The sequence below is a fragment of the Cuculus canorus genome, chromosome 2, assembly GCF_017976375.1.
Source record: "Cuculus canorus isolate bCucCan1 chromosome 2, bCucCan1.pri, whole genome shotgun sequence".
Taxonomy (NCBI): Eukaryota; Metazoa; Chordata; class Aves; order Cuculiformes; family Cuculidae; genus Cuculus; species Cuculus canorus.
The window spans coordinates 100921700-101210057 of record NC_071402.1 but is presented as its reverse complement, the minus strand read 5'-3'; the positions used below and the strand labels follow the sequence as shown (position 1 = coordinate 101210057).

Here is a 288358-nt window from a genome sequence, read left to right as displayed (position 1 = left end):
CTGAACACATAGCTTCTTTGCATGCACTGGTGATGCTAAGCAGATAAAACAGTTTGCAATCTCAAACCTAGAAATTGTTAGCTAGAACAATAGGAAGATGCTTTCCCCTCTCTCAGTTCATCACCTTAAAATCCAGTACCTTCCCCACTAAGATGTGCAAAAGCTGTAAAATTGTTTTAGCCCAAATATTTTGCAATTCTTCTCTATTTTGTTTATTTTTGATGGCATAACAATCTTTGTCTGCCTTGGCAAGTAATACAGCACAATAAGGGCAGGTTTCTACAGCACAGTAATTAGTGCTGAGGACTCCATGTTCCAAACACAAGCACTTGAGAGGGTTTACTTTGGAGCAGCTTTAGTCTGGCCAGCTAGATTGAGCACCTATTAAGGTTAGAGTGCATTAGGTGCCCTTTTGGAGCACATTTTCTGATATAGGTTTCCCAGGGTGGAGTAGGGAGGAGAGACAGAGAAGTAGTTCATACCCTCCGAGGCTGTTTCAGCGTATGAACCAAAATATTTTGAGTGGTAGCAACTTTGAGATAAAGTGCATTCTTGATATAGCCTTAAACAGTATTATGGATGTTAGTTCTTCAAAGAAAATGACAAGGAGTTCCAAGAAAAAAAAAAACCTGCAACAAAATAGAAATACTTTCCTGTTTCTGTTTCTTTATATGCAACTTCACCAAAGTTAACTTTATGAAATCTGTAAGACAAGGTACATTAAAAAATCCTTTCTTTTCCATTCTATACCACGTATGCTACATGATACTTGATGCTTAAAGTCACAAAGCCCAGAGTATTCTATAGTTTGCATCCCTTTTACTTCCTGTCATATGCAAGCTCCCCATTAAAATGGGTAATTTGAGTGACATGATGTCTGAATATATCATTTTTTCTACAAAAGGAAACCAAGGAAATTGTTAAAATATCATGTCTATTAATAAGTAATTATGATATAGTCTAATAGCCACACAAGATTTGTCCTCAAGTTTCTTTTTCGATGGCTTATTCATCCTCTAAACAGGTAGTAGTGATTTCATCAAATATTTTCCAACCACAGTCATTCAGGCAGAGAAAAAATAAATATCTATATTATGCAGCAAGTTGAAATAATGGACATCCTGTACTGAAAGTAAAGGGGACACTTAGGAGAACAACTATTTCTTCTTTCACAAAAATTTACCACTTCATTGCTTACAGAAGATTAGCATAGTCATTATACACTAAAATACACTATAGTGTACATAATTTGCATGTGTCAACAGATGTGTTACACAAAAGCCTGCAAAGATAATTAGTTTATTTCTGTAAACATCTTACCTTGGAGTCTCTGGCAGGCCTGGGAACCATAGCTTTAAACAAATGTGAACTACATTTGTGGAGTTTAAATAACAAATCAATTTATTTTTGGCTTTTGCAACACAGCCACTAAGTAAAATTTAGCATCTGTAAATGGCCTCTGTGTCCTAGTGAATGGACTTAAGTTAAGGAGGGGAGTTTTATGCTTGGCCCCTCTCCAGAGTCTGAGGCTTTAGGCTACATTCCTGGGATTTGCTGTCCATGGACTCTTTTTTGCTATGATTAGGTAGTTCTTTGTTAGAACTCGTGGCAGCAAATCAATGTCCTTTTCATATTACTTGCTCTGCTTTCTTAACCTCTTAGAGCTCAAAACCCAGAGAGGCGGTATTTCATTCCAGCTATATATCATACTGGTAATTTCCCATTGATTAAAAAATATGCTACTAATGTTTACTAGTGGTCCTACCCAAATCCTTACATACGTTCATTGCTTCCTGCCTGGCAGAGATGGCAGTGTGATCTGTCCAGGGAGTAGACCAGACATGCTCCTGTGTCAGCCAACTTGGCAACTATAAGACATATGTACGAGAAGCTAAAAATAGCATAAAGTTGGGAAAACTCTAAGAAAAATGTTCTAACACACCTTCTTTAGGAATTGGTGTGAGAAGAGAAAAGGTGAATGCGGAAGAACCACGATCCTTTCTGGGTTTTAAGTTTTCTTCTCTGGTTTTCAAGCAGAGGTGTCAACTACAAATTCAATAAGAGATTGGCGGTGCCAAACCTACCTTTTTTACTTTTGTCCTCTAAAGCCATAGAATCAGAGAACAGTTTGATTTGGAAGGAGCTTAAAAATCATCTAGTTCCAAACCCCCTGCCATGGTCAGGGACACATCCCACTAGATCAGGCTGCCCAAGGTCCTATCCAACCTGGCCTTGAGCACCTCCAAAGATGAGGCATCCACAGCTTCCCTGGGCAACATGTTCTAGTGCCTCACCACTCTCACGGCAAATAAATTCTTCCTTATGTCAAGCTTAAATCTGCCCCTCTCCAGTTTATACCCATACTCCCTAGTCCTATCACTACAAGCCTTTGTGAACATTCCCTCCACAGCTTTCTTATAGATCCCTTTCAGCTACTGGAAGGTTGCTATAAGATCTCTCTGGAGCCTTCTCTTCTCCAGGCTGAACAAGCCCAACTCTCTCAGCCTGTCCTCGTATGGGAGGTGCTCCAGCCCCCTGATCATCTTTGTAGCCCTCCTCTGGAACCATTCCAACACCACCATATCCTTCTTATGTTGAGGATTCCAGAACTGGACACAATACTCCAGTTGATGTCTCACAAGAGAGGAATAGAGGGGCAGAATGACCGCCCTTGACCTGCTGGCCACTCTTCTCTTGGTGCGGCCCAGGACACGGTTGGCCTTCTGGGCTGTGAGTGCACATTGCCAGCTCATGTCAAGTTTCTCATCAATCTGCACCCCCTAGTCCTTCTCTGCAGGGCTGCTCTCAATCATGTTGTCCCCTACCCTGTATTGAAACGACAGATTGCTCCAACCCAGATGTAGGACCTTGCATTTGGCCTTGTTGAACCTCATGAGGTTCTCAGAGGCCCACTTCTCCAGCCTGTCCAGGTCTGTCTGGATGACATCCTGTCCAAAAAAAATACACATATACAAATAAATAACACGTGTGACTGGATAACTTGAAAAACAAGCTGTATTGCTGTTGGCAATGCTGCTTGATACTTGGTTAGGAAACTGCAGAACTGAAGTGTTAAGACCTTATCCTAATGAGTGCGTTACAAACCCTTCATGCCTTAGTCACTTAAGTAAGATAGCCACAATCCCTGCTAGAGATTCTCCACTCCTCCTGCAAGTGGTTTTTGCTCCAGCAATCCCAGTTCCCATCAGGTCAGCCAAGGTGGCAGCCATGCACAAGCGTCTCTCTGAACACCCATGCACTATTACTTATCACAGAATATGAAGACCACTGAAAAATCAGGGGCTTATGCTAAGTTGCTTGTGGAATTAGAAATGTGAAGCCACAAAGCAACTTTTAAACCTTGAAAACTGACTAAAAGCATGAATGAATGGTAGAGCAAAATACCAAAGCAACATGTAAACCATGATTCAGCTTCCTAAAATGATGAGGACACCTTGTCATTCTACTAGTTCACACAGTTCTAGTCATTCTAAATTAAGACTAAGGCTCAGATTACTTATATAAAAAGTGATTGCATTTTGAAACCGATTTGAAACACTAGCACACCAGAGCCACTTATAATAAATCCAAGTTTGTGTACCTGATAACAGAAAATTCTCCTGGTTGGTGGGGGAGGAAAAAGGGTCTAACTTCTCACTCACATGAAAATCTCAGAGTTGGCTCCTGACATAGAACAAATTATTAAGTTTTGATAAAATGTGTGCATGTATGAAAATATAAGTACTAGAATAATCCAATAGTATAATCCAAGGAAGTTTAGGCTTTTTCCTTTGAGTTATTGTTTCTACTTTGCACCTAGAGTCCAAGTTTAGAAAAGCTCATAGTTACTCAGTCTTTACACTTTCTTGAAGAGACTTCTCAATTAATTTTTCTCTTGAACACTTAGATTTCCAAGGAGCAATACAAAAATATTCGTGTGTATTACAAAGAATGAAGCATGAAAGGATTCCAGTATTTAATGACGTGATTCAAAAACAAAAACCCACCCAAAAAAAAAACCAACAACAAAAATAAGTTTTCCAACAAACAGAATAGGAAGTAAATAAAAACATTAGTATAAATAATGGTAATTTGTAAATAATGAGTGATCAGCTGAAGCATTCAGTCAGAAGCTACAAATTAATACTCAGCAAGAGCCTTCCTCCAGCATGTAAACGCTAAATAAAGAAGCATTTCAGTCACTGTCTTCTGTGGAGCACCATGCACTGAGTCTTATGAAAGCAAAGGAAAGCACTCTCCCTAGGTAAAGTGAAATGGAAGATTAAGACAAGAAGGCTTCAAGTAGGATGTCGCCTCTGAACTGTAATTCATTCCTGTGCTTTTCTCCAGAAACACAGAAAGCTGTAGCACAGATACCCAGATTTGAGAGAATATGGAAGTTGCAGGTGATGCTGTCAGGAAAATAAACAAATGCCAGAAAAACTAATTTCATGCGAAACTTAAGAGATTTTAGTTAGGATTCACTAACAGAAAATCTTGCACATCAATCTGCTCTCTCTAGCCTAGCATACAAGTATTGTAAAGAAGTTGATTATTTTATGCATAATACACCCTTCTTCTGGACAATTTGAACAAGACAGAGGTTTAAAGGAAGGAACGCAGATGTTTTAACATGCCACAGTAGCATGAGAATGTGGCATACAACTATTTTTCCCACAAGATACAGCTGCATAGGCTTCATAACCTACTAATCAAATTACGGGTCAACAGCCTCTAAGAGCTACAACTTCCAGAAGCTTGAGTGAGATTACAATGCTCAACAGACAGTCAGTACAATTACAATACTGTTAGCTTCTTCTTCAATAAAAGATTGATAGAATAGCAAGATTTGAAGCACATAGTACCCAGCTCTGATCTGCCATTTAGAGTAGCCATTTTTGTCTGAAAACACTTACTTTTCAATGTTATATAAGGAATTCCAGACATTTCCTGTTATTCCAGTTATTTTGCCTTTCCCAAATCAATAAGCCATAGGTTTGGATTGCTGTACTGTGGAAATAGCTAAAAGGAGGACAGGTTGCTATCACAATGGGTTTGGGGAGCTTTGCATTCAAGTGTTCAATAAAGCTACAAGAAACAGCACCTCTCAAAGACAAAATAACCTGGATGAGGAAAAAAACATTTTTCTTTTACTCACCGATTGTTGTTTTTTTCTGTTGTGCCTCATGCTCCTAGGTGCTGCAGTATGGCCTGTCAAAACGTGAAGTATAGTCACTTTTCTCCATTTCCTGGTTATTTCAAAATGGGGAAGGATTGTGCACTTGGCACAGCTTCCAGGTCTGAGCAAGAATCCTATTTTTTCACTTTCTGCATTAGAACAGACTTGTGGCTCAGCCTGCAGAAGATTGCCACTATTTTCTCCCTTCAGCCACACACCCCTTACTTTCCCAATACAGGGATCAAAACTGAGTAGGTCACTTGAATACTTTTTCTAATACTGCAATGCCCAAAAGGAAGCAGAGGGAGGGAAGTGGAAAAGTGATAGACTCCATGAATATTACTTAAAATGCTGACAATCAGCCAGGATAGGGCAAGAAGGACTGCACTGTTCCTATATAGCAGAAATTAGTAAGTGAATGTGGCATGTTTAACTAAACAGCACAAAAGAGTGTATTTATTTAGCTAGATAAGTACATGGTTTCATCACTGTAGTATCTGAGCACAATCAATATTTGTAACTAGAAACAACATGCTTTCTCTCTTCCTTCCCTTATGTTCTGGGGGATTTTGAAATTCTTTCTATTCTTTATGTGAGAAGAGCAGCTTAATTTATTGGACTTTAGTTCTCAAAAAAATTGTAGCTGTACGTCTGAGCAACTGTGAAGAAGGATAAACTAAGTCACAGAGCTAGCTGTATTTTAATTTTGACGACAATTAGTACTCCACTTATCCTTGTTACTTTCCCTAATATGATGGTTTGGTGGCTTTTAGTAACCAAAAGTGCATCCCTCATTAACTTGCTCTGCATTGGGTTAGGTGTTCACAATTGAACATAAAAGTCTACTTCCATCATGAATAAACCTATTAACACTACTGACAGCTTCTCTATATCTCATCACAGCTTCCTTATTCTGTGAGGCACTCACAAAGAAAAAAAAGTGATTTTTCAGCTAAATGGTGCTAGACTCTGAAGCAGAATCTCTAATAGATCTGTACATTACAGCCAACACAGGAAAGTGGAAGAGAAGATCTTTGGTTCATGGATTCTCAGGATGGCTTCTCTTTTTGGTATGAGCTGCAGCTTTTCAAAACGCGTTCAGTTTCCTGGCTCTGCAGCATTGAAGTTATTGTATATGAAAATGCCTAGGTAGGACACATATTCCCCAAAACATCCATCCAACATCTAATAAATTGAATAAATTTGTCTATAGCAACTATTAAGACAAACAATGAGAGTGTGAGTGTGGTTTTCATCTGGAGGAAACATAAGAGCTCAGAGAACTCTACCTCTTCCAGCGTTTCTACCCAGTTTCTGCCCCTTCCGTAGTTTCATGGATATAATAGGGTAATCCTTACATTCATATGACTTCCTAATGTTGAAAGTCTAAACTATTTTAAATTCCAGATATGTAAAAGAAACTGCAAAATTCAACTGCATGCCCTTTAGCACGCATAACTACTTTTTTCAATCCTTCAATATTTTTGCCATAAGCACAGCTGCCAATAGTCAGGCAAAGCTATACTAGCTCTGTTTCTTACACTCTCAAAACTTCATCTAATTTTTCCAGCACCACCTAAAAATGTTCAGGTTGGCTGCAGTAAAAGAAAGAATAGCTTTTCTATCAGACATTCGGTTGACAAGGTTTTTGTTTAAAAAACAAAGAAAGTATATATAAAACCAGTTTAAAATCTGTTGTCAGGTGATGATTTATCAAAGAAGTCTTGTTCAAAGGATGTCAGAATGGCCTAATGGCTGTGAATCACCACCATGGCAGTTGGAAAGTAGAGAACTGCCTCTTCTTGCTACAGTGCTTTCCATTGTTTTTGTTCAGACTGAATTAGAGTAAAAATGGGGGCTTCTTGTGAAGATTTTTTTCATTTTGAAGCTCAATAGTATGTCTTATAGTGATTTGTACTTTCTTTTAAATGGAGTATGTAAGTGACAAGGCTTCTGAAGGCTTTGTCTTCATTTACCTAAGGACTGACACCAGAAAAATCCTTAGAAGATTCTTTATGAATGAGTGACACCTGCTGGACAATACAGGCTTAAAAAAATCATCTCCCTGGAGTTCTGTAATATTACTCCAGAAAACCAAATTTAAATTAGCCACAGCTTCCTTTTTTGTTGTTGGTTGTTTGGTTTTGGGGTTTTTGTTTGTTTTTTTTTTTTAAAAAGGGCAAAAATTCGGGTCTGTCTTCAAATCATATGAAGTTTGTGCTAAAAACAAATGAGTCATCACATTAATCTCATTTTCCTGTCTAGAAAAGTGTTGTACAGAGAACTGAGCGAAGACAGGACCAGGAATTACATTTCATGCAGGAGTTCAAAGCCTTTAAGCATAGTTTCATTTCCGTTTCAGGCCTATTGTTTTCAAAGTTCTTTTTGAAAGAGAAAGGATCTTCATCTCCAATGCATGTTGCTTGGTGGAGTGCTGTAGGAAAAAGGCAGTACTGGTTTTCAGCCAGATTCTGCTGACTTGCATATGTTTTAAGGGAGTGCACATATCCAGTTAGGGAGAACAAACCAAACCAAGCAACAACACCACACACACAAAAAAACCCTTATCTACCACATAAAGGAAAAAGAGAGGAAGAAAGAAAAAGAGAGGAAGAAAGAAAAAGATAGCTGTTCAATTCTGCAAAGAAAATGCCAGACAACTAAGTACCAAAGGCAGTGGGAAGTCAGGAAGATCTTTCTGAACTTTGCCTAGTTTCATTGGACCCTCTCTCAAATCAGTCTGAACTGCCTCCTGAAGACAGCTTAAAGAATTAATATGTTCCCACAGCAATAATACACACCCAAAGACATTCACACATATAGCCCAAAGCAGTAAATGTACCCTTCACACAACTCTCATTAGCAGACACTACTAGTGACACTACAACTGGTACATAACAAAGCTGTTCACTAGAAATTTTAGATAAAAGCTAAGAAAAAAAGAAAGAACACAAAGAAAAAAATGGACAACCAAATTATTTTTATTTCCCTTTAGTTACCAAAGCAAGCAAGAAGCAACAGCTGGAGTCAGATGAGTAAAACCAAGAAATACAAATTAGAACCATAATATGGAGTCAACTTCACAGAGCAGCTAGATCACCAACTAGGAAATATGAATGAAGTCTTCAGCTGGTATAAATTGGTTATTATTTTTGTAAACAGTACTTCTGCTCCTATCTTTTTTCTTTCTACTTTTCCCTGCTAGAACAAGTCGAAGACTGCTGTTCACTCTCCCAGAAAAATATATAGTGTACTCATACCACTCCACATTTACTGGAAACAAAACACCTTACTAATAATCTATCTGTTTTATAATTTTCTAGGCAAGAAATATTTTTTTTATTTTTAACTTTCCCTGTAAGGATCCTCCAAGACCTGTAAGAAGGATAACACAAAAAACCTTATGGCTACTTTACACACAGACTCCTAACTTTTGTTTCAGTGCATTGGGACTTCTATACTGCTTATAAAGTCCTTCCTAGTAATGTCACAAGTAAACCACAGGTTTCAAGCAATTTATTCCCAGAAAAACATGAAAATCCTTGCAAGCTGAATTGTATTGGACTATCAGTAATAAAACAAATCACTCCAAACAGATAACATCTATAGTTGATTGTCTGAAGTTCTTTGAGTGACGCTGAAAAAAAAAAAAAAAAAAAGAAAACAATCCATGTATATTATAAACACGTTTGCTGTTCGTGAGGCACCATAAAAACTAGTGGTTTCCAGTCCAGGATTCTCACATTTTCTTTTATGCTGTCCCAACTTAAGCAACAGACATAGTACAATAAGCACCATGCATTACAATTCACGCCTGCCTAGATCACTCCTTTATTTTACTATTGCACACCATTCCTGTGATTGTAACAGCTCAAAGAGAAAAATATCTAACACATATATTCCCCAAATACAATTATGCAAAAATATCTAACCAACCATGATCTCTCAGTAGCTGTTTCACTAAGTGCAGTATTCTGCAAAGAACTAATTGAGAACATCCCTCTGCACTTGATAGTTTCACAAATGAGACTAGGGAGAAAATAGTTATTGCATATGGCAAGGCCGTGGGAGAGGAGCTGTTTGTCCTTCCAGGCAATTCACTTCCACCATGAGCAAGATTCCTCTAGTCACTCAGGCTTACTTGTCCACTTGCAGGTTGTGTTGAAGGATCAGTATTTCAGGCCCAGACCAAATAATTCAGAGTAGTTTAAAACATGATGTCCCAGAAAATATCTTCACTAACTTCTATTATAAAAAAAAAATGATATGGGGTTGTAGGATGGAGGGGGGAAAAAAAAAAGAGAAAGAAAAAATACAAACAGTATTTTTCAAGTTTGAAACTAGAATGGCTTAACCTGGTCTCAGTGACCCTGGACAATAATTCTGGCCTCTTAGCTACCATAAATATGATAAATGGCTTTGGCTCTTAGATTACACACATATTTGTGGTATCATCATTGAAACACATTTTGGGATAAGGGCTACTCACAGCTGGAATTTTTTATTATTATTATTTGTTGTTTATTAATGTTAACATTTGAGAAATAAAGTTACCTCCCATTTAAATCATGGATAGTATCATGCTCAGTACCTCAGTAGGAGGTACTATTTCATTCATAATAAGTTAGTTCTTCCTGGAAGAGAGAACAGGAGAAAAAAAAATGCCTTATCTGTTCATAGCAGATAAGCCTGACTAAATCTGTAGAAGGAGACCTGAAAAGAGGTAAAACAAACACTTATTTTGAAAGAAAATAGCCAAGCTAGAATCCAGTCTAATATAGCAAGGGACAAGTAACTTTGCTAGTATAGATTAGAGGAGGCAGAGGGACTAAATTAATGCAGAGGTAGTAATTAACTGAGTTTCCAGAGATGATGTGATATTTTGACTAGTTTCCTTTTAAAGGTAGGCGTATGTCATGTGAAATGACAGGGAGTAGCAAGACAGATGGGCTGGGCACCAAGGTTAGCACCTTGCTGATGGTGTACTATCACCTCAGGCTTGAGCAAGGTGGGCAGAGTTGCAAGTAGACAACAGGCTCCAGCAACATCCTTGTCATGGCAGGGAATGAACAATGTTCAAGGGACAGCCAGGAAAAGCAGCAGACGGGGACATCTGTAGGGGTGGGCTGAGCCAAGCCGACCTGCAGCTGCCTCAGGGCACCCACCCTCAGGCTGAAGTGAGACCTTAGGAAGGCAGCGGGTAGAGGCCCCGGGTAGAGGCCCCAGGTCAGGCTGGCCAGGGATGTTAGGATGTAATAGTGCTTTCAGGGCACTGATGTAAAACAACTACTTCAATAGTTGTATTTTCTCCAACAGCCTGGGATTTTGAAAAAACTCTCTCCCTTTTGAATTTGACTTCTAACAACCATACTTTGGTGCCAGCTTACCCCATGAAGACCATAGGCAAGATATCCAAGCATGGTAACTGAAACAATAAGTTTCTAAGTTAGACAGCATGTGCCAGAACATCTGGACATGCATGTCAGATCACGAATCAGATATTTCTGTCATTCAGAATATAATCTTGACAGTTATGCTCTCCAGGCATTTCCAAAGAAAAGAGGTTGGGCAGTGTGGCAAATTTCCCCAAATGCACTGTCTGTTCCTTCATTTCTTACATGGGCAGGTACTGTCAGCAAAATGGGACATAAAGGACTGAAGAGAAATTATTTACTGTCTTACATGTGGTTACTCAGCATTTGCCTCTTAAATCCATTGATCTCTTACACAGAATGATAACCATATTTGTCTATTGTCTAATACTGCAATTCTCAGCATTTCTAAGACACAACAAATCCTCTGAAATACCTGCAATGTATCCTGTCATGCTAGATTTTAACAACATAGATATTTATCTTATTAAAAGCCACATTTTTCACTAATAGTTTTTTTCAAAACTTAGTCCATTTTGATGAATGCTTTAGTTAAATAATTTCTATTTTGTGTAGATTGCTGTAATATTAAAATTAGTTTGAACTCAACAATGACTGAATAAAAACTTGAATGAAATATTTTTTTTTTACAGAAAAAAACTTGTGGAGAAAATACATGAAAGTTTTCACTTCTAGAAAACTTCAGGTTTTCTGCAAGAACTCCAACAGGGCCCTGAAGGGCCTAACAGGCTTTGATGTTCCTGAATCATTTCCCTTGTTACATGCAATAACCAGGGGACTAACATGAGCTCAGGCTGAGGAACCCTCTCCTGCTCTACGCCGTAGGTAGGCCTGGGGCCAGTCTCCTGGATGGAACCCTCAGACCCCTATAGTAGTTTTGCCTCCAGCCCTGCCTTTGACCTTGCTTTCACTCCCACTTGAAGCCCACATCCAGACTCTGGACTAGTTCATGCCCTGACTGTGTCCCTGGCTCAGCCCACCTGGCTCAAGTCCTGGCTCAAGCTCAAGGGGACAGCAGCCCACTAGCAAGAGCACAGTTTGCAGTAGTGTTATGCTCAGCTCCTCGCTTGTTTGATCTTGCACAGCCCCACTCTTGCTGCTCCCTGACAAACAAAAGACACCTTGACAAACAAAGTCAGCACAAGATTTTTTTCTCTACTTTCCCTTACATAGCTCCATGACTTGTAAGCATCTGTAAGAGACAAATTAGTGAAATGCAAGTTCAAACTATGGGCTTATTAACCTTTTGATAAAATACCTACTGCCATCCAGCATAAGCAGTAAGGTTTCAAAGTAAGAATTCAGAAAGAAAAAAAAATCTCTAACCAAATGCAAGCAACTGAGTACAAATAACAAACCATAAAGAGACAGAGCTGGCCCTCTAACTGTGCTTCAGAAGCCTTCAAATGATGAAGGTTCAACACAGGAAAACCAGGTTCTACACTATCTTTGCATGTATCATAAATATAACACCCTCTCCTCCAAGGAACAAAGGGGAGGGAGATGCCGTTATGCCCTTAATTTATCCTTCTCTTTTTCTGGAGGGGTGGCAGGGGAGGAAGAGGAGTGGTGGGACATGATCCAAACCAAGAACAGTTTTAGCCCTAAGATTAAACACTGTTAGCTTTACTGCTGTGTTGCTTCCGTTTTCACTGACATGCAGCTACAGCTTAAGCACTTCTCCATTGGCACTGGCAGGAAGAACAGAAAGAAGCTGAATTAAAGAACTAGGATGTCATTCCTCCACTCCTGCATAGCATAGTTCAAGACCAGTTGAGTGCTAGTTCAGCTGCTTTGCATGCAATGATTGAGTGAAGCTGCACTAACAGCTAGACAAGCGAAGCTAACTAAAGGCATCCCTCAGTGAAAGTAACAGAAATAGAGCAAGTAGTTCTCCAACCCAAAGCTCATGCACAGATTTAATATATTACACGACAAAGAAAAAATAAATTTAGAAGGTTACACATATTTTAGTTGATTTTAAAAATTGGACATAAGCTCTTTTTCAAAGATTTCATTTTTATTCACTAGTAACATACAGAGTTAAGTAAAGCAAAGTTAATTTTCACATTAGCTTTAAGCATCAAGTTTAATAAAATGGCAGCAATGACAGCTGTAGTGATAAATCTTTCCAGTACATTTACACTAGTTGTTAATTACAGGTAGTATATTAGCAAGATACCAAGGATGCAATACTCAATACATCTTCATCAATATCACCCAGTAAGGATCTAAGACGCAATGTGTTCGTATACACTCACTCAAAATAGTTCCTTCAGACATTTTTCAGAATCAGAGAATTACCAAATTTGAAAGGGATATCTGGAGGCCATCTAGTCAAGCTCATGTTGTGCTCAAAGCAGGTTGTTCAGTGCCCTGTTCTATTAATTTTTGATTACATCCAAGGATAAAACTATTACAATCTCACTGGACAAACTGCTACAATGTTTGACCACCATCTTGGTGAATTTTTTTCTTTCTAATTGGAATTTTTGATGTCGCAGCTTGCATCTGCTGCTTCTTGTGCTGTGAACACATGCTTTGGAGAACAGTCTGGCTTTATGTTCTCTACAGCCTTCAATAGGTGCATATAGATAGCAATAAAATCTACCCTTAGCTTTCTAGAATTTTTTTCCCTAAGGCTGTAGGGACTCTGATCTCTCAACCTCTCCTCTTAGGCCCCTTCACCAGATGCTGGTAGCCATCCACTGGATTTGCACCAGTATGTCACTGCCCGTCTTGTGGCATGACTCTCCAGATACAGTCTAGTAAGTATCTCAGAGAGGGGAAGAACCACTTTCCTCAAACAAGGGCACATCACTGGCTCGTGTTCAACCTGTTTTACAGCAATACTCCAAATCCTGCAAAGCCTCTTTCCACCCATCTGCTTTGTAGCAGTGCATATGGTTATTCCACCTCAGGAAAAGGACTTTGCACTCTCCTTTACTGAACAAACTCAGAGCTGCTGTCCTAAAGTCTAGCACTGTAACCCCATTATTTATCTTGCTTACCATCAACACCAGCATCAGGGAGAGAGTCCAGGTACCTCCCTCATCTCCAGACCTGGCTGCTCCCTCTGGAGCCTGTCTGTATTGAGGCTTCTGATGTGCCTGGGATGGTGGCATCAGCTGGCATCAGAAACCATGGCACATTGCTACCATAGCTGCATGGTGTCAAGAAGTCTCATTCAGTCTTTATCAGTGTTTCTGGGCTCCAGTGTCTGTCCTGGGATAACTGCTGCAACAAATATCATATCTGTTTTAGTTGCTTCTCTTTGCTGAACAAAGCAAGTAGTAACCCTATGTTGTTCTGTATCTCCATAGTAACAAAATAACTATCTTTACAAAGGATGTTTTGCATTAATTTCTTTAATGAACATGGAGGTGTGAACTTCAATGACAAATAAAATATCTCTCTACCACCTCTTCAGAAAGAGTCTTTAAACACTATCATTTGGGTAAAGATTCTGAGAATAGCTACTTTGACTGTCTAACACTACATAAAGAGGTAACAGATGTGAAACAGTACACTTGTGATGAGAATTCACACTTATTTTCTGTTAAATCATAGCAATGCTAGAGTTAAAAAACACAATCCCAGCCACAGAGCCATTGTTCATATAAGGAGAAAACAACTCTTTTCCAAGGTCTACTGGTCTACAACTCTGAGAATTTTCCACTGAGGACTATTTGCCAAACAACTAAACTGAACCTCCACACCTGTGTTAAAGACAAACAAGCAACACACACACTTCACATACTACATGAAGAAGATAAGAAATAAGAGGCACAAGACAAAGTGCGCTTTCAAGACCACCTACAATTTGAGTGAGAGCATAATCACCAGTTCAGAGAGAGAAGGAAAGAAACTTGCAGTACTTTTTTGTCCAAGTCCAAAATAAATATGTAAGATCCAAATGGGAAACATCTGGGAAAACACAGCATATAACAGGCAGCATCTATTTTGCTTAATCCATCTGCCATATGCCGTGCAGTTAAGATGTCAGTTCCTACCTATATGCAACATGACAGTAATCTAACTACTAGCTTTACCTCTGGAGCTGGGAATATCTCTACCAAAGTACTTTACAGGAACACAATTCTCATTAAGAGACAAACTGCAACCAATATTGAAGATTCTAATTGAAACTATACTTGGGGGGGGATCTTCTCTAGTTAGTTGGAAATAAAGCTATGCCAAGTCTTCTCTTGGTACTTTAAATTTCTCAGCAGAAAGACATTCAGGAACTAAATCAGTTACAATCACAGGTCAATCATGAGAACAAGGCACAAAGAACATTTTCTTTCACAGAAAATAGCCTTTCCCTATGAGCCAGTACACTCTTTTCTTCTCCCTTCCATCACATCCACCACTTACAGAAAAGTCAGGTTGATATCCAGTAGTTTAGTGCTCCATCTTGTGGCCACCCACAAACAATGGTGTTTCCTGCACATGACCCCATGCCCCTTATCTAATGCCAATGAAGAAATCAGTAGTGTCTTAACAATTTAAGACATTATAACATAACCTAGCATTAATTGCACTCTATATAAAGGCAGTCAAAACATCTTTAGAGCATTTTCTTCTAAACAGGATCAAGTTGACTTACCTTAAGTCAACTGATACAAAGTGCTGTTACTTCGCCTCTTGTTCATCTCAGACCTTAGTAGGCAGAGTAGGGGGTTGGGGTGGAAATCACACTTAAAAGAAAGTGAGAACTCCTTGTTCCCCAAGTACAGCAGAGATCAGCTCCCAAATCTCTGTTCTGCAATTACTTTCTTCAAGAGCAGGAGCAAGTGATAGAGTCATATAGTGAAAAAAAAGTACATCTTATCTGCAGGCACTTCCTGTAGTTCCTTCCAGAAGAAGAATATGCCATTATTAAACCAAATATCACTAGGTTTTCCAAAGACTAAAGTTAATCCCAGCTGGTTTGAAGAAGTTTCAGAGGTAAAGTATCTTCAGCTTTTGGAAGTTGATAGACACTGATGACACAAAACAAGCATATCTAATCATACCTAAAATACAGGTCTCCTAAAATGTAGTGACATCACATTTTATATCTATTTTTCAGTGGAATTAATTCATGACAAGAAACCTAATAGTAAAGATTCTACAGCAATAATATGACAGGTACAAGAAAACCTCACCATTATAAAAATTCACTCAGATAATAGATCTTATTCCTGGCCATCTTTAGTGACAAACGATGAGAAGAATTAGCTGTAACTAGAGATCAGTAAAACGTAGCACAAGACTTACCTATTCCATTAGTTGCTAAGACACAATGCACTCTTTCAGAATCTACAAAACCGTAAAAAGCAATAAGGCTCTTTGTTCTACTCACTGGCTACAAAGAAGAGGCTAGACAGCTAAGCACCAAAAATACAGTTCCTGGGCATCTGACTAGCCATTTGGACAAGTGTCTGAACCAAAACTCATGTACTTCTTTCCTTGTCAACTGCACAGCATTAAAATTAGTTATATCAGAAAATACAGAGGGTTCTTTTGAGGGAAGATGTGGAAGGGAGATGTCAGAAACTTGGAGGGATGGGGACAGGCCTAGTGTCACTAAATTGAAATCTTTACAAGCACAATATTCTTCTTTAGTAGTAGGCTCTTTCTCTCTGCCACCAGCAATAAATCAAAGAAGGCCATGACATTTGCGAGAAGACAAAATTCAGAGAGATATTTGTGATAAAAAATTTTCAATTATGTCTTCTATTTATAGACAGTCTTTGTACACATCTATGCAATGGGTTTAGACAGTCCATTTTGCCAAACAAGTGTCACATTAATATTCACTACTGCTGCAATGATAGCCAAACATTGAAAAGAGCAACAGGAGCAACACAGAGATTATAACCTCTGTCCTAATTTGTGTATCTTCCTGAGTTCATTGCCTTAAGTTCTATCCTTGAACTTTTCCTATTTCTCTTCTCCAATGAAAGTAAATTGAAGCCTTACCTTCAGATAAGATTTGAAAACTTAGACTCACTTAGCAGTGTGCTACACCTAATAGGAAGGATTTGCTATCATATTTGTCTGACCAACCACAGTTCATCTTCTGAATTCGTTTAAAAGAATCATCATAAAAGTGTGTGGGTTTTGAAAACAATGAAATGTTTCAATAGTTGGAAAATGTGGAATGGAAAAAGATTATTTATTACAACTTTCACTTTTAGCAAGTTGAGACCAACTGTTTTACATAGCAATAAGACAAATCTTGGCATTGCAGCATCTATGTATGTAAATTTATGCAATGTAAATTATGTAAATTCCACTATCTACCTCGTGACTTGCAATTCTACTGAATTCTGCTGTTTCTTTGCAGAAAATCTAAAGGAAAATGCACAGAACAGAGCCAGAGGTACAAAGCTTATTTTTCTAAATACCTCATTTTTAGTATGCAATTATTTAGCTTCCAAGCTTCTTTAAAATTAACTGATCATTACTACTTTAATAATAGTTGCTTTGTAATATAGCATCTGTTGAAGGTAGCACAAACAAAATAGCCATGCAGCTTTAGAATTTTTTTCTCTTTTCCACCTAACATTTAGTGGTTTCCCAGGTTCATTTTGTACATTGTAAAGTACGTCACACCTCAGTTTTGAAATACAACAGAGAAGGGACTTGTGCCAATGTTGAAAGCTTGAATGAGATTCTCATGTGCTAGATTTACCCCAGTGCTATATGGCATCTTTCACCTGACATGAGCAAAATAGTTATTTCTTCAGCCATAGTTACATTGTTTTGCAAGCTCCCCACTCCCTACTGCTCATCAGATCGCTGAGCAAAAGATGAAAGTGTCTCCAGGTATTGTAACTGACTCTGCTCCTTTGCATTTCCATGCCTGTTATTACACTTGAAATCCAACACTGGACAAAGACTTCTGGGCAAAGGCTGTGATTACTGACACACTAAAATAATCACAGACTCAATTCAATGACATGGAGCATTCTGAGAATTTAAAAAAATGAACTGTAGCAGCATTTTTACATTAACAATGACACTAATCTATGATTCATCACTTTCCCTGTCCTTCAAAGCCAATAAGTGAATAACTTGCCTTCTTCTCTCAGGCAAATTCAGGCTTTTGAAACCTTTAAGGGGGCATGTGTTGGTGCAGAATGTGTTTTGAGTATGTGGTATTGCTATGTTTACAGAGCTGCAATCACAAGGAAATATTATTTTCTCTCTATGCATATGTAGTTTTGCCAGTCAGTCTTCAGCACACCCTAGGAAAACAAAGTAGATATCAATCTGCTATAAGCAGGAAGTGCTTTAGCACCACTGAAGCCATGTGCTAGCAAGTCTGTTCACTATAAAAATACAGACTATTTCCCCATGGGAGAAAGGAAATTAAAAATAATGTAGAAAGACTTCTCAGCAGCAAGCACGAAATATGTACTTCCTTACTCTGTGACTACATAAAGAAAATTCTGCTTCAAGCTATTTAACCTTCAAATGGCCTGGCCTTCACAGAATCAAAAAATCAATTGGTTGAAAAAGATCTTTGAGATCATTGAGTCCAACGATACATGTTTCTTATACTGGACAGGATGCCATTGTCTTTCTTTGCCACCTGGCACACTCTGCCTCACAGTCAGTCAGCTGTCAACCAACACCCCATGGTCCTTTTCACGAGGCAGCTTTTCAGCCACTCTTCTCCCGGCCTGTAGCGCTGCATGGGGTTGTTGTGTCTCAGATGCACAACCCAGCACTTGGCCTTGTTGAACCATCTTGAATCAAATACTGCCTGATGCCTAGCTCCTCTTCGAATTAAGATGAAGTTCTAAGTCTCATCTACCATTCACATCTTTGCCCACACTAGTCTTGCACGTCTCTTATTTCAGTATCCTGCCAAGATTGCACAGTAAAAAAGAAAGTGATTAGACACAACACAGTTATTTCATCTCAACGAGTCAAAAATGTCTGCACTGAAGATGACAGTATAATACAAATCATCTGATGTAACTTGAAAGAAGTCAGCATAGGTACCAATGCTAATTCACCTTACATAAAAGTTTATTTGCCACAGTCAGGCTTCTTTTAATACTTAGAGTTAGCTTTAAATGAGCCAAGTCAGATATATCTGTGTTAAGCTGTCATTTACATTACAAATATATACTCAGCTTTGCTTTGTGCTGTTTTCTTAAATACACAAATCTGCTTGCAATACTTTACCAGGTATGATCTCTCTGAGAACAGGCCAGGGCTGCCCCGGGCCAGACACAGACAGCTAAAGTAGGGTAAAGACCAGCGTGGCAGCCATGGACAGAGAAAGCACAGCTAAGAAAGGGTAGGTAGTGAGGGGTGAGGAGAAAAGTGTGAGAAACAGCCCTTAAACTATTTTTTGACAAGTCAAGTCTGTTTTACCCTGTCTTTGCCTTGACCCACAAACTTTCTCATCCTATTTTTCTCCCCCATGTCCTCTTGAGGAGAATGAGCAAAAGAGCAGCTATATGGGGGTGTGGCAGCCAGCCAGCATCCATCCACCACAAATATCTATTGGAAGGAATAATCATCTAATAAGTTGGTGCTAGAATAGATGTATAGATAGAAATAGGTCAATGGATGTAGATAACAAGATGCCATGGTTCCTAACACAACTACTTGTTTTTTAAGTGATGAGTTTTAAAAAAAACCTCAGTACTCAAAAAGTAGCAAAAGGTAGAAGCTATTAAAGAAAAGGAAAGGGGAGCACTGTATCAGTCTTCAGGGTAAGAGGATTGATGCCAACAGTTACCAAATCATAAGGCTAACTGGGGAATCTATATAGAAAGGAAAGTGATTCTTAATCTAAAAGAAGAATGCCTCATGTGGTGCTGATTTCTTCCAAGTTTCTGACAACACAGCTATTAGGTCCATGTGTCGAGAACAATGATCAGCAAGAATATGTTTAAGACTTTAGAGAAAAAAAGTTGATGTAAAAGGAATACCTGAATTTCTTTTAGAATTAGATATCTGAGGGAAGATCACACTGTGTAATTCAGATTGACTTGAATATAAATATTAAATACCAAATGCATTGCAAGCTACCTGAAGCAAACTAACTGAAGCAAAGCAAGAAAGCTCTTTGTTTGTAGAAGGAAGCATAGTATACAGTTAGCTGCTAGTCAGCTCTAATGCACTTGTTCTGTAATAACAAGGAGGAAGAGTTAACTGTTATGCTCTTAAATGAAGTCACTGTGCAGACAAGCAAACATTGCAAAACCAGAATGACAAGATACCTGCGGTAAAAATCGACACAATATTATTATAATCAGGTCACAGAGCAGAGTAGTAGAGAGTCTCGCTCTCTCATCTGAAAAAGTCATTTGTCAAACAATTGGAAAGGGAGGGTAAAACTCAATAGCTAATACACTTTCATTTCCTAGCATTTGGGAAGGAAGCAACAAACATCCTCTTGGTTGAGATACAAAATACTTCATACACTATTAAGAAAGAAATGTGATTCATTCCTCACTGGCAACAGGGTAGATGAGAAGTCACATAGCAATTTACATTAACTTTATTGCATCTTTTCACATTTTTATAGTGGAATTGATATCCACCATTTATACATTTGTTCTCTTCCCTCCAGTAAAATGTGGACACCAATTCCACTATAAAAATGTGAAAAGATGCAATAAGTTTAAAAATTAGTCTGTACAGAGATAAATGCATTTTCCAACTTTAACTTAATTTTTACACATATATATACATGTATATATAAATCATACTTTCCAAAACAGTAGAAACTTCTTCACAGTTTTTTTGATCACTCTAAACTATTTGGTCATGACTTCACTAGTACCCTTTGGCACTTGCTGTTATGATCACTTTAAACGTGGTCGCCAGGCTTTCACCCCAGAGAACATTATCCTTTATATGTGCTACTGACCCTTCAATGTGAGGTCAAGTCTCAGACTCTTGTATCAAAAACAAGCCACTGTTGGCCTAGTTTTACCCTTATTTTTGCAATAAGAGATCACTGACTTCTGACTCATTTATCAGCTGTTGTTTGTTTTCCCTTTTATTGCACCAAATGCTTCTTAGACGTCTGCAAATTTTGTTTTCATTTTGTTTATGTTTTTCTGGAAATATGTTTTTCTACAAAGGTTTCTGAAACTGTCGTCACCTCTTCTTTCCCAGATCTTTGTGTTTTGGGACACAAAATTCAAGTAGTGACCTGTCTAGTGCCAGATGTAGGATATCACATTATGTGTAGCACAGGGGAAAAATATGTCTAGAACCACAGATTTCTAAGAACTTCAGTCACTTATTCCTGGAACAATATTCCTGGTGTACACCATACTGAAGCCATGACCCTTGGGTGCTATGTTTATTCACATATGCTCACAGCATGCACAGCAGTTCCACAAGCTGTAAATTATTAAATCCAGCCATTTTGCCCACATGTCATTTCATGCTTTATGGTTTGTGTCTAGCATAACCTTTCTTTAAAAAGCCATTGTTCCACATTTGTTTCATGCCTGAAATCAGTCAGACCTGATGACATTTCTCTCTCTGTGATATCCCATTATATCAACCAGTACTCACTAAGAAAAGCTTAAGGTACTTCACCAAACTTCTACAGGAGAAGAAGAATGGTTGTTCAGTGACAACCAAAAAGACAGAAGTAGATTTAAAAAAAAAAAATCGGATAGTTATTTTTCTTAGTGTTACAAAAACAGTGGATGAAAAATGGTTCATTGTCATGAGACAAAATTATCACTGTGCAGAATACACTTTCATGATGGCATAATTCAAAATGTATTTGATCCCAGAGATGAGGAAAGCTGGAGTTGCTTCTTTCTATTCCATCATCTCTGTTCCTCACAACTATACCTTAAACTCTGGGAACATCTGTATGATACAGCTGTGCTTTCTGAAATGCTAAATAATATGTTATCAATTTTATCTCCCTTAGTTTATTTCCTGAGGTTAATCATTTCAAACTTATGAAGTCTGCCTACTGTATCTGATAATCAAAGTCCTTTGAATAGTGTAGTGATCTTATTTTCATAGTACTCTTACAATAAAGAGAGTCTTATTATGTCTTACATACACAGTCAGGGAAAAGCAAGCCAAAGAGTGCACTGGTTTGCACAGGAAGTTTATGGCAGAGCTTAAAGTCTAAACCTGGCTCTCTGCCAAGACACTCTTCTGAGCCTGAAATTCATAAGCATCCTTTCAGTTACCCATTTATAGTCAAAACTATAGTCTATTTACATACTCAGCGTTTATAATAGCTGAGCTTGGTCTCACTCACAATTCGCTCCCCCTTTCCTGGAATGACCGCACAAACAGGGAAAAAATGTTTTAGTGAGATAAAGCCAAATTAAGGAGCACTCAAGAATAAGTGCTGTGCTTCTGACTTGGTCCAGTGGATTCTATCTATATGGAAAGATGAAGCCATGTCTACTCCAATTTGCTTTGACATACAAACCCCTTGTCTAACCTGTTCTGAAGGAACAAAAGGTGACACATTTCAGTTGTATGCATGCTTGGCCTAATGCCCTATTGTGCAGTCAGAGATTTCTAAAAAAGTTGCCATGGTTCTTTTCCTGTCCTACTCATTTATTCACATAGGATTGTAGATGGTTTCTGTGATAGAGCATTCTTTCAACACTAATTTCAATTAGCTACAGCCAGTTCTGTTCAGCTACCTGAGGTTTCAGTAGCAAAAAAGTATGGAGTAGTATTCATTGAAGAAAACAAGGCAAAAAAGACAAGTGATCCAAGACTGGAATTTACATAACTAAAGCAAGGCACTTCAGCAATCACAGTATGCTGTACAGTAATCTGCCACCTAGAACAGAGAGCAGTAAGACACATGGGAGTTAAAACTATGCATTGCTAGATGGCATATTGGGAGTACTTAACCCTGGCAAATATGTGAAGCTTTCTAATTTTTGAACTATCAGAATATGCCCATAAATGAAGTGTCTCATCCACTGTCATTGATTAGCAGTTACTTTTCATCTCAAAATCTGATGAGCCCAAACTCATAGAAGCAGGTAATAAGAAAGCAGAGGGGACTTGTGGGGAGTTGGTCGCTTGCCTAGGTTCATTTACAATGCTCTTCGCTGTTTTCAAAATATTTTTATAATGATAACTTTCTACAGAGTTGTAGAAAAAACACCGCTGCTCTCTCAATGCTTCAAACCGCTGACTGCCAGAGAGTGGAGGTGGAACAGGAGGATTTCAGCTGGCTGAAATAGATGTAATGGAAAAAATATTTTTGGTAAATCACTAACCTTTTTTTTTGTCAGGTTAGTTCACTTTTGGGTTTTTTGAAAAGTAGTCAGTGCTATTTTTCATTCTCTGACCCACTTGTATTGTCCTGGAAAAATCTCTTCTGTGTGCTTTTGGCAAAATGAAGAAGTTGGTCCCTCAAAAATATATCCCCAGCTGAGATTATTTATTTTATAATAGAAGACTTTGGATGTTTTCAAGCCACTTTGTCCTCTAGACTACTCCTCCTGTTATATGCATGTGACTGCTACCTACGCATAGGCCAGAGTCCTGCACACACATTCAAGAGGCAATGAGCTTGTTAACGCTGAAACACCACAAAATCATATTAGAAATTAATTTAGGGGTCAGTAGCTCCTTGACCATAATGTCATAGATGGATATTCACAAGCCTTTGATAGATGTTTGTCAGTGAATTAAAATGGTCTGGCTAAAATCTTTTGCTCACGGCAGGTACCTGTCAGATCCCTGCCTGTGATCAAAACCTGAAAAAAATTCAGCATAGTGCATTAAATTCCACTAACAGCTAAGAGTCTAACCTGATATACTGAGTTCCCACAGCTGAGGAACTAGGCTGTGAAGGGTTTGGATGTCTGTGTCTTTGGGGCAGGAAAGTGTAGTAGAAGATGGGATGTGTGGGATGTCATGAGCAGTAGAAACTTCAGGGGAAGAGCCAGCACACTCTGATTTACTGAAGGAACTTTCCAGTATAGACAACAAAGAAATTCAATTCCAAGTTCCACCTGTGAAGAACTGAGTCTGCTGCATGCCTCAGCTACTCCCATATTATAAAGAGATAATGTTATTCTAACTTCGTGGGATCCTCTAAGGAAAATTCAAGCACAGCTTGGGTAAAGCCATGGTAAGTCATCGATAACCAGTGAATAAATCTGGAAGGGATCTCAGGAGGTCTTGTAGCTCAAATTAAGTGATGAGAAATATTATCTTAGTGCATAGTTAAATAATCACTTGACTTTAAGAACATGCAGCTATGATCCTGGGCTGGCAATATGACAGGTAACTTACTTCTAAATACTGACACTGTCATTAAAGACTTCTCAATCCTCAGTAGTATGTATTGCCTTCTAATTTCAAACTCAGTTTCACCACTTGACAAAAAGCAGATTGAAATACAGGCTACAAAGAGAAGAAAATCAGGAAACTCCTCTAGTAAACTCATAATCAACATTGGGAAACCATCTACAGCAAACCAAATTTTTCCTGACTTCACCTAAGTTATTTTAAAAAAAGAGGGGAGCCTTTTTGTCTGATATACTGCATGTATGGCATTCGGGTCGGGGAGGGGGGAGAGAGAGGTGGTTTCTTAGAAAAGAAAATAAAAAAATCTACTGGTTTCAAATGAAGTAAATTATAGTCTTCACTCTGCCATCCTTGGCATCTCTTAGGAGATAATTTATAAAAATCTGGAGAAGTTTCAAAGTATGTTTGATAGGTGCCTGTAACTCAAGGACTTCTTTCTGTTTGATCTAGTCATCTGCAGTACTCATCTCTTCAATGAGAGTGGCTAAGGCTTGCAATCAGTCACCTTTAACATAATTTTTTCAGGCGTCTGCAGAATAGTTTCTTTAAAACACACTATAAATAATTCTAGTGTTCACAGCATCACAGCATCACTTAACAGTTAATGTTTGACACTTCTGCTTAAGGATCATGTCTGACTTCATACAAAGGATGAGATGACTGCATAACCTCTGACATCTTATAAATTACTTTGTATGCTGAAGATTATTAACTTTGAAAAATAACCTGAGCTTGACAATACAAAGTGCATGCCTCGCAATACACCTATTCCTAGATGACTATCTTCTCAGTAGAAAACTGTATTCAGGAAATACAGTTCTTTAGACCTATGAGAATACCTGGAAATAATATAAAACCCTGAAAGAAAGACTCCGTGGAACTTGCTGAAGCTAGGACAGGATAAAATTCATACTTTCATCCAGTAAGAACAAGATTTCAGTGACCTCAGTCGAGATAGTCTTCTTCCTAAGGTTTTCCATTTAAGATCAGTTGTATCACACATTCAAAAAAGTTAAGCTTCAGTACTGCAAAATGCTAGGCTTCATACCATGTATGTGAAAATGTAAGGGGTATATGGACCCATTTCTAGCACATAAAAAGAGAATTTTTTTGCATACAATTTATTTGCTGCACTAAAAGATAAAGCCATGAGCTGAATAACAATGACAGTAATAGAAGAAAAAAGAAAGGTCTCTACACTCTTCTTGTGAGACCTCACCTGGAGTACTGTTTCCCGCTCTGGAGCCTCAAGTACAACAAAGACATCGACCTGTTGGAGTAGATCCAGAGGAGGGCCACAAAAGCAGTCAGAGGGTCAGAACACCTCCCCTATGAAGAAAGGCTGAGAGAGTTGGGTTGTTCGGTCTGGAGAAGAGAAGGCTCTGGGGAAAGCTTATCGTTGATTTTCATTATATAAAGGGGACTTATAAGAAAGATGGGGACTAAGTTTTAAGCAGGGACAGTTGTGATTGGAAGTAATGGTTTTAAAGTAAAAGAAGGTATATTTAGACTAGATAAAAGGAAGAATTTTTTTTACCATGAATGTGGTAAAACACTGGCCCAGACAGGTGGTAGATATCTCATCCCTGGAAACATTCAGGGTTGGATATGGCTCTGAGCAACCTGACCTAGTTGAAGATGTCTCTGCTCACTGCACGTGGGTTGGACTAGATGATCTTTAAAGGTCCTGTGCAATCCAAACCATTATATGATTCGATGATTCTTAGTCCACAGTTCTTCCAAGTTCATCCACTACTTTTTCTTCTTCGTTGTTATATCAAAGAGAAGCCGTCACACCATCTCTCATTCCCTTAGAGGGGAGTAATTCCCTGCTTGGACAGGCCAACATAAGCCTTCATAAGTTACTCTGCACCATCATTTTTTTCTAGGCAAAAAAAAACCTGCACAGAAACACAGAAAGCCAATCTTAAACATTTTATTTGCCATTACACCTCGAAAAATAACCTACAGCCCACCTTCAACATAAACTGTGAGCCAATAGTTTAGATGTCACAGTTGTCTACAATCTTGCTCCATTAGTTTACTGCTTTGTCCTGCCAACTCCTTTATGTTTGTTCTCATACACAGTTGAACAATTGTTTTGCTGATTACAAAGCCTGGATAGCAGATTCCTGATACACAGCTAAAATTCCTTGGCACCAGAGGCCATATCCACAAAGATATTTATAAACCCAAATTTTCAGTGACAACAGAGAGGAGAAAAGCAACTAAGTATTTTTATCATCCAAACTCACTGAAATAACATTAAAAGATGCATTTTGAATTTTTTGTATCATTAAAGCTATTTCAGCCCTATTTAATAGTCAGATTGAAATTACATATTGAAGTACTGCTTGTTTTTACTGTTTGTAACTATGTGCAAGATTTCTGTGTCATTTGCAATTTTGACTGTTTTAATATCAATCAGCTGATGAACCTTAGCTAGGAACAACAATATCTAAAATCTGTGTTCTGCCAAATACACATCTGAATTATACAAAGCATAAATACATAAAACTGCTGAAACATCTGAAAACAGTTCGAAGTTCTCCAAAGGTCCCCTATTGTCTTCCATTCGTCTCAGAATCCTGCTGTTTCAAAACATTGAATGTTTTATTGTAAAGGTTTTATCTGTTTGATTCACTGACTAGTCAGTGCTGCTGTCTGCAGCCACAAGGGACTTATTTTAACAACTGTCTTGGATTTTTCTACATTTTGCAGATTCTTGTGTCTAGTTCTAAAGTTTCAACTCTGCTATTTGCACCACTTGAAAACGTTGTCTAGTCAGCCTGTTAATAACCATTGATGCTAATATATTGCTACTGTTCTTACTTTCAAGACTAAGTAACCACACCTGCAACAGGCTCCTCACAACAGGTTTTATCCTTCCTCTGAAGAACCTCACTTTTGAAAGACTGTATTTTCAGTATCTCGAGTTCATCCAAAAACATGTATATCAAATGTGTTTTCTGTCTTTGTCTTTATGTTTATGTGATTGTATCACTGTTTAGTTGATCCCATTTGCAAAATATAACCTTATTCTTTGGGTGTCTAACTTGACCTGTACAACCTGAGGGAAAAAAAAACGTCAACTTGACCATAGATTCTTCATAAACCAAATGGAAAGATGAGGAGTAACTGAATCCCAGGGATTAAAAAAAAAAACCAAAACATTGGATTATAATGCCATATGCACTGACCATCCTCATTTGGACAAGAGATAACCAACAATTGTTATTATGTTATGTAAACAGCAAGAGAGAACATGAACAGATGAAGCCTTGGAAAACTCCAACTTGTACTTGCCATGGTACTGGCACAGCCTTTCCTTGAGGCTGTGCATGAGGCTTTTTCTTCCTCCTCTGGGACATCAGAAGAATGTTTTCTGCAATTTTTCCTGTCATTTTAATGAGTCACAGCTGGCTATGCCCTACAGTACACAAGTATTTAAAATATTTACATGTCATCTCATTAACTGTAAGTTTATAGGTACCACATAAAATCCTTTCTATTGTCTTTTTTCATTGTTGTGTCCAAAACACAGGACCATTTAATGTTTTTTACAACATGCATGCACAGTGCTTGTTTCTCTCAAGCTTACTTAACAGGGTCTTGGTGTAGTAATCCTGAATTTAAGACTTGGTTTTAAATAATCAGGTGGAAAAGAGGTCTTTTCCATTTTCATTACATCTTCTGCTGCCACCATCATGCGCTAAATATTTTGGGGTATTTATTTACAATACATATAGGAACTACTTTTGTTCAAATGTTTAATGAGGAATAGGGTAAAACTTGTCCTAATGCTACCTCAGGAAAATAATTAACTTTGTTGTTATGGTCTTGACTTTGAGAAATATTATGAAGTTTGTTAAAAACTGCTAATTTCCTAGGAGAACTAGTGCCTGTCTCACTCTCATCCCTACAGGGCACTGCAAGCAATCAGCCACAAGGTTCCTCTCTGTACACACAAGCCAAGGATAGTTGCAGTGAAGTAGACTGCAACTTATTTTTTCAAGTTCTTCTTCCCAGATACAAGAGTATACAGCAAGGTTCAAGATCATCAGTTCCACACTATGAAAAGGCACCATCAGTTAGCAGTAGCATTAACCCAATTACTTCAGAGTAGCTGTGGATAAGGGCCACACAGAAAAGGAACCGAATCCTCAAGCCATATTCTTAAAGTGACTTAGAGACCACAAGATAGAGTTACAGGCTAAAGTGAGTCTCTGGACATCACTGAAAAAATATTTTATATTTAAATAACACTCCAAATTTGTCCCTGTTTATAAATATGTTCTTATCATTCATCTTCTCCCTTCCCTTTTACACTCTTCAATACCCATTTACCTCTGGTGCACTGCCCTTGGGATGCACATTTATATTGCTAGCATACAAGATTTATGTAGATTGAGAGACATATGAGTGACATGAACAGAGGGAAGACACCTAAAATCTTTTCATGCTGTTGGGGCTGGACTCCCCAGCAACAGCCTGTCCATGTGTTTGCATCTTTTCTCCTGCAAAAAATCATTTCACCAGATATCTGTTCTCATCTGAACTCCCACTCCCTTCCTAATTCTCCTTCACCTTTCTCTGTAGAAGCTTAACTCCTTTTTTAGAAAAATCCAATCATCATCTGCAATCATTTATATATTATCATGGTTTTTGAACTGCTTTAAAGACTGTGTTGTATCTGCCTGTGAGAGAGCATGCATGATTGTGTTTTTTCTATGTAATGCAAGGAAAAGGGCAAAGTGTCTTCTCTACTTTGTTCAAGTTACAGTGACTTAGTAGGCTGAATATGGGCATAACCTCAGGGATAGTACTTTGTGTGATGTAGTTCTCTTTTGTTTATCCCTGCACAGTCCTGTAGTAAACATGAAAATATTTTTAACACGTTTTTTTTTCTACATATCAGTCTAGGACAAAACACACCACTGCTCCTGATGGCACAGGAAACACAGTCCATGTACTTGCATAAGCGATACACTTACTGGGACAGGTTAGCAAAGAGTTTTGAGTGAGCATTGCAGCCGAGTGCTCTCTACTGCTTCTGTATTTGCTTTATTGTTGTCCTGCTTTTGGTATATGTCCCTAAAAGTGGTGTTTGTACAGATCTCACAAAAAAAAAGAAATATATGTTTTAATATACAGCTAAGAATACATTTTATCTTTCCCAGGTCGCTATCACTGTGGAAGAAACAATGAAAGTGAGGCTTTTTTCCCCCTAGCAATTCTACTTAATTTATTACACTGACATACCACATTTACCATTCTTCTTTGATTACAAAGATGACATGATTCTACATATGTGCTGGTGTATACTGTTCAATTCTTTCTTTGTCCTAATAAGATGTAAGAGAGCGAAGGAGGTAATCACTGTGACAAATTGCCAGAATGGCACTTTCAAAAAAAATGAAGTCATTACCTTACAATAAGGAAAAGAAAGGCAGAGGCAAGGAGAAGTAGGACTGTCCATTTTAAAAGCTTTTCAAGAAAAGGCAAAGCTGAGCAGCTTTAATTAAAATACTTTTCCTGTGGTAGTGCCTGGGAGATCTAGCCTTGGGCTGGTCTCCAGCCTCCCTGCACTGCACTCACTTCTAGTGAGGTACTTGCACGCTAGAGCCTGTGTTCTCACAGCTGCTTTCAAGTGACCTCAAGTAAGGAGGTGGAGATTCCTTGTGCGACTATGCATACAGCATCTAGGACACATTATTCTTGGAAAAGCAATGTTGGTCTTTTAAAGAAATTATCGTAATAAACTTTTTTTACCATGGCCAACCTAATCAGCCACAAGATTGTTAGAACTGTAGAGGAGATTGGCATTGAAAAAGAACATAACAGGAAAACATGTGATTTGGTTGGGGGCTGTTTTTTTGTTTGCTTACTTGTTTGTACTTTGCTATTATTATAAGCAGTTAATCTGTTCTGGTCTCTGAGGATTTCCTCCCAATACGCAATCCTGGGGAAGGGCACCATTTGAAGAAAGCATTCAGCATTACTTTAGCTTCACCAAATGTTCTGAGCCAAATCTGGATATTGGCAGATCTTCAGTGGACCTCAGCCAGTTTGTAGTCAGTTGAATATTTGACCCAGTCAAAATTTTGATTAATACTGTGTTCAGTGTTTGCACAGAATTATTACTTATCTAATAAAACATAATTAATTTTAAGAAGTTAGGAGGCATTATAACTTCTGTTTAAAAGTACTCTATTACTTAAAATAAACATTTTACAATCAATGATTGCTATAGACAACACTGACCCAGTTTATACTAAAACATAAAAGCTGCTATCCCTCACAGTTACATTCTACTCACTACTATATAACTGAAAAATCTTCTCACAGAAATATTAGTTTGTGTGAGTCCTCTAGAATTTTCACTTTATCACAGAGTTTTTTCCTCTGTGATAAAGAAGGGGATATTCAAGCAAAAAAAAAAAGCAAAAAAGTATAAAATATCACTTGTGCAATGTTTTATAAAATAAAACCATCCATTATCAAATATACTTTCGAATGACAACAATCTTCCTATTGTTTAGTGTTTCTATTCTCTTACATTTCTTAGTAGTCTCTATATTGAAAAAAGTTAATTGCAAGATTTTAACGTCTGTTTTCATCTCAATGCCTTATTTTTTAAACTCTTCAGCTTCTGCTATATCCCTTGAAAATTCCAGCTCTGTATTCAAGATGGAATAGCCAATTCTCTAATTCCATAAAGATTCTGTAATTTCTTCATTGCACTACTTTACAAACTGACATTTCTGATTGCTTTGGTACATTGAGCAGATCCTTCCACTGACCTCCCTACAGTGTGCCTCAGCTGTGAGCATTCAGACATCTACAGCCTATCCAAAACTGATCAGCCGAAACTTTCTTCTGGAGGTTCTAACAACTTCGTTCCTACATTCAATTTAGCATATCACTGGAGAAAACATTGTAGGTTAATTGCTCTACCATCATTCTTCCATTAGGTACATATGAGTGAAACCTCAATATGAAAAGTAAATATAATCATTTCCATTATTTTCTTTGCTGGTGCTAATTTCACCAAGTGAATAGTCTTTTTGTACACCTTTAACATTTTCCACATATATTGTACAAATAAAGTAATATATTTTCATGTGACTTACACTCCCAATATGTTTGCCTCCAAATCCATCTTAAGAGAAAAGGAATAATAAATGTTATACTAACATGTAGATACCACTTCTAAAATGAAATGGACAGTTGGTTTTGAGATTATTAAATCTTAACTTTTTGGCCAAATAGGAAGAGAATAATATTTTATTACCCAAAAGAACCAGTTCATACCACTTGCTGTAGCTGGTAATTTATCTTTTATGTCAAATCTTCACAAGGAAATGTCCATACTGTTGCAAAAACAATTATTTAATAACTTTGAAGATATTTCCCTAGCTGTCAAGAAAAAGAACAATTAAGTCAGTCCAATTAGTTATCTTCATCTTCAAAACAGTCTAGAAATACATACCTCTTAACAAGTAGTGCAGTAGATAGAGGTTACACCACTATCTTATAGATGAGCAAGTTACATCAGAGAATTTGTTTAATGCTCCTGAAAGTTGAGAAGAGTGAGGGTCAGTAATGTTAGAAATTATTAGAAAACTTTTACATCAAAATCTTCCTCCAAATGCATGTATCTTTTTGTTATTCATTAAGAACCTATCTGTTGTTTCCTGAAGTGAATGGAAATACTTCCACTACAGTCCTAACTGCAAAGCACTGTTTGGGCAAAGCACCTGCAGTCACACTGAATGGAAAAAGCTGCAAAGTTCCAGTAGCAGAAGCTGTGCAGCCTGGTTGTCGAAGAAACAGGCACTGATTATATGACCACCAGGCAAATTTTCTGAAACAACAGGGTTATTCAAGAAGCAGCTAGAGCTGTAGAAAGGATACAATCTCTAAGTTGGCAGCTTGCCAAATTGCCTTTCAGACTATCATCCTGTCAGCCTCATCTCTGTGCCTGGAAAAATCATTGAACAGATCCTCCTGGAAGCTATGCTAAAGTGCATGGACAGCAGGGAGACGCTTCAAGACAACCAGCATGGCTTCACCAAGGGCAAGACCTGCCTGACCAACCTAGTGGCTTTCTGTTGATGTGGTAAACACCACAGTAGACACAGGAAAACCAATGGATGTTATCTATCTAGACTTCTGTAAAGCCTTTGACACAGTCCCCCACAAGATCCTTCTCTCTAAATTGGAGAGATACGGATTTGATGGGTGGACTATTTGGTGGATAACGTATTGGTTGGATGGCCGTATTCAGAGAGTAGTGGTCAATGACTCGATGTCCCAAAGGAAATCCATGGCAAGTGGTGTTCCTCAGGGGTCTATGCTGGGACCAGTGCGATTTAATATATGCATCAATGATAGACAGCGAGATCGAATGCACCCTCAACAACTTTGCAGACACCAAGCTGAGTGGTGCAGTTGTCATGCCTGAAGGACAGAATGTCATCCAGAGGGATCTGGACAAGCTGGAGAAGTGGGCCTGTGTGAACCTCATGAGGTTCCACAAGGGCAAGTGCAAAGTCCTTTACCTGGGTCGAAGCAATCTGTGGTTTCAATACAGTGTGGGGGACAACATGACTGAAAGCAGCCCTGCAGAGAAAGACTTGGGGGTGCTGGTTGATGAGAAGCTCGACATGAGCCAGAAATGTGCGCTCACAGACAAGAAGGCCAACCATATCCTGGGCTGCATCAAAAGAAGCATGGCCAGCAGGTTGAAGGAGGTGATTTTCTCCCTCTACTCTCATGAGACCCCACCTGGACTATTGTGTCCAGTTCTGGAATCCCCAGCATAAGTAGGATATGGAACTATTGGAACAGGTCCGTAGGAGGATATGAAGATGATCAGAGGGCTGGAGCAGCTCTGCTGTAAGGACAGGCTGAGAGAGTTGGGGTTGTGCAGTCTGGAGAAGAGAAGGCTCCGAGGAGATCTTATAGACGCCTTTCAGTACCTGAAGGAGGCTTGAAAAAAGCTGGAAAGTGACTTTTTCCAAGGGCATGTAGTGACAGTACAAGGGAGTATGGCTTTAATATGGAAGTGGGAAGATTGAGATTAGATACTAGGAAGAAATTCTTTGCAATGAAGGTGGTGAGACATTGAAACAGGTTGCCTAGGGGAGCTGTGGATGCCCCCTCCGTGGAGGTGTTCAAGACCAGGTTGGATGGGGCCTCAAGCAGGCTGGTCTACTGGGAGGTGTCCCTTCCAGTGGCAGGGGGCTTAGAACTAGTTGATCTTTAAGGTCCCTTCCCACCAAACCATTGTATGATTCTATGATAATACTTGTTCCTCTGCTGTTTCTGGAAGAAAATGCAAGGCGTCTAGGAATGGACATATGCATATCAAGAAGATCTTAAAGCAAGAATTAGAATTGTGTATTTGATCTCATAGGAAAGGGTCTGAGTCTCCCTAAGGGGTTATTTCAAGAACAAGGTTGCACCCAATGTCAGCAGACCTACATCAATCATTAGAGATGCTGCAGGCCAGAGGATCGCACTAGCTGGTTTTTAAACTCTACTGACCTCCGTTCCAGAACAAACTCAAGTCAGCCAAAGTTTGCTGGTAGGGACACCAGCTGTAACACCTCATCTACCCATATCGCTGGTCTTTTATGAAGTTTTATTGGCATAAAATCTTCTAGTAATAGTGCTTTGGCCTGTCCAGTCTTTGAGAATTATTTGTTAAACTATTCTAAAAGTTATACAAAATACTAACTTCCTGTAGCTGATCATATGATGTTCAAGATTCAGCTTTTATGCATGGCTGAGTAACTATAGGAGAAAACATTCTGGTTTCATGGAACTTCCTGGCAAACATCAAGCAAATAACAGTAATTCTCCTCCAGATGGGAGCTCAATAAAGCACAAGGGCAATAAAGCTCAAATCCAGGAAAGGATTAGGAAAATATCCTTTAAAGACATTTCTGTGTTTTTAATAGAAAAGGAGAAGAAGATGAGGCAGCCTTGACGTGAAACTGTTAGGGTCTATTAGATTAATACAAGTTAAGTTATTTTAACCTAAAACGTGTGTATGGCAGTTTAAATGTACAAAAATTAATCCAGCTTATGAGGCACTGTTGGACAGCTGCAGCTGAGGATAGGGTTTCGATCTGTACCGTGCAGCTATATTTTCACTAAGCAGAGTAAATTGTTTTCCAGTCCAACTCTCCTTCTATACTCCTACTCTTTGAGTAAACAGGAGCTATCTAACAGGAACTAGCCATGACTATCTAACACACTCCGATCTCAGTGCACAAGCACAGGCAAAATCAAAGACTTCCAAGCACTGGCCTGCAAATAGGACATTTAGTAGTTTTTTCTAAGAGTGTATCTGGATCACATCTTTTTCAGGTTTGGTCTTTTCAAGTGTTATGAAATGTCTTCTACAACCATTGTCAGCAATGATAGGAGCAAATATTGCTGGTAATAAGAATTTAATTTTCTGAATGAGGCTGTGTTTTTAAAAAGACTTACAACAAGATTTGATCAGAATGAATTCTCAAGCAATTCAAAGTGTGAGATTTAAGCGGCATTGATCATTCTGATTATTAAAACTGATTATCTTCCGTACTCGATCACGGACTTGCAGTAACTGCATTAGCACTCTCTTTTACAAAGTTCAGTAACAAATATTATGTAGAAACTGCACTGGCTTTCTCCTTAAATCTAATCACAGGTTCTACAGACATCTTCCATGAGAGAGCCATAAAAATTGTAGGGGTGTGGCTCAGACTACACTGCTTTGCTAGAGTTTTTTTTTAGATGTGACAAAGCTGGAAAAGCTCCACTGTAGATTAACCTGTGTGATCTACACTGACAATCTGAATCCACCTTTAGAGATGAGGGGAATCAGCAACAGCAATTGCAATGTTGAAATCTCATCCTTGAGTTACTCCCTGTTTCTTCTGAGAAAAGCAACACAAGGCAGATGTTGGATTCTGCACAGAGCATTTCTCTGCTTTCCACAAGTTTGTTATATAGGTGAGGAAGAAAAGTGTCTATGTTAACCACAACCAATTTCTTACATTTGTAAACTCCATACTTAATATAAAACAACTTACAGTATCAAAATATTTAGCCATGTGGATAGCAACTACAAACATTAGCAGGCAGAAATCCAAGCTATAAAGCCTTTGAGTATTTACTTAAAGATAAACACAAACAAAAAAATATCAAAAGTATTCCCCCCAAAAAACTCCAACAAACCATGCCACAAAATCTGCAAGGGACAAAGCAAAAGCCCTCATCTAAGGAACACCCATTAAGAGCAGATTAGACTTAATTTCATCTAAACCTTAGGACGCTTTATTTTTAGTCCTCTGAACAGTGTTAAAGAAAATCATGTTTTTTCAATTTTAAATACACATGGAATATGCAAGTTCATAATTGGCCTCTAATTACATGATAGAATACAATTTTCCTCCAAAAACTATGAGGCATTTCAGAATGATATTGTACATAAAATAGAAATTTGCTTAAAAGGTGTTATTTATTAGATAACTGTAAAATCCATTCCAAAATGAGCTATACTAAAGTCTTTAAGGAAACAAACATCTGTATGCTACTGCAAAGAATCAGATGCAGTCCAGGGCAGAGGCCAGCGATACAGCAGAAAAGAGCATTATCCCTCCTCATTAATAATTCTTCATATTCCTTCTGGGAACTTCTAGGTTTGACTGTAAGCAGCTGGAATGAGGTGCAGTGAGCTAGCAGAGGGGCCATGGTGGGGGTATGGGGTACTGCTCCCAGGAGAGGTGCACCAAGAGCTCAGAGTCCTCCCCGGTAAGTGTCTGGACCTCATTCAAACTCTCTTCATTACCCACATCCACCAGAGTCACTTCCATCATTTTTTGCATTTTAGAAACCAAGTGGCACCATTCAGTTTAAACACAATGGCTTCAACTTTAGAATACAACAAAGATGGATGACTTACGTTTTTCAAAAGGACCATATCCTCCAAGGATACTGACAGACACAATATGCCCCCTGTTTTCTGTGGAACAAGAAGTGTACATATCACTGCAATTACTCTGTGTAATCTTAACTGTCTGAACAATACCTAGAAAAGTCCAATTTAAGAGAAATACAGTTTTACAGTCTCAAGTAGGTCTCAGGTACTATACAATCCTGCCATCTGTTGGGCAGAAATTTTTAGCTACCAGCAAAAACTTTTGAGGAAACTGGGCAATATTTTAGAAAGCATAGTGCAGGCTTGGCAATTAAATTTTTACTCTTTTTTTTAATTGTTTGGGAGAAAAAATATCACCAAGTGCCACTGCTGGAAATAGGGATGAAAGGATGATGGTGCTGGTACCCAAGGAACCCCAAATCAACCAGCCTACACTCACCAACTCTGACTTCCCTCATGTCTGGTTAATGCCAAAGGACTGTCAAGGCTTCTGAGGTTTGGCCTTGTCATGACTTTGCATGACCAGACTCCTTAAATTTTCCAGGTGTACATTTCCCTCCATCTCAAAAAACATAATACAATGCATTTACGTATATATACATAAAATACAACACAATTCATCCATGCATGGCAACTTTGATTCTGTAATTTTGGGTAGCATTTTGGTTACATTACGAAGAACAAACTATATAGAAGTCAGGCAAAATTACTTCCACTCTCCTCACAGATCTAATTAAATGCTGCCAAACTTTTCCCCATATTTAGAAATGATCACAGCAGTCAGCAAGAAACCAGTAGGAAGTAACTGGACCCACTGTACTTCCGTTCTCCTGAAGCACCTGGCCATTCTCCCCACCACACAGATTCTCCACCGAGCAGATCAGAACTCAGCACTTAACTTGGGTATTTACGTTCTACTTGCATTAAAATGCACAGCTTCTGAAATTCAAATTCCTGTGAGTTAATACACTATATCATTTCTACAAGAGCGGAAGTTCTGCTCAAATAGGATAAATTCTAATAAAAAAAAGGAAGGAGCAACTATGTAAAAATTTACAAACTGAACTGGACTGTCAGATACCTGATGTGTTCTTGTCCATGAGAATGCAGGAAAAGGTACTCATGTCCTCTAAGATCTGTTCATTATTAAAAAAGCTTTGTGTCTATGTCACATGTAGCTCCTCTTTGTTCTCACCCCTTTTTCTACCACCAAGCTTTCCAAGTTGTAACAAAAATTCTCCATCCCTGTGGATAACTCAAAGCTTTCACAAAATAGCTGGATTGTCAGTGCCACACTGTTAAGCATCGATGAGCATGCTACTGTTGGAGTACCTAAAGTACAGTCAGTTGCTGATTGCAGCAAGGAAGACCTTCAGTTTAAGTGTAATTTTGAATGAGACATCAGAATCCATGCCCACAGCAGAAATAAGCACTATATATGCACAGCCTACTAAGCTTAACAGGTAAACATACTTGCATACATATACATATATAGATTTAATATTGTTATGTGCATATAAGATTGCTAGTGTAGTAGCAAAATAATGGATTGTCTTTGGTATTGTGAAATTAATATAACATATATACACATATATAAAAAACATATCTTAATATATATGGCAGAGGTGCTTAATGCCTTCTTTGCCTCAGTCTTTAATAGTAAGGTGAGATTTTCCCTGGATACTCAACCTCATGAGCCAGTAGACAGGGAGGAAGAGCAGAACAAAGCTCCCTTGATCCAAGAGGAAATGGTTAGAGACCTGCTAGGCAGATTAGATATTCATAAGTCTATGGGGCTGGATGGGATTCACCCAAGGGTATTAAGGGAGCTGGCAGAGGTGCTTGCCAGACTTCTTTCCATCATCTACCAGCAGTCCTGGCTCTCTGGGGAAGTTCCATTGAACTGGAGGCTGGCAGATGTTACACACAGAGACAGAGAGGATCCAGGAAACTACAAACCTGTCAGTCTGACCTTGGTGCCAGGGAAGGTCATGGAGCAGGTCATCTTGGGTGCCATCTCACAGTACACACAGGACAACTGTGTGATCAGGCCCACTAAGCATGGTTTTATGAAAGACGAACTGCCAAACTGACCTAATCACCTTCTATGACAAGGTGACCCTCTTGATGGATGAGGGAAATACTGTGAGTGTAGTGTAGTTGGACTTCAGTAAAGCCTTTGACAGTTTCTCACAGTATCCAACTTGAGAAATTGGCTGTCAATGGCCTGGATAGACGCACCCTTTACTAGGTTAAAAACTGGCTGGATGGCATGCCCAAAGAGTCACGGTAAATGGACTTAAAACCAGCTGGAGGCTGGTCACGAGAGTTGTTCCCCAGGGCTCATTTATCAATAACCTGGATGAAGGGATTGAATGCACCCTTAGCAATTTTGCAGATGATACTAAACTGGAAGGAAGTGTCAATATGTTGGAGGCTAGGGAGGGTCTACAGGGGCATCTGAACGGGCTGGATCCATGAGCTGAGGCCAATGGGATGAGGTTTAACACAGGCAAGAGCAGAGTCCTGCACTTGGGACACAACAACCCCGTGCAGCCCTGCAGGCTTGGGGAAGAGTGACTGGAAAGCTTCCTGGCAGAGAAAGACCAGGGGGTGTTGGTTGACAGCCAACTGATCATGAGCCAGCAGTGTGCTCAGGTGGCCAAGAAGACCAAGAGCATCTTGGCTTGTATCAGAAACAGTGTGGCCAGCAGGACCAGGGAAGTGATTCTCCCCCTGTACTCAGCATTCATGAGGCTGCACCTTGAATCCTGTGTTCAGTTTGGGGCCCCTCACTATAAGAAAGACATTGAGGTCCTGGAGCATGTCCAGAGAAGAGCGACAAAACTGGTGAAGGGACTGGAGAACAAGTCTTACGAAGAGCGGCTGAGGGAACGGGAGTTGTTTAGCCTGGGGAAGAGGAGGCTGAGGGGAGACCTCATTACTCTCTACAACTACGTAAAAGGAGGTTGGTAGGAGGTGGGTGTTGGTATCTTCTCCCAAGTGACAGGTGATAGAACAAGAGGGAATGGCTTCAAGCTGCATCAGGGGAAGTCTAGATTGGACATTAGGAAAAATTTCTTCACAGGAAGGATTATCAAGCACCGGAACAGTCTGCCCAGGGTGGTAGTTGAGTCACCATCCCTGGAGGTGTTTAAAAGGCGGGTAGATGAGGTGCTTGGGGACATGATTTAGTAGTAGGCAGGTATAGTTGGAGTCAATGATCTCTAAGGTCTTTTCCAAACAAATGATTCTATAATTCTATGATTCTATATTCAAGTAAGTCATCAGTTAAGCCAACACCATTTATCTGTATACTTTACCACAGATGCTCTCCTCTTTACATGCATTCCTCATGCTGGGAACCTCTACTTTATATTTACAATAAGAGATACCAAGAACGTCAACAAGGTGGCTTCAAATAGCTGACAACTAGACCATTAGAAAGAAGCAGATTTGGTTAAAGCAAATAAAAGCAAATTGTTTCTAGGTCTATGTACATGTGTCAGCTTTCTTGCTCCACAATAAGAGCATCACAGAGGAGTTATTGCAAAGCTACTACTGCATTTAAGCGCACATCTTTGCCTAAGCCAATTTAAGCCTTCAGTGGAGGAAACTGCAAGAAAGATTTAAGTGGGCTCTACCGGCTTAGAACTCAGAACCATAGGACAGCCCAGATTGGAAGGAACCTTGAAAGATCATTGGAAAAAAGACACCAAAGCATTAAAACATTTGCACTTTTCCAAACTGTGTATCATTCAAAAGTGATCTTCTCTCCATTTCATGCAGCATCCTGAGTGCCATAATGTAGGCTACTTAGGACAGGAAATATATATATATTTTTTAATTCCTTCATTTGCTTCCTTCCCTTTTCTTGCAGGAGACTGGGTACTTATTAGTACCCTATTAGTTCTCTAATTTCTAGCCTTATCTAGGCAGCCCATCCTGACACCCCCTCATTACCGATTTTGATAGGCAAACTTTCTGCAGGAGTGAGACAAGTCAGCTCACTCCTCCCAAAACAGGCAGGATGATAAACAACAAACAAACTAAAGGGTTTAGCTAGGTCCTTCTCTGCTGTATGCCTCGCCTCTAGCAGTTGTTACCTTTCCACTTTCCCTGCCTCACTCAGCTACCCAGGGCCTGCAGATCTGCAACTCCCAAGTTCCAAAAATCCTTCCCTGGCTCTCATGGTGGTAAGGAATGTGTTCCACAGCTGCCTGTGCTACAGCCAGTAGGGCTGGCCACTGCTGATGGAGACCCTGGGACTGCTGCACTGTGTGTCCACGTTAGCAAAGTGTGTTTGCTGAACACACAACTTAACAATAACTGTTGCCTTCCACCTGCCAAGCAATGGCAGGAACCACTGTCTTTACTGTCTCTCCACATGGGGCTATATCCTGACTCAGTGGGTGTGGAAATGCATAGGTCCTTTCACATTCTGCACAGTGACTCCTGGTTGAAATATTTGCTCTTCACAGTGGCTGAGCTTGCAGTAGTATGTGGTAAACATAGACAATGATCTCACTCTTGGACAACACCCTAGCACAGATAAATTATATCCCTCTTCTAAAATGACCAGTCTCCCTGGACTAGCTTTGCCTTCAGACAAGTGTTGCAGTGCTTATGATGCAAGGTGCGCTGGTTTTGGCAGGGGGAGAGTCACTTTTCCTTATAGTAGCTACTATGGGGCTATGTTTTGGATTTGTGATGGAAACAGCACAGATAATACACTGATATTCTGGGTATTGCTGACCAGTGCTTACGCAAAGCCTTTTCTGATCCCCATATGGCCATGCGAGCAAGACCACTAGGGGTGCACAAGATGTTGGGAGGGGACACAGCCAGGACAGCTGACCCCAACTGACCAAAGAAATATTCTATACCATATGATATCATGCCCATCAACAAAACTAAGGGGAAGCAGGGGGACACTGCTTGGGTACTGACTGGGCATCAGTCAGTTGGTGGTAAGCAACTATTTTTCATCTGCAGCACTTGACTTTCTTGGGGTTTATTTCTCCCTCTTTGTTATTTTCCTTTTAATTACTTATTATTATTGTTGTTTTATTTTCATTATTAAATTCTTCTTGTCTGAACCCACACACTGTCTCACTTTTAGCCTTCCAATTCTCTTCCTCTCCATCCCATTGGGGGCAAGGGAGTATGAGCAGCTATGTGGTGCTTAATTGCCAGATGGGGTTAAACCATAACACAAGGTTATGTTTTGGAGACTGCTTCCAGCTCAACAGCTGCCTGGCATGCAGCATGCCTCACCTTTGCTGTCACTTGTCCAAGTGCTTGCATGATTCCTGCTGTTGAGGCACACATGTCCAGCTCCCCTCTTCCCTTTGATGCCAGTACAAGTGCTTGTGGGGTCCTTGTCTGAATGGCAACGGGGGACGTCATGAATGCTAGAATGCAAGCTAGTAAACCTCGAAGGACAGACAGAGCTTACAGCCCCTAGATGGTCTCAGAAACACACAGTGTCACACACAGCTTGCAGACTGAATTAGATACTGGATTTATCCAAACTATCTAAAACTGCAGTGCAGGAGAACATAGGGACATGCCATAAAAATGCTTGTGTGTAGTCAGGCAAGACTATAAGTGACATTGTGTTAGATTATCAGAGATATAATGTAGTGCATTGATCTATCTGGTATAATTAATAATCTGCATATTCCTAAATGCCTTCCATAAGACAAGCATCTGTCACTGTTGACTCTTGCTACTAACTTGATTCCGTGTCTTGAAGCTTTAAAAACCCAACAAATAAATAATGACCACCTCTTCAGAAAACTCCAAGATGCTCAGCAATACTGATACTTCACTATGAAGAAATGCGAGTTTTCAGTGTTGTAACAGCACCTGTCTTATTTACCTGTGAGAAACAAGAATCCAGCCTATTCTGACAGTACATAGGTGGCAAAACGCTTTACAAACCAGACTAGGTGTTTCACTAGCTCTTAGGGTTTTGAAGAAGTGGCATGGGGAGGAGGACCGAGTCTTTTTTTGTTGGTGAAATACACTATGAAAAATAAAACAGCTTACTGGATAGTGAACACAACTGCTGTAGCATTCAAACTAGAGAAACTCCTGAATTACACAGAATCACAAGGTTGGAAAGGACCCATTGGATCATCGAGTCCAACCATTCCTAACACTCCCTAAACCATGCCCCTAAGCACTTCATCCACCCGTTCCTTAAACACCTCCAGGGAAGGCAACTCAACCACCTCCCTGGGCAGCCTGTTCCAGTACCCAATGACTCTTACTGTGAAGAATTTTTTTCTGATATCCAACCTGAACCTCCCCTGATGGAGCTTCAGGCCATTCCCTCTAGTCCTGTCCCCTGTCACTTGGGAGAAGAGGCCAGCTCCCTCCTCTCCACAACCTCCTTTCAGGTAGTTGTAGAGAGTAATAAGGTCTCCCCTCAGCCTCCTCTTCTCCAGGCTAAACAACCCCAGCTCTATCAGCCACTCCTCATAGGACTTGTTCTCCAGCCCCCTCACGAGCTTCATTGCTCTTCTCTGGACACGCTCCAAAGCCTCAACATCCTTCTTGTGGTGAGGGGTCCAGAACTGAACACAGTATTCAAGGTGCGGTCTCACCAGTGCTGAGTACAGAGGGAGAATAACCTCCCTGGACCTGCTGGTCACACCATTTCTGATACAAGCCAAGATGCCATTGGCCTTTTTGGCCACCTGGGCACACTGCTGGCTCATGTTCAGTCGGCTGTCAACCAGCACCCCCAGGTCCTTCTCTTCCGTGCAGCTCTCCAGCCATTCTTCCCCCAGTCTGTAGCGCTGCATAGGGTTGTTGTGCCCCAAGTGCAGGACCCGGCATTTGGCCTTGTTAAACCTCATCCCATTGGTCTCGGCCCAGCAGTCCAGCCTGTTCAGATCCCTTTGCAGAGCCTCCCTACCCTCCAGCAGATCCACACTTCCTCCCAGCTTAGTGTCATCTGCAAACTTGCTGAGGGTGCACTCAATGCCTTTATCCAGGTCATTGATAAAGACATTGAACAGAGCTGGACCCAGTACTGAGCCCTGAGGAACTCCATTTGTGACTGGCCTCCAGCTGGAGTTAACTCCATTGACCACCACTCTCTGGGCCCGGCCATCCAACCAGTTTTCAACCCAGGAGAGTGTACGCCTGTCCAGGCCAGAGGCTGACAGTTTCTGAAGTAGAATGCTGTGAGAAACTGTGTCAAAGGCTTTACCGAAGTCCAAGAAGACTACATCCACAGCCTTTCCCCCATCCAGTAGCTGAGTGATTTTGTCATAGAAGGTGATCAGGTTAGTTTGGCAAGATCTGCCTTTTGTAAACCCATGTTGACTGGGCCTGATCACCCGGTTCTCTTGCATGTGCTTCATGATAGCACTCAAGATTACCTGTTCCATGACTTTCCCTGGCACTGAGGTGAGACTGACAGGCCTGTAGTTCCCCGGATCCTCTCTGCAACCCTTCTTATATATGGGCACAACATCAGCCAGCCTCCAGTCTAGTGGAACTTCCCCAGTCAGCCAGGACCTCTGGAAGATGATGGATAGGGGTTTGGAAAGGACATCCGCCAGCTCCTTCAACACTCTTGGGTGGATCCCATCCGGCCCCATAGACTTGTGGGAGTCTAGCTGGGCAAGCAAGTCTCTAACCGCCTCCTCTTGGATCATGGGAGCCTCAATCTGCCCCTCTAACTCTTGGATTTGTAAACAGAAGGAACAACTTTCTTTGCTATTAAAGACTGAGGCGAAGAAGGCATTAAGTACCTCAGCCTTGTCCTTATCCCCTGTTACTGTTATTCCTTCTGCATCCAATAGAGACTGGATATTCTCCCTCGTCCTCCTTTTCCTGTTAATGTACTTGTAGAAAGACTTTTTGTTGTCTTTCACAGACTTAGCGAGTTTTAATTCTAGTTGGGCCTTGGCCCTCCTGATTTTTTCCCTGCACAATCTCACTTCGTCCCTGTAGTCCACCCAAGATGCCTGTCCTTTCCTCCAGAGCACATAGAGCTTCTTCTTATTATTGACGCATCTTGAGATCTCCCTGCTCCACCAAGCTGGCTTTTCCCCCCGCCGGCTCCTTTTCCGGAACACAGGGATGGCCTGCTCTTGAGCTGCTAGGATTTCATTTTTCAAGAGCGCCCAACCCTCGTGGGCTCCCTTGCCCTGAAGGACTGTTTCCCACGGAACTTTGCTAATCAACCTTCTGAACAGGCCAAAGTCTGCCCTCTGGAAGTTTAATGTGACTGTTTTGCTAACCCCCTTCTTAATCCCACCTTGAACTGAAAACCCTATCATCTCATGATCGCTTAATCCCAGGAGTCCTCCAACCGTCAAATCCCCAACAAGACCTTCTCTATTCACAAACAGCAGGTCTAGGAAGGCACCCTCCCTTGTTGGTTCGCTAACCAGTTGTGCAAGGAAGTTGTCTTCGATGCACTCCAGGAACCTCCTAGACTGTTTCCTTTCTGCTGTGCTTAATTTGTACTTAATAATTCAAGAATTGTACTTAATAATTCAAGAACCAAGCCACATGCAATGTTCTAAGTCCACCAGAAGATGGAAGAGCTGTTCATCTTTTGGATCATTGCTAGCAGTGAAATTCAGAAGCAATGGAAAGGTCTTTTACGTTGTTTTGGCAAAGTGGAGGGGAAAAGAGATTCTTTCTATCATGTGAAATGCTATGAAGGAGAAAATTTTACTTCTTCAACAAAAATATGTACAAATATCAACTGTGAGGTCATCAAAACATTTCAAGTTCTAGCCACAATTGTTATGAGGTACAATAAGACAATATTTAATCCCAATAAAGCAAAATCTGATCATGTTCCAATTTCTTATTTGCATATTTCATGCATGTATGGGGCAGGGCAGAGTAAGGCAAGGCAAGGAAAAGGACATGAAGAAGAAAGGAAAAGGATGGGAAAAGGAAAGGCAAAAGTAAAGAATATTTCAGCTGGAAAAGACCTACAATGATCATCTAGTTCTAATGCCTGACATCTTCAGGGCTGACCAAAAGCCAAAGCATTTTATGAAGGGCATTGCCCAATTGCCTTTTAAACAGTGACAGGAATGGGGTACAGATCACCTCTCCAGGAAGCTTGTCCCAGGGTTTGATCATCCTCTCGGTAAAGAAATGCTTCCTAATGTCAAGCCTAAACCTCCCCTGACACAGCTTTGAGCCATTACCACACATCCTTGCACTGGGTACCAGGGAGAAGAGATCATCGCCTTCCTCTCCACTTCCCCTCCTCAGGGAGATGCACAGAGCAGTGAGATCACCCCTCAGCCTCCTTCTCACCAAAATAGATAATCCCAAAGTCTTCATCTGCTCCTTGTAGGATATTCTGTCCAGCCATTTCAATAGCTTTGTTGCTCTCCTCTGGACACACTTGAAGACCTTCACATCTTTCCTCAGTTGTGGGACCCAGTATTCAGGGTGAGGCTGCACCAATGCTGACTACAGTGGGATAATCACCTCTTTCAACTGATTGCTTGTGCTGGTTTTGATGTATCCCAGAAGGTAGTTTACCCTCTTGGCTACCAGGGCAAGCCGCTTTTATTGTGTCTGCTGTCAATCAGCACCCCAAGACCCCTCTCTGCATGCTGTTCTCCAGTCACTCCTCACCCAATTTACACTTGTGCCCAGCATACCCCATCCCAAGTGCAGAATCCAGCATTTAGACTTGTTGAATCTCATCCTACTAATCATCACCCAGTGCTTCAATCTATTTAGATCCCTCTGCAAGGCCTCTTGTCCCTCCAGAGTCAACAGCATCTCCCATTTTGGTATTAATTTCTAAGGGTGCATACAAATCCTGCACCATATATAACAGATCTATCCCTAGAACTGACTCCTGAGGAGCACTGCTGGTGACCAGTCGCCAGCCAGATGTTGCCCTATTCACTACAACCCCTTGAGATCTGCTTTTCAGCCAGTTATTCACCCAGTGCAACATGAACCCACTCATCCCACAGCTGGACAACTTCTGCAGAAGCCTTAATAAAACCCAGAAAACCTACATCCACTATCTTCCCTTCATCCACCAGGCAGGTGACTTCATCATAGAAGAATATCAAATTAGTTAAACAGGACCTCCCCTTTGTGAGCCCACATTGACTGTGCCTGATTATTCCATTGTCCTTTAAATGTCTTTCAATAATACCAAGTATAATTTTCTCCAGAATCTGAGGTTAGACCAATGGATCTGTAGTTCCCTCACACTCATCTTGTAAACTCAAATAGCATTGGCTAGTTTCCAGTCAGTGGGGACTTCCCCAGACTCTCAAAATCTTTGGGAGATGATTAAGAGGAGTCTTGCTGTAACATACACTAGTTCCTATACCTTGTATCTCACAGTTTCACTATCCACAAATGGAAAGTCACAGTTCCCACTCTTCCTGCACTCATGGTTCTCCAACTCTGACAGCTCAAGGTCTATCACTATTATTAAAGACTGAGGAAAAAAAACATTTAATGCCTTCACTTTTTCTTCACCGCTGCTTGTCAAATGACCATCTTCAATAAGCATCAGTCCAGTGTTTTTCCTAAACCTCCTGTTGCTATTAACATATTTTTAAAAAGCCCTTCTTATTATGTAAAAAAACACTGGCCAGTTTCAACTCTAATTGAGCTTTGGCCTTTCATGTCTTATCCCTGCATATGCAAACCACAGCTTTGTAAGCTTCCTGCGAAGCCTGACCTCTGTTCCAGAGATCTTATCATTTCTTTTTCCTTTTGAGCTCTATGAGGAGTTCTCTGTTCAGCCAAGGTAGTCTTCTGCCCCACCTGCTTGACTTATGACACAGTGGAATTGCCTGCACCCATTCCTCTGAAAGGTGGTTGTTAAAAGACTGACCAACATTCATGAACTTCTAGGCCCCCAAAAGCAGATTCCCAGAATGCGCTGCTAAATAGCTCCCTGAATAGCTTAAAGGTTGCTCTCCTGAGGTTCAGGGTAGCTACTCTGTTGTCTTTTTTTGATTATTACACTGAAAATTTTAAACTCAACCATTTCACGGTCACTGTGGCCAAAACAGTTCCCTACTATCATATCCCCCGTGAGTCCTTCTCTATTCATAGACAGCAAGTCTTGGACAGTATCTTTCTTGCTGGCTCACTGAGTACTTGTGACAAGAAGTTATTTGCTACAGACTTCAAGAATTTCCAAGACCTCCTTGTAGCATCAGCATGATATTCCCAATTAATGTCTGTGAAGTTGAATCTCCCATACAAACAAGTGTCACTGATGCAGAAATCTCTCATCATTGTCTATAGAATAATTCATCAGTGCCTACATCCTACTTGGGCAATCAGTAGTAGACATCTCCCACAACATCTCCTTTGTTTGCCATCTCCCTAATCCTCACCTGGAGGCTCTCAACTATATCATCACTAACTGTAAGGGCTGAAACTTCTCCTTTACTTACAGTGCAACACTTTATCTTGCCTGTCCTGGTTATTCCTCCTGAACAGCCTGTAGTCTTCCGTCCAAGCATTCCAGCCATGGGACTAATTCCACCAAGTCTCATCAATGACACCATAGCTCTGGGAACTAACCAATGCTTCCAGTTAATCTTGTTTCTTTCTCATACAGCATGCATTTGTGTATAAGCATTCAGATACACTACTGAACCCTCTATGCTCCTAGCAGCAGGGTAAATGTTCCTATTAGCATTGCAACCCTTAGGAGAAATCATGCCAAATCTTGGCTTACCCACTGCAATCCTGCTGGTATCTCTTTCATCCGTTGTTTCTAGTTTAAAGCTCTCTTGATCAGTCTAGAGAGCTTACACCCAAATACATGTTTTTCCCACGGGGAAAGATAGATCTTATAGGGCTCCAGCATACTCTGCATCTTGAAGGCTCTGCCATGGCTTAAATAGCCAGTTTTGGCAGAGGAACCAATCCTGGAACCAGGTTTTGATATCCTGGGCTTACCTTGTTTCTTTTGAAGACTCCCCCATTACTGCGAGGATTGAGGAAAACACTATCTGTGCTCCTGAATTTTTTAGTATTCTTCCCTGAAATCTCTTTTGATCAACCTTAGGCTTTTTGTTTCAACACCATTAGAAAGATCAGGAATGGATAGTAGTCTGAAGGGTGTACCAGGCTCTTCAGTCTTGTGATGTCCCTGATTCGGCCCCAAGGAGGCAGCAAACCTTCCTGAAAAGAGAGTCTAGTCTACCAATGGGTGCTTCCATTCTTTCCAAGGCTCAAGTTTACCTGTTTTTGTCACAGTGTACTGCACTGCTAGCTTCTTCTCCAGGCATGTTGCTCTCTCGAAGCACAGCCAAAAGGACCTTACGGATAGCGGCCAAGTTGCTCCACAGGTTTAACAGCACAAAGCCCCGCAAGTCCACCCACTTCTCAAGACTGTTGGTTGCAGCTTGGTTTTAAAACACCATGCTCAGGACTCAGGCAAGCCTTGGGCAGATGAAGCAGTACTTCCCTGATACCATCTAGCCCAGGTGAAGATTTAAGCTATTGGTTGTCTCCAGATTCTCCTGTTTCTGCTGTTTCTGTACCTTTTGGCTAGGGTAGGCACTCATCCAGGGCATCCAAAATTGATGCAGAGCTTGGTTTTGGGAGAAGCTTAGACCGGAAAGAGTAGAGGCATTGCGGGGGAGAGGAGGGGAGGTGTTACAGCGCTGCAGCATTAGTGGTCTGGGCTACAGCCTTTTTAACATCCTCTGGTCTAACCTAAGTGCAGCAGGAAGACCAAGTTCCTCATTGCTCTTTCCTCTTTGTTCATGAAACAGTTTTTAGTTTAGCATCTTCTTGCACTGGGTCAGGAAGTCTATATGTTCCTGCCCAACACCCACTGCAGCACAGCCCTTCATAGCCAGCTCCAACTAACCAGCGAATCCTGCCAGCCCTCAGGAAAGGCAAAAAAGGCAAACCCATTTTTCTGGAACATATCCTGAAAATGTATCTGGAAATACAGGGCAAGCTGGAGAGAGTTTTGATAAACTGTTTCTCCTATTGCTGAGCCAAGTAGCATATCTTGGAGGAAGAGGGGAATAGCATTCCAAGGGGCAGCAAAGATGCAAAGGTTATTGATGGGTGAGTTGTCACTTAGGATTTAAGACTATTCCTCTCAGAAGCACAGCGGGATCAGCGGCCCAGCTGAAGTGCATCTACACCAACACACACAGCATGGGCAACAAACAGGATGAACTAGAAGTCATTGTATGGCAAGAAAACTAGGATACAATTGCCATAATAGAAAAGCAGTGGGACAACTCACACAACTGGAGCCTTCAAGCGGCATAGGAAAGGAAGGAGAGGTGGTGGAAAGAGCCCTTTATGTTAGTGTGTTTTGATTGCCTTGAGCTCAGTGATGGTGACACTAGGGCTGAGTGTCTATGGGTAAAAATCAGTAGAACACCCAATAAGGCAGGTTATTGTGGTAGGGGTCTACTACAGACCACCCAGTCAGGGAGAAGAGACTGACAAGATGTTCTACAAGAAACTGGAAGAAGTCTTGCCATCGCTAGACCTTGTCCTTGTGGGAGAACTTATCACGTCTGCTGGAAATATAATGCAGTAGAAAGGAGTGTGTGGAAGAAAACTGGTGAGTGAGCCAACTAGGAACGGTTTCCCGCTGGGCCTGTCGTTTGTAAACATAGAAGGCCTTGTGGGAGATGTGGTTGGAGGATGCCTGGGGCACAGCAATCATGAGATGACAGAGTTCTCAGTTCTTATAGAAGTAAGGAGAGGGCAACAGCAGAACTGCCACCTTGGACTTCCAGAGTGTAGACTTTGGACTGTTCAGAAGGCTGGGTTGATAAAGTTCCTTGGGAGGCAGTCCTAAAGAGCAAAGGAGCAGAAGAGGGCTGGGCACTCTTCAAGGAGGAAATCCTGTCTGCACAAGAGCAGGCCATCCTCATGTGCCTATAAATGAGCTGACAGGGAATAAAACTTGGCTGAACAGGGAGATTTAGGTGGACCCAGAAAAAAAAGAGGAAAGTATATGAGCTTTGGAAGAAGGGGCAGACATCATGAGAGGACTACAAGGATGAAGTGAGATCATGCAGAGAGAAAATCAGAAGGGCTAAAGACCAATTAGAACTTACGTTGGCCAATTCTGTGAAAAATAATAAAAAACGTTTCTACAAGTACATTGAAAACAAAAGACCAAGGAGAATCTCCATCCTTTACTGGATTCTGGGGGAACAATAGTGACAAGGGATGAGGATAAGGCTGAGGTACTTAATGCCTTTTTTTGCCTCGGTCTTTAATAGTAAGATCAGATGTTCTCTGGGTATTCAGCCTCCAGAGCCAGAAGACAGGGAGAGGGAGCAGAACAAAGCTCCCTTGATCCAAGAGGAAACGTTTAGAGACTAGTTTGGCCAGCTAGACATTCACAGGTCTGTGGGGCCAGATGGGATCCACCGAATGGTCTTGAGGGAGCTGGCAGAGGTGGTCACAAAACCACTTTCCATCAACTATAAGCAATCCTGGCTGACTGAGGCAATTCCACTTGACTGGAGGCTGGCAGGTATTACACCCATTTGCAAGAAGGGCTGGAGGGAGGATCCAGGGAACTACAGGCCTGTCAGTCTCACCGTGGTGCCGGGGAAGATCATGGAACAGGTCATCTTGAGTGCTATCACACGGCACACACAAGACAACCAGGTGATCAGGTCCAGTCAACATGGGTTTATGAAAGGCGGGTCCTGCCAGACTAACCTGATCTCCTTCTATGACAAGGGGACCCACTTAATGGATGAGGGAAAGGCTGCGGATGCAGTGTACCTGGACTTTGGCAAGGCATTTGATATTGTTTCTCACAGGATGCTGCTTCAGAAACTTACTGCCACTGGTCTGGACAGATGCACACTCTGCTGGGTAAAAAAATGCTGGAGGGCCAGGCCCAAAGAGTTGCGGTAAATGGAGTTAAATCCAGTTGGAGGCCGGTCACAGGTGGTGTTCCCCAGGGTTCAGTGCTGGGTCCAGTTCTGTTCAGTACCTTTATCAATGACCTGGATAAAGGGATTGAATGCACCCTTAGTAAGTTCACAGATGACACTAAGCTATGAGGAAGTATCAATCTGCCTGAGGGTAGGGAGGCTCTGCAAAGGGATCTGAACAGGCTGGACCGATGGGCTGAGGCCAGTGGGATGAGGTTTAACAAGGGCAAGTGCAGAGTCCTGTACTTGGGACACAACAACCCCATGCAGTACTACAGACTAGGGGAAAGTGGCTTAAAAGCTGCCTGGCAGGGATGGACCTAGGGTTATTAGCTGACAGGTGGCTGAATATGAACCAGCAGTGTGGCCAGGTGGCCAAGAAGGACAATGGCATCCTGGCCTTTATCAGAAATGATACAGCCAGCAGGAAAATGACTGTGCCTCTGTACTCGGCATTGGTGAGGCTGCCCCTAAAACACTGATTTCAGTTTGGGGCCCCTCACTACATGAAAGACATTGAGGTGCTGGAGCGTGTCCAGAGAAGAGCAACAAAACTTATGAAGGGGCTGTAGAACAAGCCATACAAAAGGCAGCTGAGGGAACTGGGTTTGTTCCGCTTGGAGAGGAGGCGGCTAAGGGAAGACCTTATCACTGTCTACAACTGCCTGAAAGGAGATTGCAGAGAGGTGGGTGTTGGTCTCTTCTCCCAAGTGACAGGCAACAGGACAAGGAGCCTCAAGTTGTGCCAGGGGAGGTTCATCTTAGACAGAATGAAATTCTTCACCAAAAGGGTTATCAGGCTGGAACAGGCTGCCCAGGGAGATTTCTCCATCTCTGGAGGTGTTTAAAAGACAGGTAGATGAAGTACTCAGGGATATAGTTTAGTAGTAAACAGGTATGATTGAACTCTATTATCTCAAAGGTCTTTTCCAACCAAGCAATTCTATGATTCTATGATACCCAAACACACATTCATTCAGACTACATGAGTGAAAATAGAGAGTGTTAATACTATGACTGCTTAAGAACTGGTTAAATCCCATAATTCTTCAACAGCACTGGAATCTACCCAACATGTACAGAAATACAAACAGGTTCAGAGATACTAAGTCAACTTCAGCTATTGCTATTAAAATAGGAAGAATGGGTAAAGATATGCCAGGGTCCTGAGTGTTCAGATGCACACCTCTCCAACTTTACTGCCACCTCTGAAATTGCAAGAACAATTCATAAATTTAACATAGTATAAACGTTTACAGGCCCACTACTCAACATATTTGCCAACAACAACTAGCATGTCTAGTTCATAGGTGTCAACTTGAGACCGGATTTTTCCATGCAGGAATCTACAGGTTTATACATGATTAACCATCTCCCCTAAAAAAAACCTGATCACTAAACAGTGCCTTGTGAGACACTTTACATTGTTACTCTTTCACAGTGATTCCAGTAATTTCAAACTCATATGGGATTTTACTCTCCAGCACTTTCTAAAAGTCTTATTTATTACATCTCAGAATATCACTTTAGTCTTAAAGTATATATACACTTAGATAACCTTACTGAGAATAAAGAGCCATACAGAAGGCCTTTTTGTGACTATACAACTGTGACTATACAGAACTATACAATAAATACACAGAGTACATGTGACTCAGTTAACTGGACTGTGGTTCAGGCATGAACAAAGTTATTCCAAATCTGACAAACTTATTGGAGGTAACAGCAAGCAAAATTCTGAGATCTCCAACAAGTTATTCTAATAAAATCATAGAATGGTTCGAGTTGGGCTGCACCTTAAAGGTTATCTAGTTCCACCCCTCACCTCGTGATGGGCAAGGACACCTTCCACTGGACCAGGTTGCTCAGGGTCTCAACCAACCTGGCCTTGAACATCTCTAGGGATGGGGTGGCCACAACTTCCCTGGGCGTGTGCCATTGCCTCACCACCCTCACAAGGAAATTTTTCTTCCCAATACCTACTCTAAACCAACACTCTTTCTGCTTAAAACCATTACCCCTCACCCTATCAATGCAGTTCCTGATAAAGAGTCCCTCCCAGCTTTCCTATAGGACCCCTTGAAGTAATGGAAGGCTGCTCTAAGGTCTCACCAGAGCCTTCTCTTCTCCAGAATGAACAATCCCAATTCTCTCAGCCTGTTCTCACAGCAGATGTGCTCCAGCCCTCTGATCACCTTGTTAACCCTCCTCTGGATTTGCTGTAACAGACTCATGTTCTTCCTGCACTGAGGACTCCAGAATGCAGTACTCCAGCTCCAGGTGAGGTCTCATGAGAGCAGAGTAGAGGGGCAGAATCACCTGCTTCGACCTGCTGGTCACACTTATTTTGACGTAGCACAGCAGCCCAAAATTATCAAGAAACGTAACTAAATATTACCATTGCAGATATACAAACCATGTTTGTACCACTTATTTTCAGGAACAGACATGGATGGTTCCAAGAAATAACCCAGAACAAATAAAATCAAATATCAAATCTGGATGTTCTCCAATTAACTAAACAATGTGAGATCAAATACATATTGGACAGGAACAAACACACCTGCAAGTCTTACTGCATGTATTTATCATATACTGTTGGTTTGTCACTACACAATCAATGACACTTTTGGGAGTTTTTTAATAGATCTGCCTTCTGAGGAAACAGACTGACACGTGTCAAGCCAGATTTTCTCATAAAAATCCTACAAACTTCTAAGCGCTATTTCAAATGCCTGGCACTTGCTATGGAAAGAGACTAAGCCAGCCAAAAGTTGTTTGAGCACTCCCACAAGAACAATGATTTCATCTAGCAGTTAGTTTCAGGGGTGGCTGTCATTCATCTCATGGAGCAAAATATGCTTATATGTTACAATATGGCTGTGAGTTTACTACAGCACTCAGCTACATGAAAGCATTTTAACTATTTTCATATGCAGGGAGAAGTTTGTGTGCTGGGAAGCTTCCTGCTGAGGTCTAAAGGCCTCTCATCACTTGTATGTCCTCGGTATAAACAGCTATCATCCCCATCAGTGGGACTTTCACATCAGCTTGCAAACAAAAAGATTGGAAACTAGCGCTTCAATATACAATTCAACCCAGTTCTGTTTATTTTTACAGCTAGATTATTCTACTGCAGCAAACATAAGTACACAAATTTCCCAGACCAATTCCACCTCACTATTTCCCCATTCATAGTGCATTTCATCTGTTTTCCTCTGTTTTCTTTCACTCTTGCCATCTCCTTTGCAAACAAATCATGACTTGGTATATAATAATAGGGTGGCAACAGGAGAAAGCCCGAAAGTCAGATTTAGTCACTGTTACATAAAAAGCTATTTCTACTTTTTCAAGAACTCTTGGAAAACTCTTTACCAAAGAAAGAATAGATTTTTACAATGATGAAAATGTACTTTAATCACTTGAAAGGTTTAGCTTTTTAAAAGATCATGCAGGAATTTGAGGTGAATCCATTTATTAAGTCTCCTTAGATTACTGAGAGGACACAAGCAGTTGGTTGCAACCCGGAGCAGTTTCCATAAAAAACTGCCAAAATTGCATACCTAAGAAATCTTTAGAAGGTAAAGCACCAGCTGTTTGTGCATCACAGAATCATAGAATGGTTTGGGTTGGAAGAGACCTTAAAGATCACCCAGTTCCAACCCCCCTGCCACACTCAGGGACACCTTCCACTAGGCTAGGTTGCTCAAAGACCCGTCCAACCTGGCCTTGAACACTTCCAGGTGGGAGAGGGCATTCACAACTTCTCTGGACAACCCATTCTGTGTCTCACCACCCTTATCATAAAAAATTTCTTCCTCATATCTAATCTACATCTCCCATCTTTCAGTATAAAACTATTACCCCATATCTTATCACTTCACTCCCTGATGAAGAGCCCCTTCCCATCTTTGCTGTTGGCCCCCTTTAAGTACTGGAAGGCTGCAAAAAGTTCTCCCTCGGAGCCTTCTCCAGGCTGAACAAGCCCAACTGTCTCAGCCTGTCCTCATATGGAAGGTGCTCCAGCTCCTCATTTCTGCGGAGTCAGCATGGCTTCATCAACAGGAAGTCATCCTTGACAAAATGTGATTAATCTTCTGTGATGGTGATGATGTGTTTGTTGATGACCGGCTTGGAAGATGGGGAAAATCAGTGGATATCATCTTCCTGGACTTTAGTATGCCCACTCACATGGTCTCCCATAATACCTGCATTAACAAGCTGTTGACACAGGGTCTAGATGAGCAGCCAATGAAGTGGATCGAAAACTATCTGTATCGTTAGACCCTGAGTGTGCTGATCACCACTGCAAGGTCTAGTTGGAGGCCAGTAACTATTGGCATATCCCACAGGTCCATACTAGTGGGGCCCACACTGCTGACAGACCACAGGAGCATGCTGCCATCCAAAGCTGAACACGTGCCAGCAATGTGCCCTTGCAGTCCACCAGTATCCTGGGCTACATTAGATCAAGTATTGCCAGCAGCCTGAAGGAGGTGATCATTTTCCTCTACCCAGCACTGCTGAGGCCATACTTGGAGCACTCTGTCCAGTTCTGCGTTCCCCAGCACAAGAGAGACATGGATGCACTGGTGAGAGTCCAGTGAAGGGCCATGAAGATGATGAAGGAACTGGAGCATTTCTCCTACAAGGACAGTCTAAGAAAGCTGAGACTGTTCCATCTGGAGAAGAGAAGGTTCAGCAGGATCTCATTATAAGTCTATAAATACCTGAAGGGAGGGGTGCAAAGAGGATAGAGCCAGGCTCTTTTCTGTGGTATCCAGTGACAGGACCTGAGGCAATGGGCACAAACTGAAACACAGTAGCTTCCCTCTGAACATCAGGCAACACTTTTTTACTGTGAGGATGACTGAGCACTTGCACAGGTTGCCCAGGGATACTAGGGAGTCTCCATCCCTGGAGATACTCAAAAGCCATCTGGACACAGTCCTGGGCAATTGGCTTCAGATAACCCTGTCCGAACAGGGAAGTTGGACCAGATGACCTCTAGATGTCTGTTTCAACTTCAATCACTCTTGTGATTCTGCATATATTAAAATAGTTACAAAGAAATTGTGCTTTGTGCAAGACACTAAATATCTTAAAAGGAAAGGAATAGTCCTGGTTTGATATCCCTTGCAGTGACATGTCATGCAAATCCCTTCTCAGTTATTCATGAAGATCCCTAAACTCCCTAATAACTTCCCTTTGCCTTTTTAGCAGTCTGCTAGACTTCTGCTAGCTTCCCGTTTCTGACTTGTGCTTTTAATAACTTCATTAGCTATTTGCCCTCAAAATTTCCTATCCACAAACTGCCTGATGTGGTTACCACCACTGTGATCCCTGCAGTAGGTGTCAACAGCAGAAGCAGAGAAGGGGTTTACTCTGCCTATCTGGTTTTCTCATTCCAGGAGTTTTCTAGTAGAAATATTTTAAACATCACAAAACAGCTTGTGCCCCTTTTGAAGAGCCTGGCTGTTCACTTCAGGATTCCTCCAAATAAATGATTTAACCGACAAAGAGTGAAAAAGAATAGGCCTCTGCCCTCTTCCAAAAAATGGTAAGGGCTCAGTCCTAGAAGGGTACAAGTGGAGTCAGATCTCTTGCTACAAATACCTCAGGGAGAAAACAGTGATTCATGCTAAGGGACAATGCTAGCATAAGCAAAGCTGCGTATAAACTAGCTGTAATCACACTTGGGATGAATATTGAAAGCAGAGTTTCATCTACTAGAGCAAAGAGACCCTGGAGAAGCCTTCAAAAGAAGCAATAGCAGCGCACATGTGCACAATGGCATCTGAGTTCAAGAACAAGAATTTGAGATTCTGACACAAAACATCCATTTTACTGTTGCATCCCTGCCCTCTGTTCCACTTTATAATTCATTCCAACATAATATAAATACTTCTAATGAATAACTCCCATGTGTTTTGCCCATGCATAAACCTCATGATAGACTGTAGTGATGAATGACAATCAAGCACATTGAATGAAAAATTCCTGCCAGCCTATGCCTCATAGAAAAGGCATGAGCATGACATACCAGAGTTTATCAGTCTCAGAAATAATCCCAATAAAGTATTCATATAATTCAGCCTTCAATGTGTGCCTGACAGACAGATTACGTACTCGGAGAGCTGCTCCACATAGGGCTAGATTTCTCGCCCCCTAATGCTCCTCTGGAAGTTTGGAAGTTTTCCCAATGTAGTCACTGTTGAGACACAGTTAAATGGATACAGACGTCTCAGAAGGTGACGTCATATATTCTTTTTACACTGAAATATACAATGCAGGCAAAAGGTTCTTTTATACCATTGTAACTGCAAATGAACTAGGAAAGTCAAATGCTTTGACTAGACTTGAACCACTAACACAGAGTACCGTGAAGTCAAGTCCTTGAAAGAAATCTTTTAAGAAACAAAACTAAACCAGTTTCAGCACACAATCTTTTCTTACTTTACCAAGGTGGTTTTGCTCATTGGCTCGTTCTGAATGCCAGATGGTAACTTTCTTTCATAACAGACTGACCTGTAACATTGTGTTGTGAAATTTCACATTCATAATTTTATTATAATCTGAATAGAGGTGATATCTGAAGAGCAGAAAAAAACAACTATACAAAGAATTTATAGAACATTCATTTACATAGTGAGGACCTTTTGATACTTCTTTACAGTTTCAAGAAAAAGGCAAAAATTTTCACTAGTAGATAAATCCAAGAAGGAAACATTAAATTTTTAATGATACTGTTGGATACAAGGAAACCATTTAATTAAAAACATGGCTTTTAGCATTTTGTAGTTTAACACTGTAAGATTATAGTAGTACATTTACTAAGCACACTAACAGGAGTCTGCCTAAACACGTGTCAACTTGCTGCCATTAGTTATAAAACTGCATATACACATCTACCAAAAACTTTAGAAGAAAGTGCTGTATTAACTATTTAGTCTTATATTTGCCATGAACATAAGTTTTGTGAATATCTTTCTACATACACTACACAATGGTACCCACAAACTATTTTGCTTTGTGCCCTTTTAATTCTCAAAAAGCAAAAGCACGTGGCAATATACCACCCAAAGGAATGCATAATAGAAAAATTCCCTTAGAAACAGGGCAACTTCTTTTTTTCCCCACTTACCAAGTAGAGCTTAACTCCAGCATTCAATTCCTTATGCTCCTGAATTCAGCAAGCCTTGAGAAAGCACAAGGAATAAAAAATAAGGCCCTCAACTGAAATGATAATACATTGGGAAAAAACAAAGACACTGTTTTATTTTCAGCCCATAGGTCATTACTTGGTGTCTAACAAGATGCACTAGAATTTAAGTATCATCTACAGAAGTGAAAAAATACAGTAAAAAATTCCTCCTCATTTCAATGCTCCTAACACATCAGATTTAAATCTAATGGAGACTTAAATCTAATTGGGACTTGAATCTAATTGAGATGTCTGCTGATGAAATTCACTGGGTTCCAAATGGTTGACTAGATTAGGTAACTGGGCTCTTGGTGCATCAAAATAATATTAAAACAAAATCTGTCCTCGTATGTTTCAAAAGGATCAAAGTTCCTAAAAGGAAGAACTGCATTCTTTTCTGGATGGTACATAAACACCTTCTAACTAGTATATCTCTGTCAGAAGAGCAGAGTTATTTGGCATAAATCAGAGGCACTTGTCTTTGTTGCTTCAATGGTAGCTACTACCCTTTGGACTGCTTCAGCCTTCTACAAACATCCAATACCCACTGCTACCAACACACATTAAACTTTAGATCTTTTTTCTCTCTCCCCTTCTTCCCCACCTTCTTTTCTAAAAAAAAAAATAAAAAAATAAAAAAATGAAAATAATTTATACAAAATTCATTGTTACCAAATTATTTGTGTAACTCTTTTGGCTATGGTCACTGAATAAGGTTTCCATGGTCCTAATACTTCAGGAAATAGGAATACAGCTGTTAACAAAACACATATCATGATTTATACATGACAAACATACTTCAAAATGGTGGAACCTTCGTACCATATAGCCCAACCAGAGTTGTCCATTCCAGTTAACTATTATTTACAAAAAGCAGCTAAAAGGATTAAATCTTCAAAGTGTTATTAGTTAATCTAGGGTCTCAGGCATTAGTGCCAAATTCAGCATGTCATTTTACTCCTCAGGTTATGAATACAGTGTTGACAGCCACACATCAAAGAAACAGAGGCAACAAAACTTTTCAGCACTCTCACACTGCAGCTATTTCGCTACCATCAGTTCCGATATGGGAGTCTAGTATTGCTCTTTTTAGAGTGAATGCAAATTACATAGTAGACCTCAGGGTCTTATCTTCCTCGTGAAGGTTTCCACTCTAACTTACTGAATCAATTTTCTGTAAAGCTAATTAACACTTTAAAATACCAATGTGTTTAGAAAGACAGAGATTGCACAAGTGACGGTTGTAGGAATCATGACAAACGCTCCCAAGATAAATTGCACTCCCTTTTGGATTTCCTGACTCAAGGAACTACTAAAAAAAACATTATAAACCAAAAATAGTTCCTGCAGATAAAAATAAGCCACCAAATTCCCCAAAACTCCAAGAACAAGAGGGAAAAAAATTCCACAAATATAATTATGTATTAGGCAGGGGAACAAATGTTACTACCAAAACTGTATTGCAGAGTCAGGAAAAGGGAAGTATCTTGTTGTTTTTAAGACAAAAGTCAAATACGAGACTCTTGTCTATAAGAAGACACAGGCTATACACACATTTACTTATGCAAAATAGCACTAAAGAGGCCAAGTTCAACAATGGTCTAGTTTTAGAATATTCATGTAACATAATCAAGATCTGAGATCTACTATAAATAATCTGGCACAGGTAAAAATACACAAATTATAAAATTATCATCTTTTCTTTTCCCTCATTTTTATCCTGTAATTATTAAAATACAGCATCTTCCCTGCTTAGTTCTTGGTATAAAAAAAAGAAAAAAATACAACGCTCACACTTACAGAATACATTTCCAGACCTTTTCTTTGTTCTGCCACCTCTCCACTATTTAAAATTTTTCAAACTAAAACAGCCCAGCCTTCTCAACACTGTCTACAGACCAATCTCCCTGAATATTTCACATTGCTGCTCCTTTCTTAACAGAAATTAACTTGCACAAACCTTCTCTTCACATACATCTTCCCCTTTCTCCATTCAGCTTCCACCGCTGATCGCACAAAGATGAAGGGAAGAGCAAATAGTCTTCCTCAGATCATCATTCTCTTACGAGCATCTTTGCAAGGCCTATAGCTACCATTGATGCAACTATGTCAAGTGTCTATATGGAAGTTTTACAAAACATCTTCTGCACAAAAAAAAAGTAGCACAGCCTATTGAGTATTTCTGCTCCAATAAATGGTGAGAAACAGCACATGAAAATGTACCAGAAACCCTTCAGGAGAAAAGTTTTTAATTTATGCTTCATTCAGGTATAGTCTACCTGGATTTGGGTGGCACCTAGCTTCTTTTGTTTCATCTTTTGATATAAAAACAGTAATTAATGTTTTGTTAAGTCAGAAGCATCTTCAGAGAAAAGGCTGAAATCTTGCAAAGACAACGCAGATAGAGTGTCCTCTGCTTTCCTTCTAGGGTATGACAAGGTTCAGACACTGCTGCTGAACAGGATTTTTCCTTCTTAACAGCGCTTTCCTTCAGTGAAGAGCTCTGAGTTGAGGATGAAAAGGCATCAGATCTTCTTCTGGGAACCGATCATGACCTTTGATACAAAGTTCACAATGGCACTGGCAGGTTGCTCTGGATCGTGCTCTGCAAACAGGTGGCATACATTGTCTGTGGCACTGCCCTGCTTCCTGGCAATGAACCCAAATACTCTGCAATGGCAACAATCACAGCATATCACAGCACATCAGAGAACAGACAGGTACTCCCTTGTTTCATATAGGAAATAAAGACACTGCAGAAACCAAAAGCACAAACCAGCCTTCACCTGTTCTGACAGATGACGTCCTGTGTGACTGCTAAACACAGTGTTCCAGATCATAGAATCACAGAATCCTAGAATCACGAGGTTGGAAAGGTCCCATTGGATCATCGAGTCCAACCATTCCTAACAATCCCTAAACTATGCCCCTCAGCACCTCATCCACCCATCCCTTAAACACCTCCAGGGAAGGCGACTCAACCGCCTCCCTGGGCAGCCTATTCTACTGCCCAATGTTCCTTTCTGTGAAAAAATTTTTTCCTGATGTCCAGCCTGAGCCTTCCCTGGCGGAGCTTGAGGCCATTCCCCCTTGTCCTGTCCTCTATCACTTGGGAGAAGAGGCCAGCTCCCTCCTCTCCACAACCTCCTTTCAGGTAGTTGTAGAGAGCAATAAGGTCTCCCCTCAGCCTCCTCTTCTCCAGGCTAAACAACCCCAGCTCTCTCAGCCACTCCTCACAAGACTTGTTTCTCCAGCCCCCTCACCAGCTTCGTTGCTCTTCTCTGGACACGCTCCAGAGCCTCAACATCCTTCTTGCGGCGAGGGGCCCAGAACTGAACACAGTACTCAAGGTGCCGTCTCACCAGTGCCGAGTACAGAGGGAGAATAACCTCCCTGGATCTGCTGGTCATGCTGTTTTTGATACAAGCCAAGATCCCATTGGCCTTGGCCACCTGGGCACACTGCTGGCTCATGTTCAGTCGGCTGTCAACCAACACCCGCAGGTCCTTCTCCTCTAGGCAGCTTACTAGCCAGACTTCTTGTCTGTAGCACTGCATAGGGTTGTAGTGCCCCAAGTGCAGGACCCAGCATTTGGCCTTATTAAACCTCATGATGCATCAAGCCAACTCAGGACAAAATAAACAGCTCAGGATGGCCAGAATCAGGGAAGGAGACTGTCTCCTTCTTTCCATTCTGTCTGTTATTGCACCCTGTACTGATTAAATATACCCTCAGCATCACCAGTAATCTGATTCAATACTGCTGTTTTCTTACCTTTCGGTGTGCGTGACATGATGTGTTAGGAATCGCCTAAAGAGAGGTTTTGAGGGCCACACACCTCAGTGGAGAGAATACTGGAAAATAGACTTAGGCCATCTATTTCTGTTCTTTTCCAGAAACCAGTGCCTGAGCTCCCTGTTTAGTTTCTTTCTTTTACCAAAAGGGAGACAACAATGTTTGCCTTCAACGGAAAACACTTTGCAATCCACCAGTAATTATATATTTATGCCACACACTAGTATTACCAGGAGTGTTTTCATCTATGCGCCATATGGGACAGGTTTTTTTTAAAGCTATCACTCTAAGTGACACAAGTAGGGTGTTGCTGGACTAGTGAGACACAAAACCGAGTAGCAAATGTCTCTGTTTTCATTTCTGAAACTTTAGACCTCCAAACTAAATAAATCACACTAGCTCTGGCTCCAGACATCCCACCATCCCATAGTTAGGCCCTGGCTTGCAGAGAGGCAAGCTGAAGTAACTAAAGTCTAGTTACACTGGGCAGAGAGACTTCTGTCTGTGAACAGCCGCTTTCCCTTCTACATCTCTGACAAAGATAATCTAGAACACTAAGAATCTGATCAGTGTATCGCTGTAATGATATTCCTAAAACATTCAGTCAGAAGAGACTCAGACAGGTTTCCACTTACTTTGCAGAAAGGCCATCTTTCATCCACCTGGTTGTAAAAAAGCAATGAAAAAAAAAGGAATGAAGAAATAAAAATGAAAACTTTGTTAGTTTTTTTTGGTAGATCAACAATACAAACAACATACTAGAAATACTGCTTGTCTGCCTTACTTTCTGTCCTGTGGATCCAAAGCACAAAAAATAACAGTGCTGACTGGATAATGTCGCCGAAAAAAGAGTCTGGATAGGAAGAAACACACAAGTTTTAGGAACAGTCAAGATGTTTAAAATTTTAAATAATAAACAGATCTGAAAAATAAGTTACATTTAATCTAAATTTAATAATGATGATATATTCTTTTTGCTATCTCCAAGTGACTTTGAAAGCCACCTGAACCACTCCAGCCAAATAAATCCATATTTAAAACAATAACATCAAGTTTTTGAACAAAAGGAAAACTGACCCTCAAGCTAACAAAAAGAACTAGAGGTATGAAATGTATTTTTCCTAAAAACTCGCCATTATATACTATGTCACTGAGAAATGCAACTTACTGGAACTTGCGAATAAGCCAATTATATTAATTTTCAAAATATAAGCACTCCTAGGCATTATAATTTAAGGTTTTGCCCTTGATATGCTATAAAGGTTTGCAAATCCCATAGAATTAAGAAGTCTGGCACTTCCTTTTTTTTTAATCTATAATGAATTCTTGTTGTCCCTCCTTTGATATTGACAGTTTTCAAGTCAAAAGATTTTGTGGTAGCCCTAACAGCATTCAGTACAAACTAAATACAAATTATTTAAAATACTATTCATAAATGTACATTTATGAAATAGTATTTCAAATAGTGGAAATACAGTGTCTGCTGAGGCCAACTCTGTTCAGCGACACTGATAAAAGGTACCACAAAGACAAATTGTCTCATTGAATAGGTTGAACATCAAATGTTGGCAAAACCATTACCTTCCCTTTCTACAAGAAATAACAATAATAAAAAAAAAGCCATGCCAAAGTGACATTTCAGAGGAAGCTGTGGAAGTAACGTCCATAGCTTTAAACAATCATTCTCCAGTACTGCAGACAGCTGACAATGTCATTGCAGTTCTTTAGACAATCCTATTATCCTCTGAGACAGAGACTGCAGAATGTAACTAGAAAAACCAAACAAAGAGGAGCCAACACTTGTGGGGACAAGGCTGTATATTCTCTTCCCATCCCTTTTCTGCTTACTTCCTTTGATTATCTGTCAGTGTGATTCCTTGTGCTGACACCTTGAAATGGACAACAGTTGAGATGGGAGAAGGATCTTGCATCAGTGTCAGGCTCAAGGCTTTCTGTACTGCCTGGTAGCCTGTGAGGGACTCCATTTCCACTGAATTCAGATACCAAACATTACATGCTGTAAGGAAAGAGGGGAAAGACTTTAAGAGTTAATTACCCGACAACAAACAGGGAATACTGGCAGTAAACTATGAAGTCTTCCACATGTGCCTCATCTTGCCCCACTTCTGCTTCATAGTTTAAGACCATAATTTTGGAGGCCATAGCCCTTTAGCAGTCCCTTTGTTTTTAATACCTTTCAATTTAAGCCAATGACTATATTTATCTATCACCCACTTATACTGAAATTTAAATAAATACAAGACAGCAGCAGAGAGACAGGCCACTCATAGGTACCACTACAGCAAAGGCATTCCAGAGGGGAAAGAACAGGGATATTTTGCTTTTATGTTTGATTACAGCAGCCAATAAAAAACCCACACATTTTCGCAGCATATGTTCACACATTTTACACTTTCAACTGGAACTATATTCAAAGGAAACCACTCCTTTGTTTGGCAAGACAAGAACGTTTTCACCCCATAAAGAATTGAGGGTTGCTGCAAAGCTTGCTTCTCATTAATTCCATAATGTTCTGTATGTTTAGGGATTTCAGGGCAAGTAAAACAATTTGCACATTGAAAAAAATCTCTGACTTACGTATTTTTAGGTCTATACCTTACTTCAGTATGCACTTAAGTTTTAAAAGCCCTATTACTCTCCTAGGGGTATTATTAAGTTCTGAAGCATCTCCATAAAACAGAAGATCATTGGCTTCTGAGGCTACCACACACTTAATTTTACTACCTGGACTTATACCAAACCTGCAGCGAGCACTAGGAAAAGTAGTACTAATATTACATAGAGTTACATAGTAGTGCTACAGCACTGTACAATACTGTATGGTAACAGCGTCATGTAACATTATATGTTATTAATTAATATTATATAGAATTAACAGAATTATTCACAGCTTAAGATCTTGGGAACTGTGGTATAAAGTCAAATTTACGAGCAGACGAAGAACATTTTTGAAATCGAAAAGCCCTTTTGCTCTTATTCTACAGCACAAGCAGGAATGTTTAAACACATCTGCAGCTAAACATTGGTACCAACAGGCTTTGTGTTTTGGTAACAACATTTGTGTAGGCATCCAGGATAGAATTTACAACTCTAGCAGCTGCCACACACAAATTACCATGTTAACATTTCATGTGTTTAGTAGTTTAGCTTGGTTTTCCAGTCTTACCATTAAAGCAAAGCTTAAATCTAATAGCATCTCTTCGTATGACTATTTTGTAATCTAACTAAAGCTTTCTCCTATGATTATATCCATAAAACACACAGCTAGACATTGTCACTTTCAAAACAACCAAGCAACCATACATTCAAAATCTGTATAAGCTGAAGTTTGACTCCAGCATGATGATCAGGCAAGTAAATTCAGGCTCTGGAGTCTGTCAGTGAAAGAAAGGATCCAGAGATTTGATTTATTTGATATCTTAAGTGTAAAATTTCCCAAACCTATTTGCGCATTGGTGTGATAGCTTCAATAACCTTTGTTTGCATCAATTACTACACGAACCATGCAGAGAGGGATTTAAGACAACAGATGGCAAGTTCAATGAGGCCTTCCTCGCTGAACAGCTTTCTGTCTTGTCTATCCAAAATTGTAAATAACATTCCAAGCAATAAGCTCTCCTCTTCTCACATCATTACTGCGTATGTTTGGTACAGATCTAAAGCTCTTCATCATCCTGTGAGCCTTTCCCACCAAAGGAAGCTTGCCTTGCTTCACACCATCACACTCCTCACCACTTCCAAGACCTAGATGAAGGGCTTCCCTTCCAGTTCTGCTACACATTGCACTGGTGTCAACAGACTCTGTTCAGATATAGTTTCTAAGTGAAATAGCCAACCATTTTGTTGAGATTGCCCTCAACATGATAGTTCAAACTTGAGTGTGTCTATGACTGGAGAGGGATCTCTGAAGTATGGAAAATCAGAGGGAAATGATGTTTAAAGGCAAAAAACTCTGAGAATCTCTCCCAGCTAACTTACCTATTCAGACTCCAAATCCTTGTTTAAAAAACACAAAATAAAAACCAAACAAAAAAAAAAAACAACAAAAGAAAAAACAAACAATACTAAGTTCCCTAAATCAAGTTATCTGACTACTGCCCCAACTGAAGTAAGAATTATTTCTTTGAAAAGCATTGCCTAAGTAAGGAGAAACCAATATTTCTCAAAAATAACAAATGCCCTTTTTGCTGTGTTTTCAAGAGAGAAAGTTCTACAAACATCTGTTCTCCTTGATTTTTTCCCTGTTGTTCACAACAAACACCATCAGCACTGGCAAGCAGAAGGGTCAACACTTGCTTAGGCCTGGTACACAAAGGTTTGCCATTACCTCAGTCACACATTCCTTCTTGATCGCAGCACTCAAAGCGGTACTTCAAATTTTTAAGTCAAAGTAGATTGCTGCACAAGCAAGAAGGAGCAGTCTCATCAAAGCTGCTCAGCTTGCCAACTGCTCCCTTCCAAAGTGCCCTAAAATGGGTGAGGGCAATGAGGCAGCATTCTTATAAAGGCATCCTTGGCCACAATGCTTCTGCTTTTGGCTCCAGTGGTAGGCTGAACTTAAAGGAGAGCAGAAAATGCAGTGTATTCTCCTGCTTTAATGGGAATAATCAGGTGGACAGATAGATCTTGAGGAGAATTCATAGCAGCCTGAAAACCAGGGACCATGGGAGGGTGTGGACAGGATCCCCTGGGCGTGCCCATTGTACAGGGGAATAACGCAATGGCTGCATTTCTACTAAGGACAGCTTTAAATTACAAAGGGGTATTCAGAGCACTGTGTCCTTTAATGGTGGGTTAAGGATGTTACCACGCTTTTTCAGACAGGCTGTTTCACTAGCTGTGCCTGGGTCAGCTGCACACAAAGAAAGCAGAGCACATTTCTACACAGCTGTTGCAAATATCTCTATCCAAGAGTGATACATATGGTATCAATGTATAGCACAATATCATTTGAGGTAGTCTTGTCAGAGTTCTTCTCTGACATCAATAAGCGCATGGTAAGACAACTTAACTTGACAGAATGGGTGCTGCGGTATGCATGAGAATCCATGAAGCAGCATCCAATGGAAAAGACACTGGACATCTACTAAAAACATGCAGCATCAAGTGAAGCAATGCTTTTTAATATGTTTTTTTGCAGATCCATAGGACAGTAAGCGTTTTCCCAGGGTATTGTTGACCCCTATGCTGAGAATTTAACCCCACTCAATTTCTTTTTGCAAACCTCAGACACAGTTAATGAATCTCTGCAACCAGATTGAGAATATGTTTTCTAAGTTTATCAGTCATGAAAGCAATGCCACCACTTAAAAACTGCTGTGCTGGAACCAATCTATGTGTACCTCAAATTCTCATGGAAGACACAACCGGAAAGCAAACACAGAGTTGTAGAATTTTGGAGTCAGTTGCAGGAAACAGGAAGAACTTAGTACATATCCTCACAGTGCCCTTTATACTTCTATACAGCACTCTAAATTTAAACTGGTCCTTATAAACATTCCTCAGCCCAGCTAAGTTTTGGCTTCTCCCCACCTGTAAGATACAAAGCTTGGTAACACTCAAATGCAATGAGTAAGTTTAACAGACCTGCACCCTGCTTGAGAAGCTCCACTGCCGAGTTTGCAGCAGTTTGTGGAGAAGTTTCTGCTATCTCCTCCAAGGGATCTGCAAACAGAAAACACTCTTCACGTTTGGTTTGGATTTGAATCAACAAATCAATGCACAAGGTAAAGTACAAGTTTAGCTTTTGCAATTGTGAGTCTCATCTACAGAAGTGTGAAAAAAATATTGTATCTACAACTATAATCACTTATGTGGTTTTCGTGCTGCATCAGTTCTTTTGCCTCCAGTGCTGCAGGAGAGATGATCAACCTTTATTTCCTGACAGCAAAAGACATAACTACATAGCGTGTGCTGCAGGGACACACATGATGTCACATTAAAGCAATATTAATAGCTATATTCCCTCATTAAAACCTTGACATTGTTTAAATAGTGCAAATATCTCATTTAATTTCTAGAATTTACACTAATTAAGGCACAAAGATTTGGTGCTTCTATGATTATATAAATTTTGATGTGGAAGATAACAGCATAATCCTTCTTTCTTCAGACTTATGTAGAAAACAAATATCTGTTGTAACATTATGACAACAGTGGAATGTTTGCCTCCCAGTTTTCTGTTAAAATTAGTGAGAAAACTGTCCACCAGTATATTATTTCAGTTCTATAAATACATGTAAAAAGATCTCACGTACTGCTATACTTAACATGATGCATGCTGTTTTGAATACTTTCAGATCAGAAAGAGAGCAGTAATACGATGTGTGGCACTATTCACGTTTAGAATTATCCATGAGCTTTAAATACTCTAAACACTGTGTCCAGAATCATTAACCACAGAAGATCACCTTAAAATGTGTGATCATATTGTATTAAAAAATGAATCAAAAATAAAATTTCGCAGTGGTATAGTTATTCAGGACAAGGCAAATGTTTCAGTCCTGCACCTCTGACAGATAGTAGTAGCTTTCCATTTTAGGTGAAGAGTATAAGGAGAACAAGCCCACCTACCATGGTTTGCCATATAGAGAGATCTCTGGTCGCATCTACAACAGCATGCTTTTGTGTTAAAATGGTTTCATTTATGTATCTGCATAATTCAAATGCTATGTTTGAACACTAACACATGGCCTTTAACAGAAGCTTAGAATTCTGTAGAAAACCACAAAAATGTTCAATATTTCAACAATATATCTGGTGTTAACTTCATGTAGGAGAGCAACAGAAAAGTTAATTATGGGGCAAGCATAACTACATTTTGCTGTTGTCTTATGTTTATGTCTTATGTTTATGAAATCACAACAACCAAAATTAGAATTGCAGCCCCATGATGCAACATAGACTTTCTGATCATTTACTTAAGCTATAACCAGATGTGTAAGCTGCTACTTCCTTCCTGCCAGTGTCATACTCAGGGCATCTTCTGTTCTTTACCTACCTGCCTGCCCCTTTTGCCATGCAGACCTGGATGAGTAGTTATATCTAACCAAACATGGCCATAATTTCACATCTGAGAAGTACGTTCCTCTTCCTACATGCTAGATCACTGTGCAGGTTTCCATGGCACATGTTTATGACTAGAATATCATGGTACTAGTAAGATCACAATTACAGCTTGGATAAAAGCCATCAGGAGTACTGAAGAACAACTTCTGAACAACAGCTTCCTTCCCTGTGCATTCTTGTTTAGATCTCGACTTGCAACACGTTCAACTGCCTTCAGTCACTGGCACTTTGAAGCAGAGCTTGGCTGGGTGTATCTCTTCTGTACTTTAACAAGCATACCTCTGTCTGGGATGAGGAGCTTACAGGGCAGTGCCAATGGAGTGATGGAATGCTGATATACCAGAGCTGTCAAACTTCCTGTGGTCAAAAGAGTAACAAGACACACAGTTAACTTGATGGACAACAAAAATGCTTAATAGTTATGTTGGTTCTCAAGTATTTTATAGACCAAGGAGGCCTTCTCCCTAACCCCTTTAAAAATATTCTCTTGGCACCCAAGTCAAGACCTTTTTCAATCAACTTGAGTGTATTCATGTTTCCCAGCACTGTCCCAGTTGGAGGTACATAAACTCATTAATCACAATCATATGCTCCCTCTTTCCCTGCTTAAACACATTTCTTAACTTGTAATATAAGTGGCTTAGCTTCAAATGGAGAAAGCATATAAATGATAAAACCAGTAATACATGGAAGTAAATTTATTTCAATGCTCTTAACTTCTACTATATTAAATGCAGTAAACTCTGATTAAGATGGTAACAGTACAAGGGGGCAGTGCTATGGGAGGATGCAAAGAAAGAACAGGGAGTTCTGCCTCTTAGCTATCTCTCTCCACTCTCTAGTGCGTTGTCTACATGCACCTCTAATTCATGCTTATAGAATTATCAAAGATGGTCTAGATAAAATCTCCTTCACTCAATGCAGCAGTGACGTATGCAGCATTCTCAAATTATTCTTTTCTATTAAAAGTCACTTTTGTCATTTGGACTTGGATTAAACCAATTAAACATTAGTCATCCTTGACATTAGCATGTGAGCCTATAAGGGAGAGTAAGGCATAATATTCATCAATAGGTTTGTACAAATCATCCTTCAATTCTCTTTACTAACAAACACTGAAGATAATCATGTGCATGAGAAAAATCACAGTTCAACCAAAACCAACCTTATTTTTACAACCCATCAAAAGTTTCTTTGAAATGGAAAGATGCCCTGTTCTGCAAGGGTCTTACAGAAATGCAAAGACCAACTGATAATAATATTCCTGTGTGTGATAGTGCCAGCCCATCTAGTTTGTGAAGCAGTTTTGAAGTCACACAGACTGGAAGATTAGCAGATGCTCAAATTAAATGATTAGTAGTGCTACATCTGTACCATAGACAAGATCGAGGTAGGACTGGACTAAAAATTCTAATTCCAAGTAAGTCTCAGGTCAAACACTGAAAAAGTTGAACCCAGCTTTCCTTCAAATAGGATTTGTCATTTTACACTTCTTCATTTTATGGTTGATGACCATTTCATAGGTGTACTGGGCATATGTGACAAGGCTAGTAGCAGCAGGTGGGACAGCTGCAGGAAGCAGCTCTTCCTCTGTGGGAAGAGGTCAGCGTCTGCTCTATGCTGGACACAGCTGGCTCCAGCACACCTACTGCAGGGTGCGGCCAAGCCATGAGTGGAATGCATCTGGGAAACGGTACGCAAGAAGGGCTGAAAAGGCCAGAGAAAAGAAGGGAACAAAAAAGGTGAGATGGTACAGAGAACATCATAGTTAGAGGACAAGAAGGAGGTGCTCCAGGCACCCAAGCTGACAGGCACGACCTTGTAGCCCATGGAGAACCTTGCATTGGAGTAGACAGACATTTCCCAAAAGGACTGTGGCCTATGGAAAGTGCATGCTGGAACAGATTTTTTCCTGAAGGATGGCAGCCCATAAGGAAAGCCCACACTTCAGCACAGAAAAAGTGGGAGAGGGGTGGAGCAGCAGAGAGGAACTGTTCCGTAATGATCACACACTCCACATTCCCTCCTGCACTGCCTGCAATGGGGGTGAGGAGTCTGAGAGGAAATGGTGAAGCTGAGCTTAGGAGAAGAGGAAGGAGAAGTGTTACTTTAATGTTTGTTTCTCACTACCTAGATATAAATTTTAATTGGCAAAAAAATAAATTATTTTTCTCCAAGTTGAGACTCTTTTGCACATGGTCGTAATGGGTTAGCAACCTCCCAGTATTTGTCTTGACCCACAAGTTTTCTCATCCTGTTTTGCCCTGCTGCACCACTGCAGAGGGCAAATGAGTGAGCAGCTAGGCAGGTGGTTGACTGCTTGCCACAACAAGTAATGAGCTTTCATCATATTACATTAGGTAGGCTGACACAGCAAAATGTACTTTCTACATGTCCCACTCTGGTGCCATTTTAGCCAGTTAATACACAGTATAAATACAAAACAGGACAAAGGCAAGTGTCCTGAATCAATAAACCCTGTAACAGTCATCCATCTGAGTTTAGGCAGTGGTTTTGGCAGTGGCAGACAAGCTTGGCTGCTCGGAGCCTCGTTATGTGCATCTTGCTACAGTGCCCTTCACATATACTTAAAGTAAATGCATAAGGCTCCTATAGCCTTAGAATGGATTCCTACAGAAATCATCAGGACTCGATTACCTCATTTGTAGCTATCCTATTCTATAAAACAGCTCCGGTAAATACAAACTGTTTCCATTTTCTATGTGCCTGTGATGCACAGTACTTACCAAAATATGGTTCATTTGGACATCCTTTCAAGCGCACCCCCTTGTGAGTGCATTCAATCAGAAAATGCCTTACAAGTTCATTCGACAAATCTCCAACTGTGTTGAAAAAGGAAAAGAAAGCTCATGAAGAGAAGCAATGAACAGACAACAGTCTCACAAATCAGTAGGTCTTTATGAAGCAGTCTTCTAAATTACCAAACGTTTTACATACACATGCAAAGAATACATTAGACCTGCTCTGCTGCAAGGTTATAAACTGTAGTAAAAAGGCCATTTTGCAAAACATCAAACATATAGCCCACTATAAAACCTTTTTCACCGACTGTCTAAAATCATAAGTGACTGACATCCAGATATGCACTGGTGTTCAAAATGTCCACGCATGGTCGTAAGTACAGACAAGAAACAGAAATCTGGAAAACAAATGGTTACAAATCCTGAGGTAGTCGCCTATTATGAATACTTGTATCCAATGTGACAAGGGAGTAAAAATATGATAGAATACTCATATTTCTAGTGACAGTTCTGCTGGCCGAACTTTCCCAGACGATAGTAGATTTAGCTGCACAAAAGTAATGGTGACAAATTTCTCAGTGAGTTTTTAAGTTTTAAAATGTTTGCAGTTACACTAAGCTTTTGCTCCTGGAAACAATTACATGAAACATTCAGGTTTCACTAGACTTTTAAAGACAGTTGAAATTGCTAAGTTGGATGTAATGAGGAGATTCAAATTCCAAGAAGTACCTAAAACGTCCCTTGAGATTTAGCATTCTTTAAACATATATAAACATACGCAGACTTATGATTAAGACAACTTCAATATCTCTTGAAAGACTGATTCATAGTATTTCACACCTGACTACAAACTTAGTCTCTCTCCATGTAATTGAAGAGTTATTTCATAGCAACAGGACAAATCTACCCAACCATCCAAACCTTTTTACAAGAGACAAAACCACAAATGCTCCCCTTGACTGTGGATCATCAGCCACAGTCCAGGAAACACATGACATCAAGGGCTGAATTTCAGGCTAATACAGATGAACACATTACTCTGGACAGCAGGAACTTCTATGCAAGCAAGTATGTGCCTTCTGGGACATTACAGTGGGAACCAAAAAAGCTAAATATCACAGAGCAAGAAGTGGAGAAACGCTAAAGTTTCAACTAAAATTTTATCTTACTACCACTTGCAACTAACATGAACTGGCTCTTAAAGGCTTGAAGAGTTTGAACTTTAGTACCTTCCTGGACTTTGTTGGTCTGAGATAAAAAAAGATTACTTAAAACACCTACAGCCAATCCCCATGTGCCTCCTTATTGTGCTATCATCATCCCACTGCATCCCTGTTGTCTTCATTAAATAAGACACTGCAGTGGTTCTGCTGATGTTTCTTGGCAATATAGAGAAAGACTGCAAGGCAAACTTTTATTAGCAATTGTCTCATGACACCAGATTGTTACTGTAGAGGTGGACTGCTAATCTCGCCTCAAAACAAGCATGAGATCTTAAGAAAGAAACCCCAACCAACAGCCAATCAACACCCAACAGAACTACACTTCCATAACCACAACACTGTGAATCACTGCTCTCCTGTGATCTCAGCTGCCTGCCGCACCAGGCAACATCCACTACTGAAAGACAATAAGCTTTTTAAAAGGAAAAGAGCGGCAAGGAAAACCACTTCTGCAGTAGCATGAATGGAGTTAAGAACACCTCAGACACCAACTGCCAAGTTCCTATACACTGATTAATGCTTTCTTCAAGTTCTTATCATTTTACCTTTCACAACTATCAGGCACAAGTCCTACATGGAGGCACTGGAGTTGAGAAAGCCAGTGTATTCCATCACTTCTTTCAAACAACTATCATCTTTCCTTAGGGAATATCCTCAAATTTATGTCTATCGCATAACTGCCTCAAGACAAGGCCTTGGGGTCAACAATATTCAACCTTCCAGCCAACTTAAAGCTTTACACAGTTCTATGTGGTTTGAATGCAGACTTCTGATTTCTAGGGAGGACCCATTACTCATTTTCTATTAGGTAACATACAACACATGCACCACCACAATGAACATACATTTACAAGCTACGTTGAAACCTTAAAGTATAGTAAGACATCCATACATTCTCATTTAACGAGGTACCAAAAGAACCCTGTAATTCAAGTTGCACTTACTAGAAGAGGGGAGATTCTTTCATATTATTAACCAGTAATAAGGACTTCCTACTATGTTTGGCTTGTTAAATAGTAGACAGAAGGCATACAGTACCTTTCTTGTTCAATTGCAGCACAGAAGGAGGTGGTGTAGCAACTTTCATGGCTAGCCCATAGGCTCCCCTGAAAGAATGACTGTCTCGAACAATGAATGACCCAGGTTCCTGGTCCTTAAGAACAGCAATGGCTGCAGAGGATTCCGGGAAAGAGAGAGAAAAACAGTTCCAAAACAACGCACATGCCCAAAAACTACAGAAATCCAAATCTATAACTAGTAGGAGACTAAAGAAAATAAGAACAGAATGAAATCAAGCGTATTTGGCAGATCTGAGTGGAAACATCTTGTGCAAGTCTCAGATTGTTATTTCAAGAAAAGCCTGAACTACAGATCCCTACTGATACTTAAACTGAGAAGGATGAGCAGGTCCCACCAGTATTCCTACAACTGGTGTAAGACCAAGCTGACTCCTGCATACATTTTGACAACTTGTTAGAAGCATGCCAGAGAGCATAGCATTCTATAATTCCCAGGCTGACTAGGTAGCACTGTTTTTCTTTTCCTATGCAGCTTCAACAGGCAGAGCAGATACATTTTCCTCCACAACCAAGCTTCAGTCCCTGCAAAGCAGTCTCACTTCCTCACTAATTTTAAAGCAAGGGATGCAAGTGAATATATGCTCTTTGACTGTCCAAGCACTGAAATATATTACATCTACATTCTGTGATCTCTGCTGAAAGTGTGATATGAAATCCGCCCCAGAAGGAATCACTTGCAAGGAAACTGTTCTCGTTGCGCATGAGTCTGCTGCAGACTTTGAAATCTAGCAGGCAAAAATCCAAACCCACTTTCAAAAAAGACATCTAATGATTGAACTTAATTTTATTCTAGTAAAAACTTAGTACTTTGCTTTTTTTTTTTTCCTTAAACTTTATGGAAACACTTGTGTTTGTTTCCAGAATTTCTAACAACCAGCAAGCCTTCAAAGAAATCCTGGAAAAAGTCCAGAATTGACCCTGGAGTCCTTAACTGTCTGTATACATAGAATACTGAAATTTTGCATGTGGGACATAGAGCCATATTTTGCAAGACCTAGGCCATGATTGCACCATACGCATACAAACATGCATTTTTTTTCAATTAAAAAAAAAAGAGTAGTAACAGGAAATCAGGAAAACACAGACATAACTGCCTGTCCTGTTTAGATGAGTAAAGCAAATGCATACATATTCTGTTCTATTAATCTGTCAGATGGCTAAGAAATCTTTTTCATAATAACATGTCACACGTTGAAAGGAGGAGCATAAATAAAACCCTTCAATTCAGCAGTACTTACATCATACTTCTAAATCCCCACGGGCACAGTAATCATTTTTCACAGGAGCAGTCCATTAAGCAAAGGAAAAAAAACTACGTGCTCTCCCTCCTCAGCAGCAGTATTTTAAAACAGTTTTTAAAAATAATTTTACTTGGTAGGCATACTAAAAGGTTGTGAAGACTTTATTTTCATTTGTTCAGGCAGGTAGGTTTAAACTTGCTTTATGATCTAATCCTCTCTCTGGACTTGCATCAAGTCAGGAGATTTTTTTTGCACATTTAAAAACTCAGTTGTCATTACGGTCCGGGATCAGACACTGGGAAGAGGACTGGAGTAACAAGGCCAGTAAGGCCATCATCCAAAGATAAATTATTTATCTGTTTCCTATGAACTTTACTCCCCTGGGCTCATATTTGCCACTACGCTATAAGAGGTATCCTCACCATTCAAGAAACTAAGAACAAGACAGATATAGCAATTAATTGCCAATAGCTTAAGGCTATTTTGGTTTAGCGTGACCTTTCTTCTCAATGCAGAAGTAATTAATCATTTTTCCCTGTTGACAATCACATTTTAAGAATCTTAGTTTAAAATCCTGCCATAGCTCATTAAAAATGCCGCAGTATAGCTGAATATTAAAATACAGACACAAGGACCGTCAGACCAATTACATTTGCAAAAGCACCCAGCATGCTGTTTTTACGCAGTGTTGCAAGGATAAAGACACAAGATTGTAGAAGCTTTCTCCATCTCATTCAATATACAACTAAATGTAGATGTATTATTTACTGTACAACATTAAGAAGTTGTTACATGGGAGTGTTTAAGAAATAAGGCATGCCATTTGTAGCTGACAATAAACTTCAGGCTACAGAATGACTGGTAGATGAGGATGCTTTTATGATGACTTCTAGGTAATGAACTATTCTCTGATATTTAGCATTTCTCAACCTATTAGCTCCACAAGGAAACACTCACGACTGAGATCAAGCCAGAGCAGTACACTTGTACTCAGGTGGTTCCTGAAAGCAGGAAGTTCTTCAGTATTGCATCATGTATATCTGCCATTCCATAGCCTGCAGCTTTGCAGTAAAGTATAATACATTTGCAGTACAGATAATAATATAATACATTTGCAAATGAAGGATTACTTGACTGCCCTCCACTCTCAAACTCAGCCTTTGGGCAAAAGAAATTAAGTGAGGTCGTGGCCCTTATAGGTTTTATCTTCCTGTATTTCTTGTAGACATCAGGTGCGCACCAAACAAACTAAGAATTCACCAATTAGCTTTTCTCTGAATGAATATGCCAGGATATCTATCACTTGATATACCTTGTTCTCTTGAAATATCCGACTTATACCAGAACTTGGAGGTGTCTTGGACAAATTTTACAGTCACATGTTTATCAGTTGTGATTTCTGTGAAGTAAGAGAAAAAATAAAGCAGTTTCTTAAATACAAAAGCATTTTTTCACTTTTCTTTCCAACTTCCAATCACTTTAATTATTAAAAAAATTTACTATTAGATGGACAATCTAGAGAAACTCAGAATTGCTTTAGAATCAGCAAACATAAAACTGTACACTAAGATGTTGAAAGCATTCTTGAAGTTTCATTTTGCAAAACCCATAAAACATTAAAAAACTCTTAGATTTATAAAGCTGTACACTTACAAAGCTTCTCAGTGTGGGCTAGTGAATATACTATTCTTGACACGAGTCTACGGAGGTACAGAGAGAAGTCAGCCCTTATTAAAAGAAGCTGGACTTCTCACCACTCGCTTCTGGTTTGGTAGTTCAAAAGGTGCTGCACTTGGCTCACACCTAGAGAAGTGCAGAAGAATTCTGCAGCCTTGTTCTCTGAATAATGCATCCAAAGCCAGTGAACTGGAGCCACTTACCGCAAACACTCAGTCCTCTGTCATTTTCATTCCATTGCCTTCCCTGCCCTCATCCCTACTTTTAAAATCTTCTAAATACTTTTCTATACATTCACATAAAATCTAATGTATTTTGCATTTCTCTGATGCAGAACCTACCCGGCACTGGGGAAGAGCTTAACATTTTTGAGAAGTCTGGGAGGACATTTGGGAAGGGGATGCTGATTGTGCTTCCACTGTGGGGGCTAGAGAAGCCACTTGAAGAAGGTGACACAGAGGCAAAGGAACGGTCTCCTTCAGAAGACCTCTTTTTCTCTGGAAGAGGTGGTTGAGCATGTAGGTTCCCTCCATGGTTCTGCTGAACCACACTGTTGGGGCTATTATGTCCAGAGGCCACTGTAAGAGAGTTTTGCGTCAAAAAGCCATTGTTCTCAGCACTTGCTACTGATGAGCTCATGGTTTTAGGAGACATGCTAGTATTGGCTATGAGACTAGCTTGTTCCTCTTGAGGGGAGCTACTGCCCCTGTTGCCCCTGCTGTAAATCAGGTAAGGCTGAGTATTGCTGCTGACAGCAAGTTCTTGCTGTGGCTCTGCTGGTGAATTCTCCAGAGTGCTCAGGGTGACAACTTCCAGCCCTTGAGTTTGGAAATGAGAAAAGAGAGAGACATCTTTCATGACATTTGAAAACTCAGAGGGCACCAGGTAACCTCCTGGTGGCCTGCTGCTCCCCACTGACAGCTGCAGCAATGGAGAAGCTTTAGGACTGCTTTCAAGCCAGGGACGTTCTGTTGCAGAAGAGCTGTCAAAAAAAAAAAAAAAAAAGAGTCAAGAATTGAACACAAGTAAAACAAATCATTCCCTTAAAACATCTCTGTACAACCCATACTGCAGTAATCACTGAATGTAATGAATCACCTCACTCAGGACAATAGCTGAGGGTGGTCTTTGACAAGATGTGGGACCCGGTGATGCAAGCTGAATCAAGGGATTCCAGCCACACCCTGATCTCTTCAGTGTGGGTCATTAGTTTCTGCCTCATCTCACCCTCCACCTAGCCATGCTGATAGGATAGTTTCTGAGCTTAAACTAGGAACCAGACCATCAAATCAATCACAGTTAAGAATACTCATCCTGCCTCCTATTTGAGAGGGTTACTTTTAATCTGAATCAATTCAGTGAGGCTGTTCACACCACTGATTCACATACAGTGGTACTGAGTATCTCTACATGGTGGGCTGCAGTACTACCTGGAAAAGAGGAATAGGAGGCAAGAATTTCTTAAGCCAAGACTACCATAAAAGGCAGAATTTAATAGAAGAAAGCACTGCCACAGCAGCTCTGAATTAGCTAAGAGGGTAGTTTTGCACCATCACACAATAAATTACCACAGTCCATGAGTCTCAACCTCAGATCAGGTCTGTTTTAATACAATTTATATTAAAAATAAAGGCAGGCAGGTTCAGTGGTTAATTTATTTGATGACAGAATCATTTGGATTAATAGAATCAAATACTTCAACAGTAAACATTACATTTTTCTACTGGGTAGCGGTTCCATCTGCTCAACCGAAGAATAACAAATATCTTTCTGAACAAGACAAACTAAGCTTCTGGTAAAGCTATCCAGTAAAAGCTTAAATTGTCTTCTTGCTTTTAAAAGTGAAATGCCCTTAGACTGTAGCTGGAAATCATTACCAGCAATAGTGAAGAGAGAACAAATGCAAGACTGCAAACAAAAAAGCTGACATAAGAGACATAAAAAAGGAAGGATTTTTAATTAAAAGGGAACTACAGAAATGGATACCAGTAGATCTGAACAGATCAAAGTAGAAGGACCATAAAGAAATGGAACAGAAGCAAATGGAAGAAGACATCATTGCAAGAAACCACCACTCCACACACCCTCCCCCAACAGTATCAATCTTCTAGATGAAATGAAAAATTACAGAAAAATATTTAGAAAGGAGGGAACAAAATTTTCTAGATAAAGTCTGAAGTAGGAATAACAACTGCATTGCCTGATAATCTTTTAATTTATATCCACTTGTAATGAAATGTTATGTTGCCTCCTCCTCAGAAAATGTGAGCATAATTTGCTCAGTCTTATGATTCACATTCATAATCACAAAATGGAAACTTTCTTTCATGGTCCAAGTACTGACAGAAAATTAGATGAATTACATGGGAAGATACATAAAAGATAAATAGGTATCAACATACTTCAAGACCTTGCTAACAGTCTAACGCACCAACCAACAGCATTCCAAATACTTCCTGTGAAAAAGGAGCCAATTATACAACAAGAAGAGGATCATTAGCCACAAATGAATGCTCTTGAGAATGAAAGAGAAGGAAATCTAATCAGTCATAAGGTGCAATACCTCATCTATTAAGTAAGTATAGGGCACATCTAAGGACTGAGACCACTTGTTTGCTTGCTGTGTTTCCTGATATTTCTCATCTTACGCTGTACATTCCTTGGGACAAGGACTATTTTCTAAATTCATACTCTTCAAGCTCTGGTCCAGAGCTCTACATGTTTACCACAATACAAATATGAAATAACAAAATCTCTTAGCCTGCTGAGCAGATGAAAGGGAGTTAGCTATTCACTACAGAAAACAAATCCTCTTTTTTATTGACTAGAAATGCATGTACTGCAGTGATAAGAGTGCTCCATCTCTCTCATATACAACTTATTCCAATGTGAAACTTCATGAAACATTTTTCGGTAAAGCACTAGTGAAGCTGGTTAAGCACACAGGAAAATATATAAGCTTGTGCTAGCACATAATAAAATAGCTGAGCTATAAATTCCTATTTATTTTTGAATTCCTATTTAACTTCAATCAAAGCTAATTGTGTCCCTGACATATAAATAACATCTGTATATGAGATAAATTCCAGCTGGTGGAAATCATCACTGACTGCAACAACCAAACTTGAAGTCCTTTGACAAATGCTCTGTAATGAAGATTCAAGCATAATGTGTTGGCTGGAAACTATAATTATGAGAACTAAACAAAAAGATAGGAGAATCTTTTCCTACCTTTCTCCACCTGGGATAGGACTGTTACTTGAAACAGTATGTGAAGATGCAAAACAGCGCCGAAAGGAGGGATCCGTCTGCATGTTGGCCCTCAGCAAAGGGTTAGTGCCCACAGTGCTGTCAGACACGACCATAGCATGGTTAATGGCTTCAGTGTAACTTTGAGATTCTGCAGCAAAGGAAACAAAGTCAAAGGCAAGTTAAAAAACAACTCACATAGGGCAGAGTTTTTATTTGCTTGAGCAGTAACATTTTATTTTACTTCATTACACAGATTGCTGAAAACAACCAGCAGGACAAATCGCAGAGGGAATAAAGATTACACAATTGCACCACTCAAATTGTTTGATGAGTTCTCCAGGGTACATTCTCCAGTCCTAAAGAGGGGAATAGACTGCCTGTTTCAAGTTGCATTCCACAGTATTAATCAGATATGTCTAGTCAAGTGTCCTCTGTGACTACACACCGCCAGCGTGCACTTAAATATCAAAGAAAATGGAACTATTAATTTAGCATGCCCAGTCAGCCTACTGCTGAATGACGCGCAGGACCTGCTGCAGAATGACACAGAAAACACTGAGGTACTCAAAACATTCTTCACCTCAGTCTTCACCAGTAAAGACTCTGGGAATCTCAAGCCTCTGAGACCACAGGAAAAAAATCTGGATCATGGAAGACTTACCAGTGGAAGAGAACCAAGCAAGAGAACCAAGGAGCACTTAAACTGGTCATATTTAAGCCCAAGAGGGCCTGACAGCTTGCACCCATAATAGCTGAGAGAGCTGGCTGATACTACCACAAGGCCACTCTTGATAACTTTTAAAAGATCACAATGATTGGGATAGATTCCTGAAGACCTAAAGGGAGCAAGCATCACTCCTCTCTTCAAGAAGAACATGAAGAATGATCCGTGAACTGCAAGCTTGGCTAGCCCAATCTCAGTCTCTGGGAAGGTGATTGAGCAACAATCCCTGGAAATCACTTCTAAACCCATAAAGGAAAAGACGACAATTCAGAGTTGTCAATATGCATTTCCAAAGGGGAAATCATACTTGTCCACCCTGATAGTCTCCTTCAGTGACCCGACTTGTTTAGTGGCTAAGGGAAGAACAGGAGATGTTGCTTATTTTGATTTTAGTAAGGCTTTTATCATGATCTTCTACAACATCCTCATAAACAAGTTTACAAAGCATGAGTTAGAAAAGTAGACAGTGGGGTGGATTGAAAACTGGCTGAATGGTCACGCCCAGAGGCTTGTGATCAGCTGCACCAAATCCACTAAACAGCAAGGGATGAGCATTACATCCCTGGGGCCAATACTGGGGCCAATACTGCTCAACACCTTCATTAACAACCTGGATGATGGGATAAAGTTTTATTAGCAAGTTTGCAGGCAACAGAATACTGTGAGGAGTGACTGATAAACCAGATGGTTGTGATGCCACTCAGAAGCGGGCCAAGAGGAATCTCAAGAAATTCAACAAGAGGAAATAGAGGAATCTCAAGAAATTCAACAAGGGGAAATAGAGACTCCTGCACCCGGGAAGGAATAATCCCAGGCACCGGTACATACTGAGGGCCCACTGGCAGGAAGATGGCTGTACAGAGGAGGACCTGAGGGTCCTGGTAGAAAGCAAGCTGATCATAAGCCAGCAACGCAAACTTATGGCAAAGGCAGTCAAAAGTATCCTGGGCTGCATGAGAAAGAGTCCTTCTGATGCATCCTTCCTCTCTTCTTAGCACTCAGTAAGGCCACATCTAGAGCAATGTGCCTGTATCTGGTCTCCCCAGTACAAGAGAGACATGGACTTGTTTGAGCAAGTCCAGCACAAGGCCACAAAGTTGCCTGGAGTATCACGGGGACCTGCAGCATCTTTCATAGTATCAGGGGCTGTGCAAGCTGGTACCATTCAGCTTTGAGAAAAGGCGGCTCGGGGTACATTATGACTGTGTATAAAAACCTGACGGGAGGCAATGAAGATGAGAGCACCAGTCTTCTCTCACTTATCTGCTCACAAAAGGAGAAGAGAACAGGACTGGAGTTGAAAGGCAGTTGAGCAGTACAAGAGCAGCATGGGGTTTAGCTACTAGTACAGCTACAGATTTTGTGTATGACTTTGTTCATACCACACAGACAAAAGAGTAAAGCAACTGAAAACTTTTCTTTTCTAATCGCTTGCAAAGAGCATTGGAGTAACTGGTTTCTAAATTCTACATTCAACTTAATTATACAGGATATAAATGCTATGGGGTACAGTTAAAATGGATACATTTGGATGAGGAATAATATGGATGCTATAACGGAAGAGTTTTATATAGGAAAAGTTTAATCCCCTTCTTTATACATGTATTTTAATAACTAGTGAAGCTCTAATGAGGATTAGATTTAATTATTATGGAATAGTCTAAAGTAATTCAACACCTATTCACAAAGCCCCGGTTCACCAGCACTATTTTGTACCACAGGAAAAGCCAGACACTAAGATACTGCAAATGCCTGCACATCTAAATAGTTTCACATATTTGAATAGTTCCAATGACCTCAACACTTGCTGGATGGGAATCCAATAAGACTATCACAAATGAAATGATCTCTAATTCCTGTCTGTTGTGTAAATAATCTTCAAAAGAGGGATGGAGGGAAAATACACAAGAAAGTTATGGGGAACAATTCCAATCCTGTAAAAATTTAATAGTATATTAAAGCATCTTTTCCCATAAGGAAATATTTCTAACGTAAAAATAAGGAAGGTTGTCACTCTTTCTGTGAATGTCACTGAAACAAGTCTAAATAAATCTTTTCCCTTCAATTCATGGCAGAATCTGTCTCTGCTATTATCTGAACGAGAAGGGTGCAAGGTACTTAAAAGAAATGCCTGAGATAATAAAATCTGCAAATTACTGTCCTGACTGAAAAACATTTGAATTCCTTACATAGCACACATACTGTACAGAGCAAACATTTAATTGGATGAAAGAAACATTAGAAAAGTGTGACACTGTCTTTTAACTATATCCATTACTTTAACTGTATCCACACCAGCCATAAAAGTGAACTTTATGGAAATACTGCAGTAAGGCATGGGGTATGGAAAAGCTAGAGAAATCTAAATCTGTATCTATCCAACAGATCAGATATATTAGTATTCTTATTCTGGTGCAAGCACAGTAAAGGGAAACTGTCTGCATAAACCCATGATTTAAGCCATTTTCCTTCTGAAATCAGTGGTGTTTGTTTATGCAAGCATTACAAAGATTGACTGTTTACCCAAGTATTAATAAAGAATGATTGGCTTGAGCAATGATTTCAATATATAACAATGTATTATTACTTTATCTTAATTATAGAAAAAGCCGATTGCCTGAAGGTGGGTTGGTCAAACCAACATCGTGCCTCTGAAGACTATTACAGTCTCCCCAGAAACATAACTTTTACCAGGCTAAAAGCAGATGAATCTACCGAGAGCAGCATTTATAAGACAAAATAACCTATGTGCAACAGACATCTCATCTGTGCACATAAACCTGCAGATGCTTCCCGATTATACTGCAGGCTGAGATGACTTGCTACTGTATGGGAGAGGTTAATGCATTCCCTGAAGGCATGGGAATTGATCACAATATGCTTGCTTGTCTTGGTGCCTCTTTGTCTGTTTCCCTGCTACCAGACTATATAGCACTGTCATTGGACTCCTGTTAGCAAGATCCTGGGGGCAGGGAAGGGAGTGGCACCCCTGAAATAACTTGAAAACTACTTCTACTCTAATGCAATCTCAGCTATGTGCAGAAGAGTTAATCTAAAGCATTTACATAGCAAAGTCCACTCCTTCTTCCACCAATGACAGCAACTCCTTGAAGAAATCGACTAAGACCTATTTCAGGCTTTGGACTGCTGCTATTACCTTTAGAGCACCAAAGGTGCATGAGGGTAAGACTGCTATCACACTCACAGAAGCAGCATTTCTTTTCACATCCAATTTTCACAGGTGTAAAATATCCAACTAAGAGTCAAAAGCCACTGGCAGCCGTGCATGTAATCTGCAGAAAGAATGCAAACTGTACAACTCTTCCCAGGCCAGAAACAAGTATATCTGAAAAGCACTTACTATCAAAGCAGCTTTGTTTATATTTCAATCAAAAACAAGCTTGCTGAATATTTCACCTATATCCTTCTCTTTTGTCTGAGCACCCAGCTTGCTCTACTGACCCATTTGATCACCTCCCATCTACAAGAAGGGTTGCAGAGAGGATCCGGGAAACTACAGGCCTGTCAGTCTCACCTCAGTGCCAGGCAAAGTCATGGAACAGGTAATCTTGAGTGCTATCATGAAGCACATGCAAGAGAACCGGGTGATGAGGCCCAGTCAACATGGGTTTACAAAAGGTAGATCTTGCCAAACTAACCTGATTGCCTTCTATGACAAAATGACTCGACTACTGGATGGGGGAAAGGCTGTGGATGTAGTCTTCTTGGACTTAGTAAAGCCTTTGACATAGTTTCTCACAGCATTCTGCTTCAGAAACTATCTGCCTCTGACCTGGACGGGTGCATAGGGTAAATGCCTATGGAACCTTGCTTCTAATCTCTTCTTGTTTTCAGATGCAAGAATTTCATATTTATCTTAGGTATAACCATTCCCCTCTGACACTTAGCATTTTGGGTTTTTTTCTGCTTTTATTTAGGATAAATTTAAACTCAGCAGAACTGAACAACAGTAGCTAGCAAAATTAGTGTCCCAGTGTGACAGGTAAAATGCACATAACTGCTCACTTGAGACACTGCCTTATTGATATGCTTGTATTTGGTTAAAAGGAAAAAACAATAGTTTAAAAGGTCTAATTACACCTTAAGGAAACACTCAAGAATTAAAATAAGGTGTTCAGTGCATCTTTGCTCTGCAAAGGGATCTTAAGCTCTGGCAAAGGGATCTTAACAGGCTGGACCGCTGGGCTGAGGCCAATGGCATGAGGTTCAACAAGGCCAAATGCCGGGTCCTGCACTTGGGGCACAACAACCCTATGCAGTGCTACAGAATGGGGGAAGAGTGGCTGGAGAGCTGCACAGAAGAGAAGGACCTGGGAGTATTGGTTGATAGCCGACTGAACATGAGCCAGCAGTGTGCCCAGGTGGCCAAGAAGGCCAATGGCATCTTGGCTTGTATCAGAAATGGCGTGACCAGCAGGTCCAAGGAGGTTATTCTCCCTCTGTACTGTGTTCAGTTCTGGGCCCCACACCACAAAAAGGATGTTAAGGCTTTGGAGCGTGTCCAGAGAAGAACAACGAAGCTGGTGAGGGGACTGGAGAACAAGTCTTACGAGGAGCGGCTGAGAGAGCTGGGGTTGTTCAGCCTGGAGAAGAGGAGGCTGAGGGGTGACCGTATTACTCTCTACAACTACCTGAAAGGAGGTTGTGGAGAGGAGGGAACTGGCCTCTTCTCCCAAGTGACTGAGGACAGGACAAGGGGGAATGGCCTGAAGCTCCGCCAGGGGAGTTCAGGCTGGATATCAGAAAAAAATTATTCACAGAAAGAGTCATTGGGCACTGGAACAGGCTGTCCAGAGAGGTGGTCGAGTCACCTTCCCTGGAGGTGTTCAAGGAACGGGTTGATGAAGTGCTTAGGGACATGGTTTAAAGGAGTGTTAGGAACAGTTGGACTCAATGATCCAGTGGGTCCTTTCCAACCTGGTGATTCTATGAAAGGGCAAATACTTGTAAAAGTTGCAAGCTTCTTTCAGTTGGAAGCAGAAACTCCTGGACATGCCTAGGACATAGCTATATAAGACATAGCTTAACTTGTATTTTAATCCACTAAACCTTTTAAAACAAAGAAAAGGGAATACTTAAAAAAAATACACCAACAAACTCTAGAGTGGCTTAACCTACCCCATGGTCTGGATCCAAGGTGTATTACAAAGTCCCTTTTTTAATTTCTTGTAGCAGCTAAAGGGTAAATCACCTCACAGCTTTGGAGACAACAATCTAACAATGGCAGGGAAGAGAAAGGAGCCATCATTCCACTATCATACCTTGCATTTTAGCAGCTTCTCATACATTGCTGGTTTTGAAGTCCTTTTTGTGAAAAAGTGATAGCTAACCTGTGTTCCATGAGCTTATCATAGAATCTCAGAATGGTTTCGTTTGGAAAAGACCTTAAGATCGAGTCCAACCATCAATCCTGCCTTGCTAAGTCCACCACCAGACCCAAGTATGACATCTACTCTCTTTTAAACACCTCCAGGGATGGTGACTCAATCACCTCCCTGGGCAGCCTGTTCCAATGCTTGACAATCCCTTCAGTAAAGAAATTCCCCATAATATCCAGCCTAAATCTCCCTCGGCTCATCTTGAGGCCATTTCCCCTTGCCCTGTCACTGGCTACCAGGGAGAAGAGACCAACCCTCACCTTGCCACAACCTCCTTTCAGGTAGCTGTAGAGAGCATTAAGGTCTCTCCTCAGTTTCTGTTCTCCAGGCTAAACAGTGCCAGCTCCCTCGGCGACTCCTCATAAGGCTTGTGCTCTAAAACCCTCACCAGTTTCATTGCCCTTCTCTGGACATGCTCCAGCATCTCAACGTCTTTCTTGTAGTGAGCAGCCCAAAACTGAACACGGTATTCAAGGTGCGGCCTCACCAGCATCAAGTACAGGAGGATCACTTTCCTAGTCCTGCTGGCCACACTATTCCTAATGCAGGCCAGGATGCCATTGGCCTTCTCAGCCACCTGGGCTCATATTCAGCCAACTACCACTCAACGCCCCCAGGTCCTCCTCTTACAGGAAGCTCTCCAACCACTCCCCTCCAAGGTTGTAGCATTGCACTGGGTTGTTGTGATCCCTTCCGGCCCTTCTTGTAGATGGGGATCACATTTGAAAGCTTCCGGTCAACTGCAACCTCTCTGGTCAGCCAGGACTGCTGAAAAATGATGGAAACTAGTTTGGTAAGCACTTCTGCAAGCTCTCTCAGGACCCTTAGATGGATCTCATCTGGCCCCATAGACTTGTGTATATCTAGGTTACACAGCATCTCCTCATGGATTATAGGGGCTTCACTGTGCTTCCCATCCCTATCTTCCTGCTCAGGGGGCTGGGTACCCCGAGTACTACTGGTTTTCTTACTAAAGACTGAGGCAAAGAATGTGTTAAGTACCTCAGCCCTTTCTTCATACCTTGTCACTATGCTTCCCCCCACATCCAATAAAGGATGGAGATTCTCCTTGGTCCTCCTTTAGTTGCTAATGTATTTATAGAAACATTTTTAATTGTCTTTAACAGCAGTAGTCAGATTAATTTCTAGCTGGGCTTTGGCCTTTCTACTTTTTTTCCCCTGCACAGCCTCACAGCAATATTGTAGTCCTCTTGAGATGCCTGTCCCTTTTTCCAAAGACCATAAACTCTTCTTTTTTTCTGGTTCCAGCCAAAGCCCTCTGTTCAATCAGGTCTTCTCACCCGCTGGCTCATTTTTTGGCACACATGGATGGACCCCTCCTGTGCCGTTAGGATTTCCTTCTTGAAAATCATCCAGTTTTCCCAGACTCCTTTGCCCTTCAGGACTGCCTACCAAGTGACTCTGCCAACCAAGTCTGTTTAGGGACTGTTTAGGCCACAATCTGCCCGGTGGAAGTCCAAGGCAGCAGTTCTGCTGGTGCTCTTCCCCACTTCTCTAAGAATAGAAAACTCTATTTTCATTACTACTGTGCACAAGATGACCTCCAATTGTGACGTTCTCTGTTCACAAACAGCTGGTCCAGCAGAGCGCCTTCCATCATGGGTTCCTTCACTAGATGTGTCAGGGAGGTGACGCATGCTACTACGTAAAGCCAGAAACTCTGTAAACGGTGAATTCAGATTCGACTCCCTGGAAGAAGAGTCCCTCCAGCAGCTGAAAGATGACTAAGGACAGGACTGCATCAGTGAAAACCAGTGAAACTTTACAGAGCTCACAGGAAAGGCCAGAACTAAAACCCCTGCATACAGAGAAAGGAAAGCAAGAAAGAAAGGAGATAGCAAGATGGTCAACTAGAATCAGTTTACAAACTAACACCTTCCCAAGTCCATTAGCACTGTAAGGCTCTTATGGCGTAGGCATCTTCCCTTTCGTGCCTGTTTTTGCAAAGGCTAAGGAACCAAAATTAGTAAGAGAGACTGAAATAATGCTGAAACTTTCTCTTGCTTTCAGTCAGTCAAACTATTCACTTCACTGAAACTTTGACCTTTCATGCTTGCTGTATTCTGCTTTAAATTTCACAAATACAGTGAACCAAAATATTCCCCTCCACGAAACTTATCGACTCTGCTCCCACTATTCCTTCCTTTCCACAGAGCATGTGGACATCAATGAAAGACGCTTAAGATCTTGTCTTTTATCATTTCAGCTGCCAGGGAAGGGAATAACTTTTACTACCTCTTTTGCATAGCATATGCTATCTTTTGCAACACAAGTTGTTCCATCTCCCATTTGGGGCTAAACTTCCCCAAGCTGTTTCCACCATCATTTCTTAAGTCTTTCAATCAAAGAGCCCTGAGAACAGCAGCTAATTTACTGTACTATTGTTTCTTTTGGTTGAGAAGAGTTAAAACACAAGTAAGCTGACCTAAATCATACATACTGGAAGCAAAACCTTCAACAACCCCAGGCAGCAACCGAACACCTTCCTGTTCATTGTCCTCAAAAGCCCTTCACATTTCTGACACATTTGGAGGGTTTCTATTTTAGAAAACAGGTGTCTGTGGAGAAACTTTCCAAATAACTTGTAGACTGAGTTAATGATTGGTCCAGCGATCTGCCCCTCAAATCCTGCAGCAACCCAATGCTGAATCAGTACTTTGTTATTTGGCTCACCGTAGTCACCAAGTCTCCGCTGCCACAGAGCTCTGAGGAAGCATGAAAATCTGCAACATTTTCTACAAGTGTATGTTGTATGTAAACTGCATTTTATACTCTAAGATTAGTCAGCTATTTTACTGAGTATAGCAACAGAACCCCCACTTTTCCCAGTATTTCTTCAAAACTTCTAAAATACTAACACAGTTTTTATCTTATTTTCACTTTTCTTTTTTTTTGCTTTTTACTTCACCTTAGACAGTAAAAACAAAGACATACCCACTAGAACAGAAAGACTCTGTTTTGCTCAGATTATCTCCCCCTCCCTCAACTATTATCAATTCACAAGAAATTTGGAAATCTTTTAAATTTTCTTAAGAAAATCTTTGAGCTTAAAATAAGGGTTAATGCCCATATCAATCATTCTGCTCCAATGAACAACACTTATAACTACAAATGGGACAATATAAGCCCATCTTTAAGAATGGCTTGGTCAGCTTGAGGCCTACACCAACATAAATCTTATTTAAGATCAACATGAAATAATAAAAAAAGCATGTACCTGTGGTAGAACAAGACCTGGCAACAATACAGGCTGGGATCCAACTGGTAATTAGCAGTCCTGCTGAAAAGGATTAGGAGTGGCAGTGGGTATCAGGCTGAAGGAGCCTTTGCTCTCATCCCAAATAACGCATATTGAGATACAGCAGGAAGAACATGGCAAGCAGATCAAAGGAAAGTGGATATCACCCTTCTATATTTGATGATGGGAAAGCTTCACCTAGAATACTTAAGTCAGATTCTGACCACTAGCTCAGGAACATGAGAAACTGGAAGGGATCCAATGGAAGGCTACCAAGATGACACGGGGGCTTGCTGACAAACCCCATGATGACAATATGATGAAGCTGGGATTGTTTACTCTAGAGAAGAAAAGCAACCAGGTGGAGAATCTAAAAGCAGCCTAAAACTACTAGAAAACAGCCTGTACTCTACCAGAAGAGACAACAGAGTCAAATTCTTCTCAGTAGTGACAGATGAAAAGGTCCTGGGAAATTCTCACCAGCAATCAAAAGAGCTTTGTCACTATGGGCAGTGTGACAGTGAAAAGAGGTTAACACGGGCTGCGAGTAGAACCTCCATCAGAAGGGGTTTTCCTGACTCAGAAGAAGCAGGATCCAGTACTCATGATGGTCCCGAGTCACAGGTTGGACTACACCTCACCAAAGACACCTCCCAAACATCATTTCTATCTTCCTGTTGTAGTACTAATTTCCTCTCACAGAAGAGTCTAACACAGTTATTTCCAAAACTTTTTTAGTTGCACACCCAATCGATAAGAAATTTTTCAACACAACTGACAACCTAGGAAATATAACAGCAAATCTAGAGAGGTGGCAAAGTATTTCTCAGAGACATTTATTTGGTGGAAGAAACAATACATTCAACAAGTAAAACTCAAACTAATAATTAAAGGTAAGCTACACTGCAGTGCTGAAGGCTTCTAACTTCATGTGACTGTTCACTGCATTTAGAATTTAAAAAAAAAAACTATTCTTGCCTTATGCTTAAGGAGGGCTGTAAATAATCCATGATGCTCCTTGAGGAAATATCCTTGGAACAGCAGCAAGCTCTGGGTGAAGCAAAGCTGGCACTTTGCCTCCTCCGTGGGAGACTCTGGCCTGCTGGCAAGATGCATGACAAGAGTGGGTGCACACTGGAGCACATTCCTGAGTTCCCACAACTTCTAGCTCCCATAATGGCCCACAAAATCCCCTTGCCAATAATAAACAAACAAACAGAGCCTCTGAAGCTGTGCTCAGGGTCAGCTTATCTCCAGACAACCTAGGATCAGAGAATGAACTGCACTTATCTTCTGCCCCTGTCTGCACAGGGATAAATATCAAAAGGATGATTTACCAGACCCCACTTTCCCCCACCCACAGTCCCTATTCTGAAGATCTTACTATTCAGCTTCATAGCTCTTCCACTGACCGACACTTACATCATGTTACAGATGCTTGATATCATGCATTCATTAAAAAAAACCACCAAAATACAAATAACTCATATTTGTTGCATAGAATTTGCAACACAACATCTTCAAAGCAGTAAAATTCTTAGCCCACTTTTCTGAAGGACTTTCTTATATCAATTTGGTTTATATTCCCAAATAGTACCAGGAAAAAAAAAAAACCAAGAAACTTCCCCAGGGACTAAAGCCATCAGTTGCACACATCTTCTTATTTATTTTAAAAGATCTTGCAGATGCTCTGCTGTTGACTTTAAGCATAGCTTTGCTGTCTTAGGAATGCAAATCAGCTGTGGAGGCATCTGCTCAAGCCATTTGGGTCACATGCAAACTAAGATGTAAAATTTACTGAAGCACACTATTTGAGAGAGAGAGCCACTGTCAGTCAATAACGCATAAACAAGAGCACTACTATTCTGCCTTAAGTACAGCAGATCATCCCATGATGAACAAAAACAATCCAACAAAACAATCAGAATATAATCATTAATGTGCCGACATCAAGTTCTCAGAGCAAATTAGTGAAGTTACTTTAGAAACAGCGAATTCTATTCTTATTGTCTTTTATCTCATAATGGAATTTCAGATATTCATATTGCTGAATACAACAATTTTCATCGCATAATTTTAGAGGGGGAAAACACCACTAGGAATCAGAAGTGTACAAACTGGTAACTTCAAAATGAACAATACTTTTTCAGGCAGAATGCCCTGAAAGACAAAGTACTTTTCAAGAAAAGAGAGAGTAAAACACCTGCCCTGTGTTCCGAAGTTCATTAGCTATTAAAATTGCTTGAGATGTAGGAGATGCAGGTCTGAGTTGTCTATGCTGAACTGAAAAATGCAACTCATGTCTACTGACAGATCCACTGCAAAGCCAATGCAAAGGAGGCAAGGATGGGAGCACATGGGGCAAACTGGAGCAAATACTGCGTGAATGAAGAAGGGACTGAACTTAGGGCTGACTTGCTGGAAAAGCAAACACGAAGACTCATGAGTGAAATTTTCAGTATTGTGGCGTGATCCTGTCTACTCTTCTCAGGGTGTAAAAGGAGGAAAGAGGGAGTTTGAACTCCCTTTTTCCTGTCTCAATCCTGTTCTGGAGTGTCGCAAGCACCAGAGAGGTCTCAGTATGCAGCTTCTGATGTCTGAGGTGTACTTACCTAGCATGAGGAATAGAAGCAATCAAACTGATATTTGGACCTTCTACCAAAAGCCTGACTTTCATCCTGCTTTTCTACTGCCAGAAAAATTCTGCCTGAACATGACTCTCTCCAACCTATTCAGTTTTCCAGAGTCACTTGCCTGTAACAAACGTGTGAATCCAGCTCACTGCAGCCTGAATACCAAAATCGAGGGCTGCTTTTTAGTTTTGAGGTACTATACCTAAAACTTTTTGGTTTTGCAATCAGAAAAGGAGGAGATTTTTCAGAAGCTTCTTCTAATAATCTGGGACTGAACCAGGTAAAAATAAACTCAGTTCATTTTATTCTCAGTATCGTGTAACAGGACTGAGAAGTAATGTTGTTAGTTGTTTTCTTCGTCTGTCTCTTAAGAATCGTGATTTATCAACTCTCCTTTTAAGGTTGCAGTCCTTACACAAGCATCTGCTGCTACTGACTGAATAGAAAAATTGTTTGTATTAGGGCCATAAGAACCAGGTTCTTTCAAGTATTGGTGCATCCTGCACATCATGCCATGCAACAACTGGCTGCTCTAAGACTGTGTTATATTTTGACAGAAATTTCAGATCTGCAGTGAGAAAGTGAAAATATTTCACATGCACTGCCTAAATTAGAAGAATTACTCTGCCGATACTATGGCACAATACATTGCTTTTCTCATTAAGCAAGAAAGCAGGAAAACTAAGCAATATTCCTCATTCAAGAGAGACTTACATTTACAAAGTCAGTTTATTTTTCACGCTTTTGAAAGGAAAATGAATGCTTCTGTAACATTGCATCCCTTGCTGAGATGGGGAAAGTGGGATTGAACAAATCAGCAATTATATATATATATATATATATCAGCCCTCATTTCTTCTATGTTGAAAAAAAAACAGCCACCACCTCAAAAAAAAAAAAAACCATCAGGAGTCTTCCTCAGCAGGAAAATAACTTCCTAAAGCTCATGATTCTTGCCTCATACCCTCTGCCACTCCACTAACAATCAGAGAAAAGCTCATGCTGACAAAATGCCTTGTCTACAAAGCTTCTCAGTTTTTCTGTGGACTCCAAATGTTGCTCCATAACCACGCAAGGTATAATTCTTCCTCCTACTTCTTTTCCACAGAGTTTGCAACCAACACAGACACACACCACATACTCCATGAACACCTTCCTCCACACATACCCATTACCCTGCACGAAGGAGCCCAGCAAGCTCCGACACTGTATCACCATAGCAGCTTGTTATTCACTTTATGGAGTCCCCACCTTCCCCCACTTCTCACACCCCAGACAAATGAACACAGACAGAGCGCAGATCCCATTTCACTGCCATGGCGTGCTGCTAGGAATGCAGCCCACAAGCTCCATAAAACAAGTTTTCAGACTAAGGAAAGCACAAAAAAGGGAGGAAGAGCAGGAAACCAAGAACCTACCTATGGAAGCCATCATGACAGAAGCTCTCTCATGAAGCATGGGCTGTACGAAATCTTTGTTCCTTCCTGCTGAGCCGGTCACGCCACATGCTGTCTGCAGCTCAGGGAAGCACAGCAGCCAGATGAGCTGCTCTGCCACGCAGAGGCTTGGGAAAAGCCATTTTCCTCATTCGCTAGCTCTAATGCCATCCACTCTCCCCTGCACGTTAAAGCTTCACAGCAAAGAGGATTCTAGTGTCTGCAGCGAAAGAAAACCAGGCTCATGCCCTCAATACAGCCACGCAGCTGAAGAGAGCCAGAATTAACTCCATCCAAGCAGAAAATAATTCCCCAATTGTTGTTGGGGTAGCTTTGCTGCTCGCTCTCCAGCCAGACTGCCCATTCAGTGCTCTGCTCTGCTGACTCCACCTCATTCCACTTTTTTCTTTCCTCACTCCCTCCCCAGCTCTCACTGTTTCCCCTCACACACTGCCCCCACATCTAATGCTCGATGCAGTGCAGCGCTTTCAGAAGCCGCAGGGATATTTCAAGGATAAAAAAATCACTGCCCTTCTCTGACTCCCCAGACAGAAGTTGTAGCATTTGGGAGGTTTTTGTTGTTTGGTTGGTTGTGGGTTGTTGGGTTTTTTTTTTTTCCTTTTAAACAGATGCCCAGTTCTCCCACATCACTTGACCTCACAGATCTTTTCTATTTGAGAGCTGCAGGACATGAAATTGAGAACCGACAGATAAGTGCTTTTTTAATATGAAGCAAAGCTCAACAGCTCTATAATGTCAAACAGGCTCAACATTTTCTGATACATTTAGCATGCAGACATCCGAATAAAGTTTGACTCATTTCCCAAGATTTCTTTCACAAAACACCACGTGCAACATCACGTGTTGCATTCTATCATTGTTCACGGCAGGCTTTATTCATGGGTCAGGAAGATGAGTGGAAACACTGCAGCGCCGTGATGTGCAGCATATTTCCTCCTCAGATTGTTCTTTCATGTCCCAGGATTTTCTGAAAGGATGACTGTAGGAAGTCACTTGATACAGGCAGAAACAAATATGATCTTTTAATGCTTCCCTGTAATGAATTAGTCAATTGCTTTCAAATTACTAACAGCATCATATTTGAATGCAGGTACTAAACCCTTTTGATAGCTTTAAAATATACAAATTAGCTTGATTATAGAGATAAGTACTGGCAAACTAATTAGAGTTATGCACTCTACCACAGACCAAAAGGTAAACTAAATCAAACTATTCCTTTATAAGAATATTCACTCCTAACAATTATTTTCTTCAGAGCAGCTGCTCTTATTAAACAACTTCATAATGGTTCCACTCAGGAGACACAAACAGCACAGATTAGTTGTTATATACAAAATGCTATCAGGTAAAAAATGATGGGCAACCCTTGCCACAGGGGCAGAACAGGTTATTAACACAGCAGCCCAGAACTGCCATCAGTTATTTTGATTAAGTCATTACACAATTATTCTTTCTCTTTGTCTTAGATGCTTCCTGGCAAAGAAAATTCAGTCAAATACAGTCTTTCAACTCCTATAAACAATAATTATTTGAGAAAATTGCTCTCCATAGAAAGCATTTTTGGCTCTACACAAGGAGCACTGTAATCACAAGAAACCTTTGTATGTCCCATTTCCTTCCCCATTTTCAGGTTTTGGAAGCTTTGCTTGTTCAGGTCCTTACATTTGCTGAATGAGAAGAGGACAAGGATGGCAACGTTTAACCAAGAAGATAACAGTGGTCTGAGATACAACACAAAAGCTGGGTTAAGAAAGAAAGTGTTCATTTCCAAAGTAATGTACAAATATAATCCAAGTACAGATGAGGTAATTAAAATCCCTAATATATTTGAGTTTCATCAACATTTTATGAAACTCACCCTTCATTAAGATCTCATTTTGCATGGAGCTTTCTAACAGAATTCAACTTAGTTATACTTAGGGGGCTGTTAAATGAAACCTCTTTGGCATGAAGACTTTTAATGACAACCAAAAGGTGCTTAACAGAAAAATTCATCTTCTGTTTGTCCTCTGTCACAAACTTGACTTTTCAACCAGGTAAGATGAGTTCCAGAGAAGAGAAAAAAAAAATCTGAAACTCTAAAAGCCAGGAGATATAAAGGGCCAGACCGAAATTGTATTGTAGACAAAAACATATAAATAAGAGTTAGGAAGAGGAGGGTGGTATTGGATTTAGGTGAGTAGTTTGTAAGATAATGCTATTCCAAAAAGAGAAGGTCTGTTATTTGGCAGGACTGGTCTCATGTCTGTGCCAGGCACAGCACAGAAACAAGGATCAGGTCTTCCATCCTCTGCCAGGTGGTATTATTTACACACATAGCAAGGCCTGTGTGCAGTTCTCCTAGGCAAAGTACACTAGATTCTATTTCATTAGAATCATCACACCGCAAGATCTATCCAGATAAAGTAGCTTAAAATGCAAGGCCTGAATTGTAACACGCATCTTTCTCCAACGGCAAACCTTGCAGGACAGTGGCTATGCCATGGCCCTCAGATGCAAATTCAGCAACTTGACAGTTTATGAAGGAATGGCACACATTTCCCTGCAAATTCCACAACTGACAGAAATGTGCAAGTCAATCTAAACTGATAGTGCATTTCAGATTTTGTCTATTAGGTGTATGGCTTCGTATAACTAAGGTGGAGAAAAGCACAGGCTATTTAAGTTTTCTTCTCTTATGTGAGAGTATAAACATGATGAGAATTATCAGAAGGGAAAGCAGCATCTTAAAAAATACAGAGCAATATGGACTTAGGACTGTACAATGAAATGGGACTGAATGTGTATTATCTCTTTGTCCTCACTCAACACTGGCAGGTCTGTAATTCTGAAAGTACACAATACTGTTGACAACACAGTAGACTAGACCTTCCCAGGCACTCAAACACAGAATAATTTTAAGACTTGCATTGTTTTGAAAAAGTGTGCTCACATCTGTACTTCAGTTTTTGGACCTTGCTCTCTAAAGCAGAGGCACATCTGCTTTAGACCATGATCAAAAGTTACAACACTGAAGGTTTTTATAAATACATTTTTCCTATGCAATAATTTGATTATGTAGACAACATTTTTTTGGCATTTACAACTTCAGGATTACACTGTTTATTTTATCACCTGAAATTTTAGGCATGATAAATTCTCATGGATATCAGTGAAGATAATGAAAAAATGTGTTCAGCACCTTTGGTAATGCTACCATCTTTTCAGCTAATAAGCTAATATTCCAAGTACAGTCACTTATCTTGAATACCAAATATTAGATAAACAAACAAACAAATAAATATTACCAGATAATGCTTTCTCTCAAGAGATGATGTCTTTGGGCTAGAACTACAGGAAGGATGTAATCTGCACAGTGCATAATTAAACTTTCAGATGTATTGCTGCTGAATGGAATTCAAAGCCTCAGGGCACAAGCCTAGATTTGCTAGATAATAGATGGGAAACATAAGCTTTGGAAGAATCGCGTTCTTTTGGTCATCTAAAGCTAGGTAGTAAACACTTCACAAGGGAGGGTTTATGTTACTGTAGAAAGCTAACAATTCCAGAGCAAAGGAATGTTCTTAAATGAGTTTCACACTCACAGACTTCAAGTAGTCTTAACAGAGTTAGTCCTTTATTCCCTATCCTTTTCAGACCTCTAAATCAGGCCACAGATTTGAATTCAAGTTTTCCTCCTGTGAGAAGCCTGCTCCACTGCTAGTCTACCTTGTATTAAACAGTAATGTAAATGAACGAAGCAAGAAAGAGAAATTTGGCTCAAAAGCATCACAGTTTTCAGGCTTTCATGGGAAAGTGTAGTCCAAGTCCTGCTGATAATCATGCAGGAGAGGTAGAGGACCTTGGATCTCACCCATGACATATGAATATTCTAATTAGCTATTAGATGTGCATGGAAAAAGTTCCTTCTCCTTCTCAACGTGATTTAGAAACTGTCTAAGATTTAGGTTCCCCCAGTGGTAAACAGAGAAGACAGTCATGCTTCTAAATGCCACTGGCTCTAACAGCACAGCTGTACAGCGATGTCAATACCTGAGTGATCTCGTATCATGGCACTGCATCAAAGTCACAATATTTACTTTGCTAGCTGCAATGTTGTTGCCCACTGAACTCGCAGCCCTCAGCACTGGGTGGTTGGGAGCAGGAGGAGGATTCCTCAGGCTTTAAAGTGCCAGAGCTGCAACCATCACTGCTAACACTGCCTTGCTTTGGTATTCTCTTTTGGCAACCCATGGACCCTTTCTTACCTGCTTTTCCTTTTAGAGTAACCCAACCTAAAGTCTCCAAAATTCATCAATTTCCTGAATGACATCTGAAAACAGTTCTTTGACATGCAGGTATTTATGAGTCTCTTAGCACATTTACTTGACAAGCTGACTATGGTGCTCAGCAATGATCCAAACAGACCGGTTGTATAGTATGCCCCCCGACAGAGCAAATATGAACTGGAATGAAATTTCAAGAACAAATATTGCATGCAGACGACATATTTTGAACATATTCAACATTCTCTATTTTGTTTTCTGATGCTTTCTTAAATTTTGTCCTGTTTTTCAAACACCCCTCATAACAAATACATTGCCAAAATATTTGTGGCAACTGAACACAGGCAGACAGACTTTTAAACTGTTAGGCTGTCATTTAGACACAGAAATAAATGGTAAGATAAAAACAAATTCTAAGCACAGCAGAAACATTTTCATTAACATTATAGCTTGCTGTTTCATACAGTGTTTGATCCTGATCTTATAATTTCAAGGGATGTAAGAGCAGTATGAGGTCCCTCTTACCTACATAGGTCTCAGCTTTCATTAAAATGCACAGTTTACACATACCTTACTACCAGCTAGTTTTATCTGTTCTGAATGTGTTATCTCCCAGCTGGGCATTAAATCAGTTTTCAGACAATTACAACCAACAGGCACCCTTCTAAAGCACTGAATGAAAGGTGGTAATAATACACTCTCTTTTGACAAAAGACTGAAGTGCTGAAATAAAAACAATGAAAAAAGAAAGCCACAACCTATATGTAATCTCAAGCTATTTTTAAAATACTCACACTGTTTTCCAGAAAAAAAAACATTTTGCTAATCTTCAGATACCATTTTGCTGTGACCAAGTGCAGAATGCATTTATGATCTAATGCATCCCATCCTGGGAAAGTAGAAGCTGCATCTGTTTTCTACCATTAATACAAAAAGGGGTTCCTGAATGCTCTGGAAGAAACAAGCCTTTTATTGACATCATTTATTCCAATTTTTGCATTAAACAGTTCTAACAAGATAAGCACAATATGAACTTTACTGTCATTTATGTAATGCAGCTTTCTGATATTGGTGTGTAAAACGTATACAAATGAAAGCTCAGCTTGGCTCTAGTAACTAAAGACATCTGAATGAATGTTCTCTTAACCTTCTTAGATATTTAAATAATTTTTTTGCCCTCTATCTTCAATGAAAAAAAAAAACAATAACAAGAAATCACAAAACTCCTCAGGCTTTTTGAAAGCAATAAAACTCACATGGCACAATTTATTCTTCTTATTAAAAAATCCTATCATTATATTAAGTTCTATTATAATTTTTATTTCCTAGAGTTTCCCATCTGGTCCACAAATCAATTTAAGGATCTCAATGACTATCTCATATCAAGAATATATCACCTGCAGCTGATATATATCATGTTCATAGCTGTTTTATAATCTTGCAGCAAAGAAGTTAATTTTCACCTAATTTATTCATGAAGCTTTCTGGACAAATACTTAAAACATCCTTGGAGCACTGACACAAACAGAGAATATTCAAAAAATCCAATGACAATAGCAGCACAAACTAGCACTAGTGTGATTGACACAGATTGCCTTTACATTGTTTTCCTTGAAATGCTACAGATGCAGTACTATTCAGACTTAATTTTATTTATACGTGATTTAGAGTTTGTTCTTTTAACAGCATTTGATGAAGGACTGAAAAAATCCCAAGAATCTATTCTGCCTTCTGTACTAGTTCTTCTTAACATACCTTCAACAGATCCCTCAGTCCCAGCTACAGCAACTCTACTCCTCCCCCAACTTCCTTCTTTTCTCCTCCAGCATGCACATGTAGTTTTTCCTCTCCAGGAATTTTCTCCCACTTTTCCCATTTCAAGTGCTAAGTCAGTGCCAAACCTTCTGGGAACGGAGGGGAAAAAAATTCAATGAACCTGTAGTGCCTCAGGGATCTTAAAGCTCCTTGAAGATAAAAAATGAGAAATTTCATATACCATTTTCAGAGCACGGATGGTGGAAGAGAGCAGAAGGTGAAAATAATTAGTCAGCAAACTGACTAATCCAAAGGGTATTAAGGGAATTGCGCGATTTTTCAAGACTTTTTGAGAACAGGCAATATGCAGACAATAAGGTTTAACTTTAAATTCAATACTTAAATCAGAAGCTTTAACTGTTTATTGTAAATGTGCGTTTGTTGGAGAAAATACCTATACAGTTAACTAAATTTAACAAAAAGAAGCATCACTTCATCTCTTTACAAAGAAAAGTATCAATGACAATCTTTCAGAATACACCACCAGTTTTGCAATATGGTAAACAGATAAAGGGAAAGAGCACCATAAAGGTCTTGGTGCAATTTACTAACCATAACAGCAAGTACCTTATGCAAAACTTCACTTTTACTAGAGAATAGCAATATACTAAAGTTGATATTCCAAAAGCTCAGTATCCATCACTTCATAAACACAACCACTTCTTAAAAGGAACTAGATAACCCTGAATTTCCTGACACACTGTTTTTTGTGTGCTTTCTGAGATGTCAGAAAAATGGTGGGCCACTACGAGTTACAGTAAAAACTTGGAAAAGTAAGTATATTCAGCGCATTTATTAGTAGTATATTTGTGTGCTTCAATTGATAAAAGTTGGCAGTGCACAATGAAAAATGAATTAACACAACACATCCTTCTATACAAATACTAAGCCTCTTGGAGTGTCATTTTGAAGTGGTGGTAAATCCTTAAATTGCCGACATGTATTTCTAAAACTATTTCAAATTATGAGTGTTCATTAGTGTCTCTCACAATTATTTTACAGTCAGCAGTGAAGCACTTAATCATACAAACACAGTAGACAGTACGCACAAAGTTCAGGTCCCACCCATGCAATTTTCTTTATAGTCTTGGGGTTTTTTTTCCCCACCTCAAATGTTTTGTTATGCAGGAAAACCATGCAGAAGCATTTTTTAATCTGCTGAAAGTGACACAAGGTTTGTGGGCATTCTGTCATGCATCATGACTAAATTCTACACTTGTGTTTCATCTGTTAAAAAGCAACTGTCTTACACACTCTTACTTTGGTGGCAGGCACTTCCACTACTGCAGCACAGCACAGCCACATGAGGCATCCAAAGCCACTGGTGATCAGACAGTATTTGAAGAGCTTAGAAGCATCTGCGACACAGGCTTTGAAGACAGAATCAAAGCCTTAAAATTGTGCACCAGTCAATATTATATCTGTCAAGAGATACAGTGAAGAGAGTTTCTAGTGGACTGTATTGCCAAGCATGCAAATGCTGCTGTTTTGTGTTGCTGTTGGTTCCATTTTTTTTCTCAGTTAATAACTTTTTCAAAAAAAGGCAATTGTTTCATTTTAAATTCAGTGTTACAAAAAAATGAGTCAAGATCAAACAAAGAATAGACAGACTGGATTAAAGTGAGGTGCCCCAAAAAAAAGATGAAGTCTAGTGGGTGGGTCTTCCTGAAGGAGAACCTACTAGCAGTTATTGACTTTAATGGTATTAGCATGACAGTAGACTTACAATGTGTAAGAGACTTTAAAGATGTCCTGAGCTAAAAACAGTAATACATGCAGTAGAACAGCACTTTCATCTCAAGATCTACCATTCCTTTAACACAGTTCAATATTTGACTTGAGGACAAAATTATTGGGTGAGAAAGTGGAGAACTTGTTTCTACATTTAGGGTCACCACCACTTGAATACTCATTTCCCAGTGAGAAAAGATAAATCAAATTTGCTACTTTAGGCAGAAAACTCCACGTAACTTTTCAGTAGTGTTTTAGTTGAAATGGCCTCCAAGAGGACTGTTAACTTTGCTTTTTAGAGAGACAGTCTTAGTTCTTGCATTTGCTTATCAACTAGCACTTTTCCCGCATGGAATGGAAAGTCATCCAGGAAACCCAAGAAAATAGTTCAATGTGAATACTTTCACAGAAGGTGAAAGACACCAGACAGTCTTTCCAAATCATCATGTGATTCATTCTCTAACACAATTTTAACATGGCAGGATATGGCTTAAGGCTTGTTCTGATTTGCAATCACAGCATTTCTGTCCAGATAGAAATCCTGCCAGAAGAGTGAGGATGGGAGGAACAGGAGATAGAGAGACTAGGTTCATTGACAATCTCTTTAACGGAATCTTTGAAGCCATCAGAAGCAATCTAACAATCCTCTCTGCCTTTTAAAAAAAACCAAAACCCAACAAAATCAAAAAAAAACAAGATAAATCTGCAGGATTATAGAGCAACTACACATGGAATTATGTACACGTGCACTAGATTATGCACTCTGCTAGTACTTAAAGTCAACATATTTTCTATGACTGTTTGTAGCACATGAATTTGTGTCGTGCTCAAAATCCTGCTCAACCTGAACCAAACCCTGCCTCTTGCAGAAGTTTAGCTCACAGGACTTTAAGAACATTTTATCATTAACTATTTTTGTCCTGGAAGCATCAGATTGAAAGGATTTTTTATTCTGTGATCAGATACAACATTGTCTACAATCTAAAATATATTAATGTTTCAGAATATTTCATCAAACTACAGAACCCAAAACCAACGCCAGGCAGTACACTTTAGACAATGAGTTTTCTTATGAAAATTCTGTAACAGGAATGGAATCTTTTGTCACCTTTAAAATGTCAGCCAAAGAAAACACATTTGTTTTGTCCCATTGCTTCTTCATCACATGCTATCTTCCACGAACTTGGCACTCCTCAGCTTTTTATATTCAGATATGTATTTTTGTATTCCTTACTATTCTGAATCAATGATATGTCAGAAGTTTTAATGAGTGGCTAAAATAAGTACAGAGCTTGTAAAGGTTTACATAGAACACGTAACATGGCTATATATAAAAATCAGTATTTATTTAGCTAGCTAAATGGATTAACCTCTAAATAATTTCATTCGTATCTGTAAGCAAGAAAATAAAGCTTCAATAAGTTAATCAGTGTGCAGTGGCAGATTACCTCCCAGGAAAATCTTAGACAAACTCAGTAAAGCTCAATTAAAGGTGATTACCAAACAGTTGTAGACACTTAAACTGTAGTTTAAGTATTGTTGTTAATATTGCTCACAAAAAGCAAGCATAGAGTACAAAGTATTTAGAGTTATTTTCAGTTTCAATTTGGTTCTTCTGTTACAACATATTTCAAATATTCAGATTTATAAGAATTAAACAAAATCATTGATTTATTCAGCACGCAAGATGGAACACTATTACCTTTGTTGTGAATTTGGATTACCAGACTGAAATCACTGTTAATAAACATTGCTTCCTTCTCCAGAGGTCAGACAAGATACAAAAATTACCAGGTCTGTGTTTGACAGACACATTAAGAACTGTATTCTAATTAACAGCATGAAGGGAATGAGGTCTGTGACAATAAAGGCTTGAATATACATCATCTCAAAACATCATGCAATAAAATTTTGTAAAAATTCTACTTTTACTGAGCTAAATGTGTCAATGAACATTAATCCGGGGAGGAAAAAGTTTGACACAGATCATAGTGCATTATAATGACTTCAGTGTTTACAACACTCAATAAAAGGCCCCTGAACACTTCTGACTATGCTTTAAGCATTCCACATGCTCCTTCTGGAAGACCTAATGAAGTTTACAAGGTCTGACACAAAAAGACAGACTGTGCCTGTCTTTTTATTTAATAAACTAAGAAAACCGACTACTATCACCTTCAAAATAGTTCCCTTCTGAGTTGACACACAGCTGCATATGACACTGTCAATGTCCAAAGCAATTCCAAAGAGGTTGTTGAAGATCTCCATCATTTTTGCTTTCACATCTATTGACAAAAAAATGGGTTCCTTTGAGCATTGACTTGATCTTTGGAAAGAGTCAGAAACTGCAAGGAGCCAAGTCCGGCAAATGGGGTGGGTGCTCAAGCACAGTGATGTTATTAGCCAAAAAAAACCACTTCACAGACAAAACTTTGTGGGCTGGAACACACTGATATTTTATGACCAAGGGTAAGAAAACATCTGTATTTGAACACACTTGTACTGAGTGAAACCAGAAAGTTGAACTTCGTCTAACTGTGACAGATTAGAACCATCTCTTTGTCTCCCCACTCCCACTCTTATTCCTAAGCTACAGGGTCAGCCTTGGGTTTTTTTTGTATTCAATCTTGTACATTGGTAGAATCCAAAGAGGAGAACTGAGTCCTTTCCTACTTGCTCCTGAAGCCTGCGGAGGCTTTGTGTGCATTAATAAATGGTATATTTAATTATAAATAAAAAACACCAGGTGTTCATTATAAGAATATTGTAGAGATAAGCACTGTATTTAGCCAGAAGATCAATATGTCAAGGTTAATTGCATAAAGGAAAAACATAACACAAGCCCTGACAATCTCCTGTGCAGTAAATACTCATTAATAGCCTCAATGTTTCAAACAAACCTCCACAAAACCAACAAAGTAAACAAAAGAACCAAAAAAAAACCCTCAAATGTAAATTCACAGCAGGAAAAAACAAAATGCACCTTTGTTTCCAGGAGGACTAAACTTAAGACAACCATCCACTGAAGTCAATGCCTCATGGTCTAAGCAAAGAAATTCACTTGTCTGGAGAAGTTCCATACCTATCTATTGCTTTGGACAGGGATACTTCATGTAAACAGTTAAGGAGAGGAGAGGAAGGCAGGTATAAATAAACATTGTATGAAAACATTTCATATTGTAGAAAAAGTATTCACACATCATAAACTGGGATTTTTTCCATCTCATTAATTTGTGTCACCTTTATTCCCTATAATACTAATCCTCCTGACACACAGAAAATATTTTCAGTTCAGAATCTTAACTTGTTTTAATCAAACAATTAAGCACTACCTTTCATTCTCCTTGCAACTCAGTGACTAGAAGAAACGATCATCTTGGAATAACAGTATGAAATTACAACAGTATAAAACTATAATCACTAACAAAATTTTACAGTAATAAGGTTATCTGTTAAGTTGTGGTTTTGTCTTCCAAGAGACTTTTTTAAACACTCATCACTACTGGGTGATGTAACAGAGTAAGCCTATGTTAGTCCAGTTGGGGAATTTAGGTTTACAATGGCTCCATCAAACAGAGTCTGGATGAGAAAAAACACGGAAATATGCCAGTGTCTAGTCTTGAAGAATTCCACAACAGCCTGAGAACAAAGATGATCTTTGACATCTCCTAGATAAGATGTAGCTCGGATATGTAGCCCAAGCTTTGGGCACTGTACTAAGGCTAAACTCCATGCCAGGTATGAAAAGGTATGAAAACACAAAGCCTTGCACATGCTTGAACACTCAGATTCCTCATACCAGCAGCAGTGCTACTATTCCACCATTTGCATTGTTTAAACTATGCCAGTCTATTTAGGCTGTACAGACTAGATGGAAAAACAGGACATCATGTCTTCTCTTTGTGAGTACAAGGATAAAGGATTATAGACAATCCTCCCTTGTGCCATGCATCCTTGATTTCTGCAAGACAGTGCCTGTGTATGACTGCAAGTTTTCTGCAAAGCTCTGTCTATGCTTTGGCCAGGGCTAAGGAAGGGGCAGCTCCTCGCATTCAGCCCGAGGGTGGTTAGCCAGAGTTCAGTCGCCTGGCAAAGAGCTTGCTACAGTTTTATTTGTTACTTCTGTATACAAGGGGACTTCAATTAGCTGTATACTGAGACAAAACCATCTTTATAAGCTACAAAATGGCCTACAAATAGTGCTTCTGTTCCTTCACTGATGTGTGGGACTCTCCCATGGGATATACAATAGCTATTGTGTTACTCAGAGAGCTGTATCTGTGTTCTATCTGGAGCCTGCTTTTTCATAGGGTATTTATAAAACTAACCAATTTATAGACTGCTCAAGTTTGTCTTCAGAAACAAGATATCTTTCAAAAGATAACTCAGAATTAACTCTGTGGGTGCTGTATCACTTGCAAGCTAAGTCAAATGAGGAAAAGGGCAATGAAGCCATGGCAGTAAGTGATCACTGGAGCTGCAGTGCTGGCATGACAATACTGCATGCCTGAATACAGACTGAGGAAGGTCAAACTTGCTTCCATCAGAGAAAGAACAAGGCTCTGGAAAGCAATCCTCCTCTTTCTAGCTGGCACACACAAGACGTCTTAAAAGAAAGATAGAAAGAAAGAGGAGTTAGAGCATGGCTAATGAAAGTCAGATACTGATAGATATGTAACACCACTGGACTGACTTTGCCTAACAAAGTGAAAATATTTCTAGGGCTACCAAGAGCACCATTCTATACAGGGTTTTGTCAGGCTTCAGTGAAGATAGTGCCCTTCACTTCAATAAGTAGTTTAAGAATCAGAATTAGATGCATTCAAGATATAAGGTAGACAGTTTATAATAAGAATAACCTACAAAATAACAGATAATTTTATCATTTTGTATACATAAAGATTGGATGCAATTGTAATCCTTGAATATAGAATACACAAAACCATGTAGTATTGTTCTTTTAAAACGTATACTTTTATACACTTCTAACACCACAGTAGTTCTCCTTTGATATGATAAGTGCTATCTACACTGAAAGCTATTCTCTACAAGGAAGCAGGAAGGAAATAAGACAGTAATATATCCAGATAATTGGTAGCCAGATGTTACAACATCCTCACTATTAACTTGGACTGCAGACAAGCAGTAAAGCTGAGATGCGAAACAAAATAATTTTGAATTCAAGAGTAATCTGAACTGAGAAAAAAAGTGGCAATCTCTTAATAGCAGAAACTAAGACTCCAAAGTCCATGACGCCAAAAGCTTCAATCTATTTAAAATCTCTGGAGAAGTCAGTATGTTTCCCAACTTCTACCAAAATAAAACACATAAAAGCATTTAAAAGAAGAGCAAGTCTAATAAAGAAAGTACTAAACATTGGGGTTATCAGAATTCTTGCAAAGTGCATACTGTTAGAGTCACCTTTGTTGCATGTCTCAACCATAAGAACAGCTATATTTCTGTTCCCTTCTGATTCTTGGACTCATTCAACAGACAAAAAACACAATGCTCCTGCTCTGGCCATTAATTAGGGTTGAGTAGCAAAACTAATGAAAAGATGTCTTCTTCTCTTCTTGCCCATGTCAAAAGACACAGAAACAAGTAAATACAGAAAAGAGATACTTAACGTAGATACAGGCGATAAATGAAGTAGAATAGTAAAGGGAAAAAGAGAAAAGGAAAAAAATATTTAAAGTAGGATTCTAATAATTGCCTCTGGCAATAGAAGTTTCTCTACTCTAGCGGGAAAGTTACACAACTAACATTTCTTAGAGGTGCTCGTTAATGGTGTATTGCATGTTTTCTAGCCGACCCACCTCATCCACCTATAACCCCAGAGTACATTATTTTTGCAGCTAAAAAGCCATAGGCAGCTGAGCACTTGATATGTAGGCACTGAGTACAACCTGCACATCACTTCTGAAGGAAAGGGAGAATTACGTGTTTTGGTCTAAGGAAGAGTATTTGTTTTCAGTGTCTCATTAACTGAGTATCTAAACTCAGCGTTTGAGAGATGACAGCCTTTGGAATTAAGCAGGAGAACCATCAACAAAATGGAGAAATACACTGAATGCCACTAAAGTTTCTAGGGCAAGTCCTAACTCTCAGCAACTGTGATGGAAACCATTTAACAATAAGGTGTTCAGTACACTAACTCAACATAAGCAACTTCCAACTGATTTGCTGAAGCTGCCCTCAGCAGCATATCTACAACCAATTGCTTAAGAACTAAGACAGTAAGGAGACCAGACCATAAAGAGACGTCTTGAACTGGGTAGAAGGTTGCTTTATTACTAAAGTAATTTTACTTTGCATTGGTGTTAGTTGCTTTTGATGACTAAGTCCGGAAAATTAAATGGGAAGGTTTTTTTAGCAAAATTAAACCCAGAACTCTAACTAGTATTGCATCAAAATCCACCATCAAATTTATTGGAAACTCTACAATCAAGATCTTACCACAGAAGCGAGACATAGCTTGAGCAATAAAACTACATATACAACAATTATGATCTGAACATCTCCTAATGCATACAATTTAAATGAATTTAAACGAATGTCCATAGTTTTTATTCAAGTTTTAAACAATTATGTTGGCTTCCTTTTATGTCCAGCGCTTTCCGATGCAGTCATGTGAAATATTGTTTTAAAACTTATTGTTCTAAAATAATTTCACCCAGAAAAGGTGACACTAACAACATGTTTACAACAGTTTTTTTTCAAAAAGGTAAGATCTCAATGAAGACTTCTTTATTAATACAATTCACAGCTAGATGACATTAAATCTTTAACCATGTAATAATCTATTACCAACTACCTTTTCATGCTTGCACATTACAAACTGCACTGGGGAAAAAAAACCCTCCCGAACATTAATTCTTTGATTAAGGATCTCCTTGACCTCAGCATAGCAACTGCCAAGCTCCACTGTCAGCTTAACTTGCCTGGCAAGACAGCAACATGGTTATCACCCCTCCTTCCTTCCTCAGATGCAGACAAAACCTACTAACAATCACAAGGAACTCAAGTCTCCTTACTGTACTATTTTGCCATTATCAAATATCTGCAGAGAGACTGTAGAACACTGAAACCATGCAAACATGTACAGAGACCAAAAGCAGGATAACCTCAAACACTGAATTGCATTTCCTCTTACTGCCATCACACAACAGCCCAATTACTCTAAAGTGGTTTTAGACACTGAACATGAACATGGGACTCCCTGCTGGCAATAACTAGCATTAAGTCTTTCTTTCTAAACTTTCATTATTTATTTTTTATGTACTGCTATGTATTTTTTAAGTACTGCTAAATTCAATTTCTGTGACTTGCACTTGAATGAATTCCACAGGTATAGTTCCTATTTACAAAGGATTAACAACTGTCATGCTAGTTATCTCCATACACCGTTCAGTTTGAAATTATTTAAGAACTAGGATATCTTACCAGGACTGGTTCTGTATGGCTGAGACAGGCTGCTGATCCTTTGGCTGGAAGGAATCTGCGGATGGTATAGTGGAGGTGTTTTCACTAGGAGAAAAGAAAAGTATAATTCCTCTTCAGTAACAGCTAAAATATTAATAGTACTATTGCAATAAAAGAAATAGAAGACATTTCCTTACCATATGATGTCTCTGGCGACAGCAGAAAAGCTGGTGTGCATAGGACAGCTTCATTTCCATTTTTCATTGGGAAGAAGATTCCCCCATCTATTTCATCTTGGTAGCATGCAACAGTCATCTAAAAAGGGCACAAAAAAGCAAAATTACAATGTGAAAAATCCCACTTAACCCTACAACACAGTGGGGCATTTTTCATCAGATTACAGAAGGTTCCATGTAATCCGATCTCTCAAGCAGAGAGATTTTTGGAACACTGAAAAAAATGTAAACACACAAAGAAGACAATAACAGGACACTGAATTGCATTTCCAACATAACTACAGTGGTTTCTTTTCCTTATTGCTATGATGGAACTGTCCAATTGCTTCATATTTATTTTGGACACTGAACATGAACATGGGAGTCCCTACCAGCCATTCACTTAAGTCTTTCCTGAAAAATTCTTCATTGTTTACCTTCTTGGTCTCCCCTACAGCAAACGATAATCCTGGATTTACAGCTTGGTCAGCAACAGGAGATTTCATCCATCCACACCTGTTATACGATGGCTGCCCAGGGACATCATTATCATACTGCCCAACACTTAATTTTCTGATCCTTCTCCCTGTTGCAATGTCATCTTGTGTACCTGTTGCTGAAAACAAATGGGTAAACTAATAAATAAAATTTTTTTTTTAAGTTAGAGCTGTTAAACCAAACTTCACTATCGTTCTTTCAGTGATTTTGTTCAAGGATGCTCATAAAATAACTGGTTTCATAACTGCTTTACAAAACCACACAGCTTGGGGGAAGGGGGTGGGGGAGAGAACCCAAACAGTTGTAGTTTTCCTTACTGACACATGTTGGAAAATATTTGCAGTATACCTTGTTCCAGAGGAGTGAAGCAGCATGTTTCTGCTGACACTCATTTTCAGAAGTTACTCCCAATGCCACTGGTAGAGCCTGCCAGCAGGGGGCGCGAAGGGCGGCCAAAAGGAAAACAGAATTCTCTTTCCATCTCCAACACACATCTGCTCTACACAGCAAACCCACTACTGCTTTCCAGGTCTGTATTTTCCCCAAAACCCACCTTTTTAGATAACACAAACCATAGCCCTTCCAAACCCACCTCACGGTACGGCTGCTGTTACACACGGTACTCACGCTTAAACAGAAAAAATAAGTATTAGATACACACAGGAGCTATAACCTTTTTGAGTCTGAGGAACAGAGCACAAAAGTAAGCTGAGCCAGGAGAACAAGCCAGGATATTCAAGGGCATAAAGCAGTACTTCTTCCCAAATCAAATATGTTTAAAAATATAAATTGTTCCAACAGTACCAGATTTTGTTTCATCTAATCCATCTAAACATGGTTCGCCAGTACATTAATCTCACAGGTTCGTAATTTCAGGTCTTCTCACCTTCACAGGACTAAACAGTAGTTGCAATTTCATAAAGACAATCTTCTAACACAATCAAAGACACTGAGCTTCACAATATTAAATAATACTGATATAAAAAAAACCCCACAACCTGAACAGTACATTTCTGAAGCTCAGTCAACCCTTTATTTTAAAGCACTTACCTTAGATAATGATCCAAACAGTCTCCCTTTCAAAGAAGTTTATAGAGGACCTCGCAGCTAGTTTTTTAAGGTCACTGGAATACTCATTACTGAAATCAAATCTAAACTAAAACACATTACCGTTTTGGAGCATGAGCTTCATCAGAGTCAAATGAAGCAAATGATAACTTCAACAAGTTTTAGATCAACCCTAAAAAACAGGTACTTTTTTCTGAGAAAATTTAAAGCCTCTGAAGCAGTCCAAGAATAATCTCATTGTATTATCTTTCTGAAAATTAACTTTCCTTGTCAACTATAAATTAGAAAAGTTATTCAACACTAGAAATAATATTTATCTGACCCTCCACATAAATTGTCTTTGGACAGCAATTCACTCACGTATTATCTATTACAAAGTATGAAGAAGCAGGTCACAGTCATATAAACAGTGATTAACAGGAACTTCTCTGCAATCAGTGATCTATGCATATCCTTTACTCCACAAGTGAAACAAGAAACTTAACCAAAGTCTAAGTTTTCAGACGCTACAGTTATTATCTCCACATTCCAGACATTGTCTTTCTCCATCAAGTCTCTTCACGCTGTCAAAGTACATTCAGTGAGCATTACAGCATCGGGAACTATCCCTGCACAACACTCTCAGGAACTTCCACTTCTACCTACTGTGGATAGTACCACCAGCACCTATGTTATCCCAGTCTCTCTGCAGAATGCATGTCCTGATTCATTACATATAATGAGTTGCATGCAAGATTGTCAAAATATGAAATATAAAAATTTATGTCAGAGAGTGAAAAGTGATGTGAAAAGTCTTGGTCTTCAGTGTCCCACTTGATTAAAATTCCCCACTAAGTGCCAGCAAGGTTTCAGTATTAATTCTGCCTTGTTTAGTTACACTAGCCTGAGAATACTATGCTACAAAAAAAAAAAACCCAAAGCAAAACAAACTAACTAAAAAACACCAAAATGAAAACACTCAAAATATTCAAAAGTGCCATGATGATGTAAGGCACATTCTGTTTCATAACCCAGTTTATTCAATTGTTATACAACTCTGCAGAAACTTCATAAACTTGGCTGCTAAGTAACAGTTAGTTGTGGCTACATATATTGACACAGCATACACAAAATAGTCACTGACTTGAGTTGAAAAATCAAAATATGGACTAGTTTTCAGATTCTGGCCTCAAAATGTCCATAGTAGCTACACAGCAAGAGTGATCCTACATTTTATAATTGGTGACTTGGGTTTAAAATAGTTTACAAATGCCTATTACAGAATCACAGAATCACAAGGTTGAAAAAGACCCATTAGATCATCGAGTCCAACCATTCCTAACACTCCCTAAACCATGTCCCTCAGCACTTCATCCACCCGTTCCTTTAACACCTCCAGGGAAGGCAACTCAACCACCTCCCTGGGCAGCCTGTTCCAGTACCCAATGACTCTTTCTGTGAAGAATTTTTTTCTGATATCCAACCTGAACCTCCCCTGATGGAGCTTCAGGCCATTCCCTCTTGTCCTGTCCCCTGTCACTTGGGAGAAGAGGCCAGCTCCCTCCTCTCCACAACCTCCTTTCAGGTAGTTGTAGAGAGTAATAAGGTCTCCCCTCAGCCTCCTCTTCTCCAGGCTAAACAACCCCAGCTCTCTCAGCCACTCCTTGTAAGACTTGTTCTCCAGACCCTTCACCAGCTTCGTTGCTCTTCTCTGGACACGCTCCAGAGCCTCAACATCCTTCTTGTGGTGAGGGGTCCAGAACTGAACACAGTATTCGAGGTGCGGTCTCACCAGTGCCGAGTACAGAGGGAGAATAACCTCCTTGGACCTGCTGGTGACCCCATTTCTGATACAAGCCAAGATGCCGTTGGCCTTCTTGGCCACCTGGGCACACTGCTGGCTCACGTTCAGTCGGCTGTCAACCAGCACCCCCAGGTCCTTCTCTTCCGTGCAGCTCTCCAGCCATTCTTCCCCCAGTCTGTAGCGCTGCATAGGGTTGTTGTGCCCCAAGTGCAGGACCCGGCATTTGGCCTTGTTAAACCTCATCCCATTGGTCTCGGCCCAGTGGTCCAGCCTGTTCAGATCCCTTTGCAGAGCCTTCCTACCCTCCAGCAGATCCACACTTCCTCCCAGCTTAGTGTCATCTGCAAACTTGCTGAGGGTGCACTCAATGCCTTCATCCAGGTCACTGATAAAGACATTGAACAGAGCTGGACCCAGTACTGAGCCCTGAGGAACTCCACTTGTAACTGGCCTCCAGCTGGAGTTAACTCCATTGACCACCACTCTCTGGGCCCGGCCATCCAACCAGTTTTCAACCCAGGAGAGTGTGCGCCTGTCCAGGCCAGAGGCTGACAGTTTCTGAAGCAGAATGCTGTGAGAAACTGTATCAAAGGCTTTACTGAAGTCCAAGAAGACTACATCCACAGCCTTTCCCCCATCCAGTAGTAGAGTCATTTTGTCATAGAAGGTGATCAGGTTAGTTTGGCAAGATCTGCCTTTTGTAAACCCATGTTGACTGGGCCTCATCACCCGGTTCTCTTGCATGTGCTTCATGATAGCACTCAAGATTACCTGTTCCATGACTTTCCCTGGCACTGAGGTGAGACTGACAGGTCTGTAGTTCCCCGGATCCTCTCTGCAACCCTATTATGAATGACTAAATAAATCCTTGTACAGCCAGAGAACTTACAAGGCCTGCTATAAGGCCTTCACGAAACCTATTCATCTGGCAATATGGATGAAACAACTTCCTACCTGTGACTATCAAGAGAATCCAGATTTTATAAATCAAGCAACATTACTGTATAGATTCTATAGCAGGCAGTGAGGTGGACTGAAAACTGGCTGAACGGCTTGGCTCAGAGGTGCTGATTGGAGGTGCCAAGTCCAGTTGGAGACTGGTAACTACTAGTGCACTCCAGGGGTCCATACTAGGTCCAGTCGCATTTAACATCATCATCAACATCAATGACCTGGATAACGAGGGAGAGAATCCTCAGCAAGTTGGCTGATGACACAAAATTGGGAGGAGTGCCTGACAGACCACAGGAGCATGCTGCCATCCAGCATGACCTCAACAGGCTGCAGAAATGGGCACACAAGAACCTCATGAACAAGGTTCAACAAGGAGAAGCGCGAAACCCTGTACCTCGTGAAGAATGACCCCATGTACCAGTATACACTGGGGACCACCCAGCTTCAAAGCAGCTTGTCAGAAGAGGACCTGGGGATCCTGCAGACACAAAGCTGAACGCGCGCCAGCAATGTGCCCTTGCAGCAGAAGAGTCTACCAGTATCCTGGGCTACATTAGATCAAGTATTGCCAGCAGCCTGAAGGAGGTGATCATTTTCCTCTACCCAGCACTGCTGAGGCCATACTTGGAGCACACACTCTGTCTAGTTCTGCATTCCCCAGCACAAGAGAGACATGGATGCACTGGAGAGAGTCTAGTGAAGGGTCATGAAGATGATGAAGGAACTAGAGCATCTCTCCTACAAGGACAGGCTAAGAAAGATGAGACACTTCCATCTGGAGAAGAGAACGTTCAGCAGGATCTCATTAAAGTCTATAAATACCTGAAGGGAGGGGTGCAAAGAGGACAGAGCCAGGCTCTTTTCTGTGGTATCCAGTGGCAGGACCAGAGGCAATGGGCACAAACTGAAACACAGTAACTTCCCTCTGAACATCAGGAAATGCATTTTCATTTCAATACGAGTGACCAAGCACTAGCATAAGTAGCTCAGAGAGGTTGTAGATTTCCCCTCCAATGAGATATCCAAAAACCATCTGGGCATGGCCAAAGCCCTGTCTGAGTGGATGGAGGAGAGGTATTGATCAGATGACCTTTAGAGGTCCCTTCCAACCTCTACCACTCTGTGACACAAAGTAAACCCTGTCTTCCAAAAGGTCCAACATCAACTTTCCTTTTTGTCTGCAAATGCTTCCAGACACAGTTTGAGTTAAGTATGATTTCAGATAGCAACAGACCCCTCTGCGCTTTACTTAACTGGCTTTAGCGAGCTGGCTGTGCTTATACGCAAGTGACGCAAAGGTGAACAAGGTGCTTGGCAAGTAGAGAAAAATGCTTTAAATCAGACCACCCTCTTATTTAACAGCTACAGTCTGGAATTTCAGATCAGATTTTCTGACACGTGATTTAACTGTACAATAAGTTTCTGTGCCCAGCTAGAAGAAGGTATGTATTTTAAATTTCATATTAAAATTAAATACAATTAAGTTTACATGTACTGCAGTTTATCTGCCAGACACACTGCTTTTTCTTAATTTATTGCACTGGGATGGAGTAATCTCATGAAACTGTACATAAAACATCTATGAATAGAACTGAATAGAAACCAGGTGAACAGAAAGCAGATATGTAGGACACAACCATGGGGATCTTGATTGTTGCCCTTGTGGCAAAAGTCCAATTGCATGCTGAACTGTAAAAGAAAGATAGTAGCCACCAGGTTAAAGAAAAGCAACCACTCCCCTCTATTCAGTATTTCGAAGGCCACTTCTGGAGCACAGTGTCCAGTTTTGGGTCCTGAAGAAAAACTGGACTGAATCCAGCAAAGTGTTACCGAAACCATCAGGGAGCAGAGCACAAAACATGAGGAGGCTGAGGAAACTGGCTTGCTTACTCGCAGCAACAGACATAAAATGCGCCCTCACTGCTGTCTTCAACTGCATAGAGGAGGGATTACAGAGATGCAGCCAGACTCTTATCAGAGATGCAAGGACAAGAGGCAACAGACAAGTTGCAGCAAGGAAAATTCTGACCATATGCAAGGAAAAAGAGCTGCACAAAATGAAGGGACAATCCCTGGAGCAGGTGTCTGGAAATGCTCTGAAACCTGCAACCTTGGAGGTTTTAAAAACTTCACTGGACACAATCATGGGCAACTTGATCTAACAAAGCCTGCTTTGAGCAGGAGGTTGGATCCAATGACCTCTTGAGGTTCCTTTCAACCTGAATCATACACTGATTGGGTAATGCTCAAATTAGAATAGAAAAGAATAGACTAGAAAACAAAAGAATAGAAAGGGAAAGAATAGAAAAGGAAAGGGAAAAGAATATTTTAGCAGGAAGGGACCTACAATGATCCTGCTGCCTGACAACTTCAGGACTGACCAAAAGCCAAAGCATTTTCTGAAAGGCACTGTCCAAATGCTCTTAAACAGTGACGGGACTAGGGCACCAACCGCCTCTCCAGGGTTTGATCACCCGCTCACTAAAGAACTGCTTCCTAATGTCAAGTTTGAACTTCCCCTGACACAGCTTTGAGCCATTACCACCCACCCTGGCACTGGTACCAGGGAACAGAAATTAGTACCTCCCTCTCCACTTCCCCTCCTCAGGAAGCTGTAGAAAGCAATGAGGTCGCTCCTCAGCCTCCTTCTGTCCAAAGTAGATAACCCCAAAGTCCTTACCTGCTCCTCACAGGGCATTCCTTCCGGCCATTTCACCAGCTTTTTTGCCCTCCTCTGGACACAATCAAGGACCTTCACATTCACCAGAACTGCACACAATACTCAAGGTGAGGCCGCATCAACACTAAATACAGTAGTATAATGATACTGTAGAACAGCTTTATTTGAAAATAGTGCCTTCAATCAACTGTAGAGCAGTTTAGACAACACCAGATGATATATATCAAATCACCAAGAATTAACTTCAAACTGGAGCCATTAATTGTAATTTTTTCACATTTAAATGTAAGACCACATAAGACATTACTTAAGAGTATCTTTTGGAAATTGTAACAAAGATCTACATCAGCTTCAACGATTAAAGAAAATGTGTCAGATTATTAGATTTTATTTGTAGTTTTAAAATACAATGGGTGATCAAAGCTTTTGTATGGATGATGGTTTGTTTTTCTAAATCAAAAGGTGCTACCAAGCTTTGAACCTAATACTATTACGTGAAATTTCACACTGGCCTTAAGTTTGAAAAATTGTGTCGTACTGAAAATCTGGAAAGTAAGAATTATTGCCATCAAAAGGGAACAAATAGATTATTCAGGTTTTACAAGATACTAATCTTAAAAGCTCTGTGCTGAAATTATCCGATAGGTTGCAAACATGATTATGGCATTGAAATATAACTGTCAGAAATTGTAAAAGTAATTTTAACCACTTCCATCATCAAAACCTGAGTAACAGTTAAGGTCACCTTCTATGGATAGAGCTTAAGCAATGTTTACTATTATTCCATAGACAGCTTCTCACTTGTTAACTTGATTTATTCCATGGTACGATTTTTGGAATGTTGAATTAATTTTAACATTATCCCTTTCACAAGGGACAAAATGCAGTATCTATACATTTAAGAAAGTCTGACAAGGATTCACACAAGCCACATGTACATAGTTTAAGAAAATTACACATGGTTTGAAGAATCAAAATGAAAACTTACTAGGATGTATGTTTAACTGATGAATCATCCAATTCAATTTAGCAGATATTGTAATTAAAAAACTAATACCCAGAACAAATAACATTCTGCAGACAGACAACTTGTAAATTGTTGCTGCATACAATCATGTCACACACAGAGGAGCATAAGGAGGAGCTGACAAAGCAAATGCACTTTAAGTGAGCTTCTCACCATATATTGAACCTGTGTAAAAAGAGGTTCTATAAGTTCAAGCCACAGACTGATAAAATTCAGGGTTCTCATAAGAAAGGCACAGTGAGAACGCCCACAGGGCTGTTTTTCTAGTGCTCCTATCACAGACCTCAGCATAATCATGAAGGCTGAAATAAGACTTTGGAGGGAATTATATTAGCATTGCAGAAATTCCAGATGCTACTGCCTGTACAGCAGTTTAAAAAGAGCTGCATAATACTGACTACCCATTACTGTGAAACACGAGGATTCAATACTTAACAATTCATTGAGGGGAAAAAAACCTCCTTAAGTTACCTTCCACCAGAGGAGACTTCAGGGACTGCCCCACATCATAAAGTGCTACCACAACACTATTTAAATCAAAAGTTATTTTTTCCTCTGGCATCATTTATCTTCTACAAAGTCTAACATTTTTGAAGAAGGCATTTAATGATCAAACTTTCAAGACAGCTTTATGCTTAAACCTCAGCAAATCTACTTTAAGAATTTAGAATCAGCTTTACAATCACTGTTACAAACTTCAAGGAAAAATAACACTTCAAAGACGGCTAGGCAAAACTCAAACATTGTTGTGGTGGAAAAAGGACAAGCGAACATATATACAGTTAAAAAAGATTCCTGATGCAACTGCTAACAAGAGTATCTTGTTATGCTTAAATTTTCTGATTCATAGCTCTATAGGAATACTGTTTCAAAGGGATTAATGAGACTAAAAGCCAACTGAGGTGCATCTGCGATATCTTCAGTGCCTTAATCTTTCTAAAATGTAGAAAGGAAGCATTATCGCAGCAAGAAAAATCTCTCTGTTCTTGAAAAAATACCCCATGTTTAGCAATGATTCACAAGCAAACTACTCCTTTGTCCCCCTATTTAGAACGGATAGTATATAGAAGCCCAAGCTCCTTATAACCGATTAATTTAACAAGCAAATGAAAAGGTCTAAACTCTACTCCAAATCCAAGCAGGCCACTAAACCTGCCCATGTAGGACACAATGCTTCACAGGTCTGGCCACTTTAGTTTCTTAGCCTTTTTACATTGTGCCAAGTATGGGCCACAAGCCTGTTGCAAAATACAAAGTGGTATCTCCAAACCCATACAGAGATCTCATAATGATGCTACACCCAGGCCCACATCCTGAAAGTCAGAGGACTGATAAAACTTTGTGGAGTAAGTACACGACAAATTAATTTAAAAATTACTGTGCTGCCAAATGTCACTAAAACGCCACTTTTAACTTCAGCTTAAAAATTAACTTAAATTAGTTTAGCTTAAAATAAATTTAGTTAAAACTCCAGTTTTAAAATCTTAGTTTTTAACTTCAGTTTAGCTAAAAACTCTATTTAAATTTACTGTTAACCACTGTAAAATTAACTCCAAGTCAGGCACCAAAATTTTCCTGTGCAATGGAAATTACAATAGGTTTAGTAGTGTATTATTAGGACATGGAAATAAGGCACACGATGATTTGGACAAGCTTTGTTCTCCTGTCACTTTACAACTTATTTCATATGGACTGGGTTTGCTCTCCCACACAATATCACAGAGTGAATGGGAACATCTGGAACAGCTCAATACTTCTAGAAGTTATTATTTAATAAAGTATGCAAAAAGGATTTGTTCCCCTCTCCTTTGTCTGCAGATACACTCCAGCATGATTTACGATACCGTCATTTGGACCATCTTCAAAGACTTATTTTCAATAGAGGAAAGATCTCTGAAGATGTTCCAGACAGTTGTAATCAGATGTTTAGCCACCTCATTTTTATTCATTTTTCAAAGATGGCTTTGCTTAATTCTCAATTCTTTACTGAGCTGATAGACTATATAAACTTCACACAAAATGTAAGGAAGGCTATGTGAACCATATCTTTGTGTTGTCCCCACCACCAAAGGATGTTTCAAGACGATATTTTCTAACACAATAACTCAAGCAAAGAAGAATTAGAATTAGCTGAGAGCAAGAATATAATTTTAACCCTATGGAAAACACCGTACGTCTCTTTGTCACGCTTGTCAATTGAGATGGACATATGTCTCTTGGTCACAGCAATGGAAATATGCTGTTCCCAAATGTGTTCATGTGCTTTGCTTTAGTTTGACAAAAATTCTTCAACTGCTTGTAACATTTTCTGATGGGGGGTGGATGAGACATGGGTGCCAGTAATGATAGGTCTTACTGACTATGGATAAAAACCTTTCTGTTCTCTGTTTGTTAACAGATTCTTGCTTTTACAGTTCTCTAGGTAGAAGCAAAATGTTGTTTTAGCTTTCCTTTTCTACTCAATAAGCATAAGTTTTGTAATAAGATGGCTAGTTTGAGGAAATAAGTCTTACAAAGGATGTTTAGTAGTATGCTGAGGTCATCTGTAACTAGGCACGAAAGAATGTGCATAGAGTGAAGTAAAGGTGGGACATAATGCTGCAGAAAAAAGCTTACATATGCATCAAAATTTACTCAGGCTGCAAAGTTTCCCGTTATCTAAAATTAAGAACTACTGCACTACTGTTTTACTAGTAAATGGCTGCTTCTTTTATTGCCAGAAACTCACCTCCATGTAACTCACCTCATGTAAAAGCAAAAAACTGGAAAGCCTTATTATACAGTGCACTGACTCACCTCTGATAAGTGACACATATACCACTGAATGAGAAACGAGATGCTGTTCTACATGGTTCATCCTAGCAAAACAAAATTCAAAGATCACTGTCCGCTTCTTTCTGCTGTCAAAACCACTGAGCACTTAACCCAAGAAGTTGTTTTGGATAAAACCCAGAACTCTGCTACGTGGGCAGTCAGTCATTTATGCCATACTAAGCTACAGCAAGGGTACGTGCATATAAAAACCTCTAGGAAGAAGACTGAAAGGAGAGATAGCTATCTGTCAATCAGTACAGAAACATACAAGCAAAGAAAGGTAGTAACGCACCATAATGTACAATCCAGCTGACACACACGATTTCATTCTTAAACTCATTCTTCCAGCTTTGCAGGGCACTGGTAACATGCACATGCCTTCTTAAGGCATTCACTTCCTGGATGCTCATGCAGGAAACCACAGAACCCCACTACCCTCTCATAACTCAACCATCAAGTTAAGCACACAACACAGCAAGTCAATCCCATTCATCTCCAGCACTGTTTGCTCCTTCTCACTCAGAGTACTCATTCATCCATTCAGCCTCACTCCAAGCCATTCAGCGCTGATTTGACAACTCCATCCATCAAAGGTCAATTCATTCTTCTGATATACTTGCTAGGTCAAGGACTGTTTAAAACACAGGGCAGAGAGCTCCCCCCAAAACCTGACTGGGTAAGACCAACCATTACTCACCAGTGAACAACTGCAGTTTCGATTATCTTTTACTCATGACTATTTCCTCATCTCTACACCAGCCAGCATTTATTTGGGCTATCAATTACACCTTCTGTGCTGCAGCAGTTTCAACGGCTAATTAATTGCCTTGGAGAACATCCTACTTATCCTCTTTCTGAGTCTGCTCCAAGCTAAGGTGAATGACATCCAGTAGACTTGTGCTCTGTAAACTCAAACTGGCCATGAATAACAACTTCTTACTGTTATTTTAAGGGATTATTTAGCTTATGCTATAAGTTTTTCTTTTCTTTCTAGTATAGCATGTTGACAGCCTTTCACTGCAAGTCCTGAGTACTTCAGCTTTACTGCATGCATGTGCATGTGCACAGTAATGAAGTCAGACTAAACTGATGCTTCGCTGTGGAGAAAAGGCAGTGTTGAAGTCTGAAGAGGAACTTTTCCCTGACATTATAGGTTAATTCATTCCCACACATGCAGGAACAGACTTTTGACTCTAACAAAGCACAATGACTTATATTTTCATGTGATAATTTTTTTTAACTGTTTAACACCTGCCATTTATCCCAGTGAGTACAGAGGATATTTCTTATTATTTATTAATCCTTGAGCTGAAGCACTAATTCTCAGTAGAAGTATGCAGACAACAGACTTTAAGGGCTTGGGTTTGTACCCTAAAACTCTAGAGCATTTGACAAACTTGTATCCCCTAAGGCCACTTTCTCTATCTCTCCTCACATACATATTGCATAGCTACAGTCCTCAAAGACAAGTGAGCTGTTAAGCATGTTTGAAAAAGGGAGGGAGCTACTAAAGAGTATTTCCTTGTTTCTCAAACTTTAGCTTGCTTCTCTTTTTCCCATCCCCAGTCAAAATTTACTAATTTTGCTGTTTCAATTTACCTACTCTATTTTCTCATACAACTGAGGCTCAGGAAGTGACAGGGCATCCTGCAAAAAGTACATTGCTTTTCCAGTGATCAGTTACCTACGTAGTGGAATAACATGATGTTTGGACTACACTTACGGATTTACTCCTTTGAGGTGCTATGCAGAGTCTGAAAGAACACAGCCGAACATCTGCATTTTATGCTCAGAACTATGACCATCATCTGGATTCAGACAAGATATGAAATTATACTCCTGCTACTTCCTTCTGACCATCCCAATTCACAATCTCCTTGCAGATAGAATGCTCCCTTTCCATCAGATGATGTGTTGAAGGAAAAATATTCCAGATCTTCCTCATTCTTAACATTCATTCAGTCAAACTGCTTGCAGTTTTGAAAAAGATGGTGCTTTAGACTGCAGAAATCTAAACAATGCTTCCCCACTCCACTCCTAATTAGGAGATGGAGGAAAGGAAAAGCACCCATTCAGTTTTGCTGCCTTTGATGAAATGAACAAGGATCACCACAAACAGATTTCAGCTGAGAATATCCAACACAGTTTTACTTAGCACCACATTTCAAAGAAACTACAAAGACTAAAAGATGCTAACAAATGTAAACAACATTGGCAGCATAAGACCTTGAAAAATGAGAGGCAAAATTAATTATTAGGGTTAATAATCTAAAGGAAATTTTCTTAACATAAATATCCTAAGTCACTAGAAATATGACTATAATAAGGTCCATAAATCTTGATGATGTAAGCCAAGACTACAGGCCAACACAAGTCTCCGGTAACCAGGATTACACACATTTTAGGCCCTCTGCAGTACTTTCACCCCAGATACAATTCATTCATTTATTTCGGGCCCTAAAAATTAAAGGGTAATCCTTTACTTGCCACCTTTCTCCTTAAGTCTCTAACGTCAATGAAAGGCTTTGTTAGAACTTCAACAGAACCTGACTCCATGGCAGTGAAAATGTGAATGGAGTAAGTACTACCTCCAAACAAAAACTTAAGAAAAGACTTAAAGACCCAAATACCAGTTGTTTCACTCCCTGAGTGTCCCTTAAATAATTAGCCTTTTTGACAGACAAAGGTATGCCCAGTATGATAAAAAATCATGCAGAAATCTATCATGAATTGGTAGAGCACAGAACTGTCTACAAAATGCTGGATGGCAGTCCTCCTGTAAGCTCTTGATTAAATGAAAGTGAGTTAGGGATCTAATCTATGTATATAAACACTGAAGGAGGGGTGCAAAGAACAGAGAGCTAGGCTCTCTTTTGTGGTGCCCAGTGACAGGACCAGAGGCAACGGACATGAACTGAAACACAGGGGGTTCTCTTCTGAACATCTGGAAACCACCTTTTTTTTTTTCTGGCATGGTTTGCCCAGACAGGGAGCTGCACACAGGAAACCTGGACGTGGTCCTGGACAACTGGCTCTACATATTCCTGCCTAAGCAAAGGGATTGGACCCGATGATCTCCAGAAGTCCTTTACAACTTCAACCACTCTGGGACTCTGTGATTTCAACAGGAATGTGGGTGTTGCTTCGAAGCAGAAACAGAGGGCATAGGGAAAAAAAAAATCAATTTCAGAAACAGAGGTGCTGCTGATAGCACTTGGCACTCGCATACCACTTTGAGCATACAAATTGTGTCCACCACCTTGCTTTCAGAGACTCTATGTCTATTAAATGCATCGAAGATGTCTTCTATTGACTTGAATTCAAAGTAGACTAGGAATCAGTATGCATAAAGATACTGTTTGAAGCTCATTACAATGTAAACGTCCTGTAAGGATGTTCAGTATTTCAAGAGGTAAGTTTAAAAAAATAACTAGAAAAAAAGCTCCATTTCCCTTGCTAAGAATGATGGAGACTGACAGGTCTTACAAGGGTACAACAGAAAGTGAAGGAGCTTCCTGACTCCTAAACTCTTTCGTCATTCACACTATGCTCTGTTGCACCTGCAAAATTACTCAGGATTCTAAATAGTGCCATTATATTCATATTTAATTCAAATTCATCACTATCTTTAAAACAAAACCTCTTCCAGAATATGACTCCAACACTCGTATTCCCACAAAGCTTTATTAGGGCAGGAAGTTTATCTGCTTTACCTGAATTTACACACGGAAAGGAACTGACAGAGACTCTTACTTTCTTTGGGACATGGCAAGAAACTGTGAGAAAAATTCAACCATCTCTTTTCAGACTTTAAACACAGAATTGTAAAAGATGGCTGATGCTAAATGACCCTTTTAATCCCTCCACTAGCTTTACTGTATACCGAAGAGAAATTTTTCTCTCCTGCTGGAAAAAAAAAAATCACATTTCCAATTTGTCCATCAGCTAATCATTCAGAAAAACTCAAGAGAATTATAAACTAATGAACTAAATCTCCTTTAAAAGCCACAAAACACATACGGAGTATTACAAACAAACAAACAAACAATGAAGCAGCTTTCATAATTTTACCATGGATATCTGGACTTCTTTAGTCCCCAGTTACGCTCCTAAATACAAAATTGTGAAGTTGCCTTCTCTACAAGAATAATCACCCTTGATCACATAGGCCTACACACTAATGAAAAACACACTAGTTTGGCACATCCAATTGAGCTTGAGCTGAAGCAGCTCACTTGTGTCCAGTGAGGCCACAGATGTGTTTTGGCACATTGGCTGATACTGAATCAAATCCTGGAGACACATGCAAGCCTTTCATTGTACCAAAACAGCATGTAGGAAGAGGGAGAAGAGGAAGAAAGAAGGGAGGGAAGGAAGGGAAGAGGATACATTCAAGGCCATGCTGGATTGGACATTGAGTAGCCTGGTGTAACAGGAAGTGTCCCTGCCCACAGCAGAGGCACTGGAACTAGACAATCTTTAAGGTCCCTTCCAACCCAAACCATTCTACGATTCCACCAGAGTAATTAGAACACATAGAATTTTCAAACCTGACATTAAGACCAGCAAGAAATTGTTTCCTGCAGATTTTAGCTACAGCATTCATAAAAGGTTTTGGTGCATTTACGCAGAGACAGACTATTCATCCCTTTGCAAAGCTGCTAGTTCTGGTAGTGTTACTTAGGCAATATAGTCAGCATGTGCTGTGCATTTCATTCCAACAGTTGATTTCTGCCATCATATTGGAGACAGAGATAACAAGCAAGCACTGTGACTTCTCAATTTTTAACCACAGAAAAGTTTCATAGAGAGTATGTTTCAAAATGCTTTACTGGCAAAGATTACATTTATGAAATTACTACATAGAAATTTAATGCCAGCAGCATTACACTAAATTTGAAGTTTGTCGCGGCTTTTTCTCCTACTTATAGTGGAAATCATAAAAAAACCCAAAAAAATAAAAAGCATATAATCAGAAATCATAAACCATTTCACTACAGATGCCTTCTAAAAATGTCTCAACATAGGAATTGTAGGAATTCTGCTCCCTTAGCATTTAAATTTGCAGCAGCAAAAAGTCCTATCTGATGTTCTATACAAACAAGAATTTGCTGAAGAGTACCTTTTCAAGCAAAAAACAAGTATCTGCAAAATTCATTTATGTTACATCAGTTTGATTCCATAATTTCTTGGATATGTAATGAGGGTATCAGAATTTGATAATCATCCTGAAAGTTTGCAGTCATGACCCGATGTCCTGCTATGCCATATGAAGAACACACAAGTGCTAGAAAAGCATTATATTCAGAAAGTATTACAACAGCTTACCATGCCAAGATGGCTTCCTGTTTGTGACCTCTAATTTGTCATGGAAGCCAGGACTCCTGCCAAGTCCTTCCACATCTACATCAAAGCTAGTGAATCCATTTATTTGATTTCTGTCCCTGGTGACAGTGTTAATGCGGGTCAGGATAGGTTCAAATGTAGGGTCTAACTCCAAGATTAGCCTGTTCAGTTGTTCAATGGATTGATCAATATCCAAAGTTGGAGAAGCTGGCAACTCCTCTGCGTTCTGTCCTAGATGTAGGACATTTGTGTCCTTCTGAGGCACTGGTCTTGACTTCAAACTCTCAGCACTGACATGTTCTGCAACTTCAGCAGCACCTGGCACGCTTCCTAGTCCCCTCTGCACAGCATCTCTGCTGCTGGAGCCACGTGTCGGGGTGTCTGGGACTCGAGACTGACTTTGGACACTGCCTGAATTCTCCACAGCATTATGAATGTCAACGCTCATTTCATTCTCTGGGGCAAAACCATATTGGTGAGCAGTGACCATCTGCTGCTGGTGTACCCAGGTCTGAGTAGAGTAGTTGCTCGAGCCATAGGCTTGAGGCTGGGGGGAGACAGAAGGATTCTGTTGTAATTGCTGAGTTGACTTTGGCTCAGTGCTTCCAAATGATCTCTCATAGAGGGGATCCACACCAATTCCCAGATCTGGGGCAAAAGCATTATTATGCTCTTCCAAAGTGTTACTTCCAAAGCCATCTGAAAGAAGTGAGTTCTGACTGCTTTTGTGGCAACTAAAGTTCCCTAGGTGGGCGGAGTGCTGCCCTTCTGAGGAAGACAAAGTCCCAATGCTGTCCACGCTGTGAAGGTCATGATTAGGCATTTCGTCATCCAGAATATCAGTCTCCCTATCCTTCAGTTTGGTATCTCCATTCATGTGAACTTGAGCTGGTACTATGTGGCGAGTCCCACTGTACTTGCTTCGATCATCAGTCATACCCTTGGCAATGCTGACAGAATCCTCCAGACCAAAGCCACTAAGAAGCTGGTCCAGTTCCGCCTTCTCTTGTGGGCTCAGACCTCGTTTGACTCCTGACACAAGGTGCTCCTCAGTCTTGTCTGTCCTGGTGGAAGCTGTCGAGTGTCCTGAATCACTGCTGGCAGACAGGGTATGATCGCTGTGATCAGAACTGCCAGTCACGGGAACACCCTGAGATACACCAGGGCTGCTACTGTCTGAAGAGCTCTTCTTTCTCACTTTTGCATATAGACTGCCATCAATGGGACCTTGGGTATGGAGCACTGTGGAGACATAAGTAACAAAGACATGGAGACAAGAGGACAAGCCGTTATATATGGGTTTTGACAGGTGTCATAACCACACAACATAAGTACTGCTAATACTAATGGTATTGTTCCTGCAAAACTCTGCAAATGCAGCATCAAACAATGGCATTACTTTCTTTCATTTTAGATTTCAATTCACATAAGTTTTCTTGATGGAAATATAACATGCCATTCAGAGCTCCAGATCAAATGCAATTCTCTCTTTTTATCCTGTTTCAAATGCATGACTCCACAAATTCTTCACAGTAAAGTGAAGAATTACACTATTACAGTGCTGGAAATTTGTGAGGCAGCTACCATGCGTTCCATTCAGAGTAAGAATGGTAGGAACCTTCCAGCAATACTTGCCTTGAACAGATATAATGCAATTACCAGTTCACCCATTTCTACTCGATGGTTTAACTACACTACAAAGAATGACTTACTTCTTTTCTGGGTGGTGCAACTTAAAAGAAGGCTGAGCTACAGTCCTTGTCACCTATATAAGGCATCTTCACAAAGGCATTCAAAAGGAAATGATACACACAGAAATTTCTACATGTGTGGAGGATCTGGTATGCATTTCATGTTTCAATTTTAAGACCAAAGCCATAACCACGTAAAAAAATCTGAATATAACTTTTTCCTCATCAATGACGGGAATAACCTAGCTTTATTTCTGATATCTGAGGTACTTGCACAACTAAACTTTATTAATAATCATTCAGAATAAATAAAGGCTAGAACTTTCTCTTCTGTTTAGAACATCTTCAAGAAAATACAACAATTTTACAGAAAAACACATTTATTACGTTTACCAAGGCTGAGTGATAAGAATAGACAAATTCCTGCTTCCAGTTGCATAAGCACAACCTAGCAAGCTTCTTCACCCAGAAGAAACTGCGTGAGCTAAGTTTTACCTTCTTACAGGGCTAAAGTATTCAAGTGGAGTGCTCCACTGAAGTGACTATATTGCTTTTGATCCCAGAACTGTTACTGGCATCCACGAACCCTGCTGCTTCAAGGCACATATCCTGTATTTTTTAACCTGATTAACTGATTTTCTTCTACGCGCCACCAGCCCATCCTAATTTCTTTTCAATAATCAAAAAAAAAAAGACTGTAAAACATACAGCAGAAAGTCAATAGAATCACAGGCTGGTGCCTAAAATCTCAGTCTCAGAATTGTCTCTTATATACATTTCTCTATATGTTTTATCACACACACAATATTTTATATATTATGCTTTACTGCTAACAGTAGTAGTTAAAACATCTCTTCCCTGTCATTCAGTTACGAACAATACTGGTAATGGATAAAACCACGGAAGACTGAATACAGTGATTTCCCTCTCAAACATTTTAAAAGCTTGAGAGTTTATTTGAATCCAGCTCAATTTATCCAAACCATTTTTGCCTCCCTCTGACACAGTCAGGGCTTTTTAAAGCTCTCCTTGACATTACAGGCCAAGGAAAAGAAACAAAGCCATGGGAAGCACATTCCTATGATCCTTTAAGAGGCTCGCTTGTTCATCTCCCACATAAATTATATAACTTAAATCAAACTGAGGTAGAGCCAGAGCTGAAAATTAACACAATTAATTCTGTTTCTTATGAAAAGCTTTAGCAGTAAGTATTTCTACAGTCCATGGTGCCAAGAAAGTGAATAGTTCTATTTTCAAAGGATTTAATGCTTATTTACCAAAACATTTATATTAAGCAGAATTTTCTGAATAACTTTTCCTATCTGTAGTTTGAGAATCGTTTGATAATAAGAAAATTAGAACACTGCAATTTAGGAAAAGACAGGTTTTTGTCACAGGAAACAAACAAACAAAAGAGTAGTCTACATCTGTGGCAGTTCCAGAATTAATAGAGCCCAATGCATTTCAACATCAACTCTACCACACGTTTTAAAAATATACTTGAAATTGCACCATAATCATGAAGCTTCTGAACTAGGAAGCTTTCCTAGGCAATACCATTATTCAGAATTTGTACCCACAATTGTAATGAATTCGTTGGTTTATAATGGCAAGAAAAGTACTTCAGTTAGAAAATGCCTTCATTACAGAACACACTGTCAAGTTTCCATCAGTTAAAATACTTACTCAGTGGAAGTTATATGATAGGTTTAACAGATTTGAGCTAATAATTAAAGGACAACTTTTTGAATTTTAAAGAGTAGGTAGTATTACTTGTTTGATGCTAATTTTTAAAATCAGCAAAAACGCCAAAATACTCCTTATCAGAACAAGTCACCAGGCTAGGGACAAAAAGAAAGCAACTCTCCTTGCCATATGTGACAGATGCATTCCACTCCCCCTTTCTTTAAACAAACCAGCAACAAAACTGTTTAGGTTCCAGAGGAGGTAAGGGCCTGCACACAGCCAGGCCAAGAACTCTGCTAAAAAACCCACAAGGAGCAGAGCGATACAGCTAACACCGATAAGTAGCCTCGTGCATAGCCTATTATAAGCAGTCTGACTATGAGTCAACCACTTTTATCCTACAAATATGACAGCCTAACTGAGCATTCTTTGAGCATTCCCCACAGGACAGCATGGCTTCATAGCAATCATCTGCCCTTGCAATAGGAAACCTCTCAAGGGTGTTCCTTAAAGCAATGAGATCCTTTACCAACCAACAGTCTCAGAGACTGTTCCTTTCACAGTGCATTTACACTTCAGTACAAACCTTGGACTTAAATCTACTTCAGGATTTGAAGATGTCTTTTTAGAAAATTTAAAAGCATCTTTTTCTGATAAATGGAGCAGTTAAAAGACTGTCTTTGAACTCTCAAATGATCCCACTGCAGGCTAAGCCAATTACTACTCAAATCCCAGTTTTAATATGATATATAGTTTGTAGTGAACAGTAAGAAGAGATTGTAAAAAGTTTCCCATTTCTCTGAAGAGTAAGCTTTAAATGTTAAGCATCAAGGAAGGGTGCAGCAACGTATCAGACAAGTAAATCAGATGAAAGGAAGAAAGATTTTGCTAGAGGAATTTTTCTCCCCTAACCAGTCATGTACATGAATGCAAGTGTCTGCAAACAGAGCTTTTACTTGAAAATACAGATTTCTACTATACTGAAGAATGGCATCTATAGTCTTTATAAGCCTGATTAATAGAAGGATACTACAAGAGTCTTTCTGGGACGTGTCATAGGGTTTGGCTCAGGATGGCACAACATAACATTTGGTAAACAGATGAGAAAGAATGAGACACTCAGCTAAACAAAAAATCCAACTGCTCCTGAGAAGTCTTGATATTTAAACTTGCAGGTCCTGATCATGAAAACACAGCTGATATTGCACATAACAGATTTAAAGTATTTCCAAATTTGCACAGTTGTAGGAAAGCATTCTCCAATTAATTTTTAGAGTTTTGTTATTTAATTATGAGAAGCAACTACATGTAACTGCCCAGTAAAGATTAAAAGCAAATCTGGTGTGTGATGCTGAACAGTGCTAGGAATTTAGTTTTACGTCACATTTGTCTAAGATTTGTCACTGCAAGTCCAGTGGAAAGAATACAACTTAGGTGAGGTAAAAAAATAAAAATTAACTCTACCTAGATTTTTTTCCCTCCTAACTTGGTTTAAAAGGAATATGAAAGGCTATATGAGGAAAAAATCTTAACTTTATTTTAAAATACAGCATTTCTGCAGGGGTGGAATAAATATACAGCATCACACACAGAGTCACCATTTACAGAGCACATGTAAACATCAGTGGTTTATCCAAACGTTACACTGGGCAGCCTGAGATATATGTTATTGAACCAGAGTAACACAGAGAATACTTAGACTTATTTTAAAAGGAAACAACCACCACAAATCAATCTCCAAAAGTTCAATGATACCATAGTACACAACATGAAAATAGTCAAAAGAAATAAAAGATCTAGATTTTTATTTATCTGTGTACATAAGTATAAACACTATTTTATATACAGACTAAATACATAAAAACTATGCATATATTGTTCTTTTTTTCATAAATCCAGGACAAATGAACTGTTCAAATATCATAAACCTTCAAAATAGAAGGTTTTGAAGTTATTGTTCTCATATTACATAACATCTTCATTTCATAGTCTACCTTCTTCTAAACTATAATTTTGCAATATTTCTGCACTAAAGACTTTTGGATTTCACTTCACTGTGGTCTTCATCTATGTTTTCCCTCTAAAAGTGAAAGTCATCCTTATAAACAAGGAACGTTTTTTCACCAAAGTTGAGAAAATATTCTAGCAGTGCAAAATTTTATTCTGTGCACCTTGCTAAGTAATGGTATTGCAGAGGCCTTATGCATTCGGTACCATCTCACTGCACGATTCTATCCCTGCTGTCATATTTACCGAGGAAGCAACAAATGTGGGAGTAACACAGCTGTCAAAAAAAAAAAAAACGGGAAGTTCACAACAGTGGAGACCTAAGTAAAGCTAGAATTCAGTTAACCAAAACTAAAGGGGCTCACCTTCTTTCGGCCTGACCATTCTTCCCAGGAGCTGTGCCAACTACCTGAATGACCCAGGTTCAAGCCTGACAGAATTCCCACACTGAATCTGAGTTACACACACACTCCAGTATCAGGAATTCTCTAATAAGCGAACGCCTCAGACCAAAGAATATGTGAGTATTTCCACTCCCATACCTGATATACAAAGAGCAATTTATATAAAAATTAGGAACTAAAATATCAACACATACCAAATTCAATGGCTTCCTTCCAAGCCTGTGTTTCCTGGCACTTCCCTCCTTGAAATCCAAACACCCAAGGGCAGGCTTGTGAGTTAGAGAAGTTTCAGTCTTGCAGCCTTTTGACTTGTCCCCACAGCTACCCCCTGTCCATTCACCACTTGTGAAAACACATACAAATGCAAGCCAGCTAGGTAAATACATATACCACAAATTCAACAAGAGCTCTTCTGACCCAGTCCACCTGAACAAAACGAAGGTTGCAAACACACAAAATTATGCACACTGTACCTTCATGTTGCGGCTGGAAGCATTACAGGATAGCTACACAACTCTTTTCAGCCTCAAAAATAAATATTCCTACCTTCAGGCAAACCTGGACAAGTCCAGAGCTGCGTTCCTTCAAAGTTAAATCTTTTTACGTCTGCTTGTCTTTTCCTTTCTACCTTCGTAACACACACAGGCCCTCATTCCTTGCAAACTCCTCCCACATAGTTCCTATAAAATCCATATAGACATACATGTGGTACGTATTTCCAGCTCTTGAACCACAACAAAGCTTCTTACCTCTTTACTAGGCACAATCAGGAACTTTCTGCAATAATCAATCATTGGCTCGTTTAAATCAACAGTCTCCTAAGGAAAACCTTGCAGAGGAAAGTCAGAGTTAGAGCAAACACCCCAGATTAGAAAGGTAAGAAATGTTTCTACTCCTGCTGTTTGAGCCACAGCTTCTGTTCCAGCTCCTGTAGGTAAACTGTCTTGCTGAAGAAGCATGAGACTTATACCAGCCAGAAAAAGCAAATGAAAATGTAAACACAGGGGAGGAGCCTGAGGGAACAATCGGGTTCAATGAAATTTGAACTCCTGGAGCCAAGTAAGAGTGGCAACATGTTGGCTGAAAATGTAATTCAGTCTACAAGCTAATTCCTTACAGTGGTTATTTTCACAGTCTGTTTCAACATCCAAATGAAGCAGAGTGAGCTACAGCTTCTAGATTACTTAGCCATACACTTATGGTTGCTTGCTTTTGATGTCTTCTTCCTAAAGCAAACAGCCTTTCTAAAATGTTCTTCCACACTGGACGGTCTCATCCACATCTTCAAAAATATGTACAATTATTGGAGTTCTCGGGCAAGAAAAGCTTTCTGGAAGTCCTGCAGCAACAACGCTTATTTTTATATAGCAGCTGCTATTCTCAAGCTCCCAACTCCAGCCAACTTTGACTCCCACTCTCTCTCTGGAATGAATCAGTTCAAACTAGGAGGAGCAAAGCTGTTAGTTCCTCCTTTGATAGCAGATATATCTCACCACATGGCAGCCTGCAAACTTTTTCTCTAAACATTATTAGAAATATACGGATGCATAACCATCAGACAGCCATGCCCTTAGACAATTCTATTTTAGGAACTGTCAACACATTAATGACTTAGTTGAACTAAGGATAAAAGTGGCTCCTGAATCCACTAAATAAATAAACTTCTTCCTTATAAAAGAGTCAGAAGTTAAGTTCAAATCTAATTCAGAAAGCACACACTTTTCTGTTCAAGTGTTGCTTTCTTGCAAATCAGTATAATGGCTGCACATGAAACCAGTCATGACTCTGATAAAAGACACAAACCGCACAACACAGTCTATGCCTGCAGTGCTTTCCCAGAGAACTAGCTCTCTCCTCTGGGACAATGCAGAATTGCTTATAAGCTGGCAACCTGTAGCATCTGCTTTGAAGATATTAAAAGAAGCAAAAAGGTATATTCAAAATTCTCAATGGAAACTGATGAGTTCTGCTTATGATGCAAAGTTCGTTTTGGTCTCGCCGCGTTCTGGTTCTCTAAGAAGAAAAACCCCAACTGTATACCTTGCTTCAATTATAGGCTTCTATTGCTCCTTCATAAACCTGCACTATACATGCACGCTGGTGATCCTGGAACATTAGCACTCACCGTGCTTGTACGCAGGTTGAGGCTCAACACTGACACCTGCATTAACTAGATTACCAGAAGAAACTTGGACAACGTAATAGCAGCTCTGCATAAATTAACTTATCCTATGGACAGTTTGCCTGCTATAGACTCAGATTACCATGCTGCTGAGATTTTGTTCTAGATAGCCTTAGTAGTGCTCCACACAGTCATTGCAAAAATGCTTTGGGAAACCAAGCAAGGTCTGCCTAACTACAGGTTAACCTAACTCAACCATTTTTGCTCACACATACACTGTTATCAGTTCCAGGCTTTCTGGGACATATCACCCTTTGCAGTACTGGGTTCTTCTGGCTGCACAGACATTCCCAGACCTGAGGGCTATCAGATTACTGGGTGTGTCAGTGTGGTTCAGTTCAGGCATGGAATGTTTAAATTCTGAAAGAATTCCTGACTGTTGCAAGTACAGATGATACCTAGGCTGGTGTAAAGCAGCAGGGAAGGCTCAGGCAAATGAACTGATCAAAAGCCTTAGGAAAAATATATGGATCAGCATTGTGAATCTGCATCATATTAGACCTTCGTATTGCCCAAGCTTTCTACAATTTGGAGACCTAATACTACATTTAGTGCAACTCTCCAAATGTGATATATAAAAAAGCAGATGATGATTTGGTAAATTGGTCAAAGGACACAAGATCAATTCCTGATTCATCAATATTCATCTGGAAATCCTTTAATACATTTTCAGAGAGTTTTTAGAGAATAGGATAACAGCATGTACTGCAAAAGAGGAAAAAGGTCATCATCTACCACTGTTTTTCCTTCCTCTGACTACTATCCAAGGCATCCAAGGAAGTGCTGATGTTCATACATGCATTCCATTTTAAAGAACTAGTTTTCCAACATGGAACAGCAATAGCTTGGTCACCAGAAAGGTATTTGGTTTGCTATGCTTCTCAAGTGCCTGGCTAACAGAAAAATAAAGGAGGCTGAAGAAAACAAGGCACGTATCACGAAAAAGTGAACAAATGCTATGAAAAGAAACCAACTCAGGGTGTTTCTGTTAGCAAAATACTAACAAGCAGGACCCTAAAGGTCATATGACATTCTTAAAACATCAATCTTTGAGAAGTAAAGGAGAGAGTATCCAAGACCCTACAGAATCTTCATGCTGCGCAAACACTAACATGTATTTCTTGGACTGCTGGGCCGAGACCAATGGCATGAGGTTTAACAAGGCCAAATGCTGGGTCCTGCACTTGGGGCACAACAACCCTGTGCAGTGCTACAGACTGGGAGAAGAGTGGCTGGAGAGCTTGCACAGAGGAGAAGGACCTGGCGGTAATGGTTGACAGCCGACTGAACATGAGCCAGCAGTGTGCCCAGGTGGCCAAGAAGGCCAGTGGCATCTTGGCTTGCATCAGAAACGGTGTGACCAGCAGGTCCAGGGAGGTTATTCTCCCTCTGTACTCGGCACTGGTGAGACCGCACCTCGAATACTGTGTTCAGTTCTGGACCCCTCACCACAAGAAGGATGTTGAGGCTCTGAAGCGTGTCCAGAGAAAAGCAACAAAGCTCGTGAGGGGGCTGGAGAACAAGTCCTATGAGGAGCGGCTGAGAGAGCTGGGGTTGTTTAGCCTGGAGAAGAGGAGGCTGAGGGGACACCTTATTACTCTCTACAACTACCTGAAAGGAGGTTGTGGAGAGGAGGGAGCTGGCCTCTTCTCTCAAGTGACTGAGGACAGGACAAGGGGGAATGGCCTGAAGCTCCGCCAGGGGAGATTCAGGCTGGATATCAGAAAAAAATTCTTCACGGAAAGAGTCATCGGGCACTGGAACAGGCTGCCAGGGAGGTGGTCGAGTCGTGTTCCCTGGAGGTGTTTAAGGAACAGGTAGATGAAGTGCTTAGGGATATGGTTTAAGGGAGTGTTAGGAATGGTTGGACTCAATGATCCAGTGGGTTCTTTTCCAACCTGGTGATTCTATGATTCTGTGATCTTAAGAGATACTCTTTAAAATAAGCCAAAAAGAGTCACTTTGAGAGAATAAATCCTTTGAAAGTCTGGCTCTGGCTGCATTTAACTGTTGGCTCCTAACTGACCTATCCAAGATACTCTAATATTTTGGGGGTTTTGTTAACAAAAAAAAGAAAAAACAAAAAAAACTTTTATCCCAGAACACGAAACTAAAAGATTACAGTCCAGAGCAATTTTATCTAAAAGAGCACAGTCTTCTAAAAACCTGAGTGAGCTTAGATCTACACCCTAACATGTTGGCTATAAAAATATTTAAGCCACAGTACTCTCACCATAAGTTTTAAAGAGGAAGAAAATCACCTATTGCTGCACAAGCAAAAATGAAACCTTGTAATCCCATATTTGCATTCAATATTAATGACACACAAATGAAAACACTTTATATTAATTTATCTCCAATTCACTGTCAGTATCATGATTAAGAATAATCAGATTTAAGCTATGTATATATATAAAAACTAAAAAAAGAAACCTCAAGAAATGGAAGGCATAAGTTTCCTCAGAGAAAATCAATGTAAGGCAGACAGTCCACGGCTTTCCAGATACTGTTTCAAGCTGGCAGCATTTTAAAAGGTAAATTTTCTATTTTTTATAGATGTTTCTATTTTTGCTGTCAAATAAGAAGCGGGGAAATTGTTGCAGGACACTTTCATCCCTGTCTCCTAACAATTCTCTCTTTGTCTCAAAGAATACTGCATCCGGCTGGTGACTGAAAGCTGGAATTACCATTTGTTCATTACTAATTTATTCTTCAGCTTCATTCACCAGAAATGGCATCAAACTTGCGGTTTTCTTTAGTAGGCATCTGCATTCCTTTTCAGATACCAAAGCCAAGGAGTTTTGCCTCAGCCCTTGAGTTTTGCAATACTGAAGAGGCCCTCTGGGAAAAGAAGTGTTTAACTACATGAGAGGGCACCTCCCTACTGAATAGCTATTTACTTTGGGTTAAAGAGGAGAAAAAATTTCAATAAAAGTCAAGCATCCCATCTAATCACATGATGTCTGTGCATACCAGAATGTTGGTTATTGCCTACCTGGAGATACTTCTCTCAAATACTTTTCCCTTATGAGAAGAAAAATGCGAGAACAAACCCGTTTATAAATATTTGGCAATTTTTGCTAATTGGTGCCAATTACAGTCACAAAAGGCTAGAAAATTTGTAAAGCAACACTCTTGAGATACAGGAGTTTGGATTCATTCAGCCCTACTCTATTTGCCTTGTATTAAAAGCATCCTCTTGTTTCCAAAGTTGTTTCTTGTTTAATTATCAAACACTATTAAGCAACCAAACCCACTTTGCTAGGAAACAAACAGCGAGATTCTGTTGAGAAAGATACTTAAGTTCCTGCCTTGTAAAAACTTGCTGAAAGCCCTTCTCTTGTCATTTTAAGCAATTTCTAACATGTGCTCATTCTTTTCTTTCCTGTAGACCTGGCAGAAAAAAGACTGCAGTGTGATTTCATTGTTAAAATAAGTAAAATGTCTTAAAAAGGAACACCGAACAAGAACTAGGCGCATTTCTGTTGCAAATCCACTGAATTCAGTCTAAATAAACCAAATATTTTGGCCAACTATAACTTTTAATGCTTACCAGTTTTCCTTATTGAATAACCCAAACCAAAACAAACAAAAAAAAAGCCTGTATCTTGACTAACCTGCATACACAAATGGCAGCTCAGAATTCCATATACCTGAAGGAAGACTTTTTGATTCTTGTGATTCCAAATCCTATGTTTGATTGCATACTTTTAAATCAGCATATCGTAAGTGTCTGTACTAATGTACTGCTTATACAGGAAAGAAATTTAGAATTATAAACTAAATAACATCTCCAGTCTACTATGGAGGACTATTAGTGCAATATACAAAAGAGACTGCTCAAGGGAACTGAGGAGAAACACTATTTATGTGAAGAAATTAAAATCATTTATTGCTGTCAAAATTCCTACATTGTTAAGAATAAGGGATAAGGAACTAAACCCAGAGAGCAAACTGTCCAAAGCATAGCTATATTCAACACATACACAATCTTATTACTATCAAAGGGTTCATGATCATTTAAAAGGCAATTGCTTTTGTCTGCAATATTGTACCATGCCAACAAACCATGATACCTCAGGTTCATTTTTCTTTTATCATGCCCTTTCATGTTTTGTTCTTTTGAAAAAAAAGGCCAAATAGGAGTAGGATTTCAAAAGAGACATACTGCTTTCTTGTTCACTTCTAATTTTCCATTTTAACACACTGGCTTAGGAATAGCCATTCCATACACATGCACCTACAAAGTAAATCCTGTTCATTTCACAAAGCCGTGCTGGCCACCTTGATCTGGAATTTCAGAAGCATACGTATTTTAAATTAACAAAAAGGTGTGTAACTGTAATACAGAAAACATGCCACACTCACATTTCATTATTCCTACTGAAACTCCTGTGGGTAGCGAAGACCAATCCCTACAAAAGGCTAGGAGCTTAACTGAATGTGGAGTAGATTTGAAACAGGCACTTTGTATGAGATTTCCTTGCATCTTAAATGTACCATCACTGTTATGCACCACATCTCGTACTCTAATATCTCGGGTCAAGAAAACATTCTCTGCCTTCAGAACTGTAGCTAAAGGCCTCAGACACAGAATCACAGAATCACCAGGTTGGAAAGGACCCATTGGATCATTGAGTCCAACCATTCCTAACACTCCCTAAACCATGTCCCTCAGCACTTCATCCACCCATTCCTTAAACACCTCCAGGGAACACGACTCGACCACCTCCCTGGGCAGCCTGTTCCAGTGCCCAATGACTCTTTCTGTGAAGAATTTTTTTCTGATATCCAACCTGAATCTCCCCTCGCGGAGCTTCAGGCCATGCCCTCTTGTCCTGTCACCTGTCACTTGGGAGAAGAGGCCAGCTCCCTCCTCTCCACAACCTCCTTTCAGGTAGTTGTAGAGAGTAATAAGGTCTCCCCTCAGCCTCCTCTTCTCCAGGCTAAACAACCCCAGCTCTCTCAGCCACTCCTCGTAAGACTTGTTCTCCAGACCCTTCACCAGCTTCGTTGCTCTTCTCTGGACACGCTCCAGAGCCTCAACATCCTTCTTGTGGTGAGGGGTCCAGAACTGAACACAGTATTCGAGGTGCGGTCTCACCAGTGCCGAGTACAGAGGGAGAATAACCTCCCTGGACCTGCTGGTCACACCGTTTCTGATGCAAGCCAAGATGCCACTGGCCTTCTTGGCCACCTGGGCACACTGCTGGCTCATGTTCAGTCGGCTGAACATGCACCCCCAGGTCCTTCTCTTCAACCAGCACCCCCAGGTCCTTCTCTTCCATGCAGCTCTCCAGCCATTCTTCCCCCAGTCTGTAGCGCTGCATAGGGTTGTTGTGCCCCAAGTGCAGGACCCAGCACTTGGCCATGTTAAACCTCATCCCATTGGTCTCGGCCCAGCCTGTTCAGATCCATTTGCAGAGCCTCCCTACCCTCCAGCAGATCCACACTTCCTCCCAGCTTAATGTAATCTGCAAACTTGCTGAGGGTGCACTCAATGCCTTCATCCAGGTCATTGATAAAGACAGTGAACAGGGCTGGACCCAGTACTGAGCCCTGAGGAACTCCACTTGTAACTGGCCTCCAGCTGGAGTTAACTCCATTTCCCACCACTCTCTGGGCCTGGCCATCCAACCAGTTTTCAACCCAGGAGAGTGTGCGCCTGTCCAGGCCAGAGGCTGACAGTTTCTGAAGCAGAATGCTGTGAGAAACTGTGTCAAAGGCTTTACCGAAGTCCAAGAAGACTACATCCACAGCCTTTCCCCCATCCAGTAGTCGAGTCATTTTGTCATAGAAGGTGATCAGGTTAGTTTGGCAAGATCTGCCCTTTATAAACCTATGTTGACTGGGCCTTATCACCCGTTTCTCTTGCATGTGCTTCATGACAGCACTCAAGATTACCTGTTCCATGACTTTCCCCGGCACTGAGGTGAGACTGACAGGCCTGTAGTTCCCCAGATCCTCTCTGCAACCCTTCTTGTAGATGGGCATAACATTAGCCAGCCTCCAGTCTAGTGGAACTTCCCCAGTCAGCCAGGACCGCTGGAAGATGACGGATAGGGGTTTGGAAAGGACATCCGCCAGCTCCTTCAATACTCTTGAGTGGACTCAAAGGCTTCTGACAAAGCTCACTTTCTGTTTGTGAAAACAGCCTCACCTGTTAGTAGTCTCTCATCTGTGGTGAGAATTAGGACACAATATATCTTTTTTAATGCAAGAGAACCATACTGAACTGCTATAATAAACAATAAGATAAGTCTGTACTGGTTTTTGTAAATCCTGTGTAAGAGAAGACCTAAGCAAGCTATGTTTACCTCAAGCAGTAGACTACGCCTACCTTTATGCTGAGTTCAGATTTCATCCTTAAGAGAAAAATCTAGCTCTCCCCTGCGTACGTACTTCAGCCCATCTCGATCTTTTGCCCAGCCTGTGCACAGACAAACACTCTCCCTCCAATTTGGATAACATCCTATGTCTCTTAAACATTTGATTGAAAAAGCAGTATCTGGATACACACCATGTTCTTATGGTATATTCTCTACCTTCAGCTCTAGTGAGTTCTCTGCAGATGCACAATAAACTTCCCAATATCTACGGTAACACATCATATTTACGTCATGTATCTCACACAAATTACATATAAAAGTCTATTAAAGTGGCATGTATGATTCCTGAACACCAGAAAAACAAGCTAATTGTACTTGTGAATGGTCTGTGATAAAGTTTTCTACAAGACATAAGCAGCATACAGTTCTCTATCTTCCAACAGTGTCCTGCCTACACGTTTATCTCTTCTTTGAACTTCCTGTACTTGTGTAGTTACCTATAATACAATGCATGAGGATGGGAAAGTCAAATCCATCTACCCAACCAATCTTGGCAGTTAAACAATATTTAATATCAATGTATTGCTTGCTGAGGGCTATTTACATACAAAGGAGGGGGGAAAGGATGGGGGCAGAAAAAGGAAGCAAATGATATGAAAACACCCTAGGTAGAAATTAAGACATCTTCTTCAGCCTAGATTCGGTTTCCCTGATGTTACTTCTTCCAAAAGACACTGCACGGCCTTAATCCAAAAATAAAAACTTTGGTGACTCCCTATAGAGGGCTCTACCTGGTCCATGTAACAGCACCAAATGACTGTTCTCTTCCCATCCTCTATTTTCCCCTAGTTTTCTGTAGACTGGATTATGTTGTAGATTAGGAAATACTCCTGTACAAGAGTGATGCAGTGGAAAAAAAGACAGGCTCCTAGTATGCCTTTACCCTTAACCCCCTCACCAATGTAATCATTAAATAGTCAATGCTGAATTCAGGTTCCAAAAATCAACGGAAAGTGAGCCTAGAGCAAGAAAAGTGAGCCAAGAGCTCTACCTCTCCCTCATTTCATAACAGGAGAGTTGTAAAGACAATAACTTTGGCATCCATTCAATACCTTCTCTCATGTATTTACTTGCAACATCAGGCTTGCACATGTACTGAGGTGTGCAGACACAGGTGTGACATTCTGAATCCTTATATGAAAACTAGATCCATTAAAAGCATAACATTCACTCAAACAAAGCATCAGGAAAGCATTCACACTGAAGTCAGAATCTGAAGGCAGCTACTGGAGACTCATCTTTTGCATGTACCAGCAAATTACAGAAGAAAACTCTAAGAAATAAAAGGGCAAATCAGAAAGAGGTAAATCCATTAGGGGAAACATGCAAATACCTACATCCTTTGCTGTTTGCACACCTCCTACAACACTCTAAATAATACACTAAGTACCAAAAGCTACAAACTCACTACATGATTTTGTTGTTCTTAAATTTCTATATTAGGGTTGAACTAGAAGATACAGAATAATAACAAAACTAAACCAAATTTACAAATGAAGTAACTCATATCAACCAGTTGTGCCTCAGTCCAATTCAGTGTATTAACAAGAATCTCTCTTAACCACTACGGCCTTCTTTCCATTAGAGCCACTAAAGCTAAACAGGGAAGGGTAGACAGCTACTTAACACATCTGTGAAGCGGCATTAGGTTTAAGGAAACGAGGTCTCCTTCCTCCCTTTCAAATACTTTGGCACAGTTGCAAAAGGTTTTGCCTTGGTCCATGCGATCAAATTACTCACCTTCCCCATCAGGGTTCGTATTTTCATAGGAATCCCAGCGTATCAGCGGGTCTGAGATATTGTAATCAACTATCACTCCACGGTCATTCTGAAGGTGTTCACATCCTAGAAAATAAACATCTGTTTGAGACCAAAAAGTATCACAGCCACGTTTATATTGATACATACACACAAGTATGTGGCGTTCTGACAGAACTCTGTTCCTGAAAATGCAATACCTCATTCTGAAATGTAAGAAGCAGCAATAGGGGAAGAAAGGTTATATAAACCATCTAAAAACAAACAACCAACCTTGGTTTATGTCGCATTACAGAAAGTACAAGCAGAGAACTTTATCTTGGCCTTCTTGATTATGATGTGCTTCTGATAACTTGAATAAGCCCCAAAACACAACTAGCATAGATGATCTACTCAGCCTTATAGGCAAGGACAATAAAACAAATGGCTTTTCAGAATGAGACCACAAGTATCTATGAAGAGACAGTAGGAATGATAAAATAAGACTTTATTGGAGATTGTTATTCTGATATCAGAACAATTTATCACTAAAGATGAACAGGGAAAGCTGAAAACTGCCATTCTGTATCCCTGGCACTTCGCCCAAGGCACCAGCTAGGTTGTTTCATCTGTTCTCCAGCCTTCTGGCAGAAACTGAGATTGAGTGGCTTGTCTTCAATGTTTGCTGTGTTTAAGTACCTTCTGCCTAACATACCTGTAATTTTCAGCAGTAAACCACCTTTTTGTGCTCTTAATGAGGCATAAGATAGTATTCAGCTTTTAAATGTATACCAGGAGGAATTTAGGTGCAGTCCAGTGCATGAAAATCAAAGCACAGCCATCAAGAACTCACGACCTTGGACTTGGCTTTGACACTGATACAAATAAAATTGGCTTTCTGCTTTGCTCCTCTATCTACATCAGGGAATGAAGAAATCCTGAGTTATCAACTCATCAGTTGTGTCTGGAGAGCAAGTCCTACTGTAAAATACTCTACAGCAGCAGAGTTATGCACATGCTGTGACTTTCAAACAAGGACAGTTAAAATCTAAATCGTAAGAATAACATGGACCTGTATCTTCATATGTAGGCAGAAAAAAAGTCTTCTGTAGAGAATTTCTGTGATGTTTGTCACAAGGCAGATTTATGAAGTTTGCTAGCTAAATATTTAGATGTTTCATCGTCTTGCCCAGTGCATTATTTCTTAAAAACTGTATCACAGAATACTGGTGTCCAGTTTCAAGAATTTTGGCAGAAAGTTTTACTTTCCAACAGCTTGGATCCTGCTAAAAAACACACCTCTGATTTGCCATCTGAGGAGGGAGCCTTAAACAAAGTTGATCCATTTACAGACATGTCAGCTGGCCTTTCTTCAAGCACTTAATATCCAGAAATGTTTACTGCAAGCCGGACAAATTTATTTATAAAACTGCTTTTCTTATATGGCTTTCCAACAGGCTGAGATCTTCATGTTCAGCTGGACAGAATCAAACTTCTTACTGTCTGCTACTACAAGTTTCTAAGTGATCAAACTGGTGGAGAAAAAAAAAGGGGGTGGCAAACATGCAAGTCACAGGACAGTGAATGGGAATATGTAAGAAACAGTTAATAATATTTAATTTCCATTCAGTCTCAAGTAGAATCCATACTCTTCAGGACACCATAAGATTGGTAACAATGGATACACTAACAGAATTAAACTGCAATATAAAGCATCAACTTGAGTTCTTATCATAGGTTGTAATTATCGATGATCTTGGATATACCGCAATAGAATTCTGGAGGCATACAGGATATATCGTACAAGCCAACTTCAGAACAGAAGCATTTCCAACAAAACTATAGCTGTATCTCTTTATGCTAAACTGAAGACAGTCCAAACTTTACCACTTGCAAACATTATCAGTTACGTCGACACCCAAAAAAGATCATGGAATAGGCCACTGTTGCACTTGTGCCAGGCCAAGCTACCTAAGCTACGCACATTCTACACAGATACCTAAAATGTTTTCTACTACTGCTCAGCAACTATACTGGTGTTTTTTTAAAACAAAATCTGATCATTCCCACGCCGACATAAATGCAAAGTCTTCATTAACTTTTTCAAATTTAAACCAGTAACTCTATTACATATTTTAACAGTAAACTTGGATTTCAGATCTTCAACAAGAGAAGTGGAACAGAAGAGGTAAAAAGGCTTTTTCTTTTTTTTTTTTTAGAAAAACAAAAAAAAGAACTAAAAACATGTCAGAGTGGTTTATTTTTAAACTAAGCATGTTTTTCCTTATGCATACTCACCTTGAATTTTCTCTGGAGTTCCTGAAAACACTAATTCCACCTTGCCATTATCAGGGAAACGGTCATCTGAAAACAAAGGATAGTATTTCAGCAAGCTATGTGCCAGGAAGGCAGTTCAAAGGCACTCATTAATTAGGGTTCACTATAGCTTTTAATACACAGACCCTGTCCCCCTTCCCTTCTCACATGTAGTTTACCTATTTACTTCTAAAAGAGCCACATGCTTTGCCTCACACATCCTTCAGAAAAGGCCAGCTGGAGTTTTGCTTACTTCTAAGAACAGTCGAAAGTAGAAAAGATGTAGAGTTCTCAAACCTCGCTCTATACAGTCATAGCTGGCTTTGGCTTTTAAAGGAAAACACACCCACGAGCAAAATTGTTCTCCACATTGGCTGAAGAGCAATGCTTGACCACAAAACTTCTGTGTAGCTGTACATTGCAGGAAAGTATGTTTGATTTTAGTTTGCTAGCAACGTCAGGAGAGGGTCTTATGATACATATAGGCATAAAAATAAAAGTGAAGTAATAATTTGAAAATAGAAAGACATTTTAAAATGTGTCCAAAACCTTTGCCTCCATCTTGGAGAAGTGGGCCTCTGAGAGCCTCATGAGGTTCAACAAGGCCAAGTGTAAGGTCCTGCACCTGGGTCGGGGCAATACTATTTTCAGCACATGATGGAGGACGACGTGCTTGAGAGCAGCCCTGCAGAGAAGGACTTGGGAGTGCTGGTCGATGAGAATCTCGACATGAGCCAGCAATGTGTGCTCGCAGTCCAAAAGGCCAACCATATCCTGGGCTGCATCAGGAGCAGCGTGGCCAGTAGATCAAGGGAAGTGATTCTGCCCCTTTGTTCCTCTCTTGTGAGACCTCATTTGGAATATTGTATCCAGTTCTGGAATCCTCAAGGTAAGAAGGATATGGAACTATTAGAACGGGTCCAGAGGAGGGCTACAAAGATGATCAAAGGGCTGGAGCACCTTCCCTATGAGGACAGGCTGAGAGAGTTGGGCCTGTTCAGCCTGGAGAAGAGAAGGCTCAGATGAGATCTTATAGCAACCTTCCAGTACCTGAAGGGGGCCTACAGGAAAGCTGGAGAGGGGCTATTCGTAAAGGCTTGTGGGGATAGGACCAGAGGGAATGGGTATAAACTGGAGAGAGGCAGATTTAGACTGGACGTTACGAAGAATTTCTTTACCGTGAGAGTGGTGAGACATTGGAACAGGTTGCCCAAGGAGGCTGTAGATGCCCCATCCATGGAGGTATTCAAGGCCAGGTTGGATGGGGCATTGGGCAGCCTGATTTAGTGGGATGTCCCAGCCCATGGCAGGGGGTTGGAACTAGATAATCCTTAAGGTCCCTTCCAACCATAACTATACCATGATACTATGATCTTTGGATATTCTGAATGATACTAAAAGATCTCCATACTCAGCCAGACTAGGTCACAGCCCCGTATCAGACTTTGTGACTGTTGTTATCAGCCAAAAAAGTTACTGGCTTAGCTCATCTTATTTCCCATAACAGTGACTAACGGAAGTCCCTACTTTAAACAAAAGTTTTCTGTTGTTTTTACAAATCTGAGCAGGCAATAAGTAAAACATAGGAGTATCTGTATTATTTTGAAAAGTTAGGTCACTTGAAAACCTTTTCTTATCAGTAGGGGTTTACCTGTGTTATGTGTTATGAGTTAACTAACACAAAGCAGTCTCCCTTTCCCTAAAATTATGGATAGAAATAAGAATCCTTTTGAAAAGAGGTCCTAAAGATGATCATCATACGCACAGGCACACGCATGCACCCCCCACAGACAGACACATCCAATCAACCACAAAAGCAAGCACCTTTGTTGGCGTTGTCCAAATCCTCTTTGCCAAACACCAGGCCATGTCCTTGAATGGCTCCAGTGTGAAACTGAAGGCGAAAAATTACATCACGAGTAGCTGACCTGTATTTTTTGTGATAACACTTTAGCTAGAAAGAGAGAGAGAGAAACATATCAGGAAGTAATTTCTTAAAAATCTGAACATATGTGTATGTACTCATTAGTTGCTAAGTAAAGCAGCAACAGTGAAATTTACTGCAGACACCTCTGATGCTCTAACAAGCAGGGTATGCTTTACTCAATCTTCCAAAATTATACAGGCCCAGGGCAAGACAGTTCTGGATGTGTAAAAATATTAATTACTGTTTTCATCACTATAAGTCACCAATGATTATGACTCAGAATCACAACACTTGTCATTGTAATGTTAGAATGATGACTTGTATCCATGCTTCTTCAAGGTACCAAATGAATATAAAACTGAATTATAGCACACTCATTTCAAAATAACTGAAGAATACATAAAGTTTTTAGAAGCAAGCCTGATTACATCTATTGTAGAACTTTTTAAAAACCTTCTCTAGTGAACTTGGAAAGTTGGTAGTAGCTTTGACACCTAGGCTAGAACAACACAGAGCTCTGTAAAAATATCCACTAGTATGAATTTCAGCAGCTAAAGGTGAACACAACACACCTACTCTATAACTCCACGCTCCCTTAGACTAGACCTATGAATATTTTACCAACTAATTCCTTGAGTCAACTCTAATACAAAGCCACTCAGCATTCTTACAGGAATACAAAAAATTTGAGTAACCTCAGTCATAGGACTGAAAATTTTAATATATTTCCCTGATCATATCAGGATTTTACGATAAAGCAGATGTTAGGGAAATGCATTAAATGACAACAAAAAACACTTTTCCTCAGGCAGACTAAGAAAATACTGAAGAGCATTCAAACTGAAGTAATATAAGAAAGATGTAGGGGCTTAAGAAGGATGTTTTGTTTTTTAAAGAAGATTCCTCAACAACACAGTGGTAATGTCAGGTAAAACTGTATTTGCTTCTTAAACAGTGCTTTACACCCACTACAAATAATGTGTACAAACCCCTTCCTATTTCCTTGTAATCCAACACTACTACCATCACCATTTCACCAGAACTATGTCCCTTAAATTATCAAAATATAAAGTAGGAGAAATGGATTGCTCGATTCAAGAATAAACAACTGCTTACTCTCCACTGTGGCAAGCAACTCTATGTGAAATGCAAAACATCACAAAGGACGAAAACTGTAAGTTTGCCCAGAAGTGAAAAACTGACAGAAACGGTATTAAGAAAGCCCCTGATGAAAGATATTAGAACTAACTTGCTCCAAAATGTATAACTGACCTGAAAGCAACTGTGACAACTCTATTAATTATACTATGTGAACAAAAAGAAGCTTGAAAAAGACTTCTCTAGCTTGAAAAGACTTTGAAAAGAGCTTCTTCATATACATTCCCCCACAATTTTGTGTCAGAACACTAACAACTTTGGCTTTTAAACAATCAAATTGTTTTTACACGTGGATCATACATAAGATTTTCTGAAGATGCAGAAGTCTAATTAAACAATCAACACATTTTATCCTCCATCTTGTCAAGAGTTTTGGTTTTGCACAGTTGCTGGATTTACTGAGAATCTACTGTCTTTTGCATAATCATGTTTATAAAAACACAATCTCTGTCAATTCTGAGAACTACATGGTTCCTGTTTCTTTCTACTTTCTAATTCAAACTAACAGTCTTGAATAATTTTAAATTAGGATACCCTAAACCTTTTCTAGAACTGCAATTGTTTACTAACTTCTGGCCTCTTTTACAATCAGTAACAATGTACATCTATACCAAGCATACTGAAAATATCTTTTGGTGCTCAGTATACATAATAAGCTTTCAACAAAGTCTAAGATCAATTTCGAATTCTGATGCCATATTCAAGAATTAATGTAATGCCCTGTAATATGCTAGGAAATACCTATATGCATTTATACAAGTGCAGCTTTTCAACAGCTGTGACTGTGCTATATCAGAAAGTATTAAAGTATTATTGTGTAACAAACCCTACACACTTAAGACAAACCAGTCCTTTTTTTTTTCATTTAGAGAATACAACCATGCTAAAAATAAGACATTGGCTTGCTCAGAAGAATTACCTCCAATGACATCAAGAGACTAATGAAATTGATCTCTTAAAATGACACAAGCATTACTGAAAGAGCATATGCTCAATTTCCATTTTAAACACAATTGAGAGATAGTGAATTTGTCTCAGAGTTCTTTTGTGATCTATTCCATTTCCTTAGGAACCCACAGTCCTCCGAAGAGTAACAAATCTTCCTGAATTTGAAACTGTCCCAAACCTCCAGAGTATAGCAATTTATAACCATGTATTTTAAGAATGTTTCTCCATTTTTCACTGAAGGAAAAAAGAATATACTAAACTGTATTTCGAAGGGAAGCAGGAAAGGGAGAAGAAGGAAGGATAATAATAATAATAAAAGATTATTTCAAAAGAAAAACAAAAATAAGGAAAAAAACAAAAGGATCTGATACCAAGGACCCCTCTCATTGAACTCCAACACTTCTCAAAGTAGTATATAAAAAATAATCTGAAACCTACCAGTAATAGACCAGGAATACTGACAATACTTCCCCCCCAAGTTATTGCACAGGTTCTCCTGTCCTCTTTGTTTACCACACTGAGAGGCAGGGCAACCATCTCTCTTCACTTTCTCTGTGCATATGACAAGCAATAGAAAAAGCAGAGGATTTAAAATGTAGATTTATGCCTTGCATACAGGGTATTCCACGCAGTGTACTGGCACATATAAATTGCTTTCTAAACACTGCTTGTGCTTGTAGAATCAGAAATTATTTATCTGGTATCACCTCTTTTTAATTTAGAATCGGTTAGGCATTTTCTCTGCAGGATATAGTATTACAATCATGTACATTACCTGCCAAGTTACATGACAAGTGTATTTAATGCTGTATTTTAATACAAATACCCACAAAGCAATTTTATAAAGAGAAGAGTGATACAGGCGTGGCTGCACTTGGTGATGTTATGAAATGGGAATGCTGAAAGCAATTGTTTCGGCTCCTAAAGACCTTCTAGGCTGAATTTACAGGAATTTTGATTCCCATTAAACTCAAGAATGATGTCCAAACTAACTTAATTAATTTTGCAGTTTGCCTGCAACCTCACTCAATTTATTTTTGTACACAAAGCAAAACAGGTCAGAGATTGTAAACTAAATGTCAAAACACTAAATTTTCATTGTATATGATTAACTTACCATAATATCTCCCTTCAGAAGTTGGGCAGGGTCTATAGCAATGCAGATTCGGCTTTGATTTTCTGGCCCTACACTACTTAACAGGAGAGAAAAGAAAAATTAAATTTATGGTTTAAAGAAACAAGAAAAAAATCAAAAGGAAAAAAAATGAAAAGAAAAAAAGACTACGGATTAATTATTGGATTCAAACATAAAGGAAAACGCTTACTACTTACTATATTCCAGATGTATAAATTGGTTGCATAGCCTGGTATAACTTCAGGAAAGGCCGGCAAGCTGAAAATAAGTAAATAGAAAAGACTGTTTTGTAATTATTATCCCTAAACTAAATATTACAACTGAGAAACTTCATCCAGACTGAGCAAAGTAGCACACAAGTGGCGCCATGTTGACTGTCAAAATATCCTTCAAATCAAAATTAGTTTTGTTAGATTCATTTTCCCCTAAAAAAAAAAAAGTATTTGATTATGTTTTATGAAGAATTCACTTCTTCCTGATCTTTAACCTTGTTCTGAGTCAGAGAGGGAGGGATTTTACAGGATTTGGGTAAGGAAAGAAAGAGGGAACAGTTTGTTCCTTATTAAGTGTCTGCCTTCCTTCCCACTTCTTCTGCAGGAAAACATCATTAAGGCAAGAAAGAGAATGGCCAAAACAAAAATCCTAAAGCCAAACCCCAAAACAAAATTAAAACAATTTTAAAGAATAAACAAAATATTTTATCTACAGTTCTACTTCAAAACTAGTAAGTCCCTTAAATTTGCTACTGCAACAAAAAATATCTTGCCTTTATTGAAATAGTTATTTTAGAAATAAAACCAGACTAAACAACAACAATGGAGCATTGCAAATTCATGCTGATCATATTTCAAGACAGGCATTGTTTAACTCCCAGATGATAAAATGGGAAATTATACTCCATCATACTCCAGCACGGCATCATGGCTTAGCATTTTCATTTTAAAGCCAGTTAACGTGGCAGGCCACCTCACAAGTAAGCTATGGCATGTAGAATGAGAAATCATTTATCCAAATGGCTTATCTATAGAAAAGAGATTAAATTTATAATTATGTTTATTTCCTAAAGAGCGAGGAAGTGACTGTGAAACCTGACAGGGCTCTTGACTCTTTTGTTAGGGACTGGAATCATAACTGTTCGGAAACTAGGCAGACACGAATAGCAACAACTTTTCATTTAACAAAGGACAAGAACTGTATTTGACCTGCTATAATATTTACTCTTCTCCTGGCTCTTTTATTGGTAATATTTGGATCGATATCAAGGAGCATCAACTCTACTTCAAAATACATACAGGCTTTCTAGAAATCTCCAAAACCAAACAAGACATTCAGTCTACACTTGATTAGGACAAGTTAGGTGACCTACCTCCTCCAATATCGAAGCCTGGGATGCCATGAAGGATAACATAGTGCAGGAAAACAGAGGTTGCATTCATTTTCACAGATCCAGATAGAAGGCCACTTAAGAACTGCACATATCTAAAAGTACAAAATTTATCTGAATTAAATGAAACCAGTTATACATTTCTATTGGGGAAACAAATTCTTTACACATTAATATTCCTAGGCCATGGGTAGTGAATAGCATTGTAACGTAAAACTTAACTCCAAAAGAATAATCTTCACAAAATAGCATGAAAAGACACTTTAATTTACCACTTTATTAAATCCACAGCTGTTACATCGCTATTGTTGATATCTTAATTTTGGTTATTTCCACCACCACTCTAAATAAGAGAGGAACTGGTAAAGTCAATCACTTTCATATGCATTTCTAGCTGCAATTGAAAAAGTCTTTCACAACAGCATGACAAAGGTCACACTCCACTGCAGTTAAGTACATCTCATTAAAACAAGAGCAAGAAGTGCCCTTGACAGACATCCTAAAATTAAGGCCAATGCAGGCGTGTAACATCTTCATAATGAAAAGTTCTCATTCAGCAGCAAAGAGAGGAAGCTACTATAGCAACGTGAAAATCACTGTATTTCTGCTACTTAATACCTTATCTAGTATTACAAGCTCACAAGCAAGTACATGCAAGTGAACTTCCCTGTAGGATGTATTAAACAAATTCCTCCTACCTCCTTAAATAAGGGAGGGAAAAACCAAAGGAAATCAGTCCCTTTATTTTTTCTACTGGCTCTGAGTCCATTTTTTCTCCCATGGCCATGACACAACCTTCATTTAATTTTAATTTAACGCATCCCACTCTCACCCCATCCCAACTTCCAGAAGAATTAAGTAAGTGTCCCTGAAGAGCATAGGAAGGCTAGATACCACCATTTACAACTATTTCATCTCTAGCTTTAGGGCTCACAGACAATCATCTAAGTTAGTAGCTACTGAAGTTTCCTGTCAACATGGTTGTAAGAACTGTCCTGATGCACAATTGAGGGCTGTTGTGAGGGTTCCAAGTTCTCATGGAAATATGCCTGCTATCTACATCTTCTTGATGGGAAGATTAAGAACATCTACTTCCTTTTACATCAACAGTTCACCCTTCTCTATCTGGTAGGCATCACCTTCAAACCCTTATGAGTAAACTTCTAGTTATGAAAAGTTTATTCCAATTCAAATGGAATGCTGTGGTGTTTTTTTTCAAGTGAAACAGAGCTACATAGGTTACCAAATGGGTGCAAGAAATAATGGAAAAGCTTTTTCTTATTTAGAAGTTAACAGAACCAAATATCTTATGTTCATGGATACTACTCATTTTCCTAGTTCAATTACTAGCAAAGCTCTAGCCCTTAAATAACTTCTAGAAAGCCTACCGAATACACATGGATTAAAACAAAAAAATAAACAGTAATTACTAAATCAAATAAGTTTATATTTTATGTTTCTAAAAGATGATTCACCTAGAACACAATTACTTTTCTGGTGGTTATCAATCTCTTTTAGTACTGAAACCTTCATAATCTCTCAAAGTGAGGTAAATAGTGAACCCCAGAACTATTCACATTCCAAACTGCTTGATTTGAGTCCTAAACTCAACCTTATTCATGCTGACAGAGTAAAAGCTAAGACATTCAAATAGAATGAATCACGCATGCTTTAACAAAAACTTACTAGCATGGACATGGGGGGAAGATGCATAATATGCAGATCCTTTAAACAAATGGTAATGAGTTCTTTATTGCATACTAATCAACACACATTCCATACACATCATTTATGTCACAGAAAAGTAAGTTTATTATTATTTTAGAGCAATTAAGAAACAGATTTTGCTATCTCTTTTTGTTAAGAACCAATGCACTAAGAACAGATGTGGATAACAGTGTGGTACAAGAAGTCTTATCTATCTAATGCTAATTGTAGAAACTGAAAGAGAGATCTCATCAATCAAGGAAGATTAATAAAGTGCTCAGAGTTTAGGAATCACTGGAGGATCTTGTGGAAATAGCTTTCACATAGCAGAGGAGAGAGCAAAGGGTGGGACAGAAGAAAATGACATATCACATTGGTATGAATCACAAGAAAATTAAATACCTTCTTTGGGATGGCTGCATTAAAGCTGAAACTTTATCATCAAAGAATTTCTTCATAGCAAATCTGTCTAGAGCCTGATCAGCACTGTCAAAACAGAGACACACATACCACGTTATTCCAGTTTAGGGTTATCTTGAAAATTCAGCAGGTTACTGCTTGAAATAAGTCAAAATATTTGAAAGGGAAAAGAAAAAGACAAGAAAGAAGCATCTAAGTAGCAACTCTGGCACTTGCAGGTCAGACAAGAAAGTGTTCCACTGACACCTTCTCACTTCACACCTTAAGGCAGTTTCTTCCCTGAGGCAAAGCACCTACTCCCTTATTCATTTAACTGGACTGCATATTTCTAACATTAGTATCTTAAAGCCATAATGCAATAAACTTCAGCAAAGCCAAGCAGCTCAGGCTGCAAAAGAAGGGTACTTGCCATCACTTCCTGCAAGTGGCATTGAGGAGTTCTGAGAAATACAGATTTATTCTCTTTTTTTTAAAAAAAAAGAAGCAGCAGCACTATGGACATGAAAACTGCTATCTCCAACCATAGTACAGTACATGAGGTGCAAAGGATGCTGGGCTAGAGGATCACTTAAGCAGTCAAATAATTCACTCAGTCTTTGTTTCCTGTACCTAGAGCCACCAAGGGAGAGAACATTTAACATGAAATAGGTGTCAATCTTTCAAAAAGAAATGTTTTGCTTCTGACAACCACAAACTCTTCAAATGCACCATTAACAAGCAATATATTCAGAAAAATACATTTCCTTCCATTTTCTATCCAGAATGGTTCTGATAAGAGTCTTCTGCATCTGTGCAGATGAAGGCAAGAGGGTGTAGAAATAAGAAACACAAGTGCCAAAGATCAGTAACAATGCTGTGGATCACATGGCATGCCAATTCTGTTTTATTTATACCAGACATACACAATGTGTCTCTTAACATATGTAGCTGACAGTGTTAGTTAACCCGAAGATTAAAATAAAGACCGAAGTTTCAAAATACAAGGATTCTGCAATCTCAGATTTTACATTGCCCATGTGGTTGAACCTAAATGAGTTCTGAAAGAAAATAATTTGCTAAGCATACATATGCATATCAGGCTAAACCCACAATTTACAGCTCTCTTAAGAATTAATCAGAAGTTATCAATTGCCTCCACAGGCTGCTGGATCAGGCTGTAAAGTCCCGTGTTTTATTCATGCTGTGTCCTTGACCCAACAACTTTCTTCTTCACCCAACCCATCACACATCTTCACCCACATTACCACTCAGATTTAAGCAACCCATTTGTAAAAAGACTACTAGTACTTTACTTGTTAAAACAGAATTTACCAACCATTACAGAGAGCTCTGTTTGCCCTCGCTAAATTTGATGCCCATTATTCCTTCCTAAATGAAAAAAATCAGAAATTTATAACATATAATTAAAAGGTGGTTCCATTAGAAGGCTTTTTCAACAAGCCTAGGCTTTTTGTCATGTGCATGCAAGCAATTAGAAACTTTATTTAGTGTGAAAATCCTCAAAGTCTTCCAAGTACTGTTTCTGACAGAACAGCTGGCATCCTCAGCAGCATCTGCAGTAACTCCTGCTACTGCAAAGTTGCTGTGTACCAGTTTGAAGAGTCTTGATAATTCCAGGGATATATAAATTCTACCTGGGAAGCTTCCCCACCCTCATTCTTACACAGAAATGTTAAGTTTTGGAAAGGAGCTGACAGATCAGAGCTTCAAAACTCAGTCCTCCCCTGCAACCTCACTGGACAAATCCTTAATTTCTTTAGGGTAAAAGACAACATCTTTCACCACTGGGCTTTACAATCACCTCCAGGTGTTGTTCTGTTATGGCACTACTTCAGCACATTTATAGCCAGGTCCCGCCTTTAAGAATGGCACAATATTGTAACACTGAGATCACAACACCATACTGTACTATTCTCACTTCACAGATTTTGTTGCTCACAATAATTCTCGACAAAATATTATAAAATTGTGGCAATCACTATCCCAATTACTAGTTGAGGATATATGTATTTATTTTTTCAGCACATATCGGTGTGTATAATGTACTTAATTTCTTTGTCCACAATTAACTGTTGATCAGGCATAAAGTGAACTCTGATTAGTTCCCGAGTAGCTGTAACTAACCGTCACCCTCATCATAGTGATTCAGGATTTCATCCACTACAGAACTGAACCAAATGTATTAGTGACAGACGGGTGTGAACTCAGAACCACACTTGATTTAACCATGGCCTTTGTAGGGCATTTTTATTTTACTATATTTACATATGCATACATAAAAGTGACCAGGGGAAACAATTGTATTTAAAATCAAACAAAACAAACAAAAAAACCCCAAATCAAAACACATTTCATCCTATTGAGACCACTTATCAATTTTACTTTTGTTCACATAAATTGTCAGTCACCTTTTCAGAATCTGGGCACTCTAAAAGAAACAGTTATAGCCAAGTAATCACACACCTATTGTTTGAACTGACTGCCACATAAAGCCTAGATTTTCTGAAATGACATTCTACACTTTGATATATGTCTAAGAATTCTCTATTCAAACAACGCTTCCAGAGTCTAATAACTGTTTAGCTTAAGTTCTTCAGGAAAAGTTTCCCACTGATTCAAACAAGGCAACTTAACAAATGTGGCAAATAGATGGGTTTGATAGACTAAAGTTGGTACCATTATCGAAAAACAGTTCTCATTCTTCATTCACCTCAAAAGACCCTTTAGAGAATTTTCCTGCAGAATCACTGAATATCTCAGATTAGAAGGGACCTTACAGTGTCACCTAGTCCATCCTCCTGCTGAATGTAAGATGACAAGAAAACTGTCATGAATGCAGGTTGTTTTAAGACATTCTTCAAGACTAAGAGAAAACCTGACAAAGCTTAACTGACAACTGTCAGTAAGCTGACAAACAGTATTACAATTTAAAGCCATCTTTTTCTGATGTTTCCTTAATTGTAAAAAATCCACACACTATATGTATTATTCACAACTTACCTTGCAGAAACGTTGGTGAAGTGCATATATGATGATATGACCACACCTATCCTTCCTTTCCCTCCCTGTATTATGAAAAAGGGAATGATAACATTTAATTTATTAAATTATTAGGCAATATTTTATTTAAGACTAATAGTAAATAAAACTGATAAGACAAGAGTCAAAGAAACCTTTTGCTCGTGCATCTTTAATGTTATTGAAAAGGTGGTTATGATGGGCTTGTCTGTCTGTGCAAGCTGACTGACAAGTAAACTTCTATACGCATCCGTGTCAAATCATACTGACTGAGAGGAAATTATTAAAAAAAGTTATCTTAATCAGTATTAGAATTATTGTATCAACTATTCTAATTTTATATTACTTTTTCCAGCAATCACACAAAGCAAGTCTAGACAATGTTGCAATTCCTGGCATGAAATGCCATAAAGCATCTATTTTGGAAAGCATATCAGCTTCCAACAGTCTTGGGTATTTTTGCCTCTCCAGCACTCGAGATTTATAATGACAACTACTTATTTTTCTGCAGATAAATTAAAAAACATTCCAAAACCTTATTAAACAATTCAGTAGAATTTACCAAGCAGTAATTACTACAGATTTTAAAACTATTTCAGTCTCTCAGATGATACAAGCAGCTGTATCTATCTTCCTGGCTGGAAAGCTTAAAGTCGTTACCAAAAGGCATTAAGCAACAATATGCATTACCAATTTTTATATAATATGTCCAGGAACAACTTCGCTCCCTTTTCTTTTGTCCCATATATGAGCCATTCTCCTGGTTGTCATCCTGCAACTACTAAGAATTAAACAGCATTCCACACAATTGTGGCATTCTGCCTGCAAGCAATATTCAGGACTAAACAACCTGACTTTAAGAGAAGTTTTGGTCCCATTATCACCCTCATTCTGTTTAGACTACTATCTGCCAGTGATACAGAGACAGATTTGCCTTGGGTGTCAGCAGCACAGCTACTAACTCAGTTCTGAATTCATTTTCAGTATTTAATTAAGGCTTTACTTTATTTCCCTTCATTGTAAGCAAGCAAGGAGAATAAGAAATGCTAAACAACAATAGCTTTGCTGTACGGCACCACAATGATGCTGACAGTTAGAACCTGTCAGAAGTACCCAGGAGGTATACTTAAAGCCCTTGATCCACAGCCATCAGAGTCCAATGGGATTATCAGTGATATGCTGCCTATCCTTAACCCACAACAAAATCCACCAATATCACAGAACACAAAGAGCTTCTACAGAGTTTGCTACTGAGCTGGAAAAATCTCAAGCTTCTAAACACTCTCACTGAAGTAGCCCTGACCCTTGAAAGAAGTGAACTAACATCACTGCATGCTATACCTAGAGCAGAGGATAAAACCTTAAGTAATCACAAAAAGCAGTATCTAACAAGCATGCAAGGTCAGTGGATTTAAGATTGCTTAAATTAACTGAAGATCTGGCACACTGTTTCCAACACCAAAAAGATATTAAACTTTTTTATTATTTTTTTTAATGAGTAAGAATAAAGGACAAGGTTTCTGAAAATTAATACAAAGTGACAGGCTATGTATGTACACAAAGCTCACTTACTCGACAATGGATTACCACCACATGTTGAGGATCACTGTTCAGCCACGACTCCATAGCCTTGCAGATGATGCACACCTTATCAAGAGGCGGAGCATGGAGATCAGGCCACCCCACATCCATGATCTGCAATTAAACAAGTAATATTCATAACAGACAACTTGACCCTAATAAAACCTATTAAAACCTGGCTTCATATAAGTGGCTTAATGAAAAGTCTCTGCACTTCTATCAATCCCAGATAATCACACCATTTGAATGCCACGCTGTAACTAAAACATGCTTACAGGTATTTTACGGGGAAAAAAGGAAATTTCTTTGTTTCTAAGATAAAACTACTTCTATAGAAACAAACTGACATGGTTTAACTTCAGTCAGCAACTAAACACCACACCACTGCTCGCTCACCTTCACCTACCCCAGTGGGATGGGGAAGAGAATGGAAAGAAAGTAAAACTTCTGGGTTGAGATAGACAGTTTAAAAGGACAGCAAGAAGGAGAGAGAATAATAATTAATAATAGAATACACAAAACAAGTTATGCACAATACAATTGCTCACCATCCAGTCATAGAATCACCCTGGACCTGATGGTCACTAATAAAACTCGACTCATCAGTGACATTAGGATCAGTGGCAGCCTGGGCTGCAGTGATCACACACTTGTGGAGTTCAAGGTCCAGAGGGATATGGGACAGAGGAGGAGTATAGTCAGGACCCTAAATTTCAGGAAAGCAGACTTCCCCGCTCTTCAAGGAATTATTCTGTAGGACCCCCTGGGACATGGTGCTTGGAGACGAGGGAGCAGAACAGAGCTGGGAAATATTTAAGGAAGCTTTCCACGAGGCACAAGAGCACTCAGTATGTAGAAAATCAGGCAGGAAAGGAAAGAGACCTGGGTGGCTGAGTCAAGACCTGTTGGTTAAACTCAAAAAGAAGAGGGAACCGCACAGGCAGTGCAAGCAGGGACAGGTAACCTGGGACACGTATGGGGACATTGCCCAGTTGTGTAGGGATGAGGTCAGGAAGGCCAAGGTGCAGCTGCAGCTGAACTTGTCAAAGGAAGTTAAGACCAATAAGAAGTGCTCCTACAGGTACATCAATCAGAAGAGGAAGGTTAAAGAGAACATACCCCCCCCCCCCCAATGGTTGGGATTGGTGACCTCGTATCAACAGACGAGGAGAAGGCTGAAATACTTAAATTTTTTGCCTCAATCTTCACTGATAACCACTCTCCTCACCCTTCCTGGGTCAGGGGACAGCAAGATGGTGACCAGGGGGTAAACCCCCTCCCCACAGTAGAGGAGGATCAGGTTCATGACGACCTGAGGAATCTGAACATATATAAGTCTATGGGACCTGAGGAGATACATCCCAGAGTCCTGAAGGGAATTGCTGATGTAGTTGCCAAGCCACTCTCCATGATTTTTGAACAGCCATCGCAGTCAGAAGAAGTACCTGGTGACTGGAAGAAGGGTAACATTGTGCCTGTTTTTAAAAAGGATAGAAAAGATGACCCTGGGAACTACTGACCTGTCAGCCTCACCTCTGTGCCTGGGAAGATCATGGAACAGATCCTCCTAGAAGCTATGCTAATGAACATGGAGGACAGGGAGGTGATTAATGGCAGTCAGCACGGCTTCACCAGGGGCAAGTTCCTGTATGACCCACTTAGTGGCTTTCTATGATGGGGTAACTTGCAGCAGTGGACACAAGTAAACCTACAGATGTGACCTATCTGGACTTCTGTAAAGCCTTTGACACAGTCCCCTACAACATCCTTCTCTCTAAATTGGGGAGATATGGACTTTATGGGTTTACTGTTTGGTGGATAAGAAACTGGTTGGATGGTCGTATTCAAAGAGTAGTAGTCAACGGTTCAATGTCCAGCTGGAGATCTGTGACAAGTGCCGTCCCTCAGGGGTCCGTAATAGGACCAGTGCTGTTTAATATCTCCATCAATGATAGTGACAGTAATATCAAGCGTACCCTCAGCAAGTTTGCAGATAACACCAAGCTGAGTAGTGCAGCTGCCACATTGGAAGGAAGAGACATCATCCAGAGGGACCAGGACAAGCTGGAGAAATGGACCTCTGAGAACCTCATGAGGTTCAACAACAACCAAGTGCAAGGTCCTACACGTGGGTTGGGGCAATCCCCGTTTTCAGTACAGGATGGGAGATGATGTGATTGAGAGCAGCCCTGCAGAGAAGGACTTGGGAGTGCTGGTTGATCAGAAGCTCAATATGAGCTAGCAATGTGCGCTCACAGCCCAAAAGGCCAACCACATCCCGGGCTGCATCAAAAGAAGCGTGGCCAGCAGGCCGAGGGAGGCGATTCTGCCCCTCTATTCTTCTCTTGTGAGATCTCAACTGAAGCATTGTGTCCAGTTCTGGAATCCTCAACGTCAGAAGGATATGGAATTGTTCAAACAGGTCCAGAGGAGGGCTACAAAGATGATCAGAGGACTGGAGCACCCCCCATACAAGGACAGGCTGAAAGAGTTCGGCTTGTTCAGCCTGGAGAAGAGAAGGCTCCGGGGAGATCTTATAGTGACCTTCCAAAATATGAAAGCGGCCTACAAGAAAGCTGGGGGCTCGGGTATAAATTGGAGAGGAGCAGATTTAGGCTAGACATAAGGAAGAATTTCTTCACCATGAGAGTGGTGAGGCTCTGGCACAGGTTGCCCAGGGAGTTGTGGATGCCCCATCAGTGGAGGTGTTCAAGGCCAGGTTGGATGGGGCCTTGGGCAGCCCGATCTAGCGGGATGTCCCTGTCCATGGCAGGGGGGTTGGAACTAGATCTTTAAGGTCCCTTCCAACCCAAACTATTCTACGATTCTATATTGAACACAACCAGACCCAGCACTGAGTCCTAGGGAACACTAGCCTGCAACTAGATTTAACTCCATTCACCAGAACTCTTTGGTTCTGGCCATTCAGCCAGTTTTTTACCCAGCAGAGGGTGCGCTTGTCCAGGCCATTGGCAGCCAGTTTTTCAAGCAGCATCCTGTGAGAAACCACGTCAAAGACTTCACTGAAATCCAAGTACATCCACACTGACTAATGCCCAGCAACTGCTGGCCCCTAGCCAGCTCCTCCGGTTTATATAGTGAGCATGACATCATAGGGTATGGAATATCCCTTGACTACTTAACAAAACCTGAGAACGTCAGCGTGTTATCAACTTGATTTTCATCCCAAATCTAAAACACCGCACTACAACAGCTATCAGAAAGAGAATTAACTCTACCCCAGCTGAAACCAGGACACAAACAGACACAAACTTCCCCAAGAACCCACCAACCACTGACAGGTGAGAACGTTTCTGAACATCTTAACATCTTAAAGAATTTTCAATTAGAAATTCAAGTATCTTATAAAGGTAAAATATTTAGAAGGTCAAAGATGAACACAGCATGTTAACTGGCCTGGTCTAGTATTTTGTCATTGTTTTTATTTAATTTGCAACTTATTCCCTTCATATGCACCAGATTTGACATCTCAAAACTTTGTATTCAACTGTAGTCACTATATAATACTGTATACTCAATGCATATTCAACTCTAATAAAAACAGTAACTATGAACAACATATGATCAATATGATCAATAAAGCACTCAAAAGGTGAAAATTAAGAGTTCCTTTAATATTATTTAATATTATTTATTAATATATAAATTAATAATATTATTATTAATATTATTTAATATTTTCCTCAGGTAGCATACATCCCTGTAAATCTACCCCTACTACTGTAGATACCCTACAGGTATACATCTGCGCTACTCTGGTCTCATAATAGCTGCTGAAGAATGCATATCATTTTTTACAACAATTGGTTAGGAAAAACAAAAGACAGACATCAACAGCTCCCTTCCTTACACCTCTATTGTGTAGAGAAGCAACTATGAAAAGATAGTACAAAAAGCAAGCCTATATCTGAAGAGAGTTCACTAGCTTCAGCTATCAGGCTGTAACCTCTAGTATTCTGTGACTACATAAAGTAAATATACTTGAAGTGAAATTTATATCGCTCAGTAGGAATTTTTCAGCAGTCACAAAAGGCTTCAGGTCGTGTCTGAGAAGTCTAAGAAAACAACAGGAACAGCTATGTAAAGCACAGACCTAACAGGCACAAACAGAGCTTAGGAAAAATACAAAAAGTATGCACATGGGTGTTTTTAATCATCTTCCAAAAGTCGTTCTCATACTCTGCATATCAGGGCTTGCATAACTTCAGGGCTTATCAGGCCATTTAAGTTGTATTTAACACTACAAAGACATTAAGCACATTATGGAAGACAATCAATACCTTTGGGTTAAGCTGGGCAAGGTCATATCTCTTTTCAGAGAGGTTTAACACCTGTTCAGAAAGAAAGAAAAAATAACCATCAAGACTCTGTAATTTATGTTGTAAATAGGTGCATTTGAAGCACATGATAAATAGAAGAAACTACAGTGGAACAGTTTCATGTTTGTCTACTATTTTGCTAAACTAAATTATCAATTGTAGCACTAGAAGACTTATTTTAGGTATTCAGTTATCATATGATTAAACTAAAGATGAAGCTAAAAACACATTTTGAAAAAAGACAACTAAAAATTCTGCTACATTTTATTTATTAAACAGGGGTTATTTATAATTTATTTATAATATTTATATAATATAATTTATTAGATTATTTTAGTCAGGGGTATACTCAGAGACCTGGGCACCACGTAAAACAACTGCATGGCTTAAGAATTAACAATGAAAAGTCTGGGAGGGTGGTATAGTCTTAAAAATTGGAATGTGAGTGCCTACCAAGAAAATACTGGTCTGTCAAAACTTCATAGGGAAAATACATCATAGCTATTTAACTATAGCTTAGCCTGTGATATCTTCTAACTCTTCCATTAACCCATTAGACAGCAAGTCACCATAAACAGCGCTTAATAAGGAACAGTTAAAAGAGATAGACTGCTAAATGAAAATAAATAAAAATAAAGCCACATATACAAGTATATCTGATTCTTTCATTAGGAAATACTTTAAATCAGTATCAATCAAAACAAAAAGCTGAAATATCAATACTCAACTGAAACAATTCTATTGAGGTACATTCTCTTTCACAGTGTGGTTACTCCACATCACAATGAGCTAAACAGAGATGACACTCATAACCATTTAAAAAGTCTCATTAAACTGCCAGAGAAGAAGAGGATGAACAGACCACAAGTATGAGATACAATAAAAAAAAAAAAAAAAAAAAGAGATAGGGCCATTATACAGTCCACTAGTACCTAAGGGCAACTTAAGGACTCCTTTCTAAAGAGTACCATCCCTTTTGGCATTAATCAGCACTCTCCTCAGCAGTCTCAGAAAAGACACCAAGAACTGAATAGGCTAAAGAAACTACATCTTTTCACTTCCAGAGACTGGTGCCTGCTGCTCTCTGATATGATACTTTACTAAACGTGCAACTGGACACAGTAGAAGTAGGAAGACATTATACTATCTTTAGGAAAAAATACACTTTCTGAACAAGAAATTCACCCAGAGAAAGAAAAAACTCCCATATTGACAAGATACCCAAGAAAACAGCTTATATTTTAACTTACATAAGGTTCTGGTTCATACATGGTATTGACTATAAAAGTCATACACCGCTTTCATTGACCTCAAACCCCAAAAGAAAGCATAAAACATCTTTATATGATGTGGAATGCGGTGTTTAATACAATGTTTGCATTTTAAAGAGATTACTGCTGAGGAGCAAAACCGCAATCAGAAATTCATATCTGAATTATCCAATATAATCTGATATAACCCCACTACAGAAGACGTTCAGGTTCAAGACCACCTAAGGAACCTGGAGGTGCACAGGTCCAGGGGACCTGAGAAGATGCATCCGCAGGTCCTGAGGGAACCAGCAGATGAAGCTGCTAAGCCACTATCCACCACATCTCAGAAGTCATAGCAGTCCTGTAAAGTTCCCACTGACTGGAAAAAGGGAAGTAACTCCAGAGAATAAGGAATTGGCTGGATGGTTGTGCTCAAAGAGTGGTCTAAGATGGTCTATTGCTCAATATCCAAGTGGAGATCAGTAAAGAGTGGCATTCTGCAGGGGTTGGGATTGGGACTAGCGTTAACATCTTCACCACAGACACAGACAGTGGAATTGAGATTTAAACACAGCAACATCACTCTTCCAGCAACATCCAGCAGCAGGACGGTAAGTACTGCAGCTTGTGGCAGTAGGGTGCTTGCCACAGCCAGGGGAAGCCCGGGAAACCCAGGAGGGGGCGGGACAGGCTGCTTCTGGCTCCTGACTCGCAGAAGCCTCAGCTCACACGTGGTGCTTGACGTAGTGGGGGCGGTCTCCCCGTCTGTGGGAGATTTAAACGGCCCCTAGGGAGCACCGTGACCTGGAGGGTGGCAAGCAGGTGCCAGGCGTGTTAGAAAAACAGGGCAGGCTGAGCAGCAGTAAGACCATACCCCAAATACTGTGTTCTGGGCCCCCCTCGCTACAAGAAGGTTGTTGAGGCTCTGGAACGTGTCCAGAGGAGAGTAACGAAGCTGGTAAAGGGGCTGGAGAACAAGTCTTACGAGCAGCGGCTGAAAGAGCTGGGGTTCTTTAGCCTGGAGAAGAGGAGGCTGACCTTATTGCTCTCTATTGCTACCCAAAAGCAGGTTGCAGAGCCGTGGGTGTTGGCCTCTTCTCCCAAGTGACAGGTGATAGGACAAGGGAGAATGGCCTCAAGCTGTGCCAGGCGAGGTTCAGACTAGACATGAGGAAAAAGTTTTTCACAGAAGGGGTCATCGAGCACTAGAACAGGCTGCCAAGGGAGGTGGGTTAAGTCACCACCCCTGGAGGTATTTAAAAGACGGGTAGACATGTTGCTCAGGGACATGGTTTAGTGGCAGACAGAAATGGTTGGACTCTATGACCTAAGAGATCTTTTCCAACCTAGTGATTCTATGATTCTGTGACTGGGGACACGTATAGCACAGTCAACATGCTGGAGGAAAGGGATGTCATCCAGAGGGATTTTGACAGGCTTAATAGGTGTGCCTGTGCGAACCTCATGAAGTTCAACAAGGCCAAGTACAAGGTTCCTGCACCCAGGTCAGAGCAATCCTAAGCACAAATAACTACAGGCTGGGCAGAGAATGGATTCAGAGCAGCCCTGAAGGGAAGGACTTGGTGGTGCTGGTGGATAAGAAGCTCACCATGAGCTAGAAATGTGTGCTTGTAGCCCAGAAAGCCAACAGTATCCTGGGCTGCATCAAAAGAAGTTTCACCAGCAGCTCGAGGGAAGTGACTGTCCCTCGTTACTCTGCTCTCATGAGACCTCATCCGGGGTATTGCACTCAGTTCTGGAGTCCTCAGCACAGGAAGGACATGGAGCTGTTGGAGCAAGTCCAGAGGAGGGCTACAAAGATGAGGCTGCAGCACCTGCCGTACAAGGACAGTCTGGGAGAGCTGAGTTTGTTTAGCCTAGAGAAGAGAATATTCCAGGGAGACTTCATAGCAGCCCACCAGTACCCTACGGATACTGGAAGCCTAGAGGAAAGCTGGGGAGGGGCTCTTTATCAGGGAGTGCAGGAGCAGGAGGACAAAGAGTAATGGTTTTAAGCTGAAAGAGGGTTGATTTAGATTAGATATTAGGGAGGCTGGATGAGGCTTTGAGCAACTTTATCCAGTGGAAAGTGTCCCTGGCTGCTGGCAGGGCGTTTGGAACTGTATGATCTTTAAGGTACCTTTTAACTCAAATCATTCTATGATTCTATATGTGTGCTGTCCATATTATTTTGGATCAGAAAGATGTATCAACATTTACAACCAAGACTATAGTTATCCTTCCAGAAATACCAACTATAATTTAACAGTTAAGAAAACAGAAGTGTCTTATACAAATGACTTCAAAATTTCAATAATTTTGTCAGTCTTAGTATTTGCAAAACAATTTAGTGGGGAGTTGTATTTCTCAGTAAAGAATTCTTAAAATTAACATTAAAGCTATATTATGAAATCAATTACCTAAAATTTTACATAGTGGAAAAATATGCTGTTTGGTGAGAATTTTTTTTACTTGTCTTTCTTCTTGTATTTAAATGTAAGACCAATTTAAAATTCCTGTGTGTTAGGATACAGTCCTGATCATAATACATACTTGTCACTGTTGGATCAGATGCCACAATCCCTGTCAAGATATGAAGCAGAGGTAGAGACCAGAAGGTACAGGAACTAACATTTCACATGCAACAACAAAACAAGAGGTCACAGAAGTCTTTGAACAGAAGCACACACTATAAATAGATATCAGTGGAAGATTAACTGCATCCTTTTTAGCATATTTCTGGCTATATATTCAACTTATATTTTCACAGAAGAAAAAGAAGCATTAACCTTTAATTCTATGAAACTTAAATGATTTCACCCCAAATTTTAGGACTTCATTGAAAGAATAAAAATGAAGATAAAACAAATGGAAGAAAATAAGCCCCTCCCCTCCTTATACACATCAGAGAGGAAACATCTGCCTCCCACTTCCCATACGATTTAATCCTGAACTCGGAAGTTACTTGTACTGTTAAGATAATATTCTCTCTCTGTTTGAGCTAAAGTAGGATCAGTTTCTAACTTAAGCTCAGTCTCCTCTAAGTACCTTCATCTTCCGAAAGTTAACTGCATGTTTCGCACACAGTGTTCTCTCTAGAAGTGATAACATGGAGCACTGGTATGTAGGAAGGCCACTGCTTACATTTATTCCTATAGTAACTAAGGCCATCCCCGAGCTGGTGGAATGCCATAAGTCAAAGAGGCAAAAAGGTCACACCTGCAGGGAAAGCTGGACAGGACAGGTGACCCCAAACTGACCAATGGAGTATTCCATCCCTTATACATCACACTTGGTATAAAACTGTGACCACGAGGGTGTCTCTCTTCTTCAATGGCCAATTTCCTGCGAGGACCTTATCTGTTTGCCTCTGATCCCATATCCGTACATTCCTGAGTCCAGCTCCCTCCTAGCATGGGACACTTTCCCTTATGTCTGCTCTGCAGCATCTGTGGTGGCATATGGTCATTGAGAGATGGTATCTGGGCGCAATCTCATATTTGTGTATATTTATTATTTTCTTATTGTTTTCTTTATTGTTGTTACTAGTTTATTAAAGCTATTTTCTTCTAGTTTCCAATCCACAAGGCTTTTTCCTCTCACTTCCCTTTCCTTGGAAGTTAGGGCAGGAAGGGAATTGCTCTGTTTTGGCTGCTGAAATTGGCTGGGATGGGGCTAAACAGTGACGTTCTCCCACCCTGCTGAATGCTCAGCAGCACCACAGAACAAAAATAAGGAGATATTCTGCAGATTAAAGACTTTTATGAAGATACTGAAGGGTCTTAGATTTGGTCTGCTTCTTAATCAGAAGACCATAAATACTAAATCTCATGCCAACAAACAGAAACAAACAGTTTGCAGCTGGCAATTTTAGAAAGCCATGTATTTACGGTGGTCATATGACACAAAGCGCTGACTGGGGAACAATTCACCAGCGTACAGCCCACTCCATCAAGGAGATAAGACAGAAAGAGTAGGCAGGCAAAACTCTTCTACCAGGTGGGACTAAACTTGCTTGCTGAAAGCAGTGGTAGCCTTGTGTTGAGTGAAAAGCAGGGCAAAGAAGAAGGTGGCCAAAACACGAGATAAGATAAAATTAATAAATATTTCCAACTAGTAAAGCAACAGTAACACACAAGCATTACCACATCGTTTACACACACAAGACCAAGAAAATACACAGCAATTACATTAGTCTAACCTAGTAAGACATAGGTATATGCTAAGACAGCAGTGTAATCACTGAGGTCTTCTTATAAATTGTAGCAGTGGGTCTGGTGTTTATTTCACTTTTAAAAAAAGAACTGACTGTGAATCTAGACAATAGTAGTTAGTGTCAGGTTCCTAATGCCTTTGAAATAGATAAGTTATTGTTCATCAGCTGCTCTGTATGCCCCTACACAGATACCTCTCTTACTTAGTGAGCTAATTTAGAATAGTTTACTCCTCAAAAAAAATTAATTTTCATTTACTTTGGATACAAAAGATGGAACTGCAGCACACTAATACAGCAGCAGACAGAAGTAAGGTAACTTGCCCATTTATCACTGCTATAAATAAACATGAGAACAACGCGAGAACGGCTTTGACAAACACATGAAATAAACATACATACAAGGTCAGACAAAAAAAATAAAAAAGAGACTAACCCTATAGCCCAGGAACCAAGAGCAGGAAGGGAGAGATGAAGATATAGTTAAAGAACATGTTTTAACCTGTCACAGTGCGACAAGGCTTAACTCCATCACTTTCACTCGGTACCAGTGGACGTTTGTTCAAATACAGACATTTTCTTATTCTTGGTCAGAAAACGTTGGTGTGTGCCAACCCACAATGCTTGGTCTGTGAAGCAGTTTTTAGCTAATAATATCACTGTGCTTGAGCACCCACCCTGCTCACCAGACCTGGCTTTCTCTTCAAAGATCAAGTCAGTGCTCAAAGGAACCCATTTTTGGTCAGTAGAAAACGTGAATGCAAAAACTGAGATTCTCAACAGCCTTTCAGAAAACGATCTCTGGAATTGCTTTGAATGTGGGCAGCACCATAAGTAGCCATGTGTCAACTCAGAATGGAACTATTTTGAAGTGATTGTAGTCGATTTTCTTAATCAAGCAGTGCGGTTTTGCCACTATACATGTGCCTCTTGAGCAGGCCGATGGGGTCTTTGAAACACAAGAAACAGAAGATAGGTTAAAAATGAGCTCTCTGGATCTACAAACTGGCTGTAGTTTGCCATGTTATCTTGTAAATTTGCAGAATCATAGTTGGAGCAGACAGCATTAAACTTTCTTTTGACCAATCCATATGATTTCCAAAGTACTCCTTAGAATATAAATAAGCAAACAGAACAAAACTAAAACAAACCCAAAAAATCCTACAGTTCTAAACTTCACAAGAGGAACTGACTGCAATCACACTTAGAGAGAGGGCATCCTAAACCAGGCTTACCATATTTATGTAATAAAAACAGGTATTTAGTGAGGTTTAAGTGTACTGAGGCTGCAGGCTTATTTCACAAACACCACTTGTTGCATGGGAAAGGCCACTGGGAACAGGTGATTTTGAACCAGTAAAGCTTTACACAGCAATCACCCTTAAACTATTACTAGCTTGTGCCTTACAGCCTACCAGCACCTGATGGAAGGGAAGCCAAGGACAATAAGGTGGCATGCTGAAGACATCAGACCACATTACAAGTCCATCTTGAGGACAACAGCTGGTTGATAACACATCTATGACACCACAGTTTGTGAGTGAAAGAAAATATTTAAATTGCTAGGTGGAATCCCTCCAGAAACTGATTTCCAAATGTGAGTCAAGTTCATACACCTGCAGCTGAGGATTTGATTCTAATAGTTTACACATGCTAACTAAAAAGACAATAGAAGAAGAAAGTAAATAAAATATCAACCCTGTTTTTAAATTCACCTTCATAGGACAAGTTGAAACAACACATCACATAGTGTCTAGGTGCACTAGTCAGAAAACAGCACAAGAAATTAACATTTAAAAATGAAAATTCTGCACACAATTTCCTATAGAAAACTAAACAGCAGGAAAAAAGGCATCTCAATCAAGTTAATGAGAAAGAGCTGGATAGAACACAAAGAGCTACTCTACTTTTAGAGGTTGTTTCACAATAGAGTAGAGACAACCAAGACATGATCATGAGAGACCCAGCTGAGCACCCAGATGTAGCCGGGTGCTAGAAAAAAAAAATGCACCCCACATCGCAGGGTATGTACCTGTTAAAGGCATGCTCTGGACAATGAAAATGGTCAGTGCCATTTTTCTACAGCATTTGACTATGTGTTATGACAACAGACTGCCAGCAAAAGCAAGATCTCTCTCTTGCTATTAGGCAAGACAAATATTAAAAGCACTGTTCTGCTGGTGATATTGCAAAGCTGTAAAGATGGACCAAAGAAACTCTAGATGAGTTACTTTTAGTTTATAATGTTACACATGGACCTAAAACTGGTCTTTCTGCAGGACAGAAGAAGATGCATCACAAAAGATTGGTCCTATACATACCAAGTAATTATCCCCATGTTTGGATTTGAGCATTTGTGTTACATCTTGCAGATTATGGAGGTAAGTTTCCTCAGAACAGCTAGCAGGGAAGGATACAGAGATGATCCGCTCTGTGATGTAAGTCAGGTCAAGTTCATAGCCTTCCTCCATAACGTGATCAAACTCTGCACTTCTGTGAAGAAATTACATGTAGCAGTTCAGTGCAAAGCAGCCAAGACCAAACATAGCTATTAAGGAGAAGAAACAGCAACTTAGACTCATACAGTCAAGCATCTGATGTACTGAATATTTTCATTACAATTACAACTTATTAAACACCTACAGAGCTCAAGTTACTCAGTTCAGTAAACAGATGAAATCAGCTCAACATTAGAGTTCTTCACATCAAGACTACAGTGAAAAAAATGCCTGCAACTGATAATACAGAAAAGCAGCAAAATTAATACAATTAACTTTGACAAACACTAGTGCAACAACTGAGTGTTGAATAGAAAACATACAGGTATTTATGTCTGCACATCTCTTTCTGTAGAATTTTGCAAATTATTTACAAATTGATAGATTTTTCAGTGATCTGTAAAACACTGCAGATAGATACCATCTTGAAATCTGCTCTGAGCAACACTGAGGTGTCCCCAAGGTGCAATAAACACCAATGCAACGCAATTCACCTTACACGTTAGTCTACAGATACTATTTACTCTACCTTCTCCTTCTATTCCAGGTTAATGACAGAACCGGGCACCTTACTTTGTCCTTCTTAATAGAATAATTAGAAGATTACAGTCAAAGTTAAAAGTAAGCTCAGCAAATACACTCAAGTGTTTTCTCAGACAGAGATTGTAAAAATTGTCCTTACATAGCAGGACATGTCTTACACAAGATTGACTCAGAAATAACAAAGCCTAAACTCATCACAGCATTATGTGACACTACTACACATCCATCAATAAATAAATAAATAAATAAATACTTGCCGTGATCCTTTGTCACTACTGAAAGAGGAGTTCTTCAAAGCACTGCTGGAATTCTGGAACAAACAAAGCAGAGCAGTCAATCTAGTGCCTTTGTTGCTGCAACCAATGTCAACATTCCTGCCTTTTTTCCTCATTTATTATGTCCATACTGTGAAAAACTTTATGAAAAAAATGATAAGAGACTACCATCACCTTATGTTTTGACTGCAAACACTGTGGTTATGGCCAGGTCTTCATCCAGGCTCACTACTACCTTTTCCAACTCACTGCTGCCAAAGAAGGACTAGTCTTTTGTGCTTTTGTTGGTAATCACATTAGGATTAAAGAAAACATTCAATTGAATTCTGAGAAGATGGAGTTTGAATTTCCGTATGAACTTGCAAAAGTAAGTGATTCTCTTATGTCAATAAGGAAAATCAAAAATACTCAATTTATTCCAGTATCAGGGTCCTGAGAGTCTGGATAGAAATCTGAGCTACAATAGTTATTCTCTATGAGAATGTACTGTGTCTCTTTTGCAGTTCCACCTCTTCAGTAACAGTAGCTATGCATTATGAATATCAGCAATAAAATTTCTCTCACCTATTTTTAAGCAGTCTCAGAATTAAGCTCCGCAGTCACAGTCACCCAAATTCTCTGTATGCAAGGGAAATGGAGACATCTGGAGGGGGCAGTATCCCTCCCTTCCAGGATAGGATTTTAGAAAAAGACACCTATCACTATACTAACATTAAATAAAACTAAATTTGAAGGAAATACTTTTATTTCTATATGTGTATCTCTTTATACAGAAAATAAGAAGTTCAATTTAGTATCATGCATCAGTTACTCCGTAAGTCTAACAGCACACACTCATCTTCCTCCCTTGAATTTATACTTACTACACTGAAAAATGAACAGAAAAGCTTATTTAGAAGAAGAGTAATAGTTGTAAGAGTTGGAAAGCTGATAAACCCTATATATATTATGGTTTCACGTATGACAAATATTCCCAAACCAAATAAATTGTGTTTGAATGTAAGAGGCCTTAGAACTTTCCATACAGTGACATTGTATATCAAAATCTGGTAACAGCTAGATCACATAGCTTTGTGTAGATCACAAAGCATGCAAATGGCATGTTTCCTTCCAGAATTTCTGGAAATCACGGCAAATTCTGAAGCACACCGGATGGCATATGGTGCACCTCACCTAGGTGCTTGTTTGGTCCCAGTTCTACTATTCCCTGTCTTTACTTAGGCAAAAGAAAATGTGGAAACCTTATGGTATTTTCAGCCTCCTCTTACTCAATCCTTTCTTACAGTTTTACATCCATCGCTTAAGGAGTACTCCCACCATTTAAAAAAAAAAATTATGACTAAACCTCCACATAACCTGAATAATCCTTCAGTTAGTGGCTTCCTCTGGTAAGAAAATAAGTGATATCACTCTCTGTTGCACACCGTTGTAGCATATAAACTAGTATCATGCAGCATATAAACATGAAAAGTAACAGGAAAAAAAATGGTAGTGAGATCTCTATTAACTATACACATGTTAAGTCACTTACTGAAATGCAGAGTACTATACATTCCTTCCTGCTTTATGTACAAAAATGGATAATCATGACAACTTCCACAATGGTACACCTTAAAACTAAAATTACCAGTGTTGAAGAAAATTAACTTCAAGTACCTATAATACAGTTTAAAAGTCTGGCTGGTTGGTTGCACATATAAATATAGCCATTTAAAAGGACTAGTCTTCTGAAATATCATCTGGGTATCACATTTTGTTGCGTCGTCTTACATAGCTGCAATAGTAATCTGTCATTACAGGTATGCTTTTATACAAATTCTGCACAGCTCCCAATATGAGCTCAACCCTACCATCTACAAAAGATACTTTGATTTTAACTACAAAATTTCCCATTACCTATGTATGGGGTATCAAACTACTAAATTTTACTTAAGCCTTCCTAATGTCAATATAACCTGCATATTACATGTTGACTACAGTCAATGACATTGCAAATGAACAAGCAGTCAAGGACACATCTCCATTTGTCTACATGTCCTCTTGATTGGAGTTATTTCCTCCTCTCTTACCTAGCTTATTTAACTTGTAGCTAGCAATCCATTCTTTTTTTTAAGTTTTCTTTTCATTATTTGTTTTGCTTACTAATTATCAATGACTACACCACTAACCTTTCCCCTCACAGCTAAAACATTTACCAAAATCCAACAAAGAGTGAATGACTAAGGAAAATGACCTGGATGAAGGCATTGAGTGCACCCTCAGCAAGTTTGCAGATGACACTAAGCTGGGAGGAAGTGTCGATCTGTTGGACGGTAGGGAGGCTCTGCAAAGGGATCTTAACAGGCTGGACCGCTGGGCCGAGACCAATGGGATGAGGTTTAACAAGACCAAATGCCGGGTCCTGCACTTGGGGCACAACAACCCTATGCAGCGCTACAGACTGGGGGAAGAATGGCTGGAGAGCTGCATGGAAGAGAAGGACCTGGGGGTGCTGGTTGACAGCCGACTGAATACGAGCCAGCAGTGTGCCCAGGTGGCCAAGAAGGCCAACGGCATCTTGGCTTGTATCAGAAATGGGGTCACCAGCAGGTCCAGGGAGGTTATTCTCCCTCTGTACTCAGCACTGGTGAGACCGCACCTCGAATACTGTGTTCAGTTCTGGACTCCTCACCACAAGAAGGATGTTGAGGCTCTGGAGCATGTCCAGAGAAGAGCAACAAAACTGGTGAGGGGGCTGGAGAACAAATCTTATGAGGAGTGGCTGAGAGAGCTGGACTTGTTTAGCCTGGAGAAGAGGAGGCTGAGGGGAGACCTTATTACTCTCTACAACTACCTGAAAGGAGGTTGTGGAGAGGAGGGAGCTGGCCTCTTCTCCCAAGTGACAGGGGACAGGACAAGAGGGAGTGGCCTGAAGCTCCATCAGGGGAGGTTCAGGTTGGATATCAGAAAAAAATTCTTCACAGAAAGAGTCATTGGGTACTGGAACAGGCTGCCCAGGGAGGTGGTCGAGTCGCCTTCCCTGGAGGTGTTTAAGGAACGGGTGGATGAAGTGCTTAGGGGCATGGTTTAGGGAGTGTTAGGAATGGTTGGACTCGATGATCCAATGGGTCCTTTCCAACCCTGTGATTCTGTGTGAAAAAGCTTTTTAAAGGTTTGATGAAACACATACCATATATGCAACACCCTCTACAAAGTGTTTTCAAACACATGAGGAAGCTGTTACACCATTTCTCACAGCAGGCCATCGGCAAACATGAGCCATATCTTACCACACTTCAGACTGATTCAGGTTTAATAGTCAATTAAACCTTGAACTTCTGTGAGTGCCTCTCTTTTTCAAACATTTCTATGCAGTTTCAGGGTAATTCCACTGATAAGAAATGATTCTTCTTCATTCCAGACCAAGTCGTACACACCTATCAGCAGAACAGGAGTCTCACCAAGCGCAGAAGTCAATGGCACAGGGCAGTCTATCCATAAAGGCAAATCACCTCCACTCAAGTGGAAAAAAAAAAAAAAAAAAACCACACATGATTTTCTGCCTTGCTGCAAGCAGGAGGGATAATGGCAAATATTTGGCTAATCTTCCAAGACAGCAAATGTCGTCCAGCATCTCCTAAGACGGACAATTGCCCAGAAAATCTTGAAAAACTAGGTAAGCTTTTTATTTTCTGTCAACCAACAGCAGTAGAGAAGATGATGAGGAACAAAAAATAATACCTCCAAATGGGGTGTATAAGCACACCTGGCTAAAAATTTAAGGAGTTGTAACTAGGACAGATTCAGTGCAACTAGCACTTAAGTTGTTGCTAATAGGACAGACCACCCTGAGATAATTCTTTCTTGAGCTTCTCCCAATGAGTCTTGTTCCCACATTTCCCTGGGACTGTCTGGCAATGCAGGCAGTACAATCAGTCATTGAAGAAGCAGAGCTCAGAAAAATAAAACACCTCCCATTTAGCAATTTATTCAGTTTTATAGAATTTTTATACCCCAAACTGGCATATCAATCCCAAACAATAACATATAAAAGTTATCCCTGTGTAGACAAGTGCAAAGACCCTTTTGGTCAGAAAAATTGAGCTGCAGTTGTTGCATGAGAGCCAGTAGGAGGAAGTAATTGCTTCTCAAACGACAACTCTTCAATCACTGAATGATATCAATGGCCAAATGTATTGCAACCAAGGTACTGCAATATTGCCCTGTTCCAATCAAAATGCAAGCCATGCAACTCTTTCCTTTCACATACTCCTTACTGCTTCTTTTACCATCTTTGGCTACTGTATTTTGGGGCACATTGCAGAGCTTGCTATCCCAACTTTCTCAAAAATGTAGTCCTCAGATGAGGCCACCCCAGAGTCCAGTGCAGTCTAGGTGTGATATAGAAGCCAAAAGGCATGCTCATACATAATTCTACACTATTTTCACCAGGTCAACAGTCACAAGATAAGTTTCCCAGCACAGCCTGCTGTTAACGGAACCACAGGAAGTGGGCAAGACAGCAGCTAAAGCATAGCTTGGATAAAACTGCTGTTGCTCAGGGAACTGCATAGTAAGGTCCCTTGAGAAAAGGCTTTTGAAGGTGCTGGGGTCCATCGGTGTTGGTCACTTTTTAAGCACCACCTCCTAAGAGCACAGGAACGGGCAATTCCAAAATGCCAGCAAGTCAAGCAAGCGAGGCAAAAGGCCAGCCTGGCTGAGCAGGGATCTTCTGCTCAGAGAGGCATAAAAGGATGGTGTATGGCCAATGAAAACAAGGACAGGTGAGGTGGGAGGACTACAGAGATGCTGTTTGCCACTGTAGGGCAGCAATTTATGCAGGCAAAGCTCAGTTACAGTTGAAGCTGCCAGCACTGTGAAGGATAACAAAAGAGGCCATTTTAAATACGTTACTAACAAAAGGCAGGCCAGAAATAATATTTGCCCATTACAAGATGAGCATGGCCACCTCATAAGCAGGGATTTAGGTAAAGCAGAGACATTTAATGCATTTTTTTTGCCTCTGTCTTCAATACTGATGGTGGGCCAGGACCCACAGAGCCCTGGGCTAGAGGATCAAGCTACGCAAATTATAAACTCCCCATCAACTCTGAACTTGTGTAGGATTTGCTGCTCCAGATGGATGCCTATAAAAGTCAATGGGGCCTGATGGGATTCATCCAAAGGTACTTGAAAGAGCCAGCTGATGTCACAGCATCTCTTGATGATTTTTCAGTGCTCTTGCAAATCTGGAGAACTTGACTGGAAGCTGGCAAATGTCCCAGTATTCAAGAAGGGCAGCAGGGATGACCGTGGTAACTACCCCAGCCTGTCAGTCTCACTTCAGTGCCTGGTAAGACTATGGAGAAAATTATTCTGGGAGCTACGGAAAAACACCTGAATGACAACAGAGGCACTGGGCCCAGCCAGCTCGGGTTTATAAAGGGCAGCTCCTGCCTGACAAACTTAATTTCCTTCTATGACCAGGTTACCCACCTAGCTGACCAAGAAAAACAGCATATGTAATCTTTCTGGATTGCAGCAAGGCCTTTGACACTGTCTCCTCACAGTAGCCCCCTACTGGGCTCAAAGGGTCATAGTGAACGGGGTTACACTGAGCTGGTGACCAGTCAGCGAGATTCTGCAGGGATCCCTCTTAGGACCAGTACTCTCCAACAACTTCATAAGTTACCCTGATGCAGGATTTAAAGATCTACTAAACACGTTTGCTGATTGGAGAGCTGGGCAATTGTCAACCACATGAAGTTCAACAAGGGTAACTGCCGGGTTTTGCACCTGGGACACACCAACCCTGGATGTACCTACAGACTGGTGAGTGAGAGGCTGGAGACCAGACCTGTGAAAAGGGATCTGGACGTTCTGGTCAACGGCAAGTTAAGCATGAACCAACATTGTGCCCCACCAGGCAAGAAGGCCAAACATGTCCTGGGGTGCATCCAGCACAGCATTGCTAGCCAGTCAAGGGAGGTGATTGTTCCACTCTGCTCAGCACTAGTGCAGCCCCATGAGTACTGTGTGCAGTTTAGGGTGCCACAGTATAAAAAGGATAAAGCTACTGGAGAGTGTCCAGAGGAGGCCACAGAGTTGGTGAAGGGTCTAAAGCGGAAGTCTTATGACAAACAGCTGAAGTTGCTTGGTCTGTTGAGCCTGGAGATGAGGAGACTGAGAGGGGACCTCATAACACTTCACCATTTCCTCGCAAGAGAAGGAGGAGAAGCAGGTGCTGTTCTTTTCTCTCTGATGACTTATGATGAGACCTGAAGGAATAGCAGGAAAATGTGCCAGGGGAGGTTTAGGTTGGGTATTAGGAAAAGGTTCTTCACTCAGGTGGTGGAGGAACACTGGAACAGGCTCCCCAGGGAAGCAGTCATGATGCCAAGCCTGACAGTAGTGAAGAAGCATTTGGACAAAACACTCAAGACACATGAAGTAAATCTGGGGCTTGTCCTATGCTGGGATAGGAGTTGGACTTGATGTCCTTGTGGGTCCCTTCAAACTTGGGTCATTCTATGATTCTGTTTAAACAGGCTTCTGAGATTAGTCCTGCTTATTCACCTTCCTTTGGCACCAAAGAGAATGAAACTGCTTATAGATTACCTGGTCTGCCTCAAACAGAAAACTTGTCATGTCATCTCAAGCAGCAGGCTGCACCTCATAACTTTACAATCTCTCCACAGCTCCAGAGCAAAAACATTACAAATGTCTAGTACAGGCCACCTCACACAGTGTGGAACTGAGGTAGCATTGCGACACCTTCTGCACTAGTCCAGAAATAGGTTGTTTTGTATTCCTTCTATCTTCTGAGCCTGCATCCCCTCACCCATGACAAAAGGAAAGAAATAGGGATAACCAAGTGAAAAATAATGCCTGTAAAAAAATAAATCATATCTGTAAAAGAGTGTCTTGGCAGGATTATCATCCACAACCTTTCCAAGAATGGAATAAGGGAACTTGGGGTTACATTTAGGAGGCTTGCATGCTTCACAGGCTAAAGTATTCTGTAGCAGAGCTTCAGAGACCAGAAAGGTCATGGAAGTGATGAAGGGTAAAAGGAGATCCGTTTTGCCCCAGATAAATTAATTTGCTGTTTGTCAGTACACTGATTTAGTATCTTTTATATGTCAGCTCAGGGCCGGGGGGAAATCTAGTATGTAAACTGCTGGTTTCCAATACCAAAGTAAAACCAGATATGTGGGCCACACACATATCTAGAATTACCAGATGGGATAATGACAACCATTCTTGAGACCAGATCTGAAGGCAGGCCAAGGAAGCCAAACGAAAAATCATTCAGTAGCCCTTCCCGAGGCCCTGTTCCTGGCAATGAACTATAATTTAATAATATAATATCTGCTCAAAAGCAATCTCAGCAAAATATAAAACTTATTGGTTACAAGGACTGGGCTGTTTTAAACAGTTGAGTCAGCTGTACACCAACTATATACTCCTCTAAGGAACAACACTACTGAAAACTCAAGGTTCCAAAATCTCATGTGCATTCACACAGCTCATTATTTGTCTCCCAGACTCCTTCTTGAACAAGAACATTAACAAGCGCAAGGACCAATGAGTAGAAACAAGTAGACAAATATCAGAAATGTAAATAAGGACTTAGAGGTATCAGGACACGTGAAAGAATTACGTGGACTTATTTGGGATATAAATACTTTATTTGTGGTTATTTTAAATGTTGATATAAGCACCAGAAAACTTGATTAGCTAAATTATCATAAAATTACATGCATTTTACACACCTTTTAATTAGCTTTATCAAAATTTTTCCACACAGTATTTTACCATTCAGATGGCCAGAAATAAGAATACGAATAGAGAGACAAATCAGCAGGAGACCTGAATGTATTTTAACCAAATTTGTGATCATATTTTCACTCCCCAATGCATGGATATGAATCAGAAGAAATTCTCAAACCTATTCCAAGGCATAGTGTCACACTTCTATACACTCCAAGGTACTGCAGAAAAGGCAGGACAATGAACTACACTGATCACTGGACTGCTCTATAGTAGTTGCTTTAAGAATACACAGTGAAACAGACGTTTGGTTGTCTTGGATGAGAACCAAAATTTGCAAAATCTTTTGGCCTTTGGCTTTAGAATTACTCCTAATCTAGAAAACAGATTCACACCTTATGAATACAAATCTCTCTATGTTACTGTGCATCTATTCCTGCAGCAAATACTAAAGAACTTAATATAGAATCTTTTCTGAAGTTGATTCTCCAAAGAGAGAGATATCATTATTTCTACTGCAAACAGCTAATCATTTGGCTGCACATTTTATTTCTGTTCTGCATACTGTGCACCATAAAGATAATCATCTGTTCCCCTATGCAGTGTAACAGCAAGAGTCCAGACAGATGTGTCCCTTGCAAGTAGAAGAAGTTATAAATCCTAACTTGCTGTCTTCCTGACAAACTCTACTCTGACACACCTGCGGACAAAGCAGCTTCCACAATTCTTCCCTATAACACTTCAGCCAAGACAGGTGAGGCTCCCCTAAATAAGTAAGCTGTAAGGCATTGTAATCCAGCTCATCTTTATCAAGTTTTTCACGGCATGTGGATATGGAGTACCACCTACCGATCTGCCAGGGCAACAAGGAACTAAGTGGGCAGGAAAGTCATCTTCCAACTCACTTAGATTCAGAAAAGCAGCCCTGCACACAACCTGAAAGTTCCTAGTACAACTGGGTCTTTTACCCATCCTTTTATCTTCTTTTTTAAAAAAACTGAAACTCATAACAGAGAGAAGGCACATAGCAATTTTTTTTGCTACTAAAGGCTCCTTACATGCACTCAGTATCATCTCCTAAAGTCCATATTCAAGCCAGAATGAGGTACAATTGATGTTTTAATTCATATATAATTTTATAGATATACAATTTCACTTTAGGAAAACTATAATATTTCTGAAGCCTTAGTTCTACCATGTCTCAAGATTAGAGGCTCACATTGAGCTTCACGAGGCTAGACCTACTCCCTTCTAGTGCTGTGTAACACACTTGCACAGATAGGACATGAAACTTTGGTGAGGTGACTTGTGTCTACATTCAAATGACTGTGTTCCACCGCAAACCTTTGAGGAAGCTTACTATGTTCATATTTAAGAATTACCATGTTAAGCATTAGGCAAGGAGTTTACCTTAACTGACTAAAATAACATATGTGCTGCAGCTCTGCTGGTAGCACAGTTTCATAACTACTCTAGAGATTTGAAACAGCTTCCTGAATGAATCCTTCCCATAGTCAATGTAATGATGCATGGATATAGCACAGGATAAAGGTTTCTGCATTTATTCACCTCTACCAGGCTATAAGATTCTGTGGAAGTCCTGTACAACAGGACTCCATAGCACTTAATGCAAACTTCTCCAATGTAGGAGATCAAAACTGAAGCAAACTTTCATCATAAATTCAGCAGTGTACATGATTCAACAGACAGTGACAACCTTTAGTTGAAACAAAAAGCATAATGTATTTACATTGAATATGTTAATATTAAGAATAAAGTAAGATCCACATGGCCACAAGGGAGCCCTCTAAATCTAAAACGACCCACTTCTAACTTCCCAAGTAAGAATGTTTCATCCATGCCTCAGAGCTATCCCAAAAATTAGAATTAAGCTAACAATGTTTTGGTTCTGACACTACCTAAAATTCAAGCCAAATTCTTTGTTGAAGTTTACACAGCTTTCTTATAAAGCAGTAAGGGCTGTCCATAAAAATATTCCATTAGCAGTCACATTGCTAGGAAAACGCAAGAGAGCTTTTGTTTCCTGGACCAGATACTCCAGAACAAGATGTAAAGGAGAGAAAGGGAAAAGAAATCTCAGAACCAAAAAAGGGTCAGGAAGGTTTAAAAAAAGTCTCTTCCAATTTAGATAATAAACCAAGAGAAGAACAAGCGTGGCACAAATTTAGAAGCAAGAGAAGGCAGGAAGCCAAGGAGCACACCTCCCATTATCAACACAAACTGCATGTGTGCTGCAGTCATGAGTAATCGAACCAGACCTGCCAAGAGACTCATCCAGGCAACAGCTGCATCTAGTCCCAACGATGGGAGACAGCACTTTCATATGAATACACCATCCTGCAGCTTTACAATGAGGAATTTTTTTCCAATGAGGAATAAGCATTCCTACTACTGTGTTTCAGTTGGGAACTTTCTTCTATTTCCCAGTGACTCGGACCACTCATCCATGTCACCTTTTGCACTGTGGTATACTGGTCCATGGAAAGTAACTATCAAAAATCTCACAGAAGTTGTTAATAACAACTAATGCAAAATATAATAGGATGAAAAACAGAGCTGAAAAATCACTACTTGCCATTAAGGCTGCCTTCAAAATGACTGTGCATAGGCTACTACATATACAGGGAAAAAAAACAAACAAAACATATGACCTTGGCTTGTGTAATAATCAACCAAGACAAACAGAAAACTCTCTGCAGCATTCAGACATAACACAGAGAAACTAAAACTTCCAACTAACAACAGAAAATTATCAGCAATTATTTTCCTCACTATACACCTCATTATTTTGCTTCACATTTGCTACATTAGGAGCAACTGTCAAAACCAATTATTCACATGCAGATAACTAATAAGTTTGTTCTATTCTGATTCTTCTATTTTAGTTGATTTGTCTAGTTAAGGAAGAGAAGAGTGAAGGGAGAAACAATTTTGCCACTAGACATTATAATTGTTTCAATATTAAATATAATCTAGCAACTTAGAAATAATTGTAATTTTACTGGAACAGCAGGGATTATAGCACAGATACAACCACAGATATTACCTCAGTTATAGAAAAACTGATTGCGACCCCAAGAAAACAAATTACACTAATTGCTAAACGCAGTCTCTTGAAGGTCTTCTGACTATATGGGTAATCAAGGATCAGAACTCTGCACACCCTGCATAGAGTGGCAAGAGCAAAAGCCTGCCACAAGAATATTCTTCTTGCTGAAGAAAGCTCTTGAATTCCTGAACTTCTCTGAAAACAACAGCCACAAAGAGGAAAATAAATCACAACAAGTAAAGTAAAAAGAAATAAAGTGGAATTACTTACCATACTGGTTACATGATTTTTAACAGTCTCAGAGTTATTAGCCTGTAAAAGAAGAAAAGTTAACAAAACTGACTTAAATTTTCCAGATATGGCCATATTCCAAGAAATCCCCTCCTAAAGTATAGGCAAAACAAATAAAATACATCTTTCAAAAACACAGATACATTCTATGGTATTAGGTATGAAAACAAATTGAGTTTACATCATGATCCTGTGTATTCTGGTCTTGTAAGCCCACACTCAGCTACTGCGGATACTTACTCCAAGTTACAATAGAGATGTATGCTGTTCACCGCATATTCCCTTTTGCATTTTTTCCCAGTCTCTCATTTTATACTTTTTCATAAAGGCAGACACTTGTGTGGGTATTGTTAAAGTTAACAGCTTAGGGTTTTCTGTAAGCACTGTGTAAAATCTCTAATTCGAGGCTTTAAAACAAGTGAAGTTGTGTCTGTAGAGGGTTGACATAATCCTTTTAAAATAAATGAGGCAATGCATTACTATTAAAATCTAACATGAATCACCAGAAGCACAACCTTCCATCAGTACATGCTTTTTTTTTTTTCATGAGTACGATCAGTATGAAATCAAGGTAATGCAATGGGTAAGTACAGTGGAAAAACTGGGAAAAAAACCCACTTCACTGTTACTGAAGAGTTCAACAGTCAAGATGCAGCATTTCACAGGAGAAGATACCTTAGATTTACAATTTTACCACTTGGAATTATAATATGAGAATAACAGAGCATTTCACCTTGAAATACATTCAAAATGAGAAAACTAAATAACACTACAACTAAGTCAACGGTGCCGGTTAGGCAAGACTGCACCAAATTTCAGTGTTCCCTGCTCTGCAAGTTTGCAGAGTCCATCGTACATGGAGCAATACCTAATGTTCCACCGCACAGAAGTATTCATTCAAAAGACAACTTCAAATTCTGTGCAAAAATCTCAGAAGACATTAAAGCTAAATTGTAGCAAACTACATTGCACCTTTATCTTTGCTGCAAGGTTATCACTACAGCTAACACCCCATTGGCATCCTTGCCCTGCGAAATGCAAAATCATTTCACAATATGGAAAATCTTGCATGTAAATTCTATACAGAACAGGAACCTCTGAAATATGTCCACTACTGAAATATAGACCTCTATGGAACAAAACCCAACAGCCACTAAAGCAGAACTCTGCAATACTTTGCAACAGTTTGGGATGAGAAATGTAAACGAAGCTTAATATTTGTCTTCTACATTTAAAGCATAAACTAAAAGGAGGAGGAAAGGATCACAAAAATGCATAATGAAACATTTTTCATTTTCATAATTTTCACTGCCACACTGCACACACTACTGTGGACTAAGCGACAGGTAAAAGACTAACTGGTATTGAACCTTACTTATATGGAGAGCACACCCAAAAGAGGGCAAAAGTCTCAGGAAACTGCCTTCGGATTCTGGGTAAGCAACCAGACCATCTTGAAAAGGCAGATAATAAAACGAAAACCCATTTCTTCCTGTTGAATCTCTTCATCGATCAGAGCTGGATTCTCCTGCAACTTCAAGATTATGCACTAACTTACAGCTTGGAAAGCGTGGGAAAAAAAAATAATAAAAGCTAAGGCAGCACATACACACAGAGGAATACAATGTTTGCCCTATCTAAGAATACCAACCTCCAGAGAGGCTATTTCCGGAGAGACTATTTGATACCCCAGCATATTTGTGAGGCCACACAATTCAACCATCAATCCAACTGAATATTTGACCCCAAAGCCTGCTGTGGGATAGATGTCTTGAACTAGAGATGCAGCTTTATAATTGTCTGTTATTTTTTTAGCACGTCACTGAAGATCAGATACTGTCTAGTTGCAAATCTCAACTGGAAAGAACATAGAACTGCTAGATTGGACAAGACCATTGAGATAGAGTCCAATCGTACCTGTCCAATACTAAACCAGGTCCTTGAAAACTTCATCTAGCCATCTTTTAAACACTTCCAGGGATGGCGACAACCATCTCCCTGGGTAGCCTGTTCCAGTGCTTGACAACCCCTCCAGCAAAGAAATTTTTTCCTAGTGTCTAATTTGGACCTCCTCTGGCACAACCTGAGGCCACTCCTTCTCATCCTATGGCCTATCACAAGAGATATAGATTGTCAGTGTGGAAATTACAGTGCAACACCTTGCTTAATTCATTGAGCTCAAACACTATTTACTAGGGCAGACACCCTGCACTAGTAACCATTATGACAAGAGACTGGCTCACAGTTATCCCTTGAGAAAAGGCTTTGAAGTTATTTTATTTTCTTAGAAAACTTGACTTAGCCTTTCAGCTATCAAATCTCCACAGTGTTAAACATACAAACCTGTCAGTCAGAGCTAAAAGACATACTGACCAGTGCTATTAATTCAATGGCCAAAACCTAAATTGGTTGAAACTTCAAAGATGTTCAAAGATGAGCAAATTAAAGGTGACATATAGGACAATCACTATAACCTTAGTTACTATTTCACAGTCTTAGCAACTCACTGCTACTTAGCAGAAATAAACAGAACATTTTTGCCTTTCCCATATAGGAAAAGGCAAAAGAAACTTAGATTCACTTGAGGGTCTCTGTACAAAGAGACATAGCAGGCTGCACAAGCAGAGTGCTCGGGAAAATGTGCCAGCCATTTTGCTTTTCACCAGGAAGTTCATACACAAGCTGAACTCAGCACTTACCCTTCCAGAACACCTAAGCAGTCTATTTGTGTTAGTGCATATAAAATAGAGATATAAATGAGATTCAGGCCTAATGTTTGTCAGTTCAAAGAGATTTTTTTTCCCTGTATTGGTCAATTTAGCATTGGATTGGCGTAGTCAAAGTTTTCCAGGATGACTAGTATACAGAACATGGAATAAGCAGCTAGAATATCTTCTTTTCCTCTTCCTTGTTTAATGTTTTGAATTTGCTCTTCAGCTTTTCAAGCACCTACTGAAATGCGTCATATTCTCTCACTCTGCTAGAAGCAACAGCTCTCTCGACCTTACTACACAGAGGGGATAGTGCTATAAGCAAAGGTCTAGACATAACCGTCTCAACTAGCAGGATCACACTGGTCTCCTTTTTCTGCTGACTTAAAAGGAAGAGTGCTAAAATCAAGTTGTGGTGAAAAACACACCACCAGTAAATATATGTCTGTATACAAAAATTTATGTGCCTGTATACACAGATGTGTAAGTGTGTAAGAGAGTAAGCACACAGAGTAAGCAGACATCCAACTGAAACTCCTTTCTTTGAAAACTGGTAAAAATAAGGTTGTGCATTCAAATCTCCATATGCTTCCTGCATGGATTTAAAATGGCTGCCCCCAAGCCAAATACTGCTACTCCTGTTGCCTTTTCATCAATTCTAGGATTAAAGTTACAAATAAAACTTTCCAATCATTAACTAGTACAGTACACTAATTTGAGATGTGGAAGACCCAGCTTCACATCTCTGACCGGACACAAATGTAGAAGGTCTTTGAAACTATATTCTAATATTCAAAATAAAGATCTTAACCACGACCACATTAAGATGGAAGAGCTACATCTCAATTTTCTAAATGCTTTAGTGAAACTGGACATTTCTTCTTGAAACGTCATCATTACTTTCTACATTGGCAAGGTTTGGTGACCACTCTAAGACATAGCTGTGTCAATTATAAATCTTGCTGTCTGTAAGTCCTAAAAGAGGAAAAGGAAAAGAGATGGCAAAGAAACCAGGCTCACAAGTTTGTGAGACAGCAGGTGAAAAAAATTAAAGCAAAACAAAAAATTCTAACAGGAACACACAAATTTACTGATCTTACAAAACTCTGAAAGCCCTCCCTCCTTCCTCAGGGACATCAATCCTATTCACTTTTTGCTTCATGCCCACTGTTACCACTTCCAAGTTCTCTCTCACTCCTCTCTCCCAGTTGGAAGACACTGCTATAGGCAAAAGACCTTCCACGTCACATGGAGAGGATCACTGCATGTTACAGTATCTCATCACATTTCATTTTCGGGGCGTTTTTTCCCTAATGCTACCTGCAAAAGGAAGACAAATGCTACTACTCTTCATGGGGAAACTGTGACATACATTAAGAGAATGACCTCCCCAGTGTGAAAGTAGAAATCAGAGACAAAATGAGATTAGATACATCACATATTATATCCATGTGCATTCATTATAAATTAACCAAATATAATGCACTGAACACTATGATGACCATACATTAGAGATGGCGTGTATTACTTGTGCCACTCACCAATCCTAGCACCTCAAGAATAACAAACAGCAAAATGTTCTTGCCCACACCCTCCATAAAGCCAATTCAAAGAAAATCAGATTCACGTGGTTAGAAATGGTAGCCAGCAGGTTGAGGAAGGTGATTCTGCCTCTCTACTCCGCTCTTGTGAGACCCTACCTGGACTATTGTGTGCGGTTCTGGAATCCCCAACATAAGGAGGATATGGGACTGTTGGATCAGGTCCACAGGAGGGCTACAATGAGAGGACTGGAGCACCTCCCATGGGAGGATAGGCTGAGAGAGGCGGGCTTGCTCAGCCTAGAGAAGAGAAGGGTCCAGGGAGACTTTATAGTGAGCTTCCAGTACCTGAAGGGGGCTACAGAAAAGCTGGGGAGGGACTTTTTACATCCATCCCTGGGGAGGGATGAGGAGGAATGGCTATAAATTGGTAAAGGGCAGATTTAGACTAGACATTAGGAGGAAATTCTTCACAATGAGGGTGGTGAGACACTGGAACAGGTTCCCCAGGGAAGTTGTGGCTGCTCCCTCCCTGGAGGTGTTCAAGGAGATGATCCTGTCCATGGCAGGGGGATCAAAACTAGATATCTTTAAGGTCCCTTCCAGCCCAAACCATTCTACGATTCTATGGAATAAAAATCACTTTCCAATGGAACAAGGAAAAATCATTCAACAAAAAATTGTTCCACTTCCCCCTCCTGCCATCACAGAAGAAAACCATCATAGGTTCCAGCAAACAACTCCCTAAAAGTGCTTCTCTGAAAGAAAAATAAAGCCACTAAAGCAAAAGGTAAAATGACACTGCAACTTCAAAGAAAATACATATTCCTGTTAGTAATTAAAAAGAAGTAACACACAACAGCCCTTACATGCCACAGAAGACGCCATGGCCCCCTTCATCGAAGACAGTTTCTTCACCTATGTAACATTTAGCTAACCAGCTGAGCTCTTCTTCCCTGAAAGCTTCTCATTTGGATTCCACTTTGAAGACTTCTGCAGATTGTTCTTGTTCAGAGAAACTCTGATTTTCATTTCTTTTTGGATGAACACAAGGAACTGAACACAGTGCATTATAACAAAACTCATATTTAAGCTTTTATCAAATCTTTTAATTCTCTAGTATTCCCAGAAACAACATAAGCCATTCCTCCTGGCAAATATAATGACTGGCTTTTTTTATGTAGTATACACTGCATAGTTCAATTCAGGATCACTACATTTCATCAATTTTGAGGAGTGAGGTGTCCATATTCACACAGTTTGACTCTCTGTTCCCTTTATGGCTAAAGGCACCGACTACACTTAAAATAGTATTTTTGAGCCTCTACTCTGCAAACCTCTGAAGTCCGTGGCCCTACTCTGGTAAGCACTCAGAACACTAAAACAAAAATCAAATCACATAGGAATGCATTACATACAGCCCCACATCAGCCTCGTTCCACAGAACCACAAATCCAAAAAAGTTTCAAAAGTAATTGTGTCAAGGATTTCAATTCAGGCAGCAGCTCACAGGTTTTGTCAAGAAGGTGTCTCATCAGTCTGTGCTTCTGCTATCTATAGCACTAGGGCAATGCAGCACTAACAAGAAATCAAAAAAACCTGAAATATTATTGGTTGATGAAGCTGGAAAAAAAAAAAAGAAAAAAGCACAGCTTGAAAATTAATAAATCAAAACTGAGTAGCAAGAAAGAGCTGACTTTAAATTTTTTTCAAGGTACCCTTGTTTCCTCATCAGTTCAAGAAACGTGTAGGTACCTAAGAGAAGAAGCATCAAAACATTTCTCCAAAGCCCATCGATTGTTATGAAGACACAGCATTGATGGTGACAAAGCAGGAACTGAACAGGCAAACATCCACTACATATTCCCAGCCTCTGGAAAAACAGCATAGAACAGCACAGCTCTGTCACACTTCCCTTCCTACGAAGTGTAGGCACAACCATGAGACAGGCAGCTTCAGGCTGCAGCACTCACTGGCATGACTGCCAGAAAAATCATAGCAACAGGGAGGTCCAGTAGACTTTGTGTGCCCTTTACCCTCACCAAATCATGCTTGCTATGTTGCTTTGTATGCATTTCAGGGCCTGTGAGCCTGAAGTTTGGATGCAGCAGAACGTTACGTCCTGGTATTTGCTCAGTAATAGAGCTTTGTTTTCCCTAAGATTTCCATGATGTTACTTGAAAGAAGAAAGAAAAACAAAAACCCAGAAAGTAGCCATAAGTCACAGAAATTTATTACAAATCAGTCCCACTTGATACAATGTTCAGCAAACCTATTATTGATTAAAGCCAGAAACCAAAATCACAGCTGGCAGAGTAAAATGTCAGTTCCCAATTTTAGTCACCATTACCACACTCCAGAGTATGTGAGGGTCATACCTGATCAACCCAAGTTAACAATCTCACATCATCATCTAGTAGTGAGGCTCCACTTAAATTGAAATTGGAGAACACAATCCTTCATCTACACCCTCAGGCCTTCTCAACAGCAAAACTAGTAATTCAGCCTCAGATGTCTCAAAAAATCTGCTACAGGCTCACATTAAAAGCAGATGGACCATTCTGCATGGGAACAACAGAGCACCTCACTTTTTTTTTTTCCCTAGGAAGAGCTGTTTAAAAAGTAAAGAAATTCAGTAAAGATAAAAATATATGTTGTTGTATCAACTGATTTTTCTCAGACAAGCATCTGGGGAGGACTGCATTCATCAGGCACAATGGAAAAAAGAAACAGGAGTTTTTGCCAAAAAGGGTTAATTTGCTTTCAAACACTGTAAAGTACTGAGTTTTTTTTAAGACTTTGTTCTGTTCCTCTCTTTTCCCATATAAATTATTTTTTTTCAGTTTAAGGGGGAGGGAGGGATTGTATCACAATATACTTCCAAAAAAAATTCAATTCCAGTTTCTTTTGAGAAAATGCTGGAGAATAGGCTGGATACATAAAGGTATGTGTTAAGTATCATAGATTTTAAGTAAAAACGAGATACCAAATTATAATGAGGTCTTTGTGACTCCAGTACTCTTATTTTTACAATCCTTCCACTCCTTTAAAAAAAAAACACACCTAAAAAACCGAAAAACCCACCTACACAAGAAAAAAAAAAAACCCTTTCTCCTACGATTAGTTTTAATCTGTTCCCCTCCTCTTTTGAGACAGTTGAGAGCTCAGTCTGAATCACTGTTCAAAATCAAAGGGTTTGGGTTTTCAGGCGAGGCTTGAACATGAAAGTCTTTGATTTTTCTCCTCACAAGCAGAAGAGAGGCTTGCATACTAAAGGCAAACACAGCTAATAAAGTAGTAGCAGAATCACTGCCACCTGTCCCCGATTTCTATCAAAAGTATTATACTTCTACCTGAGACTTAGCAAATAGCCAAGTTCAGTGACCTCACTAGGTTACAATAAGACATAAGTAGCTATGTGTCCACTTAATCTTTCCCACAATCTAACAGCTCATTATGAAATGTCGTGTTTAAATGGCAGCACTACAGGTACGCGGAATTCCTCCATAACCAATTGGAAAAATAAAAAAGAGAGAAAAAAAAGTAGGAGAAAAAAAAGACAAGGCCAGGAAAACAAATAAAGTTTATAAAGGTTAAATCAGAAATTTCTCTGGTAAAGATCACCCCTTAACTGTGCCTTAAAACTGACACACCATGCAGTGCTAAGGACCATTCAACCAGTGAAGTAATTTTAAGAATAGAATCCATGCATGCTAAGAGTTCATGCCTTCACACCACATTTCATCACTGCAAAACAATTGGTGGGATATGTGAGGGGCTCTGAGGGATTAAGTTCCTTTATTCTTTTCTAAGATAAGATATCATTAGGGATTAAAAAAAAAAATCAGAGAAGCAGACAAACTTACTGTTCTCTTGATGCATCTTAAAGAGTCCTAGAGAAGTCTCTAAAATCTAAAAATTACCTCAAAACCAATATCCTTCCATTGGCTTTACTTGCTTTTTTCTTTTAAAAGTAATAAATGAAAAAATTATTATTCGGTGCTTTAAGGTTAAGGCCTAAACCTCTTCTTTTTGCAGCAACAGAGGCAAAAATCTTAAAGAAAAACGTGTGTAGTTGTTAGCAATTTTCTTTAAAAAAATAAGAAACAATTCCAGGAAAGGCTGCTTAAATAGACTTGCCATTTTTTATTTTTATAAAATTTTAGGAGAACTGCTATGCAGGCCAAGATAAAATGATAAAAAAAAATCATTAGATAAAAAAACAGTGACTATGGCACTTTTCCTTTCCCCTTCTTTTAAAATCTATGCTATGGGTCATGCTATACATCTCTATAACCTAAGCCCATTGCCACAAATAACCCATTGTGTCTTCATGAAATAAAAAGAAGTGCACCACAATAGGTCATCTTTACTAAACATTTGACTTGAATTAAGAGAGCTAGACTAACACTGTCCTCCTTCCTCCCATCAGAGGAATGTGCATGCCAACATAAAGTTAGTAGTATTAGAATATTTAATAGCAGCTGGTTTATATTTTAGCATCTGAAACTCCCAACAGCTGCACTGGGTTGATATACGAGGCACATCATGTCATTACAAAGCTTCAAGATATATGGCTCATCAGAAATAGGAAGAAAGGGCCTCTTTGGAAACCAACATCCAAGCTGAAAGTAATCAATAAAACCCACATTCCAAAGACAAGCAGCATCTGTGAGTTTCATCAGGCTTCAACAGTCTTCCAACAAACATGCTACTGAGAGTTTAACTACAGTTCTTAGTATAAGCCACATTAAGGAGCAATAAAGGCAACCATTACATTGGCTAAATGTATGTAGCACTAATCTAGAGCAGCTGTATGCATCACTTATTTATGATAACTGAAAGGCTGGAATCTCTTGCCTGCAATGAATGGGGACAAACCCACGGTTCAGCAGCAATCTGCAATACAAAGTTTTGATTAATTTGAGTAGTCCTTCCCTCTCCACTATCTAAAGAGCTCAACTACTTATTCTTGACCATACCAATATTTTGCACTCAAAATTGCTTGCAGCTAACATGGTCACAGAACAACAGAACTCTTTACCAAACATGTAGAATTTATTTGTGCATATGGAAGACTCCTAATATAAATTGCCACCATGTTTCATATTAAAAGCAAAACACATTGCTCAATCTCACTTTATGTGTGCAATATGTACACATATTAATGTGTAGTGAATATATTATTAGTATGTAGTGAAAATATTTCATCTACAACTTTCCTTGCTAGGAATTTAAACAGAATTCCACCTTTTCTTTTGCGTAAAACTAGTAAATCCTTTATTCAGGGACTTACCATACATCTGGGCACATCCCTTCTAGTAAATTGAAACAGGTTAGGCCACTTATGCCATCCATACTGTTCAACTGTCGGTCACAAAGTCACCTGGGCCCAGATCATCAGCACTGCCCCATGTTCACCATTCACATAAACCAAGTTCAACCAAAATTATTAATGATAATGACTGGCAACATGTCCCAGAGGTTGCTGGATGTTTAAAATTGTTGCCATTGCGATTCAGCAAATTTTGCATGTCAGAATCAATACCCAGACTGTGTGCACAACACAAAAAAAAAATAGCAACCACAGCTCCCAGTGTATGTCTAACATCATGAGCTGCAGACCTAAGAAACTCTGTACTTTCTATGTATAATTTTAGCAGTAATGCCATGCAAGATTCTCAGACTCTGATGTGGGTTAATTCATATAATTGCTGGGTCAAAACTAGGAGATACTGCCTATGAGTTGATATTCACATTACTCATAATACCATCATTTAGGTTTTCAGTCTTTCTTTTAAAGGATAATAATTAGGAAAAGCATGAAACAACACTTCCATAGCACCTTTTAATTTCTGTGGTGCATGCTAGGTAAGTATCATTACCTATATTTTTCCAGCAGGGAAATCAAGACAAAAATATGTAAAGTGACCTGGTCCACTCAAATAGCAAGGCAGAAGTGAGATATAGTATTTCTAATTGCCAGTGGCTGCACCACATACCTACAATGCACAGTTCATGGCTGACACTTGGGCACCAGCTACTGGCTGATTAGTCCTAATAATGACACTAGCAGGTGGTAGTGATAGTTCAGTAAATAACTACTATAATCCATCCTCCAGGCATCATTCTCTTGGAGCTAAAATAACCATATACAGTCACTCAAGCCAGAAAACTTTTATCACTTCCCTACCCTGAGCAAGCAGGAGTTAACTTACTCTCTCCCCCCATCAACAAAAAAATACAGGCCCCAACCAAATCATCCTCTATTGGTACTTTCAAACTGACATGAGATATCAGTATGTTGAAACAATTAATGTCTTTCTTTTTTTATTTAAAATACACAAACAAAAGCAGATAAAGTAATACGAACAACTGCACGTGGTGGCTGCAACACAGGCCATTTGTAAAAATAACCCTAAACAGCAGAATATGTTTCACCCAGTGAATCCTTAGCCTTACAAAATGCTCAATAAAACAACCAGATTCCTGAGAGGGACAGGACACAGTAACAACCTTCAGGAATAAACCTTTGATTTACCACGACCTCACAGGAGAAAGAGATAGGACAGTACAGAAGATTATGGGAGGCTACAGGAAGAACTTAACCTATAACCAAGTAAATTCTGAGGGGTATCAGTAGTGCCAAAAACACTTACCAGTTCATAGTTGCTTGGAAAAAGGCAGGGTGTCACCACCTGGGATGAAAAATAAAAATAAAATAAGAAAAAAAAAAGATACTTTCTTTGGAGATCATAGAATCACAGAAAGTAGGGGTCAGAAGGGACCTCTGGAGATCATCTAGTTCAATCCTATTGCTAAAGTAGCTTCACTTCGAGGAGGCTGCACAGGAATGTGTCCAGGCAGGTTTTGAATATCTGGGCACCACTGAAAAGTCTGTCATCATCCTCCTGACATCCACCCTTCAGACATTTATAGCAACTGGTAAGATCTCCGTTCAGTCTTCTCTTCTTCAGGCTAAAGAGACCCAGGTCTCAGCCTCTCCTCATAATAGAGATGCTCCAACTCCTTGTCTTCCTTGAGCTGGGAAGCCCGGAACTGGGCGCAATACTCAAGATGCAGCCTCCCTAGGACAGAGTAGAGGGTGAGGATAACCTCCCTCAGCCTGCTAGCCACACTCTTCTTCACATACTCCATGAGGGCACTTTGCTGGCTCATTGTTAGCTTGTTGTCCACCAGGACTCCCAAGTCCTTCTCCGCACACCTGCTTTCCAGCAGACCAACCCCTAAATTTCACTGGTGCATAAGGTTATTGCTCCCTAGGTGCAGGACTCTGCACTTGCCTTTGTTGAACTTCATTAGATTCCTCTGCTCAACTTTCCAGCCTGTCCAGATCTCATCGAATGGCAGCACAGCCTTCTGGTTTATCAGTCACTCCTCCCAGCTTTGTGTCAACAGCAAATTTGCTGAGGGTACACTCTGTTCCCTCATTCAGATCACTGACAAATATGTTGAACGAGTCTGAGCCCAGTACTGACCCCTGGGGAACACCACTGGCCACAGTCTTCCAAATAGACTCTGCACCACCGATGATAACCCTCTGAGCTCTGTCATCCAGCCAGCTCTCAATCCATCTCATTGTCCACTCATCTAACCCACACTTCCTAAGCTTACCTAAATGCTGTGGGAGATGGTGTCAAAAGCCTTGCTGAAGTCAAGGTAGACAACATGTATCCAGCCAGTTATAATCATCACAGGCAGCTATCAGATTGGTCAAGCATGATTTCTCCTTGGTGAATCTATGTTGACCACTCCCAAGAACCTTCTTTTCCTCCAGGTGCATGGAGATAACATTCAGAATGAGCTGTTTCATCACCTTTCCAGGGATGGAGGTGAGGCTAACTGGCTTGTAGTTTTCCGGATCCTCCTTGTTGCCCTTCTTGAAGACTGGAACAACACTAGCTTTTCTCCAGTCCTCAGGCACCTCTCCTGTTTTGCATGACATTTCAAAGATGGTGGAAAGTGGTTGAGCAATAACACCTGCCAGTGCTCTCAGCACTCAGGGGTGCATCCTATCAGGGCCCAAGCCATTGACAGAGCTCCCTCAAATACTGTGAAATCCAGGCAGAGTCAAAAGGGCACCAACGAGACCAGGCACAGAATCTCGGTGTCAACAGCTGCCCTCAGCTGCACTACTTTCTGTCAGCTCCCTGAGGAGCTAGAATTAGCTCACAGTGCCCAGCTCACATGCTGCAACCAGTGAAATAAATTGAACAATAATGCTTTCCCTCAGGTCACAAATGCAAGGAAATATGGAGGGCTTTCCCTCCCCTCCACCGTTTGTAGTATTCTTCTAATATCTCAGTTTCAATAAATAAGTATTCTGCTTTTCAAGTAATACAGAACTATGGAGCTCCCAATACCTTATCCTTGTCTTGGATTTTTTTATGGGATTTTTTTTTACGGCCCATAATTTCCGAGGCTTAGCTTCAATTTAAAGCACTTCCTGTGAAGAACATGTTCTGTATACATCACACCAAAAAGATTCTCAAACAACCTTGTTTGAGTATTGAAAAACTAAATCACAAAGAAACGCAGGAAAAGCATGACTAACTCGGATTATGTGATGATCTACAGAAAAGTCTGTGTTAGCTCCTTTCCATGTTCCCATTCAGCAGGCACCCTCAGACCTCACACATACAGTTAAACTGTGGTTCACCAACTTAGACCACTCAGCTGAGCTTCAGGAGTAAGGCATGCTCACTTTAAGAAGCACTTTGAGCTTAACCCCAGTAAAAAACTTTCACCTTCACAATTACGGCTCTGCAGAACAGACTTCCCTCTCAGCCAGCACAGCAGAACCAGAAACTCTGTGGCAACATCTGGACTACAAAGCTGGAGTTGTTCTCTCAGGAACTATCGGGTGAGCAGTTCACCGGCTCTCAAGTGATGGTACAGATAGAGCGTTACTGAGCAGAAGCAGCCTAATGTCATTTATAATCCTTAGAATAACAAAATGAAGATACAGTCCATGCAGCAGAGCAAGATGCAAGAGCTAGAAAAAACACTAGTCCTTTGAGCAACGCAGGCAAAAAGAGACCTATCTGAACACATCAAGACAACCCACTCCAGTCTTAAGTCTCCGGAACAGCTTTTAACCACTATCATAGAAGGGATGGCATTTACACCTCTACAAGCACTTGTATAAAAAAGAGATCTCCAACTCTCAACACTTCTTAAATCACAGAGTACTGATATAAAGGAAAAAAAAGTAGTATATCAGTTTTCAGCTCCCAGTCTCCTCATGATCTCCACACCATCCCTTTAAGTAAACAGCACAGACATGAACCCTTCAGGTCTGTCTGCTGCACCCTCTAACTCCTCAGCAGGCTTGCAAGTCCAGTGTCTTAACAAGCTGCATTTCTGCAGCTCATTTCATGACTGCCACTCATGATGCACTTGTCTGTCCAACCAAACGCCCATACCGAACATATCGAAAATGTTAACTAAGCTGTCACGATAGCATTCCTGTTGCTGAAAGTAAAGGCAACATCCATCTCTGTGGCCTGACACAGTATGTAAAACTTAATACGCTCCTTTCACTTACAGCCACCAATTCTTCTCTCAAGCCAAAGCAGCAAATCACTATGCAGAGCATTCCATAGCAGAAAGAACCAAAGTCATGTGCACCTTGCACCACCACCAAGAGCAGCAAACCACCTCTGTAGAGAAAAGATTGTCCCCAGTCATCCTGATCATGCATTTATTATAAGCACAAAAAAACCACATTTTTTGGTACTGTTTGCATTAGCAACACCTAATGTTAAAGTAAATTTTAAAAAATGAAATTTCAACGATTACTTTTCTCTTACTGCCTATACAAGGAAGTAAGGAGAGAATTAATGAAATCCCCAAAGGAGTTTGCAGACTGGCTGGGTAGCACAGGGGAAAAGCAGAGATTAATATTACATGCTCACATAATTAATAATTGGAAACACTGCAGAATAAAATTGCCATCACTGGAGCACAAATATCATCTTTGCTCTCTCCCTTCCCTGTATTGCTAAACACCCTCCAGAAATCAAGCATTTCCTTTCCTCCTGGCTAACAAAAACACAACTCTTCTGTAACCTCCTTCATAATTAGAGCTGGCTCATTGCCTAAGAAACATCTCCTTTATTCTCACAAAAAGAGAACTAGAAAAGAACTTCAGCAGAGAATTATGGATCTTTTTTGGCAGATCTGTGGCATCTTATTCAGGCAACTCACACAGACTCAGGAGTGTGAGAAGATGAGAGCTAACTTTATGGGTAACGCTTGATTTTTTTCCTCTCTGAGCTTCACTATACCCACAATGACTGTAAGTAGCACCTTGACTTTACAGATAAGGCTCCACTCCTGGTTGCGTGTCTTTTACACTTTGTTTTTACAAAGATCAATATCTGCATTAGACAGTATTGTTCTAGGACTACCGAAGAGTCACATAATACCCTCTGTGGAGCACACAGCAGTCTCTTCACTTTTGCACTCTGCCACCATGTTGAACTCTCACTAAACTGTAGGGCATGCAACATGCATCACATAGCCAAAGAACTGGACCCACTGCTACGGTTAGAGCTACACAACTCAATGCAAGACACAGTGAATCACCCAAGGTGCACCCATGTTTTTTCCTCTGACTCCATATGAACAAATAGTATATTCGTTACTCCCAGATGAAGCAAACCAGTCAAGATCTCTATTCCAATTTCAGTTCTCATGAGCAGTTGCACCAATTCTTCCACTGTTAATCCAAACAGTCTAAAAGCAAAAGATCTGATGTGTTCACAGGTAACAGAGAGGCTAACAGAAGGTCTAGATAGCCTAAGTTGAAGATATGTGAGTGGCTTGAAATCTTTTACCTGGTTTGCAAAAGTCTGAGATGTGCTAAAAATCAGCATTTAGAGGAAGCCAGATTGCAGGACCTCAAGCCAGTATCAATACAAGAATACAAAATGGAGTATAAGTCCCTCATTCACTGGTTTAAAGTTACATACACTGTGTACCTATCTGCACAAAACAAACTTCAGAAAGACTTTTCTGATCCCCCAACTGAAGCTACAGCTAATCCTAAAAAAGATGAATTACCTGTTTTATCAGCTTTCAATAGTATCTTTATTCTCCTAAGAAATACACTGGATATTCATTAGTGCAATATTTCATAGTTCCATACAACCAAGGTGCATTTAGCTCTCCACTTCTGCACATTCTTGCATTAACGAGCATTCCCAGAACACAGAAGTGTCTTGCCCGATTTTCAAAAACAGTTCTCTTCAGTGCCTAGCACATATACACACATGGATATAGGCACGTTAGCCTTCCCATAAAGAAGCAAGCAAATACCTGAAAGACAAACTACCCATTCTTGCATACACAGTTAATATGGAAACACTTTCCTGATGTGACACTTCCTGAATGAAGCCTTAGTCTGAAAAAGTCCCACAATGACAGAAAAAGAATTAAAATAATTACTTTGATAAGAAATTCTGACTCCAATGAATCTGCAGGTAATTTTCCTTCATATGACTTAGCCAAATCGGTTAATGGGTAACCGACCAATATGAGATAAATGTTGACTCACACAAGAAAAATGTCAACAAATGGCAGGACGTCTGGCACTGAGGAAACAAAATCTGTCCCCACTCCCTGTAACACAGACACAACAGTGCCCCCCACTGTTGCAAAACAGGTCATTTGCTGGGACAGCAGGTATTTACATTTCAAGCCTTTTTTTTTTCACTCCCAGATGCATCTTTCATTTTTATCTTCCTGACTACTTATTTTATGAGTAGGAGATCTTCCAGAGGAAGAGCCATCTTCAAAGAATGAGTTGGTTATTACCAAAGGTGCATTTCAAAGTTCAAATCTCAAACCTTATCATACTGCTTTTGCAAAACTAATTAAACCATTTGGCTACAACGAATCACTTTCTTCCAAGCTACAGTTTTACCAAGTATGCAATGCTGGCATTCCTAACCCAGGTTATGTGATACACAAAGAATGTGCAGGGGGACTAATTCTCATCAAGTATATAGGCTAAACAGCAAGTTTATGCTAATTCACTACTAATCATTTTATAAAATTTATGAGAAAGGATGAATAGAGCAGGAAAAAAAGAAGTAACTGACATCCTCCAAACAACGTAAAGTTATAGTGATGCTAGGAGACCTTGTGACTTGCAAAAACAACTGTCGGGAGCCCAAATAGTAAGCCCACAAAAAAATTAAATATCTGTCTTTACGTATATACACAGACACACATATACATACACACACTCTCTTACAAATCTACAGCTTTGGACTTAGGTCTTGATAATGTAAGAAACTTCTTTGCTTAGATTTTTTCTTTTGACATGGCCATCAGTTATTGTCCCCCTTTTCCAATTCACTTCCCAAGCATCCACTTCACAAACCATGAACTTCCTTACTCATCAAACCAACAAATTAAAGGATATTAAGTGCACTGTATCTTCAAATAACTGCGCTCTTAAAGATACAACTGGTAACATGACAAAAAAAACATAGATCTAAATTCTAGAATAAAAAGGGAATACGTTACATTCTTCTTACATCTTCTCTCACCTAGATCTATGACAAAGTTGTTACAGGGAAAGACAGAACAAACACAGCTGGGAGCTCTCTGAATCCAAACCCAAACTTCAACAGCAATATTTTAGCACCATGTTATTAATTTTTCAGCTTCAGTATATTTTTATTTGCTGAAATAACACTAACACTACATGTACCCACCTCATCTAAGTGTAAAGAGGATCACACAGAGTTTGAGAAACTCTCCACGAGCTTCTTGGGAAAAAAATTAGTAACTGAGTACTGTAACATCTGTGCCATGTTCCTACAGTCCTGACCCACGCACATCTCCTTTCTGTTTACTTAGGATTATGCCTTATGAAACAAAGTCTGAAATTAGCACCTGAAATGGAAAGCTAAGTATCTTCAGGGTATCTCCTGAGTATTTCAAAATTCAGCAAATTTATATACGTATAAACCCCCGTTTCACCAAATAAAGCTGTTTCAAATGAAGTTACTGAAGGAAAATAAAGCTTTCACAAGTAACTAAGAACGCAGTTATCCTAAGATACAGGAATTTATTCTCACATATCTTTGCCACCTCAAAGTCTAGCTTTCTTGCATGCTGTGATATTTGATCTTTCAAAGTCAATCCAGACCTAGATTGTGAAAGTTCTTCCTCCAACTCTCTGGAGAACACATACAGCACCATACATTTGGTACACAGGCTATCTGGAAAAAAAAAAGTTAAAATACAAGAACCTCTTCAACACTCCAATGAAACAGAAGATTCCTAGAATCAAAATCCAATTAGTTTCCCCTGAAATCTGTAAACCAGTAGGCAGATAAGTCCTTTCCTTTATCAGATCACTGGATTTGCTCCAAAGGAATTGAAAAGCAAAGGACAAGAAATGCAGTCGGAACTTGGGTGTACCTAACAGTGTTTAAACCAGCCAGCAGGAGCCAAGACGTTAAAGCTAGATTTTTACTGAACTTTGCACTAGCCCTCTGCACTGTGGTGCAAGTTTGCCAATGTGAACTGTAAATGGAGCACTAGCTACTGTGATTTGAGTTAATCTGTTCAACCCCAGGTTTATAAAGTTGGCTGAAATGATTTGATGCTAGGCAAGTGAAAACAAAACAGTATTTTTGCTCAAAACGTCTTATTTTGCTGAGTCTTTAAAAAAATATAAACAAATCCTAATTTTGGCAATTGCATACATCTTTGAGAGACTTGACCATTTTCTTTGCATCAAATGTGACCTCTCCAAGCTGAATTAGGTGCACATTCCTGAGAGAATCAGGTTATCCTTTTAGGAGTCCAGGCTTACTTATTTTGATATAATCCCCATGAGAAAACACACTTCATTTACAAAGTCAAATATATTTTACAGTATTACCAGACAGGGAGGATCCTAGCAAGCAACAGGAATATAGTTGTGTGGACATTTTCTTCTCCCAAAAGAACAAACTATCAGAATGGATAGGAGTCTATTGAGTGGAAACAAGCTGTACACCAGGCCTGTTGTATCTTAGAGTTTTGGATCTTTAATGTCTGTTTTTCTCAGGCTTTTAATCTGCTTCCAGCATCTAAGCAATGGTGACAAGAGCTACAGGCATTATGGTTCCTGTGGTCACAAATGGCACCACAGTCAACAGTATCAGAAGCTTTAGGAGGAGGGGAGAGGAGCTTTGTTATGACAAACTGCAGAAGTCACTACTCAGCCCACAGGTTTCACTGCTGCCAATGTGCTCCTGAAGTCTGAGACAGATGTCCATCAAATGAAAGTATTAAAGATAACATTAAAGTAATATTTAAAGAATAAGCTTGGGTTTAAAATTGTGGGGTGATTTTTTAATATATATTACAAAGAAGAGGGAAATGTAGTCAAGGAGGGGGGCTCCAGAGGGCAGCAATGCCAGACTTTTCTACTCAACACCACAGAAAGATATGAAGACAGAAGTCAAATGTCAGACTTGTTGATAAAGTAATGAGTTTTGGGCGGTTTTGTTTGGTTTTTTATTTCCCTAGAGTTCCTGATGGAATAGGGGAGAAAATTGGAAGAGTAAAAGTGGGAAAACTTGTGAATTGACAGAAAGACAGTTCAATAAGTAATGTAAAAGCCACACACATAAGCAAAGCAAAACAAGGAATTCATTCAGTACTTCCCAGTGGCAGACAGGTGTTCAGCCATTTCCAGGAAAGCAGGGCTCCATCACGCATAATGGTTACTTGGGAAGATATATGCCACAACTCCAAATGTACAGAATACCCCTTTGGCCAGTCGGCGTCAGCTGTCCTGGCGGTGTCCCCTCCCAACTTCTCAAGCACCCTTAGCCTACTCAGTGGTAGGGTGGTATGAGGAGCATACAAGGCCTCGACTCCATGTAAGCACTGTTTCGCAGTAATTAAAACATCCCTATATTGTCAAAACTGTTTCCAGCACAAATCCAAAACATAGTCCCATACTAGCTAGCTACTATGAAGAAGACTACCTTAGCCAAAACCACCACATTCTCCACCCTCATAACATTTACATCATGTTAAGGTATCACACTATCTAATACATTCTCACTAACAACCACCCTCCCTAACCATCTTATAATACCATACACAGACACCCCTTCGTCTACACATCACCCCTGTGAAATGTCTGTAAAACATCCACAAAAGTCCACAAAATGTCCATTGAATTCACTTAGTCCATGACGTTGGGTTCCATCTGTTGCGGTGGTCACTCAGGACAGGAGAGGTCATATGTTGCATGGAGTTACTGGGCACCAAAGCCAGCTAAGGTCACGTCACTGCTGCACTTGCACTGCTTCTTTTAAAGCTTGTCCTCCAAGTGGTTCCTGCTACAGCATTCCCTATAATATCCAACTCAAATGCCAGGTTACAACAACTGAAAAGCACTTCCATCACAAACTTCACCCCTAGTCCCTTTGGACCAGACCATAGGCTACCCCTGCTCCAGCTTGGACTTATCCACAGACTGCAGTCCGTTAAGGGTGTACCTGTTTCCAAGTGGAGCCTTGTCTAAGAGCCACAGTCTTTCCAGGGGTATACCTGCCACAGCATAGACTTAACTATGTGCCACTGTCGCTTTGAGGCACGCCTGTTCCAGCAGAGCCTTCTTCATAGACCACAATGCCTTCAGAAGTAAATCTGCTCCAACTTGGCTTTAGCCATGGCTGCAGTCCCTCCACAGGAGTGCCTACACTGTCATGGACTTATTCTTGGCCATGCTTGGAGGTGCCCCAGCCTGACCTCACGCACAGCCGAAACCAGCACAGCTGAAAACCACCCATCTGCAGGATGACTCTGCACTTTGCATAGGCCAGTTTAATGCATAAATACATTCAATCACAAGAAGGAAAGATAGCTCTTTGAATCACACAATCCGAAGCAACGCAGCATAAGCCTGGTTTCAGTCCGTGACAGGACTGTAAAAGTCACATCAAAGAGAGTGACCTCTTCAGCAGGAAGTTTACAGAAAACCTTCGGAAAAACTGTTGGATGACACTGCCAGCAAGTCAAAGGAGGCCACAGTAGCCCAAAGGGCAGAGAACCAGGGAGGAACCTTCAACTTTCCTACCAAAATGTATTCTTGTGTTGTAAAGGCATCCCTCTACAAGACCTCAGTTCACCCATTTTTAGGATTTAGGGCATTTTGTTATAGGTCAACATGAAGGCACTGAAAGTACATTAATTTTATTACAGTATATCTGACTTTCATAGCCCTCTCATAGTCCTTTTAACCAGTTTCCCTCCTTTCAAAATATATTTGAACAAGTTTTCAAACATGTACATTCCAAATGTACCTTCAATTTTTCAGCTATTCAGAAAAGAGATAAAGCAACAAAAAGGTACAGAATACTCTCCCTGTGACATTTAAAAATATGGTTTTTAATAACTAAAACTAGCTCTCGCAAAAGGACAGTCTTCACTAAGACTGACTTTTCTTTATTATGCTTTAACTGTGGGAGGTATTAAATGTTTTCTTCAGCAAGACAGAACAAGACAAGGGAAGCAGCTTTTTAGAAATAATTACTAGCAAAATGCTACAAATTCCTATGTTGTCACACAAAAGTAGTAAAAGTGAATTCTAACAAAACTTAGAAGTTTCAGCTTACAAAACTGTCAGGACTTCTGGGAAAACTAGCAAGGAAACAACAAAACTTGAAGTTGTACCAGCTGGGTCTTGCACAACATAGCCAGCCATCTGAAACTAAGTCCAAAATGGGAAGTTTTATCTAAAAACACTAGCATACTTTAAAACACTTTTTCATTTTTTGAAAGCTCCAGCAAGTTAACTGCCAAATACACAAGGCGCCAGCACAGCACTTCTGTTACTTAAACAATGCAAGGTTTATGCCCATAAAAAAAACCAATGACAAGTCCTCATGTCCCTCACTAGCTTACAGTTCTGGATGGATCCAAAGGTTTATTCATTACATAGTTCACAGAAGTGATATATCTAACAGAGGGCAAAATATTTTTTGCAGACAGGAGGATCAACAAAATAATGCTTCAGGGTACAATCAAGAAAAATCCAAAGACCCCTCTGAGCTGCAAATGTCAGTTACAAAACTCAGATAGTAATCCTTTGAACTTCAACTGCAAACATTTTATTCTAGCCTTATGTGGCCTGGCTCTAAAATATCCAGTCTAAACCTCCCCTGAAGCAACTCGAGGCCATCTCCTCTCATCCTATCACTTGTTACTTGAGAGAACGGACCAGCACCACCTTACTACCACTTCCTTTCAGATAGTTGTAGACAGTGATAAGGTCTCCCCTCAGCCCCCTTTTCTCTAGGCTAAAGAGAAAAGTTCCCTTAGCTGCTCCTCATAAGACTTAGGCAACAAAGCTGGTGAAAGGTCTGGAGCATATCTCTGGACATGCTCTAGGACCTCAACGTCCTTCTTGTACTGAGCGGCCCAAAACTGAACACCATATTCAAGGTGCAGCCCGACCAGTGCAAAGGGACAATCGCTTCCCTGTTCCTGCTGGCCACACCATTTCTGATACAAGCCAGGATGCTACTGGCCTTCTCGGTCACCGTTGGCTCAAGTGCAGCTAGCTGCCAACCAGCACCCCAAGGTCCTTTTTGTCGAGTCAGATTTCCAGCCACTCTTTTTGAAGCCTCGAGCGTTGCATGGGGTTGCTGTGAGCCAAGTGAAGGACCCAGCATTTGGCCTTATTAAACCTCATACAATTGGCCTTGTCCCACTGATCCAGCCTGTCCAGATCCCTCTGCAGAACTTCCCTACCCTCAAGCAGATCGACACTCCAACCCAATTTGGTGTCATCTGCAAACTTACTGAGGGAGCACTCAATCCTTTTGTCCAGGTCATTGATAAAGATAAACAGAACTGGCCCCAATACTGAGCCCTGGGGAACACCACTTGTGACTGGCCACCAGCAGAACAACCCTTTGTGCCCAGCCATCCAGCTAGTGTTTTACCCATTGAAGTGTATGCCCAAAGCCTCCAGCTTCTCTAAGGGAATGCTGTGGAAAAAAGTGTCAAAGGCGTTACTGAATTTGAGGTAAATAATACCCATAGCCTTTCCCTCATCCACTAAATGGGTCATCTGGTCATAGAGGGAGATTAGTTTAGTCAAGCAGGACCTGCCTTTCATGATCCCATGATAGTTGGGCCTGATCATCCGATTGTCTTGCACGTGCCCAGTGAGTGCATTCAAGATGAACCGCTCCACAGTTTTCTTTGGCAATGAGGTTAGGTTGACAGGCCTGTAGTTCCCTGGATACTCCTTCCAGCCCTTCCTGTAGATGGGCATCACACTGGCAAGCCTCCAGTCATCTGGAACTTCCACTATTAACCAGGACTGCTGATAAAGGATGAAGAATGGTTTGGGAAGTTCCTCCGCTAGCTCCCACAGTACTCTCTGGTGAATCCCACGCAGACAGACTTGCAAGTGTTGAGATGGCATAGCAAGCCATTAACTGCTTCCTCCGGGATTTGTGGGTGTTTATTCTGCTCTCTGTCCCTCCCTGCTTTCCAGCTCAGCGGGGCTGAATACCCTGGGGATAACTGGTCTGACTATTAATGCCTTCTTTGCCTTTAAGTACCTCATAGTTGCTGTGTTTGCATGTATGTATATGTTACAAATACAAAGGCACATAAGAGAGGGAACACAAGCATGTATATCTGTCAGCCATTTTGTGGGAACTATTATAGTAGACAACATTTCAGGAGACTAAACTAATTTTCAGGAAGGTAAATGAAGTAATAGTTAATGTGACTTGCCTTGGAACTCCTGGCCAAAGATGACAGAAAATACACCATTTCTTTTCTTTAATCTTACACAAAATCTTTCCTTCTTGCTCCAAGAAAAATCCCACAAGAAATTGTCATATCGAAGTGCACCATACATTTCTCTCACAAGTATCTGTCCAAACAGTCTGTCAAGGGCCACTCATTCTCTTCAAAGGGTAAAAGCATCTGCTTTCATGCCCATCCACTGCAAGAGTCACAGCTCAGCCCTACAATGTTAACAAGGCTGTCCCAAGTAAGCACATGATCTATTCACAAGCCAGTCCAAGTGACCAAGTGACAAAAACTAACAGAGCCTTTGAGAGCCAATGCAGCTTGTGCTTTCAGTCTCCAAACTGAAAACATCTGACCAACATTAGTGTCTCTCTCTCTCTATATATATATATACACAAACACAGTGACACACAGGTGGACAGGAAGTTCTGTATTCTCACAATACAAGGTGAACATGCAACCCAGGACCAATACCAACTACTACTCCTTGCTAACTTTTCTGGCTGTGACTCTCTCCCTCCCATCTAGAGTGCTGCTAGTCGTCATCTTTTACAATAATTCAAGTTAAATATTTATGTCTATGCACTTTTCTGTAATCATGTTCATATTTCATAGAATATTAAACAGACTAAGAAAGAAAAAGATTTAGATGTCTATCACAACAGATCACGTATTCGGGAGCCGCCTTTCAATTCTCTTCAATTGGCAACAGCTTAACAGTTTAAAGAAAAAGGAAGAGCAGGGTCAAGGGAAGAAATAGTCTACATTTTAACAGATACAAATGCCTAGAGAAAAAAAAACAACAAGAAAAGGCATGGCCTTTGAGAAAAACAGCAGAAAGAAGTGCCAGGGTTTATACCTTTCACACTGAAAACAATTTGTCACTATAAATGATAAAATACTAAAAGCATATTATAAATACGTTCTTTCTCTACAAAAAAAAAACTACAGAATATGAAAGTAATAAATTGTTCGGTCTAGCTTTACCAGCATTCAAGTGGCATACTATAACTCAGGAAACTTGTTGAAACAAGGATTTTAGTCCATTAATTCCAAAACTTTGATTAAATCTGCACTCCATTGATGTCTAAGATAGCTTCTTAAAAGGTGAAGGAAGAAGCATGCTGAATCAAACTTATAAAATAATCTTACTGGAACTAGAAAAAGCCAGAGTCTAGGATATTGGTTTCTTTGAAACACCACTTCAGACTAGCCAAGAATCAAACTATTTTATAAAGAAAATATCTTCTCGGCTTAAGCATGGCAAAAATATCTTCCAGGTTGAATTAATGTTCACAGGCAAAGGCATAAAGCTGAACCACACAAGATTCAGCAAAAGACTTAAGCTTACTGGTTGTCAGAGAATTTAAGCATTTGCTTACAAATTTAATCAAATCAGTCTGTTCTCAAGACAGAAAATTCGCATACAAGAAACGAGTCAAGAAAACATAGTAAAGAGGCTCCCACTTTCAGTCTTCCCACATGACAGGACAAAGAAACTGGTTTTTCAAGTTTCCAGACTTCAAAGAAAAAAGTTTGGCTAGAGTCACAAGATGATGCCTTTCAATGCTCCAGCTCTATATCACTTACCTAACTGAGAGTGAAAGATGGACAAAATAGTATCCCAGGACAGAGAGCTAAGAGAAAGCCTTGTGGTGGGACAAACAAGCATTCCTACCTCATATGCAGAGACATTTGGTTGGTGACAAATCTACAAAATACAAGGGACTCAAGATCCCACAGCAGAAGCCAGAGCAAAGCTCTAGAGCAGTAGACATGCTGTAGCTTCAGAAACCTCAGGGAACACTAATTGGATCTGTATGTCTGAACAAATTGCCACACAGAGATTTCCTAGTGAAACACACACAGACAGATGCCATACAAGATAGTAATTACCTAAATGAACTGTGGTTTGTATAGAAAAACAAAAGGCTTTCAGAATTCATTCTTATAATGTTTTTCAAAGTGAAAAAAAAATGGTTTTCCAAGAGAGTTTTAAAATAGAGTACATACAGGAATAGCACTTTCTTCTAGAGCGGTTTCCCGCTCCTGACACTGTTTACTAAACGACAAAAAAAATTATATAGCAAATTGAGACAGTAGTATATGCTGGTATAACATAATTTGAACAGTTGACTTCAGTTCTAAATAAGTCTATCAAATATCTTACAACAGCTAATCGAGATCAATGACATGTTAACAAGGGCTTCCCATGATCGTTAGAGGTACCACTATGGTTCAGTAAGACCCTGACACCATTCATGCCAGGGTAATTTTTAGGCTCTTTTCTATCAACGTTAAGAAAAGTATGGTTCATCAGGCCTCCTTGATGAGCAACATAGACATGTCAGCAAGGCAACACTAGGAGTAGGTACAGTCAGAGTACTAGAAAAGCCACATTACAGACAAAACCATGTGTTTTTCTATCAAGATTTATCAAGTTTCTGAGGCTCAGAGCAACAGGGCTGTCCTAGCTCAGCACTGCCAATGCATACCACACTAATGGGTGCAGAAGAGGCCCATCAAGCAGTATGCTGGCAAAACAGGTGTCCTGCGAATTCGAATTGCTGAATTCAAATGCTTCTACAGACCCTGGTGCACACCAAGATCTGACACCGAACTGCTAGGGATGTCGCAAACAGTTTCACAAATGGACTATGAGAGTTCACACAGGCTTATCAACAGAGTTGACATCTTCAGACTGCCTGACCAGCTCCTTAATGGCACAGCCCATTCAGAGCTCTGTCCCTAAGGACGCAATTAGATCACTTCACTCCCGAGTACCTCACCGCTTTTCATCTGAACAAACTTGCCTGAAAGACATGTTCACATATTCATTACTCTCTGCATGTAATACTACCTCCTGACATCTGTTCTGACTTTGTGGATCCTTAATTTCCATTAATTCATTCCCTCTCCTTCAGGGCTAAACTGGAAACAGTAATCTGACAGAGATGGATATATTTCTTAAGGTTTTATAGCCAGACAACCGCCACGTTCACTTTTTTGTTTGTTTTTTTTTTTTTTCCCCCACTCAATTCCACGACAGAGGAGTTAGGGCTTTTGGAGCTTTTTTTTTTTTTGTTTGGTAGGGGTTTGCAGTAAACTCCCTTTACAGCTCATCCAATTTTCACACCAGTATCCATCTGCATCATCTAGTGGATTTATGCTACATAATTTCAAATCTTTCTGCAACCAATAAAACGATGCCAAATGCAAGCACCTAAACTGGTGCAAGCTAATCTCTGATGCTTCTCTTTTGATTTTGTAACTTCATAATTTCTTCCAGTTGTGCCCTAGGTTTTGAAGTACTGCTACAATGCTTGCATCCATTTCTTATTTTTATTCACTGCTATGTCAGGGGCATTTGGAAAACCCTCACAGAAGCAGTTCAGGGTTCATCCTACAAGACTTGCACATAATGCTTTTATGAACACTCACAACCCCAGTAGTCTTTTCAGTAATGCTTCAATAAGCTGTGAACCTCATATAAATAGAAAAGAAAGACTCATGGAAAATTCTGAATATAAACTGCTTATTGGCTTACTACTTCTCTGAAAACCAAGGGGGGGGAAAAGCCTCTTGAAATAATAGTTATTAAAATTTGGTCTTTTTCCCATAGCTCCTTTTTCAATCTTACATAATGCATACTTTTCAATTATTTAAAAATAAAATGTAACAATATCTCAATGGTAGTTACACTACATATACACTACATATACACTACACTACAATATACTTTTGGCACTTCATATACTAGTCTTTCCTGCACTCAACATCCAAACGTCTGAGAGCATAAGTATTAGTTGAAATATAGTTTCCTATTTTTAACATAGGGCACACTTATGAAATTATTTTCTCCAAAACAAGTTTAAACAATTTCTTACCACAGCCTCCAGCATCATTTACATACCATACCTTCCAGAAACTCTAGATCTAACATAGCACCTATCCAAGCAAATCCGCAAGCCATCAACATTATCAACAAACCATTTCCCATGGAAGCTGGTAGAAGTCCATACTGCAGACACTATTTAGAGAACGAGCTACTGTGCAAAAAAGGACCAGTTACATCATCTGGTCTAATAACAATATACTGCTTTCTACTAAGCTGTTTCCCTTCGACAGATTGACTACCTTTACTACAGTATTATTACTAGTCATTATTGAATGTAAATAGTTGACAAAAACCTTCAAAAGGTAACATCTTACTTGCAATCATAATTACCATTGTGTGTATTTTATCATCTTATTTCACAAAAAAATAAAATTCTGCATTTATTCAGCATACATAACATGTATGTATATAACAGCAATTTTCAAATACATAAGTACCATTTTCACTTGAATTGTACCAGAAATTCCCCAAGTGGCCTGACAAATCTCCAAGTCCTTCACTAAGAAAAGGTTCGTTACTGAATTTAGTTATATTTCTTGGAAGCAATGAAACAAAAAAATCCTTGCACAAGGCCAAACATCAAGTAAACAACACAAGTAATTAGACTAGATCCATGGTCTGCAGACATTCAGTGCTACAAAAAAAAAATAAAAAGCAAGTACTAATCAAAAGTTTTAGTTAAAAGCAGTGACTATTATACCACAAGGGCGGCTCTGGTAAAACAGAGGCATTCAAGACTGCTAAATCTAGGCTGCAATGCTCTGTAAATGTCTTTGACAAAAATCTAGAGATGGGGAAATCTTGTGTGAAAGGGACTTGGAGAATTTAAGAACTAAAAATCTACTAATGAAGCTGAACTAGGTGGAAACTATTTACAGTAGACTCTGAAAATAAATTAATATCTATATACTCCTTATAACCCCATGCTAAAAGCTTGCCTTTTTGCCTGTTGCCATATTTTTTTTAATATATATAGGAGTGTGTATGTGTATATAAACACACGCGCACAAACACAGGTGTGCGCATGTGTGTGTGCATACATACACCTTACTGACTTAGATACATTTTTTCTTTTCTGGTAAAACTGTGGCTTCTATTTCACCCACTTAACTTACTGTTTTCAACTTGAAACATCCTCCTATAAGAGGAATGACAAACTCAACCACTGGTGCAGATGTTTTGAATACATAGGTACCTGTTTTTTATTAAAGGCAAGAACAATACACCAGAAAAAAAAAAACATATTCTTCTCTGACAGCTAGGCATCTGATTTAATAATCATTCTTAAGTAGCTGATACAACTTTTGTAGTCTCAACTTCCAATAAATGCAGATCATCAAGAAGAGAGTCAAATACATAAGCTTACCTTTCCTTCGCATTTCCTGTGACAAGCATACTTGCAAACTAGAACAAAAGCAAATAAAATGTATGAGTAAAGGAGTTGGTGGATTCTCCCTTCCCTTAGACAAGCTTTCTATTTACATATCTGGACCAACTCAAGCCTGTTACATATAAGTACCTACATACTTCAAAACAAAACAAAAAATCCTGAAATACATTAGCTTTTAACTACACCTGAAAGACTGGTTAATTACAGCAATGTTATCAGATCTGTGCATTCCATCAGCTTATGATAACGTATGTCTGGTTAAACTTCATAGGCTGATTATCTTGACACCTATCTTCACAGCTTCGTGTGCACCAGAGGGGTTACATGTGAACAACACAGACAGTAAGATCAAAGTGTTCCAAATGCAACCTGTGAATCTTAGTCATACTAGCACTTCCAGACACCTAAGAAAAGCAGGGTGACTTCAAACTCACAGTGACCAAGATTGTTCAGGCTAATTTCTGATTGTGAAATACAGTTTACATAGTGTTGCAAACATTACTTCCAACAGTAAAGCACCTGATTTCTTTTAAATTCCTGCTGACTTAAGAGCAGGAAAAGATTAATTGTCCTAGCAAGTTTAGAATTAGAAAACAGCACTTAACATACGAAGTTACGAGCAGCACTGCAAGTATGATGCAACAGCATAATAGCTAGAATTCAACACAGGCTAACTTTAACAGATTTTCCATTTATACTCCTTCTTTACTCTGAAGTTTGCTTCATTTCCATGTAATGTCTGTTTTGGGCTACTATGAGCTAAGCTGTATTTCAAATTCAGGAAAAGCTTGCTTATTCAATCTTCAAGATCAGTAAGCTGCAGAACAACAGAGGTTTAGCTGGAAGATTAACTGGGGTCTAACCGTAGACTACTGGAGCTGAAAGCCATACTCATTTCTCAGTGCTTCTACCAAGAAAAAGATATTCTACAGACAGACCCAACAGGAAAGATGCAATGACCAGGCTGTGAGGTCAGCAAATATATGACCATGCTCATTTCAAATGCAAGTGCATTTTCTCTTGAATGAAAAACCCTCACGCTTCAGTCACTTCTCAGACAAAAAAAACGTAAGGCTTGCTGTCCCATTTTCTTTGCAATCTTATAGGCACACTACGTTCACTTATTTTCTCCTGGTAAAAATTTGGAACAAGTTCTTTGCTTCACAGGATCATGATTCTTTATTCTAAAAATTTATTAGTGTTCACACAAATATACTGCTCTAACTATTAGCACTGATAATGAACAATAACCACACACTGCTTACAAATGCAATCAACCTTAAAGCAAACAGAAGACTGCCTTTAATCCATGACAAAATTCTTCATTTTTTTTTCCTGACAGCATGAGGGATGCCTACATTCATGAAGTGACTTCATGCACTGAAATTGTACATTTAGTAGAATTTGTGTTTTAAAACAGCATTATTAGCTTTGACTTCACAAAAGGCTAACAGATGCAATTAGGAAATAAATACACATGCTGTTTCTTCTACAACCTACTTTGAGATTTCCTGCAAAACGCATGAGAGGGAGAAGACAATCACAAGAAGTAAAGAATAAAACATTAAATCTTTCAGGAAGCTCTGATATTACAGACAAGGTTCTCATCATCTATTACTGATGCTTAAGCCTATATTCCCAGGGTTAAATACAAAAGAAAAATGGATTTCCTTCCATTACAACCTGCACAACTTTGCTACTGGCTCAGGCAAAACCAAATCACAAATGCCACCAACAATACACAAAATCTTTAAAGACGTAGACAACAGTAAATGCAGCCATTGAGGTCTTTTTCCACCTACATGAAAAGGAAGAGTTCGCTGCTCTTGTGTAACTCAATGGCAGAGTCTTTGCTAGAAAGAAATCACTGAAGTCATGTGTGAGTTTAGCCTGGATAGCAACAAAAAGACTGAGTCTTGAATCAGCATCCCATTCAGACTCATAAGCAACACAAATATGGTGTACAGACTCTGTGGGAACATAACGGAATATTGGTGAAGAGGAATTGTAGAACACACTTAAAAGTGACCTTGCATCTGGGACACAGAAAAACACTTAAAAGCATGCTAATCATTGCCTTATCTTGTGTGCTTTGGTGTTAGGGTAATATAGGCTCAGAGCCATCCCAGAAGACATGCTTGAGACACCTGCCCTGCTGTGCAGAGGATCAAAGCATGGTGGAAAACTACTGCACTTACACAGGCAAAGCAGCAGTTTAAGAACACACACTTTCTAGTGAGGACTGAGCTCCATGGTGCCTGCCTTCCGACTTATATTTCCTTTGCCTGGGTGCCGTTTCAGAGCTGCCTGGGACTGCGAGGTAACAGAAATACATTTATTCTTTTCATTCTGTCTGTGGCTTTGTGGTTGTTCCTGCATTGTGCCTGCCTTAGGCCAAACAAACTCCATACGTAACTAAAGGAAGAACACTTCACAAAGAAAGCACTGCTGTATTTATGAAATTCAAAAGAAACAAAAAGACTAAAGCCACAAGGGGTAATTAGCCAAATATACATCAGGCAAAGTTCTCCGGCTGAAACAAACTATTTTTTTCAGTTACTTAAATCTATAACATTCTGAAGATGGAGATCCGATTCATTCATAAAGCCATCATTCAGAAATACCCTACTCATATCTAAACCCAGCATTCGTGAATTAGACTGAGCTAAGTCATTACCTTCTCTCACTCTCTGTCCAATAAAACTGATTATTATAATAAAACCCGATAGAAATAAGCGCTCTAAAATGAGATCATCAGTTATCCAGATGCTGGGAGCAAACAAAGCATTCTTTTGTGCTCAGAAAAGGAAAGGAGATTCTCATTCTTCCCTCTTGAGTGAGCCACAAACTGCTTTTTGCAGACATTGCTCCTAAAAGACATACCAGCTACATCCCAACAACAGAAATGGATTTGCAGTCATAACAGATTGAAATACCAATTCCCTTTTCTTGACAGGTCTGAATTTTGCTAGACCAAATCTCTGCCCAGAGAACAACCCTTAAAATGACTGAGCCCATTTCAGTGGGCTGTTCTTGGTGTTTACCAGACGCTTAAGTATTCAAAGCATTTTGTGTAATCTAGGTATGCCCCACTGAGTTATAGGAAGTGTCACAAGTTTTCATTTGCTGGTAAGGTAATCTTTTTATGTATTTAAAGATCTATATAAGTATGCCTGTGTAAATGAATATTTACAAGTATTTACATGTGTGAACATATGTACAAGAATATATACAAGCATACATACACATATACATACTCAAAAAAACTAAGTCTTGGTTACAGTGCATACAGAACAACGTAAACCAACTTTAATTTAAAAAAAAACCCCACTAGCACAGAGCATTGCTTAGGAATTAACAACTGACTGGAAAAAAGATATGTTGGATTACTAACCTGCAATCAATTATAAACCTCCAGATATTGCTAGTGAGGTAGAGTTATGAGAATAAACTTTGAGGCTATTTTTAAAGTACTGATAGAGTTAAGTCAGAGTACTTTTAAACTACTTTGTATTTCTGTTTTTTTATCTCCACTGATTTCTCTTTACCCCTTCTCCAGAAGGGGAAGCGGGGAAATAGGGAAAAAAAACCCACATATATAAACACACAGACACACACACACAGGGAGAAGAAATAGCAGCAGCATATGAAAGAAAGGCGCATAAAGAAAGAGTGAGTTGAGTAAGGGTCATGCTGTGGTAAATTCTCCAACTATATGAGCATAGAGTTATTGGAGAGAAGCACCACTGCCTTTCCAGTCACATCATTTTGCAGTGCAATTCATATGGTTTTCCCCACCATATCTGCTAACATCATAAACAGCGAGATCCCTTCATGAACACTAGCAAATTAACCACTCACTCACATAGAAAAATCAATTTGCTTTACATTTTGTTACTCAGAATTCGTCTTGCCAAAGCTAATCCTACTAACTCTCAGAACTATTCTGCCCAGATGGTTGCACTTCCTCAGCCCGAGGCTGATTTTGTCTTGGGCCAAGCATTTGCAGTACCTGCAAAGAGATGGATTATCTCAATCAATAGATCGCCAGAGAGACTGAACCACACTTCAATATGCCAGCTGGTGTATAGAAAGCCTTAAATAGTAGAGAAATAAATTGTTAGAAAATTTCTAAGGAAAAAAAAAAAAGCAGTATTATACTAGAGCTGTGCAACCCATGTGATTTTCGTGCAACATACACAAGATGCAAAAACATAAACAACTGAGCACACTCATAGCACATCAAGCATTAAGGAAAATACATGCAACTTACAATTAAAGGATCTCAACAAGCAGCTTCTATTGAATGCTGGCATTCTTTAGGCAAAGCTTATAAGTGAAACAGCACTCAGCTCTTTTCAGGACTAAGCCCAAGAGTATTCTAATATAAAACCGTGTCTGAAACAGTCCGGAAGACTTAGTCAATGTCACACCCAGCAAGCCTACTTCTGTTCTTCAACTGAACAGCTGAATGTCTGCATCCCAACTCTCGTCAAATACCAGACTTTCCAACTTTGTGTTTAAAGATTCTGGCATCAGTTCCAAGAACAACTGTCCCAAGCTGGCTTGCAATGAAACAGAGGCCAAGCCATATTTAGCCAATTTACTACACTTCAAAACAATGGAGGGAGGGAGGGAGGGAGGGAGGGAGGGAGGGAGGGAGGGAGGGAGGGAGGGAGGGAGGGAGGGAGGGAGGGAGGGAGGGAGGGAGGGAAATATATTTCTTTGCATCAAAATTAAGATATGTTAACTCCTGCAAGTTAACAATACTGCTGCCAAGGTAAAGACAGAAGAGTAAGCATAAAGAATCATTTTTCAGACCTAAGCTCCAAAATTTTTACTAAATCAAAGTTCTACTTCTTACTTGAATGCATGTAAGATGCCTTCTGAAAACCAGTTACTATATGTTTACAAAGTAAGAGAGCAGTTCTGTAGAGTAACCACAAAACCATTTATGGTTTACCATGAGAAAATTCTTCAGTTTTTCTGTGTGGTAAGGGTTACTCACCTTGTCAAATTTTAGCATTTAGTGGACATATGGCAATATATTCTTTATATTCCAAATCTGTCACACTGTACGTGCAGTCAATATTTAAAAACATAGGTAGCTTACAGAGACAACCTGTAGCTTTCATCAAGTGATAACCACAGCTTTCATCAAGTGATTCTCCATGGTGGGGTTTCATATATTTTTTTTAAACAGCTTTACATATGGCAAGGGTACAAACTAAATAATTCAGAACTCCTCTTGGGGCACAAATAAATAGAGACTCTAAGAAATGTAAATCAGTTTAATACCTTACTAATCCCTAAGAAAGAACACTTGCCCCAAAAGCATACGCTATACAGTTCTTAATTTCCTGGTGACAGGAAATATTTTGCACAAAATCCCAGGTCTGCTGTTGGCTCTGAACAAAAGATGTTTTCCTTTTCTCAGAAAAATAAACACATAACAAGGCCACAACAGTTACGATCACTTCCAGGCAGAGCTTGGTACAGAAAGACATCTATGACCAAAATGTCCCAAATGGACAGAACACGTGCACCTTGCTGGATGTTTATATTTCGACCAGGGTTTAATAACAGTGATCAAATTATTAGAAAAATATCTGACCAACACACACACACTTTCCTGATGACCTGTTCCTACCAGCACTGCAACAATTCAACTCAAGATTAAGATCCAAAATTAAAGTGGTATGAAAAACAGGCACATGGAAATTAATATCTGCAGTGTTAAAAATAAGATGGCATGCAGTACTGCATGAGGCAAAGATACTTTTGGCTGGGGGAAGAGTCCTCTAGCTGGAAATACTGGGCTTTAGCTTTAAGAGTAAGCACCTCTATTTTTAAGAAGTTATCAGTCACAAGCCACTGATGTCGAAAGTCTAACAGCAAGAACATTTGGTGCATTTCCTGTGCTCCAAACATTTTTAGATTTTTGTGTTTGATTTTTTTTTTTTTATATCCAGCCAACCATTGTCTCCTCATTGGAATACTGCTCCCAGCACTTCATGACAGCAACTGCAGACATTGCTTTTGAAAATGAGGACTAAGAGACAGTTACTGGAAATTTGTGCAGTGTTTCAGCATTTTCTACTCGGGGTGGCTATACAGTAGAGTATTGTGAATGAGCTTTCCCAGAGATGAAATATTCAACTTGCTATTGCTGACGACAGCAGTGGAAAATCTTCATTAAGAGAAACATATTTTGCCATTACCGCTGCAATAGTATGTCTGTTCTTTTCTTCTACTCCCATGTTCTTCCTGTCTTGTACGAAGAATCTCGACCACCAATGTTTTAGGGGGTTTTGTTCCCCCTTCCCATGGAATTCATAGCTTTACTTTATCATTTTATCTACATTCTGAAAACTCCTGAGTGGGATTTTGTTTGATTGATTTTTGTTTAGTTACCACAGATGCTGTTACAAAGAATATTAGCATAGTGAACACGTTTTCAGGTTTTCAAAAATAAAGTACTCATACAGCAACTTCTTCTCATCTTTTTAAGCTACAATTGCAAGTCAGGTAAGAACTGATTAAACCTTAATCCACTTTGGAATCAAAGATTATTTTTAGACCTCTTCCCTCCAGCTGAACGGAAAATCTCATATTGCAACATTTTATCTGCAAAATCATTTCAACCAGACTATGGTTTACTGTAGCTAGCAAACCACATGAAACTAAAAAAAGTTGGAGTACCTCCAGGTATTTCTCACAAATACAGACAATACAAGAACCGCAAGACCTCGAAAGCTTCCGTGCCTGTGACAGATCTTGGAAACATATCTTACATAAAATTATGCTAAGAGCAAGGATCAGAGAAAAATAAAGAGATTGGCTTAAAACAGTGATCTTCACCAGAAGAGAAAACAATATAGGTGATGCAAGGGAGGTCAATATGATCCTTCAAGTACTTAACACAGTTGTAGGCATGTTTTCCAAGAGTATTTTTTAAACTTCATCAATGGACAACAGATGGAGACTGCATAAAAACAGCTAACAACTCCCCTTTTACCTGTCTTAAAGGGTTCACATCCTGACCGTATCTAGATGGAGTTATGTTTGTAGCCCAGCTTAGTTTTCTTAGTTTCTTCATGTACCAGAAAAAAACCCTTCAACACTACTTACATATTTCTTCATGCACCTCTCCTTTATTTAAACCTTAACTTCCTATATGTTATTTCTGTCTCCTGGTAGTTTCCCTTTCCCACTCCCCTTCCTCCCCCACCCTTGTTTGGAAGCCAATTAGAAGTGTGAGTTTTTAGCCAAATGCATCAAGATTTACTTTGAGTTTCCTTTTGCCACACGGCACATTCAAGTTCACACTCAAATTACATACTCTAATTATGGCAGCATTTTGCTTTTTGGGGTTAAAGAGGGCCATTTAACTTCAATTTACTCTTAAGAATTTGGGGTTCTCAAGTGGGCTGAGTTTATAAAATTACAGGTACACTAGATCACAAAGCAATCATTGGTTTTCCAGGAAAAAAATGCAGGAAAGCACACAGGTCACATTTATGTTGTGCTTTTTTTTTATTTTATTTTTAATTCATTAGCTGTAATGAACAGAAGCTGCAGCTTTTTAGAAAACTTAGTGACTTGAACCTAAACTTTAAAAATAAATTTTATAATGAAAGATCAAATTCTGCCAGAAGTAAGTCAGTCCTTGTCAGGTAAACAAATAGGGAACTCATACTTTCAGTACAACTTTCTGAAACATTATCTAATACCTGGGATGTAGCTTGGCTGCTATGAACATTAAACATTCTACCAGAGGTTTCTGAGGTTTTTGCCTTGTGTGTTTTTTTATTTTTAAATTGGTAGGAACTTATCTTAGAGATCTCTGCCAAAATTCCTCCTCCCTCCCCCAAGTTCCCACTGGGAATGTGCCATCAAAGCATGTCAATTTTATAGCTTCTCTCAGCTCCAGAAAAGGCTGTATTCAGCAAGGATGCTTATGTACCTCTTGTGTAATGCCCACTAATTACAGTGGCTTCTTCTGTATCTCTGTATGCTCCAGTAAGTCTTTATTCATTCTTCTCTTTCATGCTGTTATTATGCACATAGCTTCCATATTCCGCTAAGCTCTGCACCGAAACAGGAATGCATAGCTTGTACAGCTGAGTACCTTTTATTAATCTGGTGCAAGCAGCTATTTACTGCGTGCACCTTTTGTCCAGAGAAGAGTAGCTAACCTTCCCAGTCTTGTGGTGTCACAGATGAGCTGCAGTGCACATTTCTCCTTCCAGCCTCCTACTCGCCAGAACAGTACACTCTGCCACTCACGTGCAGGTCAACATGCACCCATTTCTGAGAGGTTCCTAAAAAGACTTCTCTGCTGCCACTAGACCAATTCACGCAGTCTCCCTTGGACATCTTCCCAGATGCCTTTCACAAACAAGGCTGACAGTCAAATAAGGTTTTACAGCTAAAGTCTGGGTTCCTACCTAGCCCAGCCTTGCTTTGGCACTACATAATCCCTCTTCCTTGGAGTTCACAGCAGGTACAAGCCATTAATCTGCTCTAGGGACAACAACAGACCACACTTTTTGATCCTACAGCCTGCACATCCTGGTTTACATGCAGTTTTCTGTCTGTTGTATCATCAAATGTTGGTCATAACTGAAAACAGAGTACTAGCAAAAAGAAATTCTAGGTCCCATCCTCTCAAAAGTTCATACACCTCTTAAATTTAGAGGTAATGAGCAGTTAATTGCTTTCTAAAGTCTGAAGGTATTCTGTTTGCTTTCTGCTGTTTCTTGATGAGTTTGAGCCATACATACGGGAGATTCATCATTACAAATCTTAGAAGTATTAACTGAAGCAGTTACCTTAAAAACTATCCTAAAACAGTCCCATGGAAGGCAATACAATTCACTGAATCAGTGCTAAAGAAAATACGTAAATGTACATACAAAATCGGAGAGAAATCAAGAGTGACATGATAAAAACACTGAACAGTCTTATTCTCTCAAAGATCTATCACATTATAATATTAACATAATTATTGGGTGTGTCTATTGCCATCTTATAGTTAATTAACCAATGTCTATTACCATAATTAACCTTAAGATGTAGTTATGTTGAAATTATTCAAACACAATCTTACATTATAATATCAATATCAATAGATGCATAGATTTCATAATATAACCATAGAAGTCGTTAGTAATAGAGGATTTTATTTTACAAGGATCAGTCCACAGAATCCAGGCTGATACAAACATCCCTACAAATACACACTACACACTTCACCATTTAGAATCAGCTGTGATGCCAATGGACCAAGCCAGACAAATTCCTTTAGCATGTCTAGCTTTCTTGTTTGTGTGCCACAACTGTAACCACAGGCATGTTTTGCACATTATTAAGATACTAATGTTATTACTGAACTTAGCACTTACTGATGGAGTATATAAAACCACCTGCTATCATATAAGATTAAACATGCATACATTTACACACACAGCATGTATAAACAAGCCTTAAGAACAGTTTGTCAGCTCCAAAATAGTCAACAGAAAAATGTATTTTGTCTTGCCAGAAGCAACGAACACTTGACTAACTACAAAGAACCCTTTGTATCTGGTAATTTCAACTAACCCAAATTAGACCTTAAGTGGATCACGAACTGTGATCCCAAACACAATCACAAACAAGCAGGTAAGTTTCAGAGGAAAATATCAAACTTCTTGCAGAAGAAAAACAGCTCAAATCGTCTTCAAATCCTGATCTAGGATTCGTAAGTGGCTGGAAGTTCTTGATTAAACACTGATACTGTAATTCGATGAGAAAATATACTTTCTACCTTTACTGCATGTTACATGCTCAAGGAAACAATCCAGACTTACTTATCATAAGCCAATCAACACTTTTACAAGACTTATTCTAACATGACTTACAAGGCAAGTTATTATACAGATTAATTTTAAGTAAAGAAAATTAATTGCACCCTTTATTACACTGAGCTCGCACACAATACCGTTGTAAGCATTTCTCTGCTCACAGTATAGCCAAAAGTACATGCCAGTGTAATTTAACACCTCTTTGGCTAGCACTGACACATTACACAAACATCAGGAAGAACGCACACTGCCATGTAGTCTAATCAAAGAAAAATGTTTTCAAGGAAAGAAAAAAAATTAACTAAAATGCTACAAGCACTCCTACTGGAATTCTTCCAACACACTCCCCAAGAACAACAAATTCATGGCTAGGTTAGACTAACAAAAAGACACTCAGTTCATTCAAACTACCATTAATTGCTCTAGTTCAAAATCTAGTTCATGGAATGCCGAACTAGCAGCACGTAAACATGTTAATTTAATGTTAATTTATCTGAAGGAGAGAGGAGTTTCACCAACAGAAATATGTTAAGTGTTCCAATTCTTCATATTTACTTGACCCATCAATGCTCTAAAGAGCTAGGAAATAATATGCTATTATTACTACTCGAATTTCCCAAATCTGGTCTCCAGTTTTTAAATTGCCAGAAGAGTACTTTAGAGATTGGAAGATTCAGAGCATTTAAAAAGTTCTGTTCTACACTAACGGTCATACAATCACACCACAAAGAAGTGATCATTTTAAATAGCAAAACAAAATAAAGTAAAATTGAAATAAATAAATCTATATTTTACATAGAAAACATAAATTCACATGGAAAATACATAGAAATTACACCATTATAACAACTTGTTTAAAAATAAAAGAAAATACTGAGTAACCAAAAAAAGCTTAAAAAAAAATAAGGCCTTATTATCACTGCAGCCCTTTAACTAACTAAGTAAATGTGCATGATTAGGATGTATGTCTGCTTAGCCCTGAACTCGAAAACATTTAAGTTCGAAGTAGTGCTAAAGAAGACATGGGGAGTCATGTGGTTCTCTGTTTACCGCAGAATATGCAGGCACAGTAGAAATCAATTCACAGCTCCTTATCCCTTCTTCATAATGACAAGCTGCAAAGACATAGCCCAGCTACAGACAGCCTTACCAGGCACAGAGACAGCTAGGCAGATTTGAAGAGGGGGAAGCTCCTTTCTCATTTGCCACTGTTTTTGTAAAGCTTGATAAAAATAAATTCACTGTAACCGAGCATGCTTTACTGAAGTAGACTCAAGTACATAGGGACGAAGGACATCATTCAAGCACACCTTTCAGTCAATAATTGATTTTTCATAGAAAGCTTTTAGGCACTGCCTTCAGACAAAGGACCCATTTTGCAAGACAGGTCTAAAAAACACACCCCCAAAATGACTGCCTACATACTAATGAAACATTATCTAACCAACGAAACACCCAGTTATGGCTTTTTTCTTTCTTGCAAGTAGATAACTCATGTCTAGATAAACAGCAAATGCTAGTTAGTGACCAATCAGGAACCTTTCCCCTCTTTCATTTCTCTTGACACATAACTTTCTGATAAAACATTATAGTTTAGTTGTAGAGCAGGTCATCTTGAGTGCTATCACACATTATAGTTTGGAATGAACCTGCAATCTGTACAAAAAGGTACTATCTTCTGAGGAGAAACAGTTAAAAAGTTCTCATTAATATACAAAGGAACTTTCTTCCTAACTTGAGGCTTTTTCTTCTCCCTTCCCCCAATGTGAACTAGCTCACTTTCATTCAGCAACATCAGAGAGAATTTACCAGATGCAGCAGCACCAGAATTTGACTCCAAAACAGTTGGTTTGTTTTTCTACATATTAATAGAGATTCACAGTACTCTGGTACATTTCAAGAACTACAGTGCTGGCAACACACAACTGTCAGTTCAACCTCTTCCAAAAACTCTGCTTTTTAAAGCCCCTGCTCTAAGTTACAATATAAATGGGTTCTTACTAAATTGAAACTACTTGGAGTCATCACTTTACTCTGTGCAATACTATCAAGAGGCTCCTTCTGAAAACTGCACCTAGGAACCTAGAGAAAGTTAACACAGACAGACTTAGATACAGGCACAGACATACCATAGTCATGAACGTATTGGTTTGAGGAGTGTGCCAGAAGGATCCCAAGCAGAAGCACTACTAGAATTTTAATTGTTCCTCAGTTTGTTTTTTTTATTTTGTTTTCCCGAAAGCACTTCCTTGATGGTTTGAATACACATGAATTTTGCCTTCTTCCTGATATTTTGAGCCACATATAAACACTAGTCAAAGAGGTGCTGAATTACACCAGGATGTATTGTTAGTTTCTGTAGTTGAGCCACAACTCTAACACATTGTGGCAAAAGGGAAGCTTGGTTAGACCCATCCTAACCTCTAACGCATTTACAAGACATATGGTAAAGCTCTTAGCACCTTCAGTAGGTAAGCACACTGACACAGCTTTGCGAATTTGAGTCTTACAGCTCTGGGCTGTGAGAACTCAAATCCAGAGCAAACTAGCAAATATTTTTTTCTATTCCCACGCCCAAGGCCTTTCTCTTCAAAGTACTAACTCTCTGGAGGTACAGGGCTTCTTACAGTGAACCTGATCAAGAGGTTCGTAAGGCAGCACCTTCACTAAGCAGGTTGCCTTCCAATACTATTTCTGTTAGGCTCGAACCAACCTCCAAAAGGACTAACAGAAGAAATATGTTGAAGAAATATATTTGTAACTACCACACCTATGACAATAACTGTAACGCTGAACAAATGAGGTATTTTACATTTAGCTGTTCACCTGCACAGTCTGCACCTTAGCTCTGGAAGTGGCCACATTTCTTCCACATCCAAATCTCTCACCTCCCTCTCAAATTTTCAGAGGGATCCTAAGGCATCTGAAGAACACGGCAGGGAGGAGGTGGAAGGAGATGCATCTAGAACTAGGAAGTGGTGCGAACACCTCTAAGTGAAAATAGCGACTACGTTTCAGATGAAGAGACAATAGCATTCTCTTACTAGGAGGTTAAATACACACGAGCTAAGTAAAGAGACTGTTTTATTAACACAGAGTAACAGGAGTTAAACATTAACCAGGCTAAACCAGTACAGGGATCAAAACCCCTATTCCTGGACGACTTGTAGACAGAACTTATTGAACTTTCCCCAAATTTAATTACACCACAGGCATCCCATGGAGAAGAGACAAGCATGCTCAATTCTACACAGAAAGGCAGAAGAATGAGGGAAAATAGCAGTAAGAAGCAGGCAGAAATGCCAGAGGCAGCTGACTCTCTGTAGTCTGTACATCCAGCAGGACTATCTCTTCCTTGTTTCTGCAAGTGATTAAGCTGAAAGACTAAGGATTAGACGGAGCAGAACATAAAAGAAAAATTAAAGGAAATAAATAGATGGCTGCTGTTGTGAATTTCTGAATATTAACAGAGGGAAAACCCTCATGCCTCAGTGAATGAGGGTCACACATTTCCTTCATTTGGAGACATAACTCCAGAGGCATATGTCACCCACTGTGCACACATCAGTCACGCACTCCTCAAAGACCCTCCACAGGCATTGCCTTTTCTGGAACCCGCCTGAATAGCACAGTCATAAAAACACATTCTTATACAAGTCCAATTATCTACTAAAGCACCCCACTCTCCAACAAAAACAGGGAACTTTACTATACATAGGAAGGAAACAAACCATGGTAACACTTATACCTAGTCCAGGGGGAATTCCAGAAACTTGGTTTTCTAAAAACTTGAACGTTAATACAAAACAAATTTCCTTTACAGAGCAAGAAAGTAAACGACACATCATATGTTACTCACCTCTGCAGGAAATGCCTTGGCTATCAATAACTTGTTTGCAGACTCCACAATTTTTTAATTTCTTAAAAGACTTGTTTTTGAAGGTGTGAGACCTTGAAGCTGTTTCTTGAGGCTGAAAGGAAAGGGAACAAGAGACTTTACCTCAGCTTTTGAGGCATCCATTTTATGAAATATAGACAACTTTAAAGTAAAATATAACAGTAGTATAATAGCAGCATGTCAAAGCGATCTCATTCTTGCATCCTCACTTTTATTCAGTAACATAAGCTTTCTATTCTCAAATGTGGGAAGCAACAGAGTGTGAGGAACCTCTTTTATCAGGACACAAACTGCAAAATATTTTATATCATAATTTCAGAATTCACATTTGACTTATTTTCTAAGGAGAAATGCAGAATAATCTCTGTGATACGAACCAACGAACTTAAGGTCTTATCTACATAATTTGCATTGGTTCAGCTTAAAATGGTTAAAAGTAACATAAGTAACACTCTGCTACAGTAGCAAATTTAACTCATCTGGTATAGAAAATAGCTTGGGCTTTCTATTTATTAAATGAAGCACCCACGCAAGCTGACTTTGGCGCAGATTGCTAACTTTAAAAATACTTCAGCTTCTTTCATGCAGGAGAAAGGTATGTAGTTTATAGTAACATTATTTCCACAGCATCTCACAGAAACTGAAACATCTTGTTAAAATATAACACAATAATGAAGTTCTTATTGGGAACAGAACAGCAAAAGTCAATATCATATGTATGGGTATTATATGGCTTCTATAGATTAGGAAACTTTTAGGTAACAGAAGATGGGCCTATCAAAAGCCTATTACAAAGTCAGTATCTACCCTGGAAAAATATGACAACTTCACTTTCATTGGCAGATTTTTTTTAAATATCAGTTACCTGTTCAAAAACAAAAATATATTTCACCAGATCATGAAAATCCCCAAATGATTTTTCACATTCCTGATTTTCATTTCACGTTTGCACCTTACTGTCCTTAAATTCACTACTGCATTCAACACTTTAACACCTATGCTGAGTAGCAGAAGTGTCTAGAAGCAGAAAGCTGTCCCTCCACATGCAGCAAGGCCAGGCCATCATGGTGCCAGGCTTCCACTTATACATCTCATGGGAAAGTTTTCCAGCATAGTGCAAAGCACAAGTCCACAGCAATAACAATGTAACATGGGATTTCTTTGTGGCTTCAAGTAACCCAACATGTGGCTCTAGCAAAAATGCTTACTGTCTCCAAAAGTGTCTACAACAAAGCAGCTGGGCTGGCATAAGAGCAGCCATAAAAACAGATGTTACTTTCCAAGCACTGGTCCACACTGGCCTAACCAAAACTCCAGAGGAGCTAAAGGGAACACAAAAGGCAGCAACTGACCACCATGAGCACTCCTAGGTGCTCAGAGGCCATACTCACTAGTGAGGATGCACAGTCACCCTGATCTTAAGAACAGCTTCAGAAAACATCATTGTTCTTATCCACAGTCAAGATAATTATGGTACTTCCATAAACATCACAGTAGCAATTTCTTCAGCTGAAGGAATAAAACTCATGCTGGACTCTCCAGAAAAGCATTCCATCAGTGAAGTGTATTAATCAGCAGAGTGAGCAAGAGTAACAGTACAATAGCCCACATCCTCAAAAGGCTGAAACGGGGTGAAACCATTGAGAAATAAATTTGAATTGTATTCACAATTAGACACTTTGATCACTCACTGTAGACACCAAAGTCACAAAATCCTTTCTATCCCCTACTGCTGCCATTTGCATCATGTTACTTCCATGTGAATCATGGAATCATTAAAGTTGGAAAAGACCTCTAAGATCATCAAGTCCAATCATCAGCCTAACTAAGCCACGCCTATTAAGCCGTGTCCACACAGATTTTGAACACCTCCAGAGAAGGAGACTCCACCACTCCCCTGTGCAGCCTCTCCCAACACTTCACCACTCTTTCAGTATAGAAAATTTTCCCAATATTCAATCTAAACCTCCACTGGTGCAACTTGACGCCACTTCCTCTCATCCTATCACCTGTTACTTGGGAGACCAACGCCCATCTCACTGTGACCTCCTTTCAGGCAGTTGTAGACAGTCTGTAGACATGTCTGCCCTCAGCCTCCTATCCAACAGGCTAAACAACTCCAGTTCCATCAGCTGCTCCTCATAACACTTCCACTACAGCCCATTCACCAGCTTTGCCCTTCTCAAGACACACTCCAGCACCAAAACTGAGGGGTCCAAAACTGAACACAGTATTCAAGATGCGGCCTCACCAATGCCAATTACAGGGGAATAATTACTTCCCTGCTCCTGCTGGCCACATTGTTTCTGATACAGGCCAGGATGCTATTGGCCACCTTGGCCATCTGGGCACACTCCTGGGTCATGTTCAGACAGCTGTCAAGCAGCACACACACCCCCAAGGTTCTTTTCTGCCAAAGGAAATAATGAATCAAAAGATGTGAGAATTATGATTCATATTAGAAGTAAACTGTAAAGAAAAAAATAGCTGCCCCCCGGTGCTATGTAGGAACATACTTGATGGAAAACGGATCAAATTTATTATTTTCAAAAAGTATGTCATGATTAGGTTTTTTGCGTTTCAAAACGAAGACACTGGCACTGCCCCGACATTTCAAGGTCAGGGCAACCCACAGTTTCAATACAGGATGGGGGATGATGTAATTGAGAGCATCCCTGCAGAGAAGGACTTGGGGGTGCGGGTTGATCAGAAGCTCGACACGAGCCAGCCCAAAGGCCAACCGTATCCTGAGCTGCATCAAAAGAAGCGTGGCCAGCAGGTCGAAGGAGGTGATTCTGCCCCTCTATTCCTCTCATGCGAGACATCACCTGGATTATTGTGTCCACTTCTGGAATCCTCAACATAAGAAGGCTATGGAGCTGTTGGAACAGGTCCAGAGGAGGGCTACAAAGATGACAGAGGGTTGGAGCACCACCTATACAAGGAGAGTTGGGCTTGTTCAGCCTGGAGAAGAGAAGGCTCCAAGAAAACCTTATAGTGACCTTCCAGTACCTGAAGGAGGCCTACAAGAAAGCTGGGGAGGGACTTTTTACAAAGGCATGGAGTAATAGGATAATGGGGAATGCCTTTAAATTGGAGAGGAGCACATTTAGCCTAGACATAAGGAAGAATTTCTTCACTATGAGAGCAGCAAGGCACTGGAACAAGTCACCTAGGGAAGTTGTGGATGCCCCATCCCTGGAGGTGTTCAAGGCCAGGCTGGATGGGCAGCCTGATCATGGCAGGGGGGTTGGAACTAGATCATCTTTAAGGTCCCTTCCAACCAAACTATTCTAAGACACAGAGGTCTATGAGGAAGGTAAAGTATCATTATATCAAAGTAACTTCACTGATCTGAGAAGGATCTAAGCTGTAACAGATGCAGGCATCGCGCTTAAAGAGCTGAGAGTCTCTCACCTCTACAGCCTTAGCCTCTTCTACACAAAAAAAAAAAAAAAATATTAATCAGCAAAGCCATCACACCCACTGGTTGCTGCACTTTCTCTTCTTTGTAGACAAAAAAAAAATTCTGATTTTATATCTTATCCACTCTTCTTCCCTGCAGAGTTCTACTTCTGGCTAAGTTTTATAGGACATGTCTGCAACTCTGTCTGAAAAGGACACTTTTGCAGAGCTTACTGTTTTGAAGAAATTAATGGATAAATTTTACAGAAAGTTTATGCTGTATTTAGGCCTGCTTCTTATTTCCTACCTCCAGAACACTTCTTCGCAAGCTTTGATGTTTGCACTGTCCTAAAGCAAGACAACTATCACAAGCATTCAATGTTTTGATATTGATGTTTAATGTAAGTAGGTTTTGACATTAATTGATGAACTAGTCAATATGTCCCGTTCATTTCTAATGTAAATACCAAATAAAGTCATTTTCCTCTATCACATTTTGGAAATATTCTGCAATGCAGGCTTGGCACCTGAACTCAAATAATGCACACTTTTTGTTCCCTGTTGTTCATTAAGCACATTCCACCATGGGCTCTCCAAGCAATTTAGTTAAACTGTTCATTCTGGAGATTCAGTACTTAGCCATTTATACAAGAACTCTGCACTGCTGTATAAACTGGAGGAGCCTAAACTAAGATTTATTTCTTGTCACCTACTACAGCTATTCTGGTTCTCCACTAAGGAAGATGCCAAGGGGAAAGGAAGAGGTATGGAAAGACAAACCAAACAAAAACAAAAAATAAATATACAAGTGCTTAAGTACATGACACTGCCTTCTTTAGCAACACTGCACTTCCTGACATGTTGATTTAAGCCTTATACACTGTATTTACATGTATTTGGAAAAAAAAAAAAGGGGAAAAAAAAAGAAAAAAGGAAAGTAACTATGGCAGACAGCAAGCAATGCTACTTTCATGAGGGTCAAGACTGGAATCTAAACTGCTTGTAATTGTTAGGAGCAAAAACTGGAAGAAAACAGCACAGAATCACACATCACAGACTAAGGTTTTGCCCAAGAAAGAGGTTTTAATTACATCTGGTCTCACTTGCTAGCATTATGAAAAACTCCTTTGTTTGCTTCATAAGCAAATATTTTTGGCCAAGCTCTGCTCTCTAGAACACACAAATCTAATGAGGCTGAAAGTTTATCCCAGACTTGCACCAATGTAACAGAGACTATGTAAAGATTCACACGGGCATCCTCAGCTATGATGCATTTCAAATACTACTCATCACTGAGCATTTTCATTACATAGCAACATACTGATCATCATCAGATAAGGAAAAAAAACAAACACTTAAAAAAAATTACAGAAACCCTGTCAAAGATTTCTGAGATGCATAACATCAAGAAGAAAAATGCAGTTTACACAACAACAAAAAAAAAACACACACTCCAGATTTCAATTAAGCCAATACAGACTAAAGCACTCGATATAAACAACTTGGCTTTTGGTAACTGATACAGCAGCTACTCCTTAGCAAAGACTTAGCACTAGTTAATTACTCCTATGAGAGATACACTCACAATGTTATTCTGAAATAACATGCTACATCATAAGAATTAATTATTCAATGAACAACAGAACCAAGCAATGCTTATTTCGATTCCATGTTTCCAATATGTAAACTGCAGTTCTGATAACGGCTCATCCTTTAAAACAATAGTCACAGGGCTTAGATCTTTTATCAAGAATCAAGCAAATACTGTAAAACTAAAAACCCGTTTAAACCACCTTCAAGAAATTTGTGTAACTATCCACATACATAAATGCCAATAAAAAAAAAAATCAAGCTCAGCTGATTGTTCAGAATCACTGATTCTACAGAATCAGTGTCCTTCAAAGTCATCTAGGCAACGACTAAACTATACTTATAAAGAAATACATATCTTAAATAAATTTAGTCTTTTTAAATTAAATCATTAATTTCAGATATTACTCTTTGTGGGGGAAAAAGCCAAAAAATGTTTGTATGTTATTTCTATCTCTACAACAATGCATGTCATATACTGCAGCTAAGTTATAAACATACATGCTAAGCCCTAAAAACTTTCCCTATGTCAGACAACTCTTGTTGAATTTTACATGGCCCGTAAAAACCCTCTTAGCACAGCACAAAATCATATAAAGTAAAGATGTTTTGTTCACTTTCCAAACATGGTCATACAAACATGACCCCATTTTCCCTCTAACCTCTCCCTAAATAACTTGCCAACCAATAGTGCAATTTCCCAGGACTCTTTGTGCATCTTTCTACTCTCCAAGGTAGCTTTAAATTCACTGGCTGATATAAGGCTTCGGACTATTATAGTAAATACAGGGAAGGAGGAGGTAGCAGTGTATTAGCAGAATGCATATTTCACTGCCATCTATGAGCTAGGGAAAAGCTGATAGAGGATGTCCAAAGTAAAGTTCAAATGAGGGACAACTGAAAGCAGTCTTAGTGAACAAGCTGTGCCTCAGTTAAAAAAAAAAAAATCTTTGAAAAACTAAGCCACGTATCTACATACATAGATCGTTCAGAAAAATAAATCACATGACTAAGGAAAAACCATCACAGCTTGCTGAGGGGAATGCCAGACAACTCACCCGCTTTCAGTCCTTTCTGTTAAGATAGCTCATTGTTACTTCTGTCACCTCTCTACTTCCTCTTCTCCCATCTTTGGCATGAAGCCTGCACAGCAAAAGTCCTATGATTTCTGTACAGTTACTTGGAGTTCCCGTGAAGAAAAACATCAAAGAATAAAATCCTATCCAGTTACCCACAGTTCCCCGTAACTAGCATTCCTGAAGCAAATACTGATGAGACAGGACTACCAAGATTATAATAGTTGATGTAACTGATAACAGTTTAGAGCTTTTCTTGTCCCTCCCTGTAGTAAACAGCATTTTTAACTTTCCTATTCCTGAACCAGTGTTCCACCTTTGCTACAGGTTCCATTTCCAGAAAAATATTTTGGATGCCTACCAGGCATATGGGCCAAGTAATAGGATACCATCCATCTACCCTGTAAAACGGTTTTCAGAACAGGGCTGACCACAACTTTTTAGGAAATACAAAAGTGATTATATCAAAAGTCTCACTCACGCAGGGACAAAATGGATAAACAAGGACCGTTTTTCCAGAAACGGCAAGCACCACGAGATTCTCTGCACCTCTTCCATACGAGAACTTGTTGGAAAAAATATTGCTTCAGAAGTAGCACAGTATTTTAGCCAAATTCCATTAACTGAACATGTCACACAGTTGTACGTACACAACTACCACCAGAGAATTCAAAAATTTTGCAGAGTCCATGCCACATGAGAAGAATATGGGATGGTGGCAAAAACACGAACACCAGACTGAAATAAGGCATTTCTGGCTGTTTCATTCACCTTCAGACAAGCATATATTATATATATATTTACACACACACTAAAACATACTCAAATAGCTAATTATACTATCACTATCATTTACTATTACCAAATAACTTCAGAGGAATTATAAAGACAGCAGGTTTTGTTAAACATCTCATTTACAGCCCATTCGTTCAAGTTATTTCACAGGAAGACAAACAGCTCGAGCTAGAGAAGATAGTTCAACTTAGAATTATGCAGTCTGAGCTGGCAACATCCCTTCCAGAGGTGTCTGCTCCTGACTTGTGACTCAAGTGAGGGCACATGGAGATGCTGGTGAAAAAAAAAAATCTCATTGAACCAGCTGAGTAACATTCACATTGAGAGGGGAAAAAAAATCCTACAATATGTTAGTATAAAACTGCCTTATTGTACGACCATAAGAGACCAAAGAATAACTGAAAATGACAGAAGGAGTACCCTCTTTCTCCCTTATTTAAAATTTGGTGACAATCTTAAGCAGCAGAAGCCTTCACAGCTTCTCAGACGAAATCAGAGGTCTTCACTGTTTTAATACGAAACTCTGCCTAGGTACTAGGGTACCATCTGCTGCAGCAAGTTCCAGAATGTCATACTCCTTGTTTAAAGAGCCTTCATTTGTTCATTTTAAGTAAGCTCGCATCAGTTCTGACACTTGTTAGTTTCTGGACTGTGGGACTGCGAGTCTTGTTCTGTCAAGTTCAACCTACTCATCATCTTTATGTTTTTGGTAAACCTTGATTATATCCCCCCCTAAACTTTCTTTTTTACAAAATGAAGAGTCCTAGTCTTTCCTATCTCTTCACAAAAAGCAGCTGTTCCATCCCCTTGATCATTTCATTCATCTTTCTGCACATGCTCTGGTTCCTCATGCTTTTATACATGCTAGGACCCAATACACGTTTCAAAGTTTCAAGCAAACTGCTGAAAATTATTTGCTCCATAGCCTGTTCAACTCAGACAGCCTAGCATGTGGACCTCGAGATCTAGGTCTCCGGGTATAGCTGCTTCTAATTCCAGCTGCCACAAAAAAAAAAAAAATATTGGTCACAAGCTGAAAGGAAAATTGTAGTGCTCTCACAAAGCTTTTCACCTTAGCTCTCTCACTTAGAGCTCTGAACCAAAATATTAAAAGTCAGACAGAAGACAACGCAAGATGTGATAGAGAAGCAGCAGTACAACCCTAGTCTGCCACAGAGATCTGAAGCCTCAGTCACCCTACAAAGTGACACGCTGAGAGGGGTGCAATAACTGAATGTAACAGCAACTTCACTGCTCTTTAAGAGATGGGGCCTATGCCTCACTTATTATTTTTCCACACCACATACATTTATGTTTCTCATTCGTAGACAGTGCAGCTTGGAGGAGGTCCTTCATCTACATCAATTGCACGTGCTCTTCTCAGTTTTCTTCTTGAAATTCTTAACACAAAGCAACACCAGCTTTCTTTGAAAAAGTTGCAGAAGTAATATGGGAAAGTACAGTGTTTGGAAAAGACTGATCAGATAGAACTCTGCCCCAACTTTAAAGCTTGAGGTTAGCCATCTCAAACTTTAAACGACATTCAGGAACTTTTTCCTATTTGCTGTTTGCTCAGACAGTTTCAAGTCCCTTATAATGTGGCTGAGATATCAGTCCAGAAAACAATGGGCCAAGGTCTGCCTAGCGGTAGGTGACATCCACTGAAAAAAACCAGCACCCAAAGAGGTCTAAATGCATGCCCATTAGCAGCCTTGACATTCCTTCCAGCAGGACGGAGGAAGAGCAGCACCTCTGCTAGAGAAAGTCAAGAAGGCTGCCTTTCTCCAGCCAAATCCTCACTGCTGTCCTTTATCCAAATAGCCCTAGGAATCAGTCACCTGAAGAGAGCAATGGCTCACCACCTCTCCTCCCAGCAGAAACAGAAGGGCCTGCAGTCACTCCTCAGCCTTAATCTAAAAATAGCAGCGGCTGCCACATTCTTCCATTTCATCAGACCTTTGCACTGTTTTTTCAACACCTCCATTTCTTCACTGCACATGAACATGTATCACTGGAAAAGCTATTCGGAGACAGATGGCGAGTCCATTAAGACAATTATTACTCCAGACCCTGGAAAACTTGTCTTTTTCATCCCCATCTCATTGGCAAACTGACACTTTGTTCTGCATGGGAAAACACTGCACAACGGAAATGCCCAATAGCAGCAAAAGACTTTTCTTGTTAGATGAAGTGGCTATGGCATCTGAGGCTATGACACTTATTCTAATACAAAGTTTGGAACTCCCACATATTCAGAGCCAGACATTTGAAGACTAGAATTCACATCTTCAAATAGGAGGGGGTAAAAGGTTATTTCTGAATACACCTGTTTTATCTTCAGTTCACAAAAGAAAAAAAAAGTTGACAGACATAACAAAGGCAAAAATTCAGACAACAGGTGCCTAACCTTGAAACGCTGACAGTTATTTTTTATCATCTTCATCTAAAATCTCTAATCGAATCTCTTCCCACTGCAAATGAATTCTTGCAAGTGCACTAACACACTGAGCCAAGTACATGCATATTTCCTCTGTCTCAATATTCTCTAATGAATCTGTTTACAAAAGCAGCAGATATACAAACAACTGCAGCAATTTATTATACAACCTAACCCCCTATGATGTGATGCAGTTAGTCACAAGGCAAAATACCAAAGAGCTACCAGGAGCCATCATATACTAAATGATTTCTGATGTGATAAGAAAAGAAAAGATAATAAAGTTAAAAACTAACCAAGAAAACACAACCCACCAAAAAAAAAAAACCACACACACAAAAAAAAACCCACAACCAGGAAAGCAACGAAAATCTACAAAACAAGTGGAAAAAGAGAGAGCAGAAGCAAAAGAGGTCAGATCCAGACTAGAATGAAGACAAACGACAGCAGCGGTGCACCAGACCAGGAAAAACAGCCAAGAGATATGAAGATGCATATCAGTAAACAAGTCACTAAGAAACTGAAGAAACAGTATTAATGCTAAAGCAGTAAATAGTTTTAGCAATTTTGTGTATTTTTGCTGCACAGCTTGGGCTTTCCCTCTTAACTTCACAATCCTGCTTGAGACAGGCGTGCTACACTAATACATACTCAAGCTGGCACTTAAAAGCTCATGCATGTACTCTGTTGTGAGTACTCCTACCTTTCAGATATATCTTTCACCTCTACCACTGAGAGAAAGCATTCAGCTTAGAAATACAAAGAGGTGAGCAAGCTGATAGTTGAGCACTTCATACACTTATGCATTTAGCAGCTGCTTTACTAAGGAAGCATGCACACTTCAGCGTATGGAGATCCAGTACATGGATCATGGAAGTATCAGTCATCAGTCAGGATCTGCCTTATGTAACATCATTATGTTACATCTTCAAGAAGTAGCAAATAATATGCTTTCCAACTCCGCAGGAAAATCACATTAAAGGTGATTCAGCAGGATGGAAAAGTGACAAACTCCGTTCAGTTTCCTCCTCTCCTCACACACATTCTTATTTAACTACTAATTTCAACCCAGGCTGTCAGTGTGGCTCTTGGGACCTGCTGACAGACTATAGTACTGACTGCATGAAGTCTACCTGGCCGTAGTACTTTGAAAGGTTAGATTACATTAAGCAAGGAATAGGATGCAGACCAGCGTCTGTGTCTAGAACATCTTCTCTCAACACCTATGCTTCCCACCCCAAAGCACATATTTCAACTTATTCCCCTGGGTGATAAGCCATGATATTCCAAACACTTCTGGTTCAGTATATAAACAGTCTAGTTAAACATGCAATTCCATACAGATTATGATCTGCAATTAAATACAGATTATGATAGTAACTCATAGAAAACAGCACTCCCTCTGTGTGTGTCCGTATGTGTATGACTGGAACTGTGTCCTTAACTACTTCTTCAATTAAGTTACCATATTTCATATAGTTAAGACTGCTCCAATCAGTAATCTAAAATAATATCTTTTATATAACTACTTACAATAAAGACATTTTTCACACTTCATTAAAACTGAAGATCCAAAATTTTTGGCTTAGAAAATTTTAAGAAATGGGAGAGAACCCAACACAGGAAGAAAAAAAAAATCTCCCACTGTGCCCTTTTGGGTAGAACTTCATTTCTTTCATAACCTTTAGCTTCACTTTATTGCTGCTACTGCCTTGAAGCTTCACTTTTTTTTCCCCCCCCATCAAGTTATAATCAATTGTTTTCAGGAAACAGAACTAAGCTAATATTACAGAGACTTAAAAAAATTATAAGACAATCTTAACGCCACTCCAAAAATCAGAAACGTTTACTCAACAATCCCGCTCCAGGATGTAATTTCATTACTTTCATCAGACAGCAGACAATTTGTGGTTCGCCATTTATTCTACATTTTTCCTGCTAATCCTGTGTGGTCTTGTCAGGTGAGTCTATGAGAAACGATGAAAAACATTCTACTTACAAGTGTTCATTTTGCACACCTTCTATTTATTTTCCTCTGATACCACAAGATTAGTTGTACCAATCACCAAAACCCAGTGTTTATCACATGACAACAGTATACTAAATTGGACAGTCTCAATCATATTCCCTTACTGCTGCTAGCCAAAGACAATATTGTAGAGTCCACACTCTACAAGTGGCAAACTGCAAAATAAGGCTTCTCTTCTGGTCTTCACACTGCTTCCAGCTATAACAATCCTTTCCACTCTGGTAGCCTGACCAGTAGAAATGGAAAACAGTCTGTTCAAGCTCTGGCAGACGCATCTAGCACAGAGACAGCCACACTTTGCCATACAGAAATCAAAAGCAGTTGCTATATTGGACCAAGCTTTGCCTTTATCCAAGAGAAGAACTCCCAGTAAAATGGATTAAATTATATGATATTCAGTTCACATCCATATTCTGATATTTGGCCTGCAGCTCTGAGAACAAGAAAAATTCAGCAACAAAGTATGCCATGTCACTGTAAAAGAACATATCTCTAGCATGCTAGTCATCAATAATTATATTTATTTCTGCCAAACTGCAGATTTTTATATCTAAAAGAAATTTAAGTTACCCTTACCTCCACCTTATAGTAACTATTTTCAAAGTCACTTCAATTACAGCCTGGAAACAGGGTAACACCCCTGTCTGCCTGTCAGAATGGCCTACATCTTTCTGAATAGCTATTCCCATTCAAACATTAACTTCTAGTAGGAATACAAGAAAACAGTCATCTTGATAAACAACATCAATTCCAGTCACTGATTAGTACAGGCTGCCACTAACTGAGAGCCCTGTGTGCTCCCACCCAGCCAGGAAGTTTGGTTGCTACTGGCCTGAGGCTTGGAACTTCAATTCTTCTCCTCTGCCATGCTAACAAACCAGGACAATGCAAAATGGCTTAAGCACAAGGATCACATTCAGCTACAAGATCTAAAGCTCTAGCGGAAATTGAAATCAGACAATTGACATTTATATAGTTATTATACACTACCTATTCTGTAGCTGATTAACTTGTTCACTGACTCAAGGACAAATAGTTAAACTATTATGTTAAGAAAAACAATTACATAAGATGCAACCGTTACTTAACTGACCTCCTCTGTTCTTGTAATCCAAAATAACTATTCACTTCAAGTTTCCAAATAATTATCCTAGTTATTTCCTTGGCACTAAAACTAGGATCTTTTTATCACAGTGAGTAAAGAAAAACCTCGCTAAAACATATGTTGAACTTGACTTTCATGTTCCTTTCTAAAGGCCTCGAAGAACCCCCTTGAAACTCCAAAACCTTCCTTCTAATGACTAGAAAGCTCCACAAACTCTTACCACTCTTATCAAATACTCTAATCTCATCACTTTATCATATTTCTTCAGTTTCTATTCTTGTCTCTTGCACCAAGGGTACTTTCCTATTGGTAGACCAGAAAAGTACAGTTCTCTCCTCTTTCTCTCAGAACAATGAAATCTTCCTTTAAAGCATTTGTAATTTTCACTCCATTGTAGCTTTGACTTCTTTTCTTGCATTTTTTAAGGGACTTCAGCTCTGCTCCACAGAAAAATAGAAAACAGTCCTAGAACAGATTCGTAGAATCTTAGAATAGTTTGCATTGGAAGAGACCTTAAAGATCGTCTAGTTCCAACGCCCCTGCCATGGGCATGAACATTCCACTAGATCAGGCCACCCAAGGCCTCACCCAACCTGGCCTCGAACACCTCCAGGGATGGGGCATCCACAACTTCCCTGGGCAACCTGTGCCAGTGCCTCACCACCATCATGGTGAAGAAATTCTTCCTTATGCCTAGCTTAAGTCTGCACCTCTCAGTTTATACCTGTTCCCTTCATCCTATCACTACAAGCCTTCGTGAACAGTCTCTCCCCAGCTTGGGAGTGAGTCCATTTCAGGCACAGGAGTGTTCCAGTACATTCTTTAATATATTAGAGTACTTAATGCAGCATAGTCAATATTGCTACTGAAATCAAACGAAACTTCTCAATTATCTCCACTGCCTAGACATGTTTGAAGGCAGATCCACAGAGCGATATTTTCCTCAATGTTGTGAAGAGAAAATATAAATACTCTTTTCAAGACCTGAGGTGTAGCTGTGAACATCTATTAATGAAGAAGAGGTAATCCTTCTAAAGAAAGCTACCAAGTTTCAGTCTAGCCAAAGGTATTAGTCAGCAGGTATTCATAACTCAGATTTCACTCAAAATGCCAAGGCAATCAGAAGTTTAATGCTTTCAGGGCCTTTGATTTGGCAAAGCAGGCTCCTGTACAAGCAGCAAGCCATTTGACAAAACCAAGCAACTAAAAGCAATCAGTGATACCACAATATTGAGTGAATACAGCCTGAATGCATATAGTTAGCTATTTAAGATTTGTTTGTTGGCTTTTTAGTATCAACTTTCTTCATGTGACACACTTCAGGAAAGGAAAACTTTACTATTTTCAGTCTGTTCTTGTTGTTCAGCCTGAAACTACATATACCAATTTTGCCCTTTCCTGCTCCCTTACAACAAATGTACAATTTCCAAACCAGAACTCGCTTTTGCAAAGACATAGAAACTTATTGACCAAACCACAGTCAGAGCATACATGGTTCTCCCAAGCAAGTACATATAACAAGAAAAAGGAACAAGAGAAATAGAACTGCCTCTTGATAACCCTCCTTCTGCAAAAGTTTATACTCCTTTAATTTTGCCATTCAAACAAACCTGATGCCTCCAGCCCTCTTACCTGTATGATCACATTATTTGTTAATTTTCATTACACACAAGGCTTTAAGGCAATAAAATTGTTTACATGCTGCACCTCTCAGCAGCCAAGAAACCACAAAGAATTCACAGACGTGATTGCCTTCTTCCAAGTTAAAAGCATTACTTCAGAAACATCATCATTTAAAATGAGCCGAATTGCTGAGGAAGGAATGTATCTCAGTTTGTCCATCAGCCAAACTGTTCTCAGCCTGGTTTAAACAAAGGGCTGCTTTAATTAGTGAAATACTAACTGACAAGGCAGATTCCAAAAATACTTCACTACAATTAGAAACTTTCCTCCCCCCCATTAAAACAATTATTAAATAGCACTTAACCCCTACACAGCCACACGGGTGTGCGCTAAGTATATCCATTTCTCCTCTGCACATGAAAAAACAGTTAAGTAAGCAATAAAAATGTTTTCCAAAGCATCTGAAAAAGCTTTCCAATATTACTAGAGGATCAAGGCAACAGTTCATTTCAGTCCTGTTTCAGACCCCACTGGGGCTGAAATGCTTTCCAGCCTAGCTCTCCATTGAGCTTAGAGGGGGAAAATGCATAAAGGAAAGCAGAATCCCAAACAACTGTTCAAACCAGTTCCCAGTTGAGGTTTTAAGTTCAATTCACAGCTTTTTACTTCACTGATCTTCCCCTACAGCAATCAAATTTTCCATCTTTTTACTTTCTAGAAACTGTTCCATTATTATTTTACCATCTCGAGCAACCTAACAGACCATGGTACACCATGTGCCCATGAGACTCCAACCTGTCCCCACAGCGTCCCCCAGGCAGCCACCAGCTTATGTTTCCATATTACACTAACCTGAACTGTGAAAATCAAAATCAAAATTTACTGCTGACAGAAAAGGTAGTAAGACATCAATATCAGCACAGATCTTTTTAAACAAAGAAATATTTTGCAAGCAAAGGGTGGAGCTTAGTATTTTGTTCTTGGAACAAGTGGTAATATCCTTTAAAGCTAAGCCAAGCCAAACCAAACCCTGGGATTTATTAACCTGAACTACTGTACTCTATACACTCAAGCATGACAAATTAATCTTTTCCATGCAAAACATACACATATACAAGATATGAACTGTATAATAGCTGTACAACAGCCTACATATGCCCTTTTTGTTCTTAGTGCCTGCACATGCCGCATGTACAGACAGATGCCTTCAGACTAAATGAGATGTCTTGTCATAATGACATTTTGCAGAAAATTTAAAATGTTTATATTACTCTGACTCTTTGGAGGATGGCTGTGCTTAACTACATATCTCTGAAAAGACAACTGCTTATAGACGTCTTGGTTTATGTGAACTACTCCCCAAACATAAAGCTCCCTGAAGAGAGATCAATATTTGACTCGTGTAACTATGTTTCAGTAATGCCATTCTCAGGCAGGAAAGGTGATCCTGCAGGGTCATCTAGGTGAAAATTTCCAGCAGAATCGGACTACCTGCAACTAACAGTTGTCCAACATGTCATTAGTTATAGCAGCCATAACCAACATAAGCTTGGGTAGCTTACAACTTAGAGTAGTGCTTACTTATTATATCAGGACCTATGCTATGACTCCCTCTTCACTGTGGGCTGATCTATCTAAATCTAGAAGTAAGTATTTTCATAGAGTCAGCAACATGTAAACATCCTCCAATGACCTCCAACAAGCCTCATTTTGGAACGTGGCCAGACCCCTTGGTCAATCCAATTTATGAACAAAATTCTGTGAGACCTTAAAATAATAAAAGGGAGAACTACAACACTCCAAGCCAAAACAAGCCCCTAAAATCTTTAGATGTAATGTATTAGAAACATGGGGGGGGGGAAATCTACTAATAATATAAAGGTTACATCTTGACTCTGCCTGTTACATGCTCCTATTTTCCATCTTCAACAAAAAATAAAGTCTTCACTTGCGGTGCAATATACCTTCACAGACATGAGGAGTTCCACAATACACACGCACAGCATCTACTAGGCTGGGGGAAGAGGCAGGAGATAAATTTCTCTGTAACCTGATCAATGCTATCTTACCTGCAGGATAAACACCAAGGCAGAATTCTGAGAAAATTCAGCATGAAGAAAATCTTGACTTAAGAGAGCAATTTGAGAGGAGGCAGGGCAATACAGGTTCAATGGAACACAAGTTTAACAACCTCTAAGAAGCTTGGTTGAGAAACAGAGCGTAATGCTTGATATCACCAAACCCAGGTCTACTTTCAAGTCACTTAAATACATATAATCATTCCTACACTTATTTAAAATACCTGAAGTTGAAATAAACAAGAAAACCTCATAATGTTTGTGAGAGCATTTAACTCCGGGTGATTACCAATGAAGAAAAATTTCCTGAACTCACTGAGGTTTCTACACAGTATTCCTGTCCTACAGGCAACCACACCGTTACACCCTGAGGCACAGGGGAGGCGGGGAGTTCTACTGACTAATTTTACTTCCCTTGTCCAGCAAAATACAGGGTGTTCCTGATGCATACAAAGATGGATGATGGATTAGTGGCCAGTTCTTCAAGAACTGTAAGAACTGTATGACTATGCTTCCCATCTACATTTCTCTTGCATTCTATCTAGTTTAAAGCTCCAGTCAGCAGACTGAGAAATGTCTTTCTGCAGGCAAGAATGAACAATCTCTCCCCAATTAGAGAGCCATGTGTGGGCTATGAGAAATTTTCCCAACATAAAAGGAAGGAGGGAATTTGCTATCCATATATTAACAAGCTAAAACAAGCCAACCTGCAGGTGGAAAGGATCAAAGTGTCTGAGTCACCTCAAAATTAATCCCCTCCAGCAATGTTCACCACCACCCCCATCCCCCCAGTACTTCCAAGAGCAAAAAGTCAAGCTCAAAGAACACTTCTAACTCTTTTAGATTAATGATGCTCCTCAGAATACACACACCCTCCTTTTCTCTTTGTAAGACTATGTTCTTCCCCTTCTCCCTCCATCCCCAGACATGCAAATGCAGATAGATGACAGACAATTTTATCCCCATTGTCTATCAAACATGATACCATGCTTCATCAAAAAGCTTCACTGCAGGTTCATATTGGAAATGATACCTGCATCACACAGATATGAGTGTCCTTTCCAAATGCTGTAACAGCAAAAGTGATGTTTACTACCTGCAATACAAATTCTTTGAAGCAAATCTGACTTATAAACAGGGAAGAGTGAGAAGCTAAAGATATTAGAAAAGCAAATATACCATTTATGACAGGCAGCTCTTCTAGTATTTCCAGGATAATATTCATATTTGAGCTGCCACTGTTGAACTGTATGTACGAAATACCTTAGTTGGAAGTCAAACTCTGCTACATCTCTCTCTTAAGCAAGCTGAAAACCATCATGATCTGGAGATGGCCTGAAGAGATTCTTGTTCTGCTAAATTAGGCACAAATAAGGCTACATTCTTCCAAAAAAAGCCTAAATAAAGTCAGTGTTAAAAAAACAAACCAGCATAATTCCAACAAAAATGTCAGAATTCTCATTTTTTTGCAAAAAGCGTTAGAAATAAGAAACCTAGTAGCTGATGGGGCGGGTAAGAGCTGCAAGAGTAAGATTAATACAGCCAATTCTCATCACATCAGAACACTGGCCAGATTAAGGAAGCAATGCTACTGGGAGTTTACAAGCAAATCTATCCTATGCGTTGGTGACACAGAGAACACGTAACAGTAAAGTCTGCTTTGCTTGAATTTCAGTCCTGTGCTCCGAGCACTTGTTACATTATTTAAAAATAAAATCCAATTTAAAAAATTCTACTAAAAATCAGAGAAGCCACTACTCATGTTTCACATAACCTCAACTTAACCACGTTTTCTATTAAGCAGTAAAATTTTGTTTTCATAAAATCTCACACCTGCAGGGAACACAGTTTCACTAAGAACACACTGTTAAGGCAATGACCAGTTCAACTGGGTTTTTACATAAAGTGTTAATTCATTAAACTAGGTATTATAAGGTGCTTTCCCCTTCTCAAATGAGCCCAAGCTATTAAAGAACAATTCTCAAAGATGCTTCTGATTATTTATCAGCTCCTTCTAGCAACACATTCCTTTAACCACAGGATCACTGACTTTTTTGATACTATTATCTTTAACTAGACCACAAATCAACTTTTCAGTCCTGGCTTTCCACAGAAGTACTCTGTACTTGCAGGTTTCAGATGACAACTGAATACAGCCTCTCTTCTCCAATTTTTCTTTCTTGGGGAGCAGCACGCTATCTACTGCAAGAAAAAAATCAAAGCTGAGGTGCCTCATGACCTGGTCACTAGCTTTCAGGAAAGGTGAATTTGTTGACACACTATGTCCCTAACAGGCAAAAAGAATTCTTATTTAACTATTACCTCTTTAGGACAGAATTAGCATCTGCATCACAAAATAAAACTGAGAATAACAGCATGCATGCATACAACAGGGAAGTCAGTGTTGCGGTTACACAGAAATAAAAAGTCAAAACTGCATTTTCAAAAGTTACCATTTTCTTCAAAGTACCTTTGCACAGCAGAGAAAGCAGGTATTTGACAAAAGACGACTCACAGCAAAAGCCAAAAGATTTTGGCACACTCTGGAGGACAGAGTTCTAGCTGGCTTCTTGCACAATTCCTCTGGAGATTAGTTTATTTAGAAAGAACTACAAATCCCAGGATGCACTTAATTAACGCCAACAATATAATCATTGTGCTTCAGGAAAACCACCACTTGGAGAAAAGTCCAGTGCTTACCAAGAGGGAGGAGGAAAAAAAAAAAAACACACAAACAAAGCATATACCATGAAACAGCACAGAAGTAAAAACAAAACGCTAGGATGAAAACAAAATTCTTAAGCCTCGAAAGGCAAGAATTCTATGGACAAAAATATGCTTCCATCCAGAATTAAACCTATTTCTTCCCCTACCCCATCACTAGCATCTTGAAATTCATATGTAATTTCATATAGACAGACAAAACATAATATTCAAGCCTACACACTTAAGTACATTTTTGTACAGCAGACACCACAGTGGCAGGATAGCTCAAATATCTTTTAAGTAACCTCCATACATTACAGAAAGAAACAAGACAAGGAAAGGAATACTGGTATACATGAAAATATAGCAGAATATGAAAAGCTCTCCAAATAATGCAGAACATCTGTAATCAAGAGATAGTAAGGCCACTGCTGAGTGTCTGCTGAAACAGAACACGTGCAAGCTTACAGAAAGCACAAAATGTGGAACTATTTTTGAAAACTACAGAATTGTTGTCAGTCACTTCTTTCCAGACTCATGACTTACAAAAAAAGCATACAAGACCTGCCAATATTTGTCACATTTTACAGATGTACTGAAAATGCATTTCTAAAACGGGTATGTTGCCCGTATTTGAAAAGTAACATTTTGCTTTCAACAAGTCACAATCAAATCTGTCTCAACTGAAAATAAAAATACTTCCAAAAGTTAAGAGCTGCTGACAGCTACAAGAATGAGTGAATGACTGCAAAAGAAACAGCACACCTCTGGAAAGGCCTATTTTTAATTAGTGCAATACCTTGTGTTAATAAGGAAGAGTTTTCAGAGGTGTTTCAAACACAAACTATATCTAGTACATACTAAAATCAACAGTAATTCATTTAACTGTAGACCTAATCAGGTTCCACCACCTCACTTCTTGTCCATAGCAACAGGCTGTGTATTTACAAACTAAAATCTGATAACTTCTACATTAAACCCAAATGGAACAGTTTGTTGCCGAAATCCAGGCAGCTGAAGTTTCTTCACATAGATGAAATTGAAAAAAAGCAAATTACCCATAACTTGGCAAAAGTACAATGTCAACAATTTGTAAAAAACTGTATTTGATTGCAAACACTACAGAAATGCGCAGACACACCAGGTAAACAAAACCTAACACATATGGTCAGGAAATCACATGTTGCTTGGTATAAAAGCACACAATAACCAGAAAGATTTTCTTTGTTCTCACAGTTAATTATTTTCAGAACACTGACTGCTAGGAAGCTATCCTGTAACAAGCCACTATCACCTACTAATCATTAAAGCTAGACAAAACAAAATTTTGGATGCACACAAGTGGTGTTTTCATGACTGATTCCTTTACAATTTGAGGAAAACTCATAAGACTATGGAACACAGATTATACCTCCTGCTTCTCTAGCAGGAACAGCAGAAAACAAGGATACCCACAACATGGTACAGAGCAGAACACTGATAGAGCTAGGTGTTACACATCACTCTGCCTCTAGGAGAAATCCCTAATGGAGTAATCCAATAGCTTGTGGTTGGTATAAAACAGCCAGGAATGCTTGAGCTATGCCTGATCAAAGCACCTCTCAGTTTATACTAAGGCACTGAAGCCAGAAGGGGAGAGTCTGCATGTTTAGCCTACAAAGGGGCAAAACCATAGGGTCTTTAAGCCTGTGCATTCTCCTGTGATGCATCAGGCTCAGGTTCAACCTCTTGCTCTCCTTTCCTTCCACATTGAAGATGAGCACCCCAAACACAGTGCTGCAGTTTCATTCTCTTCCTGGCCCTCTGAATACTGGATTTTTGACTGCAATGGTCTAGTCTCAGATCCCAAAAGCAACTTTTCCCCCTCCCTCCTTCCCGGTGGGATGCTCTCAATTCTCCCCACCTTCACAACTACCAACTTTTCTGCCCAGCAGCAACACATTGCCTCTGCTGGCCACCACGAACACAGCTGAAGGCCCTCAAAACCGAGGCCTTATGTACAAGAGGCCTGAGCTACAAACACTGCAGCTGCCAGAGGACAGGAGGAAGAGAAGAGTAGACTACTAGGCTGCAAGAAGATGTAGAACATAGCATGCAGCTGTCTGGGCCCTCCTTGTCCCCTCCAGGCAAAAGGCAGCAAGCCAGAAGGAAGTGTCCCTGAGCCACTTTCAACTGCAGCCACCTGCTGAAACACTAAAAGAGAGATAAAGAAACCCGAGGGCAGAAAAAGCGCCTTAAAATGTATTAATCAAGATGAATACAAGCGATTAGGACACAAAAGTGCCCTAATTTGGGAATCAAGAAGCCCTGCTGAGATAGTTTCATGCTGAAAGACAGAAGGTACAAAAAAAACTGCTAAAGAAAACATTTCTGCAGAGACCCCGTATCCAACAAGACAATATTACGCAAAGATAAACAGCCTTCATCGAATTACATACTAGAGGCTTTTTTTCCCCCCCATCACATCTTCTCAAATGAATTTTAGTAATGCTAGCCACAGAAAAAGGGCAAGTATAGAAAGGCGTACAGAAGAAGAAAACCAAACTTTTTTGCTTCAACTAAAAAGACAACTGTAAATATACTTCTATTAATCAGTGGGGCTTACAAAATGTGCAGTCTGAGAAATGGTAAGCAAAGGACATGAGGGCACTGAAAGTTATACATATATGTTCTAGAACACAAGGAAGAACTACAAATTCACGTGCATTGCAGGATTCCACAGTTCACCCACCTAAATTTATCTCCTTCAATTAAAAAAATACAGCACTTTAACCAAAAGTAAAAATATATGTCTGCAGGTTAAAGTCATGATCATTCAATTTTTCACTCTGTCCACAAGCAGGTTGCATCAAAACACATCTGTCCATTAGATTACTGCAAGTCAATCTGTCACTTGTGCCTCAAGCAAGGCACTATCTCAATTCTGTTATCACACAGGTCTGCACCCATGGGGTAATTAAATAGCAGCAAGGGCAGGGAAAACAAAAAAAAAAAAAAAGGCAAAAAAGGTGATCATCAAGATCAAGGCCCTGCAAACCAAGGCAATTTTAATTTCCTGTCATTGGCAGATCACTACAACAGACCTTTCAGGCAATGGAAATTCTGACTTAATATATGAAGCATGAAACAGGTATATCCCCTTCCTAAGCTTACGAAGTACCAAGTGTGAAAGTCCAGTTATATTCCTAAAGTATGGGAAAAAAAAATCAACTTCAGAAGTATAGTTATATGGTAAAATATTTCAACACAGGAGACCATCAAACCAAGCAGGCAAAAAAGGGAGAGGGGGCACTTACTTGCACAAAGTGCATTACTATTGCAGACCCTCCCACACTGTCATAAAGATAATTTAAACACAAGGAAACCTCCTGACTCATTTATCAGACATAACCTATTATGTTTATTCTGCCATTCCAAGCAGCGCACTAAAGGATTAATTTTAGAAGCCTAAATGAATACATTCCTGAAAGGGTGCTAGGGGTGTTACAACGAGCAGGGTAGCAGACTGCTCTATCCCCAGGTGCAAAACATCATCCTCCAGGTTGTTTTTCTGAAAACTCAAGTTTTCATTAACAACAAATGGCAACCAGGGGAGGTTGGCCTGCCAAGCCTTTAACAGCTGTGACATTTCCAGGACACTTGCTTCCCCCACCTTCTTCTTCCCCTGCTAAAATAATTTTCTGCTAAACACCTGCAAATACTTAGTGCAAATCCCCTGCTGTGTAAAAGACAATTAAGCAGGGACCAAACCGACTTTCAGAAAGGCTATACAGTCACCTGGCTTACTTCTCCCCTTCCTGCCACAAAGGTACTAAGGTCAGGAAAAAACAAAATAAAGAGAAAAACAAACACCATCACCACACTCCAAAAAAAAAAAAAACCAACACACCCAATCAAACAACTCTGAGCCATTAACTCCTTGTCTCCACTTCTATCACACAGGTAGAGGGATTTTCCAAGTGCATGTTCCTTAGGAATACTTCAAGTATGTCATTGATACCAAACCCAAAGGAGAGTCATTTATGCAACTTCTTGTTACTTGCAGTTCTGCGACTGAGCCCTCTGCGTGGAAGGCACAGGAGCTGAGGTTAACTTCACCTCCAAAGGATCTTCTTTTCTAAGCCTCATTTTCTTGTCGTTGGTCAGTCTTTGCCTATCAATCGTACTGTGGCAGGAATTGTGCATTCTCAATAGGTACTCAGTAAGGAGCAGGAGATTCTTCCAGTGTGCAAATTAGTTAACAATTTGTTTCTTGAAATGGCAGTCAAAAGAATACCCCGAGAATTCTCACTAGGAATAAAACAGAACTCCAGGCCTTAAAATTAAATGCCTAACCAACCATTATTGTTCTTGTAGTATGTTTAGTGACTTCTAAATTTCCTTGTATTGCAAGTGTTTGACCAAATTTGGTTTTCCTTCATTATACCAGTTCCACAATTTTAACACTGCTTGCTATTCTGGTTACTATCCCCATTTTATTTTTGTTAGAGAGTATGTTTAAGAGACACATAAGTAATTATACTAATAATGTTTTACTCAAATAAGCCTCACCTATCTCTCCAAAATACCACCTCATTCTCTGTCATTTTGGTCACTACCAGAGAAAGTCAGACACAAAACAGATGAAGAAATTCTCCATCAACTTTGTGAGACACAAAGGAAAATGCTGTAGTCTTCCAATCTTCTACACTATTCTGTCAGCCACGGAGTTTATGGTCAGAGAGAGAGAGAAGCCCGAGGGATGGACTCAACTGCCACTCTGCAATCAGCACATCCCGAGAGAGAGACCACGACAGTGTGTTTCTGTGTTCCAAGTATATTTTCTGCATGACCAGGAAATGAGAGCAGGCCAAAGATGATAATGCCAACAGCACCCCGAAGTACCACAGCTGTTCAGAAAAAGAAAGCGTGAACTGTAAAAAGGTACTTTGGATGAAGTCAGAGATCGCAAGCAACACTGACTAAGCCACTTGTGGTCGCTGCTTTCTCTAAATAATTGTTTCCTGTGGCACATACACATCTATGCTGAAGTGAAACAGATTAACTCCGAGAAAATTCTTGTCAATGCAGTGCTAATCCATGAGCACCTGTACTTCCAACAAATTAAATGACTAATTAAGCCTCCTAATAAACATTAGTTATTAGAAGTAACAAATTTAATTACAAGAAAAAAAGAAACCCTTTTGGCTACACAGGATGATAAACCTGCTACTTCAAATAGTTCAGAAGTTCTACTTCACAGCTTCAAAGGCATCAAGAATCTCATTAGTTTCAGCAGAAGTCCCACTTGGCCTTCTATACAATAAACTTGACTAACTATGCAGTTTAAAAAAAAAAAAATTAAGCCATCTTAAGACATCCGTAATCAACCGCAGTGTTGAGTAGCATCCAGAAGTTTCCTATGAAACAAAATAAACCCTAAGTCTCATTTGTACAGCTACAGCCCTTGTAGCTCTTGCCACGGTTTCATTTCATACTTAGTAAAACATAAACACTGCAATTACGGATGTAATGACTACCACCAGGCACTACTCAACACAAAAAAAAAAAAAACTAAATTTAACACGTAAAGAGTTTTCAAAGAGAACCGCATACACACACAAAAAGAGTATTTCCAATTACACAAAACGTCGTAATCATCACCTAATCCTAGGCTTGGAAAGGAGATCCTCGGCCGAGGCTCAGCTCCTGCTGCCTCAGGGGAGCACCGGGGCCGCTGCCCGCCCTGCCCACAGCCCAAGCGGCCGGCAGAGACACGCGGGGATCCCGAACCTCTATCCTCCGTAAGGATCTAAGCAAAGCCACTACCAACGCTTCCCTCCCGGCGAGGCAGCCGACGGCTCCAGCCCGCAGGTAGCATCCTGGCGGTCCTACGGGCGCCCCCGCGCGGCTTGGGTGGGCAGCGCCCGCCCCCGCGGCCCCTCCGCGGCCCCCGCCCGACGAGCCCGCGCTTTTCGGTGACTTCCCGACACAGAAACGCGTGCCGTGCCGCGATCCCAAACCACCCGCCCCCAGGGCCGCCCGAGCTCACCGTGGCGGGGGCGAAAAAGGGAGCACCCTCCCCCAGTGCTGCGCACGCTCGTCTTTATCTCCCGCTGTCGCTGCCGGCGCCTCGGCCAGGGCTGAGCAGGAGGCGTGGAGGAGGCGCGCGGCCCCGCTCCCGGCCGGGCGGGGGGCGGTGCCATCGCCCCGCACCGCGTCTGGAGTCGGCCCAGGCTGCGGGAGACAGCTCCGGTGCTGGGATGATCCACAGAATCACGGCTTGTCCGCTGCCCGAGGCCGTGGATTCCCTGCGTACGCGTGTTCTCACACGTACGGCACTTTTCTGCGCTGATATTTAGGCCCTCTACGCGCCAAGAATTGCCCCTCTCCCCATTAGCTCACCGAGGGGCAACTCCGCACCTGGAGTTCCTGCAGGTTCCCTCCTCTGCCTGATGCATCACAGCTGCTGCATCACAGCTGCTGCCACTTGCCGAATGGGGTAATTTGCATGACATAGAAAACAGCCAAAGAGCAGAGCGAGGAGGAAACAGAACTATTGCTCTCTTTTTGCTTAGCATCTCAGAAAGCAGAGGTCTAACCCTAGATGCACGAAGTCAGAGTTCGTGGCCTTCCTATAGCAAAGAAATTCATCCCCAAAGGTACCCTGAAACTTGGCTAAAAAAGGCATAACTTGAAGCTCATTCCTGCCACGGTATTAGCTTAGAGTAACTGCGTGTTCTTGACATTTTATATACACGTGGCTTTAGCAAATAGTATCTTCTTACATGTTTACATCCCAAATTATCACCTGTATATTCTGAATTCCTCCCCTTCTTGCTTCATCTAGGAATTGGGAAGAATAGGAAGCAAGAGAGAAAATATTTATTGGTGTCTCAGAGGGCTTTAAATGTATTTGAACCTGCCTAGAGATGTAGCCAATGACCGAGTTAAACATTGACCTCACATATGCACTTCCTGAATCAAGCAATCTGCTGTGTGAAGGGAGTTGCTAAGCTAACCTGCTAATCAAAATAGTCTTGCTTAGTACTTTAATAACACCACAAACAGTTTTAAAAATTCCAAAGATCAGAGTAAGTGGAGTGATAGTACGCACTGAGGGTCACTTGCCCCTTATTTTGCATGGTGACTTATTTTTACTGGTTTCTACGAAACCATCTAAATTTGAGTAATTTATCAGTTAAGCAAATAAAGCTTTTAAATCTGAATAAAGAGGGAGTGCTATTTGGTTGCTGGATCATCACTGAGCTGAAACTCAGTGATGATCCAGCAACCAAGAATCTGGAAACCAAGTTATGCAGAAATCGAGGCACAGAAAAATGGGTTTCAGTTCTATCTACCTGTTGCTATTCTGCTTAAATAACACAAATCCAAACCAAAATAGTGTTCTTTCATGTGCCTAAAATACATACAGCGATTACATATGCTGTGTTTATAACCACTCATAAAGCATGCAGATACACATCACATTTGTGTCAAGAGTATTTGACAAACACCAAGTTTCCCTTGAGCAATGCTCCTAAAACAGTACACTCCTTCAAAGCAGGCCACTTAACACAAATTTGGACTCTGACTTAAGTGTCACGGATTACAAAATAGTAGTTTCTTTGGAGCTACTTAAAGCTGTGTAACATAAAAAGTAGCATAAGAATTTACAGTGTTTTGTAAATGTCTCCTGAGTAGTTCTATATTGTGGCATGCACAACCACTAAATCCCAGTCTGTACTACAGTTTCACTAGTCTTCATGCAACACTTATCTTGCTGCAATAAGATTTTACCTGTCATTGGTAAAGCCTCTTCCCAGGATAGGTAGTGAAGTTCTACCTTTCTCTTAACAGTATTTTATAATAGAGGAGTTGTAAAATAAGTTCTTTATAGAAAAAATAATGTGAAATAAACTCCCAGGTGACAACATAAGAGAACTTTCAATTGATCGGCCCTGATTTTTTTAAAGTTGATCTAAAGCAAAACAACTAGTTCCCTCAGGAGAAAATGGCTCATGAATTACTCTGTTAATACAAAAATAAATTATAATCAATACCTCAGAATGCCAAAACATGCATGCATTTCCCACAGAAGCAGCTGGTTACCAAGTACTCTTTCAGGAGCACTTTCCTGTGCATCAGCAAGTTAGGCAGTTCCTAGAACTTACTGCTCTGTTTTGGAGATGATTGCTAGGGAACTGTCTTACTCAGAGGACAGCTTAATTTTAACGAAAGACAGTGAGAAACAATTTCAAACTTAGCCTAAACTTCAGATCTTAAAATTTCCACAAGCAGTCAGTGGGGAAAAAAAAAAAAAAAAAAAAGGCATAAATTAACTGTGCTTACATGTTTATTTGCAGCAAGAAAAAAAAAAAACAGAGTTCTCTTGTAAGTAGGTTTTATTGTTTTCTTTCATTTTCCACAAAACAAATCATTATAACTGCAGTGCTGTACAAGTAATAATCATCTCATTCATGTACTGTTTACAGAACTGCCCCTGCATATATCAACTTCAGGCACTAAGCCACAATTCCAGGTATTTTCCAGCTACACCACCAACTGACCATATTTAACTCCATGTTGTATATTCTAGGAATCAACCCACACAACATTTTCCATCACTGATTTACTAGTCCAGAACATGGTATCTGTGGAGGTCAAAAAGCTCATGTTAAATCTGCTAACTGACTGAACACACCAGTGATTGTGTTACAGGTGTGACAAGAAAACATCAATGTACATTAACCTTCTGAAATTCAATTGGTACAAAACAGAAAGAGAAATATAACATCTCTCTAAACTCTGTAACTAACTTCAGTCCATACCTACAGTGTGCTGCAGAAAAATATATCATTAATCTGATTCTCATTTAGTGCTCTAATTCTTTGTGAAGACTGGATGACAAGAACCTTGCACAGTATTTACGGCATTTTCTCCTTGTACTGATTTACCACATTTTCCTAATAAATTATTGCATTTTTGCAGGTTATCAGCTTGCAAGGCAGAAGTAAAGGCATGTCTGCAACACCCATTACAGGATAATATGGGCATGCTGAAAATAACCATAAAAAGTAGAAGTGGGACTATGCAGTTTTAAGGTAGGCTCATTTATATTATGATACATGAGCACTGTGAAGTTATTCATGCCATCCAATTCTTAATGCCTTGTGATATAACGAGAAAAAAATGCCTGGTATTTAACATTATCCGATAACCATTTTGCTACTCTCCAGTTTCCTAGAACTGTTCCTCCTTTTTTTCTTGAAAGAACAAAATGCATTAAGAAGAAACTAGTGAGAAACACTGCAACTATCAAGTCTAAAAGTAAAATTGTGAAGGCTGCAGAAAAGCCTCTAATGCACTGTATAACTGAAGCTTCATAGGATATATACTAGCACTACTATAGTCCAGAGAAAAATCCAACTCCAGAAGATGCTTTCAAAAGAAGTCTGGTGGTACCGACTGAGGGAAGTCAAGTGTTACTTGATAAAGAGAGAACTGGTAGGAAAGAGAACTAAATGAAAAGAAAAACAGTTGCTGCTTTTTATTCTTCTCAGAACTCAATCAGTTCCTCTCATAGGACTTGGACAAAAGTTCTGCACACAGGGATCAGCTGCACCATTCTTCAACTCTTCTAATGGGCGGAAACAATGAATCAAATGTCCTGTATCATCTACTCAGTGCAATGTGACTGGAAATTTAATGCAGAGCATACAAAAATTGCTGGAACTGGTGACACAAAGTTCAAGAAAACAGAGAACTAAGAGCATGATGTAACATGCCTTATCAAACCTCAATACATCATTCCTGGTGTACTCTAAGGGCCGGTGACTGCCTGGGTTTTCTTTTTTTAGGGCACAGGAGCTTCAAAGTGATATATTCCTCCTCCTCCATCTCACTCCTTCATGAAGTGAAACAGGGCCCAGCTTAGAACAATATGTAGAGGACTTTTTACTTTTGAGATAACAGTTCTGAGACAGAATCTCCTGTGCGTATTGTGTGCCTATGAACAACATTACTATGTATATACACTAATTATTAGTGCAGAGGGATGGATTTCCGTAACCAAACAAAAAACCCTGTGCATAAGCATCCTACCTCACAGTTATGGTCCAGTAGTATCAGTTACCAACTATCAGTAAAGCCATACCATACCTTGTATATGAGTAGCTACAAGTTTACATGTCCATTAGGACCCTTCACGGACTGAAATGTTTTCTAGAATACAGAGCCAAAAAACTGGCTTCTCAGGCCCCAATTTGAAAATAAGATTCTTCTGATAAGGGTAGATAGAGCCAGACTCTTTAAATACTATAAACAGGAAATTTATTTAACCAAGAGTTTCCTTATAATTATCCCTTCTTAAGCATAATATGCTATGTCTCTGTAACATAAAAGCAATAGCTGTGCCCCAAGGAGCCTAAATTTTGTTTAGTGACTCCACTGTTGCCTGGCTCTTTTTTACAGCCCTGCATACCATCTCCAGTTTAAGGAAGTTTCCTCAGCTTTCAATACAACGCCAGCTGTACAAAAGCATTAAGGATTTGAATGGCTCATCTATCATTTGCTCAGATTATAAGGATGGTAGTTACTCTCCTCAGGGAATATGATGTCTTCTTTTTAGTTCACAACGATATGATTCAAAGAAGAGGTCACAAAGACTGGAACCTAACTTGTAAATGTATATTATGAAAAGGAGATGCAAAAAGACCAAATTTTTCATAGAATACCTTCCTGTGAGTTGACAGATGTCTGCCTCCAAGGCCCAGGCACCAAACCCTGTTTCAAACTCCATTCCACTCCACAGTTTATATATCAAAATATTCCTTTTCTTCCCACTTTGAATCATATGAGGAGAGAGGAAGACATCAATTTCAAGCCTGGCACAGGCTTATGTTGTCCAATGACTTCAGGAGAGTTGCAGTAACATAATGTAGCCCCAATGAATTAGGAAAATACCACCAATTAGCTACAACAAACTAGAACAGAAGAATAGCATTACTCTGTGAACAAGAGAAACAAATAAGCCTATTGTGTCTTCCCAGGATTTCCATTCAATTCTGCAAGATAAGCCAAGACTAGGAGCATTCAATGAGAAGAAGGGAAAACTTTAGCGTAGCAGCAATTATAAAGCTCAGGGGATCATATTAGCTACTTGTTCAATACCAAATCTCAGTGTAATAACAGCCAAGAAATATTCAGGAGAGAAAACAATAAATTCTCTCACTGAAATCTTTCATAGGGATGAAGAATGTTTTAACAATTTCACTACATTTTGGTATTCATATTATCTCATTGTACTCAACAAAGACAAAAAAATGCCTTCTTACAATTCAGCATTACCAGCAGAAGTTTCTGAAAAGTTTCTTTCTGCCCACCTGTTAGATTATGCCACTCTTACACAAGTAGAGACAAAGCCGTTATTTATAGTAAGTGGCAGGAAGCACTGGCATGAGCTGTTTCTGGGTCCATTCAGGCAGCTGGGAAAACTTCTTGGGCAGAGCTTGGGAATTACTAATTGGTGCTACCCCCAGCTTTTGGCCCACTCATGCTGACATAGCTTCCTAGTTTGCGCTGGCCACTCACCTATTCAAACAACATGAGCCACACACAGAGAATTATATTCTTCTGCTAGGAGGCCTCCATCTCCACTGAGGCTTTGTCAGCAGTGCTCCATCAGTTTAGAAAAGGAGATTTCTCCTAAAAGGATTCCCAGTTGACATGGCTGTGCCAGTCCAACTTTACAACTCTACAATGTAGAGCAAGAAAAAATTCTGAGACTAACTCCCCCTTCATCCATAATAACCTTCATTTTAATTCCTTTTCTTTGCCATCTGTTTTGTAAGCCTGGAGAGTTAGTTCACATTTTTTAAGCTTTTCTCATAATACATAAAACTGAGATGAACGTACTTGCCTTCAGAACATGGATTTATGAAAACACCAAACTATTGCAAGACTCCTGATAAAATGAATGCTACAGCTAAGCACATCCACTTTCTCAAAGCTACAAGCAGAACAAGATATTGCCTAGAACTACAGAAAGTTGCTAAAGGCAATGCATATCTACTTGTTCGCGTATGTCAGCAAAATTAATACAGAACAGATGACATCTGTCAAATCTACAGACTGACAGATCTTCCTGATCTTGCATTATTCCAAATGCAGAACCACTAAATGAGCTAGGAACAGTGCCTTTCATTCTAGTACAGAGAACAGAACTAAGCCTAAAATAAGGGGCATTATCTCATACTCAAATTTCTTGTGCAATAAGGGAATTTCTCTTTCAAGCTCTGTCAAACTTATGGCTGTTTTAGATCATTCCTATGCCTACTGCAATAGCAGACAAATGTACAGCCTAACTGCATGACTCAGATTTTTGTGACTGCTTTTTACAAGGCTTTTCCTCTTCTCTTAAAACATTCACTGCAGCAATGCTTAATGCATTTAGCAGAGGAGAGAGTTTCAAAAAGGAAACTTGATGGGCTTCTAACAGTCTGTTTTAAACAGCCCTCATAAAAAGATACAAAACTCAAACAACTTGAAACACACCAAAGGCTGCATTTTGAGATCACAGTGTTGTGTGTATAACTTCACAGAACATCTGAAGCCAAGTTATGAGGCTGCCATGATGCATGTTAGGAATAAGTTAGAGTGTAAGCAGCAAACTTGTCTTAAGCTATGTTAGTTAGCAGCTTAAGAAATTTCAAGTGGACTTTTCAGTCACATTTGGATAACTTATCCAAGTGAACATAACTAAGGAAGTGTAATTCTTTGGCTCATCAGAAGAAAGCCTCTTACTGTTGGCTCAGCAATAAGGCAACCGTTGACCTTTAACGATTCATTTATATTTCTGCCTGGGGATAAATTGCGAGTATATATTTTCACACACACACAAACACACACGCACACACTATAATCCTTGTACCATTTAACCAGATCACACAAAAAGTGTTCCCCAAGGGAAACAAGACTGCAAACAATAAATGTTGTGTTTTTAATGTGGCCACAGAAACCTCAGGTGTGCACACCATGCAGCCTTAACTGCAGTGCCCCAAGGAATTCTACTAACTACTACTCTGTAATTTATAGGTACGTATGGGAAAGGAGATCTCATGTTCAGCATTTGGTAATGATATATCTGAAACTAAACTCAAGTAAAGAAAGGGAACACCCTTGTCCAGAGGTGGGCTACTTTCTTTTCCTTGGTTTAGATCCCAGGGCCAGGTTTAATCAGCAGTGTAAGTTGAAGGAATCTATGACTGCCCAGGTATTACACTTCCAACAACAGATGTTACTGAATAGACAGGTTGCTTCTACTGTCTCAGAGACTTCAGAGACTCAGCCCACTCAACCTCATTTGACCATTTTGATGAAATTTCAGCATTTTGATGAAATAACTGAAACATCAAAAATGCTAAATAAGCACAATTTTGGTTTTGGTTTTCAATAATCACTTAAACCAGACACCTCATAGGTAAGAATTGTATTAAGGTCACGGCTTATTTTGCACAGACCACAGAATAGTATTGGTCAGTTAACAGCATTTGCTTACAGTTGCATCATAAGGGGTGTGGAAGGGACAGTTAATCACAATACCAGTGACTCAAGGTAGAATTAAGTCCACATATTTATTTTTACATCCAAAGCATCTTGCCATTTTTCAGTGAGTTATCACTGAAAGTGATACACAGTGAAGTATACTGACTTTAGAACTATATACAACAATTTTTCCTGGCATATTATAAACCCATGCTAAAGTCTTGTAAGGTCCATCCTGTCAATCACTGCCTTCTTCACACAAAGAGTAAGAGTATCTTTTCTACCTATTCATTTTAGTATCAAAATACTTCCCAAAATTTTGGAGATAGGATTTTTTTGTTGCTTTTTCAGAACATCTTTTATTTGGATGGAGAAATCAGGGAATTGTGTAAATAACTACTTTGGAGCGACTGCCCAAGGGATCAGTTTTGAAGACTGCTATGGCTTGAAATAGGGTTACCCACCAGCGACTCCTTCATTTCTAGTGGAATTCACTGTCATACTTTTTGCCCTTTCCACTATGAATAATCTTTAAGATCAATGCTGGTCCTTATTTTTTTATGTATTTACAATGTTTCTGCTCAGGACAAGGGGGAATGGCCTGAAGCTCCGCCAGGGAATGTTCAGGCTGGATATCAGAAAAAAAATTTTCACGGAAAGAGTCATCGGGCACTGGAACAGGCTGCCCAGGGAGGTGGTCAAGTCACTTTCCCTGGAGGTGTTTAAGGAACGGGTAGATGAAATGCTTAGGGGCATGGTTTAGGGAGTGTTAGGAATGGTTGGACTCAATGATCTGGTGGGTTCTTTCCAACCTAGTGATTCTATGACTCTATGATGACCACGTATGTAGTTCCTGTTAGAGCTGATACTTACAGTGCCTGCTTTACTTTTGCTTATGTCCATCTTTTTGTCAACTATGAATGTGCCCATCCTTTATTTGAACAGCACAGTTCCTTCTAACTAGGATCCAATCCTTGCTTCCTCCAGCCCTGCAAGGCTAGTAGCCCCTACAACCTGGGGTGCCTTTCTGCCACCAGAGTATTTGCACATAAACTCTGAGTGGCACACAGCAGAATTACATTGGTTTCTATTTCTTTTGGATTTACATCTGCCCTTTTACTTAGTTAAAGTCTTTGTATTTCCATAAAAGCCTGTATCAGCACAGTCATTTTAAATCCCTCCCCTTTGCTAAGATTGTAATTTTCTTCTCTTCATTCCGTTTTACCACTATATCTCCAGATTATCAGATTTCATACTTAATTCAGATCTATTTGAATTCATATTTGATGTCAATTAACTTTGAGTTTAGTAATAAGATTAAGTCCTGCTTAGTTAGGTCAGACAAAGGCAGACAAATAATAACTTTACAAAAATTATTTACCAGTGTTTAAAGAATCTAGCAGAAGTAACAAACTAACAGATTAGAAACTTCCCTGAACACCAGTATCTTCAGTACAAGTCTTTACAATGGTTTACATAATTTGCACATATTTTGATGACATTTTGGTCTTGAAGTATTTCAGCATGCACAATACTGCAGGTAGACTGCTAGAGCACTGCCAGCAGGGTCTGGGTGTTCCACACATAGTTTGTCATACCTTCTTCTGCACCTATTAAATGCACGTGACTTGTGTCTTCAGATACATCTTAAACCACCTACTTCCATTGAGCTCATGCTATAGCCTCACATAGACCATGCTTCCTTTCATTTCAATCACTCCCTTTTCATGTCAATCAGGGAAAGACATAGTCAAGAAAAATGTGCCTTGTGCTTCACTCTGCTACAGGACAAATGTGGGCGAATGTTACGCCCATTTACAAGAAGGGCTGGAGGGAGGATCCAGGGAACTACAGGCCTGTCAGTCTGACCTCGGTGCCAGGGAATATCATAGAAATGGTCATCTTGAGTGCTATCACACAGCACACACAAGACAACCAGGTGATCAGGACCAGTCAACATGGGTTTATGAAAGGCATGTCCTGCCAGACTAACCTGATCTCCTTCTATGACAAGGGGACCCACTTAATGGATGAGGGAGAGGCTGTGGATGCAGTGTACCTGGACTTCAGTAAAGCCTTTGACATCATTTGTCAGAGTATTGTGCTTGAGAGACTGACTGCCACTGGCCTGGACAGAGCACACTCTGCTGGGTAAAAAACTGGCTGGATGGCCGGGCCCAAAGAGTTGTCGTAAATGGGAGTTAAATCCAGTTGGAGGCCGGTCACAGGTGGTGTTCTCAGGGGTCAGTGCTGGGTCCAGTTCTGTTCAATACCTTTATCAATGACCTGGATAAAGGGATTGAATGCACCCTTAGTAAGTTCACAGATGACACTAAGCTGCGAGGAAGTGTCGATCTGCTTGAGGTTAGGGAAGCTCTGCAAAGGGATCTAAACAGGCTGGTTCCATTGGCTGAGGCCAATTGGATGAGGTTTAACAAGGGCAAGTGCAAAATCCTGCACTTGGGACATAAAAACCCCATGCAGTGCTACAGGCTTGGGAAAGAGTGACTGGAAAGCTGCCTGGCAGAGAAGGACTTGGGGGTGTTGGTCAACAGCCAGATGAATATGAGCTAGCAGCGTGCCCAAGTGGTCAAGAAGGTGAAGAGCATCTTGGCTTGTATCAGAAACAGCATGGCCAGCAGGACCAAGAAAGTGACTGTGCCTCTGTACTTGGCATTGGTGAGGCCATACCTTGAATACGGTGTTCAGTTTGGGGCCCCTCATTGAGAGAAAGACATTGAGGCTCTGGAGCGTGTCCAGAGAAGAGCAACAAAGCTGGTGAAGGGGCTGGAGAGCAAGTCTTGTGAGGAGTGGCTGAGGGAACTGGAGTTGTTTACCCTGGAGAAGAGAAAGCTTAGGGGAGACCTTATCACTGTCAGCAACTACCTGAAAGGAGGATGTAGAGAAGTGGGTGGTGGTCTCTTCTCCCAAGTGATAGGTAATAGGACAAGAGGGAATGGCCTCAAGTTGCACCAGGAGAGGTTCAGATCGGACATTAGGAAAAATTTCTTCACCAAAAGGGTTATCAAGCACTGGAACAGGCTGTCCAGGGACATGGTTGTGTCACCATCCCTGAAGGTATTTAAAAGACTAGTAGATGGAGTGCTCAGGGATATGATTTAGTAGTGGACGGGTACACTCGGACTCGATGATCTCAAAGGTCTTTTCCAAGCTAGTGATTCTATGACAACAAAATCTCTATGAACAAAGACTGAAAGGAAGGAAAAGAATTTAAAATTATAATTACACAGAAAGATAAAACATTGATCACTTTTCTTATTCTATTTGCACAAATACCTTTCTCATCAAGAAAATCTGGACATACAAATAACAAAATAAATTACCAATTAGCAATAAAAAAAAAAATTTGCAACATGGATTTAGCCACTGACATCTGGAATACACTGTGAGCCTAACTAGATGTGTCTCAGTTGATTACATGGGAAACCATTGGCAATATACCAGTGACTGTAATATGAAGACACAATCACTGTATTGTGACAAAGCATTAACTTTTTTAGTACAGTGGAAATGGGTGAGTATGGGTGACACTTCAGAAAAGAATCTCCTTGAAAAGATTAATTGCACTGACTCTGGCCCTTCTCTTCCAATAAGGCCATTCAGGTTTTTAAACATATCATCTTAATTTCAGAGGTTGTACTGAGAATTTTGATGCATAAGTTTTCAACTCCTGCCTCAAGCTTGCCAGTCAACAGCTTCTCCCTGAAGGACAGATGGGTCAAATGCCACCTGCCTCAAAAGGTGAATCTTTTACTGTCTCTAATAATTGGCTAGAAGAGTTAAAATCAGAGTAAAATTACTTAATGTTTTATAGTAAGATAAAGATTTCAGTAGCACTTTTGCCTGTAACCTTGATATCCTTTATAAAAAATGTTTAACAGTAATAAAGGCTTAATTATCATTAAACAGGATGTAAATGTGTTGAATTTATATATACTACCCTTAGAAATACCTCTCAGCAGCATCAGAACTGCCTGAGGTTTTTAAACATTTAAACATATTACAGAGCATCCTCATGCAAGTTTGCCATTTTTTTCCTGACTCAGCTTTGGCTGGAGGTGTTTGTTTATTCCCAGAAGCCTTCCAGCTTACTATAAAACATATGCTTGCTTTATGCTTGTTACAAGCTGAAAGTTCACAGCAAGCTGCAGTGTGAGAGGCAGCAGATCCTAAACATCTAACTGCAAGAAAGCAGGCAGTGGTGGCCTTACACAATGCATTTGCCTTTCTTTTATTTTTAGCTTCGTTTCATAACTATTACTTGTGAGCACAAAAATCACCTTGCTTTTTGATCTCTGTCTTTTCGTGTCTTCTCTAGTATTTCTTCAACTTCAGTCCTGGATGCTCCCTTCAGGTTTCCTAAACAGAAGTTAGCTGGAGGACACAAACTATACTAATGGCTTTATCAAAAGAATACTATCATGAGAGCTCAAAGAGTTCATGCAGGAGACTGACCTCAAGATACTGAAGCGCAGGGAAACACCTTTAATAATTTTGCTGCTTAGAGAGATCTTTGTTTTAAATGCACTTACTACTCCTCTTTCCTCCTTTCCCAAACCAAACGGCATTCACTTCATTGTCTCTCCACAGCCCAAACCACACTAAAGAAATACAAACTTCAGCATCTAGAGCACAGAAGACAAAAAACAGTGTTTGCTACAGCTGAATTCAAACTGAATGTTTTCCTTAGGTGATAGGAGACACACATCAACAGAACAGTTCTGCCTTTCACAAACCTGCCAAAAATTCAGCCTCTACCTTACCCCTCCCTCCTGCCACTTGTCCTGTACCGAGGCAAGACTCCATTAAGCCACTCTTTCCTGGTCAACAAGGGCTCCTTTGCCATCCGTACCTCTCCATCTGAAGGCATGACAGTAAACTGGGTGAAAAACTAGGACAGTATTTGAAGACAGTTGAAGTCTTCTAATTGAACTCTCTGCTAGTGAAAATTCTTCCATTCTCTTTTTCTTCATGTTCCATGCAGAAGTTAGCATTAAATAGCAACCTTTGAAGGAAATATTCACCACATATGTTTGTGCATTGCCTTGACCAAGACATGTATCAGATTACAGGCACAGAAGCTTTTCTGTCTCTCATTCATTTCCTCTGGCTTACAAAAATACTGGCATTTGAGAGAAAATTTTCTCTGTCAGTGATGAACATACCATCTCTAATGTTTTGCTGCTCCTCTTCTAGTGCCAACTGAATCAAGGACCGGTCTACTTCGCAGAGACCCACAAAACGAACCACATCAGAGATGTAGAGAAACCAGCAGATAGAGACTAACTTGTTTAGGATCAAGCGATGGCCATGGTAACCCAAGAAGAGGATGGAAAGAGCCCTGGGAGCAATGGCAGTGTGCAACAGCTCCTTCAGACTGCAGAACAGAGGTTTGGAAAATGTCACATTTACTAAGAGTCAGCTTAACAGCTGACACAACTTTTTTTGTGGAGACAGCTTGCTTACAAGTTAAAAAAATCAGCAGAGAAGCACGCTGGAAGGACTTATAAAGCAGGCATGTAATACTGAGTATCTCTGCTTGCAAGCCATTCAAAGTCACCTCTCTTGTCTTTCAGCAGTGCTGCAGTACAGCTTGGAATGGCTCCGAGTCATATGGTACCTGACACAGGGAGACTTCTCTTCCCTGTGCAGCCAGCTTTATCACAAGCAAAGAGAAGAACACTTGGTATAACTAAAAGCTGGATATATTACAAGAACTATAATTACTACAAATGGCTTTTTTTCTGGAAACATTTATAAAATTACTGTCCAGGCTGTGGTCTGATAGAACCAGACCTTCTCTTTTAAGCACTTTCATTTTCAGTAGTGAAATCATTAAGCTAAATAAATATACGCTTTTCAGGTTACAAATTTATTTAGGATAGCTGCAGGTCAGAGAGGTGCTATTTATAAACTGAAGCAAAGATATTTGCATTTGTTCTCAGTGGTGAGTTTGGATTTTGGTTTTGCTTTCTTTTAGGCTCTTTGCATGAGCATACTTAATACTGCCTTTTCCTGATGTACATAACCGTTATCTTAAATATAGGTGGTTTGTATAGGATTGTGTTACAGTTTTATTCTTTTAATTTGGTTACAATAAGTAAAACAATACAGTCACCCTGAAAAATAAGGATAAAAAAGGAATGTAAAAGCATATGCAGGGAAACAAGAAGCAGAATGGTTAATTAAGAAGAGTGAAAAGCATGGGGTAATAGTGAAACAAGATCAAGTCACAAGCTGTTTGTGGTCACCACTATGAAACAATGCAAACATTAGAACATAAGTAAAGAGAGAGATGGCTTAATTAGTCCTAGAATGAGGAGGAGATTTTTAATGTTTAAAAAAAATATACACATTTCCTCCTGAAACTTCAAAACATTTCCCAGAATAAGGCCGTGCCTGGAAATCACCAATGAAGCACGAGAATTGCAGTGCCCTCCATGGAAGCAGCACCTGATATCTGCAGGCTTCCCACCCAGGGAGAGGGCTGCTGCCTGGGCTTTTCAGAGCCCCTCCTCTTTCCCCTGTCACTACAACAACAGTTGACAGGTGATATGCTTACCCTGCAAAAACTACCTGCTGTCTTCTAGACGTGCATGTTAGTCAGAGCTGCTAAGAATTATTAATTAATAATAACTAATAATTGATTGATTTTTACTGCCTCCGAGATCAGGTCAGAGCATTGGCATGATGCTCAGGCAACAAGGTGATGAGGTTCTAAGCAACAAAAAACAACAAAAAGCTGTGCCACAGCTTCAGTCAGCATGAAGGTGGGACAGGATGAGGGCTATGAGAGCTTGCTGCAGGAGTGTCCAAGAGAAATGGTTGCACAAAGCTTCCATGTGGAGGAACCAGCACACATTTCACTTTTTACAGACTTCATAATAGAAATCACCAAACACAGGTCTGGGATCACAGAAACACAGAAACATAGAAACATAGAAAAGGCTTTTGGCTAATCTATGTCAAGATGTCTGCTAGGCTATACTGTGCTGATTTAATTTGTTCAGTTCTGTCTTCAGGAATGTAGAGAGGAATACCAGATATTTAATCTTGAGTCCATATAGTCCAGTAAGTATTCCTTCCTATGTAAAATTTTGTTTGCCTTCTTAATCCTCTCATTTCTCACAGAAATATTCTATATCCTTCTACTTTTTTGGTGTTTTAATCTTTTGCATACACACAGTAACCACAATGCTTTTTTATCTTAGCACAGGCAAGGCAAACATCACTTCTGGCTTTCCAATAAGAATGTACAGAGCCTATTGAATCTAGGCCCTGTGATAGTTCTAAGTGCCCAAGACGACTTGCAGCATTTTTGCAAAATTATTTCTACTCAAACATTTTCTAGTGGGTTCTTAATCAGGGGCTCAAGACTTTTTCAGTGAAGCAAAAAAAGAAAATTTCCTAATACTTTACTTTGAAACAACAGGGACTGAAAAACACCTGCACTTATAAACAAACATTTAAAAGTGGCAGAAGCATGTGTTTGTGTGTATGTGTGTGTGTATGTGAAAATCTTCACTTCTATCCTCAAGAACAATTAGTAATGCTTTTTTCCATAAGCACTTCAGTTTATGGGAACTGAATTCAAAGGAATACTTTCCCCTTCTCAACTGGAAGACAAGTCCCTAGCTTTCAGTGCTGCTAGGTAAGTAATTAGAAGTCAGATGACAAAGAAACCTATTAAGATCCCTTAATTCACATTAAATAACAGTAACTAAGGTTTATAGTCCCAGCCATGGGAATTGAAGTTTTCGGAGATCAAAATGGCAAGTGTGGAGACTAGGACAGCTTATTAACAGCATCAAATTTATTATGTAATCACCACTTTTTTTTCTTATCTTCATTCTAAGGTGCTGTGCTGTGCTCAGAGACCTTACCTATACTTACCATTACAGCCTCACAACTTGGCAAGATCTCTAAAAAGCTATTCGAATTTATTCTTTAGTGATATACAAAGCACACACACAAACAAACACTGTTATATTCTTCACACAGATAAAAAGAAAGTATAACAACAAGCTAGATTATTTTGACCTAAACTATTTTTCCATCCCACCAGTAAGGGCGCTGACCTACAGTTCCATCCTGATCCTGCAAGAACACCGAGATCTCTCCTAAGAAAGCTACATGTTTTACAGTTTAAAAAACAAAACCAGCCAACTCTGATAAGGTAAGTAGAAATCATTTTACAAAACGTCAGCCATCTAAAAGCTAGCCTTCAAGTTTAAACTAAGCTCCCTCTGCAGTCAGCAAACGGTAGTAGCCAATCTTACCATGGGCTGAATAAATTATCTCCTGGGATACGTAAGAAGCCTAGATTCTTAATGGCCTAGATACAGAACTTTTAGATAAATATTAATGTATGCCAATACATAGATATTACAGAAATTTATACAGCATGTGTTAAGTTATCTCTTCTTGGATTTTAATCTTTTGCTCTGTCTCCCTGTCTCTTCCCCACCCCATCTCTAGTTTCCTCAGCTATTTTTATTTTTCATTTCCCATCCCCTTTTCTTTGCAGCTTTTGCTTTCACATCCAACTTCTGGTTCTTCTTGTTCAAGATCTCCTTTGCTCTCTCCCTTTCTTTTTGAATACATACAAATCATTCACCCCCTGCCTCCTACTCCACAGTCCTGTCCCCCCCTCATCCCCCTCCCTCTTTATTCCTCTGTCCCTGTCGCCAAAGGTTTAAGGTCAAAAGAGTAATCAAGCAGCAGCTTTGTTACACAGATCACGCAGGAAAGAAAGCAGAGGGAACAGCAGTATCTGTTAAGGATCAGTTTCTCCTCCAACTGAGAGCCGAAAAGAGACTCGGGAATGAGCCTGCCTACACAGCTACCAGTCACTAATTTAATCAGTAAAAAACCCTTCCTTGACAAAACAGTGATCTTTCACCAAATTTAATACAGGTGCAATTAAAAAGGCATATTGCTTTGAATGTGTTAAGCTTGTTCTCTAATTCCTGATGCCAAAAGACCTTGAATAAACATAAAACATCTGCTTCCGTGGCATCTTTAGATGCATAAACCTTGTTTACATAATTCTGGCATGGCTGGGTGGATCAGCAATCGGGACTGCATGTTTCTGGGGGGCACCAGATATCAGCTTGCAGGCAGATCAGGAAGTCAGGCATAAGTTACTCTTCCTGTAGTAACTCACAGAGTACAGTTAAAACAGCTGAAAATGAAGGAAATTATTAATTTTTTTTCACTAAAAATTCAAGTCTGCTGGAGCAGGATGTAATTTTAAAGAAAATAAAAAAAGAAGTTATAATAAAAATTAGTTAGAAATGGAACAGAATTTTTTTATTCTTTCTGGTCTATGAATATATTGTAGTTTGGGGTCCTTCCCCCACACACACTCTGCTTCCCTCAATAGAAATTAAATTAAATTCTTGAACAGGAACAGTTAACCTTTGTGTAAATGGTCACAGTTTCAATTAAACTTTTCTCAGGATCTTCAGAATTCGTTTCAGAGGTATATCTTTTAACTTCCTATCGCAATTAATTTATACAGTACAACAAGCAATCCTGTGGCAAACTGTGTGCATTGCAAAAGGGGAGAGAAAAGCTGAACAGGAGAAGGAAGGCAGCAAGGGGACTCATTTTCTTTTGGTTTTCTCTGCCAGGTACTAGACCTAATTAAAGAATACAGACGACTTTCATGCCTACCATTGCTATGGGGTTTCATTACAACAGACCGCATCACATAAAAAAGCTGGGGAACTTCAGTGGCCCTGTACCAGTGTAACTCTGATGTACTCTTTTCTTCTTTTGGTAATTAGCCTTAATCATGATAGATTAACAAGCTGAAGTTTTGGAAAACATATTGTGGAAATCTTAGGATTTTATCCACTTTTCCAGAAAACTGTCTTTCTCATACTTCTTTTGCTCTGTTTCATTTGGTGCTTTCTAGTACCACTAGATGGATGGCCATTGAACTGACTCTCAACCCATCAGCCACTTTTGCTACATCCATCTGAAATTTAAGGGGGGAAGAGGAGCAAACAAATAAAAAATATAATTTCTGTATCACGTAGCGACAGGCCACAGCATACATGGGTGCTGAGGGGCAAATACGCATGGTAATTCCAAACAGCCCCCTGTGGCCATAATTAGTTGCAGGGCTTCCCTCTCTGTCCTAGTGCTAGACCCATGACAGTCAGAATTGCTGGCTGGTACTACTACCACACACATACACGTTTCATAAGGAAAGCACAATGTTCTCAACCCACACCTCCTTCCCAGCACTGGAAAACTTTCACCACCATCAATGCATGATGCAAATAGATACCACAGCTATTCAGGAATATCCAGACCAGTAACACCAGTAACAAATAGAAGAGCAGCAACCAATTATAGAGAGGTCTTTCCTAATTAAAGGTCTGAGGTTGATGTTCTGCCTCTGGCAACCCAAGCAGAGAACTGCTACTCCAGATGAGTCAAGATTTCCCTCCCTTGATCTCTGTACTTGTCTTCTAGATAGTTTTGATGGAGGATACAAAATAAAATAATTCTCATCCCCTTGGAAAACTATTTTTGCCCCTTTATAAACACCTGTCCTTTCAGATGGTCATAACACTAGGAGAATGTGTGCAATGTGAAGAGGCAGATAAAGCCAGGGGGCAAAAGTCAGAGCACTTCTTTGCTCTCATTGATTATTTGTCTAACAAGGACACCATTTCCAGAACACACAATAAATGCAGTAAACCACTGAACTCCTGCACCAATTCTTTTCTTAAGTCTTTCCAAAAGCAAGACATTATGTTGCCTTTCACGGTTTTTGCAATTGACAGAATCTTCTCAAAGCCTGAGATCTCTTCCTGGTTGGCACTGCAGTTAGCCTCAGCACTGTCTGAACAGAATGAAAATGTCCCTGTGAACTTACTTTGGGGTGCACTCTGCCAGTTATGTTTGAAACCTATGATTTATGCTTCATCCTGAGAATTGTATGTATCTGATGCTGTAATTATCGACTCTTTCCTCCTCTTCCACTTTAATCTGAGGTCTCAGATGTTAGCTGTTTGGCTCAGAAGACTCTCTCTTCAGCAAGATTCCCACTTTTCCCACACTCTGCATGGTATTCAACTGTGAAAAATAGAGTTGCGAGTATTCTGCAGCTCACAATATTATGTCCCATGTGTAGATTTGCACCTTCATCTAATGTCATTTGCTTCTCCTGTGCAAGTTTTTGCATTGTATCTTTCAAAGCAATATGAAGTCAGTCAATGGAAGTCAGAATAAGTGTGTCTCAAAATATACATAGTCCAGCAGTCCGTGAGACTATATTATAGTCAAGACTTTGAGGTGCTTTTCCAGTCACCACAGTGTCACAGCCAGGATGCACAGTTATACTGGGTACAGTATTTTTCCTCAATTTCCAAATCTCTGTGTGCCTCAGAGAAATGTACAGCATGACTTCAGCCAAAGGCAGGAAGGCCCCTCTTAGGCAAAAGTCTTGTAAGAATTTCTAACTCATGTAAGCATAGACTCATTCCAGTAGTGATTTAAACACTAACAAACAGATCTATTTGATCTAGCTGCTGCTAAAAGCGGACATACCGCAAAAACTGTGAAGGAAGCACTGAGTCCAGCCCTCTCCACTAGCAAGGCAGCCTTTTAGCAGGACTTTTTGAGAACATAGGTTTGGTTGTTGGCATCCCAGCTCCTTAAATTAAATACCTGAAGTCAGAAATTCAGTTGAAAAGTCTCTCAAAAAGAGTAGTCTATTAGCCAAGCAAGGCAGACAGATGAAGTATTAACTGATGCTGCAAGTATCATTTTAATGTGCAGGTCACACACATGCAGAAAGTTTTTCTTACCTGATTAGACTAGAAGATGGATAGATGAGTTTCAAAATTATTGTTACTGTTACTATCAGCAACAGCAGGAACAACAGCAACAACTCACTCTATAAAGGTAATTGGATTTCTAATCTGTTGCATCCCCAACACCGACCTACATATTCTGAGAGAGTCAGAATAGGGTTCTCCTGTAGTTTCATTTAAGAATAAGATATAAAATCCAACATCCTGATGCTGGATGTTGATGCTGAGGTTTCTGATTTTTAAGTCCGATACACAGTAAGACATTAAACACCACACTACCTGGGATACGCTCTAGAAAACAAATAGCTAAACTAAATCTATAACACATGAAAGCAAGCATACGAGCTCAATGCAAAAATCTTCCTTTACCAGTGAGCGATCCATCATTTTTTTCTCACTACCAAAAACTATCTATGCAATCACTACTGCTGCATTAGTCAGTCAACCTCCATCTTTTTTTCATGCAAAGGACAGAGACAGTCCAGAAAAAGGACCTAATATGAGACTAAGCAAGGTCCTTATAATAACACCATTATTATTAATTGTTCTTCCCTACACTGAATCTCAGAGCCACCACAATGTTTTCATTTATTTGCAGATTCCAGAAAAGAAAAAAAAAAAAAATCCTCAGAAAAAAGCCAATAACCTATCTTACTAACAAAGCGGTACCACTTTGCTGGCCCTCCTCTCCCAAGTAATTTCAATTTTATGTCCATTGAGAGCTTATCTTCAATACAGCATGATGAAGTAAATCAATAGTTACTGTGGGTCTTGCTGAACACTCTAAATATTTCTGCAGCTCCCATACTCTATTAGATCAATATTTAGTCTACAAGAAAGAGCATTCAGGAAAAATAGCTTACACAGAGCAGGAAACAGTCACATGGTGGGCAAAAAATGCACAGCTTTTAAAAAAGATTAAAATTATTTTTATATTAAATATTTTTTCAGCATGATTTTTGGTGTTTTCTTTTTAACAAAGTAGCTTACAGCAAAATTATCCCCCTTCAAAAGAAAACAGTATTAATATTTGGATCAAGCGAGATTCAACTATAAATTCCTTTGTGTTGCAGAACTCAATTACCCCCCAGCTAAAAGGACAGTATAAGGCGTGCAGTGAGGGTGGGAAACCACCGATGTAATGTGATGTCTAAATTTTACCTTATATACTGAGGGCAGACAGATTTCTTAGCATCAAGGAGAATATGATACACAGCCCAATGTCCAGCTTGCAAGTTTTGTTTTTTTTAAATCCACAAATATTTTCAGAAGAATGCTTTCAATGCACTCTGATTTTCACAGAGTTTAAGGCCATAATATGAAGTAATTGGAAGTGTCAATTTTCCAGTGATGCCAGTACTTTTTTTCAGTTTTCTATTTTTAGGATTTCTTGGCAAAGTTTCTTTTCTAATCCTGGCTCCCAGTTTCTAAATAATGGCCCGAACTGCTAACAGGATTTTAGAGGAGGAATGCCTTGTGTTAAGTTTTTTCCTCATTTATTACAGGAAGAGCAACCATTAGTCATCCAAGAATTTTCAAGAATCCAGCAGCCAGCAGTCCATTTATTTGTGTCAAATTCCAGTGAACTGATGCTTATTCAAGTCAGGATCTCAGCTTTATACCACAAACTCCCAACTCAAATCTTTCTTCTCAGTAAACATAAGACTGTAAATGTACTTTTACAATTTGCCCTGTGTTTGACAGGTATAAGCTAGGTTTTAGATTGCAGTCACATCAGCTATACAAATGTGTTGAAGGCAATAATCCAATTAAGTAGAACTTTAGCTTTAAAAAGTTATGGTGATAATTGATCAAAACACTGGAGATACTACCACAGATGCATTTTGTGCTGTTAAAAAGGATTCTTATTATTTATTTATTCCTTGCTTTTATTTTTTTGTGATAAAGCATAATACAAAAATTTATTAATGAAAATTTCTACATGGAATTTCTACAGTGTGGAAGCAACAGAGAGAATATGAATATAACTTCTACATTTTAACAAATAGCATCAATGAACTTTCAAGATGGGTTCTAAGAAAGAAATATGATAAACAAGGAAAACAATTTTTTTCTTTCAAAACAGTACTCTTCCATTTCACCTTTTATGGATGTTCAGTGCATTCACTGACACCAGCTGATACATTAAAAACTCGCTCCATTTTCTGTAGGGAGAACAGCCAAGTGTCATGGTTTGGCAACACAGACACTACCCCATCACTCTTTTTGAGTATTCTGTCAGTTTTCCTTTTGTCTAGACCCTTCATGTCCTGAGAGTCTTCACGCTACATGTGTAAACGCATTCCTAAATAGGAATTCTTTCCAAATGAGGGCTGAGGAAAGAAAAGCCATTCCCATAGTGTTCTGCCATGGTTCCACAGTGAAGAACACTACAACTTTTGCTTTCAGATCACTGGTTTTAAAGCACTGCAACCACAAACCCTAAAATCCTGCAAGTTTTGTTCAGTTAGAGCCAACAGATTCTCTTCTTTTCTCAAGAGGGGACACATTTGATGCAACTAAAATTACCCAGAAGTCAAAAGGAAATAAGTTAGGATTGACTTAGGGAAAAGTTAAGGGTCAAATGCCTCATACGCATACTTTGATGCAAGATTGTGTCAGAGTAACTGCGAACCTCAGCTTCCTCCTACTTCGACAAGCCATAACCACGGGGCCTCAGAGCAACAATCGGCCACCAGACTTCCTTCTGCAAGACTTTAGCCCTTCTCAAATCGGCACTGCCACTGGTATCGTGGCACTGGAAGAGCTGAGTAAAGTATCCTCACAATCCTTGTTTTCCATTAATATAGTTCTTACAGTGCCCATCAAAACCACTCATGCACAAACTAAGCTTTTCCCCTGCTCAAGCACACAGACAAGAAAAAGAAGTGCTCCAAATACCTTAAAGAAAGGCTAAAAATCCAACCTTTTTACTGCCCCCCCAAATTACAGCTGTTTGAAATCCAGGTCAAAATCCTCAGGTTGAACTTTATCTTCTGTATCATCTTTCTTTCTCTCTTGCAAATGCGTACACACATACACACACACGTTTAGGACCCAGTGCCACTGTGCATATGTTCAAACGAAGCCCTTGAACCTCTGCATTCAACACCACACCATGATCAGTCCTCTGCTGAAACACCACACTGAACACATGCACTGAAAACCCATGAGCTGATATTGCAATAAATCTACAGAAAGCCTTCATGAATTGTATTGTGAGCCTTCAAGGACAAAGACCCAAATGGTTTTCATTTCCCTCAAAGTGATAGCCACAGTTATACCAGATTTGGCAGGCATTCCATGCCCGTCGGGCTTATACCAACATGAAAAAGAGTTTATGTTTGACATTTGCTTTAAAAATATAATGAAAACCTTTTGCTTTTTCAAGTCCCAAACTTGCATTAGTTTCTCAGAGTTTATTACTTTAAAAAAAAAGCATTTGCTGGCTCTGATTGCTTGGATAACTGACAAAAAAGCATTAGAAGCAGGTTCTTTATTACTGTTCTATAGCTGGATAACAGAGAACAAGGAGTAACAGAAACAAGATGCTGAACAGCACGTTCATTCTCTGTCCTCCATACAACTGTTTTTGATAAATAAGATGTGGCTTATGACATCAAGCTCTGATTCATCAGTTGCAGCTCTCCGTCAGTTAACAGAAAGGAAAGAATACGTAGTATTTCCACATATTCTCTCCATGTGTTTTCTCCCTTAACGTCACATACAGGCTAACACTTCCACAATGTTAGATGCATTTGGGGTAGATCAGAGCTGGGAAGGCTTGTGTATGACAGTCTTCTCAGGGCAGAAGGTAGAAAAGGACCATGGCTAGTAAGTTAGGAGAATAGGAAGCAGTAGTATAGCAGAGCTTTTGCAAATCTCACAATCAAAACGCAATCAACCTGATCCCCTCACCCTGAAATTTATATGGGAAACCAAGACCATACATCTTGTTTACGTATCACAGCTCCTGAAAAAACGGCTGATTTCACACTATGTGTAAGGCAGCATGCAAGTGTGTAAAAGCATAAAATCATGACCTAAGGAAAGGAACAGCTCTGTGGTGTGCCCTAGATCATGACATGATCGTGACATTTTGCTTTATGTTGCATTACTCAAAATTAACACACCACCACTTTAACCATGTGGTCAAATACATTCTGGGGTTCACAAGTAACTTGAGATATGAATAACATCTACTGTGGGTATGTGGATACATTCACATGTGTACTCTCACACGTACACATGCAGATTATGTGCTGGATTTTGCAAAAATATATGCATTATATTTAAAAAAAAAAAAAACTAAAATATCACTAGAGAACCTTATTCTATTCATACACAGGGAGTAAAGGTGCAATTAGGATTATCATTATAACTTGAGTGTCCAAGAAGTGACAGAAAAGTTCTAGCTTTGGTGATTTTGAAGGGGATCTGGGACATAAATAACTCTTCTTAAAGCTCACACGTTCCAAAAGTGGTTTAGAAAATAGTAGGTCACCTCAAGGTGACTCTTATATTATCAGCACTCCTTATACTACCAGCTGGCTGAGGTTGGAAGCCATAAGAGAATAGGATGGAATAGGGGTTGGCCTTTCCCCAAAGAGGGAGTAACTTTCATGACTAGCTGGACCAGGGCCAGCAGGAAGAGCTACACACCAAGCAGAGCAGCATGACAAATCTGTGGATTAACAGCAGCATTGTCAGGGAGCAAGGCATGCTCAAAGCTGGTCATCACATGGGATTTGGGAATGAACTCTTTTTCCAAAAGCCAATTCAGAAATACCAGACTGAACCACCTCCTGACCATCATGGTTTGAAGTGGCCATCTTTCACATAGTGAGTTCATGAGGTTTGATAAAGAGTCCTTACAAGAAAATGTACTGGATGGCTAATAAAAAAATAAGAATTTATTGATATAAGAATTTATTGATATAAACTTCACTTAATCCTATCACCCTAAAAACTTCTTCCTTTAATGTTATGTATGTGTTATAAAATAAATCAGGCCAGGAATGAATGAGAACACATTCATTTCAGTTAGCTCTTGCCTCATTCAGTTTTTTCTCCTCAGATCTGGAATAGCTCTGATAGTCAACTGCCACTATTGTTTGTCATTTCACATACACTTTTCAATAACATTTCACATACATGTTATTTGATAGCTGAAACAGCTATTTATGCCCTTAATCTAAAAGGGAAGATCCACAAGGCAGTGATATTTGGCTTTAATTACAAATACCTTATAAGAATAAAACAAATGGCCAGGAACCCATTATTATGGAAAGCAGTATTGACTGATGATTAAAGCACAGATAAACTGAAGTAAAAAGATCTACAGGCTGTGCTACCAAGCTTTTTTAGTTAAGTGTCTTCACCATTTGATTTATTTCATTACAGCCAAGATGAAAAAGTGCTGTGTTGCAACACAGACAATGGAAAATCTGCAAAACTGGAATCAGAATGGTGACTTTAACATTCCCATACTTCTTACAAATGACATTTGAGGCTGTCATTCGCTTCATTTGAAAAATGATCTTACACTCGGCACTGGACACGCGCTTACTTTTTACATTCCCACTGTGTTTACTTGAGTTAGTGCGGCAAAATCGTGTCTAGCTGGAAAATCTAATCTTACTTATTTTGGCTCTTTCTATGTTAAAGACAGCAGGCTGGAAGGAGAAAAGAAACAAAAAAGTCTTCTCTTAATCTGTTTTGAAGAGAAGGCCACTTTACATTCCGGGGGTTTTTTGGCCATGTGGAAGAGAAAGGTTTTTCCCAGAAGTGATCAATTATAGAAAGTGGCAGATCACATAAAATGAATTCACATGAAGATAACTGAAACATCCAGCCACTGGGACACAGACCTAGACAGTGGGAATTCACATAAATAAATCAGGAGTATAGCATATGGGCTTAGAGATTTCCTTGCAAGCTGTTAGCAGGCCTCTAACTTAAACCACCTTTTCCTCCTTTGGTCCCTCCCATGTATGCCAGCCCATACATATGAACATTAACACAAAGAATATTGTTAACTACCACACAGTTAAAGATGAAAAAGCCCCTGGCAATCTCAGCTCAATTTTCTGCAATGCATTTGTATTTTAACAGCCAGGGCACTATATGCTGTATAAATTATTTCTTGGGTAAGAGTTATCTTCACTTGCCTGGAGTTCCTGAGGAGCTCAGTATCATCAGCTTTGTATGAGACCAAATCAGAATACTTAAACCTCGCTTACGTCTTTTATGTTGAGTCAGTAGTCTCTAATAAAGCTGTAAGAAAGCCACAAAGAGCTGGGTTCAGCACTGGAAGTTTTGTTGCTGTAAGAGCTATAGAATGAGAACCTTACTGTTCACTTAATATTCTTCTGGAAGAAAAAAAAAATCCTTCTTAGCTTATCAGTTCCTCTAAGAAATTATTTTGTTAAGCTTTGAAGCTGCATTTATTTTTCTAAAAAAATCCTTACTTCCTTCTTGACGAAACCCACAATAAAACTCAATAAAATTACTGAAAGCTATCCAGCCCATTTTCCACAGCTGTCAGACAGAAGGCAGGATACTGAAGTGATGTAATTCTTCCCAGTAATAGCAATTATGTCTCAGTGCATTTCACCTGTCTGAGACTACTTGGAAAACTAAATGATATAGCAGATAAAATGGCTTGAGGTTTTTGAAATGCTTTTTCCTTTACCTGGTCATTAAAAATAAGATAGAGAACTTGCATTTATGGAACCAGATGTTATGCTGAAGACCTTGAAAAGAACTCCAGTCGCATACTGTTACATAGTCTAGCTTCCACTTTCCTGAAGATTCTCATGTACTAAATAATGTTAGCAACAGGGACAGCATTACATGAATTAACCTGACTGGTTAAATAATAATAATGGAGTGGGAACAAGATATATAGTCTAAGGGGTTTGCCACCTACATACAATAATAAAAAAGATGCTACTTTCCTCCAGAAGGTATTCATTAGATAAAACTTTTAATAACGAAAGAATGATTGGCCCCCAGGATTCATCAACTTCTTCAATAAGATTTGACTAATAATGCCCCCACTGGATGAGTGTTCTACAGTTGTCATCATCTTGGCCTGTAATCTGCACAGAGGACTTAGCCATGGTAAAAAAAATATTTTTAAGTATTCTTGTTTTATTCTGACTTTTCTGTTGCATAACACAATACAAGGAAATTATGCTAAAGACTTCTGAGCTTGTGGGCATTTTGAGTCAGTGCTACTATTTGCTTAGTATTCAATCCAAAAATCCTTTGAAATCTTTATTCCTGAAAGAACTGCTTTTCTTCCTATTCCTTCCATCTGTACAAATAAGTCATCAATAGCAGAGGCCAGAATATTCCTGCAGGGAGATTACAGACTGTGTAGTAGTGGTTACTACACTGTGGTGTAGAGTACCATCCTTATATTTGCACACTTTCACCCACAGTCAGATACTGAGAGATAGTATGGAAGCCTACCATACAGACAAGACAGTACAGAGATGCATTTGGACTGCCCTTTGTCCTTGCTTTGTGAAAGTGTAAAGTCATTACTTAAACACTAATGTCCTTCAGTGCAAAAGCATTATACTAAGGATCAGGAAACCTGAAGTCTTTTATGCATTTGCTGAGCAACTATGAAAAAGTTACATTATTTACTTTACTCTGCACTTTAGCTTTCACTATTGCTTTTTTGCTTTTTGATGTAAGAAAGCAAGACTGATACACATTTTTTCTTTTTCAAGTGAATACCAACAACACAAAACACAGCTGGTTTTAATCATAGAAAGTTATGAACTGTAGAAACATCAGTACTTGAACTGAAATTAACAGAACTATCACAAACAAGTTCCTATGTCCCACATTCAGCTTCCAAGGGGGAAAAAGATCCCAAGAATTTCTCCTCTGAGAAGTTTGATTTCACTAAAGATTGTTCAGGGAGTCTGACCTCCCTTACAATATTACACACGAAGAAAAAAAATATTTAAAGACGTGGTTAAAAACTAAAGATTAAGACAATGAGTTTTCAGGTAACACTGGATCTGCTCAGGAAGGATTGCCTACAGAAACTGAGCCAGGGCTGGTGCTTGCATTCAATCCTGACTGGACCTGGAATTCAATAGTCACTGACACAGCAGCCTCTCGCAGAAAGCTGATAATTAACATGAGGACAAGGCCTAACCAAAAAAACATAACTGCAAAGCTGTGGTATTAGTGCCAGTTTTAACTTCAGTTAATTCCATTGATTCTAAGAGAAAAATACTTGCCTGGTGTAATCATAATAGAAAAATGTACCCATGTCCTTGTAAACAGAAAATAAATCAGTCTTCAGAGCATCATCCTAGAGTCAGATTTATGCTATTTTCCCTTTGATGTTTTGTTAAGACCTTCTGGTGCAGTCTGAGGCAGAACGTCTAATATTACAATTATTTCAACCACCTATTGGTAGAAATTCAGGTGTCTTACTGTATAATTATATATCTTCCTCCTGGAGGAGAAAGACCAATAGAAATTCAAAAATACAGAAAGCTCACATTTTAAACTGTTTCTAGTTGCCTCCTTCTTCATGTTCCAGAGGTAAAATAAAGCCACTGACATTAATATGTTCTGTCCACATGTTTTCCGTTCCATAGCAGAAGCAGCAATTGGAGTCTATGCCAGCTTTGTAGACTACACCATCATTTGAACTCATCTTATAACTGATATTTTGAGAATTACTGGCCCACGTTCCCCTGTCACTCCTACTGATTTAAAACTGATTAAATGCAATTAGTTTCAGAGAAAAAACTCTTGATTTATACTAATACATAATAAGAGAATAGTGAAGACCATCCATTAAAATTGGGGTCCTAGAGCTTGATATGAGGACGGTGAAGCTGCTCTTAGCCCCAGCAGTCCTTACTGTATCTTTATGCACTGGTGCTAAGGAAACTACCAGATTTCTTTTTGTTTAGTGTTACCTTCTCAATGTCCCTTTAAATGTCACAGAAAGAGGAGTTTAACATCATATAGCATGTTCTCTTGCTCCTGGGTTCAATGCCCAGGTTCAATTGACCCTTTGGGATGACTTATCATGGAAAGGAAGAATCAACAACAAACTTGGAGGTAAAATCTAGCTTAAAAGGAGCTACTCTTAAGCAATATTAAAAAATCATTACCTGGAGAGCCCTCTGAGCAGTAGACACTCAATTAGCAGCCCCAAACAGCCACAAAGAAAAGCAGGAACCAAAGTGTGGTGGGACAAAAATGGTCATGATGAAACATACCACAGCAGTGTGACAGCTTCTGAGCAACAGGGTTACCTTTCCCTAAGCCTTAGCAATGTAAGTGCTGGCATGAAAAAGAAAAGGAAGTATGCCTTTGTTCCCAACGTCACATAGTGCGAAACATTTTCTTAACATGTTTCAGGAGCATCCAGCAAAACGGGTCCTGGTGTCAACTGAGTCACTGCTCAACTACCAATTACTTATCATCCTTCTGGTAAAGCATGTTCCATTAAGATTCTAAAATCAGACTTACGGTGCTGGAGTTACTACAAAATTGATATTTATCAATCCCTGGGGAAAAAAAAGTTTATTACAATAATTTTTCTTTCCATTGTAACATTATGATTTTTCAGGTTTAATATCGTGTCTAAGGTTATAGGCTAATGTTTGTTTGGCAAGAGACCACTGGATATCATTGTATATGCTTTCAAATGGAATAAAGCTCCTTCTAATTCTGAGAGAAGGAAAAAAGTCAGCCCTTTAAATGAGTCACTTGTCTACAACTGAACGCTGGCTGTCTTACACCTCAGAGGAAAGCAATTCTGGCAAGAAAACAGGCTTCAATATTTCTTTGGCAACTTCTTATAATAAAATGGTTATTTGAAGCTGCTCGGTTTGAAATGCTAGACACAAACGCGATGGAGATGGTTTCACAGATAGATTGCACGTGAGATGGTCAGAGAGAACTTGAAACCACTGAAGATTATTTAGTGCATATATCCAGTTTACCACTTGTGCGGTATATTATTCAGGAATTTCCAGGAAACTAATCCTAAAAGGCTTCAATAGAAATGGTATGTTTTCAGAAGGGATTTGAAACGAAAAAGGTTGCTCACCTAAGCATGCAAGACAGAGACTGCTACAGCGTGCACTTAAACATAGGCTTAAAATTAATTTAAATCCGTTGTTTCAGAGGCAACCCAGAAGGAAGTGCACGAAACTTCAAAGGTCCAGAGGTCTGCTTAGCGAGCCAGAAACAGAGATGCTTGACCGAGCCTCTGGAATGACCGGAGCGGCTCGAGCTCTCCCTGGGCTGCGGCCCAGGGTCTGCTGCCGTGGCAGTTTCTGTCTTGGTCCGCAGTCCCAAAGCCATCACTGAGATCAAATGGGTTTTAAATCATAATTAATTACGCTCGATCTAACTTTCATACCCACGACAAGTTGGTGCGGGTACTTCAGGACGATCGATCCATCCTAAGGTTTGGACATTTCCGTAACCGCCCGAACAGGCGAAGCAGCAGCAGGTCTGCTGGGAACACTCGGTCGCAGGGAACACTCGCAGGAGAAGCGCGGGAGCCGCCCCCGAGCCCCGCGCCGGCGGCAGGGCGCGCGCAGCCAGGGCTCGGAGAGCGCCGCGCGGAGCCGCCGCGCGCTGAACCGCCGCTCCCCCGCCCCACCCCGCGCCCCGCGTACCTGGATCATCGTCTCGGCCTCCTCGCGGCGCCGGGGCGGGGGACGCTGCGCTGGGACGCGGCTCGCCCAGCCGCCCATGCGGCTTCTCGCAGCCCGTGTGGCCCCGGGCTCCGCCCCCCCCCCTCCCTCAGCCCACGGCCATGGCCCCGTGCGGGGTCCCCGCCGCTGCCCGTTCTCCGGCTCCGGCCCGCTCCGCGCCCCCTTTTGTTAGCGCGCTACCGAGCTGACTGCTCCGTCATCCCGCCGTGCCTAGGCGACAAATCAGAGCCGGTGGCACAGCCCCGTTTCCAGCTGGAGAAACCTAGCCTTCCCTGTCCTGGTGGGAGGGTTTTTTGCATCGCAGAGTGGTGTGGATACAATAACAACCAAACTAATAACTGGCAAAGTAGTCTGCTCTGCGGGATGCGCTGCTTGCACGCGGAGGAAAAGCGAGCTTTCCGGCAACCCGCCACTGAAGCGAGCATCATGATGTACCCCGGTAACGTGAGACAAAAATAGATACTTAAGTTGACACCAAGAATTACATTGAGAACAATTTTAGAAGGGGAAAACCTACGGGAATTTCCTGATTCTTTGTGTGAAGTGTCTGGCTGTGTACGTTAATTGATTCTCTTCAGTTTTTAACAGAACTTTCCCTGCCTTTCCTTAGCATACCTGCTAAGGAGCATGAAGGGTCACTGTGTGGTGGAAGGAAGGCACTGTACGCTTAGAGAAAGGGGTTCTGATTCTCTCTTTGCCTGAGATGACTGCTATTCCATGCAATTTAAATTTGCAGAAATATGCTGTAAATTCTTAGATCTCCGGCTTTAGGAAAGGCACAGATGCTTTGCTCACAGTACTTAGAATCTGTAGCTCCCACCAGGTCCTAAAGGTGTGACACGGGATAGCTCTTCAGACTTCAGCTCTTCAGCTCTTCTGACGGGATGGTGGGCAAAAACTTAGAGCTGTCTTCCCTTCTCTTCGGGTTTCCAAGTTTCCTCATTTGCATGGTGTAAATCAGTGCTTCTCTGCCTCTTACATGTTCTGGCAAGTTTAGGACACATTTGACTGTCATGTTGTGAAAGATGTCTGTAACTGGACAGCAGACAGACCTTATTGCCCATTTACAAACATTTGATTTCAGTGTTCTAGCAGAGGCATCATAAAATAGACTTGGAGGAACTGAGTCAATCAGTTTTGGTTTTCCTCAAGGAAAAGAAGAGATGGGAAATTATTTCTGAACATTTGTGTTGTGATAACATCTGGCATTTAAGTCAAAACAATATGTCTTTTATATAGCTAAAAAGAAAAATTAAATAGTTTTTTCATACTGTTATTACTTATTTGTACCATTTTTACATTCTGACTGAGTAGTTGGGCCCCATTATGCCAGACACTCATCTTAAAAGGGACTTTAATAATTTTACTTCATAAAATGAAATGATCTTGTGCATAAAGGAGTTCAGATATACACTAAGTATTCTACAAGGGTTTTTTTCCTGGGCTGTCAGCTTATTTTTGCTTCATAAATCTTTATGTGTTTCTCCTCCTGCCCTCCATTGCCTGAACTCTGTATTCAAAGAATATGAGTGCACAAATGAGTTATTTCTGCTGGATGAGGAACAGATTAAGAGAGAAAGTGTCATTGTATGGAAAGAGCAGTTCTTAGATGACTTGAAGGTCTGATGTTGTCATGTAAGCTTTTCCATGAGAAGCCACAAGTCATGACCAATAAGCTGTATTTGATGTATCCCAAACTGACTGGAGTAATAATACGGGTATGTGCATGTGAAGGTAACTTTTATGAGCTAGTCAAAAGCAACATCTGCAACTGGCAGTTGTACTGGCTCATCCACTCCAAGGGGAGTTCATCTGGTCCTTGTTGACTGAACCACAAATAAAAAGCAGGAAGAGGAGGGAACTTAAGTCAGTATTGTTATTTTGACAGCTTAGGAAAGATTATTAACAGGTTTAGAATCCCTCAGCAGAAATTAAATGCTATAAATGTGGAAATGTCAACCCCTTCTGAAAGACTTTTCACTGGTCTACCTTACTGGAATGATCACTTCCACTTCTTTAGAGCTTTGACTCTGACCCTACTTTTAATTACTGTCGTCTTCTAAATATGACTTGGTATGTGTGAAAACGTTTGCAAAGCTTAACTAATCAAGCCAGTGCTTCGTATGGCTTTTCTGGTTATTTTTTAAAAAAACAGCATTTGTTTTCTCAAACCCGAAGTAGAACATAATTAATGAATCAGAAGGGGATAGAGAGTCATGCTGCTGGTAAATAACTAAGGTTATAGCTTTCTTGACTAGTGCTACCACTTTCCATCATAGGTAGATTCTTCAAATGCAGCTGGACAGCTTGTCAGCTAGCCTTTCAAAAGAGAGTAGAACTTTATTACAACTTTCTTTAACAGAGTTAGCCAAGAGCATTCTGGAACTCAAATGCCAGGTTCCCCTGGGGATTAGTCCTCAACTTTGGCACCTGCATGAAAAAAATCTTAAGTGTTTATTTGTTCATAATTAGAAGGGAATTTTGTCTGTGGGTTCCACAAGGTGGTGGCCCTGTCCTTGACATGTCAAACACTCATAACTTGCTTTAATTGCTAATTCAGGGAACTCATTAACACAAACCTGATCTAGTGCAGTACCTGAAATGAAAAGAGTATCATTTAAATAAAGCAGTAAATGTGTTTTCATTTATAGGAGGGGCAGATAAGCATTAATGACCTGTCATTATTTGAGTAAATATGAATGGAAGAAAGAGTTGCCTTAGCTATTCACTCCTCCTCCTACTTCCTCAACTGTTCTTAGCATCTTAGAAAAGATGGGTTTCATCATGTTGCTGTCAAAACCAGAGGGAGCTTGAGGATGACCACCGAGTATGGGGAAAGAAGTAATAAAAAATATTTAGATGTGTAGCAATTTCAAATTAACTAAGTGTTGCTGAGACATAGATCACTTATTAGAGAATAATGACCACAGCCTCAGGCAAAGCTAGTCATACTAGCATCAAGTCTGCCATCAACTCTCTGGAAAATGCACAAGTTTCAAGTCATTATTGAAATTATCGCCAGTTATTCAGAGGGAGAGGGTTAGTCAGGCAAGAGGAAGATTTTCCTTGTGGTGCCATTATTTTTACTGAGCAGCACAAAAATAATATTAGTTTCATCACCCTGCTTCTGTGCTGGAACATCTACAGAGAAAAAAATGGATTGCACAGAAGTTATTCAGAATTCTTTCAAAAGCTCGGGGTATTTTTAGCATTGGGAACAGGAGCAGCTCCTAAATTTTTAACATATTGTCAGGGTTATATAGTTTTCAGCTCTCTGTTCTTCAAATACTTACCTTCCTCCTTCTGTACTGAACAATTTTGTTATTCCAGTGTATGACTGCCAAAAGACTCTCATTGGCCTTAGCAGTAAGGTAACAGACTGTTTCTGGCCTTAGCAGTAAGGTAACAGACTGTTTCTGATTATTAAGATAATCTGGACATAACAGAAGTTATGGTTTTAGAAGAAAGATAGCAGCCAGTTCATTCTGCTTAGGCTGACAAAAAAAAAAAAAAAAAAAAAAAAAAAAAGCAAGTATTAATTAAGACAGATCAATCCATACTAGTTTTGAAGAAAGCTCAATCAACAGTATTTTGTGAGAGCAATAATGTGCTCTTCTGTAGTACTTCACATTTTTGAAAGTCTGCACAAGCATTAATGCTTCTTAGTAAAGAGTTTAGGGGTAGCAACTAGTTCTAAAGACTGAAGAAACTAAGTTCTGTCTTCTGGATGAGGTGAAGTGGTGCCTCAGCTATGCAGAGCAGTACCTAGATCCTCTGACAAAGGTGGAATGACAGTGTGATGCTGTGTGATATCAGTCACTAGCGGTGAGTCTGATAACTGTGCAAGAGCAGCACTGCTGTTAATAATTTTTCCAAAATCCTGTGTTTTTTTTCCTGAGAAGGAACATGTACATGCAGAGCTGAGGGAAAATTAGGTTTATATTCCCAGAGTGAATTCCAGACTCAGTATGATAATAATTAAATACTAATTTATCACAGAATCAGAGAGGATGAGATAGGAAAGAACCTCTAGAGGCCATCTGGTCCAACTGTCTTGGTAAACCAGAGCCACCTAGCGCTAGTTTCTCATGTCCACCTCCAGACAGCTTTTGAATATCTCCAAGGATAGACTCCACCACCTCTCTAGTTAACCTGTCCCAGCACTTAGTCACCCTTACAGTGAAAAAAGCCTTTCCTAATGTTCAGAGAGAACCATCTGTGTTCAGCCCATTTCTCCAGCCTGTCAAGGTTGTGCTGGATGGCAGCACACTCCTCTGGCCACACCTCCCAGCTTTGTGTCACTGGCAAACTTGCTGAGAGTATGCTCTGCTCCATCATGCAAATCACTAACAGAGATGTCAAACAGGACTGGACCCAGTATTGACTCCTGGGGTACACTGCCAGTTACCAGCCTCTAACTACACTTTGTGCCTGTAGTGCCTGTACACTTTGTGTACACTGGTCACCACCCCTTAGGCTTCGCCTTTCAGCCAGTTTTCAATTAACCTCACTGTCTGCTCATCCAGCCTCTGCAGCAAGAGCTTGAGGGGCTAGAAGGCTCTCACGAGAGACAGCGTCAGCAGGCTTATTGAAAGCCTGTCAGACACTAGCCAATGCTCTTCCTTCATCTACCAGGTGCATCAGTTCATTGTACAAGGTTATCAGATTGGTCAAGGATTACTTCCCCTCAGTGAAGCCGTGCTGACTACTCCCAAGGAGTTCCTTGTCCGTCATGTGACTGGAAATGGTTTCCAAGATGCTGCTCTGACACCTTCCTAGGGGATCGAGGTGAGACTTGGCAGTTCGTAGTTCCCTGGTTCCTCCTTGCCTGTCTTGAACATAGGAATGACCTTTTATTTCCTCCAGTCTTTGGACACTTCTTCCAGCCATTGTGATTACTGAGAGTGGCCTTGCAATGACATCTGCCAGCTCCCTCAACACTTGTGGATGCTTCCCATCAGGGCCTATGGATTTATCTCAACAAAAGATTTACTCTATATTACACCTGTTGGCTCTGGTACTAGCAACATTTTATGTTACCAGCAGTAAAGACCTCTGCCATGATGGAGCTGATACCCTGACTATCCTAATCAGTTTCCAAATCTAAATACAGCTTGAGGTGTGGGGAGGTGGAATAAAATAAACCTGAATCTCATCTTGGCACTCATATAGGTGAAATATACATTAGAGCCAGAAATGGAAATTTCCTCAAGACAAGCGTAGTCTCTTTGCATTGTCACAATTCCTCTTAATTCCACTGTTCCTCTAATACTGAGATACTTTTAAAAACTTTTTTGAGCTTTATTTAGAAAAAAAATGTGAAACCCATTAAGAACTAAGAACTGCATCTCCATGACCTGCTTACCTGTGACAGCTCTGGGTAAGCTGAAACCAGCATATTCAAATTATCTAATTCCTGTGGATTGTTTTGGAGAAAGAGATGAGCAAACTTCATGTGTCAAGAGGAAACCATGGGGCCATTCTCTTATCTCTATCCACCACCTCCATTAACCTCTCCTTTTGATACCCAAAAATAAAACCTAACCAAAGGAATTTTACCCCCAAAGGGGCCAGTGTTGAAAGACTTCAGAAAAGATGTCATTTATTGAGCTCTGCTATTCTGTTGCAAGAACACGTCCTTTCCTGCTCTGTCATCCAATTATTAGGGAAGCACTGCTCTCTCACCTCAAACCAAAAATGTGAGAGTTTGAAAAAGGACAGGCAGATGTGGCAGGCTTAACAATTTCACTGTGTCTGGGGAGCATAGTGAAATGACACATTTTATAATTCCAGTATCTTGTGCCTGGAAAGATTAGAAAGAAGAAAGGTTTTTTCTAAACAATTAAACAGCTCCCTTTATAGTTATGTCCTTAGCTCTCCCACCCCAAACAAAGCCTCACTCTGAAAGTAAATAAGCTAAGACTCTTGCCTTTTGTCAAAAGTTTCTTTACAGTGGGACTCAAAATGCGGAAAGAGAAAGAGGCCAACCTCTGCACAAATGTGGATCTGAATGAAAATCATTCAGGAATTGTGTTTGTTCTTAACTCAGCTTAGCTATTAATGAAAAGTAAGAAGACGTACTTAAGCCTTACTTTGTTGTAAGGATGAAAACATTAGCCAAAATCTCTGATGGTACCTTGAAAAGAAAGTGAAGTTTAAAAACCCCAAACATGTTACGTAACTGTGCTGGATTTCCAAGAAAAACATACAGCCATGTATCAGACAGTTAACGTCCGCAAAATTACAGATTTTTTTTTTAAATGCCCTCTGGGGCCAATTTAATATTTTCCAGACCCTTCACCCTCACACCCCCACTTGCTAAAAACCAGCAGTGAAATACCAGGAAATGGTCCTCAGCTGCCAAATTGTTTTCATTTGCCCAGTGTCCGAGATTTTTAACTGTTCCCCAGCACCTCTGCCGCAGCCCTGGGATGCTTCTGGCATTCCAGGAGCAGGCAGGTGACTTGGGCTTGCTCTCTGCCAGGCTTTTGTTACTCACAGCCGAAGTCAGCTCTGTAGGCTGCCTTTTCAAAAAAATTAAAAAAAAAAATAAAAAAAAAAAAAAAGCCTCTACCCCAATGAATGCAAAGAGCAGCTCTGTAGAACTGGGGACAATTTATACAAGCTGCTCCCTCCAAGTATGCAGATAACCTTTCCCCTTGCAAAGCTGTCTCCCCACTCCTAAAAAAAAAAAAAAAAAAACCACCCGCTCTCCTAAGTGTGTGATCAAAAACACCCTTTGCAAAGAGATTTTCTTGCTTACACCAAAGGAAAAAAGAAAAGCTGTCTTTGATAAGTTTATCCGGTTATTTTTAAAGAAAAAATATTTGGTTCTACTTGAAGGCTTTTAGCTTTTTTGTCACCTATGGGCTGTTTAACAGGTGATAAAATACACAGGTCCGGAGCAGCAGTGCTAATTAACTCTTATAATGTATGAGAATAAATACACAAGAGGAGGAAGGAGAGAAAAGTGAGGTTTCAAAGTCAAAGTAGCTTTTAATGGACGAAGGATATGCATTATACTGCAGGCCCAAAACTGCAAGTACTTACACGTGCATAAAGCTGCTCTTGAAGTAGGTCCAGTGCGAGTAATTCTGGTAATTTTATTTTTGTGTCTCTTTTTTTTTATTTATTTAATTTTATGTGTCTCTTTTGCAAAGCTGTCAGGCAGGCACAGCAGACAGCAGAAAAGCCACAATGGGGTCTGATTAACTATGAAGGCTGCAACCTTAACCTTTGAAAATCACTATTCTGCTTTCAGCCACCTTGGAATATAGCGGCAAGTTTTTCTGTGTTACCCTTTATTGCTACTAGTCACCTCTCAAGAGTGACAACTATAGAGTCTGGGAGGGACGTTGCCTTCTGCACACTTTGCGTCTTCAGGTGAATCCCAGCTTGATGCTGAATCTTCACCTCTGTCTTCCCCAGAAAGAGGTGGAGGAAAGAGAGCCTGATCCGTGCCAGACCAAAGGGTGCACACTCATCACTTCAGTCATCTTGTTCTGGAGAATTAAGCCACACAACACTGCTTGTGCAAACTAACAGGTTTTTATGAGTGCACCTGTGCTGGCTCAAGGGATAAAACTTCTGCCCCTTCCAATTTTACCCTTGTCTTTTCCAATCTTTGTAGTTTTGCATCTAAGTCCCTTTGACACATACAAACCAATATGGTTCTATTGTCTGTTGCTATAATCCATATGCTCCTGAATTCTCCCAGATCTCTTGCCTGCCAAATGTGAGGTCAAAAAATTTTCATTGCAGACACAAAACCTCAAAGTCAGTTGACATAAGAGCACCAAGAGAGACCATAGCAGGCTAGGTTAAATGTGGATGCACTGAGCTGAATGTAATAAATGTCTTTTAGCTGCTTCAACTTTAATAAATCTCTGATGCATTTAATATATTAGAAAGCAAGGGGGTTTTTTTTAGAAAAATTAGGAAAACGAATGGGGATATGCTTCAAAGTCATACAAGCAAGCTCCCCACCCCATTCAACCCATAATATTAGTACTGCAAAAATCTCAGAACTTACCTGACTCTGTTAACTGTAGCCTGGGGCATTTACTCACCACTACTAGAACAGCAATGCCAACATCTATTTAGTTACTTTATTCTCAACTCTTCCATTACAATTTCTAGGACATATTCAAATTTTTGTTTGATAAAAGTTAGGTCATTATTTCCTCTACTTGAGCACCGTCAAACTCAAAACTTTTTAGGTTTTTTGCGCGTGCTAAAAGTATATGAATAACCAGTCAGAGTAGGTATATCATGAGTGTTCTATCTCATGCAAGCTATCCATAATTTCTAAAATTGCCAGAATTCCAAATAAAAAATCCCTACCATGCTCAAAAATCTCCGTGGGGAAAAAAAAAAAACCCACATATATTTATATATGTATGTCTTGGAGGTGGTCTCAAAGTATGGTTTTTTTCAGCAGAAACAAACTTTGTCTTTTGGGTTTGAGTTTTTTGACCCCAATGGTAAAGCCAATGGCAGTGAAAACAGTCTCCAAAATAAGAAGTTAAAATGCTGAACTATGAAAGCTCTGATGTCAGAGCTGTAGTTCCCAAATCAAAATCCCAACAAAAATTACCTAGTTTTCTGAAGCATTTAATTTAAAATGTAAATATGTGCCCTCACAGAGCAGGACATTGTTGAAGTTTTGCCTTCTGATTTTGTGCAGAATATTTTATTGTTTTAAAATTTTAAGTGTAAAAAGACTGAATAAAAATATTATAGGAAACAAAAGTTTTGCAGCCAGATTATGCCTAGACCTAAATGAAGGAAATAATTAAGATTTTTGAAGATTTAGAAGTTTTTTTCCCCAGCTAGTCTAAGACATGGAGACTGGTTTTGTTAAATGCCATGCAATGTGAAATTGTTAGTTGCGAGTGTTCCTACAAATTCCGTAATGTATCTGGTTTTAGTCTAGCAAGCTTCACATTAGGGTGTCACATCCTGCATCTCTTTTCCCCTCAAAAGCTCATTTAAGTTTCCCTGCAATGCTGAATGACCAGATGTGCAAAATGTTTAGTTATCTGGTTGAGTGCAAATAGTAAGCAACATATGGAAGTGAGTTGGTATTTCTTTGTTCACTTGCCATCAAAGATAGATTGGAGTCAACTACCTAAGACTCATGTTCATTCCAATGGTTAATACAGATTATGTTTTTCCTGCATGCCTGTATTTAAAAAGAAGTAAAAGCAATTAAAGGAGGTAATAAAGCCACTAAGTCTGCTGAATATAACCTTGCTGCCTCTCTTCTTGCAGTATCCTCTAAGAATGTATTTGGAAAGTAGTAAAACAATTAGATTAAACAAAAAAAGAAAAACACACACACACAAAAAAAAGAAGAGAAATATGAGAAAAATGTATTTAAGTATTCTGTTTCCTTTTCAATAGCTGGCCAATTCAGTTTTGTTAGTGGGCATAAGTAAAAACTTGTGAAACTTGTACCACTAAGGAGGGCTTAGACTATCTGAAAACTGGACCACTTGTTAAGATGCCTAGTTTTAATCATCCCAAATTTGGCATTCAACCTGCCTAGTCACATTTCCTGTTTTGTGAAGCTGGTATAACACTGCAGTATCTTTTACACAGTAAGTAGTTAGGTGGAATTAATCAGTGTTTCTGCAACACTTGGCAAATTCCAAATGGAAAAAATACTCTGTAAAACCAAGAATTATTTATTCTTGCAAATCCATTAAGACGCATCCATATGGATCTGAAAGTAGTTTCTAAATCTATGTGGACCAAGTGTGCTGGAGGGGAGATAAGGCGAAGGAGATTCAAAGGGTTTCTTTTTTGCTAGTTTCCTGCTCCTTAAGACCTCAATCCTCCTACCAGTTAGTATGTATAAACATTTGTGGATATACATATAAACTAAAGCTTCTGTGAACACATAAAAAAGAAAAGGATGCTAGCTAGCATACTATTTAGTGATGTAAAGAGGAATCTAGTTTCCATGATTACTCACCTTCAGTGACTAAAAAAACCATACCTTCTGCTATTTTGTGTGTGCAGTTTACAGTTGCAGGGCAGCAAATGCATACACAACTGCTGACAAAGGAGGAAGATAATGCATTTTGCATGTCCCTAGTGGGTGACAACAAGGAATAAATGAGTTTAAGCAGCAGCAGTATATATTGGTGTCAGTCATTTGGACAAATTTTCTACTGGTAAGGATACCCTGGACTGGACTAGGTTGTCAGGGAAATGGAGGCTACTGGAAGTCTTTAGAAACACATCAGATCAACA

The 288358-nt window shown here is 39.7% G+C and overlaps 1 protein-coding gene and 1 long non-coding RNA gene across 12 annotated transcripts; both read right to left on the bottom strand.

Annotated features, from left to right (window-relative positions):
* Nucleotides 1-25076: 25076 nt before the first annotated feature.
* Nucleotides 25077-51180, bottom strand: LOC128851325 (uncharacterized). Its single transcript, XR_008448668.1, has 4 exons — nt 50620-51180; nt 35819-35878; nt 31349-31432; nt 25077-25757 (listed from the first exon to the last, which is right to left on the bottom strand). It is a non-coding gene; the product is annotated as an uncharacterized LOC128851325 (long non-coding RNA).
* A 5980-nt stretch (nt 51181-57160) lies between these two features.
* On the bottom strand, nt 57161-278211 carry TNS3 (tensin 3). Of its 11 annotated transcripts, none has more exons than XM_054060590.1 (33): nt 278060-278211; nt 223119-223230; nt 209388-209425; nt 191964-192002; nt 190165-190203; nt 181032-181073; nt 169922-169974; nt 168945-169116; nt 161119-161169; nt 156809-156931; nt 155219-155283; nt 152201-152284; nt 150074-150186; nt 148905-148965; nt 148690-148765; nt 145364-145493; nt 143522-143587; nt 141227-141331; nt 125110-126369; nt 109395-109573; nt 108940-109057; nt 108764-108847; nt 80017-80185; nt 77127-77767; nt 76421-76507; nt 73827-73958; nt 71551-71646; nt 69083-69160; nt 67322-67399; nt 63563-63731; nt 62499-62567; nt 62350-62376; nt 57161-60589 (listed from the first exon to the last, which is right to left on the bottom strand). In XM_054060590.1, exons 1-33 carry the CDS (start codon nt 278135-278137, stop codon nt 60445-60447), a joined length of 4779 nt encoding a protein of 1592 aa, XP_053916565.1. In that variant the 5' UTR covers nt 278138-278211; the 3' UTR covers nt 57161-60444. The 11 variants fall into 11 exon arrangements, with proteins under 11 accessions (XP_053916565.1, XP_053916575.1, XP_053916566.1 ...); XM_054060591.1 differs by having other exon boundaries at nt 57162-60589; nt 148690-148762; XM_054060592.1 differs by lacking the exon at nt 190165-190203 and having other exon boundaries at nt 57162-60589.
* Between the last annotated feature and the right edge of the window lie 10147 nt (nt 278212-288358).

Bases quoted from the DNA above. Each gene is read 5' to 3' on its own strand.
- TNS3 (XM_054060590.1), bottom strand. From the start codon at position 278,137: ATGGGCGGCTGGGCGAGCCGCGTCCCAGCGCAGCGTCCCCCGCCCCGG. The intron at 148,966-150,073 runs GTAGGTCACCTA...ACTTATTTTCAG, and splicing joins AGGCTTCGATATTGGAGGAG to CTTGCCGGCCTTTCCTGAAG. The intron at 71,647-73,826 runs GTACTGTATGCC...TTTTCAACACAG, and splicing joins GCTGCAATTGAACAAGAAAG to TTGGAGATTTGTCGAATGAA.